This window comes from Anas acuta, chromosome 13 (assembly GCF_963932015.1).
Source record: "Anas acuta chromosome 13, bAnaAcu1.1, whole genome shotgun sequence".
In the NCBI taxonomy this organism is placed as follows: domain Eukaryota; kingdom Metazoa; phylum Chordata; class Aves; order Anseriformes; family Anatidae; genus Anas; species Anas acuta.
The window spans coordinates 1-282402 of NC_088991.1; the positions used below are offsets into that span (position 1 = coordinate 1).

Here is a 282402-nt window from a genome sequence, read left to right on the forward strand (position 1 = left end):
GGGGGGCAGCTCCCCGCCGTGGGGCATAACCTGCAGCTGGTGCAGCTCCCCGCTGTGGGGCAAAACCTACAGCTGGTGCAGCTCCCCGCCGTGGGGCAGCTCCCCCACACCGCTCCTCCCTGTGCCCCCGTCCATCAGTGGGGACAGCCCATGGTGACGGGGACACTGGTGCCCCACCATGCGCTGGGGCTGGGGCCCAGGGCCGTGCTCCATGGGGAGCTCCTGCACCCCGCAGGCACCTGCCTGCTGCAGGCCCCTGCCTACCCCAGCCCCCCGCCAACCCTCGTCCCGGGGCCTCCGCTGCGGGGGCAGGAGCTCCCCACGCCCCGCACCCTCAGCAGCAGCCGGGGGCAGCTGCCGGAGCCCTGCTTGCACGCCGTGGGGCTCAGCGAGGACCAGGGGCCCCCGCTGCCCGGCCCCACTCCGCCCGAGCCTGCCCAGGCTCCAGCGACCGCCAGCACCCAGACGGCGACGCCCAACAGTGAGTTTGGGGCTGGCCCAGCCGGCCGCTGGGCGCCCCACACCCAGGAGCCATGGCAAAGCTGGCAGCGGGGGATGCTTGGGGGATTGCATTGGCTTGCTTTTTCCTCAGCGGCGACACTTGCAGAGGTGCCTGAGGAGCCCCTGGAGCTGCTGGAGCTGGGCCCCGATGCCTTCGCCGAGGCCTTTCCCCAGCTGGCAGGGGACAGCCAGCAGCTGCAGCACCTGCAGGACCAGCTCCCGGCCGACCTGGACAGCTCCGGCTTGGAGGAGCTGCTCAGCTGCCTCGATGCCGTGGAGCCCCAGGACGCCTTCGCCGCTGTCCCCAGCAGTCCTGTCCTCAAGCGCTTCCTCTCGCAGCTGCCCGACCTCTGCGAGGACATCGAGGAGCCCAGCACACAGGGACTGGCAGCCACCAGAGCTCTGGGTGAGGTCCCCTCAAGCCCTGGGCTGCACCCCGACAAGGTGCAGGCTGGGCGGGCGCTGCAGCCCCCTGCAGCTGCTGTGCCGCCACTCAGCTCCCCCCTCAAGCCTGCAGCCCGGCCCCAGCCCAGGAGAGCCCTGCCCAAAAGGCCCCCCCTGCAAGAATTCATCCCTGCCCGCAGGAGAACCCTGCCCCAGCCTCCCTTGGCTCCCCTCAAGAGGCACCCCGACCCTGACTGCCTCCCTGCCCGCAAGAGACCCCTGCCCCAGCCTCTCCCCAAAAGGCCCCCCCAGCAGGAATTCATCCCTGCCCACAAGAGAACCCTGCCCCAGCCTCCCTTGGCTCCCCTCAAGAGGCCTCAACTTCTCCCAGCCCTCAGGAGAGCCCTGCCCAGTCCCCCTCGCAGTCCCCTCCAGAGCCCCCCGCTCTGGAGGGGACTGCCCACGGCTCTGCCCACGCAGCCGCGCACGCTGCAGTGTCCGGCGCAGCCCCGCGGGGACTACGTGCCCTGCGTGGGGCCCTGGGCGGGCGGCGACGCAGCGCCCACACCGCTGGAGGAGCAGGAGCCGTCGGTGCCCATCACGCCGCAGCAGCGTCCCGAGCGGGAGCGCCTCAAGAAGCTGGCCCAAGAGGAGCGGCAGTGGGCGGCCCACCACATGAAGATCGGCCCCGGGCAATTCTTCGAGCAGCGGCAGAAGGACCACGCCAGAGCCTACTCTTACGGCTACCCGTGACCGACCTCGGGCTTCTCCTCGACGGCCCCCGCAGCACCATCATCAGATCAGGGGATCAGAACTGGGACGTTGTTGGGATAGGAAATGATCAGTGGGATGGGAAGTGATGATGGGGATAGGAACTCATTGGCACGGGAAAAATGGGTTTTATTTGTATTAAATTTACATTTTTAAATTTTATTTAATTTACTGGGTTTTATTTGTATTAAATTTAAATTTTTAAATTTTATTTAAATTTCTGAGTTTTATTTGTATTAAATTTAAATTTTTAAATTTTATTTAATTTACTGAGTTTTATTTTTATTAAATTTAAATTTTTAAATTTTATTTAATGTACTGGTTGTATTATTTATTTCATTAAATCCACTTTATTGACTGTGTTGTACAGTATGGCATTGTTTCATTATTAGAAAATGATAAGTATTTACTATTATTAATTAAACAATATTTACATATTTTATACATTATAAATTATCAATATTCTCATTTCTAATTTTGTTTGTTTTTATTCCTTTTCTACCCTATTAAACTCTCTTTATCCCAGTGCACTGGTTTAGACTTTATTTTTCCTTCCGAGTCGTTGTGGATTCACTCCGGATGGGGGGACATTAGCGAACGCCTGTGTGCTTCAGATCCAAGGTCACCTTTGCCCTCAACTCAAGATCCATGTTTGCATCTGTTGTCATGAAGCAATGTTAACAACAGCAACAATTAAGTTACCTTATTTATTATTTCATGTTATTTCATAATTTCATGTTCAGTTATTTCATGCAGCCCGCTCCTGCTGCCCATGCTCAGGCCGGGCATGGATGTGGGCATGGCCAGCACGGACGGCAGAAAATGGGTGCATGGCTGGATGGATGGCTGGGTGGGAGTTGGGAATTCAGCCTTGGGATCAGAACTGGGAGGTTATTGGGATAGGAAATGATCAGTGGGATGGGAAGTGATGATGGGGATAGGAACTCATTGGGATGGGAAAAATGGGTTTTATTTGTATTAAATTTACATTTTAAAATTTTATTTAATTTCCTGGGTTTTATTATTTATTTAATTAAATCCACTTGATTGACTGTGTTGTACAGTATGGCATTGTTTCATTATTATAAAATGATAAGTATTTAATATTATTAATTAAACAATATTTCTATATTTTATACTCGTAAGGGGGTGTCGAGAGGCAGGAGACCTTTTCTCCATTAACACCAGCGACAGGACCCACGGCAACGGGGTTAAGCTGAGGCAGGGGAAATTTAGGCTTGACATAAGGAGGGGGTTCTTCACAGAGAGGGTGGTTGCACACTGGAACAGGCTCCCCAGGGAAGTGGTCACTGCACCGAGCCTGTCTGAATTTAAGAAGAGATTGGACTGTGCACTTAGTCACATGCTCTGAACTTTTGGGTAGACCTGTGCGGTGTCAAGAGTTGGACTTGATGATCCTTAAGGGTCCCTTCCAACTCAGGATATTCTATGCTTCTATGATTCTATGATACATTATAAATTATCAATATTCTCATTTCTTATTTTGTTTGTTTTTATTCCTTTTGTACCCTATTAAACTCTCTTTATCACAGTGCACTGGTTTGTTCTTATACTTTTTCTTATACTGTGGAGCCCAAAACTGCACTCAGTACTCAGTACATGGAATACCAAGAGAGACTGCCTGGCATTTTCTCTTCTCTGCAGAAGCTCTGTTGCTAACACTGTCCAGAAATCACCACTGTCACAGACAGTAGTAGCATTCCCTCCTCCCACAGTTGGTTCTTCCCCCCCAAGACTTAGACACCATCCAGAAAAATAAGAAGAATAATACTAATAAAGTAAATAAAATAAAATAAAATAAATAAAATAAAATAAAATAAAATAAAATAAAGTAAAATAAAGTAAAATAATAAAATTAATTAAAATAGTCAAAAGCCGTCAGGAAGGCAATGGTGCAGACTGTGGAGAGCCTGGGTTCAAATCCTTCTTCTGTGAGGCTCTGAACCTATATCCCACCACAATCTCTCTGCTAATGTATGGCAGGGAAAGGAGGAAGAAAGAACATATCTCCTGCACTTGCCATTTATTGTTGACTGACAATTCTGTAGAGTTATAAAGCCTCAATCAGTGAGATACAGGGTTCTTCTCACATTGTCTCACTGTGAGAGTGATGTGACACACTAAGCGGAACAGCTCTCATTTAATAGATGCTTCACCACAAAATCATGAGTCATCTGCAGTTTTGAACCTTTCTGGGATCAAGTCCCTTCAGATGGTTGAGGAATCTGCTCCAGCACCTATGTAAACTGCTGCTCTACTAAGCTAGTGAGTGAACAAGAGAGAAATCCTCTGCTAGATGACTTGACAAATTGGGTCTGAAAATAGTGTTGAGGCAGAATAATCCACGATTTTTGCCTTGGGTGCACAGAGGGATTGGGTGTTGTAGACTTCTTTTATTCTTCATTAAGATAAACATTTTCAAAAATGTGCTTGTTCAAGCTTGCTCCCACTGTGTGCATGGGAGGGAGATAACTGAAAGTGGGGAGCGTTGCTTGGATCCTGCAAGTGGCTGAGGTCCAGTGGGGTTGGAGGCTTTCTTCCTCCTTTTGGAAATGCAAAGCAACCCTGCACCTCCCCTGCACTTGCAGGAGGATCATGACAGCCCAAAGCACAGCGGCTTTGTAATTGCTGCATACACTTCGATCGGATTTACGTGGCAAGGGTTTGGTAGCAGGGGCCTGCAGGGATGGCGTCTGTGAGAACAGTCCAGACAACAGCCAGCTCCAGATAGCTCCAAAAGGGCCCCGGCCGGCGCTTGCCAGAGCTGAGCCAATAAGCGATGTTGTTTGCACCTCTGGGAGAGCAGATGGAAGAAGGGGGAAATACTGCTGCACAACAGAAGCTGGAAGAGCAAGGAGTGAGAAGCAGCCCTGCAGCCCCCAAGGTGAGTGCAGCAGGAGGCAGGAGGTGCTCCAGGCTCACAGCAGCAGTTCCCCTGCGGCCTGTGCAGGCTGTCCCCCTGCACCCATGGGTCCCCCACGGAGCAGATCTCCACGCTGCAGCGCCCCTGTGGGTGGAGGAGCCCCCGGTGGAGCAGGTGGCTGTGGCCTGGAGGAGGCTGCGGCCTGTGGAGAGCCCCCGCAGGAGCAGGCCCCGAGCCGCAGCTGCAGCCATGGAGAGGAGCCGCCGCAGGAGCAGGGGGCCTGGGGGGAGCTGCCGCCCAGCCGTGGGGGACCCGTGCTGGAGCAGTTTGCTCCTGGGGGATGGATGGATGGAGCCCGTGGGACGGAGCCGTGTGGGAGCAGTGCTTGAGGAGCTGCTGCCTGTGGGCAGCCCGTGTGGGATCAGCTGGGGAAGGACGGCATCCCGTGGGAGGGATCCCACGGGGAGCAGGGGCAGGGAGGGACCCTGAGGGTCACTCTGCTGAGTCTGCTTTGCCCGTCACGATACTTGTTGAGCCATCGCCCTGTCCTTATCTCAGCCCTGGAGCCCTTGGCATCGTATTTTCTCCCCCTTTCCCTTTGAGGAGGAGGAGTGAGAGAGCGGCCGTGGTGGAACTCGGCTGCCCACCCGCTTTGAACCACCGCAGTTGCAAAGTCCTGGGAAAGATTTCTTTCAAGAAATTAAACAAGGTGTTTAACAAAGAAATGCAGAGTTTCCTTTTGAAGGCTTCCTGGAGAATTGGGCTTCTTTCCTATTCCCAGCTCAGAGGAAGGGAATTGTTGATTTCACCTTCCTTTTTCTGACATGGAAATCAAAGGTGAACTGCTCTACAAGGACAGGCAACGTCTCAGAATCAAGCTCTTTTGCTCTGTAGTCCTTTCTCAAGGAAAAGATTGATCACCCACCTTCCACAGATGTAGGGGAGCAGGGAATAATTTGGGAACTACTCTAATTCAAGTCAGTTTGGGCATAGTGGTACTTCCCTAGCTGTTTCTGAGACAGACGCATTAGCAACAGAGGGTGTTGTGCCGTCACTGGGAGGCGCCTGCGGTGATGACTTCAGAAACAGAACTGAATTGTGTCACCACAGCACTTTGGCAACAGCTGCCTCCGTGCACGTTTAGCTGGGAGGCACAGAGAAGGGTGCTGGATGCGATGAAACCACGTGAGGAGTTGTGGATCTCCCCTTGAGGTGCACAGAGAGGGACCATGCCCTTCTGTAAGTGTTTTGATGCTTGGCTGAGGAAAAAAATGTGGTTTTGTTGTGAATGCTTCATTGTAGTATTCTGTAGTTTGTGTCAAGTCCTTACAGAAGCCTCAAGGTTGGTACTTTGCTCAATGATGGAGCTGCACAGAGTGAGAACAGACCCAATGTACGGGTGAGGGCCTCTGCACGTTCTCTTCTTCCTACAGACGATCAACAAATAAGGGGAGACAGAGAAGAGTGTGCTGTGGTCCTCCCATAGACCGCATGTACTAAAGCATAAACAAGAGGCTTAAGAGTCCCCCTGTCATGTTAAAATTCAGGACAGCAATGGACTTCCTCACACGGGCTGGCCTGTCGACTAGTGTCTCAGGCTGTGGCGTATGAAGATGCACTCCATCTGCTTTCAGGGTAGCAATGGCAGTGGGCAAGCTGCCTGACCTTAACATTTGTCATTTCATTTCTCACCTGAGTTTTGGTGGTTCTCCACGATTCATTCTTGGTCTAGAAAAAAAAAAAAAAAAAAAAAAAAAAAGTGAATTTGGATCAAAATAAAAGGATAAAAGGATTTCCTTTCCATTAATTACATGTTCTTAACTTAACTAAAAAAAGTGAACTGCGATGAAAATAAAAGGATTTCCTTTCCATTCATTACATGTTCTTACCTTTGGAACAGATTTGGTTATTGACTTAGAAGGCAAATATCTGGCCAGACTGCAAGACTTGTGCTCGCAGCGTGGGACAGCTCTCGTAAAGGTGATTCAGGGCAGTTTCTGGAAAACAAGACATCAGATCTCCAAAACACTTTCTTTGTGCTAATGTAGGAAGGGTGAGTAAGTGTAAAGGTAAGAGCCCAGATACCGTAAGAAGCAGAAAGTGTGAAGGAAACTTCCTTCTGGCTGATACAGCTCCATATCTAGTTGTCAAGTATGAAGAGAGCAGTGCTAAGTTTCTTGGGGAGAGGAAAACAAAGAGGCTGGGAGAGTGTACAAAGAAAAAAATGGGATTCCCTATTTCAGGAAATCCTAGTAACTGGAAATAGAGATTGGAAGAGTGCTTTAAGCCAAGACAGACATGTTTTAAAACTAAAACCTAGGAGTTGAATGAACCAAGAAATGAATCCCTTTTGATTATGCAGTTGTGTCCAGCGTTATCTTGGGAAATACGGTTTCCACATAAAACGTATCTGGGGCTTGAAGTTCTCCTAAGGCCCTTCTCTGTGTATTCCCTACTGTTTGGTAAGCGCTGAGGTCACACTGCAGACAGCAGCACGTCCTCTCCCCACTACTTAGCTGTCTGTTCTCACAACACGTCTAGGAACAGAATGGCTTGGACACAACTGCGCCTAGGACCGAGTTCATTCAAGCTGCTGGACGAGGTAAAAGCTCTGGACAAGCGAAGGGGAGGGAGGGATGGGTGGACATACAATATGATCACTTTAATCTCATTTCTCTAAGAATCCTGGCTGAGAAAACAAAACAAAACAGAATCAAAAAGAACAGAACAGAACAGAACAAATGAAGCAAGCAGCTAGCTTGCTGGAGACATTGTCTGGGAAGCAGTGAAAACACTTGCAAACAAAAACACGTCAAAGGACTAACTCTTTGAGCTTAATTCTAATCCAACAGCATAACCTCAAAGTCCTGTTTCTGTTCGTAACAGGCTGCTACAGTAACATGTCCCATTGGATGACTTTGCAGCATAGATGTCAGGAATGCAGCTTGGGATCCCCTCCTTCTACTCAGAGTTCATTTTGAAGGGATGAGCAAGTAATTCTTCCTGGGTTGACGGAAATCTAAAGTCTGTTTTCTAACACTCTTCCAGATGCTTCTCTGTCCATCGGCCTGTCCTGCCAACTCTGGTGTGAGTGTGAAGTTGTGGCAAGAGGGATTTCCCATTCCTATTTGACCTGATGGACACCAGCTTTCCTCAGAAATGGCTGATGTTGCTGAGGAGGCAGCAGTATCAAAGCCCTTGCTGATGAAGGTACAACCAGCTGGGGAGGCTTTGGCATTTCTGCACAACGCTGCTCCCTGACTGTCACTCCAGACTCAGATTCGGAAAGAAGCAAAGCAAGCTAGAGGAAAACTGGATGTCCTGGTAATTTTCTTTTTCTTTTATTTCTTCATTCTTCACTTGTAAGAAAATCTAAATCTTAACCCTTTGTTTGAAAACACGGCTTTACGGAAATGCTTATGGGTGTGCTCCTTCACCTTGTGTGGAACCTGCTTCACCTCGCTTCAGCTATAGGACACCTATGCTCCAATTTATGCTTCCCATGATAAAGCGGTGTTCTTTCGGTGTTCTTTTCTGTGATGCTTGCAGGCGAGGTTGAAAAGAGTTGTCAGTAGGATTCTTCGTTTCCTTTGCAGTATCCAAAGCTCCGTATTACCGTGGATCTTCTCCTCTGATCTGGAAAGCTTCACAGGCCAAAAGAGAATTGAGATGAAGAAGGAAATAGAGAATGCTGACCAATATTGCCAAGTACCACCCGTAAGTTTTGTGAAAGAATCCGGTGCATTTCTGTAGTGGTAGAAAGTTCATAAAATCATCGTCGTGCACTTGAAGGCAAGCAATGCTGTAAAAATGAAGAATGCAAGGCCCTGCTTAAGGACAATCTTCAGGCTGCTTCTAGATCAACAGCTTATTTGCTTCTTCCACAACCTCATCTCCGCTTGCTTAGAAGTTGTGAAGGTCGGGAGCACACTCCGTCTTTTTCATCCCCTCTGTGTATCTTTTCCCTGACAGCAACTTCTGTCTTGGCTCTTCACATCCAGCCAGAGCAGTTGCTTTGCCTCCGCAACCTGCAGGCTGACCTCTCGTGTGTACCTGTGCTGGACTGAGGGTAATGCTTGTAACGCACACAGATGCTGCATTCACTGTGACTTTTAGAAAAGAGAGCAAGAAGCTAACCTGCACAGCAGACTCTTAGGTTTCTCTCTCTCTCTCTCTCTCTCTCTCTCTCTCTCTCTATCTGCATATATATTTCAGTACTTATTTACTTCTTTAAAGATACCTTAAATAGAATAGATACTTTAAGAAAGCTTACTTGTTCTTCCCCTTTCCTTGTTTTTAACGTTTGCTTTTCTAACCAATCCTTAATGTTACAACATGGGATTGATGCAGTACTCAGTCCTTAGAAGTTCTCAAAGCACATCAGTGATTTCTCTATTTCTCAACCTTTCCATCTTCATTGAGATCTCTCATCTGAATTTAGGTATGAGGTGAAGAAGAACACTGCAACCAGCTGAAGCCGTATCAGACACATGCTTCTGCTAGGAAGTCATTCCGAGTGATTCCACGGTGTACTTTAGACAGGTTTGCTCTGGTCCTCTGGACTCAGCATCCCCAAGGGATATTTCAAAGCTCTCGGAAGGACCCGTCATTATCTCTGACACTGCAGCCTCCAGTAGGAAGGGGTAAATATTCCTTGCCCTTGTGCAAAGGAACTACTCAGTTAGCTGTTTCTAACCCAAATCTCGTTGTTGTCTTCTATTGACAGACACCACCCGGCTAGCCAAGCTAAACCACTGAAAATGGAAGGAGTGGGACATCTTCCAAAGCCTGCTGCTGCTTCTAAGCAGAACTGCGCTGTAGGTGGGGACACAGCAAGAGGAAACGTCCAGGCCACGGTGGAACTGCAAGGCACCTGTCTGAGCCACACAACGAAGTCAGCGATTCCCAGTTGGAGACTGTTGCTCGACCAGTGACACAGCAGCTGGAGCGCTTCTGGTTGCTGCTGATGGGTTCCCGTGGATCAGCCAGGGACAGGAGCTATGAGAACGACTGAAGCGATTTGAAGTTACCCGAAAGAAAGAAGAGAGGAGAGAAGAAGACAAGAGAGGAGGGAAGGGGAGGGAATAAAAGGGAGGGCAGGGGAGGGGAGGGGAGGGCAGGGGGAGGGGAGGATAGGATAGGATAGGATAGGATAGGATAGGATAGGATAGGATAGGATAGGATAGGATAGGATAGGATAGGATAGGATAGGGTAGGGTAGGGTAGGGTAGGGTAGGGTAGGGTAGGGTAGGGTAGGGTAGGGTAGGGTAGGGTAGCATAGCGTAGTGTAGCGTGTTAGAGGGGAGGGGAGCATAGGAGAGTATAGGGGAGTGTAGGGGATCAGAATTTAGGGGAGTGTAGGGTAGGATACGGGAGGGGAGTGTAGGAGAGTGTAGGGGAGGGGGGCATAGGGTAATGTAGGGTAGTGTAGCGAACGGGAGTTTAGGGTAGGATAGGGGAGGGGAGTGTAGGAGTGTGTAGGGTAGTATAGGGGAGGGGAGTGTAGCAGAGCATAGGGACAGGGAGCATAGGGGAGGGGATGGTAAGGGAGGGGAGGAGACGGGAGGGGAGGGGAGGGGAGGGGAGGGGAGGGGAGGGGAGGGGAGGGGAGGGGAGGGGAGGGGAGGGGAGGGGAGGGGAGGGGAGGGGAGGGGAGTGCTACCATAAATAAAATTGCCAAATACCTGACATTTTGGATCTGGAGCCAAATCTTTGTGTACATGTCCTCTCCCCGTAGCCCCACGCGCTGACCACCCACCCGAATCTATCATACTGTTGGTCAGAAAGAACAGGGAGCATAGGGGAGGGCAGGGGAGTGGAGGGAAGGGAAAAGAGGGGATGGGAGGGGTGGGGAGCGCTACCATCAATAAAATTGCCAAATACAATGAAGGAGCAGCAGAGCCTGCAACCTCCATTCCCCAACATCCTCCAACCACCCCCCACTGCTCCGTGGGAAATAGGTAGAAGAATCAAGACTGAGGTTTAGCCTGGGATGGAGGTAGTGTGGCGAGGTGGTTTTCTGTTTGGTTGGTTGGTTGGTTGGTTGGTTTGTTTTAAAGTTTTTAAATTCTCACTGTCCTACTTTGTGATCAGTTGGCAATAAATTCAATTACTCTTCCCCAAGCCAAGTCTGTTTAGTCCATGAAGCCATCTTCCAGTTCTGAAATAAGAAAGGAAACAGACCTGCAAGCAACTGTTACACAAGTGCAGGAAGAGTGACAAAGGAGGGTTTTGAGGCATGAAGGTACTGCAAGGATGCTCTGCTCTTTCCTCACTTCAGTATGAAAAGCACGGCACTAGTGGGTGGTCTGTGGTGGTAGTTGTTTGTTTGTTGTTTGTTTGTTTGTTTGTTGTTTTGTCAGCTCCACCCCACAGTATTTTGCTTGTTCTACTTGTTTTGGTGTGCCCCCATTCCCTCCCTCAAGGTAAAACATCCCTAGGGGCCATAACTTGCTGTTAGCAAACAAGACCTTGCAAAAGAGTGAAGTTAACATGGCACCACCTGCACTGGTGTATAAATAGTTCAAATATTTTCCCTCACTTTCCTGTAACTTTCCTGTAAATTGCTGGTCAGGAGATAACAAGTGGAGAAATTTAGGATAAGAGAGAGAAAGTTGTGTTTACTATTGCCCTGGAGTTTCTGTTGGTCTGGCCACGGAAATGGAGTACTCAAAATCCTCAGGACACTCAGTTTATACCAGATTTATCCTAAAACTGCAGTATTTCTAGGCCCTTGGGATTCTTATCAATTAAAACATACTTTTTCACGCACAGAAGATGCAAAAAAGTGCATCTACTGCAGTATGCAGACAGAGCCAGTCCTGTCTCTTGATTCCTTCTGCCTTCTGCCTGAAGAGCAGCAGACAATCGAGTTCTTGTCTTCAGTAGCTACGGCCTTAACCAACTGTGCAGTCTGTCCATTCATACACAGAGGAGGAAAAATAGCGTGGAATAACTCCTCTCCTTTGTGCTAACAGAGGAGGGTACAGCTTCCTCACTCCAACCCCACCGAGGCAAACCAGTCAGCAGCGCACGCCAGAGCCTCCGTCTCTTCCCCGTCTCATGATGTGCAGCTGGATCACTCTCCCTTCTATCCCCAGGATCGCTTTCAGCACAGTCACAGAAGGGTCAGACTCACAGCTTTAGGACCCATCAGAAGAGGCTTTCACTCTTCTGCCACCACACCCCCTGTACACATGCAATTTCACACATGCAAAGAGACACCATGGATTGGGGAGTTGCACAGAGAGGAGACCACACCCGTTTGCCTGCCTGCAGTTTGACACCAGTAGGGAGGTAATTCCCGTCAGGAGTTTCCATAGAGATGACAGAATATGGCCCTAGGCTCCTGCTGCTTCTTTCAGCCCTAATTCTTCAAATCCATAGGAACGTAAGAAACCTTCCCAGCCAAGTGCTGCATATCTTGAAGGTTGGAGAACCCACAGCCTTCTGCTTCATTTCATTTTAAAGATCAATCCCAATGTCACTCCCATAGAAGTAGTGGAAGCCATCTGGCTGGCTTGGCTTTCTCTCCAAAGAAGACCAAATGAGAGTTGGTCACGGGTGAGGATGAGCCCTGACAGTTCCTGCATTTTGGTTCTCCTGCAGCCCACAAAGCTCTCACTGCCTTGCCTGAATTTTAACCCCTTTGGAACCAAATCTACAGATTATCTCTGTAAATCCAAAACAGCACTTATTCACCATGTGAACAACAAATGCCTGGGATGGTTAACAGCACTTAGGTGCAAAGGTCAGATATATGTAGCTGCATGTTACACATTTTTAGTCTGAATTGCACAATTTATCCTTTGACTCCATTTTGCTGTCACGTGGATATCAATTTGCAATCATTTGGTCTGTCCTCCCTTTGGTGGCTTCCGTGAGAAGAATCTAGAAGCTGCCCCCCGTTAGATAACGGCTCCACTGCTGGCCAGAGCCAAGCCAAGAAACGATGTCGCTTGTTCCTCTGGGAGAGCATATTGAAGAAAGGAGAACAAAAATAACAACAAAAAGCTGTTTCACAGGGAGAAAGAGAGGAGAAGCAGCCCTGCAGACCCCCAGGTGAGTGCAGCAGGAGGGCAGGAGGCAGCAGCAGTTCCCCTGCGGGCTGTGCAGGGAGAGGCCCCCGGTGGAGCAGGCTGTCCCCCTGCACCCATGGGTCCCCCATGGAGCAGATCTCCACGCTGCAGCGCCCCTGTGGGTGGAGGAGCCCCCGGTGGAGCAGGTGGCTGTGGCCTGGAGGAGGCTGCGGCCTGTGGAGAGCCCCCGCAGGAGCAGGCCCCGGGCCGCAGCTGCAGCCATGGAGAGGAGCCCACGGGGAGCAGGGGCAGAGAGGGACCTGGGAGGAGGGAACTGTATCCTCTTTTTTCATCGGTGCTGAGATTGAGGATCAGGATTTCGTGGTAGGAATTTGTTTAGATGAACCAATTTACATCCATATGGGCTTTGTATGTTTGTTTCACCTTGTCTTGCAGGACCATCTTGGCTGGGTCTGCAGTGTTGTGCAAAAGTGAAGTTTTTCACAATAAAGAGCAGCTTTTTTTTTGGGGAAAAGGCTGAGGTGGCCTTCATCAGAGTCTTGTGACCTGAAAATGCAGAAAATGGGTGCATGGCTGGCTGGATGGGTGGGTGGGAGTTGGGAATTCAGCCTTGGGATCAGAACTGGGACGTTGTTGGGATAGGAAATGATCAGTGGGATGGGAAGTGATGATGGGGATAGGAACTCATTGGAATGGGATAAATGGGTTTTATTTTTATTGCATTAAATCCACTTTATTGACTGTGTTGTACAGTATGGCGTTGTTTTATTACTATAAAATTATGATGATTATTATTTAATCTTATTAATTAAACAATTTTTATACGTTATTATATTATAAATTATAAATATTAATATTTATTGTATTGTTTTTATTCCTTTTCTACCCTATTAAACTCTCTTTATCCCAGTGCACTAGTTTGGACTTTAGTTTTCCTTCCGAGTCGTTGTGGATTCACTCCGGATGGGGGGACATTAGCGAACGCCTGTGTGCTTCAGATCCAAGGTCACCTTTGCCCTCAACTCAAGATACATGTTTGCATCTGTTGTCGTGAAACCATGTTAACAACATCAACAAAAAAGTTCCCTACTAGCTAGCAGCATCCCTACGTTTGCTGGGGTCTGCTCTGTGCATTTTGAAGACCGTTCCATGCTATTCAGCCCCTTCAGGAGGAAATGGATGGTTCTAGGAAAATGCGTCTTGACCTGATGCAAAGCTGTGACTCAGCACCCTGCAGCCCCCGCAACCCCTGGCATTTTACCTGCAGCCCCTCCAACAACTCTGATGTTCCCTGCATCGACTTCAACCACTGCGGTGGGACCTGAGGCCCCTCAAACCCGTGTCACTCGTCCTGCAGCCCCTCCAGCCCCTGGCATGTTCCCTGCAGCACCTCGAGCCCCTGGCATGTTTCCTGCAGCCACTCCAAGCCTGGCACAGGCCCTACAGCTGGCTGCGGGGACTATCCAGAAATCTGCTCCAGAAATACAGTGATGGCAAGGAGCCCTCCACTTCATTCTTCCTTTTTTTTCTAGCTGGAAGCATTCAGAGTTGTCAACGGAATTGGTTTGGAGGAGTAGGAAAGACAGAATTGCTGGGTTTCTGCTTTCTCCCAGAAACTATCAGACCACAACATGACAGTTGTCTTTCTTTTACGTTCTTTTACACCTGGATCTTTCTCACTTTTATGAGTGTGGGGTATTCCTTCTTTCTCCCTTTACCTTCCTTCCTTCCTCCCTCCCTCCCTCCCTCCCTTCCTTCCTTTCTTCCTTCCCTCCTTTCGTTCTGTCTGTCTGTCTGTCTCTCTTTCTCTCTTTCTGTCCAGCACTGATTTTATGGCTACGTGTGCATATCCACAGTGTACAGTTTTCTCCGTTCCGTTTCTTCCCTGAGTCTTGCCCCTCTTCCCTGCAACTGAACAGCATTGCCTTGATCAAGGAAGTGGCAACATGCGGCTTACACAGTAAATTGCTGAAATTACAGCTATAACCATGGAGCACAGCTGCCGATCAACACAAGACCACCAATCGCTCACATTTCTAAACTGCTCGTCACAATTCTTCCGTATGTAGGCTGTGATGCTGCTCATTTCTTAAGCACCCATCCATTTCTTCTCTTCCCAGACCCTCAAGGTGTCCTGGTCAAACCACCTCCCTTCCTCTTGCCCCATCTGGCTCTCCCACCTTCCTTTTCCCTCAAGGCTCAACTTTTTTTTTTTTTTTTCAGCATAGGAGCTCCATAGAAGCTGCTGCTGCCCACCTCCGAGTTGACTAGGGCTGAACTACTGAAAAAGAAAAGAAAATCTATAAATAAGAGTGAGAGATGGTGAATACCTAACCATCTCTTAAAAGCAGGATTTTAAGAGAATAAGTAATTGATAAATGGAGTTAAGATCGGAGGGAAAAAAATCCACTGTTGCAATCAATAGAGTTAAGAAGTTTTTCAAGTACATTAGGAACAAAAATTAGAGTAATGACACAGATCTGATACGGGATGGGTATTGCTTCAGTGAGAAATGATGGAAAAAAACACAACACAACACGTGTATGTGTTGTTGGGTATTTGTAAAAAAAAAAAGAAACAAAAAAACAGGTTAATGAAAACTGCATGCTCAATTAGATGATTTTTTTGTTGTCATTGGTAGGGAATTGTGTGCTTTACAACACAGTATGTGTTATATATATATATTATATATGTTTTTTATATGTTTTATATATGTTTTAATAAAATAAGGAAATGATATTTTTTTTCTACGTTTGTGGTTTCCAAACTGTAGTTAATAAACATTAAACAAGATGCAATAGGATCTCGTTAACTCTTTTGTTTGAAAAAACAGTGGCCCTGATGGAGAGGTGCAAGTGAGAGGAGACAATATTCAGTATTTCTCTATGTTGTCATTTATTGGTGAAGATGAAAGTCTGCAGTTCATGTTCATTACACTAGCATGACAAAATGACCACAAGGGGGACTGTCTGGTAGTGAAAAGGAACTTCAGCATGGATTAAAAATCTTTGCCTTTCTTTATTCTGAACTGTTTTTCTTATGGCTGCTAGAGAGAGATTCTCTGCCTTAGAAATAAAACTGCCCAGGCTGTTCTGATAAACCTGTAGGGTTAAGGCACTTCTACCAAAACAGATTTCAAAAGGCAAGAAGTCAAAAAGCAACAATTCAGTAATCTGTGTACGCTTCTATATTAAGTTTTAAGATAACCTGGTTTATATTTAGTGCACACAAATTAACCAAACATAGCAGCATACAACCTAAGAAAAGCTTAAGAAATTTATTAGATGCACAGATAAAGTGCTGTAACAGAGAAACTTGTGTAAATCTATTCTAAAATAAATAAGGTACAGTTAAACCACCTTTGACTCGTTTTAACTCGGAAAGAAATAACCTAAGTTTTAATCATTTGAATTTTAAGGTCAAGGTGAAATATACCATAACTATAACAGTGGTTGTGATCTGTATCAACTATTGAGTCTCCTGTTCCTCTTGAGGTCTCCCAGAAACAGGAAGGCTATTGCAAAATGTATACATTAGACATAGTTCCTTTTACAGAAACATTTTTGTAATAAGGTCTGGTTGCTCAAATACATGTTAAAATATTTAACAAGGAAACAATTTTCTCCTGATCCAGTCGATCTTTTAAACAAGACAATGTATTTTTCCTATGACGCAGCCCACAGGAGGGAACAGAAGTAAACATCCTCCTTAACTGAAGACTGTTTTGCTTGAAGAACTAAACTATTGCATTATTATATGAGAGCAAGAAATATCCATTTGGGTTATCCCTTTCTCCAAACATGGTGCCCAGTGATACATGTATTTTTGCCTTAATCTCAAAGGCCCGTTTGTCTCCAGGTAAGGTACGTTAAAAAGAGATTCCCTTTAAGCATCTTATCACAAGAGCTCTTACTGCCTTTCCATCCGGGGAAGCTTGTGTGTTAAACTGCCCTTGGAGTTTTGGATGCTACTAGATTTCTGTGCTCTGTTATCCATAATTTCAGGCACTTCGGGGCTAACATGGCTGTTTAAGTCAATGCAATAATATTACCGATATATTCAACACTCAGAAGAGTCACCACAGTTTCCTTCACACACTCAGGATTTCAAATTCTTCTTCCAATTCAAATAGCTTGTCAGTAGATTCAATGAGTTCTGTAAAAAAAGATAAAGAAAAAAATGCTTCTAAAAACATGCCTGATTTTGTTCACTTAAAAAAAAACTTTGAAAGATGCATTCCAGAAAAGTACTTTGTAAGAGTGAAAAAAAAAATCTGTGCTAGCAATTGTATGGCTTGTTTGGATACATGCCTGCTATATATTGCTTGACACTCACAAAGGATAGTTATTCTACCTGTGATTATTCTTTTATTTGCTAACGAGGAACATAACATTGCACAATTAGGCTTTTAATCGATGCCTTACCTGCTCCTGTGGTTGTCACTTCTGGTTTTGTTGGAGGTATGAAAGGAGGCCAGTGTGGCGGGTGCTTCTGGACCAGCTCAAACATCCGTAGACTCTGCTGCTTTAGAAGCTCCTGAGGACAGAATGCTTTCATTTTAAAAGCTGGCTCGGGAGACGCTTCAAACACAAAACGTGTCTGCTTAATTGAAAGTGTTTTTTAATTACGCATGTCCATCAGGAAAAAAAAGTCTTTATACAGACATACTGTGAAATCCAAGCACCATGGTCTCTGTAATACATCCCTAGTTAAAACACATCTGGAAGACAGATCTCTTGAACTGTACTACAAATTATCAGTCTTATCATCTTTTGATATCAGCTTTGATATCTGCAAACCTATAATTTTGTTTACATGTAGCAAGCACACTAGGAATGTACAATATTTTCTGCTTTTTAAAAGAAAGTTGCTTGCATAGAACTCTCCTCAAGTTTTCTGCTGATCAATAGCACAAAAGACAGATCTATCAGCTCCTCCAAAGGGGGAAAAAAAAAAAAAACGCATCAGATTTTGAAGGACAGGTTTTGGTCAGGAAAAAAGGTGTTCCTGAAGCCAAACGCTATTCCTCTTCAAAGAGAAGTTATCTTCTGTCCTGTATTTCAGTTATTTACAAACTTTTTTCCTTAGCTGATTTTTTTTTTTTAAATAAATGCATTTAGAGGTTGATGGTACTTTACATTCAGACGTCTGGTGCTTAGTTTAACAGCTGCATGCAGAAACATCCTCAAGTCTGTTTCCTGTGGCAGCCAGCACCTTCTGTTCTCCCTAGATCAGCAGGAGCTAGAGGCCTGCAGCACTTACAGAATCAGATCTTTAAGATAGCAGGGACTAACAGTCATAATTAGAACACGCAATCTATTATGTCAAACAATAAAAAAGGATCAGGAAGCAAATCATTGATACATCACTACAATATGGCAGTTAAACCTTAGTCATTTAGTGAGAATTAGAAGTTAAAAGCAAGTGTCACCCAGTAACACCTTCAAGCGTGTATGTTTACACCCATTTCCCAACTGGCAGGGTTTGTGGCTGGTAAAGTGCTGAACAATTTCCAATTAGCAATTCAGTAGTATTGCCTTACCCTGATGCTTTAATGCATTCTTCTCTATGGCTCATACAATTTGTATACAAAGGAAAATGCAAAGGAAAATTTTACAAAAAACAGACAATAAAAACCAGACTTTATAAAGAACAAATCGAGATGCTAAGTTCCCACTCTTACCTGTTGTACAAGACTACACCAGCTATCAAAATCACATTCTTCTTTGCAAAAGAAGCCCTTAGGGGAAAAAACAAACACAGAGTTTTACCTTTGCAGATGGTAGGTATGTGGTACCAGCAGGTAAGGCGGTTTGACCTCCGATACAGTAATGCCCTGTACGATCAGTAGATATAAGACTCCAAATATGTGGCAGCTCTAGGGAGAGAACCCACGGGGAGAACAAGGCCCTGCAAACCCCTAACGAAATAGTCAACCAAAAAATAGCAGCAGCTCCTGTGTGCTCCTCCACAGAGCGCCACCCAGTTCCTACAGTCCAGGTATCAGCAGAAGCTGAAACCTTGTAGATGATGGACCACCTAAGGAACATCTCCATTCTGGTATCTATACTGAAAATATTTGCTCTTCATTATGATTTTGTCTGTCTCGTTGCATCATGCCAAATTTTGCACAGTTACATAGCTAAGTATTAAAAAAACAAACAAACAAATAAAAAACTTTCTAAAAAGCAGCAGCATTAAAAAACAGGTATGTGAATGAATGACAGATACTGGTATCTTTACAGATTGTTTAAAGCTTTAGAAACACATCCCACTGGTGACAACTGCCAATCACCCAATCACAGGATACTGGAATGGAATCAGATCCAATTTTTTCAAATACCACAGTACCCCCATGACATTTTGGGTGAATTACAAATAATACATTTGTATTTGTAATTTGGGGTGAAATACAATAATTCCACTTAAACATTTTTAACTTATGATATAAAGTAAGTTTAAGTAACTTGTCTAGAGGTGACCAAACATAAAGTAGTGATAGAATAAAACACGTAAACCTGTTTCAGTTCCTTGCTCTGACCATTATAATGCCTCTTGAAAGAAGTAAAAGCTGCTCAGTAAAGAAAACAAAGCGAGCTCCCTACAGTACAGACAGCTCCCCACTTGCCCTAAGACTCTCCATGTAGTTATGTACAAACTACTATGTGTTGATCACAGAAGACAGCTTTGTGATCTTGGTTCTGTTCAAGGAGATGCATTGCTGCCCTTACCAATGTAGAGAGACATTACTTTGAGATAAAGTATATGCATTCAAGATTTCCTGACACTTACTAAAGCTACTGAAGGGTCCAAATTCATGATCTTCATTCTATGTGGGGCTTCCTGGCAGTGGAAACTCTCATCGTCAACCGTGCCATTTTCTTCTGAATCTACAAAGCTTTGAGTGGTGTGAGGGTCCAGATAGATCAGCTCATTGCCTGGATGGGTAAAAGCCGTATGTTAAAAATAAGCAAGTGACATTAATAAGCACTTGGTCCAGAACTGTAAAATAGAAATCAGATTGCCATCGCAGTCAGTATAATCTAGACTTTCCAGCTAGGGATTCTTTAAGAGAATCGGAAGGTTTAGACACAACGTTTCCCACAGGGTATTTAGTATAACTTCCTATTGTGACCTATTACTGTAATTTTTTGGTTGGTTATGTTCTATCTTTGTCACATACTTTTATTTTTCCATGTGAGATCCAGTACTTTTTTTTTTTTTTTTTAAAAAAATCTCAAGTGTTGTAAACACTAACATTTGACAGATTAAAAGGTACAGGATGTTCACAGATGCAATCTGTAATCCCATTAGGCATTCATTCAGAAATTGGAACAAAAAAGCCTAACTAAAACAGGTTAGGTTTTACAAAAGGACAAAATAGGGTTGCAAAATTTTGGCCCAAAGTGGGGTGAAATCTGAAGGAATGCATTTTAAATTAATTAGAGCAATACTTAATAACAGAAGGTATGCAAAAGGTGAAAAAGATACTGCCATCAGAAACAGTTTTGAAATACAAGAAAATAAAAGTGACATTTGACCAATACACTTGTCAAATGCTATCAGCTATTCTTAGTATGTTGCTCTTGTTGATGTCATCACTTATTTTTACACCTAGCTTTGCTGTTAACTTTCTGCTCCTGTTAAGGATCATCTCATACTGTTTCTAAACTCTTTTAGATATGCTTCTTCATTTATTTTATTCTATTCTCATCTTTCTTTACTTCTAGAGGTTCACGCTTAGACTCCTTACTATTTCCCCTTCAAAAAATGTTCTCTTTTGATCATCTGCACATTTGGAATAAGTTTCTTTTTTCCTTACCTAAAAATCCTATGAAATAATAGGCATTATTTGGTTTCCCTCCTAATGCTCCCAAAGACTGTGGCATCTTAAAGCATTCCTAGGAGTTCAAAAGGAATAAAGGAAATTGTAATTCATTTCTTTACTGACATCACAGATACCCAAACTTATTTGACAGTAACGAGCAATGAATTGAAAGAAAACCTTACTTTAAATGCATCAATATATACGGGATTTATGTGATTTATCCCTAGTCGTAGAGGTATAATAAGCAAGAGGGGTTGCCAGCCTGTGCAGAGTCCTCCTGCGTTCTTGCTTCGGCCAAGAGCACTTCTGTGCAAATGTGCACTGCTGTGGGACGCGCTGCTGCTCTGAGGAGGGGACCGGCACATTTTTTCTGCGGGAATAAAACTAGAAATCAGTCAACGCACAGAGGAACACAAAGCAGATCTTCCTCTCAGTAGTGAATTAAGCTAGTTTGCCAGGGATCTTTATAGGGCACCCAAGACAAAACGAGCAGGGCATGGCAATTACAGCTATTTAGTAGAAGTAATTCTAGCAGACAGTATGTGCTGGCACGTCCAAGTGAGACGTTAGATAAATGATCGGGGGATGACAATTTAAGACTGCAGTGACATGTACTATTAATGTTATTAATACTGTCAAGCTTTGCCTATAAAACGCCAGAGAAATGAAATGGCAGAAATGAGGACAGTAGAAATTCTTCAAGGAGCTCTTCACATCCAGTGATGTGAGCACGAAGTTGGCATCAGGGATCAAAAAAACACAACTGAGTTTGTATGTCCTTCTTCCCTCTTCTTACCCTTGCAAGACAAAGCCATGGCCCCCCAAGTATTTGTTCATGTTTAGATACATGCTGGCAAATGGAGTCAAATCAGAACCTGTTACCAGAAAACTGATGAGGTGTCACTTACTGATGTCTTCAATGACCACCGTATTGTCCATAGATACATAAACTGCTAATGAATTCCATTCATCAAATAAAGCAAGCTTCCTAGAAAACATTAAGGTACTAATTAATATAAACTAGTTGGATCAAAAGGGTAGCTTTACACTCAGAACCATTTTTTTTTTCTTCTTAAGAAAAAACATCCTTTCTGCATTTTTTAAAGTCTCCATGTAAGAAAAAGAAAACTTTAAACATTAAATGTTTAATATCTGTAGAAAAATAGGTACTGAGTGGTACCAGGAAAAACATATGCGCTGCACCATGTGCAAACTGTTTTGTCTTACTGCTAAGTGCAGTGACAGTAACAGTTCAACTACATCAAGTTTACTACTTTTTATTGCACTCGACAGTCTCTGCAATGGGTTCTTGCCCAATTGTGTCTTTTCTCATCTGGAAAAGAAAAAAATTCCTATGCCAGTTTTGCAGATTACTTTTTGCTTAAGAAATTCCACTGAATTCAGTGGAATTACTTCTGTCTGAGCCTGCGTGCACAGCAGAAATGGGGCATTAAAAGCTAAATCAGCTAAGGGTTTGGGGCACCAAAACTTCAGTGGGAGACAGCAGCACACAGTTTTATGTCCACTTCTGCAAAATCCAAACCTTTGGGGAAGGGAGCTACACTCTTAAGCTGCACTGGCAGAATTAGCTGTTTCAAATAAGCCAGAAAGAAATGGGGGTGAGCGTTTCACCATGAAAAACTTGGCCATGAAAGATCTGGAGTCCAGGGCATGCTTCAGCTCCCCTCCCTCTTCAGATCATGTGCCTGTTCCAGGGTGTCAAAGACTTGCTGCTGAGCTCGCAGGACCTGTAGCGTAGCCCCTGCCTGAGGTAAGACACCTCCACGTACCCCTGGAGAACTGAGCAGCCTCAGTTCCTTTCAGTGTGGCTCCCAGACTATGAGGAGCTGCCCATCTTTATCCAGTAGCCTTGCTGGCAGAACTGCTGCTCAGAAAGGGAGGGATTGCAGCTCAGTTCCCTCCTCAGCCGAGATGGCTTCTCTCTGATGTTTCACACCACCACTCCGACCTACACGGTGGCACTCTCGACCTGCCAGAGCTGTGCCACTGTGCAGAAAGGAATATACATCTGTGGTGTGACTGGTGAGGGCATGCAGACGGCATAGCAGGAGACTTTCCTGCAGTTTCTTCTCCTCAGGCTCTTCCTTTATTAAAATTTAGAGGTCACCCATTCCCAACTCAGTACCTGCACACCCAGCTGTGGCATGACATTCCATGCTGCACTTGTAAAGAGATGGCAAGTACATTCCTGACTGTGGGACAGGGGGAGATGCAGCCTTCAAAACTCTGCCTGGGCCTTGTCTTGGCTGCCCCAGGGGAGTACGTTCTGAATGAGACTGGTATGATCTCACTTACTTTAGTACTTGAGCAACTGTATTTGGTCCAAACCATTCTCCAATTGACTTCCCCTCTCCAACACCCATCTGTGCTGTTTTTATAGTGAAAAAAAGACACACGTACACAAAATCAAAGAAAAATGAGACCATAAAGAATGTGGGAACAATATACAGTAAATACCGTGACTGTCAAACATTCTAGAGTAACTGCAATCTGTATTTAGCAATAACAATTATTTTCTCAATCTATGCTCTTTTCAAAAGTTAGGGAGTGCCAGTTTCTTTAATAAACAAAAGGCTTCTAAACTATAATGAGAATTACAAGTTAACAAATGTTAGTGCCCTTTATTACAAATTACAGCGATAAGCTACAAGACTGTCTATTCTAACATTACTGACTCTGGTACCCAAGGCTTGCACAGTTTATCAAGAGCTAGATTCTAGTACATGGCTTTATTTAGGTCTCAGGGAATGTTTCTGTACTACTAGTCTTTGCGCCCATCTGCATATGTTTTTATTTTTATATAAGCATACACATTGTCTTCACACCCACTTTTTAAAATTATGAATTAACATACCGCAAATTAGTGATTCAACACAGTAGAAATTTCAGTGGAAAAAACCTGAAAGTTTATGTTTGTTCTTACCCATCTGGTGGATTGAATAACAGCAATCCTTCCTGTCGAGAAAGCATCGTAGGATTCTGTGATATTCTTCTGGTTGTTTTTTGTGTTTTTCCCATTGCCAATCTGAAAGGAAAAATTGATATAGAATAAAAAATGGTGACGTTTTCATTACACTGATCAAATGTCTAGACAGCAGAAAGCTTTATAATGAGATGTTAAAAGACATTTCAATTCATCTCAAATATTTACATTTTGTGTAGAGCTCCTAGAATTCCAAGCTTGTTATTTATTATCAAGCTGCCCTTTATCATCATAGGCTAGATTGTAAAAACAGGGAAAATAAAACAAAAACATCAACTGGAAACATATTCTGACGGATCATGCTGCGTGTTGATAGCCATTCCAGTATCTATGAGCTTCCAAGATTATTTAAAAGTACAGGCTGTGTTTAGACCTTGTTGGATTTCTAAGCACCCATTAAATAACAACATAAGATCCATACAGAAAGTCCAAACACTCCACTGGCAGCATCCTGGGATGTGACATGCATGCTTAAGAGCTTGCACCAGGGGGGTTTGGACCTCGTGCTGCTGACAAGCGAGTAGTGAAGAGAAGGGTAAGAGCGCTGTCCCACGGTGGCAGGTTTTCCCTTGGCCTCAACTTGGGTGTTACACTAAAAGGTTTATAAAATAATGGCGACAGGATTCCCCATTTGTTCTCCTTCTATGCCTATTTCTCTGCTTCAGGCTGGGATGATTTCACCCAGCTGAATATGAATTGATTCATTAGGAACTGTTACCAGGGCATCAAAGAAAGTCTCACTAATAAATTCAGGGTTTGTGCTTTTAATGGAGTACTTACGAAGAAGCGTCTGCAGACAATACCGAAGTTCCCTCAGGACCAGCACTCACCTCTCCCTAAGTGTCTGCAGATCAGTGCTTGGGCCAGCATCATCTGCCCGCATCGCAGCATACATCCCCAGCCAGCGTCCGACGAAGGACCCGTGCCTCCTGTTAGGAAAGTTCATCACAATCAGTGCAGGCTTTCAACTGGGTGCAGCACCACAGAGGACATTTCAGAGTGCTAGAAAACAGATAGGGCTGCTGAAGCCTCCATGAACTGTCCTACAGATAAAAGGCACAGAGCAAGACTTTGGTTCCATGCTGTTGGTCTAATTCTAATCTCTGCATTGCACAAATAAACAAAATTCATTTATTCCTGGTGGAGCTGACTTACTCTTTTCATTCTTCAAGCAGCATTCACAAACGATTTACTGCATGCTATACAACATGATGACCTGATTACATACAGACATAAATAAACACTGATTTTAATAATCTTCATGTTTGCATAAACAGTTAAAATGATGCTCAAAATGTTCTAATACTCTAGAAATATCTTCCCAGCCTACGATGCCATCACTTATCTTGCTATTTAATTTAGAACAATGCAGTAAATCTGCAGTATACTCACCAATAGGCGAAAACTTTCTTCTATATGTAAACCACAGACGAGCACTTATATCCAACAATAACTTAGATTTGTCTGGAATATTTTTTAAAGGAAAGAAATCATTAAAACAAACTTTTAAAGCAGAACAATTCTAGCTTTCCCTACATAGTCAGTATACAGAGTGCATGGAAACCTCCTGTTAGCTTGTACGTAGAAAACATTTAATATTTAAGATATCTTTTAGCCGTTAAAACCGGAGAGCTTTTGTGGACTTATAATTAAAGTTCATTAAAGAATGAAATAATTATTAGGCAATGAAGATTTAAAAGCTGTTTGGGATGACTATGTCCAGCTTGACTGGAACAACGATGGAGAACTATGTCCTCAGGAAAGAACTGGTAAAGTGAGTTAAGGTGAAGAATTTCTACGTGCAAAACAACACAGAATTAGGCATTACCTCCAAATCCAACACAATGCCATTTCTAGAAAAATTAATAATATTAAGTTTAATTTATTTATTTTAATAAATGTGCTTAAAGAATTATCCCAAAGGCTCTCAAAGGTTTCTTAAGGATCTGACCTGCTGCTCAGACCCACTGCCCTTTTCAAGGCACCGTTCAGGCAGCCAAAGCTGGACATGGCACCCTCGGACATCCTGATACCAAGGCTGCATCGACGGCCACTGCCTCTGACACGTTAACATGGGACCATGCCCTTGTCCCCTCCCCAAGAAACAAAACCCATTTCTGAAATCTGATTTGTGTATGATGTATAAATACATCACTCTGCAGTGACTGTTAGGCAATATGTTTCTTTTCAGCAAAATACAGCACATGCCCCAGTTTTACTATAATTATTACTAATTATTTTGAAATCTCACTTTAACTGCAGCTAGCAGACTGCAGACAGCACCCCTCAAGGGAAAATACCGTTAGCAATACCAGACATTTCCCCAAAGTTTTGTTGTTTATTTAATTTATAAAACATTTGAAGATGAGAAGTGACCAGATAGTTTCTGCCCTCATGAGACATTTAAGGAATGGAAGGAAATCAGGAGCTGCTGCTGCATCTGTGAATGCTGTACAGATTTTACAGATGAATTTTGCAGATACCTGCATTTAGGTGGTGTTGCCTTCCTAGAATCCACACGGGCTCATCAGTTTCAGGAAATTCTTCTAAGTAGTCTGACAAAATAGTGATCTGGTTTTCATACCTAGATAAAACTGAACAGGAATATGGGAACATTCAACCCCCATTCCGTCCCCTCCTCCTTTCACACACCCCTTTGAGTTCTTAGACTGAGCTACTGCAGCTTCGCAGCCTTTGGATCTTCTGAACCCTGCTGCCAGCTGTGTTTACACTTTCCCTTAACAGCTGAGCTATCCAATGACTTGGCTGGTTTCTATGTTGCTCCTCAGCAACTTCTGAGAGAGTAACATGGCTGACACTGTGGTCACAAGCAGCCTGGCTGAAGCCGGCAGCAGAAGTTCAGGATTCCTGCAGCGAGGGGAAGATATAACCCAGGGAAATGAGGAAAGGGAGGACTGCAGGCGTCAAGGCTGCTGTGTCCATGATCAGATGCACACACGCTGCTGCTCAGAGCGATTACGTCCCCGTGCTTAATGGGAAGCACATGAAAAGTGTTAGCAGGGCTGGGTTTTGTTTTCCTAGCCAGAGACTGGAAACACTTCAGGGGAAAAAAAAAAAAAGGCATTTAGCCTTAGATCTGTTGCTGGCTGTCGAGTAACAGGGGATAACTGACAGTGCTGAAGGAAGACTTTTTTTTTTAAGATGATTAAAGCAGCATTTGGTGGAAGAGCAAAAGAGGCCTTTGATGGTTATATTTTAAACAAAAACCTTAAAATTCTGCTAAAAAATTCTAAGTGGAAAGAGAAAACAAGGGCGATCATCACTTGCTCTGCAAGTGCAGGAACGGGTACGTGGGACGGGCAGCGGGTCCAGGCGAGCACGGGGGGGCCCCGTTTGCACACAAACCAGCACCAGTGACCCCCAGTCCCTCCTAGTTCTCCCCAGTTCCTCCAGTTCCCCCAGTCCCTCCCAGTCCCCCCCCAGTCTCCCCAGTTACCCCCAGCCTCCCCTCAGTTCCCCCAGTCCCTCCCAGTTCCCTTACCCCCCGCCCAGTCCCTCCCAGTCTTCCCAGTCCCCCCAGCCCCCTCGGCTCCCCCCAGCCCCCCACAATTCCCCCCAGTCCTCCGCATTCACCTCAGCGGCGCCCCGTTTCCCCCCCGCCGCCCCTCACCTGACTCCATCCTCCCGCTGCCACCATCTTCCTCCTCCCCCTCCTCCTTCCCCCCCCTCCCCGCCCCGACACGGAGGCCCGCGCCGCCGCCGCGCGGTGCACGCCGGGAGCTGTAGTCCCCCCGCCCGAGGAGCGCGGCGCCGCTCCCCGCCTCCCCCCCCCGCTCCCCGCCTACAGCCCCCAGCACCCCCCGCGGGCTGAGGCGGGCGGGCGATGTCGGCGGGCGCCATGGCGGGCGCGGTGTCGGTGTCGGAGGTGGCGGTGTGCAACATGGCGTACGGCGGGCGCCTGGACGAGCTGCGCGCCCAGCTGCAGCGCGACAGGGGCCTGGCCACGGCGGCCGACCAGGTCAGCGCGGGCCGGGGGCTCTCTCCCCGCCCCCTGAGGCGGCGGCGGCTCCCGCTCGGCGCCGCGGGCTGACCGCCGCCCGCTCCCTCCCTCCCCACAGGCCGGCCGCACCGCGCTGCACTGGGCCTGCTCGGCCGGGCACGCCGCTGTCGCCGACCTGCTGCTGGGGCTCGGGGTGCCCGTCAGCGAGAAGGACGACGTGAGTTGGGCTGGGCGGAGAGAAGCGGGGGGGTGGGGGGGTCGGAGGGAGGAAAAGGGAGTCTGAGGAGGAATTAGGGGGGTTTGAGGGGGAAAAGGGGGATCTGAGGAGGAATTAGGAAGGTCTGAGGGGAAAAAAGGGGGTCTGAGGAGGAATGAGGGGCGTCTGAGGAGGAATTGGGGGGGGTTGAGGGGGAAAAGGGGGATCTGAGGGGGGAAAAAAGGGGGTCTGAGGAGGAATTAGGGGGTATGAGGGGGAAAAGGGGGGTCTGAGGGGAAAAAAGGGGGTCTGAGGAGGAATGAGGGGGGTCTGAGGGTGAAAAGGGGGGTCTGAGGAGGAATTGGGGGGGGTTGAGGGGGAAAAGGGGGATCTGAGGGGGGAAAAGGGGGAGTCTGAGGGGAAAAAAGGGGGTCTGAGGAGGAATTAGGGGGTATGAGGGGAAAAGGGGGGTCTGAGGAGGAATTAGGGGGGAAAGGGGGGTCTGAGGTGAAGGGGAGGGTCTGAGGGGAAAATAGGGGTGCTGAGGGGAAGGGGGGGATGCTGGGGTGAAAGCAGGAGCTGAGGGGAAAAATGGGGGCTCTGAGGGGAATGGATGATCTGAGGGGAAGGGGGGGCAAGGAGGGTGTTATGCTGTGCCTCCTTGTGAGGGACTCACTCTGAAGGCTTCTCAGTGCTGGGGAAGGCGTTATAGAGTAGATCCCAATTTCAGTGATTGCTGGTTTCCAAAGAATGTGGTCTGGTACCGTCCCGGAGAAAATATTTATGCTGTGAAGCATCCTAAAGGTCACCCTTAAAGAAGGAAGCGCTGTCCTGCTAGTTTAATGGGATATAGAAGACGTTGCAGAAACTTTCAGATGCCCTTTTCTGCCACTGCTGTTTGTTCTCAAAATATCTCCTTTGGAAAGCAACACAGTTGGGTCTGGAGGGGTGAGGTGCCCCACAAGGTGCCGTACCTAACGGGAACAGAAGCGATTTCTGCCACTTACCTGCTCAGGTAGTACTGACATACAAGCAGACCTGAGGTGATACCAATCATATTTAGCCCTACAGTTATAACACCATGCACAATTTGATTAGCAAGTAATTTGCTTTGCATTGGGGTTATGTTTTCATTGTGATTTTTTTTTCCCCTGAAATTCTTGGGTATAATTTTTTTTTTTCTTCTTATCCCTGCAGGCTGGTTGGACTCCCTTGCATATTGCCGCTTCAGCAGGCCGTGATGAAATAGTGAAAGCCCTCCTTGACAAGGGTGCTCACGTAAATGCCGTCAATCAGAACGGCTGTACGCCCCTGCATTATGCAGCCTCCAAAAACAAGCAGGAGGTAGGGTTCCCTGTGCTACTGGGGGTGGTGTCACTCTTGGAAGAGGTATTTAATTTGATGAACTTTTCTTCTTTCCAACCCGCTCCCCTGTTTCTTCCCGCATGTTCAGATTGCAATCATGCTTCTAGAGAATGGAGCTGATCCAGATGCAACAGACCACTTTGAATCCACCCCATTACACAGAGCAGCAGCCAAAGGAAACCTAAAAATGATACAGATCCTTCTGCGGCACAAGGCTTCTGTTAATATACAGGACTCAGAAGGGAATACGCCTCTGTAAGTGATCGTTTTTTTCACGTTTGTTTTGCTGACAGCATAGTCTTTATGAAATGAAACTCCAGTTCAAATTTTTAAAAACTTCTAGCTGCCTCAGAACAGTCCTTTGCTTCACATCTCTGTAATTATGATATTCTCAAATCCTTTTTAATTAGTGTTTTGCATAAGTGTGTCTGTACCTACACACTTTAATTTGTGTTACTACATCTGCTTATGAAGTGTAGAACCTTTTTTAATTGCCTGGAATGCGTTCAGTTGCCACTAGGGGGTACAAAGCATGCTAGTAACTTCAAAGTCAGAGGGAACTGGTCTTACAGGCTGGCTTACTCCATCCTGCCAAGCAGGAGCTGGTTTTGGAAGCCTTTTTTCACCTCTCTAAGGAAATAAGATGTAATTAATGTACAACCAGTCCAGTGTTTGGTATTACCTTAGAGAGTAATTGGAATCTGTACGGGTGAAACCTTAACTGCTTTGAAGTTGGTGACAAAACTGTGCCTTGTCTGCAGTGCAAGAAGTGTTTTGCCCTGAATAAGATCAAGCAGTATATTTTTCCTATGCATAAAGCCCAGTTTTATAGTAGAATACATTAATTTATTCTCAAGATACGCTAAACTGAAAAAAAAACTTTTGCTGCATTTGTAGTAACTCTTTACAAATTCAGTTGATCACTTTAAGTTCAGCTAGAGATTACCATTTTCCAGTTTCGCCATGGATTATGCGCTTCTTGGCTCTGCAGCCAGCAAAGGTAAACCCTGACATAAAGAAGTGCCTTAAATTTGTGAAGGCAGTAGCAGGAGGAACGCTCTTGAGTTGCTTAATGACAAGAGAGTGACCTGATGGCAGACTTTGAAGTCTGCTTAGGTAGTTGGTTGCATGTGGTTTTGTTGTTCTAGGGTTTCTCTCCCTTCTGACATTCATGCTGTCATTTTGAGAAAGGATAATTATTGCTCTTTGTAAGCTTGGACTACTTAAAAGTGGCTGTGGGTTTCTTGTTCTTATTGCAGTCATTTAGCCTGTGATGAAGAGAGAGTGGAGGAGGCAAAGCTGCTGGTGTCTCACGGTGCAAGTATTCACATTGAGAACAAAGAAGAGCTGACCCCTCTGAAAGTGGCAAAGGGTGGCCTGGGAGCCATACTTAAAAGAATGGTGGAAGGCTAGCGAGGACTTTGAGCTTGACTCTTTCCTGTTGCACTTGTATTTAAGACTGCAAACTTCATGTTTTCATAGTTCAACTAGGATGTCGTGTATGAGCATCAGCATGTGGTAATAAAATGTGTTTCTCTAGGTTTGCTTCAAGTATACTGCCAAAACAGTCATTTATACTTCTGTTGATTGTACAGATCACTGCTTTTAAAGTATTTTTGATAACTTGCAGTTTGCTTTCAGTTCACAGTATGATCTGTATAGGTTAGGTCATTCCTTCTATTTCAGCATCTAGTTTAGGATTATTTCTTTCAAAAAACAAGACCAAAAGTGCTTTACCTGTTTGAAGTCAATTTTGTCTTGGAAGCCTGTTCAGTGTTTGTTTTTCTCTTAGCATTTGTGCTTGGGCTTTTTGTTTGTCTTTTTTTTTTTTTTTGGTACTGATTTGCTTCCTTCAGATAATTATAAATCGCTCTTTTCCTTTTGTCAAATGCAGTTTGCTGAGTTACTTCAATAATTGTACTGGTTTTTACCCTTGTTAGTCTTTCTGAGTGAACTTGTAATATTTTAAGCTTCTCTGTTATGTATTTTTAGTTTTAAATCTAAGTCATATGATGAAGTGCACTGGGCTGCCTGCAGAATGGATGTGCAGTTTGAGTTACCTCTGCAAATTATAATTATATGCTCTGGATACTTTGCTGGGATGTGCTTTGAATCTTTTTTTTTTTTTTTTTTTTGCTGTTGTTCCTTCTGTGTATCTCTCTGTTCTGTTTGACTTGCATTGTGTAGCACTGACAGTATTTTATAACAGAAGCCAGAGTTAATCTCTGTTTACTCATAGCAAATCCTGGTATTAAGTTATTAGAAGGTAGACCCAATGAATCTGAGTTGAGAAGTGTTCGTGACTGCAGCGCAAATTGAGACACTTTATAATCCACTGTGCTTTGTGGTTTGTTTGTTTGTTTGTTTTTCCATGGGTTGATCTGGCAGACTGTTAGTTAAAATTTCATTTCAGTGTTAAAAGTAACATGATTTTGTAGAGTGAGAAGAGCTACAGCAGTTCCCCAGCAACTGCACCCTCAGTCACCATTGGTGACTGTAACACCTGTTCTTTAACCAGCTGCCTGTGATTTTTCCTGCTGTTATGAATGCTTGTGAAAACTGCAGTTAATGGAAACTCCTCCTCCTAAGTACCCCTGTAAAGATCTAATCCCTGGAATCCTCTCCACTAGAAGTGTTCTTTTTACTGGGAGGTCAGGAACTGTGCTGCCAAGCTGTTGTGTTGAAATTTCTTGAAGTAGTTAAGAAACTGAGCATGTTTAGGGGGTGTTTTATTTTGTTTGCTTGTTTTTTTCAGCAAAGAATAAGGTTATTGCTTTAGGAGTCTCAAGGATTTTCCTGTTCTCTCTGCTTCAGATAAAGATTTAAGGGATAAAGTGTGCTTGTAAGGTGACTTCCTGCAGAATTGTTCCAGAGCGTATGGGAATAAGGAGAGCGAGCTTCCTTATATGTAGGTTATTAGAAAAACTTAATTCTAGCAGCTTCTGTGATGACTGTATTCATGTAAGGTTTTCTTTGGGCAGGGGAGAAGTGGAGTTATCCTCTAAATAGCTTTTTCATGCAGATCACTGAAGGCTTCCATGCACTTGTCACTACTGCGTTTGTTTCTTACTTTTGTGCTGGTAATCTCTGGTTGAATTGACATGGGGGAGAATGGGGGAGGTTGGGATTCTGTGTTTTGTTTTGTTTGTTTGCTTTTTAGTATGATGGGAATTAAATTCAATGTTTTAGCATTCAGTGATAGAACTGAGAGTTCTTACTGTGTAATATAAAATAATAACTAACGTTTGTGACAGAAATGTTTGAGAGGGAAGGACGAAGTTCAACACATGACCTCCTGTTCTGATGTTGGTAAGATATCTTGTGGCACCGGTGGAGTAGAGTTCTCCATTCTGAACAAATTTTGATGATGAAATTCTGTGAAATAAAGACAATTTCCTAAACAGCAGTCTTTGGTGTTATAAAGCTTTATTAAACTTATGGGTAATAAAACCAGTATTTCCTAAATAGCTTTTGCACTTTGGATGAAGAGAGCAAGTCAGCTGAAAGCCTGCCATCCATTACACAGTATGGAAACAGAACATGTTTGTTCTTCAGCTGCAAGGAAATGTTGAAACAGAAGATGACAGTTTTTAGAGTTTAACTTGTAGGGATTAAGGTAATGCAATTTATTTTGATAAGCAAGACAGAAATTTAAAAACAAATATAATCTTTACCAAGTAGTTTTAAGTCTATCCTAGAAAGCAAAATGCAGGTTACATTGCACAGAGAGCAGTGGGGAAAACTTGCCTTGACAATAACCCCTGGCTGTGCAGACCTTGAAGCAGGAACTTGAATGAGTAAACGATGTTTTTTATACATTTTGGAGGTGCTGCTGAAAACTTGAATTGAGAAAAGCTGAAGTTAAATTCTGTGTTGGTTCTGGATCTTTGTATAGAGAAAAAGAAGGAAGAAGAAAAATACAAAACCCCTGCCACAGCTCTGTAGCTTTTTAAAATCTCCTTCCCTGGAAGATGGTGGCTCGAATGTTGGCTTAATATCTGCTTTCCATACTAATGATTCTTACTCCCTCAGGAGGACATAAGTGGGCCATGCAGCAAAGACTTAAAACATCTGAAGAAAATTGTGAAAAACACTGTGTCCTGCATAGCTCTGCAGGGTTTTTGAGCTACATGCTGTGGCTCAGTATCTGATTTGGCTTGTACGTTGCCAAGAGCAGCAGTGGAAAGCTATGAACTGTGTCCCATTCTTTACAGTAAACTGTTTTACATGCGAGAATCTTCATACTGAGGATGAACATCTGTCAGAAGGCTTACAAAAATATCTCAGAATGTTAGGAAATTCTGAATAAATGTTTTCGGTATTTTCCTTTACCTTCATCTTCACCTCCAGCAGTCTGTTCTGCTTTTTTTGGGGGGTGGGTTGGTGTTTTTTTTTTTGTTTGTTTGTTTTTTGTTTTTTTAATAGCAAACTGTTGGTTAGAAGTAAGAGAGATCTTATAAAATGAACAGAACAATTGAATGTATAAAAGCATCAACATGATCAATCTCTGTTGGTTTTTAGCACATGTAAGACCTGGGGTAGTCTAGGAACATTGTCTGTGTTAGCTGTATGATGCAATTACAACTTCACCAGAATAAGCCCCTATCGTAGAAGTTATATAAGAAATAGATGCAGAGAAGCTTCTGGAGTTGAGATTAAGGAAAGATTAAAACCCAATGACAGTGACCACTTAATGTAGTCCTTCCATATAACAATGAGTGCTGTTGCAGACACCTGAAATCTGGAAGAGCATTGCAGTAAATAAAATGCAGTTGGCATATATATGGGAGATTACTTTAGAACTAATGCAAATAAAGCAGTGCCATGAGGAGCTGTGTATATTCTTCTATGAAGGGTAAAAGAATGCCTAGGAGTGTTGCAGAAGAAATTATTTCAAGTTAATGCCACTCAGCCAAGTTATAGGCTCCCTTGGGCCAACAGTACATTTGAATTTTTTCATTAGGAAACACCTGTGGTGAGAAATGGCACCCAAACAGGAGAAGGCTGTATGTGCTCTCCTCTTGCTGTTACTGACCATGCTCATAAAACTATCGGTGAGAATATAAGAAATTTTCCTTTAGCTTCTACACCTAGACTGCATGGTCAGAGTTTGCAGATTTTGCTCAGTAAAATCGCCACCTGATTCAACAAAAGATGCTTGCCTAAGAAGAAGCTTGTCAAGCCTGTAAGTCACTTGTCATGACTTAATGTTTGCCTTGGATATTTTGGAGAGAGAACAGTGACCCGCTGACAGGATGCAGCAGCATTGGCACTAGTAAGAGTTTGATCCTTGTGGTCCAGCATGAGCAGCTTTTAGCTAAAACAATGTTGTATACCAGTAACTTTCACAGGCTAGATACAGTCACTAAAGGAGAAATAGTAGATCTTATAGAAGACTTAAATGCCAAAACATTCCAGATCCCCAGGTCAGACAGTTTTCTCTGCAGTGCACAAGATTGGAAGTGGTGTCTCCTTAGGTCAGCGAGTATCTGCCTCATGTAGGTCTTAGGGAGCTGCTGAGGCTGTGTCTGGTTCCTGAATAGACCTGAGCCTGAACCCTGTTGTCCTTCAGCTCTTCTGAAAGCAGGCATCTTTGCCCTTTTGAGGAACTTTCTTCAACTATCTTTGCCTTTTTTAAGAAGGATTGCTTGTCTTTAGAAACTGGGCCCTGAGAGAAGAGTCTGTCTGCTTCACTAGACAGGTGTTTAGTGATCAGTGTATATGGATCAATTGCCTTTTCTCCTTCCTCTCTTGGGTCTCATTGCTCAGCTGTTGTGGACCCACTGTTTACCTTTCCTCCTGAAGCTTTCATCTATAGAAAATGGTCAAAGTTACACTGGGCTTTAGCGACCAGCAGAAAAGTAGCATGAGGTTGTCACTTTGAGGGTAGGGCAGCTGCCTGGAAATAGATTTACGTCATCTCAGGAAAAGGAAGCAGTTCAGGCTGGTGTGTTACGTAGTTGGCAGTGATCATTTCAAAGTCTTGAAAGCAGAAACATCTGCTTTTTGTGAGGAATCTGATATTCTGATTGCTTATTATTACAAGCCTTGTAAAGGATTTAGATTTCCAGCACCTGTTACCTAGAAACCAATCAGTCAAGGTTCAAACTGGGCACCCAACTGCTAATTCCATTAAACTGAGAACCCAAACTGCTGAAACACCCAGCTCTGGAATGCTTATGTCTTGGGAACTCTAAAGTCAGAAGGTTGTGGTTAACAAAGGGTGTACCATGTTAGGCAGCAACAGGGTAAATGTTTCCAGGACTGTTTTGGTTTTGTAACTTTAAGTGGAATTCAGACACAAGATTTCATTGGTTCAGGTCTTTAAATCTGTTTCTGCGCTCTGATGAAATTGATGAAACATGTTTTTAGTTCTGAAGTGCAAAATCAGATCCTTTAAACATTGCAGTGTACTGGCCATGATGGTAGTTCTTGGTCCACAGGAGACATGAGGTTGGCCAACACTTCACAGAGAAGGCTTCTGTGGTTCAGAACTGTATAGACACATACAGCATTACTGATAGCTGACAGGAACGGAGTATTTTCTTCAATGCTTGACACCATTTTCTAATTAATTTTGTAGAATAGATTGTATAACTGTGGATGGTACTTTTTTATATTTATTATCTAGCTATAAATACATGTGAAATTTGGTTAACTTAAAGGCCCAATCTGCTACTCACAAAGTGCAGGTGTAGCATCCTTTTCAATCTCCAGCCCGATGTTTCCCAATACAAATGCAGATTTAAGTCCCAATGCTATGTTAATTCAATGACAAATTCGCATTTTTGTTATTTTTTTTTTGTAACGGGCTCCAAAGCTGACAAGGAAAACTGTTGAAATAAACTCTAGGCTGTTTCTTCTTTTTCCACGTCTTGCTTCTCATCATTTTCAGGTGTTCCAGAGGCTGCTGTTTCATCAACACTGGGGTATTCGTTTGTCATGTTGCTTGATGGAACTGTGGTTGCAGGTATGTTTTCTTCGTTTGGTACCTGAACATACTCTGCATTGGATTGTTTCTGAGCCATTACTCTGCAGGGAGACAGGATGAGGATTGTAATTTCATGTATTGAAATCCCCTCTACACTAGAGTCTTTCAAATGAACATATCTTCGTAGTTTTGTCATCTGAACATTAACCCCCATATTATGAGGACTCTGTTACGAGAGCACCTGAGAAGGTACAAAATCTCTGTTAAGACAGAGATTGACAGTGGTGGATAATAAGTCTGATCAGTATCACTGGTTTAAGTGATTTTATTAGAAAAAAAAAAAAAAAGTGGGTTTTAGTATGTTTAAGTGCCAGCTCATTAAAGCAGAATGGGAAACTGAGTAGTGTTGGACAGTGTCTGAAAAGGGATAGCAAAATAAACTGGTTGGTGTGAGCTTTCAGGGAAATTGCATGCAGATCTGGTGTCCCATTCAAATACAAAAACATAAGGTACAGTCAGAAAAGAGCTATGAAAAGGCTGATATCTAGAAAAATATTTTTAGTAATAGATATGAATTCCATTTCCCTTATCAAAACAATAATAAAACTCCCAATATTTAAGTACTTTAACATGTAAAAAAGTATCAAATACTAGTGGGTTAATTCAAGGTACTAAGATTTATTAGGGTCCAAGCACTTAATCAGAAGTTAAAGCTACATCAGTTCAAAGCAGAAATCATGTGGATGAGGGGCCACTGGCCTGGATTAGCAGTAATGCCCATCAGGAAGTTTTAGACCTCTGCTATGGGGCAGTGTCCAGATGACATGACAATCTTTTCTGGCTCAGCTGCATGTATTAATTTAACGTTAAACATCATGGGGCTGACTGTGTAGCATATGAGATGATACCCTGAAGATTTTGCGATTTAGGAGAGAAATGAGCAACCAAAGCACAGAAAAAAAAAAAGACATTTCCAAAGCAGGATCAAAATGGACATTCTGGGCTCCATTCTTTGCTTAAGGCTAGTGGCTCCAGACATTTTAGATACGTTAGAGTATCCCAAGCATGTGTCCCATAGCCCTTTGTCATGTCTAGTAGTCAATTCTCTGAGAGAAACCCTTAGCTGCTATACTTTTTTGACTTCATCCACCTGTTATTAACAACCACCATAAACTTTTAAATACAAAGCACTGTTTTTCCAACCTATATTTTAGGTATTGTTTGGTAGTAGCTGCATGTAAACATAAGGAAGAAGGTAATGACCACCCATATTACAAGTGGAACAGCCTAAAAGTCACACAAAAGCAAATACTCCCACTTCAAAAGTTTTCTCAAGCCTTGTATTATTTACTCTTCTATAAATGTTTACAGTATTTATGTTTTACTTTAGCTCTGGTTTATCAGCAGTGCTTTACAGAAACAATTGTCTTAAAATCAAGCAAACAAACAAATTCTTACTGCATTTCATTACTTGATGACTTCTTTTTCTTTGCTTTCTTGGTTAAGACCCAGACGATAACACAAATGATAACAGCTGCCACAATTGCTCCAATTAATGCTCCAGCAACAATAGCACTGTCTGAATCTAGAAAGGAAAAAAATTTTTTTTTTTAAGTATTAATCCAGCAAAATCCCATAGAAATTTAGTGGAGGATCCTTTACCAGAAAGAAGGCATTCAGTTCAAAGACCTAAAAAACTAAGTACGTTTTTCCAGGAGAGAGGCCAAAGATACTCTAGGAAAACGAGAACTGGGCTTTTATGACCTTTTCTGCCTTCTTTCTTAACAGTTAGCACCCTACTCACAACAAGCCCCATGTTTATGACTGGCTAAGGGAAATATTGGGTTGTTAACACTGGCCGTAGTTGAAAGCCTTTGTTCTTCAATCCTTGCAAACAAAATCTGAAATTGAGGTTGCCTTTATCTCTGTTGCTCAGCTGCATGATCTGATTGTTTGTGAACCCTAAAAACCTATTTCCACTTCAGCACAGCTGCTAGCTCTGGCCTGCCATTTTCATTTTATAGACCACTGAGTAATTGAGTACTCATTTCAGGGACATATCTCATGATTGCTTATACAACATACACTTGGCTCTTGTTAAATGTTACTGTTCACATGAAAAATCTCCAAACAGATACGGTTGACTACTGCCTGTGTTTCCAAAAAAAAAAAAAAAAAAATCTGTTTCAAAGATATTACAGCATTTTCCTTCAAAGAGTATGTCATAGATCATATAAGTGATTATTTTCACTTACGCATTGAAGTTAGGTCAAGCTCACAGGTACTGTTCCCCATGACATTGCTGGCTATACAGCGGTAATATCCTGTTTCAAAGGTAGTGAGGTTGCCAATGTAAAGAATGCCAGTGTTTGGATCTGTGGCAAACAGAGAACAGGTACAGATTAACATTCGTATACTTTAGAGGGAAATGATTTTCTTTAGTTGGTATTACTGAGGGCTATTAAGAAAAACAGTACAAGCTAAAGGGTTTTCCCTTTATTCTTTCATTCTTTATATATATGTATTCTTTAAATCCAAAACATTTACTTTCTTTGACAATTACTACAGAGGATTCTGTTTGAACATATTAGAAGATGAGTAGTATGCCCATACTCTATAAGTAAGTCTGTCTAAAGTTTCACCAGCACTGATACTATTGTCATTGTAATTTCATAAATGAAAAGCTAACAGGTACTGAAGATGTTCAGGATGGATTTCTTAGCAACTGAATGAAAAATTGCCTTAATTCAAATGTAAGTTCACTCAAAATTCCAAAGGAAGGAAGATGTAAAGATATTAATATTTCTCCCATTTTAACATTGTTTACATTTAAGGTAATGGTTGGTATAGACAAGACTTTAATGTGCCACAGTTTTTATTAAAACAAACAAACAAAAAGTTTTTTTTTAACAATAAGAAAAAAATAGCTTTTTGTGACAGCCAATTTGAGTGTGTAAAAATATGAATTTGTGATACTGAACATCAGAAGAGGAGGGTAAGTTTTAACTGCCCTATGTGATGCAAAGTGTTTGAAATCCTAGCTGGTACTACAGCACTCTGGCTGTTGAGCATGGTATGGCAGTCCTGTAGTTACGTACTAAATTGCTCAGTCACAGGCGTGAGGGTACTGTCGTCTACTTTGTACCAGTGGTAGGTAGGGTGAGGCAATCCCTCTTCACATTTGCATAAGAGGTAGATTAGATGGCCTTTCTCTGGCATTCCTTCTATTTTGCAGAAAGGCTTTGATGGCTTGACTGTAAAAGAACAAGAACAGAGACATGAGTTCACACCCAGGGCTGCAGGCTTCCACACTGGGGTCTGTTTCTGTACTGCTGTAGTAAAGAATAAAACCACAGTTACAGATTTCTGTCCAAGAGCATAGTCTTGTTTGTGCATCTGACCAAAGGCTCTCCTGTAAAGACTTCAGTAATACTAAATATATACACGTGGCCTAGGATACATTTTTATTATCTTTTCTTCCTTTGCATGCTAAATAAATACTATTACAGGGATGGTGAGATGTTAGGCATTGATGGCAACTATCAGTTACTTATACTGGACCAGCCACTATACATTCTCTAGCATTTTCTGCCACATAGCAGCATCTTTCCCATCTTTCCTTCAGGGCATTGAAGCTTTTCCACATAAAAAGAGAGAGTCAAGGCCTGATTCTTCAGTATCTTGCAGTTGTGGAATAAATAAATCAACTATAGTTATGTGGAGAAAAGAGAAAAGAAAGAAAGAAAAAAAAAACAGTTTTGACAGTTTCCCTACTTTGTACACTGAAGATTTTGCTTCTGCTTACAGCTATTATTTTTCATTTCCTATGTCTAGGCATCCTGTTGTGGTTCTTTGGAGTAACATCACTGGGACTATACTGGCAATGAACACAGCTAAAGTTTACGTGCATAAGTTAGTTTTCATGGGAAAAGTACAGACTTTCCCTTAACTACTCCAAGATTTACTCTTTAGGGGATTTTAGATGAGAATTAATAATTGTACTGTGAAAAATGTGACTTTCAGGAAATGAATTTACACGTGTCTTTGTCCTATACACGGAAGATGGGCAAATGATACTGCAATCTCCTTCATAAGGGTTTGATTTGTACCTCTGACCAGGTATGCGTTCTCAGTACAAAAGCAATGGTTAGATGGAGTTAGTACAAACTTTTGACTTACTAGGAAATAAATGTCATTCCACTCTTTTTTCCTTCTTTCTGAAATTTTGGTCTTTGCTGGGCCTGGGGTTATGCTTAAAAGTAACGGCTTCACAGAGAAGTTGTCATTTACAATTAGAAGGCTTTTTATTTTAATCACAGAATCACAGAATTTCTAGGTTGGAAGAGACCTCAAGATCATCGAGTCCAACCTCTGACCTAACACTAACAGTCCCCACTAAACCATATCCCTAAGCTCTACATCTAAACGTCTTTTAAAGACTTCCAGGGATGGTGACTCCACCACCTCCCTGGGCAGCCTGTTCCAATGCCTCACAACCCTTTCAGTAAAGAAGTTCTTCCTAAGATCCAACCTAAAACTCCCCTGGCGCAACTTTAGCCCATTCCCCCTCGTCCTGTCACCAGGCACGTGAGAGAACAGGCCAACCCCCACCTCACTACAGCCTGTTTTAAGTTACCTGCAGAGAGCGATAAGGTTGCCCCTGAGCCTCCCCTTCTCCAGGCTGAACAAGCCCAGCTCCCTCAGCCGCTCCTCGTAGGACTTGTTCTCCAGGCCCCTCACCAGCTTCGTCGCCCTTCTTTGGACCCGCTCAAGCACCTCGATGTCCTTCTTGTAGCGAGGGGCCCAAAACTGAACACAGTACTCGAGGTGCGGCCTCACCAGAGCCGAGTACAGGGGGACGATCACCTCCCTAGCCCTGCTGGTCACACTGTTTCTTATGCAAGCCAGGATGCCGTTGGCCTTCTTGGCCACCTGAGCACACTGCTGGCTCGTATTCAGTCGATTGTCAACCAATACTCCCAGGTCCTTCTCTGCCTGGCAGCTCTCCAACCACTCATCTCCCAGCCTGTAGCTCTGCTTGGGATTATTGTGCCCCAGGTGCAGGACCCGGCACTTGGCCTTGTTGAACTTCATACAGTTGACCTCAGCCCATCGGTGCAGCCTATCCAGATCCTCCTGCAGAGCCTTCCTACCCTCGAGCAGATCGACACACGCACCTAGCTTGGTGTCATCTGCAAACTTACTGAGGGTGCACTCAATTCCCTCATCCAGATCATCGATGAAGATATTAAAGAGGACCGGCCCCAGCACTGAGCCCTGGGGGATGCCACTAGTGACTGGCCTCCAACTGGATTTGACTCCATTCACCACGACTCTTTGGGCCCGTCTATCCAGCCAGTTTCTAACCCAACAAAGCATATGCCATTCCAAGCCACGAGCAGCCAGTTTCTTGAGGAGAATGTTGTGGGAAACAGTGTCAAAAGCCTTGCTGAAGTCAAGGTAGACCACATCCACAGCCTTTCCCTCAACCACCCAGCGCATCACTTTGTCATAGGAGATCAGGTTCGTCAAGCAGGACCTGCCTTTCATAAACCCATGCTGACTGGGCCTGATCGCCTGGTGGCCCTGCAAGTGCCACGTGATGACACTCAAGATAATCTGCTCCATGAGCTTCCCTGGCACTGAGGTCAAACTGACAGGCCTATAGTTCCCCGGGTCTGCCTTCTGGCCCTTCTTGTAGGTGGGCATCACGTTTGCTAGCCGCCAGTCAACTGGGACCTCCCCCAATAGCCAGGACTGCTGATAAATGATGGATAGGGGCTTGGCCAGCTCCTCTGCCAGTTCTCTCAGTACCCTCGGGTGGATCCCATCCGGCCCCATCGACTTGTGCACATCTAAGTGCCGTACCAGGTCACCAACAAGTTCTTCATGGATAGTGAGGGCCACATCCTGGTCCCCATCCCCTTCCACCAGCTCAGGGTACTGGGTATCCAGAGAACAACAGGTATTGCCACTAAAGACTGAGGCAAAGAATGCATTAAGCACCTCCACCTTTTCCTCATCTCTTTATAACTAAGTTTCACCCCACATCCAGTAAAGGATGGAGATTCTCCTTAGTCCTCCTTTTTGTGTTGATGTATTTATAAAAACATTTTTTGTTATCTTTAACAGCAGTAGCCAGATTGAGCTCCAGATGAGCTTTGGCCTTTCTAATTTTGTCCCTGCACAACCTCGCAACAGCCTTATAGTCCTCCCTAGTGGCCTGCCCTCTTTTCCAAAGGTTATAAACCCTCTTTTTTCTCCTAAACTCAAGCCACAATTCTCTGTTCAGCCAGGCTGGTCTTCTTCCCCGCCAGCTCGTCTTTGATGATACTAATCAAACAGTATCATTCTTTTTCCAAAACGAACAATCTAGTGAACTTGAATAATTCCAGCTACCTGCTTAAATCAGGTAGCTTTTCGAGAGTACAAAGTAAATCTGAAGGCCTCTCCGGGGGGGACCATGAGATTTTGCTGTAGGTCAAGCAAGTGTGGCTGCTGAGTGGTATCAGGCCAGGTCTGCTTCGTCTGGAAGCTAGATGGCACCACAAGCTCTGCCTGCTTTCAAAGCCCTCGGAGAAAAGCTCTGCGTCAGTACCCAAGTGAGCCCTTCTTTCTGCATCACAGGCCTTGTTCATCACAGCCCCGTCATTCCCTCTGCTGCTGCTTATTTTGAGGCGTGAATTCTTTTTGTAATAGGGCAGGAAAACTACAGTACAGCAGTACAGAGAAAAGGCACTTACCCAGCACATTGACAATCACTGATTTTTGGCTCTGGCCAGCATCATTCAGTGGGCTGAAAACTTCACAGGTGTAGGAACCAGTGTCAGAGGGCTGCATGTTGGAGATTGTTATCGATGCGTTCCCTGGACCTGTTGCAGCTGTGATCCTGTTCTTAAACTCTCCATAGGAGTAAGACTGTCCTCCTGAATAATAATAGATCTGTGGTAGAAAACCCATTGTTAGTTTCAGAACAAGAGATCTTACTGCCACTTTGTTTGCTACTTGTAACTGGATTATGGTTGATTTTTGATTAAGTGAAGCAAGGTCACCCCCTTTCTTGCACCTTTCCCCAAGAAAACAGAGATAAACATGTGGTACATTTGCATGTACATTTCTAATGGTTCTTAGATGACAAACTTTTCAGGACAGGGATTTTTTTCATTGTATAAATGGACAGTAGCTATTTTTTGTAGGTCCTTCAGTCACAGACTTAAGATCATTGACCATCGTATGACAAATCTGTGTACAAATGCTAAGTTATGCACAATTAATAGTGGCACTAATTGAAGCACTGATCATTTATGGTATTATTAATATGCAGCTTAGTAGAAGATTATGACAGGAATGGATTTGTCATTGCAAAAAGGGGGTGGCTGCAGAGCTTTCCAAATATAGAAGCTAGCAAACAGAGAACTGAAATGAATCCACATGACATAGCAAACAAGGTGCCTGATCTGTCTGCCGTGAATTTGGAAGCAATAATAGTGCAGTACAAGAACACCAGCAGAATCATCACACATGCAGTTAGAGCAACTATTCTGTTCTTGTTTGTGTGATCAAGATCAGAGCCAGTGTCATGAACTATCTTTTTTTTTTTTTTCTTTTGAGTTTATAGCGTAGATGGAAGTCAAGAACAGCTGTTGGCTTCAGTGCTTGAAGTCATACCTGTTTGGGACCAAGAAGTTCCCCTTTTACTATACAGTAGTAAACTTTTGCAGAATTAAAGGCATGGTAAGCAAAAATGTCTCTAAGGAATGCAGCATTTAAATTAAAATTAGCTGTTTAACATTGATGGATTTCACTGATTTCAGTAGCATGAATTATACTTAAGAGCACTCTGGGAGCAGAGTTGGCCTCACAAGCTTATGAGCCCAAACTCGTTGGCTGAACAGAAGGATAAATTGTGTTCATTATGGAGACTGGTTGGTAGTTTGAGACTTGTGCCTTGAGCTGTGAATACTTCATCTGCTTTGGGGTGAATATAATTGTTCTCAAGGAGTACGTGCACACTGTCCTGTCTAACTCTATTGGGAAATCTAGATCTGGAAGAACAAAGCTAATGTGAAAGACCATGGAACGTTAATTACTTCTGTCAGATGTTACTAATAGTATTATATATAAGTGGCAGTGCTTGGGATAAGCAGTATGCTCCCCAGTGCACAAACACCATTTCCTAGGCAAATGGAGTGGCTGCAGCACAATCCATAAACAATTTTCTCACACTGATGAGTGGTAACCGTACAGAATTACAGGTTGGCACCCAAATGGATCTAACATTTGTCCCACTGACAGTATTCTGGAATCAGCACTGTAAATGTATTTATTGAAGTTGGACCCGACAACATGTTTTTAATGGAAATAGTTGGAAAATGCTTGTAGGAAAAAGTTTCACAGACTGGTGTAAAATGCCATTCATGCCTGACTAATATCAAAAGTTCTTTTTTGTCAAAGCTTCCTGCCTGTAGGGACACTGCAAATCCCCAGGCAAGGAGTATAATTTGCTTTACTTTGCAGATCAACTGATTGCCTTTTGAATTAAGAATATTTATTCTTAATTCTATTTATCCACCCTGATACAGTGTTGACTGAAATCTTTAAGCAATGTTATCTCAATGCCTTTATTAGCTTAAGGCAAGCTACACCCCAAAACTGCCTGAACATAGCTGGTGTATGCAGTGATAAAGCTTTGAAATGAAGGTCAAAACACAAGGCTGTACAGCACCAGCAGCCCCGGTACTGCAGCTTGGCCCCATCTCAAGTGCAGTTTTGTCTGCTTTCCAGCCAGGCTTGATCTGTCCCTGCCCAAGGATTGCAAACACCAGGTACAATTGATGCAGGGCTCTGAGTACCAAAGCTACTACATGTGCTGCCAGCACGTGGGAAACTGGTGTTACAGCGAGGAAGGATAACAGCTTTAATGTTAGCACAGCGTGGGCTTTGTTAGCAGTCTGCAAGACTGCTGGAGAGACTCTCCAGCTTCCATTTTTGCATGCAAGCCCATCAGGTTTAAAAGTGGCTTTCTGCTTTGCTAATATAAAACTGATATACCTGTAATTAAAAAAAGCTATTGGCTGCACTTCTTTCATTCTCTACTTACCGTAGTACAAGCAAAAACAGAACGTTATACACTGCTCAGTTCAAGAGTTTGAAGTTACAGAACCTGTGAATTCTGACCTCAGGCTTCTCTTAAACAGATATTCCTCTACAGATCACAGCAGTGATGGATTTGTGCCTCCTCTTACTTGGTAGTGTGATGGTCATTTGAGTAGGGTAAGGGCAGGAGCTTCCATCAGCTTCATACTAACATGAAATTCAGTTGCACAATGTCTTATACGAAGTAGTGCCTGATTTGCAGCAGTGTGAGAGGAGACACAGGTCCATTGTATTCTTTCCTAGGGCTTAACTATTGAAAAAAGGTCTAAATTCTCTTCAGTCTACCTCAGAGCCATTTGGGATTTATGCCTGCTGTGTGCCAGCTCAGCTACAGCACATGTTCCTGGGAAACAGGTCTGGCACTGCGAGTTGTAAATGCAGTCAGAGCATGCCAGTAAACAACACAGAGGAGCAAGTGCTCCCTGTGAGTGTGATGTAGTTCATCTGATGTCAGGGTGAATTACGCATCTAAGCCCTCATACGACACACTGCGAAATTAATCCCCAGTGCTCTTTCTTCCTTTCTGAATGGACACAGAGGAAATATTTTGTGTACAATGTTAAATCTGAGGCAGGTGTCAGCACAGCAGAGAATATTTGTTCTCTTTGTGGATTTAAACTGAATCTTTTAGTATTTTTGTTGTTGTTTGAACTATGAATATATAAACACAGTTGAGCAGCTTAAGGAAATCCACTCAGTTCCCCTGCAGGCTCCTGTCCTTTCTCTCTTTTGCTCCTGTATGATGCTTATCTCACTAGCTGTGGAGTTCATTGCCTGAAGGAAGGTGGTAAACACCAAAAAGGCTGAGTAATGTTGTGATTAATTACCGAGTGTGTATCTTGTCCCAGAGGTATGATTGGGTTGTGTACACAGGAAATTTCATTTAAGAGGGACATGTTTCAGTTAATTGGCTGCGAATTTGTAGCCCATTTTAAACAATACACTCAAAATTAATATTTTAAACCCTTGTATAAAAAGTTTGTATATTGTCCTTAAAAACATCATGTTTATGCTTTCCAAAAAAAAATATAGGAAAATATTTGCAAAAATGTATCTATGCCATTTCAAAAGTCAAAAACTTGTTTTCTGTGGAAGATAGAGAAAGCTTTTTTTTTTTTTTTTTTTTTGGCAACTGACAGCTGATATCCCTTCCCACAAGTATGCATCTCATTGACATTTCTTTCCATTTCACCTGAAATATCCTTAAAATGTCTACATGGGAAAAGTATATATGTAGTCAATGGCAGTCCTTTGCCAGAGGCCTTTTTAAATCAGCGTGATAAATATGTTTAAAGTCCAGTATCTTGAATGTAAAAAGTACCCAAGAAATCTGCTGTGTTCTCTGTAAAAATAAGCACTTAATGTCCTCAAGCAAACCATGAGCAGCTATAGTGAAGTCGATGATTTACCAGTGGAAAAACAATACTGTGGATGTAGTAATGGTTGCTACTTCTAATTACCAGCTTGTTTGCTCATGCAAGTTTTTATATAATGATGCCTTTTCACATTTCAAGGGAGCAGCTGCCTCAGATGACTAATCAAATAACTGACAAAAAAAAAAAAAAAAGTGAGATTATCACTCCTAAAAATGCTGTCCCTAATAACTCCACAGTCTGAAACAGCAGTTTCTGCAAAACAGTTAAAAGCTGTCCAGAAAGTCCATCCTTGACCTTGGAAAGGATTGCAGTTTGTTCTCTAACTTGTGGGGAGGGTTTGCTTAACGCCCCGCGGTGTCAGCAGTCATCCCTCCTGGCTTTCTATGGCAATGGCATGGTTACTCTGTGTCTCCAGAGTCGCAGCGTCTGCTACAACCAAGAGGATTTGGTCTCATAGCGTTCCAAGGCAGTTGAACTATTTGTGTACCTGTTCAGGGAATATGGGTTACAAACAGAACAGGGAAGGAAGTGGGAATGGTCATGCTAGTTTGGAAGAAAATCTTGGTAACCTCGATGCTGGAGGCAAGGTCATTTGTGTTGTGAATTCAGAAGGATCTGGTACATGAAATCACACATCCTTTTCTACCTTCACCTGACTTGTGGGAAGGCTGTTCCCCTTCTTGTGTGATGGTAAAGAAAGTGCTCACCTGAAGAGGAAGCAGTTGGCAAAGCTGTGTTGAGGGTTTTTGAAGGCTGCCAGATATCTGGCAGAAAAGAAAAAAACCATCTAAAGTTTGTTTATGCAGCATCTCCCATAGAGCAATCTTGTGCCTTGGTGGGTAGAGGACACGTGTGAAAAAACAGGCAGAAAATTAGAAGAAACATGCCTCCATCTGCTTCCTTTCCCTTCTTGGGGCTGGACAAATAGATGCTAGAATTAGTGTAAATGTGCGTCTTTCAAATGGCTTTGGATGGACTCAGTCCAGGTCAGCGTTCCTGCCATCCCCCGGTGCCATCACACCACATTGCTGTTTTGCCTAGTGCATCTGGGTGTCAAACTTGTAAAAGCAGATGTACTTGAAGATGTGTTACAAAACATCCCACTTAATCTGCACAGTAGCCTTGACGTCCTGACGGTGAGGCAGAACCAGGACATGGCTTCCTGTCTAATACCTGCCTTCCCTCCCCCAGCCCATCTCGCTTTCTCCCACCAGCAGATGCAAAGCTGGAGCATCCTGTCTGATGACGTTTCTCTAGGCTGATGTATTCAGCATCTCATTCTGATTCACAGCCCTTGCCTGGAGAGCTGTAAAGCTCAGGCACTCGGAGGCATTCCGGCCCCAGCAGCGTGTTGTTCTATCATTTTCTCTTTGTCATTTTCTCAGGCTACCATAAAAAGAACTGTTGAAGTCTCTTTCTCACCAATAAGTGCAAAAGGAGATGTTATCAACTTCAGCAGATAGGTATCATCATCTCTTTCTGAATTCTGAGTACAGACAGAATTTATAAAATAACCAGGGAAAAATATGTATTCATCTTTCCCTTAAGCATCTTACCGTCTAATCAGAGAGCAAATGCTGCACTCTCCAAGTGTTAATTAAAGCCCAAGGCGCAGATTCTGAGCTTGCTAGATAAGCGGGCAAATGCTCACATGTGCGTTGGTTTCGTTGACGTGTGCCATGTGACTGAGCCTGGCCCCAAATGCATTTGCTCATCCACAGCTGCTTTCTACACATTTTTAGTGGAACTTTGATCTGCCAGACTGCAGCAGGGATATTCTGCCCTACATTACTGGGATTTTTGTCATGGGTAACCGAGGATGACTGGAAACCTCTTGTCACAATTGCACATTGGTAGAAGAAAGAGATGGAGTCAGAAGCCTTTAGAGAATTAATCACTCCGCAGCTTTAACTGGCGCAAAATGCTTTGGAGGATCATCTCTTTCATGTTCTCACAGTGTCATTCTTGTGGCTGAACTATTAGTGAGTAATTTCTACAGCGTATCAAGCACAAACATGCTTTCTCAGTGCCTTTGGCAGTTATCAGACCTCAATGTGCTTTGGGCTGCACCCTGTACTTCACGGTGAGACAGGAATCCCACTCAAAGAGGGTTTGGAAGGGATTCTGGCTGGGACAGCGGCCAGCTGATGGCTGAGAGGAGGCTGGTTCAGCAGGCAGCTTTGTGTTCCTCTGTACGTCACAGCCCAAAATGTCACGTTCTAGAGGGGGGATCGAGGAGGAATATTTTTTCTCTCTGTAAATATCTAGCCCCAAATCTGGGCTATTCAGACTTGCGCACATTCAGCCCAGAGGCTCCTGGTGTGTGGACATGCTATTCAGATACTCTTTGGGTAGAATATTCTCAAAGGATCAGGTACTAGTTCAGCCACTTGAATAGCTGTGGGAATAAAGCAACAGCTACTTCCAGAATAATTCTGATAGAGGAAAATGCAGTAAAAATTAGCGTGAGGTAAAAGCTCTGAGTGATGCATCTGATTGAGCTCATCTCAGCTATGTGCTGTTTTTAGGATTTTAACCCAGAACATAATTACAAGTTTTATAGCAGTATAAATCTAGCAGAAGCTATTTAGCTCTTTTTATGTTGTTGTTAAGATTGTTTGTTTTTTGTTTGTTTGTTTTTTTCTTACCTTGTATCTCCAGCTACATCTTCCCCGTGCATCTGTCACATACACCATCTTTTGACAATGACTGACTGACTTTTCATCCATACTCAGAATACCGTGACACGGGGAGTGCTGTATTTGAGTAAAAATGGGCTGGTCTGAGAGTTAAATGAGACTGGAAATGTGCCCCCAAAGTCCAAGAGCCTGTTCTCTACACAACTCCCCTGAAGGCAGCGGTGCTGTTCACAAGGGCAGGGTGCCTCATGCTCAGCACGTTGTGCAGATGTCTTAAGCCCTGAGTAACAGAGTGGGATGCGATACCATCTTATTGCTGAGTTCTACCTAAAATTAGGCAAATAAGTGTCCTACTGGCTCCAAACACATAAGTTACAACCTGATCTTTTTCTACTTGTCTCCACTCTCTTTTTTGCTCTGTTGTCTGCATAAGCATGCCAGTTTATTTGACCTTCTCTCTGCAGACTGTCACCCCAGCACCAGAGAGAACCACAAGCAGCCAACAGCAACCCTAGTGGCATCCAGGAATTGCTCTGACTGCACTGAGAGCAGGGTCTGTATTCCCTTCACTGGAGGTATTGCCTTTGCTTTCTGCCATTAAATGAAGCTGTGTTTTTTGGTGCCTGCAGGGTCACTGAAGTGTTAGATAAGACTTGGTTTTAAAAACATCACCCTTAGGCAAAACAAAATGCTCATGTATCAGAGAGGCCCCTTCCAGTAAGTTATCTGTAGTGCTCCAGGCAGTGCTTTGCAGAGGCTTGTCTTCACTTGGGGGCTGGATTGGGCTGCTGTGCTCCAAGACAGCGTCCCCTGCAGCACTGACAGCCCCTGCAGCACACGACCTCAGGCATCTGTGACTGGAAGCATGTGTGGTGGGCTCTCAGGACCTAGTCTTGCCCCTTGCTGCTAAATGACACTTCCTTGGTAGCACAGATAGGAGAAAAATGCAGAGCTCCCTCGGGATGAAAGCCAATATACAGAATAAATGGAAGATACCATTGCTACAGGCTGCTACACTCCTTCCCTCACTATCATCCCTCAGCAGTTTTGCCAAAGCAGTGTTAATGTCATCATTTGCAAGTATTTCAAGTTAGTTTTTTTTAAGAGAACGATTCCATGAGAGGCGTATCAATAATTCACCCAGCATCTCTTGCAAACAACAGCCATTCCTTTCCTTTACTCCTCTAGTTAACTCAAAATTTCATCAATAATACTGCAGCGAGCATATCTTGGGTAGCCATGCAGAGTCTCTGATAATTTCACTTGCTTTAACTGTGGGTGGCCTGGGCTGGACGCTCAAGGTGTGATGCTGGTTGGGTTCAGGACTTGGATTTAGGTTTGCCAGGCTGCAGCCTCGCCTGTGCAGAGTCAACAGAAAGCTTCAGTCTTTCAAACATTTATTTAGGTGCTTTATACTGAGGTCAGCCGAGTGACTCAGAGCATAAAATGAAGCACAGGTGTAGATCTTAGCAGGAGCTGTGACTCTACCTTAGGAAGCAGACCAGGCTGTGATATATTCTGTTACTCTGGGTGAGCTGAATAAGTACTTTTTGCCTCAGTTTGTCTCTTGGTAAAGTACAGAGAGTTGGGTAGTTGGAAATTTCTCAAGATCCTTGGCTGGGAGCAGCTATTTAAAAATAAAATTCATCATTAAAAAGACATATTGCTAGGGTGAAAAAGACCAAAAAAAAAAAAAAAAAAGTAAAAATACACATAACTTCCCATTTTCCATTAATTGACATTTACAGTATTTAGTTCAAATAAAGAGAATTACTTCCACTGGTGGAACTTCTCAGGATATGAGCAGAATTAGGCTCCAATTAGAGAAAAGTTTAATATTCCTCACTACATATATCTGCACTGTCTTCAAACCAGCCCAGCAAACACCTGCCTTTCCCCTGTTTGCTGCCTTCCTTCTCATCGCAGTGTCAGCGAGCAGCCGGCTGTTTGCGGCATCTCCTCCCCGCCCGTGTAACTGCCATGGCTTTTAGCTGCTGAACACCTGCACCAGCATTGTGGCAAAGGGGAACAGGATATGAAAACACCACAACAAACAGCAAAGCACGCCAGACAGCTTCACAAAGCAAGCGCTGGGAAGCATTGGGTCTGTGCACTGATGTACAGTGCTGCCTAAGCTTGCAGCAAGGTAAAATCTGTGGCTGAATACTCCGGGGTGTTAAATTAGCACTGGCACCAGTCCTCACACTGATCTTATTGATTTCCTTCGAAACAGAACTGCGACTGAGCTCACATATCTCAGAACACTGCAAAATTTGTAACATGACGGTATAAAACAATAACATTATTTTTAAAAGGACACCTATGGCCTCCATACTTAATATATATATAATGTCCTAAAATCTAATAATCTAAAGCTCAGACTCATTAATCTTAAAAGCCAAAAGAATCTTAATTTGAATCTAAAGAATCTAAATTTGCCTTAATTAATTCTAACATTCTACAGTGTTAGCTTTATTATTTGCTGCCACTGCAGAAAGAAATGGCCGTATTACCAGTTATGTAAATACACATTATTTATTAGGATGAAGATTTCATTATGTTTGTTATGGAGAATATCCCCCTATTAATTCTTTTTATACTAGCCACATGAATAACAGGGTCCTCAAGACAGCGAGCACTTAGTGAGGTGCTGGGAATATTTAGGATTGTAGCAGGTGAGATAACAAGTATTTTCTGTAGCTTTCTGAAAAATTGTAAGTCTCCTATCTTTAAAATATTTGGCAGACATTTTCTACTCTAAAAAAAAAAAAAAAAGGAGCTGAAAATTTATCCATTTAATTGTTGAAAAAATGGCAATTTTTTAATAACAGTATAATTTTTAATAAAATTTTCTGGAGAAAATAGATGCTAATTATAAGGAAGTATTCATGATTTATTTGAGATGTGTTAGACGAATCTAAGTATATAATAAAATTTAATAATTTTATCCAACTTAAAATGCAAGCTGCTGTTCTGGTATTCAGTAAACTATAGTGCCAACATGTTCAATTCCGTTGTTTTTGTCAGCTCACCAGTATATTGAATATATTTTTGACTTGATTTTGGTATTCTTTAAACAACGTAAGCCAAAGCTGGCAGTCTCTTCCGTTGCCATGCATATACTTTCTACTAGGAAGAAAATATGAAATTTAACTTCAGCTGCATGCCAAGCAACCAGGGCAAAGCCAGGTTTGTAGAGACAAAGATTATTTTTGTTTAAACCTGTAGGTGAAAAGTATACATGCTGCCAGGCACTCTGTCCTTTCTGAAACCCAGAAAACTCACCAGTGCGAAATGGAAAGAGCAGCCTCAAATTGCTGTGGGTTTAGACAGGTTGAAAATCCGATTCCACGTTCAGCTGTGTTGTGTGACTTCTTTAAATTGGTATTTTTCACAAGCAGTCACAGTCCTTTCTTACCACTGTTTGTATTAACACGATTACTTTTGTTGTGAATAGGTTCAAAACACTGAGGAATCACTGTGTTGCAGTAAAAAGCTTCGGGACCAAGTAATACAGGGTTGAATGGGTTGCTAAAAGCAATTTAATTAAAGCACCCCAGTCCTGCAGCTCTGCACATGCATGCACCCTCTGAATACATCAGCAGAGGGAAGGGTTTTCTCCATGCCTCGCTGAGTGTAGAGCTGAGGATAACAGGCACTGCAGTGAAGGGAAGTTTTGCCTCTGTCCTCAAGGAGGATGGGATTAGCACTACCCCATCACCTTGCTAGATTGTATCGACTTTATTTAATGACAGTGCAGATCATCCATTACCAATGGGTATGTGCTGTGGTGTGAAAGCGAATTTACCATGAAATTAGTACCAAATGGGGAGAAAACCAGATGCATTTTTTCCAGTCCTTCTAGGCATAGCTTCCCCACTTAATGCAGGGGGAGCTGCAAAATCCGGGACTGAGTGCTAAAGAGATTGAACCGTGAGATTTCCCTGGCATTTTGGAGCCTCGCATCAGTTACTTTTCTTTTTTGGAGCATATTCCAAACCACCCACAGTATGTTCTGATTACATTCCTTAGGGGATATTTTCTCATCATCCATCACAGCTTACAAATGGTTTTTCCCCTCTTGGATCTCTTGATGCTGTCCCATGCTCCCTCTGAAATACTTTCAGCTATAATCTTCTTATTTTTCCTGGTTGTGGTCAGAAAATGTATTTCATTTTTTGTCTTGCAATGAGGAAAATCTAACGCAAGTAAAATGGAGAGACTGTAACTGAATCTGGAGAATATGGGCTCGATCCTGTCTTGGTGCTGTACTTCCCACCTGAAGGAGTGATTGAAGTCTGTGCTACAACATACTGGATCAAAATTATAATGCATTACTCTATGTACAAATTAGGAAACGTGAAGCTGCCACCCTTTTGTGAGTAATTCTTTATTTAAGAACAGTTTTGACTTGAAAAAAGCAAATGATATGAGTAACAACTACTCATACAATTAGTCAGGAAGGTGTGCATATATCAGTCTGTCATTTAGCTGGAGTCAGAACTTGGGACGGGCCCACTGTTTGTGCTTGTCACTGCTAGAGGCTTTATCTATGGCTACGACATACAGCAGGAGGGTAAGCAGTTCCCCTGACCTGTGTTAAATTGCTCTTGCTTGCATACTGGCTATTGCTCAGTGCCAAATGTAGTAAGTACTGTACGTTCTGCAAATTGCACACAGTCTAATTCTGCTCTAATTGATAAACTGAATAGAAGGTATAACTCTATCAGCCGTGGCAAACCTCCGAGTGTAATGTTATTAGGAAGTTGTTAAACACGATAGGAATATCATCAGAGTGGGCTGTGCCAGTGATCTAAGTCAAACCTGTTTACATCAGTTCTCAGGTGTAACACCAAGCAGGAAAATTGAACTTGTAGGAAAAAAATGTTAGCAGTAATGTTAAAACTAGGGGGGAAGGAGGGGGAACGGGCTGATTGTCTTAAAGGCCAAGCATGACACTAGGGTGTCGAAAGAAGTCACAGTCTTCAAGGATGCAGTGACACTTCTAAAAGCAGCATTTCTTCTTATAAAGGAAAGCATTGCTGACTGCTCAGCACCTTGCTGGGTGAGCTAAGGGGAACTCAGAACCTGCGTGTTATGCTGGATTAATTTCACACCCAAACATTGGAATCATTGGTAGCTCTCGTAGTCTGACTGCTAGTGTGGGTATGTACAGAAGTTGCACATCCCATCCCTGACTCCCTGGAGACAGTCCAGGCTGCTCTGCAAGGCCTTCAGAGCCACATGAGGGGCTGGGGCAATGCTTACAGCAGGCAGCTGCCTAGTACTTCGTGTCCTGCACAGTCCCGCTGCCCTCTCCATGCTGATACTCCATCCTACCACGCTGCACTGCTGCAGGGGGAGCTGCTGGTCTCAGGAAGGGCAGGGAGCACTTGCCTTTGATCTGTAATTGTTCTGCTACTGCAGTGACACCCACGGGATGCTGCGAAATGCTAACCCAAGTTAACTGGGGCAGATTTCCCACTACTGCTGCTGACTTGGGCTGGTGGTCTGTTACGCACTGCTCTCGTCCGAGCCACCCAATAGCAGCGCTAATGGAGCTCGCATTTGACCCTGAGGTGGGGAACGCATTGTCATAGGCAAGGGCGTCTCACCAGGAAAACCACGTTCACAATAGGAGGAAGTGTCTGCCAGACAAGAGAAAAGGGAGCTAGTCCAGGAGCCAGAGCACTTGTGTGATTTTTGGACACCTCAGCTTTACTCCACATCACGCTTCCTGTGTGACTTAGAGCAAGTTGTTGAAGCATCTGAATGCCTCTCCTACCTTCTCATAAGTTTCCATGAGAGCCCAGGCATGCAGTAGGAATTGGGAGCCTCGGTAGCTTTGTACATCTGCCCTAAAATTCACTGCACCTCAGTCCTTTGTCTTTACTGTGGGAACACCAATGTTACCTGCCCCCAGGATTAGCAAGGATAACGCTATAAAACATAACAAGATTCTTTAAGGACATCAGGACATCTTAAACATATCTTCAAATTAATAACAAATAAATATCTTACGGTGTGCAGCTGGCTCTCTTTGGCACTGTAAAAGCTCCACTGGATAAAGAAATTTCCCAGCGGCTGAGAACTCGTGTACGTACAGAGGAGGGTTGCGTTGCCGCCCGTCGTGACATTCACTATCTTCTCAGGAACGGTCACCACAACGCTGCCAGCGTGACCTGTGGGCAGTAAGCATGGTGAGCAGAGACCTGCTGTGGCCAGCTCGGGGAGCAGGGCAGGAGAGCCTTGCTCCTGCTTTATCCAAACAACCTGAAGGAGATGTCTGTCCTTCTCCTTTCAGCAGTTTCCCTTGGGCTTGATGGGGAAGTTTTCATGATAACGAGCTGGGAGTGGGTAAAGCTAACAAGCACGTAAATCCCCAGAATAGCTGTCCCCTTAAAACCAAGAATATTCTGACAAAGCAGAGCTGAAAGCAGGCCTGTTCCCACCTGCAGAGGCTTGTCTTCTCACTGAGAGCCTGCGGCTCAACGGAACCTTTCTTCTGCACTCTCAGTGCTCTCCTGAACCTCACGCTCTCGCTCACAGCTGTCCTGAGGCCTCGCTTACACCTTTCTTGCCTTCTTTTCTGCAGTTACTCCTTTAGATGTCTGATCTTTATCCGTGGCTCACCATCTGCTACAGTGTTGTCTCTTCTTGTATTCTTACGTTCTGTTTCTGACTCAGTGGCACTGTTGGGTTCCCCCAGTTTGGAGCCTAGCAGCTCTTCTCCATTTTCCTTTTGCTAACTACTTTGCTTATGTTTAGGTTCCTTATGGCTTCCATGCAGAAGTTGTGTTTTTTTTCCAATGTATGAGTGACAGAGGCAAACATACAAAATATTCTTCTCTTAATGGAATATCTGTGCATCTTAGGCTAGGGTGCTGCTTTTTAGAATTTAAGCAGAACCTTCAGCAACATCAAAAGAATATTTTGCTTGAATTATCACTATCACCCACATGAGAGAAAACATAGTTTAAGAAAGAATTTATTTTGGCATTTTTAACCATGCAAATGTTGCAGATCCATCAGCTCCTACAGTAGGCAAGCCTATCTCAACCTAAAATCTTTGGAGTCTGACTTCCTTGTTTGATAGCTTGAGTGTTAGAAATTCAGTGGAAGGAAGAAGGCAATAATCCACTTTCCATATCAGTGTTGGCTAGGATTAGAACTAGCGAGCTTTAACTGCAGCGAGATTTGCATTGTATGTGAGGACAGTCTCACAGGAATGGTTGCAGACTGACCTAAATTAGTGTGGATCCTGCCTTGGGGAAAGAGGGCATCCCAGTGCTATCTGTAAGTCCTGCTTGTCCTGTGAGTTCCCAATAGCTTAATCCTTACTGTAATCTAATATGAAAACCATGTAATGTTATTTTAGCTGTCTCAGTTCATTGTTCTCAGCTTTAACAATTAGAGTTGGCCAGAAGATTATAGTTTCTTGCCACAATAATACTTGCACGTATGTGCATTAATTTTCTCTTCTTCATTGGAATTAAGCTATGGTCCTTCAACACAATGGCAAACTACTGAAAACATAATTTTTCCAGTCATTTGCTCTGTGTGTTTCCTTCATCACTCTCTGTGTCTGGAGTCAGGAGTGCCACAGCTTGAATATTACAAGCTTTTCCACAAGAAGTTAGCTGAAATGACTCCATCTTCCATAAAGTCATATGTTTAGGATAAATACATTCAGCTGAAATACACTAGCATAGTTCTAGTAAACATATAAGGCCAAAACCTATAAAACTTTATTTGTCCAGCAAGGTTTTTAAAAGCCACTGCTAATTCTAAGATGGTGCTTTTGACGGGAAATGGAGTAAGCTGGAACCGCACAGCCTATTCCCACATCACGGAAGTTAGAGAGAGCTTTGCTTTGTGTTTAATTCACTGTTTATGGTTTCGAACTCATAATCCCATCTCATCCATACAGCCCTTTTGATTTCAGTGAAAAAAGCACATGAGTAAAAAGTGACCCCATAAAAAAGGCTAGTGTGAGCAGGACTATAACTTCTTGTTAAACCATTGCTCTGTCTTTTACTCAGCAATATAACTGTGTGAGCATTTCCTTGCTACAGAGAAAGTGACTGCAGTTAACTGGGAATCATCCACTTTCATTGCAGTCCCATGAAGTTTTTAATGCTAACAAATAAATACCAGTTTGCTGATATTTTGCTGGCCTCCCCAGAAACCTTCAGTCAGTGGTTCCCCTTGCTACGGCCACACTGCTAGCCTTAAGTCCACAACTGTGGAATTGGAGGACATTGTTTTGCAAAGTATTTGTACCAGCACTGAATTCCTTTTAATTTCTAAGACAAAAATCTGTGGAGTTTGTGTGCGTGAGAGAGGTGACATTGAAATACTAGGAGCAACTATTTAAATTATTTCTTTGGCATCCAAAATAGGTAATTCCATCTTGAAAAGAAAACGCGTAATCTAACTTTCATTTTCTTTAGTGGACACAGTTCGTCTCCTCCTGGAGAATTAGACTTAAAATATTTACTACTGCATATATTAAAAGTAAAGCTTAGCACAATAAATTGTCTTTGAAATATGAATAATATATTATCTTTAATATACCATATATTTCCTAGATTCCAACAAGTATTATATCCTCACTTAACTTCATGGAAACCCGAATGATTATATGCATGCTTAAAGTTAAGCATACCCCCCAAAAAATGGTGGGGATGAGCCCAAGGCATCATTTCCCAGGAATATCTTGAAGAGATAAAAAAGCCAAATGTGATGAAACCAGCCTTGAAGGTTAGGTTTTCTCACATTCAGCTTTTGGCTCCTCTTGAAAAAGTCTAGCGCTCTACATGTGAACTCGTTGCCTCCTCCTATCTGTAAAGCAAAGCATTGATTTACCAAAGCTAAAATTCTGTTCTTGAGCAAAAAATTATTACCAGTCAGAGGGCAGCTTGCTGATTTCCACAAAATAGCGTGGCATTGTAGCCACAATATTCATTCCATCTAGAAATAAATCCAGAGTGTTTTCCTAGTTTGCCAGTCAGGTTGACCTGCTCTCTTATTTCAACAAGTTCTTCTACTTCAGTGTTATTTCAATCAGTTTGTTATTCTTACCTGCAAGGGTGGCTAGGATTGGAAGTAACTTCAGCATCGTTGCAAACATCTTGATGTTTGGAGAGAAAAGAGACCAGATGCAGGTTCTGACTTCAACTAAAACTCAACCGTGGCTTTTTTTTTTTTTTTCAAGTGGGTTTTTGTTTTCCTTATCAGCTATGTATCAACACGTCAATAAGCTTTTTATTCTCCTTTATCACATGTATGCCTTTCTCCGACTAGTGGCGTGATTGTTCAGTTGAAACCATTTTGTGGGGTGTGAGCAACTGAGTGTTTTGTTAATATTAAACTTTTGAGTCAGAGAAGCCCCAGTTCTCCCACCTTTACCAAGGGCCAGCAGTATTTGCCCTCATAAGTACTCCCGCTGAGCACAACCAAAGTATCTGTGGATCTATTAACAGTCAATACGATTACCAGTGTTGGAGTCGGGCCTAGTATGAATAAGGAATAATCTTTATTTCCTGTTAATTCAATCATTTTTTTTTAATGTGTATCTGGAGATAATACTTGGCTAGTACAGTTCTGTTCTAAAATTTATTTCTCACACCATTTTATACAGAATGGTTATGTTGGACTCATGATTGCCTTGAAATTTCTGTACTGAACTCATCAGGAAGATAACACACCAAAATAAAGATAAAATAAAACAGTTTATCCTCTAAACTGATAATAAAATTAGTTTCATCCAGTCTGAATGCATGAAGTTGGATGCTACTAACACAAAACGTCAAGGTGAATATATTGATTTTTATTTAAATCTTAATACCTGATGTATTTAGCAAAAAACAGTGGATGAAGGTTAGGACTAATTGCAGTAACTTACAGTAGATTAGGTTGTCCTTGGTGAATTTAAAACACCTTCTCTAATTCTCTGAGGCTCATGAGGAACACGAGGTGCTCAGCTTCTTGAGGAAGGCAGCTTTGCTGTCTTTATTCCATGGCATTCGCCTGACGCTAGTGCAAAGCCCCGGGCTGAGATGGCAGTAGCTGGCTGTGCACCTGCAGCCATGCGGCAGTAGCTGAAGACATAACAGAGGGCAGCATTGCCTTTTAGATGTGTGCCTGCAGCTCTGCCCAAGACAATGAAAACAAGCAGTGACTTTTTTTCTGTGCTTGGTGAAAACACAGGTCTAGTTCATGCCTGATAATCCAACCTCCGTAGTGATGGGCCACCCCACCCTTTCCACGGCCAGGGCCTTGGTGCAGCTGGGGAAGCCCTTTTGGGAAGTGGGGCTCAGCCTCTGGCCATGTGTAGTGGGACAGCTGGGAATTTCCAGGCTCACCCTCGTCTCTGATGGCTTGTGACGATTCTTCACAGTAGAAGCAATGAGTTGCTTGTTGGGTCAATTATAGTCAGGATCAGGCTTATATAATTAAGTGAATTTTATCCTGCCTGCTATTGCTGTGGAGATTCCTGAATAATCTCTGGGTGGATGTCAGTGTTTGATTGTACTTTTATATGAACCATCTCAAAAACAATTTGTAAAAGAGGTCTTTTCCTTAGTTCTGACTTTCAGTGCTTCATGCAGTGTTCCCACGGGATGGGCAGTGTTTGCCTTTTTGTGACAAAGAGGACATGACTTGGAACAGCCGTATGTCTCACCGTGGATGCACAGGAGACCTCGAGTCCAAAGAGAAATATCACAGAATCAAAGAATGTCTCGGGTGGGAAGGGACCTTAAAGATACCTGGTTCCATGCTCCCGCCATGGGCAGGGAAGCCACAGGGATGTACACACAAACTGACTAGGCAAAGCACTGATCCACTTGTGGAGTGGGTATGCCAGAGGTGGAGCAAAGACTCTTATCTCCTGATAAAATGGAAAGGGCCAGTACCAGGAACTGTATGTTAACAGGCTTTGTGACTCAGGTCTGTGTACACTGAAACATACTCAGAAATGTTGCCTTCCAAGGAACTCCCTTGTGCTCACTCTATAAATAGAAGTGTCAGTCATCACAAAAATGAAGCCCGGAGGCACGCCCGGAGCAAAGCAGCAGGCCTTTCTGCACTGCCTTGCCTAGACAAGCACTTGGATGACACTTGGGTTGCTTCTGTTGGCCCAAACCCCAATTTTAATCTTGCTGTAGAATTCCACATTTAGCTTGACTAAAAGCACTTCGAGTGCTTTGTGTTTCTGAAATAGTCTAAGTAGGCTATTGTTCAAAGGCACCAAACCCAGCATAACGTGATTCAGAGCTCTCTAGTTCCGCATCACACCTGATTGCTGGGGATGCAGAGAGGAATGTAATTAAAAATTCAAACAAATGCAGTAAAGGAGCTGCCTTAACCCTCTAAATCCACCATCAGATTGACTTCAATTACACTTTACAGTTTATTTACTTATTGTGCAACCGTATTTGTTGTCTTAAAATATTTATAAGCTTTCGTGGGAGTATTTGGAGCCTAAAAGTAAATTTCTGTACTCACTGTTAGTTTCAAGCTCTCAGATAGTGGAGGTCTGTAAAGATACCAATAAGATAAACTTTTCTGAGGAGAGCACCATGGTTTATTCCCTCAAAATAACCTGGTCAGAAATACGCATAACCATCTGTATCAATTTCCAAGAACTTTTTCTTATTTGATTAGTACTTAGGAACCCATGTCAGGGGCCGTGCTCACAGAAAGGGGGTGCCAAATCCGGTGCAGAGGGTTGCTCTGGATCAGCTGTCCGCGTGTAGCTCCCCTGGGGCTGGCAGTGTCCTGGGATGTTATTCTAACATTCCCACTACTCTAGACTATTGCAGTTGGTGTAGCATAAACATTTAGAATTTTTCCAAAATGTGGCAGGCAGTTAATTCAGTGGGATTTTGCTAAAGGCATGCAAAATGCTAGACCTTTGCTGTCTGATCTGGCCTGTTTGACAGCCACAGAAGAAGTAGGAAGTTTTCTTAGCCTGTATCAGCTGTGGGAAGCTGATGCTGCCACCGCTGAAGGCATTTATTTGTGTGCAGTGCATTCACAGAATCATAGAACAGCTCAGCTTGGAAGCGACCTTAAGATCATCTGGTTCCAGCCCCCTGCTACAGGCAGGGACACCACCCAGCAGATCAGGTTGCCCAGGGCCTCATCCAACCTGGCCTTGAGCACCTCCAGGGCTGGGGCATCCACAGCTTCTCTGGGCAGCCTATTCCAGTGCCTCACCACTCTCTGAGTGAAGAATTTCCTCCAAACGTCTCATCTAAATCTCCCCTCTTTTAGTTTAAAACCATTCCCCCTTGTCATTATCTGCCTGAGCAAAAAGTTGTTCCCCATCTTCTTTATAAGCCCCCTTTAAGTATTGAAAAGCCACAATGAGGTCACCCTGAATTGTTCTATTGCAACAGAGCCACAACACCTGCCTCCACACAAGTGTTTATTTACTCCGCAGAGTCTCATGTGAAATTGGTGAAGAGTTAAGCACCTGGATACAGCTGTAGATCTGGCTTAGGCCTTTGGGGTTGATGGTAGCTCTCTTTCTGTCTTTCCTGCCTCCTGCTCTGAGAAAAGCCTACAAAAAAGCAAAATAGCTGTAGCTGCTGGTGCTTGTGCTGGTCTGGGCGTGCTGGAGAGAGGTTTGTTGCAGAAGCAGAGGGGTTCACAGCAATCGTGGTGGTAGCATAAATGTTCGGTTTGCCCCCCTTGTTTGGCTGGTGAGCTGCGCGCCGCAAGTGCTCTGGCTGCCTCAGGCTGAAGAATGACTTTCTAACAAAAATTACCACCATCAGAGAAACCCTTTCTGTGTCAGAACCAAAGCAAGCTCTCTGCTGCTTGGTAAATCACACTAAAGTGGTTCTGTCTCTGTGGAATTGCTGTTCCCTTGAATTTGCATTGGCTGCATAACCTTTTCAATGCCTATGATTAACTTTAGTTGTATGCCTTTTTTTTCCCCTCTCTTCTTTTTCATGTTGTTTTGAAACTGAAGCTAATAAAGCAGAACAAAATAGAAAATTCACAGTGAAAATCTGGGGGTTAAACTGTCTCCCTGATCAGAGGGAAAGGTCTTATTTCTAATCATCAATTGCATTTTCTTAAGCAAACAATTTTTGAAACTGTAAAGTGGGATCATTCCTTAAGTGGCAGTATTTGTCGTACACCTGTCTGAAGTGAAAAGTGCTTTCAGATTAACAGTGTGAATAACTGAACTGTTTGTATGGTGCCTACATCTCTTAACAGGTATGGCAATGTAATTTTAAGGCTAAGCTAAAACCTGAGATAAAATTCATGCAATTGTCTTGAACTTGATGGTTTCCACCTGCTTCTGTCATCTCTGAAATGGAGGTTTTGGGTAGATATATGTTCAAATGATGTTAGAGTTTGGTGCTTTTTAAACAGACCCATTCATGTTGTCAAATAGAAGGCAATCTCACTTGTTATTTAAAAAATAACTTTTAATTCTCAGTGTTTCAAGGAAACACTTGGACACAGATATGTTGGTGCACTTATTTACACGGCTGCAGCACTCTGCAGCATGTTTAATGTGTATCTCTGCATTCCCTGAAAACCTAGCATAGGACCACAGTACTGGGAAAAGGTTGCTGGTTTAATTAGCTTTAATTCTGGCTGAGAATGATATGATGCTTCCCATCCTGCTTTGGTAGTAATCCCATTATAGCTGCTTAATTATTTGAGTTACACTGAGTATGGCAGAGTCTAATGGCGTTATGTGACAAAGTTGTCTAGCAGAGGATCGGCCATCCTGAGTAACAAGACAGTGCAGAAGACCAGTGGAAAGAAACCTACACACGTTTTTGTCATGTTTTTGATTTGCCTGGGGCAGACAACCAAAGTTATTCATCAGCTGATCAGGGCTCAGATCCTGCAGCCCAGCAGCTTTATGGCACACCACACTAGCAGTTTGAATTCTTCGGGAGCACTTCTTATCCTTAGGTGCTCAGGCAAGCAGTGAGATTGCAAACTGGAGGGAAGCAATGGAAAACAAAACTGCCAGCAGCCTGCGTGCTATGGGAGCAGCTGGGAAAGCTGCAGGGTGTAACCTTTCAGTAACAACTCTTGTCCGGTGGCACACAGCAATGTGATTGGGATGAACTAATAAAAGTAGTGGGGCAGCCTGGCCTGGCTTGCTTCCACCCCTGTCCCACCCTCCCTCGCGGCAGCAGGATCCGGCAGCCAGGCAAACGTGCTGCTGGTGGAGAAAGCACTGACTTTGGCCTGTAGCTGGGGCACGCTGTACACCATCACTGGCTTTGTGGTCCAACCCCTACAGCTGCACCCCATGCTGTCTCCTGGCTCCCATGTGGCAGCTGCCTTCCTCTGAGCTGATGGGCACCAGTCCCGTGGGCAGCCTCCGTGCCCTGCAACTTCCCAGCCTCCATTTGGAAGCTGCCCCGTTGTTCCCCGGCTCTCACAAGCAAAAAAAACCAAAAGCCTCAGGTTTTCACCAGCCTCCCCAAAGAATCATATTGCTTTTCAGGTTTATCAGAAGTGCAGTGAGACTCTTTTTGCTCTTTTCTGTCCCAACCACTTAATATTGCTTCTGTGCCAAGAATGATGTAAAACTCCTATTGGGTGGCCTCTTTAATGTTCGATGAGTGAAGTGAAATGTTCTTGGAGCCTGTATGAAACACTGAAAAGCTTCCAATTTGCTAAGCAGACAGCTCACAGAAAGAAATAATGGCTTAAAACGTGGTTCGTGGGCTTATATCCTCTGCACTACTGATGTGACTAGCATTGAACAAGCGTTAGTTCTTCATTGTGCCCTGAAATGCAGGTTAATGCCCTAGATCCAGCGGGGACTGTTTCCTTAGCACCCATAATGATCACTGGCTTTGCATCTCTAGAAAAAGCTCCTTTGCAGTTTGCTGTGACTCTGGGAGTCGGGTCACGCCCCAGTGGACAGCTGACCTGTAGCTGATGGATTGGAGCGGTTGTATGTTGCTAACTGTAATTACATGTAATTAAAGTGGCTTCCTGGGACAGCAAGACCTTGACCTTGCAAGCAATCACTTGCAGCCTTGATTTTAGTCCTGTGGCGTCAGTGAGACTGCTGTGGCATTGAAGTGAGCCGTGGGGATGGGGGCTGGAGGGGGCTATCTATCTAACCAGTGCGTTCCATCATGGGGATGGCAGTGACCTAAGATGCAGCAGGACTGTCAAATTTCTCATGAGCCATGTAATAATTAATGCTTTTCCCTAAATCCCTAGCTCCAGGCATGCTGGTAGTGAATAATGTTGTGAAAGTTCAGTTTGTATTCTCTGCTTCCTTAAAGTTAAGGATGTTTCTGTCATTTTGGTTGCATTAAAAAAAAAAATCTTGAAATAATTCCAAATACATCCCAAAAGAGCATGAAACAGAAAACAAATCAACTAGGTACATTTATTTTTAATATTTTTATTATTTTTATAGTTCTGTTCATAGTTTTTGGCTATTGGGAGTGGCCCTGTGTAAGCACAGAGCTACCACGAACGTGTTGTCATATGGATTTAAGAAGGATTAGAAAAGATTAGCAACTTCTTGCAATTTGGACTTTGAAGGCAAACAGGACAATGCCTATTCCCAACTTTTCTACTTCAATATTGCATTAACAACAATAATAGTAGAATAGTTGATAACTACTTGATAATTTGTAGAAAGAAATTTATGTGAATAACATAATCTCTCTTGTAGTTCCTATACTGTTCATAGGCTATGCTCATTTTTGGAGGTGTTTCCTTTTTTAAAACATGATCTGAACAAAGGGATAAGGGTGGCAGTCTGTGAGTTCATCGCAAGGATGGACTCTTGACACCTACACCAGACTTGCTTAATTTTGATTGCACGCAACTCCACATGCCTTAAATATCCTATCCCTCTCTGTAGCAGCTTGATTTGCACTTGCAGAGAACGAGCAGCAAATATTTCCCGTTTCCTTAGAAAATGCTATTTTTGTGTTCTCATTCCTGTAAGTAAACTCATTTTGTGCACTAGTCCCTGAAGGCAAATACAGCAAAAGCATTGTTTCCTCTATGTAAATAAATGCATAATACATTTAGGCATTTTTAATATCTTAATTGTATAAATTTCAGGCACAGTTCTGTTTTATGCCATCAATGTTAAGCATACAGCCTATTTTGACACCTTCTCTTGTGATGCAGAAGCTTTGTGTAACTGGTAGGTTAAAAAACCTCATTGCACTCATCTGAGACTCTGAGACTGGAGAACACGCAGGTGAACACCAGCCTGGCTTGGTTTGGTGGAGGGAGCACAGGAGGAAGGGAGGGATGCTGCCCTGTAGCAAGGGGACAGGAAGAAAATGCTCCTGATTTCTAGCGATGAGAAATTCTAATAAATGTTTTTCCTTTTTTTTTTTTTTTTTTTTTTTTTTTTTAAGATTTATTCTTTAGAATTTTCTGCTCTGACTGCTTGTAAAGACACTAACCAAAATGCAGTTGGTCCTTGAAAATTCTGGCTACAAGCAGTTGTAAAATCCATTTGTTTTTGAAAAAAAAAATCATAGAACAAGGGTTCTCACGCTGATGTTTGGCAGTTCAGTGGGACTCCACACAAAATAGACATTTACTGAGAGCACTTAAGATCTACTGGGCAAATGTGGACTTCTAGTTCAAATTGAGTGTGTTACTAAGGGTCAGGTGTAAGGCCCTGTTCAATCCATATAAATTGGCCTAAGGGAGAGACTGGGTGATGCACAGATGTAGCTGAGATTTTGAAGTGTCGGCAGTATATTTATCCTGAAACAAGTTATGCTGTGTATGCCTGTTAGAGGGTGCAAAAAGAGGAAATGGCAAAGCTGAGCAGGCGTGCCAAGGAGTTTGGTGCAACTTAAATGTGTGTGCCGAGCCTTGTGCTGGAGCAGAGCACAATTTCATATTGCTTAGCAACACTGCTGCGTACATTTCCCATTTCCTTCCATGTTGAAAGCCAGTGAGCAGCAAATGTGCGTTTCTGGTGGCTTCCTGCTGATGTGAAGGGAGTGGCAGTGCATCCAGGGGCAGGGATGGGACGGCACATGGAAGGGGCGTCAGCCAGCATCACTTCACCACCCACAGCACTTTTCTGTCTGAAAATGGAAAGCCTTTACTAATTGTCTCTCTTTGAGAAGCTACCTTCTCCTCCTTGTTGTCTTCTGCTACAGGGGAGGTTACTGCTTGTGTTGGAAGGCAGGGAACAGATTTTTCAAGATGCTTTTGGCACAGGCACCCTATGCCTAGCTTGAAAATACAGCTCTTCAGTTCAGCACTGGAGCAACGGTGGTGTTAAGCAGAGCCACACGGTGTTTCCTTCTCTGTGGTGAGTTCATTCTGCTGTATGCTGCCCTCAACCTAAACACGTATGGCCACAAATATGTGTATTGCTTCCAGAGCAGTGTGTGTCTGTACAGAATCAATGCTATTTTATTGTGTGCACATCTATACTCTCACCTGTTTCCTGTGCTACCACTGATCAATACTGGTCTTGACATGTGGTTGGAGGTCTCAGGCTTCAAGATCTGTTTTCCAGAAGTATTTCCCTTCTGCCTGCCAGGCTTTGCATGGTTACTTTGCATGGCTTTTTGGCTGTTGGAATGAAATAAGCATGAAAACCCACCTGAGGTCTCAAAGGAGTCACTGATCTGGGGTTAGAGCTCATCTCATTTAGGAGCAGAACTCACCTCATTTAGGAGCAGGCTGTGTTGTCTCAGCTCCTTACACAATTGGTGAAGGAATATGAGGCACCTCAGGAAGGAGGTGTGTGCTCCTCCTCACATTCTGGAGGATGGGGCGGTTCATCCCTGCAGGTGCCTGTGTTCCTCTGTGTCCTACAGAGAATCCTCACCTGCAGGACCCAACTCCCCCCTCCAGGTGCAAATCAGGGCCTTGCCCAGTGGCTGGGTGCAGACTTGAGCCCCTCCTGTGGCTCCCACTCCGTCACTGTGGCCCTATGACAATTACTGGCTTTGTGATTAGCAGGCGATTAGTAACTTCTTTCCCATGACTTGGGCCACGTAATTTGTAAATCTCTCAGAAAGTTCCCTGAAGCATGAGCCAATTTCTCTTTTAAAACTGTTATTAAGTGAAAAAAAAAAAAAAACAACCAACGAGCCTTACAATACTAACAGTGCTCAGCCAGATAGCATCAAAAATCATTCACAGTTCTCACTGCCAACCAATACAGATTTGCACATTACTGTGCAAAGGACACAGAGGCTCAGTTTTTGTTTAAAACAACTTGTTTTTTCATCAGTAAAAATTGAGGTCCCCAGTGCCAAGTAAAATAAAGTCAGGTTCTTAGCTGGTTTAAACTAGATGGGCTCCTTGGAGCTTCAGTGGACCTGCAGTGCATTATTCTTGCTGAGTTTTAGCTGCTACCTGACTTTCCTTTTCTACCCAAGACATACAACAGGCTTGCAAGGCATCAGTCCGAGGAGACACATAACTCTTCTGTACCTGTTCAGCCCTACATGCAGAGTTCCTGTAAATACAGGTAGGATCCTGCTTATACACTGTTACTGTCTTTTTTTTCTTTTTTGCTTTGGAATCCAAAGTTACATTTATGGCTTGCTGGTGAAGTGCCTGCAGTAATGGATGAGAAATTTTTGTCTCTTTCATTATTCCAGCACACTGTAAGCTAACATTTTAACATTCAGTAAACCAAACTGAGCACCAGTTTGTTCTCAATCCAATGTTTTTGTGACAAGACAGTGGGAAGAAAACAGCATCTACAAGCACCACGTTCTTCCCTTGGTGCTCCCAGCAATTTTAGCACCCCAGCTAGATAGCTGGGGAGGAAAATTACAGAGACCAACAGTATAGCAAAAATCTGAATGAAAAGCCCCAATGAAATGGTTGCTAGTGATTTCTGCTATGCTTCCACATTGAAGTTCCTCCAACACTGAGCCAAACATGAAGAAATGCTGAGAGCATTAATCACACTGCTCTGTACTTTTCAGCTATCTTTTGGCAGCCTTTGAAAGTCACAGCTAAAAATACTGAAAACACTCTAGGTTCAGTGGGAATCGAGTTAAGAAAAAGAATAGCATAGAAAGAAGATGACTGAGAAAGAAGAGTTGTGTCATGACTGTACTTACTGAGGCCTCAGTGTAGGTGGGAAAGCAAAAGGACTGCTCATCCATGTTAAAGGCACACCGAACCAAAAAGCAGCCAACCACTGTACTCCAAAACATTGTTTTGGGGAACATTTTTCTGTTACTGTAACATAGATGAACAAACCTTTGTCGCTTCAACCATGGCACAAGAAGAGGAAGCACCCCAGAGACAAATCTCTGGCAGAGGAGTAATGCCTAAAGGTCACTGCAGAAATACTGGTGTCTTGGAGCAAGCGCAAAGCTTTTTTTTTTTTTTCTTTTTTTTTTTTTTTTTAAAAAAAAAAAAAAAAAAAAAAAACCTTAGTGAAGGCTCAGGCAACTGTAAGTTCCCACTTCTCCCTGCTTGCCCATCTGGACTGGGTGCTCCTGGCAGTCCTTGGCAGAGGCACTGATCCAGCCCCAGGATACCCAGTCTCCTTTCCTGGGCATGGAGGTTGATGCACGTGGGCAGTATCATCATTCATACCAATCACCAGGGATGTACGTTGCTATCAAGGACCTGCCAGACGATTGCAACAAACTGTTTAGTGTTTTACGAGGCTGCTGCGAGCTGTTCACACAAAGACTTTAAAAGAATGAAAGTTGTGAAAAGCATAAGCGTAGCTGGCTACAGCAATAAAATGGATTTTTTTCCCTGATTTTACAAGCCATTGTAGAGTCATTCCCACTGTGTTTACTCACTTAAAAGTGCCATTTTTCACTGTCACTGATCAGGGCTGGCCAGAAAATGAACCTTTACTAAACTATCACTCCTTCTTTTGCTTAATGTATGAGCACTGACTCTCCAGCACCCAGAAATTCACCTCTCAGTGATGCCTGGAGGCTCTGTAAGCCTGACTCTTGCGGAGTTTGTGGCATGCTCTAGGGCTGTTATTCTGTGCCTGTGTTAGACATCAGCTGTAGCAGCCTGGGTATAAGGTACCTGGCTAAAAACATGAAAGCACAGGCTGCAAATCCAAGCTATGTTGTACCGAGCCATCCTGTCACAATTCTTTCTGCAGCTGCAGGATCCATCTTACACTGCTTTATCTGATGCCAAACCCTCCCAAATGGGCTCCGAGCATCCCAGCCAACTCCCGGTGTGAGCACAGTGCTCTCAGCGACCTCGCCTGCCTCAGTGCTGCTGCCGCTCGCTGCGGCCGGGACGTGAGAAACCAGGCAAGTTCTGCAGGGCTCCAGGGAGAGAGCAGCAGGGCTGGGGCCACCACAGAAAGGAGCTCACATGGGAAAAGCCCTGGCAGCCCCAGGTGGGAAGAGCAGTGAGAAGATGCTGGCTGAGGTACTGCTCCCCTCGCTGCCCTCCCCGCTCCCTCCCTCCGTCCCCAACCCACCTCTTTGCCTTGGCTCTGCCGGCTGCCGAGCGTCATGGTAGTGGTGCCCAGGGGCCTTCCCGTAGCTCTCTGGGCCCCGTGGCCACCTGGGGCTCCTGTCTCGGCCCCCATGCGTGGAGGGGAATTGTGACCTGCGTTAGGAATGAGTCCGAGAGGCAGCTGCTGGCCCTCAGAGAGGAGAACACGGGCTAAAGGCGCAGCTGCCTGCTGGAGGAGACCTGAGACAGTGTTTGGAAAAAGAGGGCAGCCCTACAAAATAAAGGATGTGTCTGGTGCCTGGGCAGCCCTACAAAATAAGGGGTGTCCCTGGTTCCTGCTGCACAAACAGTGGCTCCCACGGGACGCTGCCTTGTGCACTCTGCTGCTGCCTTCCTGCTTTGTATTGCGAGTTACTGCTGAAAGCCCAGGGCATGAGGTATCGCTGCCCCGTCACTTCTCCTGCTCTTTTGTCTATATTTCCATAGCTCCCCCCTCCACCCTGCTTCTGTTTACTTCCTTCTTCAGGCTGCATTGTTGTACGTAGTTGGCACAGCTACAGGAGCAGCGTTCGTGTACTGCTGCTCCCTTTGCAGCCGGTTCTTTGTTCCCCGGTGTGATCGATGCAGTTACACAATCTCTGGTACCCCGTGGCTGCCTCTCCTCCGTCTCTTACGTCTTGCGTAGCTTTCTTTGTGTGTGCTTCTTAAACGAAACAGCTGGCAGCAGAGCTTGTCCTGCCCAGGTACGTTACGGACCGCTCTGTGCCTCTGTCCTGGGGCAGACCACACGCTGTGGGCAGAGCAGTGGAGACCTGGTGTCACACTGCTGTGGGGCTTCTCTGGGGATGCCAGCACCTGAGGATCAGCTGGTTTTGAGGGCTGACCTTATGCCGTTCCCCTTCTTCCTGCTGTCCTTCTCCCCATCCCACCTTTGGTAGAATATCCGAGAAGCTCTGTGTAGAGAACTAGGTCTCTGCTCTCCCGCAGGGTTCTGTAATTGAAGTGCAAACTTGTTGTTCCTCCTGAACCCATAGATCATGTCCCTTCAACAAGCCTACGTCACCGGGAAGGAGGCAGCCCTTGCCACAGGATGGCACGACAAGGGTGAAGTGTCCGCTGTGTGGCAGGCTCACTTTGCATCCAAATCAATCTTGTTATCTGTGCTTCAGAGATGGGAGATCAGTGATACCCCCTGCTCAAAGGGAGCATGAGGCTGTGCTGGGGCTGCCAGCAGGCAGCAGCCCACACTGGGAAGCGAGCATCTGGCACTGGCCCTTGGATCAGGATGAAGTTACCTTTCTGTGAGGCAGCCCCAGCTTCACCTCGGAGGGCAGAGAGCAGCCAGCTCAGGGAGTTTTCCCTTTCAGGGGATATTTTCTGCTCGTGCCGTGGCTGCTGGACCAGGGGCAGCTATCCTCAGAGGGACAGCTGTCACTGCTCAGATGGAAGCTCCTAATACTTACTCAGCCGGAGCACCCAGAAATCAACCAGTGTCGTTCAATGCTGCAGGTGATTGCGTTATTCTTATCCAGAAAGTCTGGCCTCCCCACCTCCTTGCAAGATTTGTGGGTGTTTGTGGAGCTGCACAGATGGCAGAAACACCTTGTCTGCGCAAGAAAGTGGTGCCAGATCATCATCTGAAACTGATTTTATTTTTGGTCGATTTAATTAAATTGGTACAATCTGTTTGGATTTCTCACTTGAGTTTACCTAAACTTTCTCTTGAGCTAAACTAAATGGCGGTTCCTGTCCACGTGCAGGTTTGTGCTACTTTAAACACACCTGTCTAGAATCACACCTGCAGTTAGTTAGCTCGCTGAAACTTCTTCCTGTCCTCCTCATGTCTGTGGATGTTGCACATCACCCTTCACTGGGGACATTTAAATACGAGATCTCTCACATAACTGAGTGTTGTAGGGAGCAGACAGTGGGATCTGGTGTTTTTTTTCTTGTTGTCGATAACAAGTGCTGCCCAAAATACCTTCTGTCCCACGCAAGTCATCCGGCTCATGGAGCACATAAATGGCTCTGCTAAATGAGTTCACGCTTGGGAAGCTGCATTATTCCTGGGAGAAAAGTGGCCAGTTTATTAAAAACTATTCCCATGTGTGAATTTGTTTGCTCATGGAGAAAGATCTGTGACAGAAGGTGAAGCCACTGCTTTGGTAACAGGATTACTGTTTTACAGCCACCTTCATTCCATTTTTGAGTTATTTCAGAATCACCCACTCGTGGCTGGAGCCTTAAAAGTCATCCTGGACACAGAAGGGAGGATGCTGCATTATCCAAAGTTTCCTCAGCAGACAGCACCGGTTTCCCGTGGGTTTTAGCACTGTGCTCTGTCTCATGTCATCGAGCTCAGCATGCAAAGAAATACAAAGGAATTGGACCCCCCATGTTTTTGACTTCTGAGCTCATACCATGTTAAAAATATATATATATATATATATATATATATACATTTTCTTGTTTGTTTTACAGCAGAAATAGCCTCAGATTCTGCCCTCAGCGCCAAGGCCCACTAGCTGGAGGAGCAGGGAGGGATAAATCACCAAGCCACCCCAGTGGAAATGCGTGCGGGGCTGGGGGCTCTGCTGTGCGTGGCTGAACTGAGCCGTGGGCCCTAACCTGCTCCAGAGCACCAGGCGAGAGGCACACACTGGGTTGGTGTTACTGGGGCAGAACAGGCAGGGTCAGGAAAGCAATTTGTGGTAGGTCACCACTGGAAGCAAACACAGGGAAATCGTTCTTGGAAGAAAGCAAAGTTGAGGTCAGCAAATATTTTTCAGGGTCAAAAAATAGCAGCCAGCAGTTGTCGTGAGTGGCTGCTTTTTTCCTTCATCTTCAGGCCGGGAAGTTTCTTTGTTTGAATTTGGCCAAAACTTATTTTCTGTCTTTTCTACCAAGTGAAAATAGGTTCTGAAGAGGAGTGAGTAAAAGAGTGATGGGTTGGTTAGTCTGGATAAGAAACCTTCACCTGCAGTGGTCCAGATTTAAGCTGCTGCTAATTTCCTACTTGCAGCTACCAGGTATTTATTTGTTGTTGCACTTTCAAGTATGTTTCACAAATTAACAGCTAAGAAGATGCTCTTAGGAGTAACTTTAGAGGTGTGTGGCATCTATAGAGAATGTTAGCAGGAAAGCTGAGCTCTTTCAACATGCCTTTTCTCCCTTGGCTGAGGGGGAAGCCAGGACAGCAGGGTATTTCTCTGATGGAAAGGTCAGCGCAGCAGCAATGCGGGACAAAAGGTGTGTGAGGAGCTCAACACTAGCTCACAGCAAAGGTGTGGGGATGACGGGTTGTTGCAAACCAAAAAATCTTTTAAATCTCTGTTATTTTGCCTTTCTTGCCTTACTCTTTCTGCCTGGAAGTGCAGTCTTAGTGCAAGCCTCTGCTCCCCACCCCACAGCCAAGCACATTTAGGGGCAGCACGGGAGCGCTCCCCTCTGCCCTGCACAGAAAGCCCCGTGTGGGGCTGGATGGAGGCGGAGCAGGGCTGGTCACAGCAAGGCCTCCAAAACACTGACGTCCTCTTCTGCGGCTGAGACCTGGCTGTTCTTGTTCAGTGGGGTGTTGGAGGTTTGCTCGGAGTCCTGGGGCTGTGCTTGTTTATTTGTGTTCTGGCAGCACGCGGAATTACAGTGAACTACATCCTGCAAGATCTGCAAATAGTTCCCACCTATGAAATAAACACAAGCCTCAAATATTTAAACTAAAGCATCAGACTGCCAGTTTATTACCACTGAAGGGCTTTGTTGACCTTACAGAGGCTGAGTCACGCCTTTCCTCTGATGGGGCTTTTTTTTTTTTTTTTTTTTTTGGTGACCCCAGCTCTGTGAAATAATGGCAAAAGACTGAAAAGCACAGACTTTGTTTACCCTAGGTAGGATGTTTCATTTAATTAAGAATGGATAAAAGGAAGTAAATTGCTTGTAATGCAAATTTCACTGTGTAATTCCTTGCTGGAGGGAGATGGGTAGAGCCCAGTGTAGGTAATTATTCAGGTGACAGTTACATCAGGCTGGGTAGAAATGCATAAAGGACAAAAATCCTCAAGCATCATTCTTTACAAAAGAACACTGAAGCCTTAACAAATCTTTCTCTAATGCTGTGGATCTGTGGATCCGTCCTTTCTTCAGAAGCAGAGGTGTTTCCGAGGGTAAATGCAGATAAGCAGATTTCACCCACTTCTGATATGGCCAGTGGCGTATTTCCTCAATTATACATTCCCCAGGTGTTCTGAAGAGGGGAGTGTACTCGTCTTTTTGCCCGGCGTGCTGGTGTTGTTCTAAAATGTCTGTGACCAATGGGCTGGGCTAGAGACCCTATTGCTCTGTTAGATTCCTGCAGTTCCTAAGGCCCAGAGCATCTCAGTGCCATTCCTGCTCAGTGGGGAGGAGGAGGAATGTGGTATTAACAAAGCAGCTGGACTTCTCCATCATTAGAGAAGTGTCATGTGAGACAACAGCTGAAACTGAGAGAAACCCACCCAAGGCTGTGCTCTCAATGAACTGAGAGGTATTTTTCCTTCGTTGGAGTGAAAAGCCATCACCAGGGGCAGAGCCACCATCTTGCAGCCTGCCTCTCGCATCCAGCCAAAACTGCCCTCCGTGGTGCTCTCTTCTGTCCTTTCAGTGGGACGAGTCAGACAAAAGATCTGCAGCCACAACATTTTTAATGGGATAACTCTTCAGAAAAAAATGATGTTACATACGTTGTACTATCTCACAACCACTCTTGTCTGTGAAGAATCAGGCAGTGCAAAGAGAAGAGGGTGCATCATGGAGGAGCCCTTGTGGTGCTGTGGAGCTGTGCCTTGCAGTGGCTAGCCAGAAGACAGTATTTCATTTCATGACTGAGAGAAGAGAGAGGTGAGCACAGAACGGAAGAAGGAGGGTTGGTGCTGTGACCGTGGCCACAGGACAAATGCATCTGCTGCTCGGCCATGTGCCGTTTCAGCAGGACAGCCCTCAGCTGCCATCAGAGCACCTGAAGCTGGCGGTGTGCAGGCTGCACTGCCTGCTCACTGGCACCCCTCAGGGCAAGGGGGCACAGTCTGGCCCCCACAGACAGGTTTTGTGCTGCTTTTCAGCCCATCCCTCCCAAAGAGAAAGACTGTCCTGTAGTTTGCGTTTTATTTCTTCTCTGCTGCTAAAGGAGGCCAACCAAATACCATCATATTATGCCCGTGAGCATAATGGCCATCACTGTTTTGGCTGTGTGATAGGGATGGCAACGCTGCTGCATATTTCATGGTGCTGACACCACAAGAAATAAGGTGAGAGAAGGAGTGGGGATGGACCCTCCAGCATGAAACAGGGAGAGGCACAAGGCCCAGCAGGAGGAGTCCCTGCTCATGGCAGGGGGTTGGAATGAGATGATCTTTAAGGTCCCTTCCCAAACCATTCCATGATTCCGTTCATTACAGCAGAGATTGGAAACTGCTGTGTGACTCTGGTGCCAGGACCGTGTCCATCGTCAGTGACACAATGCTGCTTTTGGTTTTGACCTGCCCTACAAGAGCTGTCATGACTAATAAGGGCACTGGGAAATGTCCACGCATTGTAAAGCATAAGGAGGTTACTTCCTTACGTTGTGACAGGATATGTGATAAAGAGGTATGGACAGGGGCAAGCAGCCTTTCCCGCTTGCTGCTATTTTCATCTGGCTATGAATAGCCTGGTGAGATCAGTATTATCTGTTCCGGGTTTTGTTATGTTTTGGGGAGGGATGTTTTCATATCTTTATTACATGGACCTATGTGCAGCCCCCGCTCTTCGAGGCTGAGGTGAGTCTGGAGGATCCTGCACTGACCTTGGTGATGAAATGGGGGTGTTAAACACCCTGTTGTCACTAGTGGCTCCTGCCTAGCTGATTGGCAGGTTAAAGTTCCTAAAGCCGTCCTCTTCCTCTGCATGCAAAGCAGTGTCTCGTCCTTGCGATCTGGATCTGTTCGTGGGGTCTGTTGTTCGTCTGGTCACATCCCAATGTGCAGCGCTGGGAAGGAGGGAAAGTACACGGTGGGAAACCACATCTGAGCATGGAGTGCCCTGCAGATGGTCTGGAGACAATTTGTGTCTGTAGGCAGATGCCAGCAAGAGCACTGAGCTGGTAACGTGCATCCGAGCGGTTTGAGCTGGGGGTAGTTATGAAGAGCATTAACACAGTTCTGTTTGAGCTGGAGCTGAGTTAAATCTCCTAGAAATAAAATGAAAATGCAGCATAAAGAAGGAGGCAGCCCCTTCAGCATTCGTCTATCCAAAAGGAGCTATGTTTCATGCCTGCCAAGCATTTAATTTCCACCCAACAAAACTATTTGGAGGTGAGTTTCCTAGAAAAACAAAACCCTCTAGAATGACACCCTTCTTCTGCAATAAGAAGAAAGGTAACTTGAAGACAGAGGATGCATTACTCCAGGCGAGAGGTCTGTAACATTCCTTCCTTCATGAACAGCTCTTACAGCTGCAGAAACCCTACCCGGCACTGGACAAACTATTTATTTTGGAAGGCTCTCCAGAGCTGCACCTTGCAGAGCTGCGTGCCCGTGACCCCGCGCGACCGGCAGGCTCCCCTGGGGGTGATTCACCTGCATTGGGTCACGTGTGGGCACACGCTGCTGAGCGCTGAGGAACAAGGAAATGAGCATTGTCCGGGCCAGGGGCTGTCCCAGCGAGCTTGCGCTTGGTGTGCCCCAACGCTGCTACGAGAGGGTGTCGCGCTCTGCTGAGGAAAGGTTGGTGATTGCTTGCCCCTCCAGTCTGGGGGTTGGATGTTGGTTTGGGGCCAGGGAATGCACGTAATGCTGCTGCTTGGTGCTTTGCTGGAGGGGGAAAGGGCAGTTCTGGACTGGTCCGAGATTGTCACGTCTGAAGGAAGGTCTGTTCCTTTTGTTATCGTCTCTCTGAGCTTTTCCACAGGTGCTTGGTGCTCTCCTCTATCCGAGGGGTCGGCAGAGCTGTTGGCTCTGGTGCTGCCCAGCTGCAGCAGGGCACGGTGTATGCTGCCTCTCGTGGCACTGCAAATCCAGCCCTGCAGGTGAAGACAGCAGGAGCTGCAGCTGTGGGGAAAAGGCTCTTTGCACCTAAATGCTGGTAGGCAGTTCTCTGGTTCGCTAGATGGGGGCAGAGAGGGGCATGAGGAATGATGGAAACTCCCTGAGTAACACCTGGAACGAGCGAGCATCAAAGTCCCTTCCTCTGGAAGAGAAGCCGTAGCATGACACGGGTCTGCAGAGCGAGCAGCGTGGGGTGGGTGGAAGCAGAGCAGTTGTTACTGGGTTTTCTGATAAAAGGCTCGGGGATATCAGACGAAGCAAGCAAGCGGCAGGTCAAAACAAAACGCAGGCAGATACTTTTTCATTGACTGTGGGGCTTTGAGGATATTGCAAATGCCTCGATGTGGGTTCAGCAAATAACAAGGAGGGTCTGTGAGGTGCACAGGGGTTGCTCTTGCTGCAAGAAGGCCCTGCCCTGCCCCTGCAGGATGCTGAGCATGGGCTGGCTCGCTGTCCTCTCCCCGGCTTCATCCCCTCATCCCTTGCTGAGGATGAGCTTGTGTGTCACAGGGCAATCTAGCTGTCTGTGGCCATCCCTCTGTCGTTAAACTGGGTGCTGGAGAAGCTGCTGGGGGACAAGGTGTGCAGCTCCCACTGGGCTGGGTTAACAGAGCAGCCCTCGCTGCTTTGCCAGTGCCTGGGCTCTGGGCTTCCTGAGCTGCACAGCTGCTGAACGTGCTGTCACAAGTCTCTGCTGCTGGCTGGAGCATTTGCTTCTTCTTGCTGTGGCAGCCAAAAGAAATCAAATGCTAACAGAGGATGAGGCGCAGCCAGTTGTGCCACACGGTAGGTCATGCCTCTGCTTGTCTCTGCACTGCCCTCAGCACCCACGTTGTCAACACTGCTGGGTGTGCAAGTTGATCTCTGTGATAATCTCTTCCCCCAAAAAAGCAGTTGGAAGGAAGTACGTTGGACATCCAGTGTCCTCAGATTTCTGGTTGTTACTGGAGCCACGTTAAGCTGCTTTGCCCACCCTTGTGTCATGACAAGTGGCAGGACCTGCGGGGCTGCTCCCATCACGGTGCTGCAGTGCCTGAGAGCAGCCCGAGTGTGCTCGGTGTGGATTTCAGTGGATGCCACTGATCCAGACCCAGGTAATTCCCTCAATACTCACCAGTTTGGCTCCTGCTGCCAGAGAGCTGGGAGGGGTCTCCCAGCATCAGGGGTAAAGGAGGGAGCAACTTCTTTGTGCTCAGCACTTTGTGCCCAAAGACAATTTGTTTCAGTGCGCTAACAAAGACATTTGCACCAGGAAAGTCCCAGTCTAGGATCAAATCTGCCCTGGCACTGCCTGGTGGCTCCCATCATCGCCTTACAAATCTACAAGGATTTTGTGTTTCCCATGTTTTGCCTGAGGCCCGTGGGGTCCCAGCTTTCTTGCGGCTCTGTGGAGGTGGGTGCCCGCACTGTGCCCACCCCCGTGCTCCCTGAGCTGTTCATTAGCAGGGCTTTGAGGGGGGAGAGGGTTCCAGGTAATGTCACAAAGCAAATCAAAGCTGTGTGTGCTGCTGAAGGAGTGAAAGTGTCAGCTCTGGGATTAGGCAACCTGGAGGAGTTTTAGCCTTAATCCACTGCAGTCACAGAGCCAAGCAAACAAGCAATGCACCCTCCCTGTCCCCTTGGGGGGGTAACTGGGGGTTCTCCCATTTCAAGCCTCTGAGATGGGACATCACGGTGTGCCCATCGGAGACTGCATGGCTCAAGGCACAGCAGTGATGGTGCCGCGTGCGGGGATCCTTTGTGAGCTGTGTTTGCTCCTGTGGGCCTGGGTCGGCAGCTCTGTGGCTCCTGAGCTGCCAGCAAAACCTCCAGCTGGAGCAGCCTGCTGGACCGGCCCTTTTTCCCACAGAAAGCACATGAAGTGGTTTGATTTTTAACTATTTTGAAACAAAAGAAGGATTTGGCTGTTTGGTTTCTGTTAACCTTTTCCTTCTAGCGTAACTGTTCCAAGAAGATAAAGCATTCCCAGAAAAGGGCCGTTTACAAAGAAGCATTTTTTGCAGTTTTTCTAATTGACTGCCCTCCTGATGAATAAATATGAGCTTCTGCTGAAAATGTTTTCTGCAGTAATTTCAGCCCACATGTCATGGGGTTGTTAAAAATAAATAAAAATTCTAGAGAAGCAAATACCGTGAGAAATGTGTCCCTAGATAGCTTAAAAAAAAAAAAAAAATCTGTCCCAGAAATTTCTGTAAACCTGTCTTTTTTAGAAGTAAGATTGTGCCTGAGAGCCAGAGAGAATAGGAGATGGGGACCAGAAGTGGAAGTGCCTTGCCAAATGGGGTGAAATGCAGGTTTAAATGGTAGAAATTCATCGGTTACATTTTTTTTTATCACTGTTTTTGTTCCAAACGAAGTGGTATCAATGGTTTCTCTGATTATAAAAGTTGTAAACGTAGTGTGACATGCACAACCATGGTTGCTTTAAAGAAATATATGAAATGGTAAATTTTCTTCTTTCCCTAAAATGCTTTGTAATAATTACAGTGTTTTTATGACAAGGTCCATTCATTTCAGTGCTCAGACTTTTATTATGTCCTGTGGTGTTTGTTGTAAGCATTACAGACAGATGCCAGTTCTTCTACATGTTGTTACACCCTTTTGAAACAAACATTTGGGAATGTATCATGTGGAAAACACCATTAATCTGTAAAATAATGTCAAAGGAGGAAATATCTGCACTTGACTTCGCATAGGCCAGCTCAAGAAGAGGTGCATCAGGTGGAGGCAGTTGCAGGCGGGATGACAAAAACACTCGGAAGCGGAGCTCTGAGGAGCACGCAAAGGAGTTGGAGTGGTGCTGGGTGGCTCAGGAAGGCTGGCTGCCACTGTGGGCAGGAGGACAATCTGGGGACAGGCAGCAGAGGAAGTCTTCCTGCTGCGGTTAGCTTTTCCCCCATCAGGGGAGAATTTAGTGACCTGGCTCCCAAGGCTGTGGCTGTGGGAGAAAAAGCCACATGATGAAAGCCACAGTCACCTGATGGGCTTGGACACGGTGGGAAAATCCCACCTGGTGAGCTAGAAACTGCTTCCACGGACGGGAGCAGAGCTTCTCTTCCCTTGGAGGTGCACCTTCCTGCCCTCAGGTTGGCCGGGGAGAGGAAAAGGGATAAAGCAGCAGAGCAGCACATGATTGACTCTTCCTCCGCACCCTGCAGCCTCTGGCTGTTTTTGGTGCCTGCTGAAATACCGAGTGCTCTGTTTGAACAGCAAGTATCAGTGCAGCTGAAGGCACAGTGCGCTGGTGTTAGCAGGTGAGCAGTCTCTGGCATTGCACGGCCTGACATGCAGCAATAACACTTGCAGATTGCTGGCCGGTCGTTTTCCAGTTGCTTTGCAAAGGCCAGCTGCTTATCCTTGGTCTCATTTAGGGCAGGAAGAAGTGAGGAACAGAAGAATGGAGATAAAATGCAAGCAAGCAATTTGGTAATTCATATGCATATCTTGCTTATAGCCCGCTGAGTCAACTGTTTACCTGTTAGCAGGCAAGCAGCTAAAATAAAATCCTGCCTGGGTTAGGTTAGCACCGTGTGAGGAGCTGTAGGACGGGGAGGAAAGTAGGGCAGCTCGTTTTGGAACTTGTGCTGAAGAACAAACAAAAACCCCCAACGTACACATTCGGTTACCATATGGCGCGCTTATCATGAACGGCATCTCGGTGCTGTTTCTTTGCAGGGATGCTTGAACTCCACGGAAGCAGACTTCGCCACTGAGGAGAGCACACACTGGAGGTGCTGGGGCTGCCGTTGGTGAGACGAGGCAGCTAAGGCAGGCGGCGAGCTCGCTCCTTGCCGTGCATGCCTGCTTGATTGACATTGGCTTCCAAATCACTGCGACTGTGCCTGAAGAAAAGCGAAGGAGCATCGTTTTGCTGGGAGAAATTTCCTGGCAAGGGAAGACATGCGGAGCAGAGAAACGTGCCAGGGAAGAGCTGCCTAGCGCCTGCAAGTGCAGGTCCAGGTGCTAGCACAACTTCCACCCAAGCTGGCCATGCTGCTGTGAAGTCCTTTTCTCCCCAGCACCAGGGCGGGCTGCACCGGGGGCTGCCCATGGCACTGCGGCGTGCTGGGCTGGATTAGTTGTCGGTGTGTCACTGCTTTGGCTGGCTGAAGAGCTGAAGAACAGCACAGGGAAGATGTTGGACCTGAGCTTCCTGACCGAGGAGGAGTATGAGAAGCTGATGAAGGTTCTGCAGAGGGATGCGGAGCTAAAGAAGAAGGACGGGGATCGCATCAGGTGAGAGAGCATGCAAAACCAGCCAGATGTGAGCTCCCACTGGGGGGATTTCTTTACTTCTTTTAGAGGAGGATGTGTGTGTGTGTGTGTGTGTGTGTGTGTGTGTGTGTGTGTGCACAGGGAGAGATACAGGCTGCAGTAGTGCTGTCCCTTCATGCCTGGATCCCCAAGGATCTTTTCATTGCACCTCCTGCTTTTGCAGCGAGCCTGCTGTGCTGCCACCCCTGCTCTGTGGGACTGAGGGGCTGGGCTCTCCTTTTGCTTAATCAGTATCCCTCAGAGATGCCAAGGGGAATGCCCCTTTCCTGCTTTGGGGGGAAGATGCCAATTTCTCAGTGTCAGGGGTCAGAGCAGGGCAGTAGGTGCCATGCCGCCTTGTTTTCCTCACCCAGCAGCAGGAATCCCTTGCGGTGTTTCTAAGTGAGAGTTTACATCCTGATCCCCTCTCTGCCTGTACACAGCAGGCAGAGAGGGGCGGTGAGAGGCTACGTGATCTGCCAAAGGTCTGCGGGGAGCCAAGAATCACTGTGAGTCCAGCATGCTCGCCTCCAGGCATCCGGGGGCTCAGCTCGGGCTGATCGGGATTTGCTTGTTGCTGCTGTCACTTTTTAAATGCCAGCCTTTCCGCCATCTGCTCTGACAGTATGCACCAGGCTCAGGAAGCTGCCACCAAATTCCCCATGGCTAGGAATGAGTAGCTCAGTGGGTGGGGATGGCACTGTGCCACATTACCCTGCCCCCCGGTAAGGATGTGATTCTTTGATTTCCCGTTGAGTCAAAAAAAATAAAGGGTAAGCCCCTTGTAGGAGGGATGCTTGGGGATCGAAGGGGTGAGTGGCTTTGCAGCAGGCTTTGGGGAGCCTCTGATTCCTGCCCACTTGGGGTCAAGAGCTGGTGGTGGCACACAAGCAGCTTGGGCACCTGTGGTAGGTGTTTCTTCTGGCCTCTGAGATCTCTCAGGGCTCCTGAACTGTGGCTAGCTGTAGGAGGCAGTGCCAGCTGAAAGGCAGCTAATCCACTGAGCAGTAGTATAAAAACAAAATAACTGGAGGAGAGTTAAAAGCACAGGGTAAGCAAACAGAGCACTGAAGGATTTAGGTGCCAAAACCCAGCCCTGGGTGTGCCCAAGCTAGTTACAGTAAGAGAAGCTGTGCTCAGGAAGGAGAGCTAACTGTTTGTGTGCCAAAATCAGCGTGGCAGGAGGAACAGGCTCTGGGGAGAATGCTGAGGGCCAGGTTAGTGCCCTGGATAGCAGAATTTATTCCCCCAGTGTGCATCAGATTTGATCCATAAAGAGCAGCTCATAACGACATGAACAGACAAATAAAATAAAGAAGTGCAGGACTTGTAAACAACCCCACATCTCTCCAAACCCTCAGGGCTGCAAAGGAAATGGACAAATCTCCTTGCCAGGTGACTCGGTTATGAACATGCAGTTTGTAAGAGGTGAAGGCCTGTGCTTACAAGGCTCTGTTCCTTCTTCAAAAATAAAATAAGTCAGCTTTCACTTTTATGCTTGTTTGGCCCTTCCGATTGCAGCGAATAACCTCTGGATCCTTTGTAGTAGCAGATAGGAGAATTGTACATATAGCTGTCATGAAAGAGCTCAGGGAAAGTTGAAACATTGGAGATCTTCTTAGTGTGTGATGTTCTCGTTGGCTTGCAGGAGGATACAAGGCTCCATCAAGGATGAAAAGAAGAAGAAGTTTGTGACAGGCGAGTGGTTTTCGGAAGTGAAGGCAAAACGGTTTCAAGAAGACTTGGAGGGGTCGGATCTGCTTCGGGCATCGATCAGAAGGAAAAAGGGCAAAGTAGAAAGTAAGCATGTTACTGTGTGCCGTAAGTAAACCAATTGATGGACCAGGAAACAGTGGCCAGGTGTGTGGGTCTCCCTGCACTGGGAGCCTCTTGGGGACCAGTCTTTATGTTTTAAGAAAGAGGTTCTCAGCCAAATTGTCAGTACTAGAAAAAAAAAAAAAAGATTGTCAAAATTCAGGGCCCAAAATAAAAATTACAGTGTGGCAGAGGACCAAGATAAAAGCTGTTTACCAGCTCCATGCAGTAAATGTCTTTTCCCCATTTCAACTACTTTATTCCAAAATATGTATTTGTCGGAGGTCACTGGTTTCATTTCTTGTCATGGAAGCAGGAAGTGAAAGCAATGATGTGGGGCGGTTTCTGGCATCAAGCTGATATGTGTGAGTCAAAGCCCCCTCCAACTCCTAGAGTGATCTGATGGAAAACAGCCAGCTGCTCTGGCAGGCCTCCAGGATGGAGGGGTCAGTCTTGCCTCTTGTCTCCTGGCAGAAAATTTGCCCTCTCTGAGAGGAGAGTGATGGCCCTAGCTTTTTACCTGGGAGTAATTCCAAGGCACAACGTGGCTTTCAAAGTAAAAAGGGCTTTGGGGCCAAGTCTGAGTGGTACCCAGGCTGCTGTGCTGTAGTGTGGCTTGTCTGGCACCACATGCTGATTTGAAGCAGATGTACTGCATGATGTTCAACGTGCAGCTGCACTAGTGGTGGCATACACAACAGATCAGGTCAGATTTGCTGGCTCAGGGCAATGGAGAGAAGAGAGCAGCCCCACGTGAAATGAGCAGGGCTGTGCTTCGAGTCCAAGGTAACCAGCCTAGAGCTGGCACTCGGTGCTGAACATTTGTGCAAGGCAGAATTGACTCACACCCAGTCCTCAGCGTGAAGACAGGCCAGCCGACTCTGCAGCAGGCCTGTGGAACTGCAGCCCAGCCTCCCACAACCTCCTTGCTTATTTATCAGGGTGGGTAATCACAGATACGCAGGCTTGGTGGTGTGTTAGTGGCTGCTGCTGCTCGAAAGCAATAGCCATGATAGAGAGCTCCTCATAAAGTCCTAATACAAAGACCTTATAACTGGGCTCTGGGAGGTTAGGGTTGTCTTCCATCTGTCCAAAACTCAAATGTCTCCTCCACCAGTTTGGTTCAGCCAAACTGGGTCCATATTTCCATCTTGGGGTTGCAGTAACATAAATCACTCCTTTGTTTGCTGGGCCTCATTGGCCAGGATTTCTCTGTAACATTAATTTCCTCCCCTTTCCGAACCCATTCAGGTTACCCCTCTTAGCTCCACGTTACTCAGACACACTCAAAGCTAAGCAGTGGCCAGGGACTTCGCTAACCAAGAGCTTCATTTTCTTTTTGCATTTTGCTTATCCTTCACAGCTCTTAACAGTAACTCAGCATAGATTCATTGGAACCTCTGATGCAGAACTGGCCCATCATATTTCACATAGAGTTGCTTTTATCCTTTGTATTAAGGATTCATTATGTCATTAAATTTACAATTTTGTCATCCCTCCAGAATGCTAAAACATGTAAAACCTTTTACAGCTTGGCAGAGTTGCCTGGCCATTTCTGCAGGGCATACTCTGTTTGCTGAGGATGTGCATTCGTGATTTAACTCTTACTGCCAACATGTACGTGTGAGATATGGCCTGTGTACGTATGAGATATGGCCTCAGGTTAATGTCTAAAATAATCTCTTTATTAATCCAGCAGTTGTATACAAGTTATGTTTTTTCATGTGCGTTTTCAGTACTTGGCTAATGCTGTTTTAAAGAAGGATGAAGCAAATATTACTGAACTACTTTACCAATTATGTTTAGACTTAGTCCTCTATTTCTTTTACCTTGTTATCTCCTCTCTCTTTATCTTTTTCTATTCATAACCTTATTATGGTAAAGCACAGGTATAATATGACTTTATTGCCTCCTCTTACTTTGCCCACTGCTACTTTACAGCAGGGGCTGAGGACCGAGACTCTGCAGCTAGTATTTTCACCTTGCTGTTACCTTTTGCACGCCCAGCTCCCACAGTCGTTATTGCATAGGGATTGCCTCCCCTTGCCCACGGGGGCAAGCACTTCTCTCGTTGACTTGCCAGCAACAGGATTGCTCTGGTGAGAGCAGCACTTGCCCCACTGGGGAAGGACAAGATTTCCAAGTGGTTTGGCCACTCAGCTCCTGTTCGATCTGCAGTAGGTGAGATAAGGGCCTTTGCTCGCCATCTTGACACCTTTTCGAGGTGATGAAGGGGTTTCTGTCCATTTGCTCAAATAAACATCACATATTTGTGGCTTCAGGGATATTAATGCTGATTTAAGTCTTTGATAATTGTGTTAGGGAGTGAAATGGGAAAACTCCTGCCCAGAAGAGCCCCACTGAGGTAATTGCTGACATTCCCTTTGCATGGCAAATGGGCTGAGGAGAGTGGCCATCCATGCCTGCACAGAAAAAGGCCCAGTGACCTTTCCTCGAGGTGGGTGTTAACCTTCAGAAGAGACCGCTGTGTGGTTCCCTAAGGGGTTTACAATTGCTATTGATTGTAACAGATGGCAGTAATAATTGGCATCAATATAAATCTATAAAAGAGATACCCTGTATTCAATCTACAGTCTACAGAGTGGCACAGATGGATGCATTTGGTGCTAACTTCTCCTTGAGCTTGTGTGCAATGGATGAAAGCTAAAAACTGTCTAGCAGAGAGGCTGTTTTATCCCCCTGCCCATGCAAGTCAGTCCTGACAGCACGCTTAGTGCTCAAGTGTTGGGTGTCTGTGTTTTAGAGTGGTAGGAAATGGGTGAAGCAGCTAAAATTAGAGCAGGGGTGGCTCTGTCCATACACATACACGTACAGACAGGTTGAACTGGTCAAACAACCGCTAGTTTCTGCTGGAATTTGCGTCTTAGTCTGTCTCCTGCTGAAGTTACCAGGCGTATTTTGTTCATCTTGATGGATTATAACGCACTGTTAACCTTTTTGTTTGTGGCTGTCAAAGCCAGGTGTAGCTGTGTCGGTGGCTGAGCTGTTTTGACGGACAGGGAAGCGAACACCTCCTGCTGCTGCTGCCAGCCGGAGGTGGGAGCTGTCTGAGGAAGTCTCTGAGGGGGAAGTATCAGTGAGAAGCAGATTTGGTGCAGTGCCTGTGGAAGTAAGGTGAGAAATGAATGCAGACTTTGGTTGTTGAGGTCTTTTCAGTCACAGCAGGCAGAGGGAAAATGTGGGAGCCCTGTGTTCGGTTTTCTGGTTCTCCGGCAGTTATGTGCTGGCATCTCCCTCCCTTGGACTGGGGCAGAAGAGGAGGATGTGGCTCACTGTGTAAACAAATGCTCCTCAGTGCGTTTTGCTGTGCCTGCAGGTGACATGGCCTGCATGTGCCACCAGCCATGTCACAGCTTTTCTGTCCCACAGTGATGTTCTGCAATGTTTTTTGCACAGAGATGTTTCCATGGACAAAACACGGAGTTCCCAGTACGGGAACACCCAGCTGCAATCTCATGCGCATGGTCCTTGCACAGGCAGCCCCGAGCATCACCTGCGGGGACACAGGAAGGCAGGTAGGAAGGGCTGGGACAGCAGCATTGTGTCAGTGAGGACACACAGACAGCAGGGAGTGATGCTCCATCTCCTGACATGCCCCTTAGCCCTGGGCTGACTGTGCTGGCAGCATACAAGATGCACTGGAGGAGAGCTGCTGTCACAGCCTGTCTGCAGGCCTGATCTGCCCATTGGTTTTCTGCACAAATAGCAAGCAAGGCTGTATTATTTCAGGTCACATCTGAATCCTTTGAGCCTCTGCTTCTATTATAGAATGAAATAGAACCGAAAGAGATTTGGCAGTTTTTGTAAAAGGTAAATTTATTCTTTAAAACAGACCAAGATGCAAGTGAAAAAATATGTGCAACCTTTTTTTTTTTTTTTTTTTTTTTGACCAGACTAAGCTTAGTTTGTTGTCGTTTTGAGAGTTTAATCCTTCTGGTTTTGCAGTAGCATGAAAGCCTGTTTGCCAGCTGAATGCCTAATGCAGCTTTACACCTTGGCAGGCTGCTCTAAAGGTTACCTTCTTCTATTGTTTTTTTTCTGGGGGTCTTTGAGAGCTCAAAAGAAATAGCTGAGCCTTGTGCCAGTAAAAATAACAGGGATCTCCTCATTAACTGCATTGGCCTCCTCCTTTGTTTGCCAAGATCGGATGACTTGGAGTCAAAACAGGAAGCGGCTGAATTTAAATCCTGGAGCGGATTAACTTTATTGACAGCCAGGGCAGGGTCCTGCTAAGGTTTCCAGCAATGCGGCAGCTCCTGGCATGAGCCAGGCGTTGGGCAGCAATCTGTGGGCTCTCAGGCAGGTGGGGCCCAGAGGAGCCACATGGGGAACGTGGGTGATGCTGCCATGGGGCATCCTCTTCAGAGGAGGCAGTGGGCAGCCCCCAGGCACCACTGCTGAATCCCCAGGGTTTGTGCTGGTGGGACTCATTTCCCAAGCCTTTGCTTGCCCCATATAGCACACACTGGCCATTGCAAGGTCAATTAAATGTAATTTTTCAATTCTCTGTTACATTACAGATGAGGTTAATGAGCACATCCGGAGGGGGCTGGACAGCAGAGATGCCCCAGGTCCTCCCTTCCACGAGCACGCTGCTGGCACAGGAGAGGAGAGGTAACTGCCACTGCTCATGCAGTGCTCTGGCTGCTGCTCGCATTTCTAATGAAAATTGAATGCTACCCATTAAATCCTGGTCTTTAACTGAATTTCCAAGCCCATATTGGTAATAGGTTATATAGGATATTTTTAAAATCCTTTTTCCAGGAATTGTCAGAGTATCAATCCTCTACTACTAACTAAGTGCTAATGTGCTTATGCCAGAAAGGTCTTTTCCTGCGTGATTTGATAAGGGGTCAGAAAAATGGAAGCCGTCTCTAATGCCAGGATATTCTGGGTACTTTTTCAAAGTAATTATGGCTTTTTATTTTTATTTATTTATTTTTGCCATGGAGCAATGCTAACTAAATGAACTGTTTTAGAAACTGTTCGTTTCCTGCTGGTGCCAACCACTGTGTCCAGTGCTCAGTACTCACTGACGTGGCTTGGTAGATTTCGAGTTGTGATGACTGTGCAGAAACATCCACTAAAAGAACCTCAGTGAGCAAATCAGTGACCTCACTCAATATCTGTGGACTATGGAGAAGCCAATTAAACACCCACATTTTCATTTATTGTTGCTCCCATCTCATTTGCATTCTTTTGTCAGCAGAATGAGGAATTATTCTTTACAGGCAGCAGTTGCTACAATTAATTGTTAAATACGGGCCTTGACAACAGTTCCAGACCTCCTGCAGCCAAACAATGGGTGTTGTGTGATGGAAGACCAGTCACATGCCCAAGACATTTGTGCTTGTTTTGGTCCTAATGTTTTTTGTAGGATTTACTAAATCCTGAGAAGCTTGCTTCATCTTCCTCATTCAGCCCTAAACATGAAGCATTTCCATCTGAACTCTCACCAGGGGTCCAACTTGACAGTTCTCCATCTGGAGAGCAGCCACCACTAGACACTAGCAAGGACAGGAGAAGCAGTGGGGAAACTGTGATACGTGTTTCTTCCATTTAGTTACCAGGCGGTTAGTAATTAACTTATATTCCAAGTGTGAAGATCTATATCCCGTACTATAGTTTTGCCCTGACTATTGATGGCATAAGCATTCCTGGAGTTCCTGTATGCTTGATTAATCCAGTTATACGTCTGGCACCAGATCCAGGTGGCCTTATATTGGGCTGGGTTCTTAGCTAAAAGTGGCAAAGCAGCCGAGCAGAACAGACACAATGCTGAAGACTGTCACATTGCCTGCTCAGAAGACGCCTGATCAAGTACATCCCTGCCACTGATCTCCTTGCTCAGATGCTTCTCTTCTCCCACAGATCCAGCACACCCATTCTTGATGCTGCAGAAGAGCATAAAATATTGCCAAAACCGAAGCCAAGACTTTCTGTCCCGCTGTCTGCACCACACAAGGTAGTGTAGCCACAGCCTCTGTGTTTGGATTGGTTATTCCTTGGATTTTCACAGTCTGTATCTACTGACAGGGACTCCACAGACTGTCTGCCGTGGTATCTGTGCTCAAATAAACGTTTTTCCAGACTTACCAATGTATATAGGGACTTATAAAAGATGTTGCTTTGGCAAATAATGATAGGACAAGGGGGAATGGTTTTAAACTAAAAGAGGGGAGATTTTGATGAGATGTTAGGAGGAAATTCTTCACTCAGAGGGTGGGGAGGCACTGAACAGGCTGCCCAGAGAAGCTGTGGATGCCCCAGCCCTGGAGGTGCCCAGGCTGGATGGGGCCCTGAACAACCCTAGTGGGTGGCATCCCTGCTGATGGCAGGGGGTTGGAACCAGGTGATCTTTGAGGTCCCTTCCAACCCGAGCCATTCTAGGATTCTGTAATTCTATGATAAACACTGACAGGGTTTGTCTTCCATGCAGAGATCCAGTATCCATGATGTCTCTTCCTCAGAGAGTGACACTGGAGCAAGTCCATTCACGGCTACAACAGGCAGCTTACATTTGTCTAGAAAAGGTAAGGTTTTGTTCAGTGAACCACTGGCTATTTCATTATTCAGAGTCAACACCAAGAAGCACGTTGCTTTTCTTTGTGTACAAATGGATAACAAGAAGAATTTCTTATCTTCATGTATAAGAATGGGCTGCCAACATTTGTGTGAAATATGCCCAAGGCAGCAGCAACCAAGAAAAAAATCTCCAATGACTAAAATTTCTCCTGGCTGTCAGTATATTTTACACTGAGTGCTTGGCTAACAACTCCTTAACACGCAGATCCAAGGTACCTTCTCTTTCTTCTCCTGCCTTGAATGTGTGGTGTATTTTTGGCTCATAGCAAATAGCCAGTAGGAAAGCTGTCAAGCTAAAAGCAAAGCTGTGAAAAAATTCCAACTCACAGCAACAATTTAGAGCTCAGTGGGTTTTTTCCCTGTCCTGTTGCAGAAAGAAGAGCTGGCTTTTTCAGGGTTTTCTTCAGAGGGAAGGGGGTTTGCTGGACTCTCAATATAGGGGAGAATTAGAAACATATTGGTGGTTTCTGGAAACCCCTCCTGGCTTCCCTTTGAGAAACCGAAGCCAAGACCTTCCAGGTGAATAAGCTGTGATGCGGTAGGTTGTGAGCCTCTGTTGTTGTTGCAGGTAACGGACGATCTCCACTGCCTGCCATGCTTCCAGAGGATGCTGTGCCTCAGCCCAGCTGTGCAGCGGGAGGAGAAGCTGTTGATGGTGCCACTGGCACCACAGCAGGACCAAAAACTCCACCTGAAGAAACATATGCTCCCAGCAAGATACCGGTTAAGAGGAAATCAAGCAGAACTTTCCCCAGGTCAGAGCAGTTCGTGAATCACCTGGGGCCAGCAGAGAACAGTGTGGCAAAGAGAGAGCTGATGGAAAGCCCCAAATCACTGACTGCAGAGGGGGAAAGCAGCCAGTCTGTGAAGCACGGCGTGAACTATACAATCTCGTCAATGAGTAATAAAGAGGAGGATATTGGCCTCGATCGGGAACACTTCAAGAACTTGAAGAACTTCTGGGAGAAGGGAGCAGACTCTGTGATGGTGGGAAGCATGCCGGAGGACTCGAGCTCAGGGGAGGCAGATGGAAAGCAGTTCAAGCTGTGCCGCTCGCTCTCCGTGCAGTCAGCTCAAGGCCAGAATGGTGAAGAAAAACCCGGTGTCTTCACCAAAACAAGAGCCCCTCACAAAAGGACAATAACTTTGTCTTCCAGCGAGGAAGAGCCAAGCTACGTAGCCCCTTCAAGGAAAGGCTCAGTTGCCTTCATTCCCAGATCCACGTACGCCAAGAGCAAAGGAGGCCCGGTTACAAGAAACAGCTCACTGGGCGAAAGCAACGGGAAGCCGCTGGTGCCAGAGGAAGAGAAGATGGCACAACACAGCTCCAAGAAATCCAGATTGCCTGTGCGAGCACCTTCCATCAAAATTGAGTCGCCTACCAAAGAAGTGCCTGGCAGCACATCTGAGCCAGAGATGTCTGCAGACAAGTTCATCGTGGTAGAAAAACGCAAGTATGCAAACTGCCTGGCGAGCAGGGTGCAGATACTCATTGACCCTGCACTTACAGATGATGAGAAAGAGCAAAGAGCTGACATGGGTACTCATGACAGCATGGAAATAAATGGAGAGCCAGCTGAGGAAAAAGCACATGAGTCTTCAGACAAGCCAACAGGCAGAGCACCAGGCGGAGGGACAGAAGTTGTTCAGGGAACGGACTCAGCTGTTTACTCAGGTACCAAGGGTGTAACTGCACTCTGGGAAATCCTGACAGGGAGTCATCCCTACACCTGTTTTCTTCTGTGTTTTGCACATTTTATTCTCTTCTACATTTATCCTATATTAAAATCTGTGAGTTAGCATGTGAAGAATGTGGTTAGCAAACAGCTCTGAAAACCACCATTCTGTGTACTGCAGTGAAGTGTAAAAGTGGGCAGTGTGATACTCCCTTTCCTTCTCCCTACTGCCAGCCCTCATACCTTCCCTGCAAGCACCTCAACTCAGGACAGCTCTTCATTTCTTAAGCCCTACCTACAGCAGGTCACAGGAAGTTATTTTACTAATTGGGAAGATTGTAAACATGGTTACTTGCCACGTAAATCCGCTACCACTTTCTTCAAGAGTGAGTCTGGAGGAATTCCCTGTGATGGTAAAGATAAGTCTGACACAAACAGCAGAAATAAAACATGAAACGAAGTTTAATAAATACCTTGGCCATTATCCTACTTTGATATAGCTGCTGGCCATTAGTTTTTAAAGGACAGTTTGGGCCTTTTGGGAATCCACAGCTGAGTTTGCATCTTAAACTGCAGAGTGGACTGAACAAGGAGCCTGATCTTTTGGGGTTCGCCATCACAGTGGTGTCAATAATACCAGCACTTTATCAGCCTCTTCCTCCGGGTTTGACAGGCTCTTGTAGTGACTGCTATTATGGGCAAAAGTTCATGTTAATTGCAGTTCATTTTAAACCTGGGCTCTGCTTGCCTACATCTCTGCTCCCTGCCAAGCAAAAACTTATCTATGAAGAGAGATCTCCCTGTCTCCTTTTTCCAACTTTTCAGTCCTCGTGTACCAGGGTAACATCTATTTGAGAGGATTTTTCATGGACTCATCTAATTTTGATCTGTAACTGTGGCACTTCCCTCCTTTTTTTTAACATGTCCATGAAAATCCTCAGTTGCACTTCATCTAAACACAAACATTTCATTTCTATACCAGGTCATTGTTGTATTTCTCTTTTTTTTTTTTTTTCATTATTATTTCATTAATTTCAGGTTGATATTAGCAGATGGCTGTATTCCACTGGAAGCTCTTCACAAGTGCTGGTCTCTTTTGGGGACTGGGTGAAGAGTTTTTTTCAAGGAGAGATGTGATGATGTGAGGGTAGCCCTGTGTAATGTAACTGCAGCGTGCTATAAGCAGAGCTAACAAGCCAGGAGAGAAACACACATGCATGCTTGCTGACACACTGCCCATTTGTGTTTATTTATTTACTGTGTTGATTTGGCTTTTCATATATTCCAGAGGAAGATGGAGATCGTTCTCCTGCTGCTCAGGCATTGGCCCGAGCAAATAACATCAATCTTGCAAAAAGCATGGTGAACATTTACACAACCACAGAGAGTGAGTAACATCTTTCTGCTTTTTGGTTTATGTTCCCTGAAGGCAATATATTATGCCTGAGTTCTGCATCCCTGGTGCTTCTGTGCTTGTACTAGGCAAGAAAGATGACATATGGTTTCATCATCAAATTAGAGAGCTTATAGTGCCTAAAATTAAATTCAGAGCCAGGAAATTGCAGTTAGATTGATGGTATGTTACTCAGTGTGTTCAGCAAAAAATTGTGAGGGCTTTAACGAGTTGGCAAGAGGATTGTACCCATCTCTCCTCTTCTCCCACTAAATACTCTGGGACCTGCGTGGCAGCCTGCTCAGCGGATTGATCAGCCTCTCCCCTTGCCCAGAGCAGACCTAATTTGCTGGCCTGATCTCCTCGGCTGCTGGCTGGGACACACTTAATGGTGCCAGTTAGCCCATGGCCAAGAAACCTGGCTGTGCCACCAAGTGGCCCAAGAAAGCAGCAGCCAAGGGAGAGGGCCTGAAGGAAGGCAGCAGCAGCCTCGGTGGCCAAGAAAAGTAGTAGAAATCTACGGAAGATGAAAACTGGCAGGCCCAAGAGGGAAGCTAAGGGCTTGCTTAAAAGCAAAGTGGTAAGGCCAAGGCTTCCAGGACTAAGGTGGAAAGGTTGGGAAAGCAATGCCCAGGGAAAAGGAAAACAGCTTAGAGGAAACAATAGATCCTGTTTAAGGGAACGTGACCCCTGGTTATGGGGTGGAGAGTCCCCTGCAGGCTGCCAAAAGCAGCCTGTGGATGGGGCGTGCTGCACTGCCCTGCCTGTGCGTGGCTGAACCACACCATCCTGGAGCCTGGTGCCGAGTGTGTGCCCCGTCAGATGGTGAAGCAACGTCTGGCACACAGCACGGTGGCTCAGAGCTTCCAGTCCTGCTGTGCTGCTGTTTGGTGACGTGATCTTCATGCAGGGAACCAAGATTTTAGACTTCTCCCATCACAGCTTGTGTAGAGTCACAAACCTCATCCTAGGAAACCCTCTTCTATGGAGTTGCTCCTACTTGTTCCCAGTATAACCAGTAGCCTGTAGAGAGGGCAAAATGTAACACTTTACTCTTGGTTGGAAATAACAGTAAATGCCTTTGCTATCAGAGCAGCTTTTGGGCATTTTAAGCATTGAGTGATGTCTCATCCTGGCTAATATAGCAAGTGTCACCTTGTACTGTCACCTAAAAACAAGCCAGTTGTTTTGGGATGAAATTAGTCATCAAGGAAGTTACTGAGAAAAGATAAAGATAGAACAAAAAGGTTTATATTGTTTACAAGATGCTGTGAGATGGAAATATGAGTGTCTTTACATTATTTATTTATTTATTTATTTATTTATTTATTTTTGACAGGGATGCTTGCATTTACTCTAACCGAAATCTATGCAGCTAGATAATCTGGTAGTTGCACATCTCTAAACTAATGAATGAATTGAATTATCCACTAGGGGGAGTTTGCACACTCCCACATCAAATGAAAACGCTGAAAATAGCTTTAGAGCGTTAGCTAGCAGCAGTCTGTGTCTTGTGGAGGGCTCACCTTCAATGGCCAGCAACAGAGATGGGGCAAGTGCCTCCCACTAGCTTTTCCTTCCTCCTTGTGTCCTCTAACAAAAAGGTGACTTTCTTGTATTTTGCTGACTCTGACAATTCATCCTGATGTCGTTTTTCTGTTTGTACTTACAGCATACAATAAACCTCATCTGATACCTCATCAGTTTCTTGAACCTGAAAGAGTCAAAGAGCTGAGCAGATCTTCTCCTCTCCTGTTGTCTGAGGTAGGATAGATACCAGAAATGGCTGGAATGATGTTCACAGCATCCCTCAAATGGCAGTCAGGTTCATGAGAATCTTTTTCCAGGACACTGACAGTACTTGTTTTTGACCCTTCAATCCTGTAGGAGTTTTAATGTTTCCCTCTGCCTCAAACCATGCTATTACCTGCTCTTCGTAAGAGCCAGGGTGGTTGCATGCAGCTCTGCTTGGAGGCAGTTAATGATGACGTTTGCTGCCGGTCGGAGGCAATGCCTCTGGGGAGATTCCCTGCACTCTCCTCTGCTCTCCTAACCTGCTTGCTGCTTAATGGGACTCTGCTGAGCTATTGGTTTTTCTCTCTAGTGTTGCAAAGTGCTCATACGGCACAGCTTAAAGATGCTTATTATTTTCTGAGCAGACAGAATCAGACACGGCTTCAGAAATCAGCTTCCAATTTAGCAAGCACAAAAAGACGCCTAGCATTGGCAGCCACTCCTCTGACATGGCATCTGTCTCCTCGGTAGGTATTTAATGCGTACGTCTCTCTAGAAAGGGTTTCTCCGTTGGATAGTGATGCTGCATTTAGGCTGATACCGATGATGTGGCCTCCGGAGTATCGTGCTGCTTTCTGCATGGTACTTTATTAAAATAACAGTGATGTTTAATTACTTACTTGCATTAAAGAAGTGTCTTCAGGTACCATCTCAAATTAAGGAGCCACTGAGTCATTCTTAGACAAATTCAGAGGAAGCAATAGCCCCTGCTCCAAAGCGTAGATGCTCTGAAGCCTGGCAGCATGTGGGAGAGAGGGGTGGTCTGTCTCTAGGTGGGGAAACGAAGCACACAGCTCGTGAGTGACTTGTTTGTGGTCCACCTCTCAGAAAGCTGAGACTGCAGACCGGTGACCTCTGCAAGCTCCTCCTTCACTTTATTAGCAAATTAAAGGGAACTCAGAACTGAACAGCAGCAGTATGATTTAGAGGTTTGCCTTCTAAGGAGAGTTGACAAGAGCTGAGCGTGTTTAGTTGGGCATTTTAAAAGGATTCCTTAGACACAGTATTTTTTGGGAGCTGCTTAAAAGTGCTTTAATTCGCTGTACTACTGTTAGAGGCATCTCCAAATTTTATATGTGAGATTTAAAGAATATATGTGAAACAAAGCATGTAGGAAGAGGTCGTGACTGTAGACAAATATGTTAAAAAAAAACAAAGCAAAACTGAACTTTGGGGTGCTTGAGTCTTTCTCATAGCCTGTGAAGTCTGGGAGCTATAAATGAGCCTTTTGTGTCCAAGTCATGTAGGTGTTCTTGAAGATCTCATTTAGGATTCTCTTGGATTTGATATCCTGATGGGATGATAAATGTAGCTCCAAGGACTGAAGGGAGACGTTTAGCAGATTCTTGTAGGTTACCATAGAAAGAAATTGAGAAACAAAAGAAGTATGGGTGACAGAGAAGAATTGGGTTAATTACTAGGAAAGTTTTTTGATACATGCTCGGCATTGTACCACAGAGGAGTGCCAAGAGGGTTAATTATTTGCTGGCTAAAATGCATTAGCTTTTATGTTATACCATCAGTAATCATGAGTGATTGGCCCAATAGAAAATTCTCATCTTTCTGGGGCTGTATTTTATTTCTGTTTCATCACTTTCTACCAGTGAAGGACTTAAAGCCTTGGAAAACAGAAAGTGAAGGCCAGTTGGCAAATGCAGTTTGTTTTGGGAAAGCAAGAGACTCTTTGATGCCTCGTTCCTGTTATACCTGCAGAAACTTCATTTTCCTGTGCATTTGTGGCAAGTAGATTCCCACAAACTGCCTCTGCTGGGACAGTGGCTTTTCAGGACAGGGGTTATTTCTGTTTCTGTTTTGCACAGCTCTCTGCACTTTGTGAGCAAGCAACAAGATAGTATTATTTTGTCCTATATTTCTAGTCTGATATGGTTCTTAGTATCCTATTTTTAAAATTGAATGACAATTAGGTGACTGTATCTATCAGAAATAATAAGTTTATATAAAAAGATAGTTCAAGTTCTCTCGGTATATTTGTTTCTTAGTGATGAGACCGGGTCAGGAAAGCAGCTGTTTGTGGGGTTAGTGTAGGAAAAGGGAAGTTACATGTGTTCTCTCACAAGTTATACATGTATTTGGCTCTGTTTCCCAAGGCTTTGGGATTTAGAGGTGGAAATCTTCTGTGTTCAGTGGGCATTTGGGAGAACAGTGCTTCTTAGTGCTGGTCAAGGATAGCACATCCTTGTGAGACCTTTATTCAGATCCCCAAACCCTTGGGCGAGCACAGCTGCAGACATGTCAAGGACTCAGTCCTACTGAAGGGCAGAGATAACAGATTATTTCTCTGGCAGTGCATATCTTTGTGCAGAACTAAGTCTGAACAGTGCCTATTTCAGCGGCACTGACCTTGTTCTCCACCTGGCAGGTGAGTGGCAGTGTGCTCAGTGTGTACAGTGGCGATTTTGGGAGTGTGGATGCCCAAGGTACTGTGGAGTTTGCACTAGATTATGACGAGAAGAACCGGGAGTTCCAGGTTCATGTGTCCCAGTGCAAGGACCTGGCTGTCGTGGATGAGAAGAAAGGCAGATCTGACCCGTGAGTGATGCTTCCTGCTGGTGTTTCATGGCTTTTCTGATGCTGAATTTTGTGTTCTAGAGAATTTTCTTTTTTTCTTATGAATTTTATTTTTAAATGCCATAATTTCTTCCTTCCTCTAGAATTCTGTTGTGTGTTTACTGCTGGGTCTTTCCTAGCTGATGGTTCTGGAGCCATTGGCATCAGTAAATATGTTGTCATTGACTTAGTTTTGAATAGGATTGAGAAGGCTTTGGTCACTACAGGGACAATTCCTGTTATTACTGAAATATGTTCTACATGTTTCCATGTGAACCTTGGTCTCTCCATGGTGAATACACATTGGTAATAACCAGTGATGTAGACACGTGTTTATATGGGAAGAAAGTCTGAAAAGAAGTGACATTAGAGGACACACTGGTAATTGAACAAAGGCTAGTGAACTCTGTTTAATAGATGACAAAAAAAAAAAACAAACAAACAAACAAAAAAAAAAACTTGTATTTGAACCTTGAAATAGAGAGATTTGTAATCAGGCTTCTTGAGACATTCTACCTCTTCTCTCTAATTTCTCCCTGATGCTGAGCACACAGAAATGCTGTAGTTGTGGGCATTTCAGAAAATGGATATACAGCCTTGCTGGCTTCCCATGCTGCTTAGAGAGCTGCTTGTTCTGAATGTTGGTGGCATCCACCCATCCCCAGTGCAATTTATAACTTCAAGTGCAAGCCAAGTTAATATCCTAGCAGGTCTCTTAATTAATTTTGCCTCCAAAGAGTCAACTCCAGGTCATTTTTTTTCCCATAAATCCCATGTCACCACCCAGAAGTCTTGACTGCTTATTAGAGCATAGCGATACTGAACAGTATCCAGATGATTTTTTATTTTTTTTTTCCTTTTCCAGGTATGTTAAAACTTACCTGCTTCCAGACAAAGCTAGAATGGGTAAGAGGAAAACCTCAGTGAAGAAAAGGACAGTGAATCCCATTTACAATGAGGTGTTACGGGTAAGAACACCTATCTGCTCTGAAAACCCGTGCGGTACCAGGGCAGGTCTGGAATGAGCCTGCCTTCTTTGCTGGGCTCCTTCACCTGCCTCTTGCTGCACTGCTCTCCCCTTGGGTTGTCAGAGAAACTGGAGAAAGAAGTTGAGCGACCTGACTTCTCTTTCTTCCTCTAGTACAAAATAGAGAAAATGGTATTGCTTATCCAAAAATTAAACCTCTCTGTTTGGCACAATGACCCACTGGGACGTAACAGTTTCCTGGGAGAGATTGAAATAGACTTGGCCAGCTGGGACTGGAGCAACAGGAAACTCAACTGGTACCCGCTGAAGCCCCGGGTAAGTGCAGCTTAGCTCCAATCCTGCTTCCCAACCCAACCCTGAAGCCTGAAGTGGCAGAAGTCCTTCCTGGCAACCTTGCTCTGAATCCTCAGGCTTTTGGTTCTGAAGGACTGAGTATGAGAGCAAAACCACAAAGTAAGGAGCTGTCCCAGCCATACAAAAGCAGAGTTTGTCCATTTGTGCCCCTGCATTAAACTCAAAAGCTGTTTGCCCTGCTGTTAACAAAAGCCCTTTCTTAGTCAGTCATAACTCTTTCTGTTTCAGAGCCTTTCTGCTGTTAATGGTGTGGATCATCGAGGAGTGATGAATTTGTCTATTAAGTACGTCCCTCCAGGAAGTCTAGGTAAAATTCATTTCATACATTAAGAAGCATTGCCTGCATGTTGGTGTGCAGCTCGCAATGCCTCATCTGTATACGGCTTGTTAAAGAGTAATGTCATTCGAGCAAGATCTTAGAGATGAGGGGCAACCACCAGTGCTTAGTAGTGCCACCTGCAGACTACATCTGCTTTTCACACCTGGATTTAGGAGGAAACAGGGCAAATGGAGGGAGGGTTCAACAAACTTAAACTCACCAGCTGTTATGGACACTGCAAGCACTGTCGGGTGCTGTGATGCTGTAGCAGCAACACACAGCCCCTCTTACTGTGGGGCAGGTAGGAGGTCGGGTTTGCCCAGCAGAGCCTTTTCCTTTCCTGCTTCAAAGCAGCATGGGCAGGTTATGTCAATGACTGGCAGTCCTCTGCAGCTGCACAGCTGCAAGTAATGCTGCGGCACCCAAGCAGAGGAATGCAGAGCTCCTGGGGACTGAGTCTGCAGAGAAGTCACATCACTGCTCTCTCAACCTGAGGGAGCGGGATGCCTGTTTTCTTGCTAGCTATTGCAGGAACTGACCCCAGAGTTTTTCTCTTGTTCTAAATGGCAGGTCCCAAGAATCCTCCTTCTGGTGAAGTTCACATTTGGGTCAAAGATGTCAAGGACCTGCTGCAGTTGCGTCCTTCTGGAGTTGACTCTTTTGTGAAATGGTAAGTGCCTGAGCACGGTCTTGACTTAGATGATGGGTCTGTGCCTCCATGGAGCAGTATGTTTTCTTCTCTTTTCTCAGGCTCACTCACCTGTGTTTCCATACTGTAAAGCTGCGTAGGAGAGAATTGCCCTTGTTACTCTCCTGTGGCTATATTAGAAAAAAATTTGCTGTGGTAAAGCTCTGTCTGTGACTCCCTCAGCCTCAATAATGCCTGAGTGAAAGGAAGATGGTGGACCCTGTACCTTGCTTTGGTGTTTTCATATGAAGTTGTGAATTTTGAAGTGATAAGGACTTGCACACAAAGTTTGCGAATGTGTTAGGGACTTGCCAGAACTGACATACGTGCAGTTGGATCCTGCTTTGATCTTGTCCAGAATTCAGTGTGTGCATGTGTTCTGCAGCCTGCGACATCAGTACTGCCTGTTATATGGCAGGAGGTGCTACAAATACTTCAAAAAGTTAAAAATAACTCAGATTTTAAGATTTTCTGGCTCTTTGAAGTCCTCACTATATTTTTGTATGTTTTAAGAAAGTATTCCTGCAAAAATGTTTGTTGCTCAGGAAGCTTAACAGTCTGTTTTGAAATGATCTTTTGGGCATTTGTTTGATGAATAATTATGAAAACAGAAATATGTGAAAATAGTGTCCATTTTTAAAAAGTAAAGTGTTACTTTGAAAAAAAATGCCTAAAGCAGGAAATTTTAAAGTAAGTACCCTTCCTTCCTAAAAATGTTTGCTTTAAAATTGATTTTCTTGGGGGAAAAAATAGCCCAGGGATTATCAGAGAATCATAGAATGGTTTGGGTTGGAAGGGACCTTAAAGCTCATCTGATTCCAACCCCTCTGCAATGGGCAGGGACACTTTCCTCTAGACCAGGTTGCTCAAAGCTCCACGCAACCTGGCCTTAAACACCTCCAGGGATGGGACATCCACAACTTCTCTGGACAACCTGTTCCAGTGCCTCACCACCCTCAAAGCACATTATAAACATTTCTCATTAAATCTATAGAGATTTCTTACTTTGAAATCCAGTTCCTCCTTTCTCCAGGCATGAGTCTTGTTTAGACCTGGAAGTCTGTAGGAACAACTCAAACCTCATGTGATACTCCGTACTACATGCTGTCCTTTTTCTTCTCTCAAAGCTATGTGCTTCCAGACACGAGTAAGAAGAGTTACCAGAAGACCCGAGTCATAAAAAGAGACACAAACCCTATTTTCAATCACACTATTGTGTATGATGGCTTTCATACAGAGGATCTAAAGGATGCGTGTGTTGAGCTGACTGTGTGGGATCATGAAAAACTAACCAACCATTTCCTTGGAGGAATCAGGCTGGGCCTTGGGACAGGTAAGTGATTTCAGTTACATTAAATGAATACTTTTACTCTATTGCTGAGCCACGAGGTATAATGGGAAGTTGCAGGAAAATTCCTGTTGGTGAGAAACCAGGTATAGGGAATCTCAGTAATTGTTTTGGGTCTTGGTACTTGCACTGTGTCGGGGTTGTAGGGGGCCCTGGTACTGTGATAGCAACCCTCTCTGCTCGCATTTTCTCCCAACATCAGCTCTGAGGTTCAGCAAAACTCAAGAATCGGCTTGAGTACAGCAGAATCCAGACTGCATTACAAATCAACATTATATTGCTGTTCCTTCCAGTGAAGAGCGCTCAGAGCTGAAGACAAGGAAATTAAATGCCATGTGAGACAGCACCACCTGGTGACTCCATCATCACCTCCTCCCTTGAAATGCTTTAATAAGAGCAGCAACTAATATTTGAAAAACAGGGCTAGATGCACTAGTTGTTCTGGTCTCAGTCATTACTGAGAGAACACCAGCATTGATTAAACCACAAATTGAAAGAAATTGAGTTGTCCGGGAGTAGACTGAGGTGTTGTTTATTTTTTTGTTTGTTTGTTTGGTTGGTTGGTTGGTTGGTTGGTTTGTTTGTTTTCTTCTTTTCATTTTACTAATTTAGATGATGAAGTGCTGAAAGAAAACAGTGGAGGTGCCATTTGCTATACTGGAAGACAGTTGCTGTCTCTGGGAGTTTATGGCATGAGTTTCCAGTTGAAAGAAGGACTTAAACCTGTGGTTAGCTGGAAGTGTTTTACTTCATCGGGGTTACTCACCCTTGAAGATAGGAAAATTCCAATATTTTTAAGCCTAAGCTGGAAAAAATGGATGGGACTATCTCCCATAATCAAGTCCATCATGGAGGTTTTGTCCCTCTCTAACCATCCTCTTCCAGCTTTCAGTGTACCCCCATACCTAGGCTTTGATGGATAGCAAGTTCGTCTTTGTATTTTGGCAAGTGGGAGATCTAAGGGTTTTTAAACAACGTATACTTACTGCGAAGCAAGAGGAGTCTCTGAGAGATGAAAGACAAACAGAAGCTGTCAGAGCTTTGTAATAAAGAGTCACTGTCCCTTGAGGGTATCAGGAAGAGGCTTATTGTAGCTGGAAGGTCTGCCTTGAAGGTACACTTGTTTATTGGATTTGCTTATGTGTTCTCTGTTTTCACTCTCTAGCATGTCACCAGAAGGGTTGTGAATTATCTGGTGGGAAGTGGCAACAAAAATAAGTTCATAAACAAGATGTAAAAACACCAACCCTAAGATTAGCTGTGATCCAAATTTAGACCTTTATCTAATTGGCAAGCAGTTGGCATGTGAAATTTGGTTGAATAAATTAACTTGGAATTAATGTACACACTTTTACACTATCGTATGTTTTATTCCAATAAAAACAAAGTGTAGAGCAAGAGAATTTTGAAAAGTATCTCCATCCCCCCCCCCCATCCATAGCAAGATCGAGGGGAAGACCAAACCTTGTAGAACTTCTTTACCATTCTGAAAGGCGCAATAAAGGGCTTGAGCCCAATATTATTTTCCTTGGAAGGTTATATTTAGGGTTCTTGTGTTTTGGGGCTTTTACAGTGACTGTATTCTGAACTCTGGTGTAAAATGGAGATCATTAGCAGAACAGAAGGTGCTTACAGTGGAACTTGGTGAGAGGAAGTCAGCATCTTTTAGGTTAAGACCCTACCTGCAGCAGTTACATCCCATTGAGTATTTTTTGCATGGAGTAGAACTTCCTCAGGCAGCTCCCGACGCTGTTGTCTCCTCATTTTTCTTCAGGTTTGAGCTATGGCATCTCCGTGGACTGGATGGACTCCACGCAAGAGGAGGTGGCCTTTTGGCAGGAGATGATGTCTGCTACCAATGAATGGATTGAGGGGTTGCTGCCACTGCGTTCACTGGCAGGGAGGAAAAAACTTAAATAACCTACTGTATGTTCTAGAGAAAGGCTGAACACGTTTGTTAGAATTAGGAAACTTCCTGTCCTGAGGTGGATCGAGACTGTGGGGCCGGCAGGTGTCACTTCAATGAGGCAATTGATGGACAGCACTTTGGAAACGTTAAACATAAAGTACTAATTCCCTGACAGAGGAGCTGGAAGGTGCCTAACTGACACTATAGTTGATTTTGACCAAGAAGAAACTTTGTTTGCCTTTTTGCTTAATCATTTATATTCAGTGTATTTGAATTCCATTAAGCTCTGGGAACATTGTCAGGGAAGAGGAGGTATAGATATTTTATTTTTTTACTGTTCCTTGTGCTGTTGGTGGTTTTTTTTTGTTTTTTTCCTGTGCAGAGATGTAGTTTTACTAAAGCAGCAGCGTGGAATTACTCATATTTCCCTGCAAGTGGTACACTTTGTACTTGATGTAGAATTGCTCCAAGTCACCAGCCAGCAGTCCGAGAATGAGAGCTTTGCGTTTGTTGCTGGTGATAACATGTCTGTAACGTGAGGGAAATTGAGATCCAAGGTGAATCCAAAGAAAGAGAGGACTATTTGAAGCAGAAAATGAAGCAGCCTGAGGAGGATAACGATGAGGAATTAAATGCATTAAATCTTTTCTGCTTTAAAATGAAAGAGAGAAGAGATGATCCTGCGGCTAGTGGGATTTTGCAACCAGGAGCTGCTTTCCTACCTGTCCCACAGGCTTCCTCAGTGACCTCAGGCAAGTTACTCAAGACAATTCCAGTGCAATATAAACTGAAGTGCTCACCCAAATGTAAAATATTGTTACATTGCTAATGGACCTAATAGCATCTTTGAAATGCCTTGTGTGCAACACATTTCAGTATGAAATAATGATGTAGAAAACAGTCTTGTGTTAGCCTGGCGCAGTGGGTCAGGAAGGAAAGGTCAGAACCACTGTGAAATTCAGGAGGTCTTGGCAACTGCTGGGAGAGAGGCAAGCAGGCAGTGAATGAAGACAAAGGGTAGCTGCAGAGCTGAGGCCTGGGGTGAACTCCTGCCTCTGCATATCTTGCTGCCCTTCTCATCTACCTTTCACCTGATGCCTCAGCCTCTTGTTCAGAGCTGGAGTCACCTCCCTGCCAATAGCTTGCAAGAACTTTGCGTCTGGCGCACTAGCAGCAGCAGAGGGGCATTACGAATGCATTTTGAAATGCAGCTGTGTAATTTTTACTTTGGATGTACATATTGCAATTAAATTGAATGGTTTTCTTTAGTCATCAGCTGGTCTCCTTGTACCTATCTTTAGCGTGGTCTGAGTAATGAAGTCGCAAGCAAAAGAGGTGTTATATTTTGTCATGTCAAAAAGAACCCATGGACAAGTGAAATGTTGTGCAGAAATATTTTTTGTAGCTATCTCGTCTTAGATTCTGGTTCTGTGAATATTTTGATATTCATCTTTAATGTATTGCTTTTATTTTTAAACTCAAACAGGATTCATTTTCAGCTTCACAAAGATGGTTCTAAATAAATGGAAGAGAATATGTATGGTTGAAGTGACAAGATTTTTTCATGAAATGAAGACATTTGGGAGATAACCAGCAGCTTTAGTGGAAAAAAATATGGTTATGCAATTGGAAAAATATAAAACTTGAAAATGTACTGGTTATAGTAATGAAAGCACTAACAGGAAGTCTGTACAGCAACAGAATTAATTAATGACTAGCCTAATGAAGGACCTCATACACATACATAGCATGTCAACCCAAAGATACTTCGTATGGCGCTCCAGCCTGGCATAATTTGTTTACCAAGATTTGGTCATTTATTACCTTTGTGGGATAAAATAGCAATTTGGGGCCATGGGTAAGAGTTTTTAAATGATTAGCTTTACCTGTTTAGGTGCTGAATATGTGAATATTGATGCATAAATATGACTTAATTTTGACGAGAAGGCCTGCTTGTTGGAGTGGTTGGCTTGGTGCAATGGAGTTACCTGCGGGACTGCTGCTCTCACCCCAAACTCTTCCTTGTCCTGCAGCCTGCCTCCCAGGGAGATTTCTGCTGTGGCTGCAGATGTGGTTGGTAATACCAGGGGCTTTGGCTCAGGCAGGTCCAGATCTCTCTCCAGAGGCTCCTCCGACTGCTCATCGTTGCAAAAATGGAGTCATCATGCCTGCTCCTCCTCCTCCTCATGTGCACTATTAGCACAGGCGGTTGTGACAATGTTGCCAATGCTGCTGTTTACAGAAATGGAGCTGGAAGTGTTTGTTTTGTGTTTCAGAACATTAGCATCTCTTTCACTAGTGTTGCCAATAAAGGGAGAAAAAGGATGTCAGTGGGCCACTTTCATCCCAGAGTAGTTGCTTTTATGAAGTTGGCTCAGAACTCTGTGAACAAACTATTTCTGTATTCAGATTTCATTGAGGGTTTTTGTTAATCTTTCGCTAGCTTGTTTATTTAAATAAAGCCCTGATTAACTTAAGGAGCTTTCTTTGGCATTTAGTGGTTTATCAGAGTAAAAGATTACACTGCCAAACCACATACACATTTGTAACACAGCTGAAGCTGAGGGAGTAAAATTTCCCATGTCATATCTGTTTCACTTACTATGCAGAGAGCACTTTATCAGGAAAAATAAATAAATAAATAAAATTAGGCACTTTTATTGTCAGTGACGTGCAGGAGTGGAGGAGCTTGTGAATATAAGGGTAACAGCCTGTTTGTACGTGGCTTTCTGGCTTTCTGGCTGTATTTACTAGTTCATTGCAGAATAGGTTCAGCAAAGTTTCATAATAAGGCAAGACTCGATGCTTATAGTAAATGTGTTTTAAGACTCATTTCCCTGAATGTGAGCGTGCAGGTACCAGCAGGAAGCTGTGCTGATGCCAACATCTAAGTCGTGGTGCCATGTCCTGCAGTCACCGATCTCTTGCTGGATGCGGAAGTAACCCCAAGGAGTGAGTAGGCTGAAGGGTTGCAGGCTGGTACCCTTAGGCACTATCTGCTGAAAATAAAACAAAAATCTGTGACTACAGTAGAGGTGGGCAACTGCTTTCCATACATGTTCTGCATCTGAGAGTACATGCGCTGCTTTTGAGCTTATGCCTTATCTATACAACTTTTTCTTGGAGATCTTTACAAGCAAGAAAATAAGAGAAGGCAAGATTCTGGGAGTATTTCTGTCTACTCAGGCAAATATAATATGTGGCGTATGTCCATTTGAAACTGTTCATATTACAGGTATCAGAAACTACCCAAAAACACATGTAGTTCAGAAACTAAAGAAGAGAAAGAAAGAATTTCTGAATCTTGAACAATATTCAGTGAATGAGTGTCTCAGAGGAGATGGAAAATAAGTGGTTGAATTAATTATCCATTACTAAATATTTGCTCAGCTTTATTCTTCACCAAGGCAGGAAAAAATAAATTGTGGTGATTCGAGGAGAAAATGATGCTGGCTAAATGAACCCATGTGATAATATCTATTGAAATATGAAATGCTGTATTTTTGAAAGCTTGTTAACTTAGAAATGTATCAAATAGACCAGTTTATGAAAAAATGAATAAATAAATACACTGGTTCCTGATAAGAGCGTGCATATTCAGCACCAGGTTGGTTGGTTGGTTTTGTTTGGCTGTTTTGTACTTGCTGTAGCTTTCATAGCTGGATCCTTTTTTTTTTTTTTTCACCTGCGTATTTTCCACCCCTCAGGTGTCCTAGTTGTCTGCTGTTATTGTTAAAACAGATGCCCAGGAGGAGATGTCCCTCGGTGTAGCCGTGAAGATTTTCTCAAGACATTGTGAAACTCACTGTAAAGCACCCTGCAAAAGCGTGTTAGCAGAGATGCCATAAGGTATTTGTTGCTGGAACCGTGCTGCTGTCTCAGCAGTGCTGCTGCTGCACAGGATCTTACTGACGTGTGGGAAGTTCCCAAGATAGAAATCCCTTCCCGTGGGATCTGCCAGGAGGATCAGCCACTTCTTTCCAGGGGGTGCACTTTTATGGGAGGCTCTGCCACAAGGAGCAGCTGTCCCAGTGAGGGTCTGGGTGAAGTCTGTGGGGCCACAGGGGGGCTTTGAGTGTGTTTGGTATTGCAGTGCCAGCTCCTGCTCTGCTGTGAGCAGAAGAGGGCCGATTTGCGATGAGGTTTTGAGCAAGAGCAGGTGACATGAGGGTGCCCATTCCTACCTTTGGGGTTTTCGCCAGCTTCTCCCACCCTTCTGAATGGGTTGGTCTGGAGGGTGCTGGGCCATCTCAGAATAGTGCAAAACTGAGCATCAGCCTCCAGGAGGGCCATGGAGAACTCACTGTCAATGGCTTTCTTCTGGGGAGCGACAGGCGTGGAGAGCTGGAAATGTCTCCACCAGGAGGCCCGCAGGAGTTCCGCAGCCCTAGACCAACCTCCCTTTTATTTTGCATTAATTTCCCTGTCAATCCACAGAAACTCCTCCTGTCAGGTAGTAAAATCTGAATGAAGTCAGGTGAAGATGTTAGCAGGCGCAGCATCATCCTAGCAGGGGTGGAAAAACGCTAGTGGGAGCAGGGGCTGAGCTTGCAAGGTTTGCTGGTCACAGCGGGTTTGTGCCCAAAGGACTCCAGCTGGCGGTCCTGCTGGAGATGGGCTGGCAGTTGTGGCATGCTTCAGCAGGCAGCTACTTGCTTTTTAAAATGCTGTAAAATCATATTAGGCTGGACTTGTCCCTGGGCTGTGGCAATCCAGGCTCCAGTGTGGACCAAAGTTAGCTAAACCAGCCCTGCTTTGATAGATTGCCCTAGGAGGAAAGGAAGGAGGCCTGAAGATGAAGGTAGTTCCCTGCTGCTCAGTTGTCAGATTTTTTGCCAGGGCTGCAGTCAGGATTTAGTGAATTACTTGGTGGCCTTTACTGTACACAATGCAAAATGTGTAACTCCACAAAGCCACAGTCCTACCCCCTGCAGTACCTGAAAGACCCCTACAATTAGTCTTCAGCAAGCTTTGCAGTTTCTGATTAAACCCAGGCCTTTTTTTTTTTTTTTTTTTTTTTTAGAGGCATGGAGCAGCTCAAATACCAGTATGCTTTGCCTTTTCTTACTGTACAGAGCTGCCTGTGCTGTCATTAAACTTGAGGTGCTACCGGTAGGAACCGAAATCAGATCTCATGCATCTAACAACCCATAATGCCATCCCGCTAGTTGCAAACAATCCCAAGTAGCTCTTGAGCTGTAAGCAAGCACCCTGAGCACTGGGCTCAGAGGGGCAGCTAGGGAGCTGTGTTCTGGTAATGTCAGTAGCTCAGACACCCACTCTGTAGGAAGAAAAATCACAATAACCTCTTCTCCTCTCCTCCTCTCTCTCCTACTCACCATTACTAATTTATCGTGATTGTAATGGTTTCTATTTGCTCTAAGCAGATCCTGTTCCCTTCCTAGGAAGACCTGAACAGCTACAGAGACATAATATTCCCAGTGGAGGATCTGTTTTTGGATTCAGCCAGACTCAGGCAGACTTAATGATCTTTAGATGGGAGCCCCCCCTTTTTCGACTAGCCCACCCATGCCCATTTTAATGTGATTGTAATCTGAAATCGGACACTGGGAAGTGCATCTGGATTAACCCATCCCACGGTAATGAGCCGACTTTTAATTTATTCTACCAGGGAAACCTTCTGAAAATGTTTTACGTCTCTTCAGAAACCCAGCCAATGCTTGCTCCTCGCACCAGCTGCTGGTGCTGGAGGCTGAGTCCTGCATGCACCTCTGGTTATTTCACAGCACTCGGCCTGCATCTGCTCGACTGTTTCTGGTGTGATCCCACCAGCTGCTCTGCCACAGAAGTCGACCAGTGCAACAGGCCCCTCAGCCCAGCCAAAAGCCAAGGGACAGAGGCATCATCCTGTGTCTCTTGGTGATCAGCCCTGCCTGTGTTTTCCCCAGGCTGCTCTTGTTGGATTTAGGGCTGTCACCTTGTCACAAAGTCCTAAATTATGCTCCCTGTGCCTGCTGTCAGCATGGCTGTCAGTTCCTAAGCACCGTGTAGTGCCCTTGGCTTTACACTTGTCTGCACCACCTGGACTAACTGTGAGCATCCTATAAATAAGAAACATTAATTTGCTTACGACTTTCCCTCTGCCCCAGGTTTTACAGGGGCACACAGGAGCTAGCAGGTCAGGGGTGCCATCATGTCCCTGTCAGTGGTGCAATCTGTCTCGATGTCACATCTCCTGGGCATGCCTAATTTTCCAGGGCTGTTTGTTTGGAACTAGCTAATAAATTGCTGTTGTGAGCCAGCCCCGTTGTGACCTGTAACTCTCGTAAGTGCCTGGTCTGGCCTGTTTGGTGTCATGTGCTCCCGGGGCTCCCCTTGGGTGCAATTTATCCCATTGGTGCTGAGCGGGGCTGGGAGATAAAAACCCCCGAGGGCCAGGGGACGTCTGCCTGTGCTTTTGGCCGCCTCGCTCGCACACTGCCCCGTGCAGGGTGGGCACAGGCTGGGGCTGTCCTGCACGGCTCCTGTGCAGGCAGCCCCGCAGCGAGGGACAGCTGATTGATTGTGTGTTTTGTAGCCTTGGAAACTGAAAGGGCATTAAAATTGCATAGTGTGTGCGGTGCTGATGCACTCTCCTCCTCGTAGTGCTGCCACCGGCTTGGAGACAGCTTCAATCTCCAGCTGAAAACCAAGAGGTACAAAGGGCACCGGCAGGTCTTGGGGAGAGACTAAACTACAACCAAACAGCAAAATATTCAGAGGGAAGGATCTGCGGGTGGCAGTGCTGGAGTCCTGGGGCAGGGTCTGACTTTCAGCCCCACCAGTGTGGGGCCAGACGTGCCCTCCCTGTGCTGCGGTTGTTTCGGGCAGCTTTCCCCCAGCACTAGTAGCACTCACCGTCCTGTCCCTGCCAATAAAACCGCTTTAGCATCAAATCTAGGTTACTCTCCCTTGCAGACACCAGAGTTTCCATTTTCTAAAATAGTACCAGAACGAGGGCTCTCCCAGGATCCCGTTTGCTCCTACCTGCCCTGTTGCTGCCCATTAATCTCGTGGCTGCCTGCTCACACAGCGGGTGTTCATCTATACGCGTGTGGTAGAGGAGGTGAAAGTACCGTCTGCGTCACGGGATCCTGGGGGTTTATTTGCTGGGAAAACGGGTCCCTGATGCTCTGGGAGTGCCAAGGTTTTTCCTCTAGATCCTACTGGGATCTAGATCTGCCGGGCACCATCCCACCCATCTGTGCCTGGCTCCTCGCAGCCTGGGGAAACTCAGGGCCCTTCAGCTGCTCCCCGTCAGGGCTCATGCTGCAGCAGCACAGCTGAGCCCAGAGTCCCCCAGGACCCCCTGTCTGGACGGGTGTCCCCTCCTGGGGTCCCCTCCTGCCACCAGAAACTGCCAAAAAACAGCCGCCAGATCTGAAGAGAAACCACACTGAAACCTGTCAGAGAAACGGACCGGGGAGGTGGTGAGTGTGTGGGGAGGAGGAGTGAAAGGAAAAGGGTTCAGAGAAACCACAATTTGTTGTGGGCTTGAAGTAATGGGCATCCAACGCTCAGAAATCATACAGCTAAATGCAACAGATCCCCACAAAGCCGTGCTGGCAGTGAGTCACTGGTTAATGTACTGGTAACTTGGATTTATAGGTTTAATATTTTTTCTGTTGCTGTGCAGATTGCTTCATCAGTTTTCTTTCCTGTCCTGAGGTACTGTAAAATAGGATCTTTTGGGTTGGTTGTTTTTTAATAAATGTACCATATTTCAATGAAAACGTTCCTTGCCATTTTTCCCCAAGCCTTGAAGTGGTCTCTCTGATGTCCTCGTCCAATTTGCAGGCTGGCTAACTACCTCATACCTATATAAATGCCCTTTTTTGAGGATTAAAGAAGTACAACAGTCACTGCGAATGCGTTTATTTCAATAGCGGTCATGCAGGCAGGGCTCTTGAATGAAATAAACTTATTAAAAAACCTGTTTCCTAAATAATAATAAAGTTTGATGCTTATTTAAGTTAATACACACAACATAGTCAAGATTTTTAATAATTACGTGTGAGCGTTTTCCCTTCCAGAGACCACAGCTCTGCTTTGGAGGTGCTGAAGGAGCTGGAGCTGGGCCGTACCCCCCGAGCACGGCACCACTGCTGCTCGGGACCTGCCGAGCGCTGCCTGCGGCCGAGATCTCGGAGTCTGAGGCACATTTGGGGCGTTAGAGCTGGGGGGTGCCTGGGGATGTGTGGAAACGCTGCGTGATGGCAGACAGCGCTACGGGTGCTGCTGGCGGGTTCCTGGGCAGCCTGCAGGCCTGAGCACGGCTGCACAGAGCGAGGCGACACGGATTGCAGCTCTGTGGCGTTGTGGTGCTGAAGGTGCAGGTGTTCTCAGGGCTGAGGCTCTGTGCACCACGCACGAACACCCGCCTGCAGCTCTGTGCGCGCTGCGTTTCGTCAGCCCGTTACTCACACACCGCCCCCCGCCCGGCCGCTCAGGGCCCTACGGAGAGGCGGGGTGGGGGCAGAGGCGCCGCGCCCCGCGCTCCGCTCCCTCAGGCAGCAGCAGCCTCGGCCCTGCGCCCCCCCCCCCCCGTCCATTCGGGGTCCGCCCGCACCCCGCTTCCCTCAGCCCGGGCTCCCCTCAGCGCTGCCCCCCCCCCGGCTTCCCCTCACGGTCCCGCCCCGCTCCGCCCCGCCCGGCTCCCGCGGCGGCGGCGGCGGCGGTCGGGGCCCGGCGGCTCCTCCCGGCGCTGCGCTGCGGCTTGGCCGCCATTACAGCGCAGCCCGGCGGCAGCAGCGGGCAGGGCCGGGCCGGGCCGCGCCACGGGGCCCGCCTGAGCGGCGAGGCGGCGGCGGCCGCCCCCGGGCCGGGCATGGGCGGCTCGGAGGAGGCGGCGCGGCGGCGGCGGCGGCGGCGGTGCGGGCGCTGAGGCGGGCGGCGGCAGCATGGAGGCCATCTGGCTCTACCAGTTCCGCCTGATCGTCATCGGCGACTCCACCGTGGGCAAGTCCTGCCTCATCCGCCGCTTCACCGAGGGGCGCTTCGCCCAGATCTCCGACCCCACGGTGGGCGTGGATTTCTTCTCCAGGCTGGTGGAGATCGAGCCGGGCAAGCGGATCAAGCTGCAGATCTGGGACACGGCCGGCCAGGAGCGGTTCCGGTGAGCAGCGGGGCGGGCCGGGGCCGGCGGGCGAGACAAAGGAGCGGCCTCAGCCCTCGCCTGGCCCCCCGGCGCTGCCGTTCCCCGGCTCGTTTGGCCGTGTGCGGCCGCGGGTGGGTGCCCTGGGGCAGGGCAGTGCCGGGGGCCGGCGGTGCCCCCGCTCCGCTCCTGCAGATTTGCCCCCGGACGAGCGCTGCTGGGGCTGTGCCGGCTCAGCGGGGCTACGAGCCCGCCCTGAGCGGTGTTTGTCGGGCAGCTCTGACCCTCAGCAGCTCTTTTGGTGCTGCTCCCTCCGGAAGCACTCGCCGTGCCCCCAGGCCCTGCGCAGCTTGGCCCAGCCCCAGCCCGAGGAGCGCTGTGCGTTCATTGAAGAAACGCAGCCTGCCCTGCCCTGCCCTGCCCTGCCCTGCCCTGCCCTGCCCACAGCCTCCCCTTCATCTGTGGTGCTGGCGCCTGGCCCAGGATGTGCCGTACTCGGTCCCTACGCAGGGACAGGTTTTTTTGTCTGGTCCCTCGGGCTCGGGGCTGGTGCTTTATTCTGCTGTGGCGCTCAGTTGCGTCAGATTCCAGCTTCGGGTCTTCAGAAAACACGGCCCTGTGCCGACCATGCACTGCGCTGCAAGGAGCAGAAGCCGTCAGATGGCTTCAGTTCACTTTCTCTAAAATGCCAGGAGGTTTGGGGCCCTGGAGGCTGCTTACCCTTCGTGCTGGTGCTTGACCCAGCCTGGCTGCAGGTCGTAAGCACGATGAGCAGGCGACCTTCAGCACAAGGGCAGGCTGCGCCGCTGCGCTGGGCAGCAGCATTCAGCAGAAAGAGCGTCAGGGGCAGGAGCAGTGACAGACACAAAAGCAGGCACTCGGCCGCTTTGGAAGGCCCTCACCAAAGTGCAGACTTAAATTCCTAGTGTGAAAGGCCAGAGTGAAGTGAGCAAACCCAGCTGCCTTCCTGGTAGACTGTGAACTATGACAAAGTTGGGCAAAAAAAATCTGTTCTGTGTTTATCTCTTTCAAGTCATCGTTAACCCTGTGAGAAATCGTGCCCCTTAAAGCTCCTGCGCTTCTTCTGCAGGCTGTTTTTCTTGTCAAAAGGCAAAATACAGCTTTTGAGGGTATAAGCAGAAGACTCTCAGACTTCTGGGCATAGGCAAAAAGCATGGTGGTGCACGTGCTCTCCAGAACCCTTAAAACTTTTTTGTCATAGTGCAGGAAAGCTCTTGGGAAGGAAATTCTTCAGAATAACCTCCCCCTTTTCACAGAGCTCTCAATTTTTAGCATTTCAAGCCTGTTCTGCACTACCTTAAAGGCTGTCCCACAAGAAAGTAACCACTGTAGTTATCTGGAAGACATTATCTTGAAGACACCTTGTTGGCATTTGCTGGTCTGCATCTGTGCTATGTTTTTGCTCTTCCTGACCCCTGTTGCGAGTTGTCTCACTGTCAATAAGGCTTAAATTACGGTTAAGCATGTGCCTCGCTGTTTGGCCAGATCAGCCCCAACACCTTGCTCTTTGGGGCAGCGCTGAGGCTGTTCTGGAGCTGTCGAAGAGCAGGGTCCGTTTCTTCCTGGATCCAGCAGGTTTTGCCCACCTCGGGTTGCTCAAACACTCCAGTTTCTTGTCTGAAACGTGATGTTGTGTAATGCTAACAAAAGCAGAAGCATGTGCAGCCCTCACCCGCTGGGAATGTGTACCACCACCTACAGAAGAGCTGCTTCCCTCCAGCTGGCAGCTCTCCCTTGGCTGAGAGGGAAAGACTCAAACAGACAGCAGAGGACCCCAGGTACAGGAGCCCCACCACGAGTACACAGCAGAGCAGAGGAGGCTTCCCACACAGAGGCAATACTTTTCTGTTAAAATTTGGTTAAAATAGGTGCGAGTAGCCCCACTACTCGGCTGCGGTGCGAGCGTGGTGGGGTGAGGGGTGGCAGGAGCTGGGTAGGGGTCTGGGAGGGGGCTGCACAGTGACGGGCAGTGTGAAGGCAGTGTAGCTCGCCTCCTGTGGCTCAGTAAGGGAAAGCCTGTGGAAAAGGCTTTAAGAAAAGGCACTGAGACCTTCACCTAGTTTTACCTCAACGCAACGTTCAGCTTAGATCCCGTCATGTCTTTCAGGAGTACCTGAGGCATCGGTGATGCTGGCAGGAGCAGCCAGGGCTGATGCGCTGAACGCAAGGGAGAAGCAGAAATGCCTGTGACAGTGGTGGGGGGCGGGATTCAGAGCACCAGTATCTGCTTGCAGCTGGCTGGATAGCAAAAGGCAGATCTAATCCCCTCGGTTCCAAATGTGCAGAGCTGCTGTTGGCCCTGGGCCAGATAACGGAGAGGAAGAAGTTGTCCAAGCGCAGCCAACTCTCATTTTTTTTCCCCATTTCTGGCTTTCTTCAATTTTGGCTGTGGATTTTCATTCATTGTATGTCTGTTGATAAACCAAACCTTGAAAAAGCCAACCAGTCCTTTTTGGGGCAGTTTCACTAGCTATGCACGTTGTGGGACAGAACAACCTCTAACAAGAGTCTTGAATGATTGAAGAAGACTTGTCCCAAGGTAAAACTGCAGCAGTGCTTACACTTTCCCAGCAAGAAAAGTTCATGTCCCAGTGCAAATTCCTCCAGGGACTGAAATCGATCAGTGCTTCTGGATTTAGAACTAATCCATGACTTTGCAGAAACACCAGGTTTACAGCATCTTGCTTTTCCCACGTGTAGCAGTTGTTGAACTGCATTCTCTGTAGCCCTGTTAGCTGCTGGCGCGTTGCTTCTGGCTGCATTGAAGAATCATGGAAGACGCTCTCCAGCTCTCAGCCCGGGGTTTGGGGGGCTTCTGTTACTGTTCGATGTTTTCAGGATTTGGGAGGAACAAGACCAACACTAATGCAGATTCCCCTTGGAAGCTGTTGTATCAGGGGACCAACCTGGCTGCTCCTGTTGGCGTTAGCTGAAGTCGTGCGTCCCGGCAGCTTGACAAGGGGCAGGAGGCACCGGGTGGATGTCTGTGTGCGTGTGCCAAGGCCCTGGGTGGATGCGGGGTGTGCAGCTCCATGGGGTGCCTTCAGACTCTGTGGCTTCCCTCCTTGCCTTTTATATTCCTATCCGTGGGTGTTTGGTCCAGATAAACCCTTTGAGTTGTTACAGTGCTGCTGAACCAATGGGTCAGCCAGACCGATCCAGGGACGGAGATCAGCTGGGGGGGAGCTCATTCGACTAATGGCAAAGAGCAGATGGAAAGCCTCGATAGACAGGAGAGGCCAAAAATGCTGTACGGGGATGTTCTGAACAGAGCAGTAATTTATCAGTGGAGCGGTTGCCCGAGGATGAAGTTTTTAAGCCAAAACTGGTTAGCGTTTTGAATGACAAGATCTCCAGAGCACAAGCCGAAGCAGTAAGACATGACCTGAATGGCATTCTCTGTCCTCTAGCCTGCAGGGCAGACAAGGTGGCAGTAATGCTGCTTTCTAAAGCGCAGACAGACGTTCAGAAGTGCCACGTTTAGGTTAAGAAAACAAAAATAACCAGAGAAATGAGAAAAACAAAAAAACAAAACAAACAAACAAACAAAAAAAACTTGCTGTGCCTTTTCTCCTGGCCAGCTGTGACTCATGTCTTTTCTTGTGGCTCATGCTTTTCCAGGTCCATCACCAGAGCCTACTACAGGAACTCGGTTGGTGGACTCCTCCTCTTTGACATTACAAACCGCAGGTCCTTCCAGAACGTCCACGAGTGGCTAGAAGAGACCAAGGTGCACGTCCAGCCCTACCAGATCGTCTTTGTTTTGGTAGGTCACAAGTGTGACCTTGACACGCAGCGGCAGGTCACCAGGCACGAGGCTGAGAAACTGGCTGCTGCTTATGGTATGAAGTACATTGAGACCTCCGCTCGGGATGCCATTAACGTGGAGAAAGCCTTCACTGATCTGACTCGAGATATATACGAGCTTGTTAAAAGGGGGGAAATTTCGATCCAGGAGGGATGGGAAGGGGTAAAGAGCGGGTTTGTCCCAAATGTAGTGCACTCTTCAGAAGAAGTGGTGAAATCAGATAGGCGGTGCTTGTGCTGAGCTCTTCTAGCGAGAAAAGTGGTGATGAACTCTACTAACCAAATGTACTTTACTAAGTGAACTCGGTGTGACAGAAGGGAGAGTGACACTCCCGTTGTGAACAGCCTCCCACCTTGTTTTGGACACGAGGACAGCCCCAGGAGAGCGATGTTCTGTTCCATCTAACCTTCCAGAGCCAGGGGTTACAAACCAAACGGCGAGTGAGCGAGGGTGCATGCAGATGTTGTAAGGAGACAGGCAGCAGAAATGAGGGGCGGCAGCAGGACACAGAGTACATAAGCAGCTCTGAATGGGCTGGCACATGCCAGGGTACTGTCCATGGCCTGTTTTAAGTAACTCTATAGCTCTGCGCTGGGTATTGAAGCCACAGTACAGCTAGTGAGTGTAGGAGTCTGACAAACTGGCAGACAGAGAGAAAGAAAGAAAGAAAGAAAGAAAGAGGACAGCTTAGTTTGTCTCAGCTGCTTATTACCAGAAAGGTGTAAAGGCAGCATGGGTACCATTTCCTCATAAGGCCAACATCACAAGAGAAGTTTACTGACATGGTATGCACTTTTTTTTTTTATATTTTTTTTCCTCTCCTTACGTTCTTGAACATAGTTCAATAGTAAAGACTATTCTGTGGAATTTCAAAAGGAAAATAGTTATTTTATTGGTAATGAAAATTCAAAGGACCTCTTCTCCAATAGTGCTTTTCTTGCTGTGCTGAAATGGGATTGCAAGTGGCAATGCCTGCTCCAGTAGTAAATTATTCAGTGCATTTTAAAAATATTTATTGCCTAGGTATGTACCCTGAACGTACCCCGAGTTCAGGGCTTTCCAGTAGAGTTACGTGGTCAGGAGCATAAAGAGAGACCCATGTGCTCAGATGCTGGGTTTTAAGGCCGGAATGTGGTGTCCAGGTGGGGCACGCCAACATTTCTGTCTTGCCAACAGCACTGTGCTGACATTTTGGGTGTCTTGCCAGCCAAGGCCAATAGGAGGAATGGAAAGGAGGGGGTGAAACAAACAAACTTGAAAAGCTTAACTCAGGTGTATCAGACATCCTCAAAGGTGAGATTTGCTTTTATAGAAGTTAAATAGCGTGGAAAGCAACAGCTTCCATCTCTACTTTCTGCTGTTAAAGTGTCATTTTCTTTCTCGGCATCTGTGGACGAAGAGAACTAGAACGGGGAAGGAGGAGCACAGAACAGAAGTGTGCAAGCAGGTGAAAAGGAAAGCCACACGACAAGCTCAAGAGTAAAATCTGTTTTCCTCCATGTTTTAATTTGACAAAAGAGGATCCATCTCAGGTTGGTCATGGTGGGTGGTAGCTGTTGCTACAAAAGCTCTGTGTAGGTGGCTGTTTTCTGGGAATGCTGTTCCCCACTTGAGCTTTGCTTCCTCTAAGTTTTAACCAGCTTTTGAACTGCAGCAGGGTAACTGGGCCCCTGTAGCAAAGTTCAATCTATTAAAAACAAACAAAATGATAGTGACTTTTTTACTTCAGTGTGCAAGCTTTATACACCAGACTACTAATGGGTGGGAGGGATTAGGTGAAACCACAGGAAGCATCTAGTGTTTGATTTTAGGCCTCTAAGTAGAAAATAAAATAATTGCCACAGATTTTTAAGCTACCCTCATCAATGAAAGTGTGGGTCTTCATTGCTGTTGAGTTCAGATTATGTCTCCCTTGAACCTGTTCTAGTTTGCAGCACTTGGGTTGGTCTGTATGAATAATAATTTTAAAAAAGTTTCTGCATTTAAGCTGAGAAACAAACAAACCAACCAACCACCCTGAAAATTAATTAATTTTATTTTTTTTTTAAATGTTCTCATAGAATTCCTGTTCCTGGGCCCTGCTGGGAGGGCACCAGTTGCAAATGAGACTGAGGGAGGGGTGGCGATGGTCTAGCACCTTTCAGTAAGTTTGTCACTGCTGAGGCCCCCTGCTTAGTCTTGAATAGGCTATGAATATATTGAAAACCTCATACTGAGACCCACTGAATTCCAGGCAGGTTCAGTGCTGGTCAAGTTGAGTGCCCTGAAGATAGAAAAAAAAAAATCTCTTTACAAAATCTCTTTCTAGGTAAGCAAAGCTGGAGAAGATTGATGCAGAGCACCACAGGAGCGTGGTTACCATGGGCTCTCTACCTTCAGCTTCTGCTGACGCCAGTGGAGAGCGCAAGGTTTGCTCAGACCGGGACTGTTAGTCCTGTTTTCACAAAGGCAAGGACAAACAAGTACAAAAGGGTCGTTTTTTTAAATCTCTTCTTTCAAGGTCTGGTTATTCACAAGGTACCTCCTGGGTTGCCTGCCTGAGGGTAGCAGCTGTCCTGAAGGGCAGAGCTCTACATTAAAGGCAGTTAAAACTTGGATCAAGCAGAGTTTTAGCAATAGTAAAATCCTGTAAGCCTCTGTGCAGGAACCTGGCCAGCAGGGAAAAGATCACTTTTCTCAAGGCAACCAATATTTTATTTAATGTGTTTGGACATTCCCATTCTCCCTCTCTGGGCCTTTCTGCTCCCAGAGAGAAATTCCAGAAAACCTAAGTGAGTACCTTCAGGTCAGAGTAAATATTCAATTAAAAAATACAAGTATCATAATTCTGACAAGGAACAGTACAGAAGGAAATGTATGCAGTCTTAACTACTTAGAGGTAATAAATGGTTATATTAAATGATAGAAATCATTATATACATCTTTTTCTAATTCCTTGCATTTTCTAGACAGCTTATTAAAATATAGATGTAGATTCATCTGTACAAAATTTGGAATGTTTTTTCTAAGATGAACTTACAGGCTATCCTCAGAATTCTTTTCTAACAACTGGTTTTAATGCTTTGACTTCTAGTACAAGAGGGATTTAGAGAAACCAGAAGGTCATACCCTTCACAGGATAAAGGTCAGGAGCTCTTTTACTCTAGGACAAAAATTTCAAAAAAAGGAAAAAAAAAAAAAGCTAACTTTGTGGTCTCTACCACATGTTAAAAACAATCTGCATGTTAGGTTGAAATTGCTCTGAACCTCCAGAATAAAAGCATACTATACACTTTCCTTGCTTTCTGTTATGCACTGTAACGAAATGTGAAAATAATGCTGTATTTAGCTGTCTGTATGTGACTGGAAATATGCTTGTATTTAGCAAAATGGTTACTGTGATAATGTGAATTCTAAACTTGTGAAAAAACTCGGGTGTTTTTTTTTTTCCTCCTTTCCCCCTTCCCATTCTTACCAGTAAGCTATCTAGTACCTGTCCCACTTCTCTACAACAACCCTAACTGAAAATCTGGTATTTGACTGGCTCAACAATAAACACGATCTTTGCAATGCTATCTGCTATACATTATTGATCAGATCTTCAAAACCAGCCAGCTGCAGTGCTGAGAGAACCAATGCAACCCTAGAAACACTGGCCATTCTGAAACCAACAACAACCCTGTTCCCTACAGCAGTACCCAAAAAAGCTGTAGTCTCTCCTGGAGGCGTCTCTCAGCAGGCAGGACATAGCAGCTAAGTAGCAGCCTAAGTAAAACCCTTGTTTGTACTCCAACAAAAACGTAACAGCAAAGGACAAGGCAGCACTGGACAGATCAGCTGTATGGAAGCCAGAGTTGTTTGTGAAATTTTTAACTTGGTATCAAGCAAATAAAAAACCTACACCACAACCAGAGTTTTGAGCCATCTCACCTCTTCCTCCCTCAGCCAGATACATTTTGACCCTGCTGAGCAACTCCAGCTCTGATGCTGCCCACCTCCCCCACACCAGTACCAGCATTAGGTCATTGGGAGCTGCACACAGGCGGGTTTTTTTAGCTAGTGCATAAATGCTTAACTCATCATTTCATTGTGCACAACAAAGAAAAGCAACTGCTGCCATAGGACCAGGGAGGGAAGCAGCAGTGGGGGAGGAGGGGAAGTGCTTCAGCCTGTTGGGATCTCATTAGTCCAAATAGAAGAGAAAACTGCAAAAGAAATGAGGACATGTTTGCAGCTGCCTCTCCTGTCATTGCTGATGCTCTTAAAAAGAAAGGGAGAGAAGAAGCCCACAGTGTGAGCAGCCCCAGCTCCAGCCTAGCATAGCAAAGGGCAGAGATCCCTGCTAGTCAGATAACACTCAAGATTTCAACTCCTCTCTTCTAGTCAAAGACACCAGAACAAAAAGCATCTCCCTGAAAAAACAGATGTGGATGAGCCAAGCCCAGGTACATACATGTACTTGTGAGCAGCAGTGAGGACTTACCTCTTCTATTCCCATCCCTGCAGCTCTGACTCTTCCACAGCCACGGTGCTGTCAAATCAGTTGCTTCTGTTCACATCTCAGATGTGCTGACTCACAGCCCCCATTTCACTCCAGTATTCAGCAGCTACATTTCCTGCTGCTGCTTCAACCAAATTTTTCACTCCCCTGCCCGCAATTAAGAGAGGAAACATTACAAAAGATTGTGCATCAAATTCGTGACTTTCTCCCACAAAGAAAGATGCGCAAAAACCAGTGTTTGCCACAATTGCTTAGTTTTACTATTTTAATATCATGAAATAAAAGTACAAAAACTTTACAGGTATATTGTTTCTTACACGAAGTTTGAACAGTTAACATTTGCATTTATTTTGCAGCGAAACCTGTATTCCTAGTCACAGAATGTGAATATTAGCCACTGACATCACCAACGAGCATTTCATTTTAGAGATACTGCAGAGGTAAAAGGCAACAATCTCGCAAGGCTTCATAAGAACCAAAAAAACATTCCAACTCTTTTAACACCAGAAGTCAGACTGCAGTCAACCACCCTTCTCTAATACAGGTTTCACCACTGAGGAGGCTGAGAGCGTTAAGACATTTCAACTGGACATCTTGTCTAAAGGATCGCAAATGGGGATTCTCGTGCTTACAGGCTGCCAGCATTTTTGTGTCCTGGTTCAAGACATTTGCAAAAAGTAAGCAGCGTGTGCATGTGTATGAAAAAACAGGGCGAGAGCACCTGCAGCCTTGACATAGCTTGTGCTCTTTGCTCCATTTACCATTTTTCTCTGAAGACAAGTCGCAAACGGTTGTATGTAAAGTGCTGAGAGTTAACAGGCAGTTAACTAACAAATAATTATTAAAACCAAGTTTATCCAAAGTGTATATTCAGGAATGCTTGTAGGTTGATGCTGCCAAAAAAGTACCTGACAGAAATAAAATCCAAGACGTGACAGTATTTTTCCTGCTTCCTAGAACAACATAGCTGCATGTCTTCCCAGCCCATGCTGACTTTATCAGCTGCACACAGAGATGAAAAAGTAAACCCTTGCGTTACCTTAACCTACTAAAATGTCAGAGTCAGTTCCATACACGCACCTCACCTTTTCAGACAAACTTCCAGGTAGAAATTTAGTTGGAACAGACTGGTCTGATCAAAATACTACGTCCTTTGCTGGACCACGTGGTGTCTTTTCGAATAATTGGTAATTTCATGAAGCATGCATGAAACCAAATTTTGAGTTTACAAATAAATAAAATGGTGCTCATAGTTTTTATATATTTTACCATTTACTGAAATGCTTAAAGTAACTCAGTCCCTTAAGAATGAACTTTGGGGGTGTTTAAATAAAAAATATTTGCAAATTGAAACCACATTTAAAATTGGCAAAACTATGCTTTGTTTTTGGAAGGATCTTCCTTGTTTCTTCTCTTTACGTCCCAATTATAAACTCTAGCCATATCTGAGGGTGTGGAATTAAGGAAACTGCACATGCATTCAGATGAAAGAAAAGAGAAAGAGGAAAAAGCAGGTTATACAGTTGGCTAGACTGCATACTCATAGCAGTCTACACAAACCTCTCAGTGAAAGAACTGATTTGGTGCACAGCTTTAACACATGGGAATACCAGTAACTGCAGGAAGGAAGGAAGGAAGGACAGACGGACGGGTCACTTTGCTTTGCAATGGTGGCTGCCTGGCCATCAGCGCTGACCCACCATTGCAGCCCACTCCTAGCCCAGGCTTGCAACCATCACAGCAGGTTTCGCAGGGACCCAACTACAAAGTCGAGCTTTGTACACCCAGCCACCAGCCCTCAGCAGTGCTAAAACAGTGTCCTTGTTCACTGCTAAAACAAAGTTCTTGGAGTGCTACAGGATTTTAATGGCAGCCAGTCCCAGATAAAAGCACGTCTGGAAACGAGTAACTACCTGTCTGGTACCTTTCATGTACACCTCCACCCCTGCAAATTAGAAGGATACTGACTTCTGTAGTGGTGAACTGATCCCTAAGAAAATCCAGGTCTTCCTCTAGAGAATCAAGGTTTCTTGTGGCTGTTGACAAATTCTTCTCTAACAAAGCCTGAGCTTCATCAATATCGTATTCAAGCATCACATTGGCCTAGAGAAAGAAAAAAAAAAAAAAAAAAAAGATTTGTATAAGCTTTTACTCTTGCGTGGTAAGGAGTAAGCCATAGCATAGATACTTCATACTGTTGTGAATATTTCACACCATCGTTTGTAACTAATCACATTAACAGAGCCTGTCCTGATAGACCACAACAGGACTGAGGACCAGCAAAGCCAGAAGCCACTTGAGGCTTCCATCACTTCAGCAAACCAGTGACAACCCCCCTGGGGAATTGAACTTTTCTTCCTATTGCTAAGCAAGAGGGGAATCCTCTCTCTGTGGACTGCAGTCAACTTTTAGGTATCGGTATCTCATCCCCACCATCTTTGAGAAGCAAGAGACTCCTCAGGTTTCTTAGCCGCATCTTTCAAGGGTCACACAACTCTACAAACAATTTTCGCTGCATTCAAGATTAACCTTAGGATCTATGTGCAATATGGAAAAACATATGGTTGGTAACAACAATTATTACAGGTAAAGATGTAAAATGCATTAAAGTCCAATATAGCATGGTGATTTTTAATATACAAATCTTCATTTCAGTAAGGAACTACCACGTAGAGTGGGAAAAAAAGTGGTACCAAGTAAAGATGCGCCCGTGAAGCTTTGTCCCATTTAAGAACTCTACATTAAACAGAGCCACGTACTATTAACTAGATGCAAGTCCAGGAAATACCATGGATGCAGGTATGATAGAGGCCATTCTTTTTTAAATAACTGGAAGACAATTTCTGCAGTAATAGTAAAACGAATAGGCCAACACACAGACTGTAAGCAACGTGGAGGATAAAAGGCAGAAAGCCCAAGAACACCTAAAGATGATGAATAAATCATTTGTGGTATTTCATGAGAGCTTTTCTGTATGAACCAGCATGAACTTTCTTTGATATTCTCTATCAAAATAAACCTGCAGCACTGTGAAGGTCTCTGTGACTTTTGAAAGCAGCCTCTTGAAAGCAACAGGTATCAGACAGAAATACTCTCTTTTTGTGATAGAAAAGGAGGTTGGGAATAACTGCCAAATCAGCCAGGACGCTGTACGTGTCAACAACGTTTCTGTCCTAACCAGGCTGTTTGGTTTGGCAGCCAACACTTGGGAACACCAGGGATTTAGAAGTCTCAGAATAAACATTAGCAGGTTATCGCTACAGATAAGGAAGCCTCTGCTACGAAACATCCCAGCCTGATTGTTTCAGTGCTTAGAAATCCGTGTTTCGAGCTCTGATCCCACCAGTCTTTAGCACAGACCCAACTCTCAATGCTGGCAGGTATCTGTGAGGAACAAAATCCCATCTTTCCCCCAGAACCTGCATGAAGAGGGAAAGCAGCACGCTAAATACAAATAATGTAAAGACAAGAAGCTAGTTAACAAACTTAGTTGTTTTGTCTGGCACATTGCAATCCTAGGCAATTACCGGGTTAATGTGAACCACAACGTGATTAAGGAAAATAGTCACAAATACGATTTTGGGGAAAAAACGGTTCAGCAAGACTACAAATCTCTGTGGTCTTGCTATGTTCAGCCATCAAAACAGAAACACAAGCTCCACTAACGTGCTGAAATTGTCTTCCTAGGCTTGCTTCACTGACAAGACGCAGCACTACCACGTACACACCAGCACAGTTATGCCCCCATCTCCTAGGAGGACAGATGAGACAGTAACAAATGCTGTCTCTTGTAAGACTACGTTATTCAAACAGTTTCAGGAGTTCTATTTTACTTACCCCCAACCACAAACAAACTTTATCTGTAGGAGGAACTGAAGCTTTGCAGTAGAGATTATCTGCCAATAAAAATCTGGTTTCCATTGGATTTGTGGATTCCTTGGGACAAATGACAACTTAAAATTACTATTTTCACTTGAAACGTATGTCAGAGACAAAACGTACAGTAAGGAGTGCACTTTTCTGCTTTTTTGCCATTGGTACAGTATTAATTTTGGTGGAACAAAACATTACTTTACTTCAACATTCAAGTCAAGAGTTCCAAGACTAAAGCATTTTTAAAAATATTTAAAAGCAACATAGAAATCTCTATAAGGACTGGAGAGAAAGTCAAAGCATAGCTGCAATCTATGCACTATGAGAAGTGAAGTTTGCATTCCAAACATTACTTGTTTTGAACTAGCTTTCAAAAAGTACTACATACCTTTAAAACAATTCTGTTATTTATAAAGGCATATTAAGTGTGCTCTCCAAAACATTTCTTGCAATGTGTTCTGTTAGGGTGGAAAGGTAGTTAGCTTTTCTCATACTCGTTAGATATTCAAAATAGTTTACCTTTTTCTTCTGCATGTGTTTTAAAATTTCTAATGTCTGTTTAATTTCAGGAATCTGACTTTTTAGCCTGTGAATTAACAACAGTCATAATTTATTATTTTACAGAGACACAAAGTTTCCTAAACAAGTGATCAGCTTTACTATACAATCCAACCTCCATTTTAACACTTCAATCTCTGAACAGCTTTCCAGGCCTAAAAATGCAGATTTTAAAGATTATAGCAGGTAAAGACATCTCATCTACTGCTTCACCTGCCTCTCAGCATACTGAGGCTCACCAGCATTCTGAAGTGAGCAACACAAAGGAATTTCAAAGTGTAACAAACACAGAGTATCACAGACCTATTTGCTGAACTGCTGTGTTTCTGCATGTTTCTGACCTCCACAGAGGAGAGGGAAACCTCAGCAGAAACACAGACAAAACCCACTGCAGGTAAAACAAAACAAGCGTGTTTCTGCTGAGGTCTACAAGCCACAAGGCTTAGGGCCACAAGACTTGGCACTGTTAAACTGAAAGCTCCCTCCAGAGCTGAGGGGTCTGCCGCCTCCTCAGGGATCTCCCTGGCCCTCCCGTCCTCCCACACCGGCCAGGCTCCAACTGCAGCGAGCACCAAATCAGGCTGCCAGCTGTGAATTACCAGGGGAACACCACCAGTGAAGAAACTTAACTCAAATGAAGTTTGCCTCAATGCTTTGATTCTGGGTTTAAAAATTTGCTTCTTACCTAGCTTCAGATCAAGACTGAAGCTACTGCAGAGCTAAGAGGTTACTGACCCAAAAAGTTAAGAGGCTTGATGCAGTAGATGCTGACAAAATGTATTCTTATCTGAATTAGGCTGAAGAAATTACAACAGTAAAACAAGCCTTTTTAGCCTTAGAGGCTAAGGACCAATTCAACAATACTTTTTGTTTGTTTGTTTGGTTGGTTTTGCATATAATTCTCATGAATAAGAAAAAGGAAGCTGTTATTTTTCCCAAGGTACTGCCAATATTAGTTCTAACAACTATTTTTTACTTATTGGGATACTTAAATAAACTAGGCTATATCCAAAAAAAATAGAACTGCGCTAAACATTTCCCAGTTCTGCAAAAATTATGACTTACCTCCTTTTCTTTTGAGCAAGATTAAGTTCCAAAAATTTATACTTCTGATACTGCTCATCCAACTTCTTAAGAACTACGTCTGCTGTCTCGTTTCCAGGCTGCTTCATAAAAGAATCTACATCTTCCTTTAAGGGGAGAGAAAAACCCTCAGCGTTAGAAGCGCTTTGCAGAAATCCCAGATATAACTCTGCTGTCATTTTACTCGCAGCTAAGTCTACATTTTTTTCTAGGTAAGCAAACTTCTTTTTTTCTGGAGTAAAGTACAAAACCACTTTGATTTCTTTCACGCCTCTACACAGCCCCCACCCTTCTTCTTCTGCGGAGAGCCTCGCAGCGGGCGCAGGGCGCGTTTCCCGCCGGGGTTTGCAGCGGGGGGCTCGGTGCCGCCGGCGTTACCTGAGGAGGAGCCCCCGGCTCCCGGCTGCATTCCCCTGCCGGCCGTCAGGCCGGGCGCGGTGCAGTTTAACACTGACGAAGCAGAAGCGGGCAGGGCGCACAGGAGGAGGCGGAGGGGAGCGAGGCGGGCTCCAGGCCCCCGCTCGGCGGGCTCCGGGCCCCGCAGCCGGGCAGCGCCTCAGGGCCCGGCCCTGCCCCCGGCCGGCCCTGCCCCAGCAGCCGGGCCCCCCGGCCCCAACGCGGGGCTGCCCCCGAAGCGCCACCCCCCCCCCCCGCCCGTCGCCCCCTCGGTCGGCGACTCGGCCCCTGTCGCGACAGCGCCGCGGCCTCACCACGAACACGGCCTCGGGGATGCCGAGGGGCCCGCGCCGCGCGCCCCCCGCCGCCGCCTCGCCGCCGGCCGCCGCCATCTTGGAACCCGCCGCTGCGCGCGCGCCGCCGCGGGAGGAGAGGGGAGGGGCGGGGCAGTGACGTCATCACGGCCGCGCCGGGGGGAGGACGGGAAGGGGGCGGGGCGGGCGCGGGGTCACGCGGCGCTCATTGGCGGGGCCGCGGCGGGGGGGCGGGGCCGCGGCGGGGGGGCGGGGCCGCGGCGGGGGGGCGGGGCCGCGGCGGGGGGGCGGGGCCGCGGCGGGGGGGCGGGGCCGCGGCGGGGGGGCGGGGCCGCGGCGGGGGGGCGGGGCCGCGGCGGGGGGGCGGGGCCGCGGCGGGGGGGGCGGGGCCGCGCGCGCCATTCAGAAATCGGGGCCCGCGGGGGGGGCGCAGCTGCGGCCGTGAGGCAGCCGCCAGGAGCCGCAGCAGCGAGGGCCCTGCCCCGCCGGGGGGTTACAGCGGCCACGCACCGCTGCTGCGGCAGCTGAAAGGGGTTGGGTCGGGGCAGGCAGCGCCGGGAAGGAGGCTGCAGCTTGCACAAACCCAGCGCGGCCCCGTGCCCAGGAACAGCCGGGCCGCGAGGGGAAGCCCGGGGCTGGCAGTGACACAGCCGGGAGCAGCTGCTGCGCAGAAGAGCTCCGAACAAAGCGCACCTCTACAGCTGCACACATCCCAAACGCAGCTATCACCAGTGCTGGGCTTCAAGGCCTCTAATTTAGAAGCAGAAACCCCTGCAGAAGCCGTGCAAATCAGCCCTGTCTCTTCCAGGCCCCCAGTGCTCGCTGAAATGCTGGCTGCTAGGCAGTACGGCTAACTTTGGGCAAGCTCAAGCTAAACTAAAACCCCTCTCAAAAAAACAAACAAACAAAAAAAACACCAAAAAACCACACAGAACATCCACCCACAACACTCCATACAGAAAGGCTTAAAAATCAACAGAAGGCTCACAGGCAGCTGCACAATTAAGAGTTGTCATGCTCTTTTTTATCTTGAGACTGTTCACAGCACTCATGCGTGATTTGAGGGTAACACACAAAACTAAGGAAACAACACTTCCTACTCTCTGCCATACGGTGACCAAGGGTACGCAATCATGAGACTACCAAATACTTAACTCTGCACTGCCCAAAGCTGATTTGACACATGGATGTGGAGAACAGGCTCTCTCCTGGGTTCGCCATTTGATACAAGCAGCCCCGTGTCTTCCCCCGCACTCCCCCCTCCCCCCAATTCATGTCCCATTACCCTGCACCAAGTCGGTCACAGCTTCTCAAAGGAAAACTGCTGTGAATTTGCAAACTGCTGTAGTTGAGATTTGAGTGAGACATATCACATTAAAGCTAAGTGCAGAAAGTTAACAGGATAATTGTCTGCCATTGGTTCTACAGAAAGCCTTAAATCCGAGCCCACAAACACTTCAAAGAACAGTCTCATACATACAGGCCTTGCATGTGCCAAAGTTTATTTTTCAAAACGTTTCAAATGATTGGATATGAGCAACAATCTTAAAAAAACAATGGTTTGTGTATTAACAAAGTGTGAAGTTCCACGATTAAAATACCAACACAGCCAGACAGCTGGTCTTGTGCTTAGGCTTCTTTTTACAAAATGAATATTAATCAATAGAACATAAACCCTCATTTTTTTTCCCTTCCAGTTTGTGGATAGTATTTTTCCCCACACATTGTGTATTCTGATAAAATGAAGGAACTGATGGACAGGAACAGCCAATACAAGAATACATCTGAAAAAAAAAAAGCCTGAAAAGCCTAAATTAAAGTAGCTTTTTAAAATAAATATCCAATAAAGGCACAAACCTGTTATGGGGAAAAACATAACATAGAAAACAACACCTATTAAATAAATAATGTAAGGGGTGAGGGTGGGGAATCTATTCCAGCACCTACTTTGTCATTGCTCCGAGATGAAATTCCAGCCAAACATTTGGTACAGGATTAAATTCAATCACAAAGATACAAGTTGGAGATATACTGAAAGATTTGATGTTATACTTCTTGTAACTGCACAAGTTACTACAATCTCTTTAAACAAACCATCTGCATAAAGTAGTGATGCAGTAAATACCAATGACAAATCAAATACATCTTCAGAGTAATACCAAGTTTTTCTATATTCCTAGCTACCAGTAAATGTATAAATGATAACATGTACAGCTTCCATTGCTCAAAAATATAATCTTTAAAATGGAAATAAATGACTGATACAGTGCCTTTAGATGTTGTCCTTACAATGCAAACTACCCAAAACAAAAGTTTTCCTTTTTATATACAAATTAAGCACCGATCCACAGTGCTTACTATTCTAATTGTATCCCCACCCTCCCTGCCACAGAAAAAAAAAAAAAAGCACAGATGTAGATACACCCTGTATTCAATCTTGTAGTCTGAAGGTTTTTTTTTTTTTTTGTTTTGTTTTTTTTAATTAAAAAAGTTCATTTGTCATTTTTACCTACAAGTATTCCACCACTATGTGCACAGAACTGAGATTTCTCTAGTATGTAATTTCTCCAAAATTAAAAAAGTTGAATTCAGTAACTTCTTGGAGGCAAAGTCAAACTATATCTAAAGAACATTATAAAACCCCAGTTATTTAAAAAGAGGTACACTTTTCAAGCCCAGTAGGCCTAACACAATCACCCTTTCCAAACACCCCCCAAAGTTATCTATCTTACTGTATACCCCACAAAGACAGCCTTCCTGCAGCAGCACCAAGTCCCAACAGGCAGGCTTGCATGACCCACTAAAGCACAATAATGCAAAGCACACAGCATACTTCAAAAGTCTTCCTCCTTGTTCTGACAAACACGGAGTGACAGCTGAGTTAACTGCTTTCTGAAGCATTCAGAACAGGATTCTGATCAAAGGAGTTGGAAGAAAACAAAAAGGAAAGTCACATTTATATACATCTCTCTTCAGAGTTCTCGCATCACAACCACTAGTCGCACTCTTGCAGGCCATTAGTTACCCTCAAGAGCAACTTTTGTCTTCAAAGTGTTTTTGGAGAACAAGTTCTGAGCCAAAAAAGCCTTGACAGCACCCTAAGTCTTTCTTTTTACTTCTAATGTACAAACTATGTTGTTACTTACAACACAGTGAAAAGAAGAGGTTGATAAAAAAGCAGCACAGTGCACTTTTGTGCAGAGAAGTGTGTAAAGCAACCTATTCTTCCTAAGAATAAATCCAAAGTAACTGTTTTATTGTACCAATAATTCTGAACAAGACTGAAAAGGTAGCTTAGCAGAGTTTTTAGGATGTACTTTATGGCTGTTTCCCCTTTTCCAATACTAAACAAACTGCTAGCAGACAGCTTTGCTACAAGAAAGCACACTGAGAACCATTAAAAAAATCCAGAGCAAACCAGAAGTTAAGGTAGTGCAAACTATAGCTAGTAATAAATCAACTTCTGAGTGAAGTCCTTTCCAGAGATTCAGAGTGCTCTACAATAAAATTTCTGACAAATATATAAATAAATACCTGGCAAACAGTGTATATTTTATTAAAGTAACTGAATGTTACTTATACAACTCAATATGAGAGATCTAGCAGGCTGCAGTGCTAGAAACTGCCTGGCTGTAGCACTCTGTCATTAATGCCCAGATATTTATTACTAGAACTACTGGTTTAATTGGAATTCACGACTTTCCAGTGCTGAATACATCAATGGAATTAACAATTTCTTAAATAAACGGCCTCCTCAACACAATGACCCATTCTAAATGGCATCTGTTCCCTCAGCATGTAGAGGGTAACTACAGGCACTGAAGAACATGGGCTTAAAATTATACAATTGTTCAACCCAAGGAAGGCGGATTAAAGCTTGAAGCCCTTTTGTAATTCCAACTTGAACATTGTATCATGCTATACCAGTCCAAACTCTTTTAAATCAATATGCATCCAGAGTCTGTTGTGAACTCCTGCAATGTCACATTTCCCAGGAAGCTGGTGGCTACAAATTTCAAGTTTATTTTTATCATTTTTAATTTTTACACTGTTTCACTTGACAAAAATACTTCTGTAGCATTAAGAAACATTACTTTTGCACTCTATCTAAATGCTTAATCTGTCCAAAGAGAATGCTTGTTCCCACTATGTAGAAAACGTTGCATTTCATACATTCTCTAAAAGACAGTTTGACAAGATATTCAGGACTCTCTGCATTTATAGTTAGAGGGAGATGTCTGCAGTTACACAGCCTACTATCTGCAGATAAAAGACATGCTACTCTGGAGGTCCACTTATGGTAAAAATAGAATACTATTCATTTTTTGAAAACCCAGCTTTAATATTTACCATTCACAGAATTCACCTTACAGGAGAGATTTTCACTGTATTCTGCCACAGAACTCTGGAAGAAAGGTTGCTCCTCATTCTGTTTAATCCTTATTATTAGCCACTTTTTTCATTTATACTATCACTTTTCACTGGACATTGAAAACTACAAGATTTGGTGTTCTCATAACCCACCTAAACTTTGGGGAAAGACTATTAACACTCAGGACATGCCAGAAGTGTGTACATCTGACCCATCAACAACAGCGTACTTCAGAAATTAGTTCATTTACAAGATTTTCCTCTCAGAAGTCCACGTTTCTTAATATAGCATTTTTATCTTGAAAATAATACAGAAGAAAAAGATTACTGCAGCATTAAAGAAAAAGGTATTTAAAAGTTTACATATATTTACATGTTTAAAAATACTTTTATATGATTTGCAAATAGGTTTTTGTTTCAAAAAAGCAGCACAAGCAATTCTCTAGAGTGGGACAGTTTCAATGGAGTTGCCAGTTCTGAAGTGTCAGCATTATGGCAAGGTGTGCCTTTTTTTCTTTTTTCTTTTTTTTTTTTTTTTTGAGCTAACAGACTTCTTTTTAAAATTGTTGTTTTGTTTTTAATAAATTGGATCTCTTACCTCATTAGCAGTTGGCAAACACGTCTTTGAATTGCTCCCCTTTGCTGCTATTGGGAGCACCTACGTTCATTGTAACAAAACCTGGTCTTCCTTGAGCTACAGAAGATGCCATCTGCAGAGAAGACGCTCAATGGAAGTGCACCTACTGTCACCTGTTGGAGGCTACACGTGCTATTCTGTAACATGCTTGGTTCCCCTACCCCACAACAGCCCACACCAGAGCCTGGCCCTTTCAACTAGCAATGTAACACTGACAACCCAATGGAGCAATTTATTAATTTACTCTCTTTATATATATTTAATATGTATATATCTTGTTGATTCACAGCATTTAAAACTCACATTATAAAGTTTTCAAATTACTTTAAACTATTCTAATTGGAAAGAGCTGTCTGATTTTGCACAACATTGGCCTTATAACGCAAGCATTACTCTATCAGAGTATTTATTAGAGCATATCAAAGTTTTATTGCTCATCCTCATTTGAGTTGTGTCTTGGTTACAACAGCCACAGAATTCATGGAGAAAATAAATAGATTTGACATTCTCAGTTAGCTTCCTAATGCAATCCACTGATGAACATGGTTGCAGAGCAATCATGTAAACCTATTCTCAGCTCTGAAGATAAGAATCCAGCTTGTGCCTTCCAAGTCAACCTCAATGAATACAGTTTTCTGCTGAGCAATCTAGAAATCAGTGAACAAACAATTTCACACAGCAGTGACTGTTATAAACAAGAATTTCTAAAGCACTGCAATTCAAAATAATATTACATTATACAGGGGAGAAATGGTTGTCCTGTTCAGGAATACATCATGAAAAGAATGAAATTCAGTCTTTATTTTTTACCAGGATTTGGTTGTTCTCACATCTTGCGGCTTTGGCAGCTCTACATGAACTGTATCTGTGAAACAGGGATTACATGTTAATGCCACTTCCTTAGCACATTGTTTCATTATGAATCTATTTGTATGCTTTGTTACTTGCAAGCTGGGTTTTGGCACCTCAAAAGGTCCCAAAGAACATAAAAAACAACATATTTGGATGACAGTTTCTTCAGCTTCAGTGATCCCTTCTCCATTCCTTTTTTTTTTCCACCACCACCCATCCTTCAGAAAGTTTTCATTGTTGTTCTAATCATCATGACTAAAGGAAGTATCTAGCTAATACCATAGGAATTCTACATGCCTTCATCATTCTCATTTTCTTAATTCTGACACAGTGAAAAGCTAGCCACTAAATTTCAGATTTTCATTTTTTTCCTTACTTCCTGCACTTGCATGCCCTTACTATCTGAATTTGCTTCCTCACCAGGAAAAGCTGTTGCCCCTGACTGAGAACCTCCCACTTTCAGATGCAGAAATATATTAGTAGCCCTTCATGAGGTATTTAGTTGCTTTTGGTAAGATTAAAGTGTCTGTGATCTTTCATTAAAAAGAACAGTTCACCTGAGTTCCAGAGACAGGTGCAAAAGGGTTCGTTGGCCTTAGACCAGGCTGCGTATATATCATTGACTGGGGTGCCATCAAAGGAGCAGCTCCAATCTGAGGAGGTACCTGAGAGAAAAACAAAACAAAAACATACAACAAACAATCCATAAAACAGGTCTATAAAACTCAAATTCTAGAAGATCTCTTATTGTATTGTAAGTATAACAGAAAATAAGCAGGTAAATGCAAACATACATAGCACAGATTTTTTTTTAAATCTTTCTGTATGAAGTTTAAACTAATTTCTTCCAACACAGTGAAAAATCCACCTGATTTCACACGCTGTTGATGTTACAAAACAGAACACAAGTTGCAGGACAATTCAAACAATAATGCCTCCCATGAGCAGGCAGGAGTATACAACTAGGTTTTCAAGAAGGTCAGACTGTCACAATTCTTACCATTCCATATACAGGCACTTGAGGTGTGGTCACTGGGTAGGTGATAGGAGCAGGTACCTTCGATCAAGAAAATCATTATATATTTTAGATAAGCTTGTGCATACTAGTAATATACACAAAACATTTTTCAAATAGTTAATATAACCAACATTTACAAGAAATGGACTTACATATCCAGGATAATGTACTCCATTCTGGCACAGCAAAAGGAGTAAGGACAGAAAATTACTTAAGGAGGTATTCAAACTGGAAATTCTAACCGAGGGATGGATTCAAGTCTCATAACATGACTGACTAACTATGCTCACCTCACTAAAATCATTAGAGGGGAGGAGGGAGGGAAGTGCAAAGACAGTAACGTGAGTGATAGTGACTGTTAAATTGGATAGGCTCTCAGCTTAGGAGGCTATCACTTAAAACACTTACAGCAAAAATAGAACTTTTAGTAAATTTAGCCAGATCTGAGTATATTGCAGCCAGACACTACTCACATACTAGTTTCAGATGTCTGCAACATATCACAATATGGAAAAAAAAAAAAAAAGAGTAGTGAACATCTTAAGCTGATAATACATATTTTTAATCAGGTTATGTTCGTAGACAGTGTTACATGCGTTTCATAGTGCCATGTTATTAACTAGCACTGATCATATCAGAAATGAAGCGCTAGTTAGAGGACTTCACTATGAAAGGTTATACAGACCATACATGAACTTGAGGGTCATTACTCTGAATGCCACAGACCAAACTAGCATACTTGGACCTTTCCAATGTCTGGGCACTGATTTTTAAAGGCGTTGATAGCTGAGCTAGTTCTTTGCATCCTACATTGCTGGAATTCCAAGCAAATGTGTGAACAAGTACCTGGCACAAAGCATTCAAATGCCTAAGACCAAACAGCATTAGGCATGAAAATAAGAACTAAAAATTACACAACCCAAACCCAGTGTTCCATATTTACTAAGGTGTCACATTTTCATTTCTAAAAGATAAATATCAGCAGTCTAACCTAACGTTCTGGAGCATCAATAGAGAACAAAAAGTCTTTGGTCTTAGAAGTCTCACATGTAAGCACTATACAACTGACATTCTTTCACTTGAACTGTCGGGTTTCATTAGAGTTCAATAATGGATTTCAGTCTATTCAACTGTGAGTTTTGAGTGAGCAGACTCTCATAAGCTGAGGAAAAAAGGCACTACAGACAAATCTATTCTCATGGGGAAAAACAAGTCAGCCGTCTAAAATTCATAGTAAATGTGTCAGTTACATATAACACATGGCAGTAGTACATATAGTTACATATGTTATATGTAACTATATGAACAACTGCTATATAACAGTCATATATACAACTGTTGTATGTTATATGTAACTGAGATGAACAATCTACTTCCCTCCAACACAGCTATAATATTTCAGAAGTACTCATACAAATACAAACTACATTTGTGTGGAAGACACCAGGAAAGTGTCTTAAAAGCATAGGAAAATTCATCTGCCTAAAAACAGCCCTCCAAGAAGTTAAAGTCCTTCACTGAAATTACTCTATTATAAGCTTCCACTCAGTGTTTTGTATTGCATTAAAAATGAGATGAAATTGCTGTTAAGCATATTTAGAAATCCAAAGTGCTGCTTGAACTAATAACAGAGGTGCCTTGACAGGATGCAATACTGTTTCATATAATATAACTGAAACAGTATTGCAAAAAACAGAATGAGCATTGTTTTTTTCCCCCCTTATAATACGTTCTTAGCAATCTTGCATGCACATGGGAAATGTCTAAGACAAACACATCTCTTATTTTGTTTGTCTTGGGGTCATTCTGGTACAGCAAAAACTCAAGCAGTTCTAAAGGTCTGAAGTAAAAAGCTTCCCTCTGAAGTGTGTTTTTTTTTAAATTTGTTTTTTTTAAAAAACAGACAATATTGACAATGCAAGGAAATAAAATACACTAAAATCTCTGTCTTGCTCAGTTTGAGAAGTGATCCCACAAACATTCTCCCCACCCAAGTCTTGTCCTAAACAGCCTTTGCTATTCTTTTTTGATTAAATCATACAGGGAAGAGACATTTGATAGAATAAAGTGCAATTTCAGCAGTACAGAAATTACCATATGTGGCATAGTGGGTAGGGGAGTAGGGTTCCACGTGGTTGATGTGCTTGTTTTTGCTTGCCAGTTTGTTCCACCAGTAAGTTTTTTCTCAGTAGGCTGGGTCCACTGCATATCTGATCTAAAAGGAAACTATGGTATTAATTTTCACGCAAAGCCAAAAGATACAGTAACAACAACTTAATGAACACATAGAATCATAGAATATCCTGAGTTGGAAGGGACCCTTAAGGATCATCAAGTCCAACTCTTGACACCGCACAGGTCTACCCAAAAGTTCAGAGCATGTGACTAAGTGCACAGTCCAATCTCTTCTTAAATTCAGACATGCCTTAAAGCATGTGGGCATCTGAAAGCTATGGGCAGTAGAACCACTCAGGGTTTCAGTAACTACTCGTAATGTTAAACAGAATCCCCAGACTTTATACTATACTCATTGCAACAGAGATATGTTATCTAATGATAGAGATTACTATCATTACTGGAATGTACAGCGCAATGCTCACTAGAGTTTTATATAATTGCAAGATCTTCTATGGTGCCTCAAAGACTTAAATATAGAGCAATCGCAAGACTAAATTATTTATATAAAGGCTGACTGTTACGGTGACTGACCACAGACTCACTGTTTCAATGCTGGCCTTGGTAGCAGATTACTTTGCAGAGTGGAGACTGTTGCCATGTCAGTGCTGGTAAACTGTGCTACTGACTAGCAGCAGTCATGTCAGAATGTTATAAATATACATATGCACTTACTTTTTGGATGGAGTTCCTCCAAAGCCAAGATCTGTGAGGGTGGGAAAAACAGATATATAAACCCCAAGGTTTTTTGTTTGTTTGTTTGTTTTTATAGTAGAGGGGAGCTTTTGGTTGGATGGTTTCAGTAAAAAGTGGGAAAATAAATCTCAAAGCTTCACACTTACTTCCCACTAGATTAGCAAGAGAAGAATCGAGGTCATTTGCCAAAATTTTTCCACTTTGCTGGTTGGTTGAAGGGGCTCTTTGACTTTGTAGTGGTACTGTGGGTTGCAATACATCATCTAGAATGTTAAAAGCTAAACAAAGAACATAAAACCAACTCTTAAGAGAAGTTGCATCAAATTTAATAAAAAGACATCCACAGACTAGAGAGGTAAACACTAAGCAGCTTGAATATTCGTACATGGAGGTTCAACATGCTGGAACTGTCTAAGACATAGGCAGAAGCAGAGCTTAACCACTTATTTTTTATAGAATACTGATCTGCCACTCTACTAGAGTCTTCGGTTTTAATTCCGCAGTGACTGCTGTTACTTTTAAATTAAGCAGGAACTCCCCTAAAATTCCAGAGCAAAAGTTGTAAAGATAATTTCAAAGTGTTCTAGTAGCTACTAGCAGTAATTTCACAACACTGCAAGCATCTTGAATGTACACAAGTGTTCCTTTGCTATATGTTTATAAGGACTTTGGGACAAAGTAGAGCCAACCAAGAGAAAGATCATAACTCAAGTTACTCTTAAAGCAAAGCATGCACACAAGTAGTTTTGCATTTCTGTAAGTACAATGCCTCTCAGTGAAGTTATAAGGAACTCATTATCATGTATTAATAGAAAACACTGAAGTCATAAGCACTGAAAACAGATTACTGTAAGCTTACCCGTTAAGAGATATCCAGTGGGTCACATTCAAAGATTATCCCACCAAAAGAGAGAGGAAACAGTTAGTACACAGCAGGAGATAAGTCAGAGCTAATTTTAAATAACTACAATTCAACTGATTGCCTGTTATCTCATCAGCCCTACAGTCAGCTTACAACTGGATTAAGCTATTAAGTTCTGCGTTGCAAGAGCAATTATACAAAACTGTTAAACAACTGTTGCCTGTAGGGTATGAATTAGTCATAAACTAGTTTTTACCACTTGCAGTCCTATACTCTGGTGCTGTAGATTTTCCTCCAAAAACAGCATCAAAGTCCACATTAATTGTTGAAGGGGTTGTACTTGGAGGAGCTGAATGAAGAGGAAAACCTGAAAAAGAAATTTAGGGTAAGTCAAATACACCCAAGAAATAATAGCACTCGCTACAGTAAAAGCAAAGTTTTTTTTAAAAAAAGCAAGTTACCATCAACAGGCAGAGGATGATACACAGAAGCATATGCAGATTTATGACCACTGAAGTCATCTTTGTGAAAGAGAGAAGAAAATAAAGTCAGCTTCAGAGAGAAAAAGGAAGAAAGGACCCCCAAATTAGGTCTGCAGTTAAAATTTAACAATATTTAGGAATAAAAGGATTTTTAACCAGAAAATTTGATGTTAAAATCTCTTATGTTTCCCACTACAAAAGAAAAAGGAAGTTGCACTTTGAAAGAAATCAGCAGAAATTCCAGAAAATATGCAAGTTTGAATTTAGGTTGGGCAAGTTGAACAAGATAATGAGTTTTTTCAACTCTAGAAATAAAACTTTAAGAAGCCACATGTTGTTTACTACACCTGGAATTAGTGCATCATTTTCACTTGTTAACAAAAATTAAAGATTGGTCCAAACCACAAGAACGCTGCACAACCCAGTTTATTAGTATTATTATCTTCAGTTGCAAAGAAATAATATGGTTGGTTTTTTGTTCGTTTTTTACCACTAAACAGTTCCACTGTGTGTTTGGAGGAAAAGGTAGAATTGATGAAAGGGGCGGTAGATTTTACAGCTTCTTCAACTGGCTTCATGTCAAAGATGTCCAGATGAGGTGGAGAACCAACACAACCATTTGAAGACGAGAAAGGACCTTTCAGATGCAGAAGTAAAGGAAAGAATACAGAGTACAGAGAAGACAGACTGAAATGACTGCACGTGAGAATCTCTAGATAAAAAAACAAACCGTAAATTTCCCACAAACTAATCAGACCACTTCAGATAAGAACTCTGTTTCAGATAAAAGCATTAACAGCTCTCTTAACTTAGAGAAAGTAATTTCATTAGTGCCACTGTGTGGAAGGGGGAGAAGGACAATACAGCTATCTACCAAAAAAAAACAAAAAAAAAAAAACCAACAGTCATTCCACCTTTGGCTTTGGGAACATAACACTTAAGGTATCAATTCCACCTATTGAAATACTAAGATTTCCATTGCCTTATTTCAGCGTTCAAGACATCTGACATGTCTCCTGATAATTCTTTGGAAGAAGTGAGGGTATAAAGAAAGCTGTGCCCAAGAAACTGGGAATGACAGCTTTGTTAAAAGGACCCTGAAGTCATCAACATCTTTTTAATGAGTGTATTAAGTAACAGCTTAATAGAAAGAAAATAGTAGATCAGCACCTTCTCAAGTAAACCTACTCAATTTACATTCCAAAGTTTTTGAACTTTAATTTAGTTACACTTCTTCCACCCATCCCCTTTACTGAATAACTCCTTTATTCCATATACTACACACTATTGCTATTGCTAAGTATTAGAAAGTAACTTTTCTCTTGACAGCTCTGTCAGACTGTCAAATGTCTTTATATTCTCCCAAGATTAGAAATGTTTGGGCACAAAATAATCAAGGTTTAAGAGGTAGATTCAATTAACTATGAACTTGTATTTCATTTCTGCATTGGAAGAATTCACCCATCATTTAGCCAATTCATCCTCCTCAGCTTACCTCCCCACACACTGCTTGCTGAAGTTGATATAGCTGGAGTACTCTGTACAGTTGGAACAAAGGCAGGCTGAAGATCAAAAAGATCACTAGAGAGGTTGGGCATGCTGAAAATGAACACAGAGAAAAATGAAGATCTATAATATGCATCGTATCCTCGTGTCATACACAAATTCACACCAATCACATCTTTTTTTCCCCCAATTACTTTTGTTTTGTTATCGCTTGATAAGAAATGCAACAAGAATCCAGTGAATCCACCAGGAAAGCAAGAAGTTATTCTTCAGAATTACTTCAGAAATAACTAGGATCAACACTTTGCTGATTGCAAACTGTCAAGACAATACAAGAAGTTACCTCTCACCTATTTGTTGTGGGTGCTGGTACTGCAAAGAGGTCAACAGCTACAGTGGTATTCACACTTTTTCCTGATAAGGTGCTTGGGGATGCTGATGTGGAAGTGGAATTTGATACTACAGAAATCTCTCTTAATCGCTGCTCCTGAAAGATGAGGTATACAGTTTGAAGTTTAGTGTTATTTATTAACCCTTCAGACCTTTTCCAAAAGGCTATTTTAAGCACAGTCTTAAAAAAAATATATTCTTTAAAGTCCTGAAAATTGAAAGCCAATCCGAGTTAAAGGTAAGAGTACTTGTTTTAACATAGCCTTAATAGGCTACAGAAAGAGAGTCTGGAAAGCCTCAAGTCCCACCTTGGTACCTATAATTGTCTAGAAGCAGAACACACAAGTTACACATTTTAGGCTACCCTCATAGTCAGAAAGACAGGTCAATGGACCTCTGTTCTAAAAGACCCCTTATAATCTGACCCAGATGCTCAAAAGTTAAAGTGACAGTGTGCATCCTAATATCACCTATGTGATATTGCTTTTAAACTAGATTTTTCTTTTACTAGTTTATACTGTTAGTTTCAGGTCACATCCCTTGTTGCTTTTAGATGTGCTCACTGCATTTACATAGCATGTGTCAAAGCAGAGGTGTCTGTTATATACAACTTACATCAGGCAAGTAGAAGATGAGTTAGCTTGCAAGTTTGCCCCCAACCCAACTGAAGTTCCCCAATTTAATTTGACAATTACAGCAGTTACAACACCTGTTACAGGAGAAGCAGGAAAGATAGGATACACCTGATAGAAATCCACAAAAAGAAAAAAAAGAAACAGCAGCACCACAACACTTGCAGAAGTTTTCTAGTAAAGCAGTTCAGCAGCAATCTTATAGCTTCCATCACATGGAGTTGGAAAGTATGCCTTGCATACAGTGAGAAAAGTGGAGACACTTCGCTAGACTGCTGTAACTCCAGGGGTAAAGCTCAACTCTGAACTTCTACCAGAGCTTACTTTCACACTCCAAACAGATTGAAGGGTCTCACAGCATGGCCTTCTGATGGTAAGAGCAGAGATGCTTCATTGTTTAGTGGCTCTAACGATACTAAACACACAGAGAATTGTCAACTGCCCCATTTGTGCGCGGCTTGGAACACAACAGAACTACAGACTCAGATTTCAAGAGAGAATCATCATGCCTTGTTGAAGATTGCGTTATGCATCTTCTCAGTTAACAGTGATAAACAGCTTAGAAGTACCTGAAGGACCGGGATTCAGATCTTTAGGGAAGGATTTTACTAAGTGGGCAATTCAATAGGTATTGGTGAGCAAAATAAAGTGCATTAAGGAACCAAAAGAGAACACACCAGTTCTCTTTCATGCATTATTGTTCAAAGTCCATTAATTATACCTAAATACTCATAAATGCTTTCAGATGGTGCAAGTTAAATGATAGAATTTTAAGTAAAAGCAGCTAAATTTGGACAGCACTATAGCAAATATTCTCATTATGAGTAACAGTACTGAAGAATCACACTACAGCTATGTTTCATACATCATAGGGAAAAATAATTCCCTCCTACCAATAATCAGTCTTACAACAGCAATGTTGGACGTTCAGCTGTTGAGACAACCCAGAGCTGTTCTACACACGTCATGAATCCTTGAGATATACTCTTCCTTACAGGAGATTGTTCTTTAATTGATCTACTTCAGCTATCTACTATTCAGATCACAATCCTTAGAGGGGTCACCATATACTGGCAGCCATCACACCTGCATCCTACAGAAGCTTTGCCACTGAGATGAGTCCTCCCACCATGGGACATTTTAAGCAAATCCCATTTTTCACTCTTATCCAGTGAAAAACATCTTGGAATATAAATTAAAAAACACACATATATATACACACACACAGTACCTTAAGTGCCTGCAGTCTAGCTTGTTCCTCCTCTAATGCCTGCTGCTTTTCTTTTTCATCCATCCTGCTAAATGACATTCCTGTGTTGGAAAGTGTGGAAACAGCACTGGATAGGGCACTAGCTCTAAAAAGAAAAGTAATAACATTTCATTAAGAAAACCAGTCAGATATACATCACATAGTTTAAGTACTAAACTGTACATTATTTCCTCCCACCCTGGTCTTCTCTTACCTTACTCTTGGGTACAGAAAAGCAGACACCCTAATACTGAGGGGGTGTGGTGAAGAATCAGAATCATTTAAGTTGGAAAAGACCTTCAAGATCGTCAAGTTCAAGCATTAACCTGACCGCCTGAGTCCCATCACTAAGCTATGCCCTTTGGTGCCACAGATGCGCCATGGATACACCGGATTTCACCCTCTTCAATTGGAAGTATTGTTCACATACATTGTTAACCTTTCTGTCAGGAAAGGTATCAACCCCTGTCAGCATAGAGCATCTAAACTAATTCAGTAGTTATGAGAAGGGACTGAAGAACTTTCATAAGCAGGTTAAGACAGATTCACAGTCTCAGAGGTAAACAGCTGACAATGAAGACAAATACCAGCCTATCTTGGGTAAAAGAAGAGGAAAAAAAAACTTAAACAGCCAATACTGTACAAGTCTTTTAAGCCACAGGACTTGAAACAAGAGGAACAAAGAATAATATACAAGGTCACAGCTCAATGGATTATTCCAGAACAGTAAATACCTGTCAGACACAGTAAAATATATATCTAAATATCAAATGTGACAATGCAATCAGAGTATTACTAGATGTATCATTTACACTTTAAGAAAACACATTTGGAAGTGAATTAAATTTGAGAGGACAATCTCAAGTGATTGAATCCGAAAACTTCTCAGTAAGGTTATTGATTAATCATCTTATATATTAATAATACTTCTCAATAAGATTATTAAGACTAATCCTAAGTAGAGGCATTGTTGCCATTCATTTGGCGCTCACCTGCTGGCAGCAGAGACTTCTTTTGTTTTCTTTCCCTCCAGAGAAGCCAAATGCTGCTCCAGTGCTTCAAGCAAGCTGCTGGGTGCCTAAAATTAGAGCATTCATAAACCACTGCTTCTAGACAGGACCTCATTGCTCAGTACACAGGTCATTCTCCTCATCAAATAAAAAACAAAAACCCCACATCACTAACTGTGCCTTTGGGTATTGCTGTGACCCTGCATGCCTGAATTCTATCTAGCCAGTTGTGGTTCTTTAAAAGGAGGGGAGCCAGAGACACGAAGCAAGGATCCTTTCAGCGCAGGTCTCCTTCTGTGTGCACACGCTGGACTCTTGCTTTTAGCAACACTATCTGCTATGTTAAGATTAATCCAATATGTTAAAATTTATCCAACAGTCATAGCTCATTCAGCACTAATTCTATAAACTTGCAAAAACGAAGCCTTGTGCATCACTGATCCCTTCCCTCGTCACAACAAAAAGCCAATCACTTCTATTGAATCATATATTCACAAAGGCTTGCATTAGAAACACTGAACATGATGTTAAGTTGGATTAAAAAAAAACAAACAAACAAGCAAGCTCAACCTTATCCCACCAATATAATCACAGACGGTATCTATCCAACACACCATTATACAATAAACCAACCCCGTATCTCCAAAGCCTTTAGCAGCCTAATTAGAAGCCAACAACATTACGTTGGTTACATATTCCATGCCCCCAACAGCGTTACCTATGAGAAGTTTTTAAGCAAAGTTTTTAAAGAAATGAAGATTCCTAAAACCAGACTTCCCTCCATTTAAACCCAGCAGCAAGCCAGGTATTAAAGTGCCACACTAAACACAAGGTGAAACTTCGGACATCTGAATGAGTTAAGTGAACACTGCTCATGAGCTTATGAAGACTTGAGAAGAGTGGTGACATCTTTCAACAGCCAGGACAAATATGTAACTGATAGGCAACAAAAGAAGAGCAAGCTTAAAATATAAAGATTGAACCCCAGCAGAAGTGCTTTCATTCCTACAGAAAGTAAGGAAAAAAAGTGCCAATCACAACGTTTCCTTTCCACTATATACTTAAATTTACTACAGAAACGTTTCTTACATGCTAAAGGAAACCTCTTCAAAGCTCACACAGAATTTGAGCTGATCTTAATTACAGTCTTAGCAGGAAGTAAAATATCTCAGAAATCACGCTATGAAAAATCTGCCAGAAAGCAAAACACTTAGGCTGGAACTGCTGGAAGAGTTCAGTGCCTTGCTGTTCCAGCCACGTTACTCTCATGGCTTTTTAACTACATAGCCCATGCTTCACAGACCGAGTGCCTTAAATCCTACAGCAGGTTCAGATGAAGGGAACAGACCTCCAAAGTTTTAAGCTAGTTGCCAACTCTGCTGGCAGGGTTTTCAGAGGCTTTAAGCCTCTCCTGCCACTTACAAACTTGCAGTGGGTAAAATAAATATGATGGCATTATCTGGAAGACAGGAAAACATTCCAACAAACAAGCTTGCTCGCACTAGCCCTTCCACTCCAAAAGCTGGACTGATGTTTTCCACTCTCCAGGAAATATAATCAGACAAGCCTTTGGCAAGTTCCCCTTTGGAATACTGAACACAATCTGACTTCCCACATTCCATAAAAACTGAGTCAAGCCACGGGAGATGCAAAGAAGAACAATTAGAATAATCCTATAAAAAATCCTGCTTTAAAAGTTAAGGCCCAAGTTGATACGTAGCTCTGTTTACAGAAAGAGCACGTTAAAACAGTGTAGGTACCGCAGTAACTGGTCGTGAATAAATTCAGCATCCCAACTAAGACAATGAACCCCAAGAGGTAACAAATTTGCTGAAACCCCTTTCTAGAAAGATATTAAGGACCAAAAAAAGAACTACACCCTTTTCCTCCCAAGAACACCGGTTTTGTAAAAGGTATTACATGACACGTTTAGGTATACAGAACACAGTCTCCTTCTACTAACACTAACTCCAGAAAGATTTTCATGGTCTGCATTTTTCTTCAAGGTAATGCTAAAACCTACCAGTGTGGAAAAAGCATATTCCATACTTTTCTGCTTTGTTTTAGACCCTCTAACCAACCCCCTCCTTGACCATAAAACCCAACAAAACAAAGCAGGAGCTTTCTCTGAACTTTCTCTTTGCTGCAGACATCCAGCAGAGCATTACAGATTTTTATTTATTTTTTAAGTGAACAGAACTTCATAGCTTTGTGTCAGAAGAAACGTCTGGGTTAATACAGATATTATGACTTGAAAAAGTCTGCACTTTATGACTCAGACTACTTCCCTCCACCCAAAGACATCTGCCAGACTCACATCCATGCAGATGAAAGTGACTGGGTTGCATTTATGAAATACAGTAACAGCTACAAACAGAAAATAAGCAACAACATTGTGAAACAGGGCAACTACAAGGGAAGATATTTTCTCTATAGAAACTGGCAAAAGCAGCAACAGTGTGAACATGAGAAATTTATTACTACTGCTGCTATACATTTTTTTTTTCCTTCCTCAATTCTGCCTGATGAGAAATCAATTGTTCCCAGGAACAGCTTAGGGAAACACTGAAATATGCACATCCCAGAACAGAATATACACCAGAACTCTGCTCTTCTAAGTACTTTGAAAAAAAAAATTAAGTATGGAAGACCTGAAAAGAAACAGAAGACTACTGTTACAGCTTACTGCCCATGATCCTGTCAGAACTCAGTGCCACAGGCACACTAAGAACTGGTGTTTTTGTGAAAGCCCGCCATTAAGACATTTCAGCAAGTCGTTTTAACGTGGCACTAAACTGATATACAGTTATAACTATGAAATGTCCTGTGATTTACTATGGAATGGAATTAGAATGTGTAACTGACAATGGCGCTGTAATTGACAATATACAAGATGCTGACATCCAGCACCACATTTCAGACAGTTGCCTTGCGTATTTGAGTGAACTTATAACAGAGTAGCTCAGCTATTAGAAAAAGAGATGTTTCAGCAGTAACTATAAAGGGTTTTGCTCACTAGAAATTTTAGAAACAAGAAGCAGCAAAACGCAGTTAAGTATCCTATTCTTGGTAAATCATTTCCCCTCAATGCTTTGAAGAACCTTATACTCAATTAACTGGGCAAAGGAGAGTACAAAAACCCAGTGTATGAGCCAATGTCCTGAAGCACCACCTGAGACTCAGGTGTGATTTCATAACATACCACAGACCAGCTGAACATGCAGTACTGATCAGAGGAGAGTAAGATGCTAAAATCAAACAGCAATGGGCAACATCATGCCTGTCTTCATTCACTACTTGCCCTTATCTTGCTGGTTACAATCATATTTCTTTCCTACTCAAAGGCCTAAAAGTTCTTAAAAAGGTTAATATTACTGCTGGGAGCAAGTATTACAGATTTATACATGTACAACTTGAGGGGGATGTCTGACCTTCATCAGTGGTAAAAAAAAACAAAAAACAAAAAACAAACAACACAAGTTTGTGATTTAGATCTGATTTTCATATTATAAAGACACTGAACGAAGTTCAAGAAAATCTTCACAAGAGATTGATTAACCCACTAAATTAAATTTCATGAAGTTAGTGTAGGATTAGGTATGACAATTCACCAAAATTTACTTTAGCTTTAACTGTTTCACACTGACTCCAATCCAATTCGTTGAGTACTGTAGGCCTCAATGGCACTCCGGGGCATTGCCTGAGTCTGCCTGACTGTCAGGTTATGCTACACCACAGAAAGAACACCACAAACCCTAGTCCTACTGGGCTGCTCCCAGGTTAGAAGTACCATATTCCTATGAACTGAAGGAACTTGTAAAGAATAACTTTGTGTACTTCTGCAGATGCTCAGCAGTTCCCATTCGCCATATCAAACCACCTTTCTCATCTCTTCTCTGCCCCTCATTTTATCCTCAGTAAAATGTGTTGGCCTGCATTCCACTTCTTAGACTAAGTTTTCCAGCGTGCTCACACATTCCTCATACTACTGGGTAATACTCAAGACAACATTAAGAGCTAGTATAGAAACACTGAATCTATTTAGACTTCAGAGCAGTAAAAACAAAACAAAAACAAAACAAAAAACAACTAATGACTGCATGGGCTAGCTGTAATCTTTAGGAGTTGGAATACCTGAAGTTACAGTGAAATGGAGGTTTTCCTCAAGACATGCCAAGGTGTCTGTAGCTTATAAGCCAATTAGTCCTTTGTTGTAACACAAAAAATAAAAGTTCCTAAAAGAGCTCTTCCCTGAGTTTTGTTTTAATCAAAAAAAAACCTTAACAGCTGCAAAAGTAAAAAATGCTGAGCGCATTTGATCCATGGGAAAACACACATATATACTTCCTTCAGATAAACAGAGACTAATAGAATACATTGAAGATAATTATTATGATACACACCAATCTCAAAAGACGCAGAGGACAAAATAATTGGATTATATCAGTATGATACGTACACTGACCTGAGTAAGATCTGGAATATCACCCTGATCAATTCCAACTTGCTGGGTTTACAAAAAAGGAGAAGAAGTAAGTTACTACATGCTGTGACAACAAACAAAATCTGTGAGGTCTGAGTATTACACAGAAGCTAACACATTGAAATGGCTATTAATTACTTCCTGAACTGGCATGAGCTTAGCTAAGATCACACCTTAGAAATCTCAAGCACATTACTCTGCATCTCAAAGCAGAAAAGCTTATTGGAAGCATCAGAAACATTGACACTGCTTACTGGAACTACTCCATTTTAAGCAGTTACTGTAAAGGAGCGTACTGTAAATACACTAACACTTAGTTCACTCTAGACCGTTAATCAAATTTATAGTAATCTTTTTGAAGTGTTAATATGTTGTCTGGCTATTAAAAGAGACGCCTGAGAATCTCATTTCACGTTAATGAGAGTGAACAGAATTTAAAATACCTAATCTGCAGAGTAATTCCCTGCATAGTGAAGGTTATGTTACATGATTATGAATACAAACTACTGTACCAGTACATATAGCTAACAGTTAGCCTCCCCATACATGTTGAATTATTTACCTCTGCTACTTTGAGGAATTCTGACAATTTGGTCATTCTGGCTAGAAATTTCTTGTAAATATCCAAGCCTTCTTTACACTGGTTCTTCTTCATATCAAAGTATTTTTCTGAGGATGCAAATAAAAACACTCTTGTAAGATAACACCTGTCCTGGCAAAAAGCTGACACAGCATTCTAAGTGTAAGTTTAAGACAAGCTTTGGGGAGAGAAGATAGTAGTAACTCAAAGCTATCCATGTTCTAAAGTTGACATAAATTCCTGTAATACAAAAGTCCTCAGCTAATAGAAAAATGTGATTATTAAAATTCAGTACCTTAGAATAAAATTTAAAGCTTTACAAGCACAGAAGTAAATCACTGCAATTGTTTAATTAGGCATCTGCACTAGTATTCTAAGGTATTCATCTTATTAGCTGGAAGTGATGTACATACCGTATTCCTGGTATATGGTTACATTTCTGGCCCCTGTATTAATATGTTTTACTATTTGTAAGTGAACCTGATAGCCAAAAGCCATCAGAATGACTACTGAAGTGGTATGTGTATCACACTGAACTGCCAATAGCAACCACATCCTTCACTTTTTGTGGTTTTGCCTGAAATGCCTGCAGATATCTGAGTAAAACTTACTGAATTAACAGAATAAGCCAATCAGATGATGTTTTCATTCAGAAATTTGCTTGCATAGTCATTGTAAGAATTTCCTAATAGCTTGTCACTCTTGAGCAAAGCGCTGTAGATGCCATGTACCAGGCTCATGTAGATTCAAGTACCAGCTACAAGTAACCAGGCAAAATACAAAGTAGAGGAAAACAGAAGTCATCTGTGTAGCGAGTGCAGTAAGCATTCATGAGCGTTCAACACTCAAGGCTTGCTAACTGTCACGGACCAAACGTAAGAGTTTAAGGAAACCAAACCAGGTATCTCACTAACCTGTAGCAATTGGACTGTAAAAGTACTACACACTGCATATTTATAGTATCTTTGTTTTAGTCGCACCAGTCACACTCTCACTTCCATTTATGTTTCAGGCTGCATTCAAGGTAAAAGCATGTTTAAGCCTAAACCAGTTGCCAGTGACACTAAGACATGCTTAATTTCATCAGAACAGAGACAGACAGTTTATTAATTACAGTCAGAAATGATCTACGTTATTTCTCTCAACAACTTGCACACAATTTCAAAAGCTAAAACAAAAACCCAACAACAATAATAGTTCCACATACCTAAAAGATTAATTATCCCCTCATTGTATGCCGCAAAAAGTCTAATGGAATCTTTAAAGAGGAGCATAAAGGCAGCATTTATAACACCATTTGTTAGTTCATTTGGATTTGCCTGTGTAGAAAGCAATGAGAAAATAAATTAGTGTTTAATGAAATAAACTTGCACTTCAAAATGAGTGACTGTTACCTAACAATGAGCTGAAAGTACTTACATCAAAATCAAGGAGTGCATCGAGCTGGTTCTGTATGATTGGAAGGGTTTTCAGAAGCTTTTCAGCATTCATGGTTCTCATCACTCCATCTATCCTGCAGGGCAGAAGACGTTTACAGGTTACCAAGAAACCTCAGCAGGTTATGCTGTTTCAACACTACTATACTGCCTCAAGGGGTCACAAGGAGCACCAACCCATGGTAAGCTCGACAACAGCCGGTATTTCCCAGGCACAAGAAGCAGTAAATGTCTTACCCTCTTTTCATTTTGGTGAAGTCAACTGCTACAAGTCTATATGAAAGTGCTTTTTCATTCAAGTATCTGCTATATCGCCTAATGAAGGTAGACATATCGTAGCCTAAAAGTTAAGAATATATAGGTTAGATATTTTGAAGAGGAACAGTTTCCTTCAAGTCCTTTTCAAGAACTATTCTACTAATCCATTTTGCATCAACTTGCATAAGAGCAGCACTTCACCAGCACAATCCAGGGTCTTAAGATTCACTATTTTCTCTTTGCAATGTAGTGTTACAGCTTCTTCCCAACTTGCTAAGATTAGAAAAGCCTTCATTGAAATTATCAGAATAAATGCCTACAACAAAAAATGTAAGGCAAGAACCAAGCAGCTCTTATTGTGATGTTCTAGAAATCAGACTGAAAATACATTCCTAGTGAAATGCCAAAGTCTTTGGTAGCTCATCTGCAATGCCTCACACCACACAAAGACTAAATACTTTCTAACACTGGCAAATAACCAAAACATCTCTCAGAGACTTGAGGGAGTCCTTGCTATCTATACAGTGCATTCCATGCACCTTAGCAGTTCATATTTACTCCTGAGACACTAAAATGTAATTCAGAAATAGATCAGCATGCTAATAATCATCAGATTTCTCTAGGCAGTGCAAGTGTTCACTATTTCAACTCAACAGCTCTGTAAGCACTACACATACATTGCAGGTAAATTTCTACTCAGCTAGGTAACCCAATCTCACCTTCCTGTTTCTAAATTCTTGGTCGGACATTCTTTGGTGCCTGATGCAATACAAATCATAATACTCTTTCATTTAAATGTCACTTGTCTCCCAGGGCGCACTGACCCAGGCACTAATCATAGAGCAAAAAAGCAGTAGAGTTTTTTCCTTCAGTGAAAAATCCTTACCCTGCATGGCACTTTTGTCCAGGTAGTTATTTAGATTGAACAATGTGTTTCGCGATGCAAGATACTGGATAAAGCGCTGTTGGGGAAGAAAAAGTTGAGAATCTAGCTTTTGTTGTGAGAGTCAACACACTTCAGCATATTACAAGAAAACTACATTTTGTTTGTAACTGTTTCTAATCACCTCTGCCAACAATAGAAATTACTTTAAAAAGTTCACAAAAAAGCCCTTGAAACTACTGATGACCAAAGCATCAAAATACAAAGTTGTGTATCTGGCAAAAGTGAGACTTTAAATAAAAAGTCACTGCTGCCCATGAATAAGACTAGCAATCCTAGAGGGAGCTATTTAGGTTAACTTTGTCATTTAGAACAGATAAGCTAGAAGTTGCAAGCTCCACTTGAATTATCTGAGCTTCCACGCATCCACTGCTGCAGTAAAAGTCAGAAACCAGCTTAGTTGCAAAGTTTAATTAGCAACAACAGTACTTCTAGAACCCTGGTGAACAGCAGCACTGGGGAATGGTATAATTCAGACTTACAGTTGTGCTGATCTGAGTAAATAACATTTAAGTTTTGAGGAATAATAGCTGGCTCAACAAATAATACTAGAGTAAGAAACAACACATTCAGATAGTAAGGTAATTTTAAAAGTTTCTTTCCACTTTTCCCATACATATGTTCTATGAGTTCTGTACTTTTTAACTTCTTTAAATATGCTTGAATCCATAAACAAGAATTACAATCAGAATGGCCTATGAGACTTGTCACACCTTTGATCTGAATCCCTTGATGCATCCATTCAAAGCTAAGGAGCAGTTTTGGTACAAACAAATTCATGTCTTTCCTACCACTAACTGCTGCATGGGCAAACAGATGCTGACTGGTGCATCCAGGACTCGATGCTCAGAATTTTTTCTATAGTCCCACGTCAGCTTTTGTTTCTTTCAAATTTCAGTATGAACAGTACTGGAAGTAGAGACTAAAACATACATACTGATTTACAGCATTCAGTTTAGCTTTGTATTTGGATTACCTAGTGAACTCCAAGCAGTGAATTTTACTTCATATTATCCCCTAATGTCAGCCTGTCATCTGTTGAAACAGGTTAACAAACACTGTTAAGGAGGCCTTTACAGAACTAATCACGTCTTACCTCGTTTCCATACATCATGAGGTGGTGTGTTGTAATTAGAGCTTTGAACACTACGACCCAGCTACTGTTTGCAGTTCTCTCAAAGAGTGTGTCTGCCAACTGTGGAATATTCACATTCATTTCGTTTGTGCACTGTATTAGATCTAAATTAAAAAAGAAAAATAAAGCTTTAGTTGCATGCTCAAAGAAGATTATCCATGTGAAAAAACACAAAGCAACATGATAATTCATATTGGAAGATTTAACTTCAGTTCTTTACGAAATAATTGAGCTATTTTACACTCCCTGCTCAAACTCATTAAATTTTACTGAAAAGCACTGACTATAAAGTCAAAGGCATTTCAACAGTTTTATGGAGTTCCAACAGCTCATAAATAACCTGCCCCAGCAGAAACTCTAGGCCCAAGGTACCATCCAAAAGCCAGTGCAGACACACTGAATACCCAGCGCCTGGAGTCATTCAATCTAACCAGAATGAAAGAGAGACAAGAGCAGAAAAACTGAGACAGCTGCAGCCCACAAGATCAGCAAGGAGCAAGTACCCAGAGCTCAGGTCCAAGCCTGAGCACTAACACCTGAGAGCAAATGAGATGCTGCAAACCTGCACTAAGCCTCTTCCCCAGCAGATTTATGGGCAAGAGCCTGCACCTACACACCTCTCCACTCAGCTCGAGTGACCTAATCGCCAACCTGCTGAGTGCACTGTGCTGGATCATGGCAGATTTCAAGCTTTTGCATCAAAAAAAGCTCTTTGTGTCAGAGACTGCTTATAAACTCAGCAGTAAAACATTAACTTGGAAGGTCAGAGAGCTTCAAGCCACTGCCTGAGCGCTGGTACAAAACCAGAGCAGGCTCCAGCAGACACCCAGGGAAGAAGCAAGGGCACTCGCTGCGTGGAGAACTGCGAGCAGGACTATTCTAAACCCCTGAGACACGCACACTTGATTTATTCTCTTTGAGCTAACTTTGGCTCAGGTGTGATCAAAGCATGCCTCAAGGACTGGGCAAGGCCGGTACAACAAACACCTACTTTGAAAAGCTTCCTTTGTGGCTTCTTCTTCAAGCCAAGTCTGGGAGCAGCCCGCTGGCTGGAGCTCAGCAGTGCTGCCTCTGTGGTTTTGCTCTGCAAGTACCTGAAGAGGTGCAGGTGCTTGGGAAGCCGGGCAGCAACCCAGCACCCAGGTGCCAGCACCACCAGCTTCGCTATCATGCTATTAGCACCGTGCAGAGGACCGATGACATTACCAACAGCAACTTGACTGAACTTGGAGGTCACGTATTGAGATAGTTTAGGACACATTATGCGATGGAAATATTGCATTTCATCTTTTTATCTGCTCTAGCGCACTGAATATATTACAGATGTAACTTCATTAGGAACCTGTTTAATAAGAGGGGTTTTTTTTTGTTTTAAAGTCCTATAATTAAGGATCACTAATGGATACTTTGAGTAATTTTACTTTCAGTTTCTCTGTCTATTAAGAGTTTTAGGTAGCTTTCTGCTTCAATAAGATACTTGAAGACACTAATAACTTTACTAATGTCACTCCAACATCAGAAGTTTCCAAATACGTACAGAACACTCGAGTTGGGATGAAAACTTTCATCCCTAATAATAACAGGCAAAAGCACTGAAATAACCGTACAGCTAGAAGAGCCCTGAGAAGGAGCCTGAGGCAAGCTATACAGCAAAATCCAACTGTTTAGTAAAATATGTCACTGCACAAATACAAAGAACCTCAAAGAGTCATTTTACAGATGCCCCTCACCACTTATGGCTGTGCCATCCTCAGATGCTGTGCCAAAAGAAATCATATTTTAAGATCTCCTGAAGCCCCAGCTGTCCACAGACAGTTATTGTTCCATATAACGAAGCAAGATCCAATTCAAAAATCTATATGTAGACAAGAACCTGAATTTTAATTCAGTAGTCTCATCTACTGAATGAGAACTTCTAAGTAATTCTGTAAGAGCACATTAGGACAAATAAGTCTTCCTGAATCCACTCATTTTATAAGTATTATCAAGACTGCTGCTAGCTTTAGCTCAGTACGTTCATACAACTGGATTGTAACCAGCAAAAAACATTGCAGAACTCTTATAAATAGCAATTCCTCTTCTCAGCTTACAAAATAAATAAATAAAAAACCCACCCCAAAGGACGCTGAGCAGTATCTGTACCACCACTAATAGGTAACAGTTAAAGGAATTCCATTAAACTGCTGAGGGCAAAGACCACACAGATAGCCTGCTGAAAGCAGCATTTCCGCACAAAGTTCTTCTCCTTCCCATGACCACGAAGCAAGTCAATTTTTTTCTCTGATGATCTAGTGAACATTAAGAGTGCTTATTATTTAATAAGCAGAACCAGGAAAGAAGATCCAAGCTAAAAACAACTTTCTGCTCTCTGAGAGAAACAGCGGCCAGGCTCATCTCCTGGGTATTTTACTAGAGAGATTTTTGTTTCATGCAGTCTTGTCACCTGCCCTCAGCTAAGGCTAAGATGATGCTGAACACCTGGGAGATTTCTTGACTATATATTTTTTTAAACACACAATTAGTAACAATACTATTAAGGGCTAGTCCCACGTCTGAATTCCATCACTCGAAATCTTTAACAAAAAAAGCAAAAATTTCTCTAAAGTCTTTTTTTTTTTTTAAAGGCTGCAGTAGGATCCCTAGATAAAAAAAAAAATAAAATAAAAGCATGGATTTGTTACAGCTGGCAGCAAAGGAAGAAAAGACTATTAACACCCTACATCTGGGAACACAAAGGAACACATGCACCTGAGAGACTGACAGCTGGGCAACGGTAATAGGGATGTTGGCTGCAAAACCTGCCTTGAACGGGATGAAACGTGTTGTAGGGCAAGCAACACTCGCTCTCTCATCACACCACTTCCATAAACACTTTCTAACTCAAAACATTTTGCCAGTCACACAGAGGAACTGCTTCCACTGCAAGTGAAACCCTAGTGCAATTTCTAGGATAGACATTAGAAACTTGTTAACATCACACAGGAAAAATAAAATAAAATCAATCAGCTTTAAACCAGAAGAGCACTGCAGGGGATTTCAAGCAGCCTAGATCTGTGGAAACCCTACTGCCTAGAAGAGCACTAAGGATTTTTCTTCGACAGCTCATCTGAAATACTGGCACATCATCTGCTGAAACCACACAGCTCTTCAGAGAGCAGCATGTGTAAATCCAGATATAAAAATCAGTTCGCTGGAAATTCTTCAGCCAGGCGCTGACAAAAACCAACATACTTTTCAACGTTAAAGCAACAGGAAAGTAATCATTTCTTCATTCGGAAATAATTCTTTCAAGACACCTGTAATACAGGAGTTAAGGCAACTACAGTTGCTGAATATTCCCACATTTCTTCCCTTCCACCATGGGAGAGAAAGAGCTCTAAGGCAGGCAGATATAAGAATTAAGACCAATTGTCTTAAGCCAGCAGTCTTTAAAAAAATGACTTTTTTGGAAGTTACACTGTGAAGTAAAACCCGAAGGAACACTTGAGCAGACTTTCTCCGTGCAGCCTAGGAAATGCCACAGTTCCAGCTGGCGGATTAAGGAGTATCACCTGATTAACAGAAGTGTTTATGTCCACGTGTGCTTATAGTGAAGATCTGACAGCAATCTAGGTTTCTTTTACATGGTAGCTGAATCTGTACTTGCTTAGAATTACTGTTGCTAGAAGCAATATTAATTCAGGTATTCTGTCCCACTCCCCCACTAAACAAGGTTACAGGATAAAAAGTTTTCATAAAGCCTTTTAAAAAGTTTTAAGCAATTGCTACATTAAAAAAGTAAAGCATTTACAGATTCCAACATTAACTCAGGTATTTCTGTCGGTGTTTCCATTTTGTTGCTTCAGTCAAATTGAACAGCTTTGCAGAGGACTAGAGAGTTTCACATTAAAGACTGGCACCTTCCTGCCTGGGCGTGTGTCTCCACGCAGTATCACAAGTGACATATCTCTAAGAGCCAAACTGCATCAGCAGTCGCCAGCCAGTCATGAGCTCCAGCTGCCAAAAGAAAGGGCAGATACAAAACATCCCTGACCTGTGACAGTCATAATGTGACATTACTGGCAACATTTGAATCCCCAATGGCTTGGTGGAGCCCTCAACTTTCACCAAAAGTGGAAGGCTTAATAGCCCAATTTTGTTACATAATACAATTTTGAAGTACCTAAATTATCACTTCTTACAAGACTTCTAAAGCCTGTACACCTAGAGCAGCTTTAAGTCTTGATGAGCACCATTAACCACTTTCCCGTCCCATCTGCTTCTTAAGAGGGCTGTGTACAAGGTATAAAGAGAGAAAAAAACTGCAGTTTTACTGCATTCATTTACAAGTTTAATATACAATTCACTTTAGGGTTTGCGCTTTCTAAATTTTGGTCCAGCTTGGCTACAGCTTTAAGTTATGTATTTTTTTTGATGTTTTTTCCACAGTTAGCCAGGAAGAGAGAGAGATGTCACCAAAAGAAGCACTGAGCCCCACTCCACTGCAACCCAAATTCAGGAGGCTGAGGCAAAGCAACACAGCCAAAAACATGGGGAAGAAAACACAAGGCTTCGAGAGCTTCACTGAGGAAAAAGAACAATCACTGTGTAACATTTTATTTTATCCTGAAATATTACAAAATACTACAGAAATAGATCTGCTGACTTATTTAGAACACTGCGACCTACTTTAAAAGAAAAAAATACATCAAGTATCCCCATTGACATTGCTTAGTTTTTTTTTTATTGCTCTTTAAGTAAAGTCACTATACCACCCAGCAGCTCAGCAAGACCAGAGGCTCCACATACTAGCTCACACATTGTATGTATAACATCTTCCTGCTTATACCCAGACCGTAATATTAAAGTCTCCCTTGCTAAGGAAGTTTGGCAATAAGGGGACTTTAAGAAATTATCTGAATCGAGTCCAGAGACTGATACTTCTCCGTGATCCTCAATACAACTGTCAACTCTCAAAACATGTTCTTGGGGAACCTTTTTTTTTTGAGCAGCAATTACAAGTAATACCAGATGGCGTACATTTGTAATGACACGCACATGCAGGGACCAAGGTGCAACTAGCACTGTTTTGCATTAAGTCCAAGCTATGTTTTATTTCATGCTTTGGAAACTACTTGCGCTGTGTCTTTGAAACTATGCTGTGTGATTGTTCCAGAGATAACAGTATTTAAACTTGTATCTCATCTGTTTACATTCAGTACAACTAAGTTTTGCTTACAGATGTACAAGTAAAAATAAATAAATAAATAAATAAGAAGTACAATACATAGGCTTGCAGATGTTTGAAAAGTAGCACATGCATATACTCAGTGAAGACTGAAGAATATTTACTGGAATTTTTTTTTTTAAAGCTCTTTGCAAAGGTATTCGCAGTCCCACATTTCACATCTTTTTCTTCCACCCCACCACGGTCCTCCTGTACTCCAGAGCTACAGACAGCACAACAAGCTTTTTATTTTTTTTTTAGACACAAGAATAATAGACAACAACTGACACCAAAACACAGAACTCATTTGGGAGGTAAGAACCTTCACAGAGACTGACAACTCTGAGCAGATTTCTATCAGTAAACATCTAAAGGAACATGACAGTCACAATACCACTTTATCCTATTCTCAAGATATGTTTTTTCCAGATGTCCATTTTCTTACTTTGCGCAGTGAATGGCATCAGTTTTGAACAACACACCCCCTCTTCTCAGCTTCTGGAACTTTTGAACTATTGAGCAAACTGTCACGGATTTCTGGCTTCCTGTCATGTTGCCATTTCTGGACATAAGGGTTACCCCAGAGTTGTTCTACCTCAGGCAGAAAATAAAACAAGGTAACAACAGTACAACGAAAAGAATCATCAATTACCCAGCTTTAAGACTTTCAACTTCAACCCAGTAGCTGCAACATTTACTACTGCACCTGGCTTCTACGCATCCAGATCAGTAAGAAATATACTCGGTTTCTCTACCTGACCCGTGTCAAAGGCTTTCATGCAAGATGCCTGTTTCACCAGATGAGTGCCACAGCACCAAGAGCCAAACTGTCCTCACCAATTATCAGAACACGCTTGTTCTGAGCGCCCGAACAGCAGGCTCCCCGTGGCACCATCCGCTGGAAGGAGTCCCACACATCCACCAGCCTGGTCCCCAGCCTCTGACGGGAGCAGCACCCAGCTTTGCCTCGCCTTTGCTCTCCCTGGCGTAAAGGCACACGCTTGGTTTGCTTTTCATCGCAGGCGTGTGGAGGTACTGCCCGGCGCGCAAGGTTTGCAGCACTCATTGCACAACTGAGCAAAGAGCAACCTCAAGTCCTATGCAGTTATTAAAAACTGAAACAAAGCAACACCACCGATAATTCTGCAGATAGCAGGGGCAGCTTCCGGCATCTTTTGGTACATAAAAAGGGAGTTTCAACATGCTGAGTTGACAGATACCAGCAATGAGGCGCTGCCCTTTAGGGAAGATGCACTCCACCTTCCCCCATCTCCTCACCTCACCCCAGCCTTCCGGCACGGCCCCAAGACAGCCGCATTTCGGGACGGGCTGGAGGCAGCTGCATCCCCCCGGGGGGGCACAGAAGTGCCCGGCAGCACCCCGAGAAGCCCGAGCAGTGCCGGACAGCCCCTGCCACCGCACCGCCCGCCCCGGGGGCAGGGCTCGGCAGCCGGGAGGCTCTCGGGGGGCTGCCGTCCCCACACACCGCCCCGCGGCTCGGCCGGGGCTCGCAGCTCCCACGTGGAGGCGAGCCGGGGGAAGCCGCGGCTCCCGACACGGCCCCTACTCACAGTCCAGGTGCTTCTTCTTGGGGCCCATCACCTCGTGGGTCGTCGCCTTGCAGACGGCTTTGGCGACGGCCGAGCCGGTGACGCTGTGCTGCGCCGCCGCGATGCGGTCGGTGAGCGACTGCCCCGACATGGCGGGGCTCCCGCTGCCTCCCCCGGGGAAGGACGACGGCGAGGAAGGCGGCCGGGGACGGTGACGAGGAGGAGGATGAGGAGGAGGAGGAGGAGGAAAGCAGCCGGCCCGGGCTGCGCCGCGCCTTCCCCTTTCACATTTCCACTCCCCGACAAAATGGCGGCGGCGGCGCCGTCAGGTGACCGAGCGGCCGCCCCGCTCCGCCCCGGGAGGCGGCCGGAGCCCCGACACAGCCCCGACACAGCCCCGACACGGCTCCCCGGCTCTCCCCGCCGGCCGCCCGGGGTTGTGTGGAGGCTGAGGGGCCGGCTCGGTGTCCCCGCACCACGTATGCACACATCACAGCCGTTGCCCGAAGTATTCCCTGCGGCAGGGGCTGCCCAGGGGCTGAGCGCGGAGCGAGGCGACCCCTCCTGTGCTCGCCTGAGGAGAAGCACCGTCGAGGCGGTGGAAGAAATGATTTAGTGGCACTTTTTCACCATAGTTTTTTTGGGGCCGGGTGGTCTCAGTTTGCCTTGGGCAGTGACATTGGCTCCTTCGGGATCATGGGAGTGTACAAGTATCACACAGTATCACCTCATCCTGTCGGAATAAGTACTCCTCAGAAAACTTGTCCCTTGCTGGATTTATCTACACGAGCAGATCCATAACAGGACAAAACACAGCCCATCTCGTAGGGCCGATGGCATGCCCAGTATCTGGCACCGAGTCCCCATCCTTCGGCTACGCACCCACCCCAGGGCCGCTGAGGAGCCTGACAGGAGGTGACCCTGGGGCCAGATCGCCTGTGGCGGGCATTGACCCACTATTGAGGACATTGTTTACTTAAAGTACAGCAGAGAACAGGGCAGGACAAGAACTGCATGAGGGGTGCAGCCAAAACTGGGGTGAGGAGTGGTAGTTCACTGTGTGGGAGCTCATTTGTTTGCTATTTTCCTGAAAGCAAGTGAGAGTGTGCTTAGCTTTTGCCAAGCGTGGCGGTGGTTTCTGTCATGCGGCCACCAGCCTGTTGCAGCTGGACTGTTACCAGCAAAATACTTCGAACAATCATCAATCAAATGTTAATGACACCTCGCCAGCAGACTTAAATAAACTGCCTAACACTGGTAGGCTCAGTCGCTCACAAGTGATTCCCTTGATCCTGCTCTCCGGCTGTCTCCATACCCACTCATTAGGTGGCTACAAATGTGACAGAGATTTACACAGTGTGAGAGAAATGAGCAAGGTCTTCTCCTGAGGAGAGCTGCTCTACACCAGGAAATCAATAGTCCTGTTTGGGATCTGGCTTGCTCAAATGGGTCAGCTCAGCTTGATTTTCAAAATATTCTTTAAGAAGCCATCATCTCTTCTCATCCACATAAATGGCAGCTCTTCCTGGAGTAAGAAGAGAGAGCAAAAAGCGTTTCTGCAGAAAACATCCAACTTGGGATTTGCTCCTTTGCCTGTTTGGTGACCACACACACTTTGCCTTCTGTGAAAGTATGTTTGAGTTTCCAGACCAAGATGAGGAATTTCCCTTTTGAACATTTAGTGGAGTGAGGAGAGGTGTTTTCTGCAGTAGAGTCCAAGAGTATCAGTGAAGTGATAGCACATTACTTCAAACTGGACATCACAGGGAAACTGAGGTAAAAATAATTCTGATTTATGATTTCAGCCTGAAAAGGACATCCATCCCCACCACAAAAAGTAAATGCTTCTTATATTCTGTGCTGCTTCACAAAGCCCTCCAAATGGCTGTTGTGACGTGACTGTTATTATAGCATTATGGTTTCCAAAGACAGTATTTCCCTGAATGACAATGAGGAAGTTTTGCTGCTGCTGCAAATCATTAATTATTTTTCCATCATGCCTCGAGGCCCTGGTGAGGACTCATTCAGTACTCAACTGCACAGGAAAACTTTGGAAGAGACCGCTGCCTCAGGTGCTGCATTTTCGGTGAGTGTCTTCAGACCTGATTTTATCTTAACAAACGTGTAGCCATTTGTCCTTCAAAACATGCATACAATAAAGATCCTGTTGAAAGGCATGATGCCACTGTAGAAATATTAGCAGTCCTATGATCCAGGGTGGATAAAGTTGTGAATGAAGCATTTCTATAACCCTAAGGGCATAAATACATTAAAACATGGTCACTGCTAATGAAGATCATGAACATTTCCTGTGGTGAAAAAACTTAAAAACTTTTTATTCCTACTGGCAGCAGTCAGTTTCTAGCTGCCTGATTTTTGCCTTAAGACTTGTAGTTTCTGGAAAAATAATTTTGAATCTTCAAAGCCTGAGGAAACATCAAAACAGTAAGAAAAGAGATGGAAAGATTAAATACTCATTATAAATGTCTCAATCTCTTAGGGCTTGTCTAAACAGGGAAGCTATTTCGAAATAAGTGAGGGTGTGAGCTGAAGCACAACAACTATTCAGCACTACCTTCATCCTCAGCGGGGAATTTCCTATATTGTTCTATTTCAAAAAGCCAAAATTTCACAAAAGTGCCAGAGTTCAGTGTGTCCCATTGGCTAGGCAGCCATATTTCTGTCTGTACTCAGTTTACTGGTCAAATATGAGTTTACTCGGTTTACAGGCCCAAATATGAGTTCAAATTTCTGCCTTTATTCAGGCCATTAAGCTCACCGCAATTCAGTGCACCCTGCGCACAACTTGGGTGACTGAAGATCATGCCCTTCAGCATGAACTTCTGCCCAGGCTGTCACAACAAACAATCTGTGAAACCTAGAAGCCCACCGATAGGAAACACTAGTCAGGTTTTTTTTGGTGTTGAGGCCAAGGAAGGACCGCTGGGGATCATGTAGTTCAGCTTGACCTAAAAGCAGGTCTGGCCTCAGTGGGGGATCAGGTTGCTCAGGTCCCATTCAGAACAGCACTGGAGATCTCCAAGGAAGGAGACTCCCCAGCCAGTGGGGGCAACCTCTTTTATTCATATCCATTGTCAATATGGTGTTACATTTTCCAGAAGGAGCAAAACTAGGGTAGGCAAGATGGCTATTGAGACACCCGATATCTTAGGGATCTGTTGGTGAATTTCAGCAACCTTCAACAAAAGGATAAAAATCATATACGTTGTTGTTCTTGTAAGGTTCTTGGAAATAGTGTGGTCAAGAAGGCCAAGCTGTCTGTCCAGAAGGAAAATCAGAGGTATTAGCACACATTGTGTATATGTCAGTGTACTTGGGAAAGAATCGCTATAAATATCTGTAAATCAGGTAAAACATTTCTCAGGAGCTGCTTCTTCTTCGACACTGAAATTATTCTGCTGTGCCACACAATTTATATGTGTAAGGAAATGAGGTACGTGCTACTTATACATTTATAAGGAAACCAGAACCATTTGCTTTTTTTCCAAGTGCATCTATTCCTAGATATGTGTTAAAATACTTAATATTTTACAGAAGTGCTTGATAAAGAAGAAATAATAGAAATAATTTGTAGGGACTTGGTTCAAGTTCACCCCTGCAGTTCTCTGGGATGTTGCACCCTGCCATCAAACACCTCTTATGTCCTGCAGCTCAAAGGGCCTACAGGCAAAAAGGGGATTTGTGTTGGTCTGAAGGAGAAGAAATCAGTGACAAGCTAATCCAGGCTGTCAGCCATGCACCTTGAGATACACATCTATGTTTTTGATGCAATGCAGAACTTTGTTTTGTTAGTAACAGGTGCGTCTGGGTGAAATTCTACACCCTTCACATCAGATAAGGAAGAAGAAGTCTCAGCTACCACCCCCTAGGGTGGATGACAAGGTGCATTCATCATCCTGAATTGCAGGCATATTTACAGAGGGCTCTGCCATGGCACTATGAATGATGCACAATTAGCTATGCAAATTGTTGCATAGAAATTTGATTGGGAGGTATGTAAATAAGGAGCAATACCTTACCCACCTCTCCTCAGCTTGCTGGTGTTGAACGCATCATTAGTCCCAAGGAGACAAGGAAGCATCAATGTTTTTAGGGCAGATATTATCCCTCTTAGCAGCTCTGCAGAGTGTGTTTCTGCAGGAGCCCTTGGAGCTGGCCTGCTTGTCTCCGCACCTGTGCTTCTGGCAGGCTGCAGCCAGAAGGACAGCACACTTTACGTGCAGTTGCTGGCAGCTCTCGTGTTTACACCAAATCGGTACCTCTGTAATGCTCCTTTCCTTTCTCTCTCACCTTACCCCCTTTAATGTGAAAGCAGCACATGACATAATTCAGTTCAGGTTGCTCCATTAGCAAATCTTCTTTCTTAGCCACACTTGCACCTTTAGACTCTCAGATTCATATTTGTGAGGATGAAAAACTGGAAATGGTATAGTTCATTCAGTTTGCTGCCCTGTGCTTACTGCAGCCCAAGTGACAAGGGCTTCTGGAGAAAGGAGACGGGAAACATAGTCCAGCAGATAAACAGTCTGGGGGAGCTGGTGGTGGTGGAGAGAATGGAACATTTCGGGACTTCTGCCATGACTGAATGACACAGATGGCTTTCTGGGAAAATGAGTATTTCAGTAATGAGTAGTGAACGTGCTTCAGGCTGGCTGCACCTACAGCCTGGAGAATGCAAACAGTTTAGCAGTAGTTTTGTCAATAAATACCATCTGCTCAGCAGCATGGAATCCAAGCTATGACAGAACCCACCTCACCGGTGCCTGCTGTTTTGCTACATACAGGTGAGATAAAAATGCCTACCACGTATTTTTTGTAAATAGTGTGATTCTGATCCCAAAGGTGTGACACGCTACATTTAATGAGAGTTGTTCAATCCCAATTCAAGTCTGAGAGAATTGAAGAGTTGCAGTTAGCTTCTTTCCTGGAGGACAGCAAGGCATCCTAGCAGAAGCGTAAGCTGTAAGTAAAGTTGCTTCTCACACGGATTCAGACACTTAAGTCTGATACTTAAGCGTCTGAAAAATGTGTTACTGTCACTCCTGCCCACAAGGGAAGGAAATGCAACTCTGTGAGCCTCAGAAGTAGCAGGGCCTGGTTTCCTTGTTGCTGTCTTGGGGGCTCCATGCTGGTTTCCTGCCTGAACACTCCGATAGCCGATAAGGGGAGAATTCCTGCCACAGCCGGTCCCTCTGCAGAGGGACTACTAGGCCTTGCTGCTTGGCTGCCTGTTTTCCACAAACTTTGCAAAAGCAGAGCATCTGTAGGACCTTTACTGCTGCTAGGTTTAGTTATGATTGGCTGCTGGATTCAAAGGTCTCCAGGAGAGAAATGAGCCATGAGCATTGTGTGAAAAAGTCTAAAGCCAAAATGAGAACCTTAACCTGCTTGTAGATTAATTCTTCCCTTAGCGGAGACATGAAAGAAAAAAAAAATCACACTTTTGTCCAGCTTGGATTTGTGGGTGCGGTACTGTGTCAGTTTGTTTTTAAAGGTCTTCATTTCCCTCCATCTGTATTGTAAAATGTGGGTAAGAAGTTTAGCTACATAACTGGGACTCTTTATGGCTAAATTCATCCAAATCTTGTGTGACTGCAAAATACCAAGAGATCAGATCAAGAGGCTGTCATTGGAAGTTTTCATTGCCTGGCTGAAACTCAGACTCATTTTTATGTCTGAGTTGTTTTTTTTTAGTGAAGGATCAGAGAGAATTCCAGGGAGAGACAGGCCTGAATAAGCAGCTCTTACAGAGAATAATTTAAAAGAAAAATGTAGTGTAAGAGTAATGAAACAAGGAGAAAGGTGAAGATGCAAAGGAAGATCAGTGCCAAGGAGTGCAATTCCCAGCTCACTTTCTGCGTGGAAGGACAAAAGTGATGTACAAAGAGGAATCATAAAAGAGATGGATGAAAGAGAAAATAAAAGTTTGCTGGGCAAGTAAATCATAAAAGCTCCTTTTTAAATGGAGTTTGCTTACTTTTATGTAAACCTGGAACAGATCCACTTACCTCTGTTCACTGACATCAGTGAAGTTACTGAAATGTACAGAGTGGCAAACAAATGCGGCCTGAAAATGGCAAGAGAGAAATTGGTTGGAGGAAATTTGCTCTTAGGAAAAATACGATGGGGCTGGGAGGGCCGTGAGGAAAGTTCGATGAAGTGTGCTTCTTGGGAATGCAACAGAAAGCAGTTTCAACCCCTCAGATACGTGTGTTCCTCTGAAGTCCTAAAGAAAGCTGCTTCCAAAATCAGGTGCACACTCAGAAAGCTAAAGCTTGTCTTCATTGAAAAGCTTGCCATCGAGAGACGCCACCTGCGTGGCTGTGAGCAATCCCAGGGGCAGTTTGGAGCTCCTCTAAGGGGATAGCTCTGCTACCCCAGCCAGCTGCAGCACCCAGAATGGCCCTAGCACCTGCGGGGAAATCCAAGCTGCTGTTGAAGTTTCAGCTTTTAAATCACTGACTTTGTCCACAGAAAGGAGAAAAGCAAGAAAGGAAAGGAAAGAACAATCTGGAGTTATGCCCCTTTCTTGGACTTTTTGACATTGCAGTTCAGTGTTTTTTAAAAGATGAAATGAATGCCACAGCACGAAGTAAACACTGTAATCGAATTACTGCAACTTCCAGTTCAGACTGTCACATGATGAATTTAGTGATAGCTTGTCAGCTCAGAAAAGCAGGAGGAATCTCACGGAAATTCAGGATCTGAAGTTTAGGCTGAAAGATGGGTCCTGGTGTAACAGTAGGGCTCCAGGTCCAGGTTCGGCTTTGGGACTCCCCCCGGATTAGCTGTTGGCTGGCCAGAAGCCTGTCCGTGTGTGCGTACACATGAGCAGTTCTGATCATGACAGTGGCTGCCCACATTACCTGAACACCTAATAAAATGTCATTAATTGGTATCTGAGCACATGGCTTGCTCACCCTCCTCTAGGCACTGCAGCAGCCTCGGGCTGACAGCTGACCGAGGAATGGCTTCACCTGTTCTCTCCCCATCACCTTGGCACTCGTTTCAAGGTGCTTCTCTGCAAGAGGCTTTTTGGGGAGCTTACCCAACAGCATCATGTAAGCGCAGGTGCTGCAGCTGTATGTCTGGGGCTGATTTGGCCATAATTAGCGAACTTTTGGGAACCTTTCCCAGTGGGAGAGCAGGAGCCTTGCGATCCCCTCGGCCTGCTGCCAGCCCGACACCATGGTTTGGCAAGGTCGGAGCAGAATGACTGAGGTTGTGTCTCAGAGCACGAGACAAAGGGGCAGAAGTGCCATTTAAAGCCATCTGTAGATTTTTGGTGGGTTCCCGATTTGGCCACGTATTCTGGGGGTGTGTTTGCTTCCTGGCCTTGCTTGGAGGAACCTCGGTCAGGACAAGCACAGCCATTCTTCTGCTCTAACACCAATCATTTTAACTTAATAACCCTGGAGAACAAGGACAGCTAAACTCATCAGCTAATACAATTACACAAATCTTTGTACTGGACCGAGAAGGATCGGAGATGTTCCCATCCCCACCGAGGAAGAGGAGAGGACCTGCTTTACAAAAGAAGGATTTCGGGCTGGGGCACTGATTGGATTGTGGGGCTGCCACCATGACAACAGAGGAAGGAACCAGCAGCGTAGCTTTCAGACACACATAAACCTGACAATAACAAACAATCTTGCATTAAAATCAGCTTAAAGCAGTCCTGGAAATTACAGTCCAGCGGGCATTATTTGTGTACCAAATAAATGAATGGCAGTGAAAAATAACGGCTAAATATGAGGTATTTGGCTAAGCCTGAATTCAGAGGGACAAAGATGCAGAAGTGTATAAAGGAAAATCTTCCATCTTGTAATGTATAAAATTCCTTTGGTGTGCAGGAACACAGGAGATAAGGGCAAACCAGCACGTATCTTTTATCTCGACTGTCAAAAAAATAAAAAGGTCACGGATAAACAAGCTCAGGCACTTGTGCATGCCCTCCAGGCAGCTCCCTGTGTTACTAGGTGCTCACAAACCTTTGAAAAGCTGATCCTGAAAGGAAGAAATGGAAGTACAAGTAAATAGGAGTGAGTTACAAGTGTTTGAAACCCAGATGCTTATTTTAATTCCCTGTCCTTGCAAGTGAAACAAGAACTAATTCAATGCCATTGAAACACAGTGGGTTCAAAACCACGCAGGAGATGGATTTTTTTATATAACATAAAATTAACGCTGCTGGGAGCACCTGGGGAAGGCAGGGGGTGCTCGTGGTGGGGAGGGGGCCCAAGCCAGCTCTTCCTTCCATCTGTGTTATGGGAAAATGCTGGATGCGTGGCCGCAGGACAGTTAGATAAACCAGTAACTAACTTGCTTGGGGTTTGTCTGGGGACTGACAGACTCATGATCGTCCTGACCACAGGAACAGCCTAACGGGAGCTCACACCATATGAAGCACCAGGGTATCCACGTGAGAGAGAAATCTTGACTAAGAGCGGTGTGTTCGTGTCCCGTAAGGCATGACCTCCCACTGAGGCTTTTCCCAGGGTTTAACTCATTCCGTGGCCTGCCTCTTGGCCGCAGATTGATGCTTCTCCCATCACAGCTTCTTTTTTCTGCCATTTGGGCTCAGGCGTGCCGGGGGTGCTGAGCAGGACCATGACACTGCAGGCCACTTTGACCTGGCTGCTGAAAGCCCCGTGACTGCTTTTCATGCACGTTTCCAAACTCTGGAACCCCTACGTGTTAACAGCCCTGGCCCACACATGTCTCACTCTCAGCAAATATGTTTTTATGTTGCCTGTCATTGTGGTAAGTTGAAATGAAGGCTTTCATTAGCTGCTTATGGTGTTATTACTTTACCTCTTAGATATGGCCAGTTAGGGATGGAGGGATGGGATTTCACATTGCAGTTGCTTTGACTCCTGTTTCCTTCTGCAGTACTAGACTTGTCTGGGTTGGTGGCACATGCAAGCAGCAGAGAGCTTTGTGTGCTGAGAGCTGCTCTCTGTTTTCTCCAGCCCCACTGTGCCTGTCGAACACCACCTCTCACCCTAGCACCCGTTGCAGTGCCGTGGGTCGGGCTGCCCCACACGGCTGCGCCACCCAGCACTGTGCCAGGGCAGGTCAAGGGAGCAGCTGCAGCCCCGGATTACAGAATCACAGAGTCACAGAACTGTCTAGGTTGGAAGAGACCTCAAGATCATCGAGTCCAACCTCTGACCTAACACTAACAAGTCCTCCACTAAACTGTATCACTAAGTTCAACATCTAAACGTCTTTTAAAGACCCATTAGCTGTGCTGGGCGCCGTGTCCTGCTCTGGGTGTTTTGCAAACAGCCCAAAGACCGCAGAAGCCCATATGCCACGGTGAGAACAGTATCAGTAACATGGATGTTAGTCTGCCTGCTTAGCAGTGAGAGTGGAAGAGTGGTAAAGATAACAAGAACAGGGACCACGAAGCCTCCTGCATCCCAGACTGGTGGTGTTCCCTGCATGGGAGCCTGCACAGCTGCTGCAGCTCCAGCGGGAGGAGAGGCAAAGTCCTGGGAATGAATCCCCTACAGAAACACACAGCAGGGAGGGCAGCCCAGCAGGCAGAACGGGGACACCAGTGGCTTGGAGCAGGTGGCCACGGCACATCACAGAGCACGTCGATGCTGTTGGGACCACACATGCAAGCGCAGCAGCACGGCACAGTGAGATGCTGCTGTCTCCTGGGACAGGGGAGCCTGGGCACTGCAGGAGAGGAGTTTGGACCGAGGCTGACCCGTGCTCCCAGCTCACCAGGTGCACACACTGATGAAAAATGCTGTTTTGCAAAAAAGAAATCCAAAGGAATTGCTTTTACTTGAGGTCTAAGGATTTGCCCATTGCCGGGCTGCAGGCACCGCTGCTGGTCACACGTGCCCCTGCTGCTTGTGAGCGCGAGCAGCCCAAAAAACGCCAGCCTCCTCCAGCACCCTCCCTGCCTCAGCACCACCTCTGGCAACAGTGCCCTGCTCACTTAGCTTAACACCAGCACCCAGCTCTCAGCGGAGCCGTGAAATCTATTTGGAGACTTCCATGAAAGTTAACTCCAAACGACAGATAAAAATCTAAGACTTCCCCCAAAGGCTTTGGGGGCTGAAGAGGAGGCTCAGCCCCAGGCAGGCCCCGCTGCCAGCTCCCCACGCGTCCCCTGGCACTTCCCGAGGCTGTGTTCACAGTCCCACCAGGGGACCCCAACCCTACGGCTCACAGTCCCACCAGGGCACGGCCTCGCCCCAGGACCGGGAGCTTCTCTGGCTGCCTTCCTCCCCGCCTGCCCCGGCCTTGGCCCTTTGTCCCGGGCCGGGTTGCAGGAGGGGAAGCGGCTGGGCCGGGGTTTGCCAAGCGGGTTGCTCAACGCCGGGCTGACGCTGTGCCCGCATCGTGCTGCTGCCCCGCTCACTGAGCTCTCCGTGCCAGCGCCTTCCGCCCCGACACTCCCCTCGGCAGAGGTGTGAGCGGCAGAGTTACTGGGGAAATCGAGCTTTTAATCCTTTTCTGGCCGTTCCGGGAGGATATTGCTTTTCTGACAGCAAATTTGTATTGCAGTGGGGGCCTGCAGGCACGGGTTGGGGTCCGCATGCCAAAGGGCCCCTGAAGGCGAGCTCTGAAGGCTGGGTCTGCACAAGCCATGGAGCTGCAGGGAACGCAAAACAGAGCTTAAAGCAAACAACCAACAAAACCCCACCATGTCTTAATCACCGCTACAGAATAATGCAACACAGGTCTTTTTCTCCATAAGGAAATTAGGAAAGATCTAGACTTTGTCCTAGCCTGTAGAAGTGACTGTGGGGTTGTTCACCTACACAGCCCTTTCTGTGCGGCATCTCATTCACAGCAATCAAACTCCATGCCCACAGCTGCTCTTCTCTTGGCTCCAAGCCCTCGCCCATCTCTGCTGCTCACCTCCCTGTCCATCTTCCCTCTGTTTCCCTGTCCTTTTTGCTTTGTGTGCCAGTCAGCAGCTTGCTCTCGAGCCGTCCCTGCGGGGTCACGCAGCTCTTCGCCTGGGAACACAGAAACCTCCCTCGCCTTCCCCTCCGCATGCACGCGCTCCTTCTGCTGAGCACGCAGATGGGGAAGGATTTCCTTAGGTGGCATTTCCTGATGATTTCTGACTAACTGCAGAGGAAGTCAAGCCAAAGAAATGATGAATCTTCCATTTTTTTATTTTTAAAATAACTTAAAAACCCTGACGTCTCTTATTTTTGTGCTGCAAACAGCCTGCCCGCTGTCCTGCTCATGGCCTCACCCTCACAGATAAAACATGCACCAGTGCCAAGCACACCTTCTGCTGGAAAGCCCCTGTGCTTTTCTGGGAGCTTTATTTGCCAGCTTCCGTGGGATTGCCCAGCAGTTATTTAGAAGTAGCTCGCAGGCTGAAAGAGTGCTCCCTACGGTGCAAATGCTTCTTTAAGAAATTAAATCAAGAGGCACAGGAGCCTGGAATAAGTGGTTTTATGCAGGGTAGCAGCTCAGACCCCCTCCCTAGGGAGCTTCCTTTCTTGGTCTGGCTTGGGCTGTTGAGAAGGTCACACATCAAGCTCTGAAACCCTCAGCAGGAGCCCAGCAGCAGAGCCAGGACTCCCGAGGGAAGCCCAGCATTACAAGGGGGTGGAAGGGGCCGAGCCCCTGCCCCACTGCTCCTTGCCAGGCGCTGGAGGTGCTGCTGCTGCCACCCAAGGCTATCAGCGTGTAACCAGTACAGCCAAGTCCCTGGCTGCCCAAAACAACCAGGAGAGGAGCTCTGGATGGCATCTGGGGGAAATGCAGATCTTAAAACCCGTCAAAACGCAGCAGGCAGCCCACGTTAACTGGGGGCAGAAGGACAGGGCTATGACCCAACACACCCAGAAGATTTTTGCTGCAGGCACTGGGCCTGGGCAAGACCCTGCCCCTCCAAGCACACCTGAAAAATCCCTGAAGTGCTTTGTACAGAGGCACAAGAAGCCTGAGAGCTTCCTGAGCCTTCCGTAACCTCATTGCAGTCCCATTATCTGCAGCCCCCGAGTGTGATTTCGGGCTCAGCAGGCACACTCCCAAGGCTGGGCTGCCCCTGTCCAAGCTGCTCAGGGTGCCCCTGAGCTAGGAGGTGCCCACAGAGGGGCGGGGGTCCCACCAGGACCATGAAGCCCCCAGAAGGTAAATGTGCCCAAAGCTATATGTAAACGGCATCCCAAATACCTCGCTTGTTAGCAGCTCTGCTCCCATGGCCTTGCTCTGTTCATGAAATCCCAAGACCCATGTGCTGGGAGGATCCCACCTCACCTGCTCAGTGGGGAAATTGCACTGACAGCATCCAAGCTCCTCAGCACAGGACAGTTAAAGGATCAGATGAAACAGTGACCAGTCTTTGTATCCAAACCCAGAGCATTTCCTGAGCAAAGCGGCGTTTGGAGGCTCCTTCTTTGGGCAGCAAAAGCACAGCCCCTTCCTCCTGGGCTGCAGCAGGAGCCACTCACCCACATCCCAGGGAGGATGTAGCCACAGCTTCATCGTTGCTTGTTCCTCAAGGCGCCTGCAGATGATCTCCTGAGACACGGGTGTGTGACATCGGGTGCAGATTTGTTTGAATTTACATTCAGATAATTTCTATCAACAAGTCACAGCCTAGAAATGGCTGGAAAATGGAGGAAGCATGAAATGAAAGATGTGGGAGTTTCCCTTTGCTAATAAAAATAAATAAAGAGCACTGCTACGTTTTATATTAATTTATTAGAAAAAAAAAAGATACACAGTTTAATGTGCAAATATATACAACCAACATTACAATGAAACGACGGGAAGGGAGAGCCCCTCCGCTCTATCAGTGACTTACTCCTTCATAACAGAGATGACTGTTTAATGCTTCCCCACAGATTTACAAATACAAAAACAAGTATAATGCTTCATTTGCACAACACAAAAAGTTTATTCTTATTTGAACAAAAAATATTCTGGCTTTGAAATGGCAAAGTCTGCTATTTTGGTGGCTTTTTTTTTTTTTTTTTTTCAAACCTGAGCAATTCTCGCGGAACAGGGGAACAAAGGAAAGGCATTGCCCTGTGCTTCATTCTCATCACAGCATCTGATGGTCTTTGAATTCCTCAACCACTGACTCACTGAAAGTCAATGCAACTCCCAAATGTACATCCAGGACGTAATCAGTGGCGTGGAGAGCGGGCACTACCCTGGGCAAAAGAGAGCAGGTAGCAACCACCTGGCTCGAGTTAAATGGCTGTTGGCATTTCTCAGGTAAAGTGTTCCTATCTGACGGTAAGGTATTTAATGCTGTCTCCTGTAATAAAGGAGTTATAAATGGAAAATACAGTTTAGTCCAAAAAGCAAGAGTCCTGGATCCTGCTACGCTTTGCGTGATCACCAGAGGACTGCAGGAGGCGGCTGTGGTAACCTCAAATCGAGCGAAGACCTCGGGACCGAGCGCAACCCCCAGCAAGCACTTAAATCCTGCTCTCCTCGGGCACGAAGTCCAGAGCAGTTTAATCCCTTTCTATTCCATCAGATTTACTTCCAGCAAGTGTTCTTGCACCCGCTGGCCGCAGATGATTTGGCAGCAGAGCCCCGTACTGGCCCCGACCTCCTCCCGCCTGTGCCGTGCCGGGCCAGCACCCCACGCTGCCAGCGCTGCAGGAGCCAGCTGGGCCCCACGGCCACGTCGCGGGGCTCGCACAGCACCCACAGCACCAGCGCCGTCCATCTGCCCTCCGCCTCGTCACGCAGTCCAGCTGCACCTGCAATCCCCGCGCGGCGCCGCTGCTAATTACACAAAGCCCACTCTGCGTGGTTAACGCTTCTGCGCTTTGACCAAGAACCCCCAGCGGAGCTGGAGAAGGCACTACAGGTCCCAGCAGGGCAAAGCCAGCTCCCCAGGAGACAGGAGCTTCACAAGGGGCTGCTGGCCATGCCACGCTCATAAAGGCGCAGAGCCTCCCTCTGCACCGACTCCCCTGATATTTTTACGAAATACAAACAAATAACGAAACAACAGCCCTGCAGCAAACAGAGGAGGCTACCAGAGGCGTGCCTGGCATCCTGCCTCAACTACATTTTCAGACACGGCGCTGTCAAAAGCTCTTTCAGTTTTCAGGTGCTCTCACAGTTTTTCTTTCCTCTTTGGCCAGCGAGCAGAATTTACTGAGCACTGCAGCATCTCTCCTCCTGCCCGCAGGTTGCAGGGATGCTGACAGCAGCATGCGGGTACGTCACTGGTGGCCCATGGCGAGGTGGTGGCTCCATTTCAGACTGAAATCCCTAGCGATGGGGGTGACCTCTGCAGTCAGCCTTTGCCATCCTCACACCACCCTCCTTTTCTATACCCTCTTCGGAGTATTGCACAATTTGGCTATGTGGAGGGGACAAAAAGCATCTTGGGAGGCCTGCTCTGCTTTTAAACTTCTGCATTTTATTCGCTCCTGTTCTGTGCATTGTACTTGCACAGGAATACATGTCACAGACCCTGGAGTGGGACCTTAAATGAGAAATCTGAACAAAACCCCATACTTGGGTCTTAGTTTAGAAGTGAAAGTTAGAAGCCAGTAAGCTGTGTTCGATGGAGATAAGATAGCTCCGGGGCAGGAAGGAGACATGCGGAAGTTTAAGGGGGAGACTGAGCTAAGGACAGCCACCTCCAAGCTGAACATTTATATATTTTTAGGAAAATAAAACCAAAAGAGTTGCTCTTTCCTAAACTTCTGAATGACCCAGCAGCCGCGTCTGTCCAAGTTTAAATAGTTTTACAACAAACTAGAATAATGAGCGTGACAGTTGTTCTTGATAGCTTGGTATTTTTCCACTTCAGAAGGTTTTCTGACAGCATGGAAAGAAACACTCCGGTAAAACATGAGCTGATTTGCACGCTCCTGCAGCCTGACTGGGAGGCTGGGGCTCTGCAGCAGCTCAGCATCATTGTGCTCGCCCTTTGCGGATGCTTTCTGTGCTTTCCAAGGCTCCTGAGCGTGATGGTCCCCTGATGCAATACACATCTCGTCCAGACATGCAACTCCACAATGCAGCTTTCTGCATACTGAAAGCTTTCAGGGACATTTGTTATTTGCACACCTTGCAGTGGCACTTCTTCTGAGCAGAGGCAGATGTGTTTCTAACTGCAGCCCTCTCTGGCACAGCCCTGCAGAGGTGTGGATCCCCACAGCCCCACCCTGAGCCCACTTCCTCTCTCCCACGGCTACACCCGCAGCGCTCGCCTACATCAGTTTTAGGACCAAAAAAAAAAGGGGTTCAAAAACTAAACTTCACACCAGATTTACACTGAAAAGCTTGGATTATTTTCACAGCTTTTCCAAGCATCAGCTTTCATTGCAGCATAACCAGCATAACCCCCTGCTTTCAACCAGCTTGTTTTCTAACCCAGGACAATTTCTGGGATGGGGCCAAGCGCCCAGTCAGCCAAGCTGCTGGCGAACCTCGCTCTTACAGGGTGCTCACCACGGAGCTCCCAGCTCCGCATCTGCTCCAAAGAGATGGCGAGGCCTGCGAGCACTTCAGCTCTCTTGAGGTAGGAGGAAAACAGTGTTTCTGCTCTCAAGGCTGCCCCTGCCAGCAGGCCGTGCATCTTGGCCACATCTCCCACCCTGCAAGAGCTCAGGGGATGCAGGCAGAAGGGAGAAGAGCAAGGAGGGACCTCCAGCGCCAGCGACGTCTGCAGCAATGTTCCTAAAGCCTCTGCTCAGTCTGCAAGCATTTCGGGGAGGTCAGATGATCGCGGTACAACAGGCACACGAGGGAGGCCAGTGATTTGGCCCTGTCAAAGGGGAAATCTTCCGTAAGGGCCCTGGCTGGCTGTCCTCGCCGGCTGGATCACACCTCGCCAGCCAGCGGGACCTACCTGCAGCAGCAGAGCCTGCCAGGGCCGATCCAGCATGGGCCACGCTGCCCGTGCTCGAGTGGCTGTGCGCCACCTTAAACACAGGTCGCAGCCAAGCTTTGCAAAGTTAAATATGTCATAAACTATACACATATGTGATCCTGAGATAGCGCCCCTAACAAGTCCCAAGGTAGATAAGCTTCCTGAAGGCAGAGGTCCTCGCGCCGCCCGAGCGCATTGTTGTTTGCGTTTGGCAGGCTCGCCAGCCTCTCGCGGACCGTGCTGCGCTTCCTAATTCTCCTTTTTTTTTTTTGGGGTGGGTCTGATGAAACAATCAGTTTGATGACTGCTACCAGCAATTCCAATTGCATTTCTTCGCAGCTCGGATGAAAGCATTCTTGATCCTTTGCCAGGTCTCCCAAGACTTGCAGAAACAGGCTCACAGCTTCCCTTTCTATTTTTTGGCCGGCCAAGAGCTGTGTGTCAGCAGCCTCCTGCTAGAGGAGCAGCTGTGCTGTGCTGAGGACACTCCTCGAGATAGGAAGAAAACATCAGTAGTAATCAGACAGAGAGGCGACAAGCATGAGCCACAACAGAGAGCAGAAGCTTCACACGATGACCATCAGCCGGAGGGTCAGCAACTGCGCGTCCCGGTCCCGGGTCCATACTCCTGTTTGGAGCTTCTGACAGCAGCAGCTCGGAGTCAGGCTTTTTAATCCCAGGGGAAAAAAGCTATTTCCCCAAGTTCTCTTTGCTTGAGCGCTATATAAAAAGTTCTTTTTATTGTTTCAGTATTTAGCCCTTAGTTGATTAGTCACCGCTACCTGCCAGGTGCCTGCTGCCAGAAGCAGCCCGAGCACCCGCAGTGTCCGTAGGAACATCAAAAAATAGCTTTAGCAACTAGGAATTACACAACAGAGGGAGAAGACAGGGCTACCTAGATTAATGCGATGTGTAGTGGGTTTGTTAAGGTTAGGTGGACAACTTGTCCCAGAATCATGACAGAAAATGGTACCATGTAGCTTACCAGTAAGGGCAGTAAAAAGGGTAATGCATTCCTTCAATCACCAGCGAACCACTCATTCAACATACTATTTCCAGCCAAAATCAAAGGTTTCCGGTAAAAATGCCACTCCTCGGGAGATCGTAAGCATCTTACAGCTCCGCCTTTGAGCTCTGTGATAGCTGCTTCATTAACGTTGTGGTTCCAGTGCAAAAAAAAAATAAAAAAAACTCCTCCAGATCCCAACCTTCTTCCTTTATACTTTTGATTGCCTCTCGTCTGTCCATTCCTGCTTAGTGTTCTGTAAAGCTTGAGTCTTCTGTTCATCCACCTGCACGTAGTCCACTCTCTGCTCCTCAGAAAGAAATGGTTTCTGTGAGAGACAAAAAACAACACATTTAGTTAGGCTGTGAAAAGGGAGGTGAGCGAAACCTGCCTTGATTTTCTGTTACCCCTCATTCCCTGCTTGCCTCGCTTCACCTCGAAGCTCCCAGTGACTCCAGCTGCCAGCAGCATTGCTCTGCAGCCTGCCAGAGCTGCAGCCACCCACCCGGCGCCCCGGCGCTCAGCCCCGCTTGCTTTGCCGAGCGAGGACACTGCCCTGGCTCTTCTGCCCCTGTAGAGCATCACTGCCTTGTCACATCCTGCTGGGGATAACCTGCCTGCATTTAACCAGAGGATGGTTTGCTTTTAAGAAAGCTTTGGTGTCCCAAGGCTTTTGCCTTCAGGAGGACTGGATAAAAAGCTGTATAGGACACAAAACTTCCCCAGCAGACAATAGTCTTGGCTTTGCTGCAGTACCTGCTCAGCGCCTGGGCAGGCTGGAAGCTCTTTGGAACAGGGTTTGCAGTTTCTCAGCATTGCTAAAGAAATTAAAATGCTTTTGGAGATGCCAGAACAAAAGTGCACATCTTGCTGTGTTATGAGAGATGGTACAGTTTTACCTGATGAATTTATCGTGGGTTGTAAACTTGTTACTGCAGAGAGACTGGGGGGAAAACCAGTAGGAAAGGGAGACTATGAAAATGGAAGAGCATGCCGAGATCCTTCAAGCACCAACAAGCTCGCCCACGGGCCCCTCTGCTGCATGTCCCAGTGGAGCCTCCTGCCCTCTGCTGAGCTCAAGTTAATGGCAGCCCTACAAGGCAAGCTAAGGACACCCTGCCATCACCCTAATTCTGCTTTTATGGGGTTAATCTTGCCACTGGAAACAGGACTGGTACCTAACAGAGCATGGTTCTGGGTCTTTTCCTCCCAGCAGACACAAAGAGAGGAGGTTTGGTTTTTTTGCACAGGGGACTCATACCTTCTGTACAGGGGATGGGGAAGCAGAATTAAAATCCAATGCTAAGTAATCAAGGTTAGATTTCCTTGTCCATGGAAAAGCACCACTGTATGGAGATGTTGCCTGTCTGTGTTCCTGTCAGGAAAGAAGAGAAACTTTTAATGCTCTTAAAACACCATCCCAGGAAGAAGCAGGACGGCGCCGGGAGCAGGAGACTCTCCCGGCAGCACGAGTGAGGCCGGCCAGCACCCACGGGACAGCCTTTGGTGACGACCAGTGGGGTAAAGCTGACCAGCTGGGTACCACGAGGAAATGGAGAGTGCCTTTTTCTCCTGGTCGTTATGGCAAAACCAGCACACCCTGCTGAATCTCATTCTGATCTGGACAAGATCCCGAGGCAGGAGCCCAGCTCCTCGCCCCAGCCCCTGGAAGGCTCAGGTTCACAGGGGTGCCCGCGGAGCCGTCGTGGTAGTGTCTGTCCACATCTAGTGCCAGGGAAATCAAGGTGACCACAAGCACATGGGAGGTTTTAATTGACCGGAAAGTCAAACAGGGAGCAGTTACAACTGGAACTGCCCTACCAAGCAGATTTTGGTCTGGGAACGGTGTGGGTTGAAATTTGGGACGATTGTTTAAGGAGGCTGTGGTCAGTTTCGCAATGCATTTGTATGGCCACTGCTGCGGGGCCAGATCGGCAGACACGGGTCTCAAATCTCTTGGTCTGAGCCAATTTCCACCTAAAACTCAAAGGAAACCGAGGCTCTGGTCTTTTGCAAGATATGGCTAGAGAGTGAATGAAGAAAAGGAAGCCACAAAGCCAGATGTTCTTCTCTCGTGGGATGGGAAGTGGGGTTAGTGCCACCAGCCAAAGCAGAAGCAATAGGAGTCGGCAATGGGCATTCTGTTTCTGCACAATATTTGGTGTGTTTCTTTAGGAAGTGCGCTAACGGCTTTCTGTCATTTCCTAGGAGATTTCTGCAGGGCACACTTCTGAAAGGTGAAAAGATTTCAGTTGCCTTCGCCTTAATGAGTTCTCATGTAAATATGGCTGATCCCTGTGCTCTCTTGGAACTGCTCAGCAACATTCGTGGGTGAACAGCTGAGTTCTGCGGAGCAGAAGAAGGGCTCCCCTTATCTCTCTGTAAATCGGTCCCACTGTCTTGGGTTTAAAACCATTTCATCATTTTTTGTTCAAACAGAAGGCAAAGGACAAACCTCCTCAACATTTTTTCTTAGAAAACAAACTTCTGCATTCTCCATCAATGTGACAGAGCAGAATAAAGCAAAGGATGGCTGTGTGAAAATGAAGATTACCATATGAATGTAACTTTCTTCCTCTTCTCCGGAAACTGAATTGGCAAATATTCTTGCTGAATTAATACCGTCTCTTTCTGGTGAGATAAAGCTCATTCGATTGCTATGAAGAAAAACACAGGAGAGGTTAAGGAAGCATCTTACAGATGCTCTGAAATGAAGCCAAAGCCTGACACAGTCCATATGGGGAATAAACTCGCACTAACGCTGCAGCCTTTATGGAGAGGATGTCCAAAAACATTCCTTAGTTCCAGAAAGTGTTACGTTCCTCCAAGTGTCTTTTTATTTTAGGGGAGGATTTATGAAAGTTTGTCATCTCTGGCATGACAGAAAGCATAAAGCGTTGGAGCCATTCTCCAGCGAGGGGCACAGACAGCACTCATTAGGGTAACGAGTGCCGCTGGGGCAGCTAGCTACATGGGCACCCCTTTATGGGGACTGACACGAATTAAACAGCTACTGGAGGGGCACACGGAGGAGCTGGCTGGCTCCAAACCCTGTGTAAACACAGGCTGTCTGTGCCGTGGAGATGGCTGCAGCTCGGCCCTTGTTCGAGGAAATCTGCATCACGAGTGAATGACTGCAGGCTGGCACAGGGGGGTTAGTTATTAGGAAACTGGGCGGCTACTTGGTGCAGCATGAACGGCGTAATTCCTTATTAGTTCCGGGCAGCCTGCTTTTTAGTTTTGTTAATGTGAAATGTGCAAACGCCCCCCTGAGCTCGTTATCCTTCAGGACTCTGCACTGTGTCAGCACTAATTAACCACGGCGCTCTGGCAGGGCGCTGGGGAGGCAGGCTGCTGGGTCGCCCTCCCAGGCAGCCCGTGGGGTTAACTGCTTCGGAAAGGATGGGCTGGGACAGGGCTCCGCAGCCACCGAGCTCTCCCCCAAGCATCTCACTGTGTCCTCCCCTCCTCTCGAGCTCCCTCAGGTTGAATCTCTGTGCAGCTAGAGCCCGATAGCACCACCCGTTCGCACTGCCTGTGTGAACAAAGGCGTTTGTTTTTCCCCACAGCTCGCTTCCAGGGCCACAAGGTCACACCAGCAGAGCAAACCTTAGTTTCCACGTGGCAGCACAGAAGCCTGCACCCAGGCTACAAGTCAGGCAGATCTTGATCTTAACTAGTTCTCTTCTATCTCAGTTTTCAGAAACAAAAATGATGCCATCACTCCAGACAAAAAATAAAATTGAGGCATGTGAAGCTTTTGGCCATCACGGCAGCCACACCAGAGCAGACTAGCTCTGGCCTTTCCCAAAGGAACCTTCACAAGAGATGGAGTTTCCTGCAAACCCCAATTTGCAAGATACCCAGAACACATCCCTCCTGACAGCACCGGGTGATGCTCAGCTCACTGGAGCTGCCAGTCTCGAAAGGGAGCCTTGCTTTTTAGAGACAGCAAAAGCCTGGTGGGTGCTGGAAGGAGCCCTGGGGAATTCTGGTATGTGGCCTTCACCAGGAAGCTGCATCGTGTGGAATGTGAGAAGTCACTTTTAACTCCATCCCACAATGTTAACATTTGAAAGATTGCAAGGGTGGGTTTCGTGGCGACTTACTAAGGCACGGTCCACATCCTGGTCACGGCAGCATGCTCACGGATTGTGGAGAGGTTCCTCAGGTCCAGAGGAGGTGGCCGTGCTGCAGGGAGACACAAAGGGAACAACATTTGAAAAAGCAAGGCTCAAGAAAATCAGGAACTGATTAGAAAAATGCAAGAAATAGAGTATTTCACAGAACATAACTGATACAGCCGAGATAGGAGTCAGTAACAGATGACCACTTCAGGCAGTGCCGGAAAGCGAAGTCCCTCGTTTACTCAGAACCAGCAGGATAAATACATCGGGCACCAGGAGAGCAAACGCTCTGCAAGATCTACGCCTGATCCTTACCTCAGCGCAGCCCAGCCCGTGCTGCCTGCAATGGACAGGTCAGCTTCAGGTCATGGTAGGCTTTGGGCTCTCTCCTCAACCCAAAGGTCCTACACATGGCAGTCTCTCCTCGCACCTCCGCACGTTTTCCTTTCAGTTCTCAAAACCTTCCAAGCAAGGACCTGAGCTTGCTTTGCTTCCTAGCAGTGCTCTGCATTTCTCCCCCTGCTTCACGTAGCATTTCCTCAACCCATTCCTGAGTAACCCTGTGGCTCTGTAGCCCAAACAGCTTTACCAAAGGCTAGGCTTTGGCAATTTTTTTTCTGCATAGCCATATTTCGTCACCAGTATATCATCAACCCAAATTTTGGAAGTGCTATGAGAAGCTGGAATGGAAAGTAACAGCATCTGCAGGAAATTCCTGGTGAACCCAAGGCAGCTGCACCCACCCAGCAGAGATTTAGCCAACAGCCCACATGCCAAGTGGAGGATTTGAGTGCTTGGATGCCCCGTTCCTGGGAGGCAGCAGCACGCAGGGTTAGCCTTGCTACAGAGTGGGTCCACACCCCTGCCCCACGCTGACGTGGCTGCAGAAGTGGCCACAGACACACAGACACTTTTCCTCTGCTTGCAAGCAGCCCCCTGGATGCACCCCACTACGCCACAGTCCTCAAGGCTCCTACACAGGGATTCAGCCCCTTCTAGAGAAGGAAAAAAGCCTCGAAACGCGCCAAGGCCACCCGCAGCCTAGATGCTCTTTAGGTCTGGCCTTACATTTCCTGCGAGGCTTGAGGTCTCGGTTCACCGGAGGCGGCTCCAGGTCGGAGGGCAGCTCGGGCAAGGGGCTGGTGAGTTTTTCAGTACTGACGACTGGGAAGGTGAAGGTGGCCGAGCTGGGGCTCATGGGGATGTAGCCGTCGGGTGAGCAGTCGGAGCCGGGCGCCGAGGGAGAGGTGCTGGGGCGCATGGGCACGTAACTGTCCTCCGCACCATCCGCGGCTGTCGAGTAGAGCGGGGAGAACCGGCAGGGCTTCGGCAGCAAGGGAGGAAAGGAGAAAGAAACCGTGGTGAACAAACAGCTCGCCCCGAGCGGCTCGGGAGGTCCTGCTGGGACCTTGCCACGACACGCAAGGACGGGAGACACACTCGGTTCGGGTGCTCGTGCCAGCTTGGGAGGAGCTCAGCGCCTTGCTGCTGGACACTAGGACCAAACCTAGGGGTGACTGAAGTAGGTCTGCCTCACCCAGCAGCAATTCTGACCTACAGGATGAAGGAAGTCCTTTCACACAAACAACTTCTGAAAGGAGAACAACTGGATTTTTGCACATGTAGAAGCCGAGAGAGCAGAGATACAGGCAGACAAGTTACTTCTGATAGCTGAATATAACCACTAAAGGTTGATCACCAACCCTGCAAGCTTCCAGAGGAGAGGAACACAAGCTGCACACCACCAAGGCTTGCATACAAGCAGCAAAGGAGCTCCCCCACAGAAAGCAGCGCTCAGTGCCAGACAGCAGGCTGGTTGCGTGGTGCCTGGTGGTGCCACACGTAACCCACATCTGTGCAAGCTGGGCCAGGAGCTTTGGGCTGACACAGTGCTGAATCACAGGGGCTTTGCTCACAGCCTTTCCTATATCCTGAGGAGGAGATAGCTCTCAGGATCAGGAAGAAATAGGCTTCTTTAAACCTCTTTTTTCCCCAAGAGGGAAGCGGCTTTCTCAGGTGCCTGTGGTCAACAGCTTCATTCTTGAGGTTACTGGAGTCCTTCACAGCAGGCCTGCCTTTGTCTGCTTTAAAACCAGGGGCTCCATGTTGTGGCCTCCCTCTACCCATAGCCACAGAGAAGCAGCACAGAAGTTGTCTGAAGCCAAGGGCTGCTTCTTCCTACTTTTTAATTATTTTTTTTTTTGCTGAGTCCAGCAGATGACTGACTACCAGAATGTGAAATGAGTCACTTGCTGAAGCCCGCATGCATCAGTGTTTAAGTTTATGCAAGCAGAGTACTCACCAAATTCAAGCTAAGCCTCTTGTCCCGGCTTCTTAAAGAACTGCCTTCCATGTCTGCTGCACAGAAAAAAGCGATTAAAAATGTGCAAGGTAGTCCAACCTGGTGGAACAATGCTGGAGTAAAGCACATGGCCCTAAACAAACTGGAGTGTTACAGCAATTCCCAAACTCCTGGTATGTACCCTAAATGAGGAAACCCAATGACACACAAGACCAGAACCAACTTGGTAGTGTTTCAAGAGCAATTTTGGCTATTTTAAGTGTGATGAAGCCAAGGAACAGGATCGTGCAACCCTGCTGTAACTGAGACTTCCCATACTCACAGGCAGGTGGGGGGAAAGACTGGTGTGGTGCAGAGAGCAAGCAAGCAAGCAGACTAACATCTGAACCCAGTGTCTGCTCTAGTCCCTCTGTTTCCCATCTCTCAGATACGGAATTATACCACAGGGACGTAGGGAAGGTTATTTTGCTGTTTGGAAAGCATTTGGGTGCCTAGGATGTAGGGTGCCTGGGAAACACATGTTGTTCTAGCAAGGGTGCATGAGCAAGCCTAACGAAGGGGGGAAATTCTTCTCTTTGCCACCCAGAAATGCTGACACAAGGCACGTGGCTTGAGCTGCTGGGGGACAAACCGCCAGAGGGAAGGTTCCCTTGTGCAGGTTGGCCTCCTCTTGGTGTAGGTCAACTTGTTTGTTGAAGGAAAAGGCAACAAAAATTGAAAAATGGCATTCAATCCCTAGATCAGCAGTGGTAGCTGCTGGAATGTTTCTGTCTGATTTTACTGTGGATAATGGAAGGCTGTTACAGTTTGTTTTCAAGGAGGGCAGAAAAAGGAACTGGGGGAATTGGAGGAAACAGAAGTGCTGTCACTCCTACCATATGGGTGCGTATACGGGCACACACACAGACGTGTGTGGTTACAGACATTTCTACCCCTGCTTACAACCACCACCCTTTTCTGGAAAGTGACTTTCTGATCAGAAAAGTGCTTTTCCGTGCTCTCAGGGCCCCCAGGTAGGAGCACGGTAAGCCCTGCACCCTGCTGTGGCCGGAGAGATGCCTGTGCTGCACCACAGCTCAGGGCTGAGCGCAGCAGTGCGGAGGAGAAGGAAGCAGCGCTGCTGGTGCGGGTGCACATGCGTCGGGGTGGGCAGGCGTCCTGCGATGGATACAGTTCCTTCGTTTGGCACAAAAGCAGTCAGGCACACCGGTAGGTGCCAGGGTACGGGTGCTTTACCAGCCCATACTACCTTTGCAGCAGGTCGATTCACAGCCATGCAGCTTTTACACATTGCTAAGGGCAAAAAAAAAAGAACTAAACTCAAGTGGGCTCACTGCAGGAGCCCATGAGCTGCAGCTGCTTCCTCCCTGTTTCTTTTTCAGACCGTCCTTTGTGAAGCACATTTTAATTCAGAGTTTAACCTTTCAAATAGTTTCAGCTGCACTTGGGGGAAGAGAAAAAAAAAAAACAGCAGCACTTATTAATTCATTGCTGCCCCCTGTCAGGCAGAGATAACCTTGCAGCACAGCAGCAGAACATGACATTTGGACACTTAATCCTCTTAAGAACCCTTTGGTGTAAATTGGGATGGAGAAACATTAACCACCTCACGCGTGCCAGCAGGGCTGGAGCAGCATATACGTGGAAGCAAAAGCAGTGTTTTTCAGGGAGCAAGCAGGCGTAACTGATAATGAAGAAGAGCATTTCCACTGATGGGTGTTTCTGCAGAAACCTTCCAAGAATTGTTTGTAGACTGATAAACAGCCCGGGCAGAGCTCTCCTTGCTCTGCTGCCTGAGCTCGGAGGGCAAGATCTAACGGCCCCAGACACTGAGAGCCCATTCAGACTACAGGGGCCTGAAGGATGCTCACCCATACAACCCTGCCTTGTCTCCTCATCAAAACTGACACATCACCGCAAAATATTTGATGCTTTCCAGCCAGCTGCTTCCCTCTGTTCTGTGGCTTCACAACATAAAACTCGCATCTGCTGTGTACACTGGATTTTGTCCCCTGGATGTTCCTGGTTTTCAACCATTATTTGGTCTGAGATAGTTTTCAAGAACCAAAAAGGCACCCCCACTGGGAGCAGGGCTTGCTTTGCAGCCGTCTCCCTCTGCAGCAGGTTTTCAGGCTAGCCAGGAGGAAATGCCAGGACAGAGGGGGATTTGCTGAAGGACACCAAGTCCCCAGCTCACCCAGGATTACATCCCATCCCCAGCACCTCCCTGGCGTCCTGTCCTTTAAGCATGAGAAAAGAAACACTGCTGTTACTGAGAGGACTCTGTGCGGAGCCACAAAGGCACTTCCCCTGGGCAAGCCCACGCTTTGACCTTCAGAAACAGAGGGGCAGGAGCTGAATGCAAGCGATGGACAGCTCCAAACCCTGCTCAGACAGGTCTAAACTCTGCTTGGACAGGTCCAAACCCTGCTCGCACCATTTTGGGGCTGCCATGAAGCATCACAGCAGGAGAGCAGGCAGTGGGCACCCTCCCACCCCTCCCAGTGCCAGCAGCTCCGAGACACGCTCACCTTTCCAGTTCCTGACATTGTCCAGGCTGGACAGGGAGATCCTCCTGGGCACCAGCGCCACTGGAGCCCGGCAGGTCCCCGCGTGGCCGTTCTGCAGCACCCTGCCGCCCGCCTCGTCCCCTCGCCTGTCCAAGAAGTGGGTGGGCTTGGGGGGCCGCGGGGGGGGCGTGTTGGAGAGCACATCCAGCTGGCTCACGCCGTAGGGCAGCGCACTTTGGCTCTGCTCAGTCTGAAAGGTTGGCGTCAGCGGCGTCCCCAGCAGTGGAGAGGAGGAGGAAAAGTCACTGGGTGTCCCGCTCACGTCGGTGCTCCTGGGCACGGTGCCGGGGTTTGCCAGCGGGGCCGCGTCCTGGTGCACGGCACCGCAGGGCTGCACGAGGTACAGCGAGGGCTGGGACTGCAGTGAGTCGACAAACACGTCATCCGATGAGGTCTGCTCCAGGGATCTGTCCGAGTTGGACCAGCTGTCACACCTGCACGGGGCAGAGAGCAGGGCTGCTGCTTGCCTCTTCTCCTGCCTGCAGCCGGGTGAGCGTGCAGGGCTGGGGGGGTAAAACCTGCTGGGAGCGGCTCCATGGGCCGCTTTGCACTCCCAGCTTGGAAAATGCCCACTGACCGCTTTGTGGTTTCCTTTCTGCTGGCACTTGGCCCTGCACACCCTCAGGGCACTGTCCAGGCCCTGTCCTCACCCCCAGGGCAGCGTGGCCAGCAGCGATGCTCCTTCACCAGCCCAGGGCTTCCAGCCCTGTAAGGCTGAGCCCTCCGCGTGAGGAGTCCTCGCACCACCACGCCTCAAATTTCAACCTCCATGCTGCAGCGTTTGCTACAACCCCTATTTCCCTGTCTGGTTACCAGGCAAGTGGAGAAGTGGCTCCCAAAGCTGCGTGCTCGCCAAGCAAGGCATCTGTTGTGCTGCAGGAACCCAAGTTAAAAACCAGGGGGACTTTCAGAGAAGGAAGGGGAGGAGCACAAGAACTGTCCTGCTGAGGCTTCACCCATTCTTTCCTCCCGAGTGACAGTGTGTGACAAAAAGCACAGTCTGAGCCCAGATCTGTCCCCTCCCTGTGGCCACGGAGGGGCCCCCAAGCTGAGCATGAGGCACTTTGAGCACCTGGGGCAGCAGCAGGCGGAAAGAGCACCTGGAGGGAGACTGCACGGGCCAGGACTGACAGCTGATGCTTGACCGCTCACCTCCTCTACAGAAAGCCCCCTGAGAAATGGCTTTCTGAGGGTCCCATCGGGCTCAAGAGCTGCAAGACTCCAGGACCAGTTTGCCCCAGCTTCCCAGGGGCACGCCGGGGTGGCTGCAGCCCGAGGTGTGCGGTGGAGCCCGGAGTTACCTGGTGTGGCTGAGCTTGCCCGACTCGCAGTTGGAGAGGAAGAGGTAGTCGGGGAGGAAGACCGACTCCGACTCGCTGGGGGTCTCCTCTGTGGCAGAAGCGTCGGCAGCGGCCTGCTCGACCGAGAAGGAGGGGTCAGCGATGCGGGAGGCGTGGGTGGAGGCGGCTGGCGAGGGCTGCGGGGACGAGGTGGTGTGGGACAGGCTCTCCACCGAACCTGCAGGGAGAAGCGACGGCCCCAGCTGAGCCACAGCGGGGCGAGGCGAGGACGCGTCGCGGGAGCAGGGCTGTGCAGGCTGGGCCCTGTCCCACAGGGTGAGATGCGAGGGCCCCAGCAGGCCGAGCCAGCCCTCAGTGCCTGCCCTGTGCTGGCTGCCGTGGTCACCCCTCAGCCCCGGGGCGTATGGGGAGGGCCCCACCAGCGAGGAACCCACCCCTCCGGTGACACTACACCTCCACATCAGCCCCGGCAGGCTTCCCCCCGGCTCCTTCCCCCTCTGAGCCAAAAGAAGCAGGAAAAAAGCCAAATTCTTCCTCGCCCTACCCCGTGGCTTGCCCCTTTCAAGCAGGGGGAGCCATCTCCTTCCTTCTCTACCAGCTGTTTCCTCCTGATAGCTCGGATTTGCAGTACTGCAGCAAACCCCAGGTTGCAGAGCACTCGCACGCGTGCTTCAACTCGAGCTTATTCAGCAAAGCGTTTGCTTAATTTTCAGCAGGTGCCTGGAGCAGCAGGACTGCAGCGGCCCTCTTGGCCCCGGTGATCATCTGAAGGGAACAGCTTTTCCAGGCTTTCATGCTCGTGAAGCAGGGCTGACGGCTGAAGCCTTCCCAGCTGAAAAATAACTTCTCTTTTCCATCCTGCTGGCTCAGGCACTGGCTCAGCCTGCAGAGCCTGGACTCAGAGCTGGCTTGCAAGCTGAGGGGGATCAAATATGCACCAGGCTAACTCCACAGAGACCTCAGCGAGCATGTGAACATCGCCATCTGACCACGTATTTAAAGAAATAACAAAACCAACACAGTGCACAAGAAAAATAAATGACATTGTGGATTACTAGCACAGAGACTGAACAGGCCTGAGCTCCATCTGCTACTCGCAGGGTTTAGCCTCAGATTATCCCATCAGGAAGGGCTGCGGGCTGCACAACACATGGCAGGTCTGCACCATCCCCGTCCCTGCCGCTCGCCGTGGCTGCCCTTCTTTAGCCTTTGTGGACGTGGCTACCCAGAGCCAGCTCCTGGCCCCCCATCCCCGTCCCCGCCAGCTCTGCTGGGAACCGCATCAGCGTGCATTAAAGTCGTGCTGCAGCGGCAGCTGGGGAGAATGAATTATGCATGGCCATTTTCAAGGGAGAGCAGGCAGAGAATAGGTTCAGTGCCTCTCCCGCTCTGTCCTCCCGTTTGCCAGCAAGGCTGAGCACAGCTCTTCGGCTGGCAAAATAGCTGTTTTGGTGGGTACTAACCCCCAAATCTCTGCCCTGCACTGACGGGAAGACTCACCATGGAGGATGCCCCATCAACTTTCCCTGTCAATGTAGGTCTTGGAAAACCAGACGGCTTCTCCCTCCTGCTACAGACCCCAGCTCCAAAACTGTCCTTGTGCAATGGCACAATGGGTGAAAGCGGGGGTCCCTGCCTGCAGCTCCCCCCTACCACACCGGGCTGCAGGGAGGTGGAGACGCTGCCAGAGGCTGACATGAAAGAGCAGCCTTGAGGAGAGCAGGGAGGGATTTCCTCCCGAGGAGGGCTGGGAGGAGCCCTCACACTTCCCCTGACTCCCACACATGGGCCGGGCGCTGCCACCAGCAGGCCTGCTGCTCTGTGGGAGCTCAGCGGGGACACGAAGGGGACGCCCCGAGGGGAAGCATCCCTGTGGGGACAGCAGGGTTCCTGCAGGAATGGGGCTCCTGGCTCCCCGCGTCCCAGTGCGCTGCCCTGGCTGCCAGAGGTGTCCTCAGGGGGGCTGCAGCGAGCTCCCAGGGCGTCAAACCACTTCTCAGCAAGGTTTAAAAAGAAAAAAACATGCATTAAAAGCAGCAAAGAAACCATCAGAAAGGAGCAGGAAGGGAGAAAGTCCCAGCATGGGTGCGAGCAGAAGTGACTGGAGCTGTGGGGAAGTGAGGGAGAGGTGGATGGAGTGCAGGAGCAGAAGGCTCCTGTCCAGCCTCCCGCAGCCAGGAGGGACCACGGGTGACTGGTTGCTTCAGGTGACAGCGGTGACATCCTGGGTGTCAGGCTCCATCATGCTGGGGGAGAAGGTGGAGGTACAGGGGGGTGATGGAGACTGGCGGGGATCAGTAGGGGCTGCATGGGGAGGAAGCAAGGCATTTACACGGGGTGCAGAGCGATACCTGGAAGAGCCCAAGAGGGAGCCCAAGAGGGAACCTCTTCCTCCCCCAGCAGCTCCCGTGCCTTCAGCACGGCCACGGGCACGGTTCCTTGTGGCAACCGAGTGCCATGGGGCGAGGGTGGCCGGTGGCTGGTGGCCAGCCCGCCCCGCCTGCCGCCTGCCCAGGTGCTTCCTGACATCTGCTGGAGCTCGCGCTTCCCCTCCACCGGCCGGCTGGCCCCTCCTGTTGACTAAAACGTTGGCCTGACGGGGCCAGCTCTGAGCTGCCTAAACGTCGAACCCGAGGCCTCTGGTGAGGAGGAGCCGGCTGGGAGCTTGGCTTCGTCGTGGCTGTCAGGGGCTGAGCCACGGCGCAGAGCTGCGACCGCGCCGTCTGTGCCCACAGAGCATTAGATCGGGGGTTCACTGGTTCGGGGTTTGGCCTCAAAGCTACCGTGAATTCTTGGAGAGATGCCAGGACTGTAAGTGACTGATTTCCCACTGTAGTATTGGCTGTGAGAGTCACCTCAATGCGGAGCAGCTCGGTAAGGTTTCCTGCTCTGCATGTGCCCTCCTTGCAGTGATTCATTGCAGGGACCGTGCCTTGTAGCGGTAGCGTTCACGTTAAAAAAGCGTGCTGCATTTAATAGGGCTTTTCTTAAGCTAATTTTTAGGAGTAATTTGTTTAAACCTCCAACCTCTTGGGGGATTTCTGTGCTCCCAGAAAGCTGAAGCAATTTATCAGTATTTGAAACGTGCTGTGCAAGCTGTGCAACTGTGCAGGCTGAAATCAGAGGGCAGGAACAGAAGCTGAACATGCCCTGCAGCCTGAGCCAAATCCACACCAGACCCGACCACACTGGCAGGAGCTGCGGGCTAAATAGGAGGTGTTATTTGCCAGGAGAGATGTAGCAAGTGCATGGCTGGAAGCTCAGCTTACACTGCCCGCGATGCAGACTGCCGGCTCAGCTGCCAGACTTTACACTGAACCAAGACAAATGCTCTGCACTGCAGGGGATATTTGCCTCGAGGAACAGAGCAGAAAGCTGGGATGTCAGCTCTTCAGCCCGCCACAGCAAGAGCTGTCACTTCTCATCCATCAGCATCTACACTGGTGGTCTTGGCTGGGAAACACCCGTGGGATTCTGCCAGTGCTGCCCACATACAAGCCACGCTACACTCGAGCAGTACAACAGAGGTTTCTAGTAATAATGCATCTTTCCTGGGGACTGCCTTGGCTCCTCTGCCTCAGATCACACCTCCTTGGGCACGTCCTCAATGCAGTGCCAGAAGCCTACATGTAGATTGGAAAGACAAAGAAATACATTTGGTTCTTTGTCTTGCGAGGGAAGACTTAGCTGACAGGCTGATTGGTAAAGCTGCATCCAATGCAGCACCGCAGCGAGAGCAGCAGCACAAGGGCGACAGCTCCATTTCAGCAAGGGCCAACCAGCAGGGAGCGGGTCACTGGACAGTCCCTAATTACCCCCAAACTCCGATGGACTTGGGGGATGACTGCCATCCCCCAAAGCTACCAGCTCAACTCTTCAAGCTGTACCCATGGGCAGTGTGTACTGGCACAAGAACATGTGCCAGCCAGTTTTCCTGGTGCTCTCTAGAGCCAACATGAAAACGGAAGACATCAGATTCATAACAGGAATGCTGCAGAGCTCTTCCACTCCCATTTCCCCTCAGAATAAACTACTGAAAAGATGATTAAAGAAGGCAGGGAACTGGGATAGGTTAAAACCAAACATCTCATGGCCTTTTGCTTCCTCTCTACCAGGTAAGGGTATGCCCACGCAGCAGTGGGAGCACAGCAGCACACTGACCATGGCAGGATAGACCGCCCCTAAACATCTTGCTGCCCTTTGAGTCCCTCCATCACCACCCTTTTCTGCCCTCAGGCTGGCTTTTATCACCACGAAGGGCTCAGCCCTGACTCACTTCCTACAAAGCACTGAAACTGCTGCTGTATCTGCCCGTTGGAAATGTCAAGGGAAAGACAGATTGCTGTTATCTGAGCCTGATTTTCTCATTTGAAAGGTAAGTTGATGATGACATGGGTCCTGGCTTTAATTCCTGGCTAGATCCCTCTTGGAGTGGTTAGCTCCTGGAAGCTCTCCAGGAAACTCACCCCGCTGACTGCCCGCAGGTGTGGGGCTGGCAGAACAGGCCGGCTTCGTGCTGCACTGGAGGACCACCGCTTTAGCCTAGACAGACACCCCTAGCGCTCTCCTGTCCTCTGCCTTTGCTTTATTTTTCTTCTCACTAATAGGCTAGGATAGTTCAGCATTTTTGTCATTGATTTATGTGTGCACATACACCCAGATCTGCGCACATTCCACGTTCAACAAAGCTTGAGAAAACGCGAGTTTTGCAGAACACTTTCCTGGAACAGGTGTCTTACGTTAAGCCAAACTAAATAAACATGGGCCATGTAATGAAATAAACAACCCCAGAAGATAACACTCAATCAGCTTTTCACATAAACAGTACCTTTTCTTATTAAGGACCTGCTGTTTATTCTAGCAGCGATTGCTTCATCGACGTGAGACCAAGCAGCCAGCTCTTATTTCCACCCAGCAGAAGCCAGCCCCCCAGTAACCTTCAGAGCAGGGTCTGCACCGCCTCAGGACCACGTGGAGCTGTAGGAGATGTTAAGTCCCACATCCCTTGCCACCCCAACGAGCCCCACGCTTCCTTTTGCCCCGAGCAATGCTATGGAAAACCCCAACCCCAAGCCAGCCCCAAGATAGCACAATCCTACCTGTGCCATCTTCCAGATGCCCAAAGTTGCAGATCTGGCTGATGTTGTGCACCCAGACCTGCATCTCCTCCTCGGTTTTGGCCACCAGGTAGAAGGTGCGGTAGGTGGTTCTCACGATGAAGACAAAGTTGTTCTGAAACTCTTTCCTGATGAAGTTGGGCCCCGAGTGCTTCAGCACTTCGCACTCGTTGAGGTCGATGATGCGGATGGGCTTTTTGGAGTGGTTGTTCCTGTAGTACTCCAGCACGTCGGGGTTCCCGCTCATGCGGCCTCGGCGCAGCACGAACCAGCGCTTCCTCCATGCCTGCGGGTGGCACAGACAGGACCCGTCAGCCTCGCAACACAGCCAGCAGCACTTTTTGGCGTTAGGGCTTGTTAATAAACCTGTGGGAATGGGACTTGGACCCGAAGTGTTTGCTCTCAGCTTGCGTTTGGGGCAGAATGAGGAGAAGGGCTGTCATCTGGGGGAGCACAGGGAACACGGCTTCTCTCTCCTCTCGCCCTCAGCCTGCCAGCATGATGCAATGGCTCTGATGCTTCACCTGCCTTTAGCTACAGCAGGTGAACCAAGAAGAGATTGTAACACATTTTCCTTTCAGCTGGGACCACACCGTGTGCTGCAGCATGTGAGCTAACACCTGGCAGCACGCACCTCCTGCCCAAAGCGAGGCCTCCGGATGACCCGCATGGCTTCCCGGGCCAGGAAAAAGCTGTTAATGAGCTGCCAGCTACTTCTGGAAGCCCAGAGCAAACCCTGAGGGAGCTGTAGTGCTAAGATGTTAAGCGGGAACCTCCCCAGCGCTGCAGAACATCTGTTTACCCAGACACTGCTTCCAGGGACGCCGCAACCTGCACCAACCCCTGTCAGCACCGGCATCTCCTGGGCCCACATGGCTGAAGGCACGGGACCCACACCGGCTAAAACGAAGACTGAGATGCCGTATCACTTCGTTAAGCTACACTCAAGTTTCTAGGAACAAAATAACATTTTCCGCTCCTCCAGCAGCTGCTGCAGTTCAGCAGCAGCACGAGAGCCCCTGCGCGGATTACAGCTGTCACCAGCACGCTTACTTCAAGGGCCAAGAGGAATCCACCCTGAGCTCTGCTCCGCAGAGGAAAGCTGAAGCAAGGTGTTGGGAGCTTCCCTTCAGCAAACTCCTTGCAAATAGCGTTTGGATAAAACCAGCTCTGACGGCAGCCCTGTGGGGGCAACGGGGCTTGCACAATGCCCAGGTACACAGTCACCATAGAACCCCAGATGCTTTAATTGCCTTCATCAGTTAAAAGTTTAGCAATGAAACATCTAACAACCACCCCCTGCCTAAGCATTACGCAAGTGCTCGCCGCAAAGCGACTCATCACAACACGAACCTGGGCAATCGCTTGCACTTGGGTTCACCACAGTGCTCCTTTCGCAGGGCGGCTGTCCGACTGACACCCAACCTGCTGGCCTTGGTGCAAAGTAACTGATGGCAGGATGCTGTCACTACATCGTACAAATCCTTACCGGGACACTTGGGGCTCAGTACAGGCACTACAGATTTCACCGACAGTTCCTGTGAGTACAGCCACAGTGAAAGCAACCAACAAAAAAATAGCAATCCTTTGTTAGGAGGTGTTTGATTTATTTTTCCCCGGCACTTAACAGAGGTTTCCTCACAGTGCAAAGCTTTTGCCTTTCCATACTCATCTGATATTTTATCTAGAGATGAATCTACTCAGCCTGGCAGTACCTTAATCTATTTTGAAAGCAATAGACTAGTCATAAATAACAAAGAGGGACCAGAGACTGCAGTTCTTTAGAGGGAGCTCTTGCAAGGCTGACTAACACGCAGCAGCTGATGTACAGGAGTGGCTCTCAAAGCAGGGCTGCATCAGGAACGGATGCAAAGCAGAGGTGAGGTGCCAAGTATTGCACAAAGAAAATTCAGGCTCACCTATACGACCTGTCAAGGTTTGAAAGTGATTTGGTCTCTGTTAGAAGCAGCTAGAGGCAACATCAGATCACTGAGATCTTGCAGAGAAGTTGGATTGTGTAGGAACCAAGGAAGAAAGTGACACACACACCCTCCCCAAATCAAATTAAAGCAAAAATGAAGCTTTTAAAGGAGAAAACAGCTCCCTGAGTAGCAAATTTCAGTAGTAGAGCAGAGTCATCTTGCAATGCATAGCCCTGGACAGGGCCATGCCACCACCTGCAGCCCAAGCACCACGCGTGCCTGATGCACAGCCTGCTGGTGCACCAGGATTGGCAGCTCAGCTCCCCTAACGCACACGCAGCCCGGGCAGCAAGAAGAGAAATGCCTCGGGAGGAATAAGCCAAAAAACATCTCCTTTGCCCTCCAGGGAAGCTGGCTGCTAAAGCAGCCAGCAGGAACCACCTGAGCTCCCCCAGGGCGCTGCCACTGCCCTCAGGCTGCTGGCCTGCAGCTAAAATCTTTCTCCTGATGGAGAGCGGGTGGAAATCACCTGCACCAGCCCCACCAGGCTTCTTGCAAGGAGAGCGGGAGGTGCCTGGTGCTCATGGCCCACGACGGGAGAGGAGGAGGCACCAAGGCTGTGAGAAGCCCTGGTTATCATGCCCGGGCAGCCAGAGCACAGAGCTGGGTGGAAATAATGAAATCAGTGCGGGTGCAAGGGGGAGGTGATGGGGACTTTGAGGCGATGGGAGGCTGAACCAGGGCTGCTATTGCACATGGGCGACTGCTGCACCAGGGGTGTCGGTGGCAACACCAGATAAAAAAGGCCACAAACAAACCAGTCAGGTGCTGAAAATGTAGCTGACTAGTAAACATGTTGGGAGCCTGCATGGGAAGGTTTTAGCCAGGGACTGTAACCGCTTACCTTCTGCCTGGGAGCATGTGTTGGGTTTTGTCTGTGAGAAACAAACCCAGCATGTGAGATCTAAATAATTAACTGCAGCACACACAAGCTCCATGAGGTGAATTGGCCTGGAATAGGATTTATCCTGTGAGGTTTGATTTTTTTCTGTTTTTAATAACAAACCAGGGGATGGCCAAAAGACTTGACATTCTTTACCAGCTGAATTAATGCTCATGACTCCCCCGCGAGGATAATCTTCACCAGGCACAGTGAAGCCAAGGGGAAGCAGGACAAGGCGTGCCAGCTCCTTGCTCGCCTGGAGGCCTGGCAGCGTGCTGGCTGCTGTGGGGAGGCCCGGCAGGGAAAGGAGAGGCCGCGAGCTCAGTGCTGGGAGGAAGGGGAGCAGCGGGTGCCATAGCAGAGGGTCTGACCTGGGGCTGGGTGTTCCAGTGTGCGCCGTGCTCCTCCTTCGGCTGCCCGAGCCGCGGGGTGGTTTTGGGTACCGGCAGAGCCACAGGGCAATCGTCCTGCAGCTGTGCTGGCGTTTGAGACCAAAGTTTTCAAAGAACCACTTTAAAATGTCTTATTTTATGGGAAAACAAACAAACAAACAAACAAACAAAAAAAAACAACAAAAAAAAAAAACAAAAACAAAACAAAAAAAAAACAAAACACAACGAGGCAGAACTTTATAGTGTTTCCTATAAATGATTTCTAAGAGGAAGTTTGAATTCATACTGGACAGCCCTGTGAGCAGCTGGTGTCTGGGCCTGTCGACAGCGCGGTGGTTCAGAGGTGCTGCCCGCAGGGCGCCAGGAGGGGGTCAGCTCCCACCTGCATCCTCGTGCTCACAGAGCCCAAGGGTGTTGTAGGGAGCAGCTCATGCTTTGCAGGAGCAACGGGCCAGCCCCTCGCAGGAGGGCTCCTGCCTCCTGCTCTCTGCCCACCTGGCTGTGCAATCAGGCTCGATTAACTCACTTGTGGAAATCAGAGAAGAAAAAGACCTCTTAAACCTTCCCCCAGCTGCAGTGATGGCTTTGCTGTCTCAGTCCTGGCTGTAGGGCTGCAGCTCCCATCAGCTCTGCGTAATAAATCTCCTTAACGAGGCTGCCTGCGTGTCCCTTTTCTGGGGGACAGCGGAGCTTTAGCACTCTGCCTGCCCTGTTTTGCCTCCCTTGCGCCCAGCTTCTCGTATTTTCTGCTCAGATCTCACAAACTTCAGCAGCGAGAGGCTGAAGAGGCTTATGGCTGGGAAAGAAAAGTCAGTGAATCTTCTCCTGCCCTCGCAGCTCTGTTTTCTCAAGGGGAAAGGCTCTGAAGGACACCAGCATGCCCACAGCAAGCAGCGTTCAGCACAGCCTCGTACAGCTGCTCTGCGCATCCCGCGCAGAGGACCACAGTACAATGATTTCGGGACGGGCTACTGTCTAACACCCTATTTCCATCTGCTAAGTCGTGAGTCACTGACTGAGTCACTTGTCTATCTGCCTGTGGTGGTTTCAGTATGAGTCTAAATGAATCTTATTTCAGGAAAGTCAGCATGAGCCTTCCTCGGAGGAGATGCAGGGGAAGGGGAAATACCTTCTTCTTTGCAAGGTGATATAGATACAAAGATTGACTAAAAATGCTACCCTAAAAATTTCCTGCACTGTATGTGCAGCAAAAGCTTCGTAATAAAGCATCTAAGGTGACGTCCTTTAGAACCAGGGAGCTTTCCTTTGTTTCTGCTTCTCACAAAAAGCAACCTGTGGTTTGTGTAGAAATAAATTACACGCACTATGAAAAAAAAAAAAAAAAAAGAAAGAAAAAGACCTGGACTCAACTGTTGTCTGCTAACCTACACACATTCCCACTGCCTGCTCCACATCCCAATCCATAATATTTATGATGCTTTACATGTACAAACATCTGCAACCGACTGAGTCACTGCTATTTAATAAACATGCAGATTCTTTGTAAAGCTAACGGGTCCATTTGGGCACAGCGGGTCAAAGTCATAGAGACCTAGAAACTTGGGAGGTTTAAGTTCTTAGAAACCTTGCAGGAGATAAGCAAATGAGTACTGAAAGCAGAATTAAAAATGACACCACCAATAAATGCATAAAGTAATTCCCCCAGTGTGTCTGGCCGCACATCCCTGGGATGAACACGGCAGTGAAGACGGACTCCGGTGCTTTCAGGACGTGACAGAAATTTCTGTGCCTCCAGGTGGGATTAAACCTGAGCTGCCACCACTTCCAGCAGCCTGCCAGCCGTCCTGGTGGACCACTCATCACGAGAGGCTTGCAAAAGCCCCGTGCGGAGGGATGCTGGCGCTGGCCAGCCTGCTTTGCCCCATGGCAGGCTGTTGGACCCTGTCCCACCAGCACCTCAAGGGGATGTGGCTTCATGCCTTCAGCATCCTTGTACTCTCCTTTCTCTTTCATTTTGTCTGTTTAAGGACAGTTCAGGGGAGACATACCAGCAACAGAAGACAGCCCCAAAACCATCAGGCAAAGGGCTTGGTTTGGAGCCACCCAAAGATCTCCTCCCAGCAAACCCCTCCTCACTGCTGGGGCACACGTTTTCCTTCCCAAGGGCAGGCACTGCGAAGCACGAATCCCTTCCCACTGCCCCCCAGCTGACACCTTCTGGCTGCTGCTACATTTCTGCAGGCAGCTACGCTCCTTGACAGTGAAGACTTACAGGCAGGGCTCTTCACATGAGGATGTTTACAGCCTCGCCAGCTAGCCAAGAGTTTTAGTTCCATATTCCCTCGCAGCATGCTTATGTGCAGTATCTCAAGTGACATTATTATTACCGTCCTGAACGCAGCTTGGATTTCTCCAGTGCTTTCTTTCCCCCCGAAGTCCTGCAGCACTTGGCAGCTGGTACACGCCTGTTACACGCCACATATGCGGTGAGTGGTTCACCTGCCCCGGGGTACACCTGCTGCCGACACCGGGCCACGCTCCCCATGGCCAGAGTGCTCATGCCTTTGGCTTTGGCTGGTCTCTTCCATCCCAAATCCTCATTTCCCTGTGTGATGTGGCAGAGGACAACAGGTAGAAAGCCCCCGGTCTGGCTTGGTGCCACCCCTTTGTCAGCTACAAAATGAAAGCCCCACTTCTCAGGACTGTGCTTTTTGCAGAAATGAGTTAAAACCAGGGTGAAACCAACACACTGCTCAGGCTCTCCTGGATTTGACAACATAATTTCATTTTCTATCAGTGGGAAAGGGGCCACTGAAACCTCATGCAGCACGGCAGGGATCCCAACAGTTGCATGAAAACTACTTGTGTAAGACAGCCTGGAAACCTTTAGGGCTTTTCTGACTTGTCCACAATAAATTCTTTAACACCAACACAGTAATAAGATAAAATCTTGACTAGAGGTAAATTCCAAGTTCTTGGAAGCTTTTATCCAAAACTCTTGCATAATCCTAAAGGATTTTTAAAAGGCTCCGTGCAGATCCTTGAGATTCCCCTAAAGCGAGGCTGCCTGCAGGTTGTTTAAGGAGCAGCAGCTCTCACCCACGAAAGCTGGGTATCAGCATCTGCTGGATGGCCAAAGCTATTCAAGTCAAAGGAGTTTGCAGTTATTTTTGGAAGCAAACACAGGAAAATGTATACACTAAAGGGACCGAAGTTTGGACAAATTTTGAGCAAATTCGCTAAACTAATAGCTTTTATGGAAGGACTCCAAACCTCCCCTGCTAAGGGAAGAAATCGAGTTGGGGCTAATCCCCTTCCTTGCAGCTCCCCAGCAAGATGTAAATACAGATGTGCGAAGTAGTTAAAGACCAGAAGGAACTGCAGGTTTCTCAAGCCTGGAGATTGCGCCCTGCCTCAGGCTATCTGGAGTCCCTCTCCTCTGTGTTACTGGGAACTGGCAGTTTTCTCAGTATTTTTACACCAACAGAACAAATTTTGCTGTTTCACCTTGTTAACTGAACATGTGGTGTGAGGTCAGCAACAGTCACGCAGCCTATCTATAACTGTCTGAGCTCACATGATGCTACGGCTCCGAAGAGAAGGAACATAAACAGGAAATTGGGCAAAGTGACTCTTTTAGTAGGGGACCACAACACCATTTTTTTTTTCTTTTTCAGTAGCTAAACTCTTTAACAACACACTGCTGGATCTGATGAAGAAAAGCAGAGTAGCCAGCACAATCAGAAAAAAAAAAAAAAAAAAAAAAAGCCACAGATGTTTACGCTGTGACACTTCAGCCTGACGATAAATAACAATGTGCTCGATGCAGCGAAATGACCCCACTTTCCGGGTTGTGCTCAGAAGCTGGGCTCATCTCCCCGTGTGCAGGGAACGAGCTGGTATCGGATGCATCCCCCACAGCCACCGTGGGCCAAATCTCGGCCGTCTTTTTGTCCACCCGTGTCCAATTCCCTGCCATAGGCTGCAAGCGCTTCGACCTTTGCACTTCATTTTCTCTCCTAAAATTGCCTGGAGAAAGGAAGTGTGCGGGAGGCAGGCAGCGGAGCGGGGAGGAGGTGCACATGCGTGGGAGGGCTTGTCTTGCAGAGCAGGCCAAGTATGTTGAAAACAAGAACCAACCTTTCTGGACACATGTACGGAGATAGGAAGGAAAAAAGAGAGAGGTCCAACATCACAACAGCAACCGCCACATGTCCAGAAGAGCTTGGGATCCAGGTGTGTGGAGGGGGCACTGTTTTCGGAGGGCTCGGCGTGCTCCCAGCTGTGCAGATGCTGAAGATCTCTGCTGGGATCAATGTGCTGGCTCGCAAGCCGTCCCACGGGAGCCACCCGGCCTTCACGGTGACATTTAGACTCTATTGAAGTAAATGGCAAAGCTCCCACTTGCTTGGAGAAGGCCAGGTCCTCCTCTCGACAGGAAGCTCTGAGAAATGCAGAGATTCCCAAAAATGGAAACACACGCCGAAGGAATCATCTGAATCAAGAAAATCTGCCTTAGACAGATGAGCAGCCTTTCTATCTACCACATCAGACGATGAACTCACCCTTCACGGGTCTAGCCTGGGGTTTGTGGGTTACTCCCAGGCTGTGCTCAGCCCTGACTTTTCTCCAGCCAGACAGCGAGTGTCTTCTGGTGATCTCAGGCACGAGACCCCATTTTGGGGGCACACAGGCCCTCCCTGCCACTGGGTGCTACCTGCCAGGCCATTTCAGTAAATATCAGAATTGCAATTAAGAGTACACTAGGAGTGTGGGAAAGACAAACTGAAATATATGGTGAAATACTTTGAGTGAGCTCCCTTGAACTGGTCGGGATGGCTGCAGGTACACGGGTGGGGTGAGTGTGGCCACACCGAGCCCCACAGCACCGAAGGAGGCTGGAAGTGCTAAGTGGCTGTGTTCACACCCACCCGCTCATTTTGAAGTACAATATTAGAAAACCAGCTGTGCTAAGGAGTTTACGCATCTATTTTGATTGTAGTTCTGCTGCTTTGGACTGCCTTTTCACCAATGCATTGGGTTGCTTTGCCTGTAAGTATCCTGCTAGGCAGTGGTACATTTTAAGAACCAGTTCTCCTTCTTCTTTAAAAGCTCTCCTAAATTAATCTTCTCTGCTTTACACTGCACAGGAGACTGAGCTGGTTTTTAGACGTTTTTAGAATTATACTTTCATTCTCCTTAGTTTGTGGAAAAGTGGTCATCACTCATACGGCTCCTAATATACAGCATCTCCTGCCCGTCATTTTTTATTTTAAAGTACATAAATGTTAGGAAAAATATAAACAAAGCTCCCCATGCCAGGTTTTCTTTTGTTTGTTTAAGAATCTCTGAGTTGCCAGAATTTTTCTGGAGTTTTTTTCAGAGTTTTTGCTGCTGCGTCCTGCATCTCATCCAAGGAAGCAGGGCTCTCAGGGCGAGGCTTGAAGGGCTAACACCCCGCGAGCTCCGTTTCCCTCCGCACTGGAGGCGCGTTTCACAAGCTCAGCTGGCTAAAGTCAGCTCGAGTATCCAAACGCCCATCAAGTAAACTTCCCATGCTTCGGGGGCAGCCGCACATTTCTTCACCCTGCCTGTGAAATTCTGCAGATCCGTGCAGTTTTTCTCACTGTGCTACTTCATGCCCTGCTGACTTCACACCAGCACAAGGGGCAAGGTGCTCCAGCAGAGATGGAGTGAGGAGCAGAGCTGGCGCCGCTCCCCAGCTGCATTGTTCATCCTCACACCTTTCTCTTCTGCCCTCCTGAAATGGGACCTTCAAGCTGTGACCCACAGATTCATTAAGTTTTTCCAGTTCCTTGTTAATGCTGCAGCTTCTGCCATTGTCATGAAGACATCTCTGTGCCCTTGGCTGGCGTGCCTGGTGCAGCACTGCTATTTGTTTCCACCTCCTGAGCCTCACAGCCAGAAAACAGCATGGCAAAGCTAGCACCAACAGCGTGCTTAATGTTTATCTTAATTTGCATGACTTCTCAAACTTCCCTTGCTGGACTCACCGATGAAATCACAACATGTTCAGAAATATTAAATCATTTCCTCAACATCTGAATATAACGGGCTGCGAGAGGAAAACAATCGCATTTGGCACGTTGCGCGCTTTTGCCTCAACGTTCCAAATTCTGGAGCCCCTTCGTGTTGTGGATTTGCACTCGATCACAGCAGCACTGAAAACAACTGCATGCCATAATTCATTTCCTAGGAAATCCCCGGACTTGCCAAGTACTAGCCTTGCCTGGAAGCCTGCATTTTGGGTGCCCGCAGCAGTGCCCAGCCCAGGCGATGAGTTCAGGATGCCCCAAACCAGCCGCTTACCCCTGGCCTGAGGGCAGCGGGTTGGTGCCCTTCAGCTGTGTGCCTGCCCTAGCGGTGGCTGCTGTCCCGCTCTCTTTGCAGTGTGGAAAGGCAAAATTCAACGTGGCACTAAACCAACAGGGCCCAAACCTCTCTGCTCCAGCCTCCAGAGGATGGGCCAGCTTTCCTGAGCAGGTGCCTTCCCTTTGGGGTTACATTCGGCCAGTTGTCAGTATTTTGTAACGCAGACTCTTTGCGAGTGCAGCAGGAGTAAAAATCTCTGCCAAACTCCGCAAAGAGTGGAAACGGTTTGGGAGTAAAAACAGATTTCAGAAACAAAAGTTCAGCTTGATCTATTGGGAACAACGTGCAATTAATGTACTCAGCAATATCTCAAACATGAGCAATGTGGGAGAAGGGTAATAGCTCCCTTTCCATCATTTTTCAGCCTGTCAGAGCACTGATCTATTAAAACACCAAAAGCCAGAGCCTTACCAAATGGAAACAGGTAAACTCGGTGGCAGGCAGTGGTGGTGTGCAGCTTACCCAGATCATCTCCTTTAAACCATAAAACTGTCGCCGAGAATGTGCTCGTGGGATGGTGAAATAGGATCAATGTTACTGTTACAAAAGTGAGGACAATGAGCCAGCTGGGTTTTTCCACAGTCATTTTCAAAACGGCAGCATTTATTTCTGCTTTTCTGAAACTTCTCTCTCTCTTCTCCTCCCTTCCCTATCCCTTTCTCATGGGTTTTGCACGCCGAGCTACACCCAGAAGATGAGGTCACCGGGCAGCACTCGGGATGAGGATGCTTTCTGCTTGGGTGCAGCTAGCACTGTCCCACTGGGTGCCCTGGAGGCACGGGGGACAAGGAAGCATTGAGCCTGGAGGATGCCCCTGCCACTGCAGCAGGGAGAGGTGCCTTGGCACGCCCTGTGAGCCAGTCACAGATGGTCTCAGATGGTCACAGAGGGTGAGGTTGCCACCAGCACTGTCAGGAATGTGCCTTCTTTCCCCCTGCCCCCAAAATGGGGCACCTGAAGCACACCTGAGCGTGGCCTCACCATCTTCACTTTCCTCTGATGGGAAAGCTTTGTCACTGGTCTTACTACTGATCTTAAAGCCGTTCCCTTCTATTGAACCCAGCCCAAAATTCATAAATCCTCAAAACCAAAGGAGCACAGTCCACTGTACAGTCTGCAGCGCTTGCATGTGCTTCAGAAGGAAGTGAATGTAAGCGTGGCTGCTGCTGCTGCTAATGTGACACTGTCAACCTGAACTGCAAAACAGGAGCTGAAGTGAAATTCAGCCTAGCTTGGAGTTCCTCTGCTGATTTTTTAAATCGCAGAACCTAATTTTCATTTTTAAAGTGCTTTTTGTTGCTTCTAACCCCATGGGAGAGATCCATGAAGAAAGGGAAACCAATGGCAGCAATGCTGAGGCAGCCCCATACACTGAGATCTGCTTAAAGGACGCAGCAGCTGCACAAACCTCCCAGTGCAGTGCTCTGAGGACATCACCAGTTCCTGCTCAGCCGAGCGGAGAGCAGAGCCCATCTGCCCTGCACAGCCTGACCTCTCCCACTCCTCCAAACAGCAGTGCTCCTGCTGCAAAACGGTTAAATTACCGATGGTCCGTGCCCAACCCTTTGCTGTGAGCTTGCTTCCAAGAGCGCAGACCCTTGACAGTCTGTGCCGTGGCAGTGACAAAGAAACCACCGCTCAGAGCATTCGTCTGAGGGAGGGTGTGGAGGCAGACTCACCACAAAGAGACCGTATGAAAAGGCCTTTGCTTGGGGCTGATCCCACCGTGTGCAGGCTATTCGAGAAAAACAAACAAGACTTTCCCTGCTGCTGCCCTCACTTGAATTGGGTGCTGCAGCGCCATGTGGAGTCTTTCAGCCCTTTTTGTAAGGGCTCAGCACCCCGGGGAGAGGACATGAGCCAGTGTGGGCAGGAGTGGAGCTGTGGGAGCTTTCAGCCAGTGACCAAAGTGTGCCTCGGCCCGTCGCTCTGCATGTGGACACTGCAAGTCTCAAAGCACCTCTGTTGTAGCAGGCCGTGTTTGTATCAGATAACTGATAACAGTGACAGCAGGTAGCAGCGTGAGGAGGGATGAGGGCTGTGTTTAAATGGGTGGCTCGGGGGTTCGTGTCCTAGCAGCACAGCAGAAGGTGATGGCGAGAGGTTTCACAAGAGGAGCTAAAGCAAGAGCTTGGGGGATAGCAGGGGAGCCCCAACTGGCAAGAAACTTGGACGGGCAGGAATGGGAGGAGCAGGAAAGCTGAAGGACAAACATAAAATGAATGGACTCGTCGGCAGGGATGGAAAACCTGAGCGAGGAACTGCTGGGTCCCCAGCCAGGAGCCGCAGGGCTGGTGGCAGTGCCCTGCCTGGCCGGTGTTGGGGGTTCCTTCTCACTAGGGCCAAGCAGAAAGGAAAGCAACGTGACAGGAGGGAAGGGGACATTCCTGAAGTCCTGGGACGACAGCAGGGAATGACGAGAGACGTCCCCATGTCCCTGCTGTGTGCCTGTGGCCACAGCACAGCCTGCCCGGGCCTGGGCGCCTCAGGACACCACAGCCACTGCTGAAGAATGGCCCCGAGCCCCAGACACCTCCTGTTTTGCTAGCACGCTGCAAGGGGAGGGCAGGAGCTAATCAGGACTTGTGCTAATTACGCTGCCGATCGCCGGCAGAGGACAGGGAGGTGGCTGGGAGCCAGCAGCAGGGCGGGTGGGCCCGGAGCTGTGTGGGCTCCCCAGGATGCCACCTCCCTGTCTCCAGCCAGGCCTCCCCTCCTGTGGGCCCAGGCCGGCCACGACCGAGCCCCCCAGCGCCCCTCACGCCTCAGCCCTGCCCCACGGGGACGCGGCTTGCTCCGGCTGCTGGCACCGCTACAGCCTGGTGTTTTTTGACCTTTTACTCTTCCAGAGATAGAAATGGGATTTGTCTGAGGCTTGGAATAACTTCCTGCGATTGTGCTGCGGAGGGCTAGTCTGACTTGCTAGATAGCTGTGTCTGTCGGGCTGGCGTAGGAACGGAGAAAGCCTCGGCCCTGCGGCTGGGCTGAAGACAGATTTAAAAGATCCCAAAGACACTGTATGTGCCCCAGAGAAAAATAAGCTGGCAGCACTGTGTGTTGTCTGTGGTAGGGCAGCGGGGCCTGGGCAGCCACTGGCAACCCCTTGAGCAAATGTTATCCTACAGGGATGGTTGTTCCTCGGGTGGTAACTCACAGATCCTCCCTGGATCACTAAGGCACGTGTGTTTGCACGTGTGGGAATGTAGATAATGGCCTGAGAATCGATCCTTTGGGATGCTGAGAGCAGAATGTTGCTGTGCAAGCCTCCCCTCCTCCTCCAGCTTTCCCCCAGCTGTCCGTGTGGCTGGGCTGGGGCCGAGGCTGAGGCCGAGGGCTACTCTGCTCTGCTCTGCTCACAGTGCACCTTTAGCAGCTGCGTGCATCTTTTCCTTACACCCCTGCCTGACTTTAACAGTAGCATTGCCAAGTCTGATGTTTTCAGCAGAGCAGTTTGGCTGAGGAGGCGAAGTCTCATCACCTGTGCTGGGCTGGTGGCTCTGGCACCAGTGGGGGGTATCCGGAGGGAGGCTGGACCATGAAGGAAGCTAATGCCTTCAGTCTGGTAAACCCGTGCATCCTCAGAAATCTAAAAGACTAAGTGGAAGCCTTGTACCGTACACCTTAATGGTCTTCATCCATCGTTCTATTGTACTAGATAAAAATACTAAACCCAAAACAGTTGGTTTCTGACCCAAGGAGTTTACAATCACAGTACTGCAGCTTGTAATGGCACTTGCAAGAGCTCTGCTGCTCCCAGGTAAACAAGGGCTAGCCAGCTCCAGCTTGAGCCCTAGGAAAAGCCTGTAGGTAAGAGTTCAGTGCCTGAGCTGCCATCACTGTCCTATTCCCACGCTGTGCCATTGCTGCGAAAGGCAGGGCCAAACCTTGATGGCCTCTTGTTGTTTGGCTGAGCTGCCGAGAACTCCCAGGGAATTAAGGAAATGTGTACTTTAAACGAAGTCTTTTCAAAGCCAGCTTTTCGTTGTTTCTTGTATTTTGCTCATCAGTAGGCAAAATCACCGTGAACAAGTCATGTGTGGTAGTATTTTCCTGCGTGACTCACCCGGCAGGCTGGCTGCTTCTGCCTCCCTGAAATTTGGAGTAGGAACGATCTTTGCCTTTTACTGATATTCCTTTGAACAAGTGAGCATACTGTCACCAGGTAGGCTGAATCCTGGGCTGAAAAAGGCAGGTTAGCACTCCCCTGGCCATAAGTCTCCAAGCAGAGCTAGCTGGGGATGCCACATGCAGGCTACCCAAGCTGCCAGTCCTGTCTGCTCCCCTGTGGGCTCTGCAGGTATTTGCTGCCAGGGTCTCCTTGCCTGGGTCAAGGGCTCTCCCTGTGCCTGCAGCTGGAGGTTGTGTTTGTGCCCTCCCCCCTGCAAGCATGTCTTGGAGAGGATAAATTGGCTTACCGAGAAAAAGCAAAGCTATCCCAAAGCCACGTCATGTTTGTTTTCAAAGTAAGCACTAAAACGTCCAGCATACTTAGCACTTCCATGCATGGACGCCCGTCACAGGTTTTCAGCTTCAAGGGAATTCAGGAGCGTTACTGATATGTGTCAGCGTAGATTTACGGCATGATTTTGTAATATGGCTCTGAGCTGCAGCGCACAGCAGTTCTCTTAAACAGCCAAAGGAAGCGGTTCTTGTGTCCTCTGTTTCACAGCCTGCACTCCAGTTCTGACTCCGATGTCTCTTCCACTTACTGCTTTCTAAATAGGCAGTGTCAAAGAAACTGAAATTTTGTATGCAAATTGGTTTGAAGACAAAGAAAAGAAGTGCAACCAAAGAGGAGGGGGTGATTTAATGCATAAAAACAACCCAGATCATCTGCTTATTAACTTCCCATAAATAAGTAATTTTTAATGCTTTAAGAAGTTTTTTAAAATGCTTTTGTGCATTTTTACTGAATTCCAATTTCATTCAAATGCAGCTTGTTTCAAATCACATAAAATAATCCCTGCTGAGGGAGTAAAGCTTTCCACAATGCTACCTCTTTAATATCAAAATGATAACACAAAAAGTGTGAGTAATTGTATACTAAGCTACACAAATGCTGAGATAGTCATGGACAGGTACAGAGTATCCTTGTTAGTGAGAGTAAGTGCCACATTCATTCTAAAAACAACATTTAGTGGTAAATCATTAGAGAGCAACTAATGAAAGCATATCTCAATGAAAAAAAAATAAATAAAAGTACCTATGAAGAAAATGGCATTAACAAATGTTAATTTAATTCAAAGATTTCGACCCTCTCATTTAAATCTGGATTGAAATCTGCAATACCACTGGTCAACATCAACTAAGGCTCTATATAGGGAAACGTCCTCAAGGGGATTAGAGTAGTTTAGGGAAGTATTGTGAGGCGAGCAGTTGAAAATAAAAATAAAACTACTACTGCTAACAGTCTGAAAATCAGAGGCTAAAGCCCGTGATGCATGGTGGTGCATACTGTCCTCTTTTTCTACCCTCCGTCACTAATGCGAAAAACACAGCGAGGGATTGTCACAGCGTGGAGCATCTAGTCACCTGCAGCTTGAAAGGTATCTGAGGGTTGAGTAATTAGTCCTCATCACACCTTAACTCTCAAAATGACCACTGCTTTTGCTTCTCAGGGGTCAGAAACCACCGTATATCTCTATATACATACATACTTGTAGGTACCATATATCCACATATACATGAGAACAATGCACTTTGACAGATTCTTTTGACTTTCTCATATGCGTGGGTTTTTTCCTCCCGCCCTGTTAGCAGACACTGAGCTGGTGACTGCAGACACACCTCGCACTGTATTTAAGGGCCAATATGCAATAAAGCCTGGTACTGCTTTTATCCTAAAAAGACCAGCCCATCGCATGCATGTAATAGTTCACACTTCGGTAAGCACGTGTGAAGTAGTCCGGCAATGCGGCGTCTGTCTAGGTATAATGTCACTCGGTGTGTAGGTGTGAGAGCTCTCACCAGACCTACACCAACCACAGATCCCCCAAATAGAAAACACTAATAAAAGATTCAAAACACTGCAGCTCACTCTCTATAGACTCAGGCTGATTCTCTACTAAACTGGCAAAACAAAGCCCCAGAACAGAGAGTCTGTTCCTCATGCTTCCTTCCGACATCAGCTCCCTTTCCGTACAGTTTTGCTGCTCGTCACAAAGCATCCTAGGATTTGTTATTTTTTTCTATCCAAAGCTCTCAGTCCTTGGACACCAACCCAGACAGGCATCCCACAGCATGGCACTTGTGTGATCCTTCGGCATCAAGAGAACTTTCAGGGTAACAGGCAAATGTGGTGTCAGCAAAAATGTTAGGTTGTCCTGAATTCCAGCACGTGTTCCAATGAAGTTCCTCGAAGTCTCTGCAGAAACTGGCCTGCAGTTTGGCAACAGAGCTGAGAGCTCCCCTTCCCATTCCTGAAGACACACATCTCACACTTCGCAATTTGCTTTTGCCACTTGACCTAGTTCCAGGCTTGGCCACAGAGCAGGAAGCTGTGCCCCTGCTACTGTATCTTCACAACACGATCTGCTCCATCTGCAGAGTGCACAAAGCAGCGATCGTGTCAGGAGGTCTAAGCAGAAGTGTGAAGCTCACAGTTGCTGTTTTTGCTAACTGGATCCCACAAAGCGTGATGTGAGATAAGGGCGCTTTGAATACAGAGCAAACAAACAAACGCCCTACAGCATTTTGGTCCTGCAGCTTCAGGATGGTTAGTACCAGTAGAAAGGTCGTACCTCTCTCCTAAGTCCAATAGGATAAATGCACTATTTAACCTCCCAAATTCAACTTGACAGAAACTCTTTCATTGCAGCCTGGTTCCCGAATAAACCAAAAAAGCCAAACCATTTATAACCAAATCACTTGCTTTCGCAGTTTAGATCCAGAAGCTCCTAGGGCATGCACTTTGCAGCAAGCTCAGAACAGTCTTTTGACCTCAGTTAAACTAAAATACTTTGAGGAATCATTTGGGCTGTAGTCCAAGTTCTCCCTGCCATTTTCTACCTGGAGCCTGAACAGTGCTTGGCAAGATGAAGTGAGAACCCTGACACCAACCAACTGCCAAGCTCCCATTTAACCACCTCCTCACTTTGAAGACAGTAAAGATTTTCTTCCCAAAAAATGCAATCTTACAGGATTCATTTAAAACATAGATGTTGTGCATGGGGTCGTGAAACTGAGAGGACACTTCCACTTCTCGTGCAAAAGCCAGCAGAATGCACCATGGAGATGCAAGTAAGCACCATACATGAATGTGTGTGAGCCATGTGGGAATCCTCCTGAGTGCTGAACATTGGATGCTCCATAATTTTGAGTTGCCAGTGGGCTGTGCAAAACCTCTCCCTGCCCGGCAGCTGCCTGGGAAGACATCTCCCCAGTGCTCTGCAGTGAGCACCAGGCGGGATTTGCCTCTGCAGGCCTTGCAATGGCCTCCTCGTTTGCTGAATGGGATCCTGGGGTACGGGAGCTTGGGCTGGATAAATAGAAGAGCTGTTTGTGCTCTGAGTAAGGAAGTTTAAATTTGACCTGCAATAAGGCTGCATAGAGGAAGGGCTTTCTCCACTGCTGTGCTCAGAGCAATCTCTTTTGTCTCAAAGGCCACTGTGACTATGACTCACACAGCCATCAGGCTATTAACACTTTTATTCCAACTAGTTATTTCTGGCTTTCAGCAGTCAGAATACCTAGAGCCCAGAGTGCTTCCAGTGTAACTATAGAAATTACAGCAACAAACAACAACAGTTGGGCCCATGGGTCAGCTGAAGCCAAACTGTGAATCACACTCTTGTTTGTTACCTATAGTTATGAAGAGGAATTTAAGCCCCGATAACAAGGCAGTAGTACACCTTGTAGCCACTATCTCCTAGCAGCCATCTTCTAGCTCAACACCTTCAGCAGGTCGATCTGTACGCAGGTGCCGTCAGATGTTCGCTCCATCCATGGGAGATGCTGCCCACAGAGCCCCTGCACAGCTGCCTTGAAGCAACGGGCAACCCATACCAGAATATTATTGGACATGCTTTGTAAATCCATTTGAGGTTAATGAAGGTTGTAAATTCATCCTTCTTCATCTGTATACCCACAATCCCTATGTTTCAGAGAGCTCCTGATAGGGCTTTGCGCTGCTCTTATGGGAAAGATCCCATTCAAGCTCTAGACCACCTCTCCCCTCCCTGCCTTCCCGTGCCCACAGCAGCAGTCAGTTTGCTGTCAGCTGGGTCAGCAGTTCGAAGGGGCAGGCTCTTCTAGAAGAAGCAGAAAGCTGTCAATTTACTTTGGGCCTCAAAACCACTACCTTTTGTTTTTAACCAAAATGCATTTCCATATGCAAGCCCCTGCCTTGCACTGCTGCTTTGGCACAATGGATTTCTTCAACTCCTCCCTCTCTAAGAGTCAAAATTTACCATAGATTTTGATTTTTTAGAGGTTTTACAAAGAAAGAGAGCTCAGTAACCAAATACTTCCCGAGAATGCAAAGCAAAGGCTGAAGTGCAATGTGAGAAACCAGATCAATCGCAAATGAAGAACAAAGTGGTTTGAACTTCAGCATGTTTAACGCCTATTTCCATAAAGGGCTGATCTAATCTGTGGAGACCTCTCAAAGTGCCAAGAATGCCTAATGACTCTGAATATAAAGAATAATATATATTGTAAGCAAAGAGAATGGCCATCAGGCCTTTATTTGTGTTTCTGGCTTATTTGTTCTCTATAAAAACCCTCCATCAAACCTTCCAGCAGAGCAATGATCGAGAAAGTACAGGAGCAAAGCTAACGCACTGAGAGTTCCCAATTCACTACAGCCACGTGGCTCATCCTAACTGACAAAAGTCTAAACTAAACTCAATCCAAAAGCTCAAAAATGACAAAAATAAACTGATATATTAAAGAGGAAAAGGAAAAAGTTATTTTTTTTCTTCTGGATTTCATTAAAATGTGCCAATGCAAAATGCTGTCTACAGACTGGGAGCCAAGTTGCAAGGAGGAGAGAAATTCTGTCCTGCAAAGGCTGAGATAATTCCTGCACGTGGTGTCCCAGAAGGGTGGCCCTGCTGAGAATACAGGGTTTTTTATGGCATTGCCCGTGTTGTCTGGGTGTTGCACACAGCAACAGTGCCGAGAGCAGCGTGTCAGAAGGACGGTTGTAAAACAACGGACGTTGGCAGGGGAATTCAGGGATGGGCACCACGTCTGAGACCTTTGCAGCTTTTTGCTGGGGATTAGCTGACATTTTGAATAACAAATCTTCTTGTTCTGCAGGGCAAGGCAAGGTTCATCCTCGGTCCTTGCTGATTGCTGTCCTTGCCAGGGCAGGGATACCGCAGGAGCCCTCTTTCAAGGAGAAAACCAGAGCAGTGAAATCCCTTCCTTGGATCCCTCCTCCTCCCACAGCAACTCAGAAGACTGCATGTTTTTGAGTAAAAATGGAGCCATAGTCACAAGCACTAGCAGCTACAAAAGACATCTGAAAGCAGTGGTTGTACACAGAAAGCAGTAACTGCTTTCCATTTTTAGACTTCATGGCTTATTTGTTTAAACCACGAGGAGACATTTGCATGCTACCCATTTCTGGTCAGATATGAACAAATAAAATAGAAATAAATGCAGTTCAAAGAACAGAGTGTGCAAACTTCTGAGGTTAATTTTAACTCATGAAACACTTCAGCAAAGGTCCATCACTTGTATTTACTTTTTTCTAAGAGGTAAGGAGTATTATCAAAGTTGACTTTTGAAAGAGGTGGAAAGAAACAACAGAACCCCGACTATTATCTTTTCTTATTTTAAACTGCATCCTACACTTCACTCAATTTTAGATCTGAACGCGGGATTACTCCTACTCTTCTCCTCGCTTCTGACTCTTTCTTACCGTGTTTTTCAGAGAAGCAGTTTGTAAATGTGACTTGTTAGGATGCAGCGTACAAGTAACGCGAGTTAAATGAACCAGGTTGAGTGTTGCAAATGCAGTTCCTAAAATCTCCAGACTAAACTACTCAATTCAAATAAAACCAGCTGGGAGGTAGAGAACCCCCTGGTGAGAACGAAGACCTGTGTTACCAAAGTGTGCAATGCTAAATCAGCCCAAAGTAAGCAGATTCTGAAATAGAAATTCATGCAAGTTTTTCAGCCAAGCAGTAAACGTAGCTGCAACATGGATGCTGGCCATTTGGAGGATAACGATGTGGTGCTGAGGGATTTAGGAGGCTTTTAAAGGACAGGCGAAGAGATATGGTAAGAGTCGAGGATATATGTGAACTTGTGAGAAAATTTAATGATTGATCTGATCCTGCTGTGGATAGAAAAGCCTTCCCTAAGCAGAAAATATTTTTAAATTGTTTACAAGGCTCAGGAAGAATCATATGGTGATGCTGTCTTCTCTGGTTCCTTAAAATCCATTGCAAAATCCTAGGAAGCTGCTTCCCAGGAGTTCCCCAAGGGAATTGTCTCTTCTACTCTCAGCAAGGTCTGGTTCAGAGGGAAAACCTGAGAGGGAGAAAACAGCATCGCACTGGAAGGCTATGAACAGCACCCTGGCCTTGGGGAAAATGGGAGAACTCCTTATCTGATCTCAACAAGTTATGAGAGCAATTAGACACATAAAAAAAAAAAGAAAGAAACACATACTGTGCAAGATAAAGGTAAACAATACATCGTAGTATCTCAAGCTATGGAATTATTCTGATAACTACTCTTTCCAGAGAGCTGATGGATTCACCTTGAGTCACAGAGGAAAACTGAAAAAGCTTCCAAAGAAGCCAAGGAAGATTTTAAAAACACGAATCCTTGCACAGCAAGGATTTGACTGGGGGCATTTCAAAGACTGCAACAGGCAGAAAAGCCCCGGCCACTTTCTGGTTTTGTGCCCACCACTGGCTGCCAGTTGTGGTTTCTGATGGTCTTGGTCTATGCCAGGTACAATACAAAGAATTTTGCTGTGCCTTTGATCCTTCCCGAGCTGCAATGTTTGCTCAGCTGGCTTCCAAGAGGTCTTAAAGAAAAAACAACCTTACTAATTTTTATGGTGTTCCTATCTGCTCCTTGGGCTAGATGAAACGGTCCTCTCCTCATACCCCCAGTTAATGTTCATATCAACAAAAGGCTGGGTGCTGCCAATTTTCGTTCACCCTATCTTTGATGTACTGTTTTGCTTTTTGTTGTGGGAACAAACCACCATTAAAGAGCTGACATGGGAAACAAAATGGACTGAGAAACTTAAACAACTCATACAATCTTACAGCTCTTACAATGTAGCCTGGAAGCACGAGGATATTTTTACCTGTGTTACTAAAAGGGCACCTCTAAACAAGTAGTGCAGCAAAGTAATGACGCCGTGTTCTTCTGCAATTTCTGGTCTGCTTTGCAAAAATTAAGATCTGAATTTATTTTCTCACTTCTGAAAGCTGGAAATGTGCTCTCCAATAATGTATTCATACGGTGTAATCAGGCACAGAATCTGACCCAGCTTAGCTGAGGCCTGATTTCCAGCTCTGTGGTTTCTACCTCTCAGACTATTTACTATTTGCTTACCAGTAATTACCACAACCAGCTCCTGCATTGAAATCTACTACAGAAAAAAGTTCCTAGCTGTTTTTTTAAACTTGAAGAAGAATTCATTTTAAGGCTGACATGAACGGTGAATTTCCATGAATCAGGTGATAAAACCATTTGCAAATTTCTTTCTTGTCTGCTAGGTTAGCCATTGTTGGCTTCTGTCTGAAATGCCCTGGCCAACAATTCTTTTCTGTCCATGAAGAATTTTTTTTTCTTTTTTTCTTTCTATTTTTTGCTTAACACACCCTATGCCCAAAGGGATGAATGCTTGGAAGTGTTTACATTTTTTCTTGTTTCTTGGAAATTATGAGCCACAGATAAAAGAGAATACTTCTGCAACAATAATGAGGCACTTACAGAGCTTCTGGTATTGCTGATTGTTTGAATTCGTTTTTTAAATCCATCACATTATGTTCATATTCTATCCTATGACAGTGTTAATACTTAAAGGAAGTTGAGCCTTACAGCACATACAGTGTGCTATTGTTATATTATTGCACTACTGCTGTCAGGAAGTTAGCTCCACGCTCCTTTATTTTATTTTCCCTGTAAATCATTATGTATGTATCAATATACATATTGACATGTATTTTATATATGGAGTTTTAAGGAATTTGGGGTACTGAGTACTCACTGCACTTGCAGCCAGGGGAGCACACAGCAGCGAGGCGCATCCCCATCGGCAGCCAACCACCAGATCCACCAACAGTTGCTGTCAGTGATTTGGGATAGCTGAGGATCTTCACCAAGCTTCTGGCTTGGTCCTTGGCTAATTAATGGTTTGATACCGTGAAACTAAGAGTTTTCCCAAAGATGCTGTATTCAGTAAAAAGCAGTTACGAACTGAACTACCAAATGCAATATGCATACACCAATCGGGCCTTTCTCATTCCAAATTAGTAATTAATGACAATCTCACCAAAAAGCTGAGCAAATCCAGGATAAACAGGATCTGTGACATCGCCAGACAGGTTGCAAAAGCAAAGGGAGTGAAGCTGCCTGGGCCTCCTGTCGGCGGATGCCGCTTGGCTAGCGGTGCCCACAGCCCCTTCCCAGAAGAGGTGCCGGCAGCGTGCGGGTACTGGGAAGAGGGGAGGCACCACCCTGCGCCAGCAGGGCGATAACTGCCCGCCCCGGCCAGCGCTCCTCCAGGGAGCTGTCGAGCTGCAATTAGAAGATCAAGCCGAAGGGGTATCTGCGATGGCAGAGCCCTTGTCAGCAGCCATCAGCCTCTCCTCTCGCCCTCCAGACCCCCTCCGAAAGCAGAAGGGAGGAAGACGGGCTGATAATGTCCACACTGGAGTGAAGAGGAGAAAATAGCTCCGCAGATCTTCTCGCAGTCACAGGATGGCTCACACTGGGACTAAGGGCAGCAAGCCTGGCTTTGGGGATTCAAACCAATGGGGTTTCTTCAGGCTGCTCTCTTCCTGAAGAAGGTTGCTGTTTTTCCAGCACTTGGGTGTTTCCATTTGCTGCCCTGGAGGCTTCTCCGGTGCCTTTACAGCAGCCCCCAGCCCCATGAAGGCAGCCCCACGACAAGCCAGGCAGCTGGGTCTGAGCACAGCAAGAGCTCCCAGTACCATCTACAACTAGGACTGGTAGCAAACTGATTTTTTTTTACCTCGTTATGTTCCTTCTCAGCACAAGCCACCTTACCCAAGCAAATAAAACAAGTTTAAGTTTCTTTGGAAGGGGCTTTCTTGCTCAGACAATTCACTAAACACACATTGCACGTACTTCATGTACTTTTCCAGTCACCAATGATCAAGCATGGAAAAGCCATGGTCAGATTACTGCACTGACTCTTCTGTTGCCCAAGTATGTTATGAAAGACAGAGTTATGTAAAATTCATGCTGGATTTCACTATTTCCTATTTAACTGTTTTGCAGCAAGCATGTACGGTGTCCCGAAAATTCACTTTATGCAGAACAAATGTGAGCCAGAATAACGTATTTTTTTCACATCCTTCTGCTTCTTTACAGAAAGACGGGATGATGTTTAATTTTTCCTTTACTTAAACAAAACCTTCCACTTTGACTCACAGTCCTTATGCTGACAGATACTCTGGAGAGTATTATTATACCAACAGCGAATACAGACCTGGATTTTTTTTTGTTGCTGTTTAGTTGCTGTGTGTATGGAACATAATTATGGAAGATCATTATTTTGCCATGATTTTCTGGAAAACAACAACAACAACAACAAAACATTTTCCTGAGAATACCCAGAACATAGCAGGCTCCCTGCTAAGCACCCTTTAAAGGTCCAGTACTGAAATATCGAAATATCCTCGGCTGACAATGCTGGTTCACCACCACATCCAAGCACCCTGGCTGGGGGCTCCCAGGAGGGGCTCCCAGGAGGGATTCGAGGATTTTTTTATTCACAGTCCAATACAGCAAAGGCAAAAGAGCCACCAAAACTGAACTGTGGTCTTAAGACACAAGATAATAAAAGGAATTTTGTCGAGATGGTGTGTGGAGAAGCAGGGATTACGACTGCTTGTGTCTTGTTGTTTGAATCCAAGGACTTGTCTGTAGTTTTACTAGCACAGCACAGCTGCCATGTATCTGTTGGCATAACTACACCACTGATAGTGGGAAAAAAAGAGCATTTTTCCTGGTTTAGTTTATATTGCCTTGGAAGTGGCTTAAGATAAAGGAAAAACATGTCACTCAGACCAAGAACATATGAGTAAGACATTTATGAGACTAATTAGATTGATTTAAATCCATGCATCAGCATGCATGTATATAACCTTCCACTAGATTATATGCCTACATTGGAAATGGAGCTTCTTGAAACAACATAGCGGTGGTTGTTTCATCAGCAGTAGACATCAACTGGTTAGCAAGACAGAATTTTGCTCTATTACCAAGCTTGTATTATTGGAATTTCCCAAAGGAATATATTGCTCTGGATTAACAGGGGTTTGTTAGACAGGCACCGGAAAAAATAAGCAGCTCCTAACAGCCTCGATGGTGCATGGCAGTGCAATGTGACTGCGAGGTGGCAACGGCTGCTCTGGGCTATTAGTGCTGAAGATGCTTTTTCCTGAATCTAGCTCTAATGGCATAGCTGCAAATGGAGCCCGATAACCACAGACACAACAAGCAGATATCCTGGAGGAAGAGAGATGCGGTCTGGTCGTTTTTTAAACAAAGAATGGATTTTTAGAGATTTTCTGAAGTGGACGAGTATTTCCCCAGAGTTCCCAAAGGGCTGCAGTCATTAGGGAAGGTGCAAGTCGCACGGGGGCACATGAATTCTCTCAGGCCACTGGACTTCACTGCTGGAGGAGCTGGAACTGCAGGAAATAAACCCAAACCACGCAGAGAGCTGCTCTATAGCCCAAAGCGAAGGCATTCCTATTGCCCAGCAGCTGAGGTCGAGGGCAGAGCGAGGCTGAAGATGTCGTCCCAAAGCTACAGACTGGTGCTGCCCCACCAAACAGCATCACCATTTCACAGAACCAACGGGAATCCCCCAGCCAGCAGCCAGCACCTGCTTCTGTATTATGCATTGCTTCTGGGTCCTTGGCATGCTGCTGGCTGTGAGTCATGCAAATCTTACGCCATGCAAAGCAAAAATGGCTATGCCGTGCATAGATTGTATCTCTCAAATAGAAAGTGAGATTTTTTCAGTGACAGTTTACTCTTTTGAAGAAGTTACCCACTTCTGTGTAACTCTGCTTTTATTTTTCACCATAATTCTGTCTGGCTCTAGTCTCTTTGAGTGGAAATGTTCTGCGTGAAGGATGTAACACAAAATCAACCGAAACTCTGAACTTTAACTTATCCATTCATTGTCGTCCGTTTCCAATTACCATCTAATAAATGCCACAGTTCCTATATCTCGTACCATTTCTTCCAGCTACACTGGAGCTACCAGGAGCTCTGATAATGGCAGAGGTGAGGGTTCCTACCTGGAGGCAGGGCCCTCCTTTTCCCATCCCCTTGCTGCTGAGGACCATGGCTGTGTCCTTGATCTCTGCCCAGCCAATTGGTACAAAAGCTGATAACCCACTGCAGAGAGAAGCCTGGCTCTCAACTCTCATCTTCAGCTTCAGTGTTTAATGAAGACAAGATATCAGCAGTCATAAGGTACTGCTCTTAGTTGTGAGGAATATGTGGGGGAAACAGCTCAGCTTATTTAAATGTTGCCCAGAAATGTGGTCATAATGGGTTAGAATTTGAGACTGTTTCATTTTTTGGCTTCTGGTTTCTTCTGAAGCACTGGTATTTCTATAGAATGTGAGGTGCCATTTCTATTTCAGGACTTTTTTTCTGATGAGCCCAGTACTTTGTACCTGAACTCCTTCCAGAGAGGACAAAAAGGTATTTCAGACAGCTTTGTGCAAGCCGATAAATGCAAATGAAAGCTTCAGACCTAATGTTCCAGCATGACCACAGACCTGCCCAATTCCAGCAGTTTATTAAAGACAATGCTTACTTGGCCTTTCTGTCCATTATAGGTGCACTTTTTTCAGCAAAGCAAAGGTTTCTTGCTTGACAGTCTAGACTCAGTTGTGCTACATCACTGTACCTATTTGCTGCTGTTGCTCTGCAGCATCGTTTGCCTTTTCTTGCCAGTCCCAGCAAGGACTCATGACGATCCTGCCCTACAATGAGACTGTGAACCAGACCTTGAGTGACTCTCCAACCCAAGCAAGTGCCTTGACCACAGCAATGCTAGATTCATGCCAGCAGTGACCAGCCATCCTGCAACACAGTGGTCCTGGGTACCATGGCTATTAATTGGACAGGGTCTTATATCTGAGTTTGCTTTCCTCTGCTCCTTATCTTTTATTCCTAAGCATGGATGGTGTGTAAAACACTTCCTTTCTTCAAAACAAACAAACAAACAAACAACAACAAAAACACAACAATCCCTGAATGAAAATCTACATTGTTTTGCTCATACAGAGATCCCAGTTCAATTTCCAAATCCAGTAAGCCCTTGAGGAACGAGTCAAACAGAAACTTGCCTGTGGGTGCACAGTAAGTTCTGAACATTGAGAATTAGGGCCAACACTGCTGAAATCTTCACCTAGCTCAGGCTGCTAAACTGCACGCAAATCATTTGCCTGGAAATGTTCTTGAGACGTAGCACCCAAGTGCACATCTCTGTGACTCTCCCTCTCCATCCCTGTTCCGGAAAGGTCAGTACAACGACAGCTTCAAGAAAGCTTTGCCTGGCTCTTCACCTCCCAGCTTGCATCCCCTGCTCTTGGGTGGCAGGTTTCACCAAAGCCTCTCCGAAGCCAACATGAGGTAAGCACCACGGTAAGGGGAGCCCTTAGGGACTTAAAGCAGCAGTGTAAACAAATTTACACTTCACCTGGCTATCTATAGCACATCCGAAACCTGGCCATGTCAGACATCTTCTGGTTGACATGAGTTTTCATTAAAGCTCCTAGCCCCAGCAAAGAGAACTGGAAAACATCATTGCAGCCCACGAGGAATGTTCTAATGGGCAGACAGCTTTAACTCACCAAGCTGGTATACCAAATTTACTTAGAGTTTAGAAGACCATGTCAAGCACAGAGGAGCTGGAAATACAATGAGAGACAAATAGGTCCTTTAGGAGGATAACATAACAGCTGCAGAGGGTGTAATTCATCCTCCTTTCCATTTAGCAATGCTGCTGGTGGTGGTGAAGGCTGGGCAATTTGCTGAGCGTGGGCAACAGAGCTCTGGAAAGGACGGGCTGTAGGTTGCAATTCTCCCGGCTGGAGATTTCTGTGTAGGAAATGCCTGGTAAAATCTTTTTCACTCCAAAGACAGATAAATCATAGTAATTGCTCCTTAGAGTCTGAGATAAATGCAAACTCTGGCAAGGGTAACGGATTTGAGAGAGTCCAAACCAGAGCTTGAACTCCACGGGGGACAAGAAAGCCTCTGACACCCCACTCCTTCAGCCCAAGGTTGAATACTGGCTGTGCTAGAAAAAGCAAATATCTCCAATCACAGCAACAACAAATTCTTCATGTAAATAAATAAAAAAAAAACTGATGGTCCTGAACAACTCATTCATGTGCTGACACAGAAACTCATCAAAGTTCTGTGGCTCTGGGTCTAAAGGCACCCAGGAGTTGGATTGTAGCCAAAAATCAGGAAAAGTTTCTTATTAAATCAGCTATTCAAATCCATCATGTAAGGAAATATTCCTAGCCATTGAAATTCCAGCCCTCCATTCAATATATGGTAACAAATAAAAAGAGAATTACAAAAGCCCTGCAATTTTGGAGCACGGAAACCTGTACTTAGCATCATTGGTTCTTGTTTTACCCTCTAATTTAGTTATCCTCTTTAAGTTTTATGGTCAATGTGGCATTTTCTGGAATGCCTCAGATTCCCCCTTTGGATCCAAAGCTCTCTTGGATCGGAGGTATGTTTACATTTTTGGTTGGTAGGAAAGCAGCAGATCTGTGGAATGACAAAGACACCGCAAAGAAACCTTTAAGGGGTTGCCTGCACCAAACAGCTTTAGGTTACGGCTGTGGGCTTCTCCCCTAATTCCCAAAGAAACCGGACGCCTCTTGTTGTGCCACATCAATAATTTGTTTACAGTTGAAGATATGTATTTGTAAATTATGTATGTATGTATATATAATCTTCCAGATTAATCACAAAACCGCTCCACTGACCAACAGAGGAGCAGAGTGCTCTGCCCTGCGCCCCCTGGCAGGGCAAGGCCTGGTGGCTCACTGCCAAAGCAGGCCCAGGGAGGGGTCCTGCCCCCAGAGACCCTCTTGGTGGCTGGGTTATGACCACAGGCTGGGGGTGCCACCAGAGGTGGCTCTGGGTGAGTGAAACCCAGAGCTGGTGTGTGATTTGGAGCCTACAGCGGAGCTGAGAGGGCCAAGGGTTCCGGCAGGCACCCAGGGGCGCTTGCATAAGGGCCTACGCATGTTTTTGTGTGCCTGGGCCTTGGTCACCCGCCAGGCTGTCCCAAAAAGGACAATGGATTCAGATTTCCTGTTTCTGGCTTCACGGCAGCGTGTTTTCTCAACGCTTGCTCTCTTTGTTGCATTTTCCCTCCCGAGCACACCTTTTCAGAGGGACTTCTCGGCAGTGCCCTCGGGTACCCCGGAGCAGCCATGCAGTACAGAAGCGCATGAGGTGCCATGGTTCCACCAGTTTCCCTTCCAAATTTGATCGCACAAGAAACAAAACCAAAAGCCCCAGTGAAACTCCAGAGGTGTCATTTTTTAGTACTCTCACATGCCCCAAAATTCTGTTGTAATTTCCTTCTAAGTAAGTCCGGGGTTAATGAGACTGAAGAGAATGATAGGAAGGAAAGAAATAATTATATATTCTTTTTTTCTCAACATGTCCCAAATGTCACCTCTGACCTGGCTTTCTATTTCTGGCATGGACTAAACTGCCTCTATTTATTTAGCAGCCTACACACCATTGCAGTAACATAGCAACAGTACTTTCAGTTGTGAATTTGAAAAAAGAAAAGGAAAAAAAAAAAAGATCATGTTTTTCATAACCAAACTGCTAAAGCCTTGCAGTCTAGTAACACTTCAGTAAATGCTTTTTCCCTTTCACAAGCCAGTATTATGAGGTTTCCACTCTGCAAACCCAGTGCAGAGATGCCCAAGGGAAGCAGGCAGTGTCACCACCATGAGGCTCCTTGTTATGCAAGTCCAACTCGCCTCTGACCTTCTTGTTTGCTTGTCCTAATGATGTTTCAGCCTGAACATTTCTCAGGCTCAGCAGAGACGAAAGCGGGAGTTTGGGGAGGCTACTAAAATAATGCTGGAATGTATTTGGTGTTTTCCTCTCACTTTTCAGAAACAGTTTCCCATTATCATATGATCCACAGCTCAGGGCGATACGATGCTCAGGGTTATCTGTCCAGAAGGGACATTACAGAAAGCATCCAAGTGAAATAGGAGTCAGAGTCCCATTTACAGCCAACATTTAGCAGTCCAAATCCCACTACAGGGACAGTAAGCGAGTGGAGAACTTTAAAACACCCCTCACATCAGAGGGGTACCGCCCGAGAACATTCTGCAAATCCTACCTCAGTGGGAGCATGACACCTAAGTATCTCAGAAAAGGAGTTCCCTCAGCTGCTTAAGTGCTTCTTATTTTTAATCTATGTCCTCAGTGCGAACTCAATCATTTTATTAGGACGGGTTCAAAATGTTGAACTTATTAAAAATAAAACTTCTTAAGATCGCAAAGCTTCCACTATAAATATTAGTAAACATAGATGTGGTAGCTGGAGCAGCAGCGAGCACTTCACGCAGCAGCGTGGGACCTCTTGTGCAACCACAGCTTTGCTGCCTCTGTAAGCCCCGCTGGCACCTCGTCAGATGCTTCTTCTCGTCTCCAGAGGTCTGGCCAGCACATGGCCACCCCGCCTGCTGGCGGCTCCACACTGGGGTCAGCGGCAGAGCCGGGAGCTTTTGGCTGGCAGATGAGTGTCTGCACATCCACAGGCGTGTGCGCCCAGCCTCCCCAGCCTTTACAGAAAGTGATTTCACAAGGCATCAGCTCAATGCTTCTGTGAGTTTAGTGGCTTTACCACCCAGAGCGTGAGGTCTGCAAGTAACAAATGGCCGATGATTGCTCCGTACTACTGGCCTCTTCTCCTTGGCACCACCAGCTCCTGTCAGCCTGAACAAATGGATTCACAACTGCACGATCCTTGACCTTCCACAAACAGTTTGCAAGTCTGGTATGTGAAAACAGACTGTTCACAAACTGTGCTCTCTGCTGAGATTACAACAGTTGCACATTCAGAAAGGGCCCCGTTATGACCATTATTCTGCCCAACAGAAATATGAACACATAACCCATGATCCCTGAGACTCGGGATTCAAAGGCAAATAATATTTGCCGCTAATGGGGCTCACAGAAACTATTGTCTTTTGAAATGCATTGTCAAAAATGAGTCAAAAGCTTTCAGGTGTCAATCCAAGTTCCATTTAAATTAACACCTTCATTTAAGTAATTTTAAATTCATACTAATAATGACATTTTACTGTCTTTTTGTAAAATGCTCTATGGGAACAGATACCGAGCAGCTGAAATGCACCTCCCCAGGCTCTGGCAGAAAGCTGCAAGGTAGTGCTGACTGCAGGGCTCAGGTGGGGTTTTTGGCATCAGCTGCTTCAGAGGAAGGGAATAACAACATCTCTAAGAACAGTTGTTTCATTCTAGCAATTAGAAAGGTATTAATGAGTTAACCTCAGAAAGGAAAGAGAGTGCTTTGCTGCCCGGAGGCTAGACATCAGTTTTGTTTTACTTTTAAGAAATATCGAGTACTAAATTATGCAGCAGTTTTTTAAAAATGAACTTTGCATGGCTATATGTTTAGGGCTTCTTTTTTTTTTTTTTTTTTCTGATGCAACGCAAACTAAAACAAGTCAGGAATATTGTAAAGTTCAAAATAATAAAAGGTTGAAATCTTGAATTTTATTCAACAAGAAATGAGAAAGAGGAAAATCTATTTTATCTGGCTGCACATAATGTTTTGACATGCAAATTTTATTTCAAACAAGGCATTTTTTTCTTGTCTTATCTCATTGCTATTTCATTTCCAACTCAAATGAAAAGGACGAGCAAGCAAATGGAGTGACTGTTTCTTCTACTGAGTAACATTATAAGGGTAAACTTCTCCCCTTCCCTAAAAAAAGAAAAAAAAAGGCATAATGCACGTTCACAGCATTTTGATGCATTTCTGATAAAAGCAATGTGTTTACTCATATTACAGGTTTCATGCTGCAACAAATGGCTCACCAAAGTGCTACTTTTAATGCTTTTTTCCTCTAATATATGTTTGATTGCATCACAAGTTTAATTACCACTCAAGCTAACATTTCCTTCTCTATTTTAAACAAGCATGTTTTTTTAAAGTCTCTATTTTGAATGCAAAGACCTGATAAGTTGTGGGTTTCTGTTTTGAATAGAAACCAATAGCTGGACATTCCTGTGCACTGAAAACATGTAGGCAAAGATTAAACTGGGGCTTCAGAGCTATTACTGCCCCACCCAAATAAATAGTCCAAGGGAAATTATTCTGCTTAACATTCTGATACTCAGGTTGCCAAGAACAGCAGTGTTTTTTAGAAATTATTTTTTTCTTAGAAGTCAGCCTATCTCATTAAACATTGCATTTAAGCTACCAAAACATGTTTGAAATGGAAGAAAATAGTCTAGAATAAACATCCCACTTAACCTACCAAAACATGGTTTAATGCTGGAGCACAGTCTGATTTGCACTGAGCTAATTAAAAATGTTTAATGATGGAAACTCCTCCCTAAAATAAATTTTCTGCTGGTATTTTACCAGTGAGATCAATTTGTTCAGGGTTTCACAAAGAAGGGGATGTAGAGTCTGCAACACAGGAGCTTCTATATTAAGGAAGTCTTCATCTGGTATATAGTTTTCTCAAAATTGAGTTTTTCCTCTATATCCAAGCCAGAGATAATTTATGTTGGCCTTTAAAATGAAGTAAGAACAGGAAAAACATAGGTACAAAGCTTAAAACTGCAGGCAGATAAATAACTCTGTGATCTTTCTCCATCACAGGATACTCTTATTCCCATCCGCCTTATAAACTAGAGTTACAAACTAGCATAAATTGGTTAAATAACCTCAGTAATTTCAGCGTGAGCTGGAGATGTTGATTCCACCAGGGTATGAAAGGTGGCCATAACTCTGCTCAGAGGGGCAGAGCACGAGAGGTGAGGCTTTGCAGGACACATTTGGATAAAAAGGCTGATGGATAGAAGTTAAATTCAGATTTTTCTTTTATAGCTATTTTCTGGAGAATTCCCCCAAATCCCAAAGCAGCAGCAGAAGTATTTGACTTCATACAGCACCCGGGGATTTCTCTGAGATGAGGGTGGCAGTGTCCTCTGCTGACACCAGCCCTTGCTAGACCAGAGAGCCGCTCCGCGTCTCACCCACCCCTCGCCATGCTGGGGGAGTCTTGTTCCTATTACTTGAGCAAACTCTTCCACAGTTCTACTTTACTTTTTCTTCTTAGTGGCCAGTAACTTCCCGTTTGTTCTCCTGATAAATACCAGAACTTCAGCTAAAAATGGAGAAGTCGACTACATTCTCTTACCTCGTACAACCCTGGCAGTGGGTGCATGGTCGTGGCCTGGCTGATCCCCCAGGCAGGAGTGACCATCTCCTGCTACCTGCTGTGCCCTTCCCATGGCCCTTCCAGCAGAGACAGCAGCAGGGACACCATTTTCCTACCTTTTTGCAGCCAAAAACATTAATTTACGCCGTTGCTGATTTGGGTTCTGTGAACCCAAATCTTGCCGTAGAAGCAGTACCTCTGTGAGGTACGGGGTCTCTAATTTCTTAAACTTGGCCTGAGTTGCCAAACCTTCCCTGCAGACATCCTGTATGGCCTTGCATAGATGCCATACTCATAAATTATTCTCAGCCTGGTCAGTTAGCTCATTTAGGGCTAGCTAAGCCCTCTGTTTGCCCTTCTAGCCCAGGCACCTCGATGAGTAGAGAGTTAAGAAGTGCAATATTGAGTTTTCTGCCCAAGTCCATTTTGGACTCTTGTTCTAGAGATGCTGAGAAGGAATTCTGATTTTCAATAAAGTCTGAAGAATGCAGTCCCTGAAGTAAAGCGGGAAACTTGTCTTTTTCAAGCAAGTGGTCTTCCCTCATCAATTCATACAGTACTGCAGATTAAAAATAGCTCTTCAGCTGGGGTACAGCTGTGCCATGCTGCCTTCAGCAGAGCTGCACTGAGTCACATCGAGCAAGCATCTGTCCATCACCCTTTGCTCCTGCAAACCACCAAACTCCGGGGTGTTCGGGCAGGCTGCTGACTACTCCTGCTGCTGCTCCCATGCACTAGGAACAACAGGACAGTGAGTTGAGGACAGGTTCAAGCTGGCCACCTGCTAAAAATTCAGTCTCCTTCTCCTTATCAGCACACGAACAATGTGTCTTCTGCATGTCATCGAGCTCCTGCTTCATTAAGCATCATCCTCTGCACCCTCTCTGTGCCTTTATTTCCCTGGTAGTGACATTTTGCACTGGCTGCAGCAATTCCCTTGTCTTCTAGGCCATGAAACTATTCTCCCTGACTCCACTAAGCAGAAAACAGATATTATCAGTCAGTGATCAGCTGCATCTCAACATGAAAAGCACCAAAAAACCTGCCGTTCAAGGCTAACAGTACAGAACTGGGACATGTGAACAACACCATCCTGAGCCTTCTGATTTTTCTTCTTAACAAATGCCTTTTCCCCTCGAGGCTCTTTGTGCCTAACCTACCCCCCTGGCTGGATGTATTTAGCTCTAGTACAGGGCACTCAGAAACCCATCAAACCTGGAGCAGGTTCTCCCACGACATCCAATTTCCTAATTTCCAATAACAGAAATCTCCAGCGGGGCCAGGTTTTCCTTCCACAGGGCCGAGTGTGCCTGAAACTTCGCATTTTCAGTCAGAGCAGGACAGACTTCACCTCCACTGCCGCCACTTCCCAGTTTTGGGGAGCAGCTTCTTCCCCTCCTGCCCGCCTCACACCCAGCTCCCCCAAGCCTGGGGAGCCCCCAGTACCCCTAGCCCCAAGGGAGAAGGAACCCGGGAGCCGAGAGGAGAGCAGCATAGCTTTCAGGTCACATGCGGGGGACAAAGAACTGCAGCAAACACCAAAAGCTCTCCCAGGAGAGTCCTCTGCCTCTCCAAGATAGGCTGGCGTGGCATATTTCATGTCTCCAGTGTCAGAATTTTGCATGCTACGAAAACACTCTTGGCATATTTGCCTGCTGGAGCGAGGCTCCCTGTGCTTTGTAATGAATTCTCGGCATTTAGCATCAGGCGCTGTGTTTTTACAGAAAGTTACACGCGGGTAATTAATCTCATGTTCGTTTCCTGCACATGTAAGAGAGCAGCCTTTGTTAGGGAATGATAAGACACTTCTAAGAATAGCACTACTGAGAGCATCAGCTTTGTAAGACATTACAGGAAAAATACAGGCTCCTAACACCTGCTTTTCGTTTCTCAAAGTTTGGAAAACAACGTCCTGCTCACCTAGAGCCAAATCCCAACCTTGTTTATGTGTAGAAAACCTAATTGGTTTCATCAGAGAACAAACATAAAGCAGGGCATGCTCCAGTCTTTGGGGTCCCATTTTGCAGAGGCACTTTGGTTTGATTTTATAAGCACTGTAAATATTCCCACTGGCTTCAGGGGGCTGTCTGCAGCTCCCGGTCTCCCAGCCTGAATTCAGCATTTGATCCCAGTCTCCTCACCACAAATCCCAGTGAATTTAACTGGGCTTTATGGCAAGAGCCTGAGGACTGCAAACAGATCTGTTCATCAGGCAGCAAGCCCCAGGCCTGATGCTCAGCTCAGGGAAAAGTAAAATGACCCGGTGTGAGCAACTGGGGGAGCACGGTGGGAGCAGGGCACCCATGGGCAGGGGCAAGCTCCCCTCTGAAGCTCCCTCCCAGACTCTGGGCTGTGCCAGCTGAGCCCCAGGGCTGGAGTAAAGCTGGGGAATTACACCTGCTGGCTGCTCAGGAGCAGAGCCAACGCCAGGCTGCTGTGAGCAGCTGATGCTCAACACCTCCCGAAGTCGTTTTACACAGGCTTTGTTTCCAAGTTCGTGTCGGTTTTAAGCTGCCAGGGTGGCTCAGCATGGGCTGCCCACCACCCTGCGCATGATGCCCGAGCTGCAACGCTGGTGAAACTACACAAAAAGTGAATAACAGAGCTCCCTGCAGGTCCAAGGCGATTTGCACTTGGTTTGTAGCATCGCCTGTGTCACCAGGCAGATGAGAAAGGGCACTAACCTCTACTGCACTTACAGCAGCTTTCTTTCTGCTTTATTACAGAGCAGTTTATCCCCCTAACCAGAAAACAAAGCCTAATCCACAGAGATTGGGCTAATCCAGTGATTCTTGTTTGCAGAGTAACACAGACCCAAATGCCCCAGGTTTTGTAGTGCAAAATCGGAGCAGAGCGGGCTGCAGAGCCCTGCAGGCTGAGCAGAGCCCCTGTTGTGGCCATCCTCTCGAGACCGTATAATGGGGGCTTTCAAATCCCAGCCTTTTTTTTTTTTTTTTATCACATTTTGTTTTCTCTGCTTCTCCCTTTTATGAATATTGAGTCATCAGAAATAGCTTCACTGACAGAGTTACTAATGACACCAGCTGGGTGAATCAGTGGCTCTTGCATTGTCTGGTGTCTGCTCTGAAGGGCCATTAGCACACTCGTTATAAAATACAACAAAAATTAGATATCCATATTTTATCTGCAGCTCCCTCGAGACACATCAGCGTAGTTATTTTCGAACTGGAAAATGTTAGTGGAACAAAGCAATATTCAGCCGTTTCAATGCCACGCTATGATCTAAGAGAAGAAACTCTGCCTTCCACCAAGTTAAAAGTCAATGCTGACAGCAGAAGCCGAGCCCTTCTCCTCGCTCTTAGGCAGAAAGGAAAAGCACCCGGCCCGGCGCTGTCTGTACCGCATTCTTCGCCGGGCGGCTATTCCTCATGCCACGACAAAAAGCCAACATCAGCAGCCCGGGGAAAAACGCTGAGAAACCAGAAGCGAGCGCGACGAACGCTGCGGGCAGCGGTGGGGACACGCGTGGCCACAGCCCCGCAGGGCGCGCAGCCCAGCCGGGGCAGGTGCCCGGGGACAGCGCGACCCACGCGGGACCACCGGGGTCCCCAAGCCCCCCCGCAGCGCTCTGCACCAGTGGCCGCCCCCCCGTGCACCGAGCTGGTGCATGACAGCAGCGCGGAAAGCGCCGAGCATCGGAACAAAGCCGGGACTTAGGATGTCAAGTATCAGGGTGGTTTATTTTCCTTTCTTCTTTTTCCTTTTTTTTTTTTTCTTTTTGTCCCTTTTTCTTCCTTTTTTTTTTTTCTTTTCTTTTTCTTTTGTTTTTCTTTTTCTTTTTTAATGTCCCTTTTATCATTTCTTTCCTTTTTTTCTCCCCCTTTTTCCCTTTTTGCTTTTTTTTCCCTCTTTCCCTTTTCTTTTTCCTTTTTTCTTTTTTATTTTCTTTTTCCCTTTTTACCCCTTTTTCATTTTCCCTATTTTTCCTTTTTTTTTTCTTTTTCCCCTTTTCTTTTTATTTCTTTTTTATTTCCCCCCTTTCCCCCTTTTTTTTCCTTCCCCCCCTATTTTTCCCTTTTTTCTTTTTCCTCCTTTTCTTCCTTTTTATTCCTTTTTTCCTCCCCCCCCCCCTTTTTTTTTTTCTTTTCCCCCCCTTTTTTTTCCTCCCCCTCCTTCTTTTTTCCCCTTTTCTCCCCCCTACCCCCCAAGAGGGGGGGGGGGGGGGGGGATGTCCTTGCCCTTCCCCGCAGCAGCCGCGCCCGCAGTCCCGTTACGGAGCCGCCCAGCCGAAGCCGAGCTGCGGTTTCCAAGCCCGGCGCCTCGCATCCCGCGAGCAGCGCTCGGGGGGCACGGGGGGACCGGGAGGGCTCCGTCCCCGAGCCGCCCCCCTCCCCCCCGCGACCCGTCCCCGCGTGGGGCCGCCGTCTCCCACTTACATAGCGCTTCAGCTTCCTCTCGGGGGGCGACTTAATGAGCCAGCCGGTGCACACCACGTCCCCGGCGCTCATCTTCCCCCCGGCGCGGGGCCGCGCCTCCCGGCCTCCCCGGCGCTGTGCGAGCGGCTTCCCCCGGCCGGGGCGCGCTGGAGGAAGTCATGACATTGATCCCCGGCCCGGCCGGCCCTCCCTCCGCCGCCGCCACCCCGCGGCTCGCCCGGCACGTGACGGAGGCCGGGGGGAGCCGCCGCGACACCCCCGGCTCCGGGCGGCTCCGCGGGGTGGCCCCGCCCGGCCGCCGCCCCCGCTGCGGAGCCCGGCGCCGAGGCGGCCCCGCGGGGCCGGGGCCGGGGCCGGGGGTTCGGGGTCAAGCCCCGGGGCCGCGGCCAGCCCGGGCAGCGCCTCGCCGCCCCCCGAATGAGGAGTCCCCTCCTAGCACCGCGCCTGAACCCCGCGTCCTGCCGTCAGCAGCCCGCGTCCCTTCCACGAGCCCCCTTCAAGTGCTGAAAGGCTGCAGCGAGGTCCCCCCCGAGCTCCTCCCGGCTGAACGGCCCCAGCCCTCTGCGCCTTCCCCCGCGGCCGCGCTGCTGCAGCCCCTTCAGCATCCTCGTGGCCTCCCCTGGACCCGCTCGTCCTTGCCGTGCCCAGGACGCAGCGCTCCCGGTGGGGCCTGAGCAGGGCAGAGCAGGGGGGCACGCCTCGTGTGCTGTCCCCGCAGTGCCCCAACAACACCCGTTTTTCCCCAGATCGTTTTCAGACCGGTCGGGGCCCCGCCAGCTCCCCCATGCTGCTTGCCGTGCGGTGCCGCAAGAGACGGGGAGGGACAGGACAGGTCGGTGATGGACAGAGCCAGGAAAGTGACTCTGGGGAACGCAGCAAGTCCACAATCACAATGAAGGTTATTTTTTCAGCAGGATCAAGACTCGTTTCCTGATACGATAAACACCGTGGCCTACCATGCATTCGTGCATGACCAACCGAAGGGGTGATGCAGGGAGTCAAAAGACATCAACACTTGCTTAAATTGTCACTTCTGTCCCCAAAACACATGCTGGGCAGTAGTTGTGGTGCCAAGGAGGAGCACAGCGGCTCAGCTCCCTGCTGGCCGTGTGGCTGCTCCCTCGGTGGCTCCTGCCCACACTTCCCCAGCATGTTCAGGGTAAATGAAAAGCCACGGCAGGTTGCTCACCATGCCCGTAACCTGGGGGGAAATGCAGGAAGCCAGAAAGCAAAACTAAACAGAGCATGTGGGGGTAACGTGTTTGTTGTGCCTTCTTGGTATTTGTGCTCCAAACGAAGTTATTTTCTTAGCCTGGCAGGTTCTGCTGTGTCGATAACGTGTCACCCGGGTACGTGCCTGACAAGAGCAGGCTTCAAAATGAGCGCTATCTAGCCCTGCTGGAAGAGGAGGGATTTCACTCTTGCCCTGCTTTGTGCACAAATTTCTCAACCACTTGCAAGTTACAACATCCTTCACTTAAGCATACTCTTCACCAGGATGGTGAATGCCAGGGTCTTTGTTTTAAAAGTCTTACCAAATGAAGGCATTTGTAGAGAGCGAGCTGAGGCTGGAAACCAAGTGGAAAGCGAAGGGAAAGAATACCAGAGGAAAGTCAATTTTGGCTGAACAATCCTGCAGAACCCTTGGGGTGCTCTGTGTTAGCTCCTGCTTTTGCACTTGTCCATTAGCATTCAGTTTGAGATTTCAAGGATCTCTCAAGTATACAAGCAGAAATCATTAGCAAACCCCAATTAAAAAGAAAAAAAAAAAAGTTGTTAATTGTATTGCAATGCTGAAAGGCTTGAAATTGTAGGATTTTTGGCTGTTTGCTTAGGTTCGTTTGTTTCATTTCTGAAGCTTTTATTTTACACATCAACTGGTGCTTCCTGGGAAGAGAACAGCTTCTGCTGGCTGACGGTGCCTCCAGGCAGTGGTGCCTGCCTCTCCAAATTGGCTGTAGGCAGAGCTACAGAAATAGCCTCAAAAAAATTACTGACCACTGGAAAAATGAAAAATAATTTGCAATAAGGATGAAATTTCCTTTTTTCCTGTACAAGAGCAGAACCTGCCTCACCAAATCTTCAAAGTCTGCTGAGAGATTTTATTTCTTCCAGTGAAACTTCCTAGAATAAAATCATAAGTTGAGAAGCCATCGTAGATATTAACAGTAGCCATTGTGACAGAGAAAACAAAGTGCTGAAGTCCTCACCAGGCTAACCTGACACGTGGCTCTAGCAAAGACCAGCATGGGCTCAATCAGTTTGACCACACGTGGTGCAGCTCGCCTCAGCCTGGTACCCAAGAGCTCTCTGCTTGTTGTGAAAGTGATGCTCTGCTCCTCTCCTGATGTTTTGGAGAGAAATAGCACTTGGCTACTAGTAAAAGAGAAGACAATAAATTGGCTAATTGCATTTTGATGGGAAATTCCTTCATGACCCTACAGACAACTGACTGAAGCAAGCGTGCTATTTAAACTTGCCCGTTTCCATATTATTGCAGTGCAGATAAGGTTATGATGAATGCTGAGAGCAGTGAAAATCCTTCCTCCCTGTGGAAAGAAGAGTAATCAAGAGGGAGGGAGGGGAAAGGAAGGACCAGGAGGACTTATTTGGTTCACAAAGTTGTGGGTATCAAAGCAGGAAGAGACACCAGAGTAACCTAGGCTGGTATTCCCACAAGCAAATATGTTTTCCCACAGCCTGGACTAAAGGATATCTTTTAAAAAGCTACCTCGTCTGATCTTCAAGAAGCCAAACAATGAGAGAAAACCCTTTCCTCATAGCTTGTTCCAGTGGTCTATTGAGTAAATTACATATTATTTTATCTAAATTTAACCTTGCAGTTATTTTCTGTTCTCTGTGACTTTTAGTATATTAAACACATCCACCATAATAAATATCAAGCACATACAGGGATCACATCACCTCTTACCTTCTCTTCTGTAACCTGTGGGTTGACCTCCCTTGCAGCTGTTTATGAGGATTGTTGCCTGGTGTCTGAATAATATTACGTTTTCCCCTTCAAATTCTCTCCAGCTATTACCATCTCACTCTTGGAATACAGAGCCCGGAGCTGGTATCCACTACTCCGTTGGTCACAGTTTCACTAAAACCGACTTGCACTTTCTTACTCTACCCTTCTATGTAACCAACAATATTGTTGTTTTCTGCTTCTCACTGTGTTTCTCTAAGAATTCATCTTCAGGCAACTGAAATAACAACACTAAGACATTCCTGGGACACTGATTAGGAAGATGTGCTCCCAGTCACATAACCTGTGTTTTCTGTTTGGTACTTGCCGGTGTTAAATTACAAAAGAAGAAACCCATCGTTGTGAGCATTTTTGCCCATGTACCTTTTTTCTGGCCTCTTGTTTGTCCTTCCTTATCTTTTTCAGCTAGCATGCCCTCAGCACTGAGCACCTCTGTTATTTTGGCCACCAAAGCTGCAGAGCTGGCTGTGACAGAATAGCTGGGTGCTGAAGGTGACTGCATTGCCATTGAGCTCCTATTCTCTTGCCTACATACATAATATAGTGTCTTCTTCGTAAAACAACAACAAAAATAATCATAAAAAAACTCACAGGGGCATCTAGGAATTGTATGCAGAGTTAGGAATGGTGTTTTACCACTCTGTACTCTCTCTGATAGCCATCAAATGTACAATTTCAGCTGGCTCCTAACTCCAAAGTGTCCAGTTAACAGCCCAGCCCCACACTGATTTACAAAACCCCACAGAGGCCACGAAGGTCGGATGCCTGCGAGAGACAGCCCCAGCCCGGGGCGAGCAGCCCTGTTCTCTCCCCCAGTGCCCTGTTTACAGACGGAGCTCACACCGCACTTACTCAGCAAAACGCTTGCACGCCTCTGCGGCATTCCCACAGCAGGCAGAGAGCCCCGTGCCCCCGAAAAGCCGGGACACAGTCTGCATGTTCCAGCTGCTCCTGACAGCTCCCAGCCCACGCCTGCTGCCAACAGCACATTTCGCCCTCTGTCCCTTCAGAGGACAAATTCAGCCACGTCGCAGGGGACGGTTCAGCCCCTTCTCTCCTCTTGTAGCCTGTTCTCACCACACAAATATATTATTCTATCAGTGGCCCCATTAGTACTCATGGCTGAGGGAGGACATACAGGAGGAAGGATGATTTCTTTTCAGGAATCTAAACCTTTTATTTTTTTCCTAAATGCATTATGTGCAGAGGCTAAGAAAAGCCGACTGCCTTTCTGATATATCATAATAAATAACGCTCAGCCCATGTGTGAGAAGCTCTCCTGGCACGTCCCTCCTGAGCCCAGAGAACCCCAGGGCGAGGGGAAAACAGAGATAGGAGAATTGAAGTGGGACACAGCCTGCCTCTGTCGTTGGTGTTGTTCTGTAAAAGCCTTACTGACGGTTACAGGAACCCTACCTAACTTACACTGTGGTTTGTGAGAGACTTTCATGAAGATGGTAAAACACTGGGGAAAAAAAACGCTCCTGTGTGTAGTTATGAGAGGGTACTGCGGCAAGGAGACCACATTTCAGGCAGCTCAGACTTCTGAACACCGTGTGTAAGAGGATGCCCCATGTAATGAGTGTAAGTGCAGGGAAGGAAGAACAACTTGGTGGCAGCTGTGTGCTTGAGACTGCTGCAGAAAAGGAAGGCTGATGGCAGGATGAGGAAGAAAGATGGCCAGGCAGGCAGGGAAGCACCACAGCAAAGCACGGAGGTCAGAAGCAGATCCTCTGTGGGCTGCAATCAGTGAAGCACAGCTACTCCAGCTTCTTAAGCAGAACTGGTCTTCCACAGTGAGTGGGTGCTGGCAAATAAAAGTAGGTGAAAAGGTTGGCAGCAAAAGGACTTCCACAGAAGAAAAGGGCAATGAAGTGGTAGTTTTTGGCTTACGCAATGCATCTGCCACGCTTGCAAGGCTGATGGAGGCAATACACATGCAGCATCCTTCCACGTTTCCTGTACTTAAAGGAAATCCTGGTGCATACTAAAACCTCTGAGCAAGAACTGTTACATTTACAAATACCCTGCCGTCAGCTTAGGGATGACAGAGTGAAAGCAAGCCCCAGGAACAAGCTTTCACTGAAGATAATTTAGATAATTTATTTGGGGCATTGAGTCTGCGAAGAAACAATTTCAAGTAGCTTTAAAGAGAGTTCAAGCCTATATTGCACTGAACTGCTTTCTGGATACTCACAAATATTCAAAATGTTGTAAGATACCATCTGTCTCTGCTCTGGGCAGGTTATTTATAGGTTTTCAATACTGTAAAACCACTGCATAGGTTAGGAGAGAAAGGGATGCAATTGCACTGAACTGCAAAGTACTACTCAGATTTATTTCAGCTGGAAATTTTTTTTTTTTTTTTTGACAGCTTTTGCTTTGATCTAAAAACCACTTTTAAAGTGTCTTTCACAGGGCAGAAGACATAGTGGTACTGTTGCTTACTACAGCCTGGTTTATGGCAGCTTAAGTGGACACATTCTACCTCGTGACAGTGGGCAGCTGGAGAGATTTGCTAAGCTGAGCTGACAGAAAACCAGTATTTCTCCCTGTTGGGCTGGATTTTTAAACCTTGTACAGCCCCACTGCTTGGCGGCAGGAACACCAGCAGCAGTGCCAGGGCTGGGGAGCGCAGAGGGGGGCACAGCACAGGGGAAGGAGCCACCATACTGCATTTCTGAGTGCAAAGGGCTAAAGGAATGCTTATAGTCAATTAAGGTATCTGCAAGAAGTTGCTGATGAGGCTTGGTAAATTTTTTATACATTCTAATGTGACCGCACAAACATTGCTTGTCATGGCCAGGAGGAGATAACAGTCTTCTCCCTTTACAAATGGATAAAAATCCCCCCAAAAGTGGATATCAAGTGATAAAAGGGTTTAGCAAAAATCTGTGTGGTTGGGAAGTTCAGGCATGTTTGAAGCCTTTGTGATATCACAGCAAAGCTTTGCTTGCTAAAACCTGGAACTAAAAATTCAATATTGCGTACAAGGTGGGAAAAAGCAATGGGTATTTGTACAGCTGCCATCAGTCCTTTGAACCAGATACAGAGGATGTGTTAGCTATTTTATCCTAGTTTTCAGTGCTGAATGATGTATTTGCAAATCAGCTGTTGCAGACAGGCCTCGCACAGCATTTGTGGTCTGAACTCATAGCTCGTGCATTCGAGCTAGAAATGATTAGCGTTGTTGATGAGGATTTTAGGCTACGGTGCTCCATGGAGCATCTCTTTATGGTGCACATGGGAGCCAAGAGACCCTAAATCTGAGGAGAGGGCCCCCAGCCCTTTCTAACAACAACCTGCGGTGCTGGGTTTGCCCAGTACTGCTGCATTGGCGCAACGCAGTGCTGGGAATGACTAAACAGCAGCAGGTGCAGGATGCATTGCAAATCGGACTTGCATAATCCTGTTCCTTTTCTTGATCAGGCCAGCTTTAAGACTGGGCAGCTTCCCACAAAATGCTGCACAGGCCGCCCTGTCACCTGGCGCCAGTGCTCTGCAGCCACCACTCGAGCCCACGCAGCATCATTGCCACCTAGTGACATTGGGCAGGGTGCTGCCGCTTGCTCTAAGTGCAATTGTCCCTTACAGAGCTTCACATCAGAGAAGACAGGAATCACAACCAATATTTCCAGCAGTTTTTATTATTTAAGCTGCTATTATTAAGAGAAACAAGATTTCACTACTGGTAGCAGATAACTGCTTATGCTGTGCACACACATATTTCCTTGCATGGTTTGATTTTTAAAAGTTACCCCAAACCAATGTATCTGTGTTAGAAAAACAAAGACCATCACGGTTAGTCTCTTATTCAGCACAGTAAGACAAATAGTCCCTGTTTGAGAGAGGCTGAGTTGCCACAGTACAAGATCTCAGAAGTCTTGCAGTCTTATCTGGATAGGACTTAAAATGCCTCCGGATCTGCACGTCATCAACTCTTTCTATATTTCAGCAGGGTCCAAAATGTAAAAATGGACAATAGTGAGCCTAAGGATACGCAATCGCTCTTCCTGTTTCTGACAAGAAAACATAGTTCTTGTCATACAATATGTTGAGTGCTATCTTTCTGGGTTGGACAGAGGAGGCCTTCTTCATTGCTGAGAAACCTCTGTGTGGAGGGGACTGTGAATTCAGCCTTTCTATTTGTGTTTGCAGACTGTAAAATAAGGGGGGATAAAGCTGGAAAAGCAAAGAACTAATAGCCACATCTACAGCTTTACACAACTACTAACTCCCAGCCTCCCAACCACAGAAAGAAAGAAAAAAAAAAAAAGAAAGGAGAAATTCTGTGAAATTTTGCAAATTATGTTAGAAAAGATATCATGTAAGTCTAAGAAGAAAGAATATATAAATACAAAAAGCACTTGTGTACATTTTAAATAATTAATGAGATTATCACTTGAAAATACTGTTGTATGACTAAGTGATTTTTCAAACAATGGCCTCTGGACCCTCAGGAGTACACAACATAACCTATGAGAAGTAACCAGGCACATCTACACAAAGTGCCAAATGCAAATGTCAAGCATGCAAGCAAAAAAACATCCAAAGGGGATCTTTCATGAAAGCAGCAGCTTTACTGTTTTGTACAGCATGTAATATTCCTGTGAATTGCAAGTAAAAAGCAAGCTGTGAGAAACACTTAAGAGTGTTTTGTATAAACAGAAGCTACAAGCATTTGAAACTGCAGTAGGAAAGCCAGATATTAAAAAACAGTTAGTAGGCTATTTTCTGTAAAGTCTAAGAACAAATGCATCAGAGACTGGAATTTTCCCACCTTAAAGACCTTTTGCATAGCTGATGTTAAGCTTCATTTTCTAGAGAGCCCTGCTTGGAAAAGCTATTTGGGTTACTCTCTAAAAACCAGTCATGTCACTCGTCTCAATTGTGCTAAGAAAAATGCACTTCCCCAAGCCTTTATAAACTAATCAGATGGAAGGGCAACTGCAGGTGCTGTGGGCCTTGTCCTGTTGCAAACTATGCAACAGGGGCAGATGGCAATAGGGTGCTAAGTAATTTGGAAGAGCATTGTTTTGTGGCATACAACTAAACAAAAACATCATACGATGGGAGAGCAATTGGCTGATGGGCAGGGCTCAAAGGGTTGTGGCAAATGAGGCCACATCTGGCTGGTGGATGGTCACTAGTGGGGTCCCTCAAGGCTCCATTTTAGGGCCAGTCCTCTTCAATGTCTCTATAAATGATTTGGATGTAGGACTAGAAGGTGTTCTGAGCAAATTTGCCAACGACACTAAACTTGGAGGAGCTGTGGACTCGGATGAGGGTGGAAAGGCCTTGCAGAGAGATCTAGACAGATTGGAGAGCTGGGCGACCACCAACCGCATGAAGTTTAACAAAGGCAAGTGCCGGGTCCTGCACCTGGGATGGGGCAATCCTGGCTATATGTACAGACTGGGCAATGAGACGCTGGAGAGCAGCCCTACAGAGAGGGATCTGGGGGTTGTGGTTGACAGCAAGTTGAATATGAGCCGGCAGTGTGCCCTGGCAGCCAGGAGGGCCAACCGTATCCTGGGGTGCATCAAGCACGGCATCGCTAGTTGGTCGAGGGAGGTGATTGTCCCGCTCTGCTCTGCGCTGGTCCGGCCTCGCCTACAGTGCTGTGTGCAGTTCAAGAAGGACATGAAACTGTTGGAGAGTGTCCAGAGGAGGGCGACAAACATGGTGAAGGGTCTAGAGGGGAAGATGTACGAGGAGTGGCTGAGGGCACTGGGCCTGTTCAGCCTGGAGAAGAGGAGGCTGAGGGGGGATCTCATCAAGGTCTACAACTTCCTCACGAGGGGTAGTGGAGAGGCAGGTGACCTATTCTCTGTAAACACCAGTGATAGGACCCGCGGGAATGGTGTTAAGCTGAGGCAGGGGAAGTTTTGGCTGGACATCAGGAAGAGGTTCTTCACAGAGAGGGTGGTCGCACAGTGGAACAGGCTGCCCAGGGAAGCAGTCACTGCACCAAGCCTGCCTGAATTTAAGAAGCGATTGGACTGTGCATTTCATCACATGGCCTAAACTTTTGGGTAGACCTGTGCAGTGCCTGGAGTTGGGCTTGATGATCCTTATGGGTCCCTTCCAACTCGGGATATTCTATGATTCTATGTCTCACAACAGGGAGAATGAGAGTTTGGGGCTTAAATTTTGTATGCAGGACCATCTCTTAGGTGAGATGCTCCATTTCAGAATAATCAGGCAGTCATGGGATCAGTTCAGAACTTCAGAGCAATGCTTCACAAATTGTACCTTTGATTGGAATCAAGGTATATATAGAAGAGACACTGCTGAGGTCTGTCTAAACACAGGGCATGAGCCACACAGCCCGTTTGTTCAGCTCAGTTGTTGATTTATGCAGGAAGATCTTGATGAGCTGCTGGGTTTGTTACTAGAAGGAGAAAACAATTACACCTCACTCTGCCTACAGGGCTGGGGTTTGATCTTTCTGTGGACAAAAACCTTGCAGTATTGCCTTTGTGAGTAGTCATTGGGTAAAACACCCCATTTGAAGCTTTTTTTTTTTTTTTTTTTCTTTTTTTTTTTTTTTTCTGCGTGACATCCCAAGGGCTGTTTTGGGTTTCCTTGGGGTTCAGCAGCCGGCAATCTAGACAGACACACTGCGTGAGGAGCCGCCCGGAGCTGCTCTGTTAGTGCCACTTCCAGCAGCAGACGCACACAGTGCTGAGCGAGGCAGGCCCCCAGGAAACACACATCTTTATTCTCCCAACCCACACCTGCCACAGGGCCCGCACTTTGGGACGTGCATTAGCCCTGAAGACACGAAGAGGCGGCTCTCCTCCTGGGGCACGGCCTGGGCCACCCCTTATCGCACCCCTGCCGCCCCCACAGGGTCCCAGCACTGAGGCAGAGCCTCGGGCAGGAGCCCCGAGCCCCGCAGCCAGGACCCGCCGTGCCCAGCCCGGGGCCCCCCACCGAGCCCCGGGGACCCCCCTGCGGCCCCGGCCCCTCTCACGGAAGCCTCGCGAGGCCTGCGCGGGGCGGAGCCGCCGCGTTTTGGGGGCGGAGGGGCCGCGACAAAATGGACCCCGGCCCCGGCAGCCCCGGAGCTCCTGCGGCCGCCCGCTCGGACGGCGAGGTGCCCTCCACCTCCACCTCCGGCGCGCAGGAGCCCGGCTCCGAGGAGGTACCGCTGCGGGGACGGGGGCAGCCCCGGGCGGCGGTAGGGCCGCTCCCCTCGGCGCCGCTCCGCGGGCCGAGCCCCTCGGCAGGGCGAGGGCGGCCGCCGGCCTCCTCCCGGTCCCGTTTTGTGTTTATTTTTTTGGCGAAGGGTCGCGGCGGGGCCCCCGGTGAGGTGCCGGGGTCGCGGTCGGTTGTCCTTGGAAGCGGAGCGGGGCTGGGGCCGGGGGCTGGGGGCTGCGGAGCCGCCGGCGGGGCGGGCTCGGGGCCGGGATTGCAGCTGGGGGGAGGCACCGCCTGCCCCAGGGGTGCCAAATGCTGTACTCCCTTATATTCCCTTACCCTGGTGCAAGAAGGGCTGTGAAATATGCTGTAGCAATGTTAATGGGAGGGAAAAGTTTAAGGGTTTCTATGCCAGCTTATTCTGCAAGATCTTATCTTAACTGATACAGAATGAGTGTTAAATGTTTAGAGGCTCTCCATAAATCACTTGGAAGCAGTTAATGGTTCAGAATATTACCAATGCTGTGCTACTGTGCCATGCTGATCATCGTGTTTCTTAAGGGAAAGTATTGGTGAGTGCTCGGGGTCCTTACTCAGGCCGTGGAATTCTGCCACAGCCGCTGGGTGCTACAGGGTTAGGAACCAGCATGGTGACGGTGCTGATGTGCAGCCTCTGGAGCTCCTCGCCCCTTTCACTGTGTTACATCCCTGCTGGGAGCCGGGAGCTCCGCTTGGGCTGGTTGGCAGAGGTTTCCAGGTGAAGTATTTTGGACCCTTGAAGCAGCCGAGGCCTGATACTTTGGAAGCTGTGGCACGGTCCTGTCTGTTGTGAGGATTTAAATTGCACCACTTCTCAGGGGGCCTCTTATTTCTACTTCTCTGCAGTCGAAGCAGGCTGTTACTAGCCAGCTCCATGAACAAAATAAGTTAAAAGCAAAAGTCCCCTTTTACTGCTTTAATTGTTTGCAGCGAGGATTCTGCTGGTCTTCCTATTTCCTGTTAAATCAGCCCTTTAAGCAATGAAGATGCGTTCTGTAGTTTTTAGGGTAAAACTCCCATGAACTTGATAAAATATTCTGTGATTCTGGATTGTGTTAGGTACATGATATTGTTGGTAGTAAAAGAGGTGGTGTTGTTCATACCAGAATTTAAGAATTGGCAAGGTCTAGGTTTTAATAACTCAGAATATTACCCAGAAGCAAGTTCACAGATAATGCTTGTTCCTACTATGTGTTCAGCTCCACCAGCATGGAGTAACTTATGAGTAAAGAATAGTGTTTTAATTAAAGTACAACATGCTTTTCCCTTGTAAACTCTCAGGAAGAGAAAGGATGCATGTGTCTTACATTCTTTTCATCAGTTTTTGGTAGTCTCCTGTTCATGTTTTTTTTTTTTTTTCTCCTAATGTTTTGGGGCCATCAGTGTTCCACAGCTCAGTGCAGTGAGGGGAGCAGGGACACAGATACAGATGTGTTTTATACTGAGAGTCAAGGTGTAGGACCTGAAACACTGTAGCTGCAGTAACTTTTAATGTCAGTTTGTTTACTTGTTTAACTCCGGAAATGTGTTGTTCACAAATATACAAATCAAATTTGTTTGGTGTGCCACCATGAAGTTTCCTTCTGGGGAAATGTAACAGCAGAACCCCTCTTGGAGCCATCTGCCCTAGGACTTAGTGAGATAAGTTACATCTTACTTGAGCAACTTGTTGCAGCCAGAAGGGATTTGTAGCCACCGAACTGTTTGGCTTTGTCCCAGAGGCATGGCTGTTGCATTTAGTTACCTGTATGCTTGAAAAAGTTGAGTGACTTACTGTAGGAAATCTTAGTTGCTGCCTGCTTTTGACACAATCATTTGACCTTGTAAAATTGAACTGGGGCTTTTAGAAAATCATTAAACCATCAAACAGCTTCGTTATGCACTTACTGCTGTTCATCTTTGCTGAGACTTAGGTCTTCAGGCCAAAACTTAAAAGGTATTTTAGAGCTTTAGAAAACATCCCTCCTATTTGTATCCTTCTGCCTTGTCTTAAAGAGTAAGTTGGCATATATATTTATCAGTAACGGTTCTGGAGTTGAAGTAGAATGCTGCTTTACAAGCTGTTATGTATTTAGTACTGTTTTGGTCTGTTCTTGCTACCTGACCCTGTATAGTTTATTTCATTTTGTTGTGTTTATAGTGGGCTGATGCTTAAGGTGCCTGCCGACCTCTGACTCTGCTTTTATGCAGGCATGCACTTGGCCTGTTCCTTTCAGATTGTTAAGTATGTTTCAAAAACACTTTGCTTGCATCTTTTAGTACCTCTCAACAATGGAAGTATTTAATAATTTTTACTTGAAGATGTGTAGAAAGGCATACTTCAAGGCTGAATTGGGTGGCGGTAGGGAAACCAACTGCACAAAACATTTTTTCCTATGATACTTTTTTTAGAAATGATACTGTGCCAGCATTATGACTTCTGCTAGGTGTCTTTTTTTTTTTTTGTAAAGCAAGTAGTAATTGAATTTGTAGAAACATGCTTTGAGTTTTTTGGCTGAGAATAACCTCTCCATGAAAAACTAAGCTTGGCTCTTTTTTAGTGCTTTCCTTCAGTTCTTCCACCTTGGATCCTATTTCCAGAAATAAACGTGAGAATGAGACTCACCTTCTATTTACATTTTATCTGGTCATTCTTCAGTTACATCATAGATAACTGGTTCTCTTTTGGGTGAAGTAATGTGACTAGTGCAGTCACTCCCTGTTGAAATCATCACCTTTTTAAAAATCTGATATTTATGCATTCTTAAAATAAATAAAAATAACACTGATATTTAATAGTGTTTACAATTTGAATTTCAGAAAAATGATCCTCCATTTCAACTCAAGCCTCCTCCAAAGGCGGCTAGGCCTGAAAAAGAAATTGATCCAGAATATGAAGAGAAGATGGTAAGTGTTCTCACAACAAAGCATACTGCAGCTTTTTTGACACTTGTTTGCTTGAATTAGGTCAATAAAATTGGAAGTAACAAAAAATTACTGCAGGCAGGGTGTGTCAGAAAAGGAAAACAAATGGATGTGTTGGGTGTATGGGGTAAGGCTTTGGTAGCAGGGGTGTTGCAGTGATGGCCTTTGGAAGGAGTCCAGAAGCTGCCCTCTCTCAGAGAAGAGCTGGCTTCGAAAAGCACCTGCTGCTGACCAGAGCTGAGACCATGGGTGGTGCTGGTGGTGCCTCTGAGAACAGGTTGAAGGGGGAGGAAACAGCTGTACAACAGCACCTGGGAAAGAGAGGTGAGACAGTGTGAGAGAACCAGCCCTGCAGATGCCAAAGGAGAGGGCAGGAGGTGCTCCAGGTGTTGGAGCAGAGGTTCACCTGCAGCCCCTGGTAGAGCAGGCTGTCCCTTTGCAGCCCATGGGTCCCATGGCAGAGCAGGTCTCTATGCTGCAGCGGGGGGCCCCGTGGTACAGCCCCGTATGGAGCTGTTCCTGAAGAGCTGCTGCTGGTGGGCAGCCCGCATGGGATCAGTTTCTGAAGGATGGCATCCTTTGGGAAGGACCCCACTTGGAGAAGTGGAGAGAAATGTCGGGGTCTGACTACAACCCTCCTTTCTCTGCACTGCCTGGGAGTGGAATTAGAAGAGTGTGTGTGGTGGGAAGATGTTTTTAGGCTGCTTTTTGTTTTCACTGCTCTAGTCTGTTATCAAATGTCAAACTGTATTATTCGTCCTTATGCTGAGTTTATTTTCAATGTGATGGTAATTGGCAAGTGATCTCCCTGTCTTTATCTCTGTGATAGTTCTCACAAGTATTTCTGTATGTGTTGATTTCTGGAGTTGGAGGCTGTGTTTTTTGTACTCAGTAGGTGCCAGTGTGTTGTGTGTGTTTTTTTTTTTTTGTGTTTTTTTTTTCCCACCATGGATTTGATCACTTCCTTTTTTTTTTTTTTTTTTCTTCAGTAGATTTAATATTGAGACCCTCCTGTGGTAAGGAGTTTCTAGTCAACTGCATTTTACACTTGACACTACTGTTTCGGTTTTGAATATCTGATAGTTCTTTGACCTCGCAAGTCATGTCAGAGGCTTCCTTAAGGTTCTCTTTAAATGAAAGAAGTACTGAAGCTGCCAGTTTCTTGTCATATAAAAATAAAAAGGGTTTAAATATTGAGATTCCTTGTGATATATGATTCATAACAATGCAAAAGAGGATCTATCCATGACCAAAATTTAGGGAGTTTACAGTGCTGGAGAAGAGAGAAGACTGCTTCTGTATTGCATAGAGGAAGAAACCAGGTGGACACTGCAAGTTTTGTTCTTGAGTGACACGTATGAAGTTCTCGAATAAAGCTGGGAATTGGTGTCCTGCTGCATCTATTTTAAAAGATCTAGCATTAAATGGATGGCTAGTAATTCCAGCAGAATTTCTGGGGTCCAGGGAAGAGTGTGATTATCACAGATTACTACCTACCTGATCTAATACTTCTTTTGTCTAGACAGAAGACACAAGTAAACTCATTTGTTGAGAATGAACTGGATAACGTTTATTTGGTCACAAGTCACCCGCTTTTTAAAATAAATGCATCGTAAATAGAGTGCCCTCATGTGGCAAGATGTTGCGTTGCATGTTCATTTTTAATGCCTTTATCTCTGGTGTTACAAGTGTAAGTGCTCTAACAGCTGTAAGTTACACACAGAAAAGCTTTGCTCACACTTCTCCAAAAAGGTTATGGTACAAAACTAGTTTCACTTCCATAGCTTATGGCAAGATAGATAAATGAGATCACATGAAAATTGCTTTAAATGGTAGAGTGTTACATGATGCTTAGAAATGACACAAAGACTGATAGCAATTATGTTCATCTGGTAGCAGTTGCCTTTTACCCTATTTTTCTTTGAAAATCAAGGTTTTTGTATAGAGAGGATGATGTGTTTTGGTATGGTGATATAGATGTGTGCATATGCCTTGTCACAAATGTAATAAGTAATAAAGAATCATTAAGGCTGGAAGAAACCTTCAAAATCACCTGGTGCAGCTGTCCCCATACTACTAACGTTACCTACTAAACCACATCCCTAACCTTTGCTTGAACACCCTCAGGGATAGCGATGCCACCAACTCCCTGTGCAACCTGTTCCAACACCTGGTCACTCTTTCTGAGGAGAAATGTCTCCTAATTTTCACCCTGAACCTCCCCTTGTGGAACTTGAGGCCATTCCCTCTAGTCCTATCACAGTTACCTGTGAGAAGAGGCTGACCCCCAGCTTCCCACACCTTCCTTTCAGGGAGTTGTAGAGAGCAATGAGGTGTCCCCTGATCCTTCTCTTCTCCAGACTAAACACCCCTAGTCCCCTCAGCTGTTCCTCACAGGACTTGTGCTCCATGCCCTTCACCAGCTTCATTGCCCTTCTCTGGACACACTCCAGGGCCTCCATGTCCTTCTTGTAGTGAGGAGCCCAAAGCTGAGCCTAGCACTCGAGGTGTGGCCTCATCAGAGCAAAGTACAGGGGGACGATCACCTCCCTGCTCCTGCTGGCTGCACTACTCCTGATACAAGGCAGGATGCCGTTGGCCTTCTTGGCCACCTGGGCACACTGCTGGTTCGCATTCAGGCAAGCATCAACCAGATCCTTTTGAAATCTGACAGCAAAAGTCATGAACTTCAGTGCAAGCAGTGTTGAGCTTGTCCATCCCTGTTACTTTAGTCATACTTCCAAATCCAGAGGTACCACAATGTTGTCTCAGATGTAGTCCTGATAACCTTGAAGCCGATGGAACCACTGACATGAGCAAAGCTTGGATTTCTTCTTTTACCGCAAGTCAGAACTGTACTTTTAAAATACCTTCTGTGCAGAATCCTTTAAACGTGCCCTCAGGGTTACTCATGTGCCCTGCAGGCTTAAGGAATGCATGAGTAAATTCTTTATGAGTTGTTTTTACTAATTTTTGGATTTTGAATGGGGATGAGTTGCTAGGAGGAGGGTATCAGCTCTTGACTGTCTTCCAGATTGCTCTGGTTTTCATGAAGGGTCTTTTGAACTACCAGAAGTCACCTCGGGATGCTCTAAAGCAATTCATGCTAAGCTGAAATCTGAAGCAGTTCAAGAACTATTTCACGATGCCTGTAGCCTTCTTGAGTTGGCTAAGAGTAAGCAGGTGGTCTTGCCGGTCTTTGCTGATATAAGTTGCCTTCATGAGTGTCTCAATTCTGTTTCTTAATAAAAATACATTTTTAAATGAAATCATTGATTTTATATATTTTTTTTATATTTCTTCCCACTTTGGAAACCAGAAAGCAGATAGAGCAAAAAGATTTGAGTTCCTCCTGAAGCAGACAGAACTCTTTGCACATTTTATCCAGCCTGCGGCACAAAAATCACCAACGTCTCCTTTGAAAGTCAAGCTGGGACGGCCACGGATAAAGAAAGATGAAAAGCAGTGTTTGATTTCAGCTGGGGAGTATGTCTTGTTCTTACTTCTGACTTGCTATGCTTTCAAACTAATTATGCAGTTTAATACACAAATTTATTTAATAGCATAGAGATTGTGCTTTGAGTCCAGAACTTTTCCTGTTAACGGTGTATCACAATTTCATAAAAAATGGGTTGATATACGTATACTGGCTCATATAGGTTAGTATGAGCTCGGATCAAGAGGGCACTTGTAAATTAAAATCCTTGTTTATTGCTGTTTACCATATTCTGGTCTATATTGTGGAGTGGTTTTGAATGGCATAAATTGAATTTATTTTGCATGACACTAAACCAGAAGATGTGCTCCAGGAATGCACCTGATATGCTCCAGCTGCTAGTGGACATGTCAGTTGAACCAGAGTGGAATCAAGTTAAAATAACAAAACATGCAAGTAATGTGGATGTTGGATCCTCAGCATGAATTGCCTCACTGCACAAGTCCTTCTACGTTAGTCGCTAATCCAGACACACCCTGCAAGTAGTGTTAATGAGGAGTCTTGTCATAGCTAACACCAAATTTCTGGAATGTTAACCAAATGATGTTTTCTGTCTTACCAATTGTTAAAAAATAATTTGGGGATCAAATGTGTGAATCTTCTGAATAGTATAGTTACCAGGTAATTGTTTCTAAGGCCAGTTCTGATGTGGGTGTTATATTTCCGTTACGTATTAAATAGTGCCTCAGAGAACTCGTGTTACTTGTTAGAGTATGGCTATGACTCTGGAGGAGAGAGATTCACATCAGCCTTTCCAATTAAAGCTGGAATGAGCCAGGAGGAACAGTGAATTAATAGGATGTGATTTTAGTCAAAAGTCAGGGTGCTAGAACGTACAGGCACATTGTAGGTAAATTACTTGGTTTTCTTATAAGTTCTTATTTAGTTTTAAAAGTTTGAAATTTTCATGTGCACACAATTTGTGTTCTTCAGCTATCGCCACAGGCGCACGGAACAAGAAGAAGATGAAGAGCTGTTGTCAGAAAGTCGGAAAACATCTAATGTGTGCATTCGATTCGAGGAGTCTCCTTCGTGTAAGTATTCTACTGATGGCTTGCTGATTGCTTTGATGTAGTTACAAGCTGATGAGCAGAACACAATGAAAATTTTATACTCAGAATTTGTATTTTTCTACTTAGAGGAATCTTACATTTACAGATGTGAAAGGAGGAACGCTAAGGGATTATCAGGTTAGAGGTTTGAACTGGATGATCTCACTGTATGAAAATGGTGTTAATGGCATTCTGGCAGATGAAATGGTAAGCAACAATCTTTTTTTTTTTTTTTTTTTGTGGAACTTAACCATCCTTTTCTGACACTCATTTTACTCATTTTAGTGACGTGGTTTAATATTGGACTTCGCAATGCTAGGTTAAAGGTTGGACTAGATCTGAGATGTCTTCTTCAACCTAAATTATTCTGATTTGTATATCCTTCAGTTGCCCAATTACTTAACAGTGAATGTAAATTATGGCATTTGTGCATTAAGTCAATCTCTTAATAGTAAAAAGTAGATGAAAAGGTAGAGTTATTCAAGTAATTACTGCCCCAGTTGTGTCAATGGTAACTTAGAGTCTGTGTATATTTCAAATACATGGAAATGTATAATTGCCATTTCTTTTTTTGTATATGTGGTTAATGCTCAAATGTAACACAGGTGTGCAAATGTCTTTCTCCAGCACTGCTGAGAAGGATGAACGTGTGCAAGATTGATGTCCAAGGTTTTGATGCTTTTGATAAATACCATAATGTCTTCTCTTTGCATCTGGAGTTCAGCTTAATACATCTTTAAAGTATTTTTTTAAATTATTTGGTAAAAAATAAAGTAATTTTGAATAGTTAAACAAGATATGTATATAACATGGATATTAATATTCAGTAGTAGTAGATACTCTGAGCAAAATTCAAACATTAAACTACCTACAGTAGTGACTGTATATGCAGTAGTATGGATCATTTTATAACAGGTAGGTTTTCACACCTGGGACTGTAATATAATGAAAGATACTGCAAAGATATTGCAAACTCTTGCTGCATGTATTTTGCTATAAACTGCTCTAGTGGCAGAATGATATACTAAGAAAATTGTTTGAAACTATTTCCGTATGGCATTTTGTTTTAGAAAGTTTCTTTTCCTGCTCTTTGTCTGTGTAGGGTCTTGGTAAGACTCTGCAAACAATAGCATTATTAGGCTATCTGAAGCATTACCGAAACATTCCTGGGCCACACATGGTCCTGGTTCCAAAATCAACTTTGCACAATTGGATGAATGAATTTAAACGCTGGGTACCATCGTTACGTGCTGTTTGCCTTATTGGAGACAAAGATGCCAGAGTAAGTGTTGTACATTGAAATGAAGTGTATGTTATTTGTCAGAAAGTAGCATTTGGGGACGTAGAACTCTCAGTAAGCCAGTTCCTTAATTACAGGTTTTCTTTCCAGTGATCTTTAACTATATTAGCATTGAAAATGCAAAACGTTAGACTTGTGAGGACAAAATGCCAATCAGTAAGTGAAATTGAAATAATAGATTGGAATCAAGGTGCAGCTGTCTGTTACTCACCTCTTCTGTTGTCTTCCTCTTTGATTTTTGCACCTATTTTTTATTTCTTCTCTATTTACATTGTTACTGCATTTATTAGTTTTCCTTTATTGTCCTTACCTAGTAGCCTCTTTCCTCACTTTTTTTTTTAGTTGACTGTACTTACATGTAATGTCCATACTTTGCCTTTTAACTAGGATTCTATTACAGAGTTTTCATCTTTCTTAACTGAAGGCTTTGAGTTAGATATAGGGTGGTTTGTTACTTAAAGGGGGGAATGACCTGGAGGTTCCTGTGAATTCTGTGGTACCCTCATACAGATTGCATGGATGCCTGTTTCTGAGAGGAACTGCTGGGCATGCTAATGACTTAGACAGTTACTTCCAGTGCTGCAGTGTCAGATTTTAAAAGAACACTCTCTTCCAGGTTGCTTTAATTTGGAATCCGATAATACTTGTACCACAGTAGTGTTTGTTGCTAGTTCCATGGGATGAAATTAAGATAGTGGTGAAGGGAAGCATGTACCTTCACTGTATACTTCCTATGCTTTCAGAATCTTATGTTGGTATTGTCAAAACTTTTTTTTTTTTTTTTTTTTTTACTTTAGCCACATTAGAGACAGTCTCTCTCTGAGCTTATAGTTGCATTACCAAGTCAGTGCAGAGTGCTGTAGAGAACTCCCTTATTAGGTGGTTCTTCAAGGCAACACACTTTGCATCATCAGTCCTTTTAGTTAGGGTCATATATGCATCCTGCTAAAAAAGTTATTGGAGAGCAGTGTGTTGTAACTTTTTCATATGAAGGATATCGTATACCTATCAATAAATGGGACAGAGGAGAGAGATTTTTAGGAAAGAGAGGAGGAGGGAGTGGGCTAGGTGGGCTGTTTCATGCTGTGGATTGTGTTTCTTTGGGCTGGATAGTCTAGATGTTTTTTTCATTATTGGTAGTTTTTCCTATGTTTAAATTACAGAAAAAAATACTGGAGAGTAAATACTGAACTTCAAATAGAAGAATTTGTTGTTTTTTTTTTGGTGTCTGTGCCTAAAGTGCAAAGGATTGAAAGCTTTTGTTACAGTAACATGTGGTTATGCAAAAGATTTTTCAGACTTCGTGTGCTAACTTAGTACTTTGTTAATGTTGGCAGAGGTAGATTTTACTGAATTTCAAATACGTTGTATATATTTATAAATGTTATTAATTCAATTGCTCTGCTGTAGGCTGCTTTTATCCGTGATGTTATGATGCCTGGTGAATGGGATGTTTGTGTTACATCATATGAAATGGTAATTAAAGAGAAGTCAGTCTTCAAAAAATTTAACTGGAGGTACCTGGTAATTGATGAAGCCCACAGAATAAAGAATGAGAAGTCTAAGGTAAAATTAAAGTTACTTGATCCTTAAGATATTTTGACACAAGATTCCATCTGATTTTAGTAAACTTCAAATTTTAAGTGTGATGTATTAAATATAAGCAGTAAGCTGTTAGGCTGTGGATATGACTTTCTTGTAGCTCACTGTCTATAAATTCAGTTCATATGGTTTCAGAAACAGATGAAAATTGGTTATACTCAAGATGTGATGATAACTATTTATTGTATTCCTAGCTGTCAGAGATTGTCCGTGAGTTCAAGACAACGAACCGATTGCTGCTTACTGGAACACCTTTACAGAATAACCTCCATGAGCTGTGGGCATTGCTCAACTTCCTTTTACCTGATGTCTTTAATTCTGCAGATGTAAGTAGAGGCTTGGAAGTAAAATTTTGCTATTTTCATTCTTAGGCTGGTTTCTGCAGGAGAGAATGACCGGCCTAATAAGAGAAGTAAGATGTGAAAGACCTGGCTTCAATTGAAGCTCTGTGGCTTGCCAAAATATAGACTGTTTTTTTGCACTATATAGTTAAAACAATACGTTGTGTTAGTGCAGTGCTAGTGATAACAAATCTAATACTTTGCATAGTTTTAGAGTTATGCAAAGTGAAGGAAAATTTGGGAAGGCAGTGCAGAGGGAAGAATATGGAGCATCCAAATAGGCATAAGCCCTTTTTCATTTAGAATTTGAGTCATCTTTCTCTTCTTTTACTGTTAATGCTCCCTTGTATGCATGCATTACTTCTGTGTTTTTTTGCTGTCATGTTTTCTATCACATTTACCTGTTAAGGTTTTGTTTTCTCATTTACTCTTGCCCCATCATTAAACAAGCAATAAGGATAAGAGCTTGAATATCCCTCTGGTGAACGTAGATAACATGGGAAATGGAGAATAGTAATAATATTTTGTCAGTGGAGTTATTTGGTTGACTTAAATGTTACAATGTGCTGGGTAGCTGTCACAGAATTGTGGCCTGATTTTCCTTCACTCACAGAAGTCATTTTTCTCAAGATCTATGTTGCTCTTGGAGGAAAAAAGTCAGTATGTCTGTTAAAAAGGCAAACGATAAACTGGTCATACTTGTGCTGTTTCTTCCCACAGGATTTTGACTCATGGTTTGATACTAAAAATTGTCTTGGTGATCAGAAGCTTGTAGAAAGACTTCATGCTGTAAGTAATTAAAGCCTTAATCAAGTGTTGTCATTAGCATACACAGCAACAAAGAAGAACTGAGTATTTACATATTTATCCAAGTCCAAGTTGAAGTGATGAACGTGGAGAACTGACTTACTTATAGAAATGCCCAGCTGAATTTTTGTGAATGAAATAACCAGAACTTATTTTTTTCAGTCACTACTTTCTGTAATGTTACTGTTTGAAGCAGATAGTCGGCACATAAAATACAAAGAGAATTTTGAGACCTTTTGAAAACTATTTATTATCCTGAATATTATCTTGATACATCTTTCAGGCTAGCCTGAAAAGGCACGTCTTTATCTTTGTTTTGCTGTGCACAAGATAATAGGGTAATAAAATAAATCATAAGGAAGTCCAGTGTATATTGCTTATCTTTGAAGTGGTGTATTTGGTATACACTTCTAGTGGTAATAAATCAGACTGTAGAGGGAAATAGATTTTATGAGCTCATGGGTTTGGTCCTTGCTCAGTACAGCAAGTAGGATGAGTATGAAAATTTTAATGTAATGTTACACACTTCAAGTATGAACTTGGCAGCTTAGTAGTGGACAACTCAATTTTTCAAACTGTAGCACAATTGTTCTGAGGGAGTCACCATGAGAGCAATAGATATTGGTTAGTTTTGGATAAATGTCACAAAAGTTAATCTATTCTTTTATTTGAGGCAATCAGTTTTAAATAAATGTATGTTTGAAAAAACTCAATTTTTGTAGGTTTTGAAGCCATTCTTATTACGTCGCATAAAAGCAGAAGTGGAAAAGAGTTTGCCTCCAAAGAAGGAAGTAAAAATTTATCTTGGACTCAGCAAAATGCAGAGGGAATGGTGAGTTATTCTCATTAAAGCAAGATTCTTTTCTGATGAAAGACAGTACAGCTCTTCATACTGATTTTTTTTTGCAGTTGCATATTAAGACTGTCAAATGGAGAAGCCTATTTATAGCTGTCTTTGGGGCATTTTAAGGGTGCATGAGTTGCAAAGAGCTCAAAAACTGTAATAAAAAGGGATGGGAGGAATAAAGCAGAATCTTCTTTTCCTCTCAAGTTTATTTGAAAGAATGTATGCCTAATAAGTTTCATTTTTTGATCCAAATATATATGTGCCAGTAAAAGTCTCAAAGTTTAAATTAATGTGGCCTCAGGAGCCACATACCGAGAATAAAAGTGAGGAAAGAAGTGTGCATGTTTTTTTTTTAAATTCAGTCTATTTCTTTATGCAGATCTCAGGTCATGTGGCGGTTTCAGTAGAGTCAGCGATATCTTATTTGACTTCATAATCCTAAAAAAAAATAAAAGAAAATGGTAAGAAAACATAGTACATGATAGATCACTATCACTCAATGACAATTGCCTTTTATGTTAGGTATGGATTTATAAATCCTTATCAGTCAGAAGTTTTCTCCAAGTTTTATAAATAATGAACCATTTTATTGTATGAACAAAACCAATTCCCACTTTCAGTAATGAGCAATCAGGATTTGCAGGGTTTCATTTATGTTTTAAATATGAAAAGAAAATGGTTATTCAAAACTGCCTGTTAAACTTCAGGTATACAAGGATCTTGATGAAAGATATTGATATCCTAAATTCAGCTGGGAAAATGGATAAGATGCGTCTGCTGAATATTCTGATGCAGTTGCGGAAGTGCTGTAATCATCCTTACCTATTTGATGGTGCCGAGCCTGGCCCTCCTTACACCACTGACACGCATCTCATCACTAACAGTGGTAAAATGTTAGTTCTGGATAAACTGCTAGCAAAACTCAGAGAGCAAGGTGAGTAGTGCTTATAAACAATGCTCTGAATAGTCATCATAAGTAAAATTGAATTGTAAAACTTGCATGATTCGTTCTTGTCTCTCCTCCAGTGAGAGCATTCATTACTTTCAATGAGGTTTTTGTTGAAATTTTATTTTCAGTAGATACTAACACACAGAGGAAAGGAGGTCTTATGGGAATGGTGAGGAAGCGATACGATGCAGTAGAAAGGAAGGGAAAGGTCTACCTGCTTTATTGAAGAGCATTTCTGATGAGAGCATTAGTTTGTTTGTGTACGCCAGTTGTCAGCTACTTATCTTACCATGTTTTCACATGTTCTGTTTCTTCAGCTGCATATTTCTTATGTATAAATTATCAGACAATGGGCCTTGAGAAGAAGTTAAATCAATACCAGAAAAGTAACTTCAAAAGAAAGACTTAAGTTAGCATAGTACAGAATATTGCACGTGAGTTCTTACTGATGTTCAATAGTAAGCTCTATATTGAGAGTAATGTAAAAACATAAAATCAACAACAAAATCCTCTGTGTTGTTCTGTCAGGTTCCAGAGTTCTACTTTTTAGCCAGATGACTCGTTTATTGGATATTTTGGAAGACTATTGTATGTGGCGTGGATATGAGTACTGCCGACTTGATGGACAGACACCACATGAAGAAAGAGAGGTAGGACAGATGTATAAATAAAAAATGTCTGTTTTACGTATTAAATTAAGAAGCTGTTATTTACAGATGATTATAATTCCTAAAAATATGTTATCATTCCTTAAAAGAAATCGTGTTAAAAACAAAAAATGTTATGATTTGAAAAGGCAGCTGAGTTTGTATACTTTTTCTAACCATAAGTTCATAGTAAAGTAGATTTCATGTGTTCCTCAACTAAGTGAACAATTGCATATTTTGTTAACTCGGAGTAGGTTTGCACAAGTGAAAATATCCACATTCTCTGTTAAAGATTTTTTGCTCTGAAAATTAAATTTCCAAGAAGTTTGACTGAGATGTAATTAACATATTGGAAACAGCTCTGATGTATTAATGATGCTTTTCTTTTAGGAAGCAATAGACACATTTAATGCTCCCAACAGCAGTAAATTCATTTTCATGCTGAGTACCAGAGCTGGAGGTCTAGGAATTAATTTGGCAACTGCTGATGTGGTGATTCTCTATGACTCAGATTGGAACCCTCAAGTAGATCTGCAAGCCATGGTGAGTTAATTTTCTAATACATGGTGGTAATTAGTTATGATTGTTCAATTTTGTGTAAGTATTTCCAGAACCTGCATTTTTGTTGTTTTTTGTCTTCATTACCAACAAAGTAAGGAGTGAAATAATAATACTTCGGCTATTGCCAAAATAGTAGAGAATTAAAAGCATGCAGCATTACATTCAGCCCTCTTGGAAGGCTTATGCTTTTGCAAACCACCTTGTTTCTGCATAAATGTACCAGCAAATAAAGTCAAAACTATGAAAAGAAACCCTTATATTCTCTTTCTGACTGCTAGTTAATTTCTAAAATCAAGGTTTATAATTCTGGAATTAAAAAATCTCATGAGCCTTCTTGCATGTTTGGGGGTTATTGGTCCTGTCTTCTAATGTTCTGAAACAAATCAAGAATTTACTGTGAATATCTTTGCCTTCGTTTGAGATGCAGACTGATTACCAATATTAATAGTATTAAATTCCTGGAAACTGACCAGGAACTGATTTGTGAGCTTTAAGTTTTTCAGGAAGCTACTGAATATGATGCAGAAGAGTAAAAGATTTAACAGCTCTTCTTTAGAGGACACTCAATTTTGGTGCCAGCAGTCTGAAGGATGATTATTCTTTTTCTTTTCTGAGGACAAATTTTCATATAAGCTCGCTGGAGAAGAGAGCCACAAGTTTTGATAGAAACAAATAAAGTGTGTTTGTTCTAACTTCATTTGCTGTGCACTAGACCTGTAAAATGTGAGCTGCATACTGATGCTTTAACATAGCTCATGTGGGACAGCTCTGTTACTGAAGCTGTAGCTACATGACTTTGCACATGGAATTAGTACTATCAAGCTAGGGGTGTCAAGGGACGCTACTTTTGTCACATGAACTGAATGCAATGCAGGTCTGTCTGCATATGTAGTTGTATCTCCACATACCAGCAGCAGTTCAGACAGGCATTCCATTTTCTGCATTTATGATGAGGTAGATGTGTTTATTGCAATTGAATGACCCAGACTTAAAAGGTGTAATAGCCACATATAAGTAGATTACTCTTGTATACTGTTGAATAAGGAAGGAGCCAAGGAATTTATGCTAGCTTCAGTCTGATGTTTCTGCTTATATAGCAAACTGCATATTGCTTGTGAGTATTTGCTGCTGAACACTCATTGATTTATGTTTGTTAGGATCGTGCGCATCGTATTGGTCAAAAGAAACCAGTACGGGTGTTCCGACTAATCACTGATAATACTGTTGAAGAGAGGATTGTAGAAAGAGCTGAAATAAAACTGAGACTGGACTCTATAGTTATACAACAAGGTATCAACTGCTCTAAATGTTTTTCTGCAACAGAATTGTTCAGTCCCTTTAAATTATGGGTTAAATAACTGTACAAGCATACAGTATGAGAGAAAACAGGCCTTGTGTATAATAATAGTATGCTAAAGCATCTTAAATTATAATGTATAAGTTATTCAGTTGTTCAGCTTAATTTTTGAAAGAATTATTATCCTGAGTGATGTGGGCTTAGATTCAAAGTAAGACTCTAAATGAAGAAAGTACTGCTGAAGTAGGTATTACTTTTTCTTGTGACAGTTAAAAAGAGGAGAAAAAAGCTATCTTCCATGAAAGATAATTATATAGGAGTGCTTTTTACTACATCTGAATTTTCTGAACATTAAAACTGCTTTGTGTGGCTGTGTTTAGAAGCTCTGGGAAGAATAGTTTGTCAAAACCTGAAGCTATCTATCTAAGTTTTTGTAGGTTCTGAGACATATGACTTTTTTTTTTTTTTTTTTTTTTTTCTCTGAGAGTGGTCTACTTAATGGATAATTGTCAAAATTGTGATGGTCTATGAAGATGAGACAGGATTGGTGGAATTTTTGGACAGGAATTAGAGTTCTGGGGAAAATGAAAGTATTCAGAAATGCATTGAGATCAGTAAAGTGAGCGTTAAAAAATCTTCAATACTTCTAATGATTATGATATCTTGTCACTTTTCATCTTGAAATAGGATTTTAATCTTGAGTCCAGCTGACTTTGCAAAAAAAAAAATCTTAAATATAAAATTGGATTATCTTCATGTGAAACAAATTCTTTGTTATGTCTTGTACCGCAGTCATTTTTTGTATTTACCTTGAAGTTCCAGTTTGTTTATTTTCAGTTTGAGTGAAGAGTAGTTTGTTCCTATAGTTGATTTTTGCTTGCTGTTCTGCTGGTGGACTCAAAAAATCCACTGTTTGCATGTTCATACTGGAAGTTTTGTATTACAACTTTCAACATACTTTTTCTAATTCCAGGAAGACTCATAGACCAACAGTCTAACAAACTGGCAAAAGATGAAATGCTGCAGATGATCCGGCATGGAGCTACACATGTTTTTGCATCTAAGGACAGTGAGCTAACAGAAGAAGACATAACCACTATCTTAGAAAGAGGTGAAAAGAAGGTTAGAGAGCAGTTTTGTATAGAATTTGTGCTTTGTCAAACATTAAACATAGATATGCAAAATACATTTTATAGAAGAAGACAAGAACACTTTAATTATTATGTAAATCTGTTTTATATGCCCACATATTACTTTACTCTTCATAAATATTTCAAACCTTATGAAAGCCTAGAAGGAGTAGGAGTAGTGAGTTGTAATTACTTTCACTAGTTCAAACTAAGTGCATTGTATCTTAAGCATTGTTTATTTCTTGAACTCTTAGAAACATGTAAATTTTATGCCAACAATTCTAATAGGCACGAAATCTTTATAGAATTTTATTAGGGAATTGGTAGCTGTGGAAAAAATGAAGTGCTGGGCACAAATTTCATTTAATCTAAAAGTTATATAGTTGTAGGGCTACATCACACCATTAATAAACAGTATAATGGGAAGCCTTAGTTTGTTCAAAATTGGAAAGCACAGTGGGCAAATCCTGCTTAATAAGAAAAATGTAAGTAAAGTTTTAAAGCAGAAAACAACATGAAATACATTTAATGATGAAAGCTGTTTTTTTTTGCAGAAAACATAGAACAGCTTGAGTAAGCCTAAAAATGTCTCTTATTTCAGACAGCTGAAATGAATGAACGATTGCAGAAAATGGGGGAAAGCTCTTTAAGAAACTTCACTATGGACACAGAGATGAGCTTATACAACTTTGAAGGTGAAGATTATAGAGAAAAACAGAAGGTAATTTTTTTAAAGAGAAGCATTGGAGATGTTAGAGGTGTAAGTATACAGGCTATGCTAGCAATGTTATAGCTGCAAAGGTTATGGTAGTGAAGAGGGACCTGAAGAATTCACTTAGGTCTGTACTACCATTGGGATTGTTAATTTGTGTTAAACGAGCTTTCAGGCCCGTCCTGTTTTTCTTAATGGGAAAGTCTGATAAAATCGCTCAAATTTTATCCTTTCTGCAGCAAAAAGACTACTCTGCATCCTGTATTGTTTTACTGCCATGTAACAAAAGAAAAAATCCGGTTTAGAATTTTGTGTGTGGATTTTTTTCTGCAGTGAAGGTTTTAGTTGTAAACATCCATGCGAAGTTTTTTTGCAGTTATTTAGCTAAATGTAGAAAGAACATCCAAATGAAGAAAATGAAGAAGTATTAATCATGGTCCCACGATGTTACTTCTGTCTCTTTGCATTAGATATGGGACGTAAGATTTCCTTAAGGTTTTATCTAGAATTAATTATATGAACTCTTTACATGTTAACTACACGATGCACTTCTGATGCAGGTTTCTTAGCAATTTTGAAGAAACACTTAGAAAAATAAAATATTTTGTGAGAATAGAATGGGTGTGTGTATATATGTAAATAAGAACTGTTCATCTTGATAAGCTGCCTTTTTGTAAGGATTTTAATATAGCATTGCCTTGAAATATGCTTTAAGTTTAACTGAAGTCCTTTTGTAAGAGAACTCACTCCTGTCTAATGTTTTTTTACCAATGTTATAGCTTCTGCAGAGCTTATAAATATCACAGTACATTTGTATCATTTTATCATCATAGATAATAGAATTTAAAGCCCAAGTCCATAGACCTTCAATGGTATTTGAGCAGATGGAAACAATCTCACTCAGGTGACTGAAGTCAGTAGATTACTGTAAAGATCACTGTAAGGGTGTCTAGTCATGCCACTGCAAGACTACAGCCTTCCTTTACTGGTGTATTATTTTTTATGTGCTTAAATACATGTTATAATTAACTATAACTTCTGGCTTATTTTTGAGCTCCGATTTATTATCTGTACTGTTGAGCACAAGCACCAGACTTTGTGTGAAAAAATACTTGTTTGGCAGTGCCACGCTAGACATGATTTTGTGACTTGAGAAAAGAATACAGTTAGTTTAATACATTGTTCTTCAATCCTGTGTGTAGCTGAGCATGATGGAATGGATAGAGCCTCCAAAACGAGAGCGCAAAGCTAATTATGCAGTTGATGCTTATTTCAGAGAAGCCCTACGTGTTAGTGAACCAAAAGTCCCAAAGGTAAGATGTTGGCAACAATGGTCTTCATGTTGTGTTTTTGCTCTTCTGCTCTCCCATGTTGCATCCCCTGCTCTCACCCTATTCTGGTAATAGAATTAATGTACTTGTAAAGTGATATGCTGTCAATACTGCTGATTTATGGCAGTTTAAATGCATGGAAGTCAAACTTACATTATGTTAATATACCCATGTATTTTTGAAGGCTCCACGACCTCCAAAACAGCCAAATATTCAGGATTTCCAATTTTTTCCACCACGATTGTTTGAACTTCTGGAAAAAGAAATTCTATATTACCGTAAAACTATAGGATATAAGGTAATGTTTTTTTTTCCCCTTCAGAGAAGTGAAGTGTGTGTGAAGTGAACCATTTTTGACCTTATATTAGTGACTTAATGACAATCTTTAATCCATCACCTTATCTTGAAGGATAATGTTTTTAAATTTTGCAATAGTTTTGTATAAAAATATTTGTGTAACTCTTTTTTTTTGTTTTGTTTTTGTTATGGTTTCATTTCTTTAGAGTAGCCCAGGGTTGGGATGCTTTTTGTTTTGTTTTGTTCTGTGACAACAAATGCTTAGTAGGTGTGGGCTATGTCATTCGTGTGAAATTTAACATGTACTTCTAGATTGTAAAGCAAGGTCCATGGAAAAGTGTCTTTAACATTGCAGCACTTTTGCTTACTGATACCTCTGATCTTAGGTACCCAGGAACCCTGACCTCCCGAATGCAGCCCAGGTACAAAAAGAAGAACAAAAGAAGATAGATGATTCTATGCCTCTGACTCCTGAAGAAACTGAAGAGAAAGAAAAGCTACTAACACAGGTAAAATAATAGGTCAAGTATTTCACTGTGTATTTTTACTAGTATGGAATGTAAATGTGTAGCACTAATGTTTGCATGTATGCACAGGAAAGCTATATCAATGTTATAGAGATGTAAGCATGCAAGATGTAATGATTTGTGCTTGTTTTTTGGTTGAGACCCCTTTCCTGGCCTTGACTAAGTTTGTCTTAGTCAGCTAAAACATGTTCTTTGGATGTCTGCAATGTTTTTGAGGCCTAGACTTGTACAGTGAATCCACTACCCAGCAATGCATGTAGAAATCTAGTCAGTGACTTACTTGTATGTGCATTTGTCTACTGAGTTTATCAGACAAGACTGAAATCAGAGAAGGCAAGCTTCCATTACCATATGTTTTTTACACAGCTGTATAAGGTGGCATGTCACATCCATTAATTCTGTCCCAGTTTGGTTCAGCATGTTCCTTTTCTACTGGGACTGTCTCCATGTCACTAGCTAGTTTATTGACTACTTGGGACTATTATCCTGCTCCCTAGGGTCATTAAAAGTTAATTGTTCAAGAGAAAGGCGTGTCTTGATGTACTGAGATTTTCTAGATTCAGAAAATTTTCTTAAGGAAGCAGGTTAGTATTCCTAGCCCTGCAAGGTCCCAATTTGACTATTAACCTCACCTGTTTATAGAAGAGGACATACTTCAGCTTTTGATGGTATGCATGTCTGTTGATGTCTAGAAATAAATATTTGTGTATGTTGAACTTGTAAAGATGCAATCTAATTGAGAAGTCATCTTACTCATCTGGAGAACTGGCAAAGTTCCTTGTAGATGTGACTTTTGTTGTTTTTTCTTGATGCTTTCTCCTTTCACTAACTTTAAAATGTAGTGCCATGTTCTTGGGTCATGTTTCCATGCATTGTATCTCACTTAACTGTTGTTCAGTTCTGGATTAATTTCTTCAGCACACACTAAACTTCTTATTTGACAGTGCTATGGAGTTTCCATTTGATTGCATCTTTTTGGACTAGAGATTGTTTCTTGATATATTTAAGCTTTCATCCACCTGTTTGGTTGGTTCAAGGTTTGTATGGGTACTAAGTAGCAGCTATTGCTTTAGATACTTGAAATATTTGAAGAACTTGTAACAACACTCCTCCTGGAGCTTCCTGTATTCCAAAGACTTTTTGTTGCTTAAATAAAATTACAGTAACCTGTCAGTGAGACTTTCTTTGGAGAAATAATTCATAAAAGATTTAAAAAGGAGGCAAAGTAAAAAGCTCTTACTAATGCATGTGGAGTCATGCAAGAAAATAACTCTTTAGACTTCTAATGACTCAGTAATAAGCCCTGAATAATAGAAGTTACGGAAATGCTGAAAGACCATTATCCACTCTAATTATGTGACATTGCAGAGGCATTGGCAGTTGTAGCAAATGATACATAAGACAAAATTTTGCAAAATGTTTCCTTTCTACTTAGTAATAGCTTCCTGATCTCTTGGTGCTTACAGGGTTTTACAAACTGGAATAAAAGGGATTTTAATCAGTTTATTAAAGCTAATGAGAAATACGGTCGTGATGATATAGATAATATTGCCCGTGAGGTGGAAGGAAAGTCACCCGAGGAGGTCATTGAGTATTCAGGTCTGTATCTATTTCAAAATACGTTTCTTAGTCGTGTCGAATAACCATTGTTTTTTGCTACGTGTTCTTCTACAAAATGTAGAATTTGGATGTGTATAGGAAGAATATTGTAGTTCTTCTCTGCAGATTTAATTGTGTTAAAGGTTAGGTTTGCAGCACAAACATGTCTTGAGCTATCCTTTTTCCTCAGCTGAAATTTAGAACACGTTGTAGTTGATTTACATTGACACGGTGGTCTTGTAGAGTCATGAAGTTGCATTATAGTGCCAACATAATTCTTTATAGGTTTATATACTGTTCTAGCTAGTGCGCTGTGTCTTTGTCTTTGGTATTTGCACAACACTTTTTAATTTGTTCAGAATTCTTCCTGTTTCATCCTTATGTTTAATTTTCCTAAAATCCTTCATAAAATGTAACCTTGTGATGTTTTGTGTGTTAGCTTAAAAAAAGAACAGCTCATCAAGAGCTCTGTATAAAGTGCTGAATTTACATCTTTTAACCAACCCAAAGAATCAGGAGAAGCCACACATTACTATCTTTTTTATAAGTCATGAACTAAGTTCCTGTTGACTTTAGAAATAGCGAGTAAAAATTGACATGAATAAGAATGTTGAAACAAGTTAGCAGCATTAAACCATAGTTATAACTAACTACCTTTAAAAGTAATTTTTCCCAGTTTTACTTAACTCCAGCAATTTATATTGGATATAAACAGTCCTATACTTGTTACTTAGCTGTTGCTTATAGTTAACTTAAAGACAGTGAATGAAGATCTGTGCAAGCTTCCTTTGCTAGCACAGTAAAAGAGAAAGTATTACTGAATCTTTAAGGTTTTGTGGATCTACAAACTGTATTACATTTTCTTGCTTGAGTGCTTTAGTTGACTAAAGGTGAAACAGTAAAGGAAAAGATCTTATTTTACAAATTTTGTTTTTAGCTGTTTTCTGGGAACGTTGCAATGAACTACAGGACATTGAGAGGATTATGGCTCAAATTGAACGAGGAGAGGCAAGAATTCAGCGGAGGATCAGTATCAAGAAAGCCCTTGATGCCAAAGTAATCACTGCAGGATTTTTAAATTTTTTTTTAGGGTGACTGCTTCTTGCTAACTCTGTGGTTACAGGTAGATGTAATCTCTTACATCCCTTCAGAAAGGGAACAGTTGGGGATGGAAATTCTATTTTTATGTGTCAGTATTCCACATGAATACGTAATAAATCCATGATGTAGCACTGTGTGTTTAATATCAATATTTTTGCTTTGCATTCAGATTGCACGGTATAAAGCACCTTTCCATCAGTTGCGTATTCAGTATGGAACAAACAAAGGGAAAAATTACACAGAAGAAGAAGACAGATTTCTGATATGCATGTTACACAAGATGGGCTTTGACAAAGAAAACGTGTATGAAGAACTACGGCAGTGTGTGCGCAATGCTCCTCAGTTCAGATTTGACTGGTTTATCAAATCTAGAACTGCAATGGTAGGTATCAGCTACATGGACCAAGTAGGTATCTGAAGAATTTTGTTACTTTTAAGCCCTATTACATAATCTGGATTTGTGCCAAAATACTGGAAAGTAAGAAATAAGTGCCGGAAAAATAATTTTGGCTTTCATTCTCAAAAATAATTTCAGCTTTCATTCTCATTCTTTATTTTTAATAAAACTACCTATTCCCTTAGTACAACAAACAACACAGTACAGCTGAAACAAACAGAGTAGAAAACTTGCCAAGTTGAAGTTGTGTGTTACCCAAAGGGATTAATGCAGAAATAAACTAGCCTTACAAATGTTACTTTTATTGCAAACTGAAAGTTTTAACAGTATTTCCTAGAATGTGACTGCTCTTCAGAATTTTTGGACTAAATGACTCAAAACATTTTAATTATATACTTGGAGGAAAGAACAGATTTTCTAATATTCCTGCTTAATTTCTAAAAGCATGAGAAAATTTTCAGAGATTCATGTGAGTTAATCATCGAAGCTATTGGTTTAAAATGAACTTTGTAGTTTTGAATAAAGACTATTGTATTTAAGTGCATTTTTTTACTTAGTTTTCTGCTGATTTTGTTTATACTCAGAAAAATAACTTGGCTAGGTAGTAAGTTGACTAATACTCTGATTTTTAGCTGTATTTTTTCCTTTTTCTGGAGAGCAGAGGCATTCTTTTTTAATTTAGGTATTAAGTAACAGAACATAATACTATTGGGAGTGTTGGTGGCTGCAAATAATAAGCTATGTAGGCACTAGCCTCTGAGTATGGGATGCTTCTAAGGAAACTTAGTTCAGACTTGGAATCTTTGGTCAAATTTTAAGTTCCGATTAAATTCCTTCTTACAGATAAAATGTATAAGTTTGTATCTTATTTAAAGGCCACATGTATGTGCAATTTGAATGTGAATGTATTTATAAGGGGAACATGTACTTCCCAGTTTTTCTTATAATACCTGGAATGATCTAATCTTACTCACTTTCAAGAGTAAGAGAAGAAACACCTATTTTTTGGTTTGACTGAACACAAAACCATATGTGCACGGCTGACAAAATACTGGAGCACCCTGTCCCTTCCACAACAAGTATCTCATAGATACTTCCCATTGCCTTGTAAGCAAACTTCTTACTAAATGATATGTTGTGGTCACGTAACTTTCATGCCATTTCGTATATAAATCTGCATTTTTGGATAGTTCAGTAGCTGCAGAGCCACTGTGCATTACTTTTCACTCGTTGCTTTCCAACATTAGTGTATGTTCATAAAATGTTCTTTGTTAAAAATAATTGAAGACTTTTCTTGCTGAAATGTCTGTTTGAATAGATACTGGATTTAAAATTGTGACCATAAAAACCTCTCCAATATTAACTTTAGTTACTTTTAAGTTGTCTTTGGAGGGATCTGCTTAAGGAAATACATGTAATATAAATTAGTACTGGAAATTAAAAATACAGCTCAACATTTAAGATTAATTGATGTTTTTAAGTCAGAGGTAGACTTAAATCTTCTAAGTCTTCTCTCAAATTATTATGTTCCTTTAAAAAAAATATTTTTAAAGGAGAAAGGAATAATTTTCTAAAGTGTGGAACCATGTTCTGTGGTATCTAATGCTGAATTGGAGAGACTGGGTGGAAATACAGTGAATTTTGGCTTATTTTCTCAAAAGTCTACCTGTTAATACTATTTTTCTACTGTTATGTTGCTGAAATAACGGTATGAAAATACAAAGGTAAAGTGATCTTTCATTTCATGTATGCATTAATTTTCGTAATTGTTACAAATGGTCATGATATGTATGGTTTAAACTGCCCGTAACTGATATACTTTATGCATACAAATACCATGGTATTTCTGGGGAGTATTCATTTCTGTGAGTCTATTTTGCACTGGCTTGATGCTTTGTATGATGAAAAGTGTTGGAAAGTCATTTGATTATGAGAATAATGCACTAAGTATAAACAGAAATCTTTATAAAGATTTATATATTAAGTTCAGTGAAAGTGGATAAAACACCTTCTTAGAACAGTGAAGTTCATGTGACCTCAAAATTACCTTTCATTACATTCAAACTCATGAAAGGATAGAAAGGGCAGTGTAATTCTGGCAAGTACTTGTTACTGGGCTCTCAGACTTTGTGTTCAACTAACCACTAGATGTCTCTTGAATTCCGTATAAGAAGCTTATTTACCTTCCATCTTCTTATTTCAGTTTCTTTTCCTCCTGAAGGTTTCTCTTTGGAAAACAAAGATTCTGCTTCAGTGATTTATTATAACATTAACAGTTTTTTAACCCAAAATGTAAATTTTCAGAACTTGAGTGCCTAAAACTATGATTTTTTTAAACTATGCACCAAAGCTTAATTTTATGGGTTAGTAATTATTCTTTTATTTCTGTCCATGCAGAAAGAATGCAGAATATCATGGCAGTAGTGAATCACATATCTGTTTTCTGGGCATAATTTATGTACGTTCTTTTACCTTTCTGTAACCCTAGCCAGTGTAAGAAACGATTATGTAAATACAGGAATGTACAGGCCTGTTGACAGAGCTTCAGACTTCTACTTTCTCCATCAAGCCACCATCTATGCCTTCGGTCATGCAGAAGGTGATGGTTCAGTGCTCCCATCTTATTTATTGCAATACTAGTCTTTATAACTATGAAGTGGAGAGCAAAGTACATCTCATCTCTTTCAATCCTAAGGAGAAAAGTATCAGCCATACTGAATGAAATTGCAACTGTAAAGGTGCAGGGCATTTTAAACTTGAAGTGTATTTTTATAGTACTGAAATGAGATGGATCAGTCCATACAGAAATTTCAGGAGTTCAGGGCAGAATTTATAATGCAGATTCTCTTTGTAACAGTAGGTGAAGCAGAAACCTGTGTGCATACTACATGCTACTGTCAACTGCTTCTGTGATTCTCCTGAGAAAGTTGTTTTTGAGTCCATCCTCTGCATGTTCTGGAGTAGCAGTCTGGAAAGACTAAATGTCAACCTGAACACTTGATTATAGTAAACATATGCATCTATGCAAGTGTTTTTTTTCCTTTTAAATACGAGAACTTTTCTCAGTGCTGTAGGCAAATGTCAGAGGTTATTTCTTGGCACATTTCTGATAACTGTTTGTCTTGAATTTAACACCAAGTAATTTCTCTTACACTCAGGAAGGTTGAACTGCTTGCTTTTGTGGACCAGATTGTCATCAGTCTCTGCCTACAGCTCCTTTGTCTTTGAGTGTAACATGCACAAATTCAAATGATGGAAAATGCTTCTGACATACTGGCAATCATTCTTCTGCTTCTGCCTCTTTTCAATCATCTCTATTGATTTGTGAAGTGTTCTGGGACAGATCTCTGTTCTGTGTTTGGGGATGCAATACATTTTGGGATGGCTTGCACCCAAGTTTTTTCAAACTTGTTGCCTTTTTATCTGAATGCTGTTGTTTGCATGAAATTTGAGGGGTTTTATTGGTTGACATGAGAATATATTTATGGTTGTGGTTGGGGGGTTTGGGGTTACTTTTACATGGATGTGGCAGAAATGACTGTAAAACTACGTGCATGGGACTGGAACCGTTCCAGCAGGGAGTTGTAAAGAAAAATTTCCTGAATATTTCTCTTTGCTTATAAGAAAGGTTGAAGGATTCTGTGTTCATTCTGGATTGTGCAGCTTTCATCCAAGGCCTTGCAGCCCCATTTGTAGAGGAATCTGTGGCACCTTGAGAACTTAAGGAAAATAGTTAGTCTTAGGACATGAACTTCTCCAAAATGAGTCATATGCTTGTCTGTTTAAGAACGATCAGGATCAAGAAAGCATGCATGATGGCTGAGGCAGTGTACAGGTTACAGATACTAAGAAAATGGAGACTGACTCCTGGGCAAAAAGGTCACCTGTTCACTTCATGGTGAATAGACCAGTTGTAGGTTGAGCTTTATGCTACTAGGCAATTTTTGGGTAGCTTATAGATCACATTTTTTTTCACTTAGTTTAATAGATAAGATGTTCTTTTCCAACTTTTTTCATCAGAAGAAACCTTCCTGCCTTGTGCTAGAAAGAGAAGCCCATGGAATTGCTGTTTTAAACATACTTAAAACAATAATAATAATAGAAATAAGTACATATTCGGTATTTGGTAAGAGATCTATTTTTCTAGATGGGATACAGGAATCAAATGATTTCTGCTACCAAGCCAACTCTTATTAAGTACAATGGAAGTATTGTGACAATTGTACTGGAAATATTTTTTAATGTATAAATGACATTTTTGTTATTTAATCTTGAACATTTTCAGATGACTTGGAAGTTTTAATGCTTAAAAGTATTTAAGGCCTCCTATCTTTTTGGTGCTTTTTGACTGAAGGTACATACAACAGTGTGTTCAAGGCTTAAAACTGGATAGATTTTTGCCAGTTGAGAACTTAAAGTGTCTTACTTCGTCACAAAATGTCTGTGTGCCACCGCAAAATATTGCTGAAGATAGCTTTGATTTCTTCCTGCTTTAAATATGTACCTGAAGACCCCTCTTCCTAAAATCTGGCATAGTATGCTGGCAGCAGGATATTATTTGCTTCACATAAACATGACGAAAGATTGCATCAGTCTTTAGGAACATCAGCTTGGAAGATATAGGCAGTCCTGAAAACTGTCAGGAAGCTGACTATTTCAGTAAATATCTTAGCTTTCTCTCCTTATAGAAAAGGTTGCACTAAGATAAAGACGGATGTGCAATAACAAAGTTCATCTTACCAGTCTGGGTATTGAACACTTCTGGAAAAACTGAGTATTTTGGAATTCAAGTTTGTTTTTTTTTTTTTGTAAATGACAGAGTTTGTATGATGCATATAATATTTGTTGTTCTCTGTTTCCTCAGGAGTTTCAGAGACGCTGTAATACTCTCATATCATTAATAGAAAAAGAGAATATGGAAATTGAGGAAAAAGAACGAGCTGAAAAGAAGAAAAGAGGATCAAAAGTCACATCGGTATGTTGAGCAGCACTTTATTTCCGGGGGGTAGAATTCAATTATATTTTTGTTAGGAAACGAAAAAGAAGGTAATTATAACTGTTTAAATATAAACCATTAGTTGAGAGATTAAACAAATATCTGTCTATTCGCAGCTCTCCTAGATTCTATGCAGTTGTTCCCAATTCACAATATTTTGGGTCCTTACTTATTTTTTTTGAGAAGAGGCTTTAGTGCAAGTATCTAAGGCACTTTTAAAGAAAACATAGCTATTCTTCTTTCTGCCTACATGTTTACGTGATGTGTTGACTTCAATCTAAAATTGTTGTTACTCCACTACGTGCTAGTTTCTGGAGGAAGAAGTAAGGAGTGCTCCTTTTATCTTAAATATTTGTCACTTTTACAACAGCAAAACTCTAAATAAATCAAAGTCCTGATCTTCTCATCCCATTCATGATGTGCATAGTACTTGTACCATTGAGACCACGTAATGCAGAACATCAAGAAAGCAAAAAGGGTAGCAGACTTAAGTGTCTAAATCTGGGATTTTTGTTTACCCTTCTGTTAACTCCTACAAAACTGAATTGAAAAATAGAATGTATTAATGTTTCTTATCTTTTGAAATAGTTAATGTACTTAAAAACATTGTGGTATTATGCCACCATTTGCTGGAATTAATTATTTTTTTCTTTTCCTTTTTAGTCACAGAAGAGAAAAGCAGATTTGGCTACTGAGAACTCCGGAAAAAAAGATGCTAAGAAAGTGAAGTCGTGAACTCGCAAAATGAATGCTAAATATAAAACTGCCTCTTTCTTGTCTTCATCTACAAGTATTAATTGCCAACTTCTTTGTATTCATGGTACTTGCTCACAAATCCCTTGGTTTAACTTAGCAAATTTTGTATATTTACAATGTCTTTCATTACCTAGAATGTGTAGCTTTATATTTTATGCATTCCGGTATTTTTGTGTACTGTATTTTGTGAATTTCATGTCTTCTGCAAAATTCACTCAGTCCTTGTTTTTTTAAGCTTATGCTGAAGTTTTAGCTTTTATATGTTTTATATGCTGCTGCTTTGAAAGGAAACCTAGATTCTATAGCTGTATTATTGTTGTTTCATATTTTAAATTTATATGGCTGTGGGAAAATAAACTGAATTAAAATTATTTGAAGAGAAATGTACTTCACCTTTGTTCCCCCTCTCCCCCTTCCTCCCCCAACCCTGTTCTGCATAGCTACACCTAGAGTGAATGTTAAGGTTTGTATAATTGTGCCTTCATCATCAATCAGATTTTCTTCAGAGTATATAGATAGGATCAGGAGCATGCCAAAACAAAAAATCTAATTAGACTGACATCCTTGTTTGCTGTCAGCATTAAATTGACATTTTTCTCAGAAATACCCAGAAGGAAAGCCAACAGATACTTAGATTTTTTTTCCTTATTATCACCGGTTGCTGTTGGGCTGCATATATGCTTAAACACAAGGCGAGGTGTTTTTTGGAATGACCTCTAGATGAAACTTTTTATACGCCTAATGAACTGAAGTAGTCGACTAATAGCTTCTTTTTTAAGTAGCAAACAAAGTTCATCATCTCCTGGTTGGTAGGCTGCTCAGATATGCTGCCTTGTGCTAAAAGATCTCTGTTGCTCTAATTATCTCTGCTAACTTTCTGCTTTTACCTTTGATTCCAAATGTCAGTCAGAAGCAATGGGGATATGTTATGGAGTGCTCCTTTTTAGTATTTCTATTTTAATGAAGGGATGAAAGTGTTAGATGTACTGTGTTTTTTTTTTTTGACTTTGCGAGAATGGCAGGTTCATAGTTTCTGTTCACCTTGGAGTCTCTGCCTTTCCCAGATCAGTAGAACAGTGACTGTGACATCTAATGTTTTACTTTAATCTTCTGTCTCTGATCTGGTGTTTAGTATGGACCTTGCCACAGCGAGGCTTGCCCTTATAATGTCAAGTCTAGATTAATGCAGTGTGCTTTACATGGTACTTTCCTTGAAGACGACTTGTAGATTTCTACTAGTACCGTTTGCTTCCTTCTTGAGTGGTTTGAGGTGATAAAATTGCTTTGTATTTCATGCTTGTGTTGGCTACCTTTCTCTGAATTTTGTAAAACTATTGGCTTTCATAAAATATTCTTGAGTTTCATAAAACTTCTCATGAATTCTAGGACACACTTCTGTCCTCATTGTTTCATGTCAATTAAAATCTATTGGAATGGCTCTGAGGTGTTCTAGGATTAATCTCTATAAGGTTGATGAGTAATTTCTAGATTTCCTTGATAGTCTGCATTTAAGGTTTTGTGCAAAATGAGTGTGATGGCTTGGCCTGGCATCTTGAAAGATTACTAATTGGATTTTTTATTTTGGTGTATAGCTTTTGTTTGGGGACCAAGTCATTAATTATTTGTACTGGGCTTTTATTTGTAAGGCTTGTAGATTAAAAAAAGGTTGTTTATTTGTTGAAATTCATCTGAGTTGAGAGGTATGCCTAATAACAATGATGGGGCACATCTTTCAGACAGAGGGCTAGTGATGGGTGTCAATATGCTTTTAAATGAGTATGCACCCCAGGTGGGAAAGGGTGAACTTGGAAAAGGATGTCTTTTCAAATATCTTTGGTATCAGAGTAGTCGACATCCTCTTTTATCCTTGGCAGAAGGACATCTAGTCTAATCATGGTCTGTAAAATGGCTATGCAGCTACATCTATATAATCACAAATTTCTGGAGCATTGCTACTAATAGAAGAAGATGCCTTATTTACAATTACTTCTCATCTCCTATGTCACTTGGTAACTTTATGATCTGAAGTTACAAAAACATGTAAAAAGGAGGAGGGAAATAAAGGCTGGAAGAGCCAAATGAATTTTTATTTAATTACATTGGCTAGGTCTAGACCTTATTCCATTGCTACTCTTTAGCATAATCAAGTGAACTTTTTAATGCCTTAAGTATTACAATGTGTATTCTGTTTTCCTGTTTATTGCAGATTAGCTTCGATTCACTTGCATGTTCTTGTGTATCTGTTTTTTGTATTCTTTGCAAAGTATATGTAAACTTAAAATGGTAATATCTCAACTTGTTCTTTTATGCAGATTTCTTGGTTTTCATTACCACTTGAGTTAATACTCACTTTTCTTCCTCAGTGACATGGTATGCTAGCCATGTAGCAAAAGATCATGCAGTCATTCTTCCAGATATTATCCTCTGGATTAGACACCTTCTCTGAAGAATGATAGATACTCCCAGGAACTATCTGTTATCTCTTACAGTCTGTAGTTCCTAGTTAAACTAAATGTGCTGTTGAACACAGTCCTTGAGAGCACTTGTATACTATATACTAGTTCCTCAGCATATTGAGTCTTCCCATCCATCATGTCCCACAGTGATAACTAAAGAAAATTGCTAACAGCTGCTGGTCAGGATTAAAGTAAAATGGATCTTTCATTTCCGTTTTCGTTCTTCATGTTGCACATATCCACACAGTATGTGCCTAGCAGAATCCAAATGATACGCTGCTGTGACTCAAAATTAGATGGACTGAAATAAAGGAATCTTCTTACTTTTAACTACATTTTTCTTAGATGAGGAGTACTGCTTCTAAGAAACTTGTAAGCACTGAATGTAATGTCATAGGAGGAACTTCTGAAAAGTCCAAACCTTCAGGCAATTTGATAGTAGCTAAAGCAATATGATATAAAAGGACTGAAAATAACTTGTCTCCTTTGGAGTACACAACTACAATTTGATTATGATAGCATTGGGGTTGAAGAAAGAAAGTAGTGCAGCAATCTAGCACTTCTCATGGTGCACGTAACATCCTGGGAGAGGTCACAACGGTTCTAGTGTTATTTTTCCTTTACTTATTTTCAAGTTATCAACACTTTATTTTTGAGTGGTGATAAAAGTTACACAGCTGGCCATCTTCATTGTACTTAATTTCAAGTTATTATAATGACCTAAAGAAAAAATGAAGTTTCCTACCTGCTGGTAACATAAGCCATCTTTAGATACCATTTGAACAAGTAGCATCGCTATACTAAAATATTAACTAAGATTCTATTTCTTGTTAATTGGCCTTGCTTTATGGATTTAGTGCTAATGCTGGTAATGGTTTAAAAACATTTTTCTCTTTGAGATCATAAGCAAGGGGTACAGTGTATGGGAGCTAAGGAGAATCTGTCTGAATGCCTGATGTAACTAACTTGTTATGTGCTTCCAGCTGTGTGCTGTCTACAGTCATACCACAGGCTCTTTCTGTGCACACCTCTTCCCCATGTTCATTGGAGGTGTTAAGTATATTCAGTGATCACAAATTAATGCCAGAGCTATTAAAAAACAACCAACAACAAGCTAGGCAGGCCTTACAGCTTGAAAAAGCACGTTGAATTTTGCAGCCAGCAGCAGCCTCTGAATGACAAATGTTTGGTGCAGGCATTGGCATTTGTGGTGATGCTGGAAGGAACTGATCACTGTACTTCTGGTCTGGTTGAGATACTCAAGTTTGGTATTCGTTACCCTCTCTCACAGTTTAGTCCATGTACTTAGCTTCAAGCATGTATGTAAAACGCTTTGGTGGATCACAGTTATAATGTTTGATATATTTTTTTCTGAAAGTTAAAATTGAACTTTTGCATATTTTGAAATGTAACGTATTGTTTTAATTGCATTTGCATGATATCCATCCTTTCAAAATAGCCTTAATAGGAGTAAGATTTACTGCCTTCAAGTCTACATAGTGTTGTTGAAAGTTAACTTCTGAACTCTTTAAAAATTACATTTGTTTCTTAAGTTGTACATATAAAAACTGATATGAACCTTATGTCTTCTGGTAACTATACTTCTGGTACAAATTGGCCCATGGACTTGGATACTGTTCAGAGTAGTTGGATTTGTTTGTATTGCTCTTGTACCTCTCTTAGCTTTCAGGCTATGGTAGCTGAATATAAGGGGTGTGTGTGGCTGTTCCTCATCTGCTTTCAAACTTTCTCATCTCCTGTGATCTTAAATAAAATACTAGTAGTGCCTGTATTTTTGTGACAGCCTTACCTGTGTTGTCTCTTGATATGATACAATGTATGTTAATGCTTTATTAAAGTATATTACTGTTTTTTTTTTCCCATACCTGTGGTGTGTTACTAAAATACAATAGTTTGGAGCTGAAGTCTACCAGACGCAGAATAACCTCCCCTGGTGCAACTTTAGCCCATTCCCCCTCATCCTGTCACCAGGCACATGGGAGAACAGACCAACCCCCACCTCGCTACAGCCTCCTTTAAGTTACCTGCAGAGAGCGATAAGGTCACCCCTGAGCCTCCCCTTCTCCAGGCTGAACAAGCCCAGCTCCCTCAGCCGTTCCTCGTAGGACTTGTTCTCCAGGCCCCTCACCAGCTTCGTTGCCCTTCTCTGGACTTGCTCGAGCACCTCCATGTCCTTCTTGTAGCGAGCGGCCCAAAACTGAACACAGTACTCGAGGTGCGGCCTCACCAGAGCCGAGTACAGGGGGACAATCGCTTCCCTAGCCCTGCTGGCCACACTGCTTCTTATGCAAGCCAGGATGCTGTTGGCCTTCTTGGCCACCTGAGCACGCTGCTGGCTCATATTCAGCTGACTGTCAACCACATGTCACACTCCACTAATACAGTTGTTTTGTGACCTGTGCTTGTACAGGAATTATGCAAACACTTGGGTTTAGGCACAGGGAATGCCTACAGGAGAAGCCCCACTTAAGCAGGGGAGCCAGAGAAACTCGATGTCTTGCTTGGAGTGCATTCGTTCACTTAGCCAGCTAACTGCAGAGCATTGCTCTCAGGTTATATCTTTCTTGGGGGACTTTACATCCACTACTGCAAATAAATTACCTGAAAAACAGCATGGTGGAACTGAGGCTTGTGGCAAGGGGCAACTCTTGCTGCTAGCTTGGAAAGTGCCAGAAGTGCAGAGGCATCTGGTGGTGGTGGCATAAGTCATTCATGCTGTAGGCATTGAGGGGCTGGGGAGGTCAGACTACAGACACTCCTAGAGAACAGACCTTCTGGCTTCTACAGGGCAATTTCTTGCATATAGGAAGCAGCATGAAAAGTCACCTTCATTTATCTTCTCCGTTAATTAGTGGGATACTGCTGAAGGCCACAAAGTCTTAAAATCTGCTCAGAATGTTGGTAACTAGCATTAATTACATGTTGTCTTTCTCCAGCTTAAAGGTGGGCCTTCTTTGTGAGACTGCTTTGTGGTAAAGGTCGGAAGTCTAGTAAATCTCTTACCTCTTTCCTTAGAAGTTTTGCTTTCATGTTTTTTCAACATGGCCTGAAATTCCAGTTACGTAGGTTCTTATCTCTTTGGTGGTTTGGGGTGGGATGGGGTTGGTGGGTTTGGTTTTGCCTTTTATTTTGTGATTTCTACTTAGGAAAATAAAAAAGGCTTGACTGCTGAGTATTTGAAATTATGGCAGTAATCCTAGGCACCATAGTCCTTCAACTAATAAAACTGCAATTGAGATTTTACACAATCATGCAAACTGTTGCGCTCTTGTGGCTTCTGAATTTCATGGAGCTTTTACAAAATTCCAAGGGTATACCCATGGTGTAAGTGGTCAGTGCCTGTTTCCAAATAAATATATTGGTTTGTTCAGGTACCAGCTTGATTACAGTTCAAGGTTCTTGAAAAAATTTCCTGTCACAAAAATTTAATCCTCATTTGGCTTGAGGAATGGGTTATAAAACTCTATCATCTTATAGTAAAGTCAGCAATATAGTAAGCAACTGTATTGGTAAACCATAAACGTCCTTTTCATATTTATTATGTGTCACTAGCTGTATCCTTTATAAACATACTGATAGAACTTGAACTTGCTAATTGCTCTTTTTTTTTTTTTTTTTTTTTTTTGCCTGAAATACCTGTTCATTGACTACTGCTTTTTAAAATGAACTTCTTATGTGGCAGTAGGCACAATAAGATCAGAGAAAAATAGCTGTTTTTCAGCTCTTTGCTGATACGGAGTCTTTTAGTTAGTCAAAATATCTGAATAGAAATTGTGAGTGAAGTGCTCTTGTCTTCTTCTGGGAAAAAAACAAAACAAAACCAACACCACACACACACACAAAACCAAAACCAAAAACCAAACAGCTGCTCATTAGAGGTCGATACACCTTTTGTAGACCAATGTTTTCCTAGTTGAGTATTTAAATGAGTATTTAAATACTGCTCAACAACTTGGGGGTCTAACTCAATGTGTTGGTAAATGTACTAATCAGGGGTCAACCTGGAGCCCTGATTCGGTACATAATTTGAGTTGTGCTACTGAACAGTTATTTTTTTCCTATATATTTATCTATTATATATATCTATATATTTTATTATATATATTTATATATATTTAAATATACGTGTTTTATGGGTGTTTTTGACTTAAAAGGCTGCTTTAGCTGGATGTGTTTCACCCATGTACTGTGCACCATCAACCCACAGCTTCAGTCATCGCCTTTCTATAAAACTTAACCTGATGTGTTTTGTGCTTGCCTGGTTTCTGCTCTGGGTGACAGGAGAAGACCTCTGAGCTGGTGACTGTCCCCTCCATCTTGGGGTGACACTTGTACCTGCTCCTGGAGTTTGGAAATCCCCAGTGCATCCATAGGATTTTAACTCTATGCATTAGTGTTTTCACTGGATACCTTGTGCCCCATCACAAGGGAGGTCATTGCCTCTCTGATCTTCTCCTGTGCCCTGTAGCTGCCTGGTTTGAGTATCTCTGGGTGCTACAGACCCATCTCAGAGCTGCTTTGGAGTCTGTTCTCTCTCCAGACCCTGGTTTTGAGCAGCCAAACTGTGACTTTTTTTAAACATTGGAACTTTGTTTTTGGGCAGTGGGGTGGGCTGTAACCCTGTAACCAACAGTCACACAAGTGTGTGAGATGCCCTTAAGATAAATGCAGCTCTTGGTTGAGAGGAAGCTTCTGCATCCAGGCCTTATTTCAAATCCCGCTGGGCCAGTTGACATCATGGATATTTTCATGAGGAGGCTCCTTGGAAACCTGTCCAAATGAACAGATTGGGTGTCTTGGCATGACTCCGGGTTATCATGCAAAGGCTGCTCCCGCAGCAGGCTCCTCTGCTAGCGTTTGAAACACCGAGGGAAAAGGTTGGAGCTTCAAAACAAATGCCTGCACCAAGCTAGGGCAAGAGCTGTGTTGGGGAAACTCTGCAATCATCTGGAGATTGATGGCTGAATCTATCTATTTTTATTGGTAATGAACTGGAATTTAAAGGAAAGCCACTGTAATTTGCTGCTGAGTGAGTGGAGTTGCCTCTGAAGGTGCTGGAGCAGTGTGTTTGGTTTCAGGACAGTGTAGTTTGCACAAACAGTGTTATACTTCTCTGTTCTGCTTTTCTTGTTCAGACCCCAGGTGTTGTTGGTGGAGCTGAACGGAGGAACCGTGAGGATGGAGCTGCTCTGTTCCCTCATGGGTGAGGCTGGTGCCATGGCTGTGCTGAGATGCTCCTGCCTGGATTTCTGTCTCAGTAAGGCTGTAGTCCAGCCGTCTCCTCCCATTTTGCCACTCCTTGCCAAAAGTACCTGCAAAGTGCTTGGATGAATGGATAGGGGTCACATGAGGGAGAACTTGGATAGCCCTTGCTGCCCCAAGACTGTAGAAGTTTAACTTAAAAAGGTCTCTGCCAAAGTTTCAGTTGTCAGTTCCATGGATGCAGTGCTCAGAACAATACCATGAGCAGCTCGGAGCCAGCCTGCAAGGACTGAGCTCTTGTGTTCGATTGATGCTTGAAGGTAGGAGCCTCTGTGCCAAAAAACAGTATAAACATCATGGCATCCCTTTGGATTGTGCTTCAGTGACTTACTGTTAAAACTGTTGCTGGAATTAAAAATAAAATAAAAAATCAAAACAACACAAAACCAAAACAAACAAACAAACAAAAATGCTGCCCTTCTGAAATAATGTTTCAGCATTACTTTACAGCGTCTGTGGGTCTGTACCTCTGAAATCATTTCACTTGTTTATGTTACAAAGTGATTTTAGCAGGCTCTGAAATTCACCTTTCTGTGATTCACATTTCTTGAATGCGCATATAGAAGAGGTACAAGAAATTTCTTTTGTTTAAACATCTGCCCTGGAGACTCAACATTTCCTTTCCGTACTTAAAAAGAAATTTAATTTTTGCTTTTTGTGGTATTCAGTGCTAATTAACTCCTCTGTGTGCTGTATCTGATTATTGTACGGGCCCGAAGATTTTCTGCTAGTAACAAAAGGAAAATCAATTTCACAAATACAGTTGTTGCATTCTTATTAGGTTACGGTACTCGGTGTAAATTAATGTTTTGAATTTATGTTGTTGATCAATAGGTGCAATTATTGATTTGGGACTTATGAGGTAAAAAGTGAATAAATAAGTTTTTGACTTTGTTTTTATAACATGAGAACATGTCAAAGTTTATCGAGCTGCAAGTTGCTTTGTAGTGAACCTGAGGCAGATTCAGAAACACTAAAATGATGTTAGGCCACTTATTTCTTGGATGCTAATAGGATTTTGTTGAAACACTGACAAGTGTCCTGCTTTAGGAGTGTATTTAGGTTTTAGCAGTGTATTTAGAGTACTGTCGTGTAAGGGTTTGCTGTCTGAACACAGGTCCTAGTCCCTATCCTGTCCTTGGTGGGACAGGCTGAAAAGTGGGAAGTCATCCCGAGTGCAATGCTTTTATGCATGGTTTTATGCTTTTTGTGTTCATGTGCTCAACTGCAGGTGCTGGTAGAGCCATGGCCATGCTGTGCTGATTCAGCAGCATGGGGCCAAGCTCAGGCTCTTGCCTTACAAACCGGCATGCCTTGGCCTGATTGATAATGGTCGAAGGAGATGACTATGCCTGCAATTCCATAAAACGCTGCAGCTGTGACTGGAAGAAGTTAGAATTAGAATAGTTCATGTGGAAAGGACCTAGCAAGATCAAGTCCAGCTGCCTGACCACCTCAGGGCTAACCAGAAGTTAAAGCCTTTCATTAAGAGCATTATCCAACTACCTCCTGAACACTGCCAGGCCTGGGGCATCAACCACCTTGCCAGGAAGCCTGGCCCAGTGTTTGAGCACAAAGTAGTGGTGGAGGCTGTTTAAGGTATGCCACCCACCTCACCCTGAAGTGCAGATAACTTCATGCCAATGGTGCTGGAGAACAGCCTATCAGATATTTGGGGGTATCCTTACCATCACCTGGAGCCCCTACCAGGCAGAGGGAATGAGACTCATTGTGCCATCAGATGAGCATCACAATTTCTTGCCAGGGATCCTTACAAGCAGCAGCTCTGGATGAGTGAGAAATCAGCCAAAAACAACTGAAAAACAGAACATAGTTCCATAATCATTTTTTTTTTTCTGCTATTAAAAGCATCAGGTTCTGTATGCTGTGGCAAATCTTGTTCCTTTCTGATGCTCAGTGTTTCTTTTCAGCAATAAAGGTGATTTGAACTGGCAAGGCAGGCACAATGATTTTATAAAGAGACCAAATCCCTGGCAGGAGGTAGAACACAGGCAGCAGTTGTTGGACTGCTGTAAGATATATAGCGTTCTGTGCATTGTTAACTTACTATTTTTATTTTCCTAATGGTCTCTCTGTATTGACAGATTGCCGCAGTCACTGTGTTTAACAATCCTGATTCTACTTTGGTCATCTGTCTAATGACCAAAATATGTCTGTTATGGACTAAATATGTCTAATAAGGGCTCCCCAGAGCAATCTTGGGTGCAGAGGCAGAAAGCAAGGATTATGGGCAGTAATTCACTAAAAACAGGAGAACAATGATGTTATTCACACACAGAATCACAGAGTTTCTAGGTTGGAAGAGACCTCAAGATCATCGAGTCTAACCTCTGACCTAACACTAACAGTCCCCACTAAACCATATCCCTAAGCTCTACTGAATCATAGCAGGTGGAAAAAGTGTCTCAGTGAATTGTATGTTTGGTATTGCTATTTTGAGATACAGAACTCCTTTTGAAAAGGATGTTTGGTTGGCTGGAGCCCACTTGGTTTCCTTCATATTTATCTCTATCTTACTCATTGTATTTGCTTTTTGAATCCTGTACATGGGCTGAGGGCATCACTCGTCAGAAACCTGCACCTTTCCTGCACAAAGGGCTTGATGCAGTGTTGAATGTAGGCTGTCTGCATGTGGTCAGGAAGGCTTCATTGGCAGAGGAAATTAAAGTAACACAGAGTTAATAACATCTGCTGCTAAAACAGCAATTGGGAAAATAATATTTTTCCTTTGGATTGGAATTAAATGACTGCACTCTAAGTTATTCCAAGACTTTTCATCATTGATCACACTTCTTCCTTGCTCCTAGATGTTTCTGGACTAGACCAGATGAAGCAACCCCAAACACCTGGCATTCAGAGCCTGCCTGATGTGCTGGGGTGCAGCAGAGTGAAGGAGAGTCTTCCTTGCACTTACTCCAGCAGGATGAGTTGGAGGAAATACAGCTTTGCTAAGGCTGCTGGTGGATTACGTACCTGCTTTTTGATGTTGTTTCTCAGAAAAGGAAGGTGCTTAGAACACAAGATCAGCAGCATTGCTAGCTTGCCTATGTACACAATTTATTTCTGATTTAAAGAGCTTTGAGACCACCTTTTGAGGGTTGTTATAGCAATTACTGTTCTCTCTGGGAATTAGCTTCAGTAGTAAGTCGTGAAATAACAATATTGTTTTTACTGCCTTTTATGGATTTAGGTCAATGCTCTCAAAAATAGAGCAAAAAAAAACAAGAAGAGTTGATTGAAGACTTAGTACCCTTGATCAAATGGAGGCAAAATCCAGCTGGCAGGAAACCTATTAAAATAAAAGACAAAATAAGACAGTCAGTTTTGTCAGATGGGGACCACATTCCTGCTGGAGATCTGCTGTGATTGATGTGAATCCTCTGAAGTCACTGCAGGTTATAAATAGTAGGTCCTGTGCAAAGGCTGTAGTTTATGTCTGTATCTTATCTAGCTAGAAATGGATACGGATATCTTGTCAAAGAGTCAGTGGCATCAGAAGGAAAAGTATATGTGAACAGATCTATCAAAATATTGAACTTAGTAGATGTTTCACCTGCTGAAGTGAAGTCGAGGAGGGTATCTCTGAGAGTTGCTATATTTTTCCAGATAGAAAAATGAAGACAACATCCTGTTTCAGTTTACTAGTCATCTAATAATCATCAAAAAGACCACACAACTTTGTTTTTGTGATTTTTTTTTGACAGCTGATATTTACTTGTTCACTGAGATCCGTTTCATGTTCTGTCCCAATGATCTTACAAGTGCTGTTGGCTTCTTCTAGATGTCTTTTCTTCCTGCTTGACCTCTTTCGTCTCCTTGGCTCTATTATTTTGTGACTGGGACTGTCTTTTGCTCCTTCTGTGCTGTGTCTCCTGCCATAGTTCAGGATCTGGTCTGGTGTTCCTTGACTGTTTTTTCAGAGAGAGATTCAAAAGCTAATCAATTCCTCTCTATTTCAGGCACTGCTCCTCTAAATGCACACATCCTGTCCATCATTTCTACTTGTTGAACACAAGTTTGTGCTCTTGGTACCATTGTACCTCCATTTTTTTTTTTTTTTATTCTGTCTAAAGCAGATTTTTTTTTGTTTGTTTAAAGCAGAAATGTTGATGAAATTAAGCAAAAGTTGTCAAGGGGCTTCACAAGCACCATCCTTGGTCCTGTGGCAGGTCCTTGTTGCCCTGTGGCTGCTGGCCATGTTTGTGTGCAGCCTTGTGCTGCTGGAGCTGCTTTTAGCTGATGCTGGGCTCTTGAACAGAACTCGCAGAGAAACTGAGATTTAATTTTACTTTAACATTTGATGACACGCCCCAGCTTACTTTGTCTGTTCTCACAGCTGATGGGTTTGTATTTAGGTTCCCTGAAAGCATGGCTACAGACATATACCAACAAGTGGATGAGATTTTCTTTGCTTTCCAATATCTCCTTTGATCAAAATCAGCAGGATTTCCCTGGTAGCAACTGCAGAGCCAGTTGTGTCTTGGCATCATCTCAAGTCTGACATAAAACAGGTGGTTCCTCTTCCATATGTAAGGTGTGTAAAAACACAGAGAAGCATGCAAGAACACCCATGTGCACATGGTAGACTCGTGAAGCCAGGGCAAAGGCAAGCAGCTCAGTGGGGCTGGATGGGTGTAGTTCAGCTGGCTGGAGAACTTGTCAGTCCCTGGCTGTGCCTGCAGTATGCGTGCCGCTGCGTATAAAAACAAGTAATTGATTAGTTTCCTATTGAATAAATGTCATGACAGTGGAATGATTAATGAATAAGAAATCACGAGCATCGCTGGCACACAAATGGGAATCATCGTTCCCTTAACAATTTTTTTTTTTCTGGTTGGGTTTAACTTTCCAGTGGGGATTAGTTTCAGTAATTCGACAAAAACACCCCATAAATAACTCATCATTTCTTATAAATGTCGGTTAAAGAAATCTGTATGGAAGCACTGGGAAATGACACTTGTAGAAGAAACATTGCCGCAAATAATGGGAAAATTGCAGATGTACTTTATACCTCTTCTGAAAATCAAAAGGTCTCATAAATACAGTCTGTAAAAGTGTCTGTGGAAGAGTTAACATAACTGTACAAGCAATAAGCCTGACCTTTCACTGTAATTTATTTTAGATTTGCTCAATCCTTTTTTATTAAAACTAGCACATCTGAAGCAGAATTAAATCCTATTATCCCGGCTCTGTGATTGTATCAATTTTTCTCTGCCATGGCACACTTTATTAAAAATTACTTTTGTTTCATAGTGGCTAATGCAATCAGGGGAGTAAATGAGGTTTTGTGGTCTTTGGTAGAGAAAAGTGTCTGGGTTCTGGGGCTGACAACAGCTCGAGGTACCATGAGGCACAGCCAGGATTCATCCTGCAGTAGGCAGGTCAGGTAGCATGTCTGGGCCATTCGGTGCTGGGAAGACACTTGTGCCTGTCCTGTCCCCATGTCTGTGCTGGTCCAGAGGCTGGGTTACCCAGAGGAAGCTGCATTATGTGTTTGGGCCTTCCTCTTAGCTAACATCTGCCTATGAACTTCATACCAGATCCTTAGAGAAGGTATTTGTACCATATGGGGAGCCCTGAAATGAAAAGCTTACTTCAGTTCCACGTGGCAGGCTTGATATACATCTCAGCCTGACAAAGAAAACCCCCATGTGCTTAAGTCAGGCCAGAATAGTGCAGAGAAACAAATAGAAAAAAAAAGTCTGTCTATTTGCTCAGGATCATCTGATACTCCTGTATGAGCTGGGCTATCTCCCTCCTTTCCCATTATCTTGTTGGATGGTTTCCTTTCTGCCTCTTGCACAGTCCTGTGTTCCAGCACAAAACCACCACCTATCATCAGTAGAGAATTCTGCTTAGTGTTTCTGCTCCCTGGCCTGCACAGGATGTGTCTGTGCTCTGGACAAGGAGGCCTGGCAGAGTAACCCCTGTCAGTGTTGCACCTCTCTTACCTTTTAGTGGAGCTTGTTTCTTATGGCAATAGGTGTTTGCTCTCGAAGCCAGCAGTTACTGAAGTGCTAATGTATTTGCAGCCCTTGCGTGGATTTTACCTGGCTGGTGTTCCCCTCAATTTCTTGCAGTGCAGAGTTAGGTTGGATGGCAAGGAGAGGATTTAGATGGAGCCAAGTGTTTTCCAGGTTTAATGCCTGTCTGGTGCTATATAACTGAACAAGATCTACTGCATTTTGGAGTATTTACTGCTTCTATTTAATGGGCTGTTTTCTATTTCAGTACCTGCACCAGTAGCCTTGCTGGGCATATTTCCATGCTTATGACATGTTTACAGTGAATAATAAGAATGGACACATTTTGCATGCACAGGTTAATGCCCCCAAATCAGATGCTATAAATTGTTACAGGTGGGTACCTGGGGCAAGAACCTTTTTACCCATCTGCTGTTTTTTTCTATTAGGGCAAGATCTGGCAAACATGCAAGTTCAGATTTTGTTTCTTCTACTTACTGCAAGTGAGGTACAGCACAACTTCTCTTCTTCTCTCCCATGTAGTGTGCATAGAGGAGGGGAAGAAGTATGGCTGGAGCTCCCCTGAAAACATTCCCTTTGCAGGAGAAGAAAATCAGAAAAGCCTCAAAGCATCTCTTGGTTCCCCTGAGGAACAGGGGTGTCTGCAGCCCAGGTGTGGGAAGTTCTGAAGGTGGGATCATGCAGCTTCTCTGCAGAACACTGCATTCAGCACAGCTGTTCTCCTTGCCTGGCTGTGAAGCTTTTATCGGTGCAGTGATTTTTGCCAAAGTCCTCAGAGCAGCCTTTGTGGGAACAGGTGTTCTCTCAGTAAGGCAAAGCGTCTCAAGCTCTGGCCTTAAAATGAGTTTTCCAATTTCAAAAATCTCCAGTAGCCTTCTGCCTTTAAAAAACAGTAAGTGTGTTATCTCACTGGGATAAAAATGACTCAGTATTCATAGATCAGGTACAGAATGAGGCCTCTGGGCAGTATTACTGGTGGTGTGGGACTACATAAAGGAAAACGGGCTTATTGCTCATTTCCATCTGCTGACCTTTCCAGGTGCATTGTGCTTTGTCTAGTGCCTCTGGAAGTGCTCCAAAACTGCCAACAGTCTCTCAGGCTTCAGGCCTACTAATTACTTCTAAGAAACTCAACTATCTGCAAGAGGGGGTGGGAGTGGGAATAAGAAACTTTCAGAGGGGAATAGCTGATTCACCACCAAATCAGATCTTATTTCTAACAGGATCTGTTTGGTTATTAATTCCGTCTTGGATGTTCACTTAAATTGAATTCTACTGATAAGCCCTGATACCGTGAACCCCTATTTTGATCCTGAACAACTGTATCACAGCCAGCTCAAGGGTGGACTTGCCTTTACAGTAAAGATCCTCTTGGGAAGCATGAGGGTTCACTGCTAGGATGCTCCCAAGTGTTACTTGGAGTAAAGGTACAACCACAAAACTAATTTCTCATGGACCATTGAGCAACCATTAGATGTTAAACATTTTTCAGTCCCTACCCCCAGACTGAGTTTGAACCATTGACCTGGAGGTGAAATGTGCTGCTGCAATCCTTTGGAGCCTGCGGAGCATTTGTGTTCATTCTGCGGAGTACTTTGTCCATATCAAAAAGTAAATTAATCTGTCAGTGAAACTAATCCTGATGGTTTTACAAGCCAACACAAATTTCAAATGTAGAAGGACTATGAGATTTTTTACATTGAGTTTCAAATGTCAGAATTTGTTTTATCTATTTGGTTATGCTTTTCTGTAGGTAAAGTCAATCAATACTTTTGATCTGAGTAATTCTTACTCAGTAATTCTGAGTAATATCAGTAAGAAGGCAGCCAATGGTACTTCTCTCTGACAATGCAGGAACCTTTCCATTCATACAGGCAGGCTTCTCTCTCTCTCTCTCTTTTTTTTTTTTTTTTTTAATTTAAAGGTGGAGCAGACAGAAAAGTTATGCCCATAAGTGCCATGCACCTTTCATATTGTTTAGTTTCTGGTAGACTGGACCTGCAGATGGACCCACTGTCATCCTGATCACTGGGGGCTTTGCTTCTCTTTCAGAATCTGCTGTTCCTTTTTGAGCAAGGGAAGACATGAGTAGACAGGTAATTAGAGAGGCAACTGCAATACAGAAGTCTTTATATCACCAGAAATGCTGACAGTTTTCAGCTGTTTTGAATTGTTGGCACTGCAGTCAACGTAGACACAGTTTATTGCATCAGTAGATTTGGTCCCATACTGCTAAGACTCCACCATGTTCTGCGTGGACACCTTGCCTGGCACAGTCTGTGGCTGAGGAACCTTGTCTTGTGAACACGGCCACATTTCTGAGTAGAGCATTGGACAGAAGCTCACTGCTAAGGGAATTCATCTCGTGATGTCTCTGGGCAATATAGGATAGAGAAGGTGTTTGAATTCCTGCAGTTTATATCAAATGCCCGTGATGACATCTGCATAAAAATAATTAGTTAAATAAATACTCAGGTGTCAATGCTCTGGCAGGAGATTTCAAGGGAATTATCCCTATGCAAAAACATAATTTAAGCTGAGAGCATCTACAGGGATGATCAATGCCAAATCTACTATTGCCATTGATTTAGGCATAATTAGTTTGGACGAAGACAAAATACAGTCATCAAAAGTAATAAATTGAAGCACAGCAGCTAATTCAACAGGCAGAAGCCTCCATCAGAGATGTTTGAAGAAGGTATTTTGATCTACTGTACTGATTATGGGCCTCGATGTGCTGGCTCTGGCTGGATTTGCTAGTTGGCTTGCTCTGCATTTGGGCACGGGTGTTGTGTTGCAACAAATCTATTGTCTCTTCCAGGACGCCATTAACCTGCTGTCTTGTTTGTGGTGTTATATTTGAAGAGATCTGTAAACAACCTTTCTGTTCAGTTACTGTGTTAGGATTTCATGTTTCCTTTACAACTTGGTTCTTTGATATTTGGATCTGCAACTAGTTTTTAAAGTCTCCTGTAGACACTCCTGGACTGTTCCTGAGCTTTTGCAGCTGGCTGAGAGCTAACCTCAATTTCTTGCTGTTGCCCTTTCATCGGTATGTAGTTTGAAGCTCTTTCCCCTTTCCAAATGGACCAGCCTTTCCTTGAACTCTGTTCTCCACTTGCCCTGCTGCTTTTTTGTCATCTGTAAAGTGTAGCCCGATGTAGTCCTATGGTCCCCTAATCCTCTGGAGAATGCGTGTGCCATGTCTGGGTTCACAGATGATGTATGTGTTATAGACTCAGCTACAATGAAGTGTCAGGCTTGATTCTTTCTTGTGCTATAGCAGTTTATGTATTTAGTAACAGATCTCCAGTTCCTAATTCTCCTGGTTATCCCACTAACACTTGTCTATTAAGCATCCAGTGTATGTACCCTGCTGTAGCTGGCTCTGTAGGGTGCCAAGCAACCCTACAGCTGGTAAAGCAGTAACTACTCTTACTAGAGGAAAAAAACCCAACCCACACAGTAGAAAAAGTGGAGGAGTGGCTGTGTGAACTAATAACCTCTTTGTCAGCAGGAAGAGCACAGCCTGCCCAGATACCTCTGTGAAAAGATGG

At 44.6% G+C, this 282402-nt stretch overlaps 8 protein-coding genes and 2 long non-coding RNA genes across 36 annotated transcripts; 4 read left to right on the forward strand and 6 right to left on the reverse strand.

Annotated features, from left to right (window-relative positions):
- Positions 1-15450: 15450 nt before the first annotated feature.
- Positions 15451-27143, reverse strand: LOC137863462 (cysteine protease ATG4A). Of its 4 annotated transcripts, none has more exons than XM_068696563.1 (13): positions 27043-27143; positions 25895-25966; positions 24804-24875; positions 24242-24340; positions 23352-23453; positions 22724-22796; positions 21316-21395; positions 20590-20777; positions 20402-20480; positions 19372-19517; positions 18263-18319; positions 17004-17115; positions 15451-16734 (listed from the first exon to the last, which is right to left on the reverse strand). In XM_068696563.1, exons 1-13 carry the CDS (start codon positions 27050-27052, stop codon positions 16670-16672), a joined length of 1155 nt encoding a protein of 384 aa, XP_068552664.1. In that variant the 5' UTR covers positions 27053-27143; the 3' UTR covers positions 15451-16669. The 4 variants fall into 4 exon arrangements, with proteins under 4 accessions (XP_068552664.1, XP_068552663.1, XP_068552667.1 ...); XM_068696562.1 differs by having other exon boundaries at positions 25895-26005; positions 27043-27132; XM_068696566.1 differs by having other exon boundaries at positions 25895-25995; positions 27043-27119.
- An 83-nt stretch (positions 27144-27226) lies between these two features.
- PSMD10 (proteasome 26S subunit, non-ATPase 10) lies at positions 27227-32339 on the forward strand. Its single transcript, XM_068696569.1, has 5 exons — positions 27227-27390; positions 27491-27589; positions 28766-28912; positions 29022-29188; positions 30193-32339. Exons 1-5 carry the CDS (start codon positions 27256-27258, stop codon positions 30344-30346), a joined length of 702 nt encoding a protein of 233 aa, XP_068552670.1. The 5' UTR covers positions 27227-27255; the 3' UTR covers positions 30347-32339.
- Positions 32340-33307: 968 nt separating this feature from the next.
- VSIG1 (V-set and immunoglobulin domain containing 1) lies at positions 33308-66194 on the reverse strand. 2 transcript variants are annotated; one of them, XM_068696567.1, is made up of 7 exons: positions 58120-66194; positions 55057-55217; positions 42608-42806; positions 38963-39118; positions 38120-38239; positions 37323-37449; positions 33308-35965 (listed from the first exon to the last, which is right to left on the reverse strand). In XM_068696567.1, exons 1-7 carry the CDS (start codon positions 58166-58168, stop codon positions 35782-35784), a joined length of 996 nt encoding a protein of 331 aa, XP_068552668.1. In that variant the 5' UTR covers positions 58169-66194; the 3' UTR covers positions 33308-35781. The 2 variants fall into 2 exon arrangements, with proteins under 2 accessions (XP_068552668.1, XP_068552669.1); XM_068696568.1 differs by having other exon boundaries at positions 35826-35965; positions 37336-37449.
- Positions 49515-107203, forward strand: LOC137863460 (synaptotagmin-like protein 2). Of its 6 annotated transcripts, XM_068696556.1 has the most exons (19): positions 66207-66343; positions 67425-67516; positions 69140-69417; positions 80178-80738; positions 82405-82556; positions 87113-87206; positions 88464-88557; positions 89032-89125; positions 89746-90852; positions 92142-92240; positions 93919-94010; positions 94406-94507; positions 96421-96590; positions 97474-97576; positions 97750-97911; positions 98179-98257; positions 98840-98939; positions 100085-100290; positions 102080-107203. In XM_068696556.1, the coding sequence occupies exons 4-19, from the start codon at positions 80638-80640 to the stop codon at positions 102223-102225; spliced, it is 2901 nt and encodes a 966-aa protein (XP_068552657.1). In that variant the 5' UTR covers positions 66207-66343; positions 67425-67516; positions 69140-69417; positions 80178-80637; the 3' UTR covers positions 102226-107203. The 6 variants fall into 6 exon arrangements, with proteins under 6 accessions (XP_068552660.1, XP_068552657.1, XP_068552659.1 ...); XM_068696559.1 differs by lacking the exons at positions 66207-66343; positions 67425-67516; positions 69140-69417 and adding an exon at positions 49515-49610; XM_068696558.1 differs by lacking the exons at positions 66207-66343; positions 67425-67516 and having other exon boundaries at positions 68596-69417.
- Positions 107204-110611: 3408 nt separating this feature from the next.
- On the forward strand, positions 110612-118691 carry RAB39B (RAB39B, member RAS oncogene family). Of its 5 annotated transcripts, none has more exons than XR_011101163.1 (4): positions 110612-111329; positions 114951-116669; positions 117198-117280; positions 117446-118691. XR_011101163.1 is itself a non-coding variant. In XM_068697275.1 (3 exons), exons 1-3 carry the CDS (start codon positions 111115-111117, stop codon positions 116542-116544), a joined length of 444 nt encoding a protein of 147 aa, XP_068553376.1. In that variant the 5' UTR covers positions 110614-111114; the 3' UTR covers positions 116545-118691. The 5 variants fall into 5 exon arrangements, 2 of the variants coding, with proteins under 2 accessions (XP_068553375.1, XP_068553376.1); XR_011101164.1 differs by lacking the exon at positions 117198-117280 and having other exon boundaries at positions 110614-111329; positions 114951-115171; positions 116537-116669; XR_011101162.1 differs by having other exon boundaries at positions 114951-117280.
- Positions 118692-119854: 1163 nt separating this feature from the next.
- VBP1 (VHL binding protein 1) lies at positions 119855-157642 on the reverse strand. 13 transcript variants are annotated; one of them, XM_068697273.1, is made up of 26 exons: positions 157334-157642; positions 150518-150660; positions 149365-149440; positions 148458-148560; positions 148204-148297; positions 147992-148103; positions 146767-146873; positions 146181-146228; positions 141704-141789; positions 140694-140817; positions 138791-138927; positions 138430-138533; positions 137425-137571; positions 136914-136973; positions 136709-136819; positions 135737-135868; positions 135570-135600; positions 134814-134934; positions 132702-132758; positions 132274-132366; positions 130037-130051; positions 125114-125238; positions 124010-124076; positions 123455-123553; positions 121582-121720; positions 119855-121062 (listed from the first exon to the last, which is right to left on the reverse strand). In XM_068697273.1, the coding sequence occupies exons 1-26, from the start codon at positions 157461-157463 to the stop codon at positions 120992-120994; spliced, it is 2532 nt and encodes an 843-aa protein (XP_068553374.1). In that variant the 5' UTR covers positions 157464-157642; the 3' UTR covers positions 119855-120991. The 13 variants fall into 13 exon arrangements, with proteins under 13 accessions (XP_068553374.1, XP_068553373.1, XP_068553372.1 ...); XM_068697262.1 differs by lacking the exons at positions 119855-121062; positions 121582-121720; positions 123455-123553; ... (1 more) ...; positions 125114-125238; positions 130037-130051 and adding exons at positions 127327-127625; positions 131660-131714 and having other exon boundaries at positions 132259-132366; XM_068697261.1 differs by lacking the exons at positions 119855-121062; positions 121582-121720; positions 123455-123553; ... (1 more) ...; positions 125114-125238; positions 130037-130051 and adding exons at positions 127327-128755; positions 131660-131714 and having other exon boundaries at positions 132259-132366.
- A 12368-nt stretch (positions 157643-170010) lies between these two features.
- Positions 170011-226636, reverse strand: GAB3 (GRB2 associated binding protein 3). Of its 2 annotated transcripts, none has more exons than XM_068696721.1 (10): positions 226276-226636; positions 189583-189886; positions 184484-184700; positions 183144-183616; positions 180613-180668; positions 179379-179634; positions 178293-178374; positions 176738-176840; positions 175445-175558; positions 170011-174511 (listed from the first exon to the last, which is right to left on the reverse strand). In XM_068696721.1, the coding sequence occupies exons 1-10, from the start codon at positions 226345-226347 to the stop codon at positions 174395-174397; spliced, it is 1794 nt and encodes a 597-aa protein (XP_068552822.1). In that variant the 5' UTR covers positions 226348-226636; the 3' UTR covers positions 170011-174394. The 2 variants fall into 2 exon arrangements, with proteins under 2 accessions (XP_068552822.1, XP_068552823.1); XM_068696722.1 differs by having other exon boundaries at positions 180613-180665; positions 226276-226628.
- LOC137863531 (uncharacterized) lies at positions 225591-226269 on the reverse strand. The gene is made up of 2 exons (XR_011100952.1): positions 226041-226269; positions 225591-225957 (listed from the first exon to the last, which is right to left on the reverse strand). It is a non-coding gene; the product is annotated as an uncharacterized lncRNA (long non-coding RNA).
- Positions 226637-236253: 9617 nt separating the features above from the next.
- SMARCA1 (SNF2 related chromatin remodeling ATPase 1) lies at positions 236254-269438 on the forward strand. The gene is made up of 24 exons (XM_068696694.1): positions 236254-236417; positions 239252-239338; positions 242676-242842; positions 243786-243886; positions 244011-244111; positions 245007-245186; positions 246615-246770; positions 247001-247132; positions 247868-247936; positions 248677-248786; positions 249509-249735; positions 250279-250400; positions 250788-250940; positions 252116-252248; positions 253229-253377; positions 253987-254106; positions 255300-255410; positions 255613-255726; positions 256112-256234; positions 257719-257851; positions 258789-258907; positions 259122-259334; positions 264214-264324; positions 265009-269438. Exons 1-24 carry the CDS (start codon positions 236313-236315, stop codon positions 265078-265080), a joined length of 3108 nt encoding a protein of 1035 aa, XP_068552795.1. The 5' UTR covers positions 236254-236312; the 3' UTR covers positions 265081-269438.
- Positions 269439-276719: 7281 nt separating this feature from the next.
- On the reverse strand, positions 276720-279720 carry LOC137863828 (uncharacterized). Its single transcript, XR_011101171.1, has 2 exons — positions 279323-279720; positions 276720-277554 (listed from the first exon to the last, which is right to left on the reverse strand). It is a non-coding gene; the product is annotated as an uncharacterized lncRNA (long non-coding RNA).
- Positions 279721-282402: the final 2682 nt, after the last annotated feature.

Excerpts from the sequence above, each read along its gene's own strand:
- LOC137863462 (XM_068696562.1), bottom strand. Across the intron at positions 22,797-23,351 it reads TTATTCAATCCACCAGATGG|CACAGATGGGTGTTGGAGAG; the intron begins GTAAGAACAAAC and ends CTATAAAAACAG. Across the intron at positions 18,320-19,371 it reads TGGACCCTTCAGTAGCTTTA|GGCTTCTTTTGCAAAGAAGA; the intron begins GTAAGTGTCAGG and ends TTTTCCCCTAAG.
- PSMD10 (XM_068696569.1), top strand. The coding sequence starts at position 27,256 with ATGTCGGCGGGCGCCATGGCGGGCGCGGTGTCGGTGTCGGAGGTGGCG. Across the intron at positions 28,913-29,021 it reads CCTCCAAAAACAAGCAGGAG|ATTGCAATCATGCTTCTAGA; the intron begins GTAGGGTTCCCT and ends CCGCATGTTCAG. Across the intron at positions 29,189-30,192 it reads TCAGAAGGGAATACGCCTCT|TCATTTAGCCTGTGATGAAG; the intron begins GTAAGTGATCGT and ends TTCTTATTGCAG.
- VSIG1 (XM_068696567.1), bottom strand. The coding sequence starts at position 58,168 with ATGTTTGCAACGATGCTGAAGTTACTTCCAATCCTAGCCACCCTTGCA. Across the intron at positions 55,218-58,119 it reads AATCCTAGCCACCCTTGCAG|GTCACGCTGGCAGCGTTGTG; the intron begins GTAAGAATAACA and ends TACTGCCCACAG. Across the intron at positions 37,450-38,119 it reads GCTTGACCTAACTTCAATGC|ATTCAGACAGTGCTATTGTT; the intron begins GTAAGTGAAAAT and ends TTTCCTTTCTAG.
- LOC137863460 (XM_068696559.1), top strand. The coding sequence starts at position 80,638 with ATGTTGGACCTGAGCTTCCTGACCGAGGAGGAGTATGAGAAGCTGATG. Across the intron at positions 87,207-88,463 it reads GCTGGCACAGGAGAGGAGAG|ATCCAGCACACCCATTCTTG; the intron begins GTAACTGCCACT and ends CTTCTCCCACAG. Across the intron at positions 96,591-97,473 it reads AAGAAAGGCAGATCTGACCC|GTATGTTAAAACTTACCTGC; the intron begins GTGAGTGATGCT and ends TTCCTTTTCCAG.
- RAB39B (XM_068697274.1), top strand. The coding sequence starts at position 111,115 with ATGGAGGCCATCTGGCTCTACCAGTTCCGCCTGATCGTCATCGGCGAC. Across the intron at positions 111,330-114,950 it reads GCCGGCCAGGAGCGGTTCCG|GTCCATCACCAGAGCCTACT; the intron begins GTGAGCAGCGGG and ends ATGCTTTTCCAG.
- VBP1 (XM_068697273.1), bottom strand. The coding sequence starts at position 157,463 with ATGTCGGGGCAGTCGCTCACCGACCGCATCGCGGCGGCGCAGCACAGC. Across the intron at positions 148,298-148,457 it reads TTCACCAAAATGAAAAGAGG|GATAGATGGAGTGATGAGAA; the intron begins GTAAGACATTTA and ends TCTGCCCTGCAG. Across the intron at positions 140,818-141,703 it reads GAAGTCTCTGCTGCCAGCAG|AGCTAGTGCCCTATCCAGTG; the intron begins GTGAGCGCCAAA and ends TTTTCTTTTTAG.
- GAB3 (XM_068696721.1), bottom strand. The coding sequence starts at position 226,347 with ATGAGCGCCGGGGACGTGGTGTGCACCGGCTGGCTCATTAAGTCGCCC. Across the intron at positions 184,701-189,582 it reads GCATCTGGAAGATGGCACAG|GTTCGGTGGAGAGCCTGTCC; the intron begins GTAGGATTGTGC and ends TTCTCCCTGCAG. Across the intron at positions 176,841-178,292 it reads AGGATGTGGACCGTGCCTTA|CAATCGAATGAGCTTTATCT; the intron begins GTAAGTCGCCAC and ends TTTTCTTCATAG.
- SMARCA1 (XM_068696694.1), top strand. The coding sequence starts at position 236,313 with ATGGACCCCGGCCCCGGCAGCCCCGGAGCTCCTGCGGCCGCCCGCTCG. Across the intron at positions 250,941-252,115 it reads AAGTAGATCTGCAAGCCATG|GATCGTGCGCATCGTATTGG; the intron begins GTGAGTTAATTT and ends TATGTTTGTTAG. Across the intron at positions 264,325-265,008 it reads GAGGATCAAAAGTCACATCG|TCACAGAAGAGAAAAGCAGA; the intron begins GTATGTTGAGCA and ends TTTCCTTTTTAG.